At 48.5% G+C, this 288,358-nt stretch overlaps 4 protein-coding genes across 5 annotated transcripts; all 4 read right to left on the bottom strand.

The window, feature by feature from the left end:
* Window positions 1-25,587: 25,587 nt before the first annotated feature.
* RPL14 (ribosomal protein L14) lies at window positions 25,588-28,849 on the bottom strand. Its single transcript, XM_080715884.1, has 6 exons — window positions 28,846-28,849; window positions 28,377-28,478; window positions 27,852-27,946; window positions 26,519-26,618; window positions 26,379-26,432; window positions 25,588-25,925 (listed from the first exon to the last, which is right to left on the bottom strand). Exons 1-6 carry the CDS (start codon window positions 28,846-28,848, stop codon window positions 25,620-25,622), a joined length of 660 nt encoding a protein of 219 aa, XP_080572010.1. The 5' UTR covers window position 28,849; the 3' UTR covers window positions 25,588-25,619.
* A 12,084-nt stretch (window positions 28,850-40,933) lies between these two features.
* ENTPD3 (ectonucleoside triphosphate diphosphohydrolase 3) lies at window positions 40,934-74,154 on the bottom strand (the record flags this gene model as incomplete). Its single annotated transcript, XM_080715684.1, has 10 exons — window positions 40,934-41,170; window positions 44,615-44,752; window positions 46,078-46,188; window positions 46,339-46,611; window positions 49,894-50,127; window positions 51,004-51,163; window positions 52,590-52,740; window positions 58,937-59,054; window positions 67,202-67,329; window positions 74,115-74,154. The coding sequence occupies 10 exons, from the start codon at window positions 74,152-74,154 to the stop codon at window positions 40,934-40,936; spliced, it is 1,590 nt and encodes a 529-aa protein (XP_080571810.1).
* A 38,793-nt stretch (window positions 74,155-112,947) lies between these two features.
* On the bottom strand, window positions 112,948-115,015 carry EIF1B (eukaryotic translation initiation factor 1B; the record flags this gene model as incomplete). 2 transcript variants are annotated; one of them, XM_080714863.1, is made up of 4 exons in its annotated part: window positions 112,948-112,992; window positions 113,478-113,579; window positions 114,018-114,181; window positions 114,985-115,015. In XM_080714863.1, 4 exons carry the CDS (start codon window positions 115,013-115,015, stop codon window positions 112,948-112,950), a joined length of 342 nt encoding a protein of 113 aa, XP_080570989.1. The 2 variants fall into 2 exon arrangements, with proteins under 2 accessions (XP_080570989.1, XP_080570990.1); XM_080714864.1 differs by having other exon boundaries at window positions 112,948-112,977.
* Window positions 115,016-131,489: 16,474 nt separating this feature from the next.
* On the bottom strand, window positions 131,490-279,098 carry MYRIP (myosin VIIA and Rab interacting protein; the record flags this gene model as incomplete). Its single annotated transcript, XM_080715871.1, has 17 exons — window positions 131,490-131,547; window positions 133,260-133,333; window positions 133,422-133,540; window positions 134,345-134,405; window positions 134,516-134,620; window positions 136,047-136,208; window positions 143,192-143,386; window positions 164,413-164,652; window positions 176,043-176,644; window positions 182,384-182,531; window positions 189,192-189,335; window positions 192,482-192,562; window positions 192,740-192,837; window positions 193,677-193,757; window positions 198,065-198,201; window positions 219,064-219,285; window positions 278,989-279,098. 17 exons carry the CDS (start codon window positions 279,096-279,098, stop codon window positions 131,490-131,492), a joined length of 2,637 nt encoding a protein of 878 aa, XP_080571997.1.
* Window positions 279,099-288,358: the final 9,260 nt, after the last annotated feature.

Genomic DNA, 288,358 nt, shown 5'->3' with positions numbered 1-288,358 from the left:
AATAATCTGGGGCTGATCCTGGAGGTAATAATTGTCTGGTTCTCACATTGAGTTCGTGTTGATTATTTTGGAAAATGTGTTGAAACTTATTTTATTTTCCAATCTTGTGCTCCTTTAATGAAAATTCATTATCAACAGAGCTTTCTGAACTGGAAAGGAAGAAATTGAAAATATGTACCTATATACAAGTAAACGGGCACGCTAAAAAAAATACATTCTCTTTGGATGAGATATCTGGTTTCTCCTTATGAAAAATGATTATGGGGATATTTCAGGCTCATAAATAGAGAACACTATGGAAACAGTATATAAATGAAACTTGTGATATTTAGGATAACTGTGATTTGAGGGATAACTGGGGCGCAGGATCCCTTGTCAGTCTAGCTAGCTCCTGTCCTTTATGGCACGACAGCTTCTAACCTCTCAATGAGTACCGTATTCTGCCCGCTGGAGCCATTCCATTGGCCAATACAGCAGGGGCAATTACGCTGCATAAACACTTCCCAAAATAAGAAATACAAACAGCCAATACATATATGAAAAGCTATTCAATATCATTAGCAGTCATGGAAATGCAAATCAAAACCGCACTGAGAACCCACCTCACTCCAGTGAGAATGGCCATCATCAAGAACACAGACAGCACCGCTGTGAGTGGGGAAATGGGCGTCTTGCTCACGCTGCCGGGGCTGCAAATTGGTCCACGCACTGTGAAGATCGGCAGGAAGCTCCGCAAATAGACGAGGAAGGGGACCGCCGGACGACCCCGCTGGACCACCCCTCAGTATCTTTCCAAGAGAAAGAAAGTCAGAACACTCCAGTGATGCCTGCACACCCATGTTTATGGAAGCCCAGCTCACAGGAGCCACAAAGTGGAACCAACCTAGGGCGGCACCTATGGGTGGATGAATAAAGAATGTGGGTGACACTCACGGTGAAATTGTACTCCACCATACAGAACAACAAAATGACGCTATCTGCCCGGAAATAGATGGAACCGGAGAATGTTATGCTAAACGGGGTCGGCAAGTCTCCGAAAGTCAAGGGCCAAACGTTTTCTCTCCTATGTGCAGACCAGAGAGGACACAGGAAACCAAAGGGACTTCAGGTCATTGTGACTGGCTGTGGAAGAGCCACAGGGCGTTGGGGAGGAAGGGGGAGGACAGGAGAGCGGTCCCCGCCCGCCTCGCTGGTGGGCACAGGAGGGCGGGTGCCGGTGCCCGGGAGGGAAGGGCTCCAAGACCTGTGTGCGCCTTTGTTTCTGGCTTGAACCACACGGACATGTAAGATTACAAAGCACCAATAAAAGAATTTTTTTAAAAGTGAGCAGAGTTGGTTCCATATTTTGGCTCTTACAAATTGTGCTGCTATGAACATAGGTATGCATATAACCAACCCAGACCACCATCAACAGATGAATGGATAGCAAAACTGTGGGAAATACACACAATGGAATTCTATTCAGCCATAAAGAAGAACAAAATTATATCATTTGCAAGAAGATGGAAAGCCCTGGAGAACATTATGTTAAGTGAGATCAGCCAAGCACAAAAGGAGAAGGTACCTATGTTTCCTCTAATATGCCCAAACTAGGAAACACAGAGGATACCAGTGGGACTCCAGATAATGGAGGGGAAATACCAGCAAAGTTTGAATGGAAAGAGAGGAGAGGAGGAAGGCTGATCTTGATTAATGAGGGTCTACATCTGAACATGTGTAAAATTATGATAAGACATGGTTAACCTAGACAACCATTGGTGGGAGGGGGGAAGGGAAAACAGGGGCGGGGGGGAGAGGGCACCAAATATAGTTTAAATGTATACTATTTATGTTCAATAAAAAAATTGTTAAATAAAAAAATAATGATAAAAAAATAAAGTGAGCAGAGGTAACATGTTCTTCCCAGGCGAGGCTGGAGGGACTGGCACGAGCTTCGCGAGGTTGTCTTTGCCGCCCACCCATCAGCACACGTCAGGCGTGGACGCTGTGGGCCAGAGTTCTAGCTTGGAAACCAGGAAGCAGAGCCGAGCTCCACACTCGGACCAAGGAAGCCACCAGAGGTGTGTGTGTGTGCGGGAAACGCCGCAGTGTTTAAGCCCACCGACGTGCCTGCTGTTTAACCCTGCCCTGCCCGCCCTGGCCAGGGAGCGGCTTCTCAGCGCCAGACTCCTCACCTCAAGATAAAACCCCCAAATCCTCACCTCGCAGCAGAGGGCTACGTTGTACTTCCCCTCCCAGCGAGTGCATACAATCACTCATTTTTCTATGTGTTACAAAAACTTCGTCCCCTCTTCCTCGTTTTATTTTTTACACATAATATGCCAATGTGTTGATAATATTATGCATTTCCCTTGAGACAAGCGCCTGTCTTTTTGTCTATACATCCCAAGTAATAAGAACAAACAATTAGCCCAACAAACCAGATGTGCTTTCCTTGGAAGGGAGACCAAATGGGAACAGGTTGCCCGACTGGTTAAAGCAGGTTTAGCCCTCATCCGTCATCAAACAAATGCTGATGAAAACCCGTGAGCTGTAATCCCATGCCGACCAGAGTGGGAAGTCGGGAAGGCTGGGATCACCAGAGCCGTGAGGGCTGCGGGGCTGGTCGAGAGAGCCGAGCGCGCTCACCCCCGCCGGCCATCCCTCCCTTGGGGTCGTCTGTCTGCCATGAGGGCGTCGCGGGGGCTCGGGGCTCCTCTGAAGACTGGTTGGAAGGAAGCGTTTCTGAAGCCACGTGGCTACGGGCAGGATGCAGCCTCCCCACCACGGCCTCCCCACCACGGCCTCCCCACCACGGCCTCCATCCCTGTGGTGGGGGCTGACCACCCCCAGAGTGCTCCCCGTTCCTGGCCGTATCTTGTGCTTCCAGCCTTTCTGATTTTCCATTCTGGCTGACATGGAATGTCATCTCACTGTGGGTTTCATCTGCACGTGCTTGATACGTGTGGTTGGTTGTATTTTTGCCACAGAGGCAAAACACTTCATCTAAGCCTGCACAAGAGCCCATAGCATCTGCTAATGCGACGGGAGGGCGGCCAGCGCTGGGACGCAGCCTGCCTTCACCGCAGTCTGCTGGTTAAAGGAAGCCACGAGTCCCACCCACGCAACAGTGTGCACGCCCCAAGGAAGGGCTGTTGGGAGCCATCCTGGCCACAGTCTCTGCTCACCAAAGATGGGCACCAACATTCACCACAGCCTCATCCAAAATATAGTCATCCTGCTCGGAACAAGCCAAACGCCCCTCAACAGGTGAAAGGATAAACACGTGACTGCATAACACAATACTATCCAGCAATAAATGGGAGCGGGCTGCGGATACACATGTGAGTACGTCTCACAGACACCATCATAAGCATGAAAGAATTAGTCAGACACGAGAGAGCTTATAGCGTACCTGGACCGTGTTCACGAGGAGGCAGCGGGCTGCGGGTGTAGCTTGGTAGTACAGCACTTACTCAGTATGCCTGAGGCTCTGGTTTGATCCCCAGCACTGTAAAAAAGAAAAGGCAGAACTATTATTCTATGGTGACAGGAATTATTTTTTATTTTTTGTGGTACTGGGGACTTAACCCAGAGGCATTCTGCCTCTGAGCTACATCCCCGGCCCTATTTTTTATTCTTTATTTGGCAACAGGGGCTCACTGAGTTGCAAAGGGCCTCACTAAGTAGTAGCTGAGGCTGTCCACGAACTGTGATCCTTCTGGCTCAGCCTCCCAAATGCTGGGATTACAAGCGGGCGCCACCACGCCCAGCTTTATTCTTTATTTTGAAACAGGGTCTCACTAAGTTGCGGAGGGCCTAAGTAGCTGAGGTTGGCCGTAACCCAGGTCCTCCTGTCTCAGCCTCCCAAGTACTGGGATTGTAGGCATGCACCACCACGGCTGGGGGGTGAGGGGAATTAAGAGTGGCTGCCCTTGGATTGAAAGGGTGTGGGAGCCTCCTGGGTGGGTAAATATTCTCCATCGCCCTTTGGTGGCAGTAGTTGGCCATATGCAAATATCAAAGACTTCTCAAATGCTTAAGATACGTGTGTTTTGTTTTATACCAATTATATTCCAATTAAAACTAGGCTTACCCTCTTAACGTTATAGTGGGTTTTTTTGTTTTGTTTTGCTTGAGGAATATTCTTACGATTAGAACAATTCTAATCTTAAGATTTTCTATGGAAGCAGGGCATGGTGGTGCACACCTATAATCCCAGTACATGGGAGGCTGAGAAAGGGGAATCTCTGGTTTGAGGCCAGCCTCAGCAACTTAGAGAGATCCTGTTTCAAAATAAAAATGAAAAGGGCTGAGGGTGTAGCTTGAAGGTACAATGCCCCTGGGTTCAATCCCTAGTACTTCCCCCAAAAAAATTCTATGAAGAGTGAATACAATACAATTCATAATTACACAGGAAGGCTGGGTGTGGGGGCCCACACTTGTAATGCCAGTACTTAGGAGGCTGAGACAGGAGGATCAAAGTTTGAGGACAGCCTCGGGAAGTTGTGAGACTCTCATGAACCTAGTGAGACCCTGTTTCAAAATTTAAAAAAATAAAATCAGGCTGAGGGTGCAGCTCGGTGGTAGAAAGCCCCTGGGTTCAATCCCCAGTACCATAAATACATACATATATACATACATACATACAGGGGAGAGCAATAGCATCACAGAATAGCATGACGACATTTTGCAATCTCATCCATAGACCTTTCTGAACATATTTTGAAAGATAATAGTGGGGGGGACTCAAAGATGGTTCTGAGAGTGTGAGGCTTTTTGTAGTATTTTTATGGTTGTTTTTTTTTTTTAATACAGAGCACAGACAGCATTTCACGTTGGTATGTGTTTCTGCAGCCAAAGCAAAATGCGGCATCCAAGGCGCCCTGAGCAAGACCTCCTCGGCCCGCCTCGCCCTACAGGAAGAGGCGGCATCTGGTGGGGAGCGGGGCCCATGGCCGGGCGGCCCACCCCACCGCTGTGAGAAACACAGCCCCGCTCGCAGGGCCCGACGAAGGGAGACCAAAATGAAAGCTATCAACGGAATCAAAGAACATGCAGCAGGGAAGCAGCAGGAGGGCTGCGGAGAGAGAGGCGAGCGGGCCTGCGGGGGACACCAAGGATGTGAAATGCGCTTACCGTCTGCATGCCAAGCTCTGTCAATACACGCCATTTTTTGGAACAGAAAATTAAAACAGGAGAGATGTTTTTTGTTGTTGTTTTTAGTGAACCAAAAGACAGTATGCGGGCATATTCACTGTAACCTGGGAATGAGACCAATCCCTTCTAGTAGAAATTAAATTCCAGCCAGGCGCGGGGGCGCACGCATGTAATCCCAGCATTCGGGAGGCTGAGACCTGGAGGATCGCGATTCGCGGACAGCCTCAGCTACTTAGTGAGGCCCTCTGCAACTCAGTGAGACCCGGTTTCAAAATAAAGAATAAAAAATAAGGCCGGGGGTGTAGCTCAGAGGTCAAATGGCCCTGAGTTCCATCCCCAGACCCGCAAAAAAAAAAAAAAAAAAAAAAAATTCCAACGAAAAGACAGGGCGGGTCTGTTGTGGATCAAGATGCATTTTATCTTCGTGTGTGTGTGTGTGTGTGTGTGTGTGTGTGTGTGTGGTGTTGAGGATTGGACCCAGAGGCATTCTAACTCTGAGCTACACTCCCAGCCCATTTTTTTATTCTTTATTTGGAAATAGGGTCTCAGTAAGTAGCTGAGGTTGACCTTGAACCAGGATTCTCCTGTCTCAGCCTCCCAAGTACTGGGATTTCAAGCGTGCGCCACCATGCCCGGCTCCAAGATGTGTTTTAAACAAAGAGATGGAAGGTGTCTGAGCTGAGAGAGCCCGTGTGTCCTAAGGACGGCCAGTGGATGCGTGGATAAATGCACGGAAGGAGAATAAAGGCCTCTTGAGGTGTCTGGTCAGGGCCGGGGAAACTAAGATGAACAGCAGGAAGAGAGGGCGAGGGCATTTCCACCAGGGCCTGAGGACCACTCCTCCATTCCACCTGCGTTTACCAAGCACCAACCCAGTCCCACGGAACCGCCCTCCTCCTCCCCCGGTGCCTGAGCCTGTCCCTCCATCAGCACCCGCACAGGCTCCATCAGCCCCCCTCGGCCACAGGTGTGCCTCGATCCCCAGTGCTCCCAGCTCAGCCTGGGCCAGAGCCCCCAGCACCGCCACGCACTGAGGCTGAGATTGAGCCAGAGCATTTTATGCGGCCTCCTTTTAGATATGATAATGGAGAGTCTCTTCAGACTCCGTGTCATTCAGCATTTTCCACTGAAACATTTATGAATGAAATAACATGCGGCCTGGGATTTGTTTTAAAATGACACTGGGGACTATTACACAGCAATAAAAAGGCCTAAGACTAGAAGGATGAATTGCCCACAAAGCCAAGTAAAGGAACTAGATTCCACGATGAACACGTACTACCTGGTCCTTCTAGACTTAGATCAAGATCAGGTAAACCAGCCCCCGAAATACACGTTAGAAGAGTGGTCACCTCACAGGGAAAGATGGTGCAAGGAATCTGGCCGGTCCTGCTCTTTTGATAACAACTTGGCTCACAAGAACACATCCATCCCTTGAGAGCAGCATGAATCCCTTCTGAAGGCGGGGCCGCGAACACCTGACCGCCCCCTACCAAGCCCCCTCTCATGAATCTCCCAGCACCTCCAGACTGCCACCCCGGGAACCAAGCTTCCAACGCGGGAAAGTCGGGCCACACTGAAACCAGATCCAGTCCACAGCAGACAGGCTCCACTTCCCGCCAAAATGCACAACCTCAACCCAATAATCGGAAACATCAGGCAACCCCAAGTTAAATCATACTGAGTGCCGGGCGTGGTGGCGCACGCTTGTAATCCCCGCGCTTGGGAGGCTGAGACAGGAGGATCGCGCAGGTTCGAGGCCAGCCTCAGCTACTTAGTGAGGCTCTCAGCAACTCAGTGAGACCCTGTTTCCAAATAAAGTATAAAATAGGTCTGGGAGTATAGCCCGGAGGTAGAAAGCCTCTGGGTTCCACCCCAGTACCACAAAAATAAATAAATAAATAAATAAATAAATCATGCTGAGTGGTCAAAATACAAGAGCCCAAGGAACTTTTCCAAATTATAGGAGAATAAGGGGACACGGAAGCCAGGTGTGACGTGAAATCCTGGATTCAAAATGAAAATAACTGTGCAGGACACTTGCGGCGTGGTTGGGAAAATTGGCATAGAGGCTGCCCATTGGACAGTGGCGATGGATCCATGTGACATTTCCTGAATTTGATAACTATGTTGAGGTTGCATAAATAAAATTTCTGCGTGTGTGTGGGGTGGGGGGTTGGAGATTGAACTCAGGGGCATTCTACCTCAAAACCACATTCCCAGACCTATTCTATTTATTATTTTGAAACAGCCTCGCCCAGTTGCTGAGGCTGGCAATCCTCCTGCCTTGGCCTCCCGACTACTGGGATTAGGTGAGGGCCATCACGCCTGGCGCCTGCTCTTTCGGTAATGTTCAGAGGTGAAAGGACATGATATCTGCAACTTATTCTGAAATTACTTTTCAGAAGAAAAGTGCGTATGTGTGTGTATAAAGGATGGAAGAGAAAAAGTGGCGTACCAAATATAAAATCGCCAGCCACTGGTAAAGCTGTGTGCGTGGAGGGGCACGCGTGCAATCCTGGACTCGGGAGGCCGGGACACGAGGACCACAGGTTGATGGCCAATCTCAGCAACACAGGGAGGCCCTTAGCAATTTATCAAGACCCTATTTCAAATTTAAAAAAAAGTACTCACTTTTCTTTTGCTAACGACATTTAGCTACCAACATGCATCTGATTTTTAAGATATTTTTTGCTGCATGCCATTAAAGTCATCCTATAATTGTGGGAGTAACGTCTCCAGCACTTATTTATTTATTTATTTACTTACTTACTTACTTACTTACTTATTTGGGTGGTACTGGGGTTCCTGGAAACCCTTCTACCTCCGGGCTACACTCCCAGACCCATTTTTTATATTTTTATTTGGAAACAGGGTCTCTTAAGCCAGTGTGGCTGGCTTCGAACCTGCACGATCCTCCTGTCTCTGCCTCCCAAGCGTGGGGATTACAAGCGTGCGCCACCAAGCCCGGCAACGTCTGTCCAACAGCCCATACCCATGAAATAGACGATCAAATCCCAGCCTTGAGCAATCCGCCTTCAAGATAGCACAAGTAAGGCAGGGGCGTGGTGGCAAACACCTGTAATCCCAATACTTGGAAAAAGACAGAAGGATCACAGGTTTAGTCGGGCGCGGTGGCGCACGCTTGTGATCCCAGCATTCCAGAGGCTGAGACGGGAGGATCGTGGTTCTCGGACAGCCTCAGCTACTTAGTGAAGCCCTTTGCAACTCAGTGAGACCCTGTTTCAAAATAAAGAATTAAAAAATAGGCCTGGGGGTGTCACTCAGAGGTAGAATGCCTCGAGTTCCATTCCCAGTACTGCAAAAAAAAAAAAAAAAAAAGGATCACAGGTTCAAAACCAGCTTCAGCAACTTACTGAGTCTTTCAGCAACCTAGAAAGACCCTGTTTCAAGAAGCAAAATAAAAAAAAAAAAAAAAGGAGCTGGGGGTATAGCTCAGAGGTTGAATCTCTCTGGGTTCAATCCCCTGTACCACAAAAAGCAAAAAAAAAAAAAAAATAATAAGTATCTGCTTCCAGCTCGTGGTATAGAAATACCACCTCCATTCCAGGAATCCTTAAAGAAATGGTTGATTCTAGGGCTGAAGTAAGGAAGGCCCAGCTGAGCAGACACCAGGTTGTATTAAAGGCAGCAAATGGTCAAAATCCAACGCGCGCAAAGAGGACGCCTAACGAAAGGTGCGGTGACCGAGTCTGGAGAACGTAGGAGTAAGAGTGGCGAGAATATTGACTTCAACACATTGAATAATGCTTTGCCACATGAGTGCACAGTGGTACTCGAAGTAGAAGGGGATAAAAGACCTTTACAGGAGAATATGGGATAAGAAAAGTCTAAGAAATCATAGAACTGAAAAATCACTCTTTCAGGGCCTCCAAAGATTGACTTGGGCGAGGAACGCTGTTACAGCTCGGATCTGAGTCTCACGCTTGAGGACTTGACCCATGCAGCAATGTGCAGAGTGGGGCTTTGGGGGAGCACCTGCACCTTGGAGGCTCTGGCGCCGGGAACAGACGAAACCACTGAGGGGACTGCTGGGAGGTGGCAGAGGCCTTGGACACAGGGGGGCATGGTTGGGGCGAGCAGGTCATGGGGACATGCCCTGAGGGACTGCATCTTGACTCTGGCCCCTTCCTCTCTCTGCCTCTGGACTGCCCTGGGCCGAGCGGCTCTCCTCTACCACACCCGCCTGCCATGATGTCCACCTCCTCTCAGGCCCAGAGAAACGAGTCAGCCCCGTGAACGGAGACCTCTGACCACGAGCCGAATAAACCTTTAGAATATGGTAGGCAGGAGGCTGGCTGGGGGTGTGTCCCTGGGGTGTGTCCCTGGGGTGCGGCCTTGGGCTGGGCCTTGGTCTTTGAATCCCTTGGTCTCTCAGCTGTTTCTGGCCTCTGTGACATGAGGACAGAGCCCTGCCTCTGTCTGTCTGTCTGTCTGTCTGCCTGTCTCTCTCTCTACCTGCTTTTCCAGCCCTGAGCCCCACAGACCCGACCTCACATAGACTGAACCCTGAAATCTCCAAAAAAGAAAGATGAAAGAAAGAAAGAAAGAAAGAAAGAAAGGAAGGAAGGAAGGAAGGAAGGAAGGAAGGAAGGAAGGGGGAGCAATACATCTTCCTTCCTGTACGCCGTGTGGCCGGCTGTTTGGGTTCCAGTCATGAGGATGTTGCTGGAGACCGTGACGATGTTACCTTAGTTACCATGTACATCACAGGACTGCACCTTGACCTGGGGAAGACCCAGGGGCCCTGGACCCAGGGACCACGCCTGGCAGCACCGCTACCGGGACGTCGTGGCATCGCGTGGGGCCTGACGTGATACACAGGATCAGAGCATCACCAGGAAGGGTGTTTGCCAGGCATGCTTAAACAGAACCCAGCGGAACCTCAAGACAAACTCCCAACAACCCGAGAAGAGAGGCGCTAGCTGAACGGTGGCTGTCTGCCTCACAATGAGGGCTCCGCGGAGACTCAGAAGGGTGGAGCGGACGCAGCTGGCTTGCCGCGGCTCTCCTCGGTGCCGTCTGGCCCTCCCCGTCCCCACACTCTCCAGAGCCCGTGTGCTGTGGAGGCCCACGCAGCGGGGCCTTCTGGCTACTGAGCCTTTGCCACGCGCTTCCCGGAGCTTCCCTTTGAGTTTCCAGGGCTTAGCTGAGTCTCTTTACTCTTGTGGACTTTGGGTTGTCAAGAGTTGTGTTTTTTCTTTGAATTTTTCTTCTTTATAGCATGCTATTGTTTCTTGAATGCAAACATCTCTGATCATAAGATATTTTCTTCCTGCATAATCTCTAAGTGGGCTTTATTTGGTTGGTTGGTGGGGTTTTTTTGTGGGACTGGGGGTGGAACCCAGAGGCATGCTACCTCCGGGTTTTACTCCCAGACCTATTTTATATTTTATTTGGAAACAGGGTCTCACTAAGTTGCTGAGAGCCTCACTAAGTAGCTGATGCTGGCTTCGAACCTGCGCGATCCTCCTGTCTCCGCCTCCCAAGGGCTGGGATCACAAGCGTGCGCCAGCACGCAGGGCTTAAGTGGGCTTTTTTGCCTGCTTGCTTCAGCCTCTTTCACAATGGTAGCTAACTGTTAACATCTAAGATTGGAATCTTTAAGCCGGGCGTGGTGGCGCACGCTTGTAATCCCAGCATTTGGGAGGGGAGGCTGAGACCTGGAGGATCGCGGTTCGTGGCCAGCCTCAGCTACTTAGTGAGGCCCTCCGCAACTCAGTGAGACCCTGTTTCAAAATAAAGAATAAAAAATAGGTCTGGGGGTGCAGCTCGGGGATAGAAGGGCCCTGGGTTTCTACTAAGAAAACACTCATCATTCCAACCAGTCAAGCCCACGCACCTTCTCACGGGCGATGCGGAAAGCAAGGGCATCAGCTCTCCTGGACCCTCCCTTCTCCCCACCCAACCCCAACAGGCCATGTCCAACTCACCGCTCTCTGTTCCAATTTTATTTTCAAAAATAAAATTGGTAATGTTTTCATTAAAACCAGAGCCAGTTTTGCCAAGCATTATCTTGTTAAGGAAAAAAAAAAAAAAAAAAAGCCGGGCGGGAATGGTGGCATATGCTTGTCATCCCCGCGCTTGGGAGGCGGAGACAGGAGGATCGCGCAGATTCGAAGCCAGCCACGCTGGCTTAAGAGACCCTGTTTCCAAATTTAAAGAGTATAAAACTAGGTCTGGGAGTGGAGCCTGGAGATAGAGGGGTTTCCAGGAACCCCGGTACCACCAAAAAAAAAAGTGAGCCGGGCATGGTGGCATCCCTTCCCATGAGGGATCCACCCCCACCACCGCCCCGACGGCCAACGCAAGCAACTCCGAGCTGCACGGCCCTGCTCCCCACCAGCCTGGCCCCCGGCCCCTGAACAAGTGTGGAGCCTGCTCAGATCGCCCCAAGGGGGAGTCCTGGCATCGCCCCTGTTTCCTCAGTAATTCCTCAAATTCATATTTACAAATCACATTACCTGGAGAAAGAAAATGTCGAAATCAGTGTTTGCAAAGAGAAAAACAGATTGCTCACCAAGAAAACTTAAGACAGCAGATGCAAAAGAAAGATTTCATAACGTGCATTTACTTAGAAAACAAAAACGGCGGCCTGCACAGACACTTCCTTCGGTTCCCTCACTCGTCTTTTGCACAGAGCTGGGTCCTGGGATCCACGAGGCGGCGGCTCGGCGTCCGCGCTGGCCGCTGACGGAGTCCGCGGTGGTTCCCGAGTCCATCCCTGGACGCCTCCCGCCTGCACGCCACAGGCTGCCCGCCTCCCGGCCAGGAGGCTCCCCCGGCCACACGGACCTCACCAGGGATGGAGGCCTTTCCCAGGGCCCCCAGGCCGCCCCCCACCCGCTCCCCTCACGTCAGCAGCTCCGCAGAGAGGATGTGTTATACAGACACCGTCGTTACGTGTAAACAGATTACAGAGGCATCGATGCAGACACAGTGGGGACACATGTAAGGCGAAGAAAAACTACAAATGAAACCCCAGCGGGCCGGGGGAGCTGCGGGTCCTCGGGGGCGCTAGGAGGGCGGCGAGGGGGCCAGCAGGGCCACGGAGGGGCAGGGCGTGGGGCCCGGGAGGAGCCGCAGCACCTGCAGCACGGGCGCGGCGGGCGTCCCGGGTGCGGGCAGCAGCACGAGCAAAGGCCCGGGGGCCGGCAGGAGCAGGGGGGACAGGGGCGGGCCGGCCGGGGCCGGGGCCGGGGCGGGGGGGGGGGGCCGGCGGCCGGCCCGGGCTCGGCCCCCGCTCCACCGGGTGCACCTTCCGGTGCTGCACGCAGCTCCCGTGCCACCTGAAGGCCTTCCCAGGTAGGGCTTCTCGCCGGTGTGCACCCGCCGGTGCTGCAGCAGGGCGGCGCTGCAGGAAGGCGCGGCCGCAGTGGGCGCAGGCCAAGGGCCGCTCGCCGTGCTGGAGCTCAGGCCGTAGGGGCCGCGGCCCGCGTGGTTCTTCTGGTGCTGGCCTTGAAGGCGCACGCGAAGGGCCTGGCCCGAGTGGCGGGCCGGTGCCCAGCAGCTTGGAGGAACCTGAAGAGGCGCCCGCACTCCGCGCACGCGTGGAACCTCATGCCCCCCCCCCCCCCGCGGAGCACGGGGCCGGGGCCTCGCCTCCGACGCCCCCGGCCCTCCTCCGGGGGCCTCCCGCCGGACCACGGGCTCTTCCTCCTGCGCCCGGGGCTGCCCACCTGGACAGGGAAAGCCAAGGGGACCCGCGACCGACCGGAGCCCAGCGCCTCCCGTGGGAGGAGCTTCGGAAACGGCCGCCAGCATCCACAGAGCAGGGGAGGGGGCGGAGAAGGCACCGCACTCAACACGGAGACCCCCGCCACGGACCCCCAGGGCGGCGGCGGCAGGGGGAAGGAGGGGAAAATCAGGAACGGGGGAAACAAGAAAGGAAGAAGGAAAGGCAGGGCGGGCGTGGTGGCGCACACCTGTCATCCCGGTACTCGGGAGGCTGAGACAGGGGAATGACAGGTTCGCGGACAGCCTCCGCTAGTGAGGCCCTGCTCCAAAATAAAGGATAAAGCCGGGCGTGGTGGCGCACGCTTGTCACCCCAGCATTCGGGAGGCTGGGACCGGAGGATCGCGGTTTGCGGGCAGCCTCAGCGACTTAGTGAGGCCCTCTGCGACTTAGTGAGACCTGGTTTCAAAATAAAGAATTAAAAAATAGAGCAGAGGGTGTAGCTCGGAGGTCGAATGCCCCTGGGTTCCATCCCCAGACCCACAAAAAAAGAAAGAAAGAAAGAAAGAAGGAAGGAAGGAAAGAAAGAAAGAAAGAAAGAAAGAAAGAGAGAAAGAAAGAAGAGGAGGAGGAGGAGGAGGAGAAGGAGGAGGGCTGGAAATGTAGGCTGGAGGTAGAATGCCCCTGGGTTCCACCCCCAGTTCCAAAAAAAAAATAAAAAAGAATTGAGAAAGACAAGTGGAGCCAGCTAGACATAGAAAATATACCCAGAAGAAGATAAAGAGATGAGAGACCAGGATGCACAGAGGAGATCACACGAGGTCTCGCAGGCTGAGAGCCACAAACCAGGACGCTGGATCTGAGGCCCACCTACAACCCAGGAACCCCAAAGTCCTAAGTGATGCCCTAGCAGTTTTATCCTTAAATATGCTACCCAATACTCTGGGATGACTGGAATTTCTTTCAGGAAGGCATCTGGAACCTGGGTTGGGCTGAGAGCTGGGGCCGCTGTGGTGCCACTGCTGATGGAAACACGGGGCCCAGACTCCCAGACTCCCCGGAGCCTGAGAGGAGATTCGGGAATGCTCCTCCAGGGGACCCAAGTAACCAAAACCTTCCTGGCACAATCTCAGGGACACTGCAGGGTGTGTGTGTGTGTGTGTGTGTGTGTGTGTGTGTGTGTGTGAGTGAATTTTTAAGAATTTGGTGGGAAAATATTCCTAGTTAGTCAAATTTTCCTCTACAGTCCCATCTGTTACAAATTCAAAGCAGACCTAAAGATTATGGAAAATTAAACTTTCAGACCAGTTATTCATTTACTTGTTTACTTTGGAACTGGGGCTTGAACCCAAGAACGTTCTACCTCTGAACTACACCCTAAACCCTTTTTATTTTTTTACTTTAAAACAGGGTCTTGCTAAGTAGCTGAGGCTGCCTAAAAACCTGTAATCCTCCTGTCTCAGCCTCCCAAGCACTGGGATTACAGGCATGTTCCACTGTACCTGGCTAGACAATTTAGATACTAAAAAGACAAAGCCACTCTTACCATCACTGAAGTCCTAATAACGACATTCAAAACTATGAAACCAATTAGTTTGGCCCAAAGCCAGACACAGTGGCAAATGTCTGTAATCCCAGTACATGGGAGGCTGACATGGGAGGACCACAGGCTTGTAATCAGCCTCAGCGTTTAGCGAGGCTCTCCGCAACTTGGTGAGACCCTGCTTCAAACTAAAAGAATAAAATAGGGCTGGGAGTGTAGCTTATAGGTAGAATGCCCCTGGGTTCCAGGCCCAGTAACACATACACACACACACGCACGCACGCACACGCACACACACACACATACGCACGCACGCACGCATACACACACACGCACATACACACACACACACACACGTTTGGCCCATAAAAGCACATTTTCCAGAGAGTTGACTGAGTCCTCCCTTCTCTGCTAAGTGAGAATTCCCACCAGGCCGTGAGGTAAGAACTGGTTTGGGCGCTACAGAGACAGGCTTCTCTGCGTGCCGACGTGGCCACCATTCCCTGGCCAACAGCAAGGGCCTCGCGCTCCCAGGGGCTGCTGTCTACTCAGGGTCAGAACTCAGTGAGAGGTCCAGGGAGCAGGCACCGCCTGGTAAACGACCAGGAGCTTCATCCTTGAAGCAGCAGAAACACATCTCCCACGGCAGACCAGGAAGACAAGCCAGGAAGCGTGGGACCGCTGGGTTTCCTAACTCACCGGGACCGGCGCCTCGCAAAACCTCGGTGTCCTGGGGGTCTGCGCCCCACGGTGCCTCCCCTCTCTCCAGTCGGGAGACCAGGACGGGTTTGTGGAATGGAAACGCTGCTTCAGGAAGAAAGGAAGGAAGGTGAGCACGGGGGGCACTGGGAGCTATCCCCAAAACCTGCAGCCCCCTTCCCCGGGGCTGGCTAGGGAGAGAAGCCGACCCCAGAAGATAAAGAGAGAGGAGACCGCTCTGAGAAAGGCCCAAACTGGGCTCCACAAGGAAGCCCTGACTGGGAAGGGGAGAGCTTCAGGAAGGAGGAGGCCTGTGCTGCTCCCCAGGAGACCCTCCACAGGGGAGAGCCAGTGTCCCCCCAAACTGGAAGGAGGGAGGAACAGAGAGCTCGCTGGGATGTGGGAGGGCCCCTGCCCTCAGGCCCAGGGCTACACCCTTCCCTGGAGCACAAGGAAGGCCAGCTTCAAAGCCCCAGGGAACAGGACTTTCCCCACCAGCATCCCTGCAGGCTGGTGGTCACAGAGTCACCAGGCCTATGGGCTACTAGTCCCCAAAGCATCTGAGGACATCAGACCCTCATGAAGAGCCCGAGAGAGGTCTTACCCAGGGACGCCACGTTCATGTAATTCTCCAGCATCACCTCCCTGTACAGAGCCCTCTGCGCAGGCTCCAGGCTGGCCCACTGGTCTGGGTGAAGTACACGGCCACATCCTCAAAGGTCACTGGCTCCTGAAACAACAGGATCCTGCTCAGGCTGAGCGAGGAACAGAGAGGGAGAGTGCCGGCTGGGTCCACAACTCAGAGCCCCATGGACAGGCGCTCTCTAAGGGCACCCAAATGCTCCCTCTCTGAAATGGGGAGCCCCAGCCATCTCCACCTACACAACTCTGAGGCCTCAAGCTGATACCCAACCTCACAACCTGGCGTTCACAGAGCCGGTATGCTCTCTCTGGTAACCAGGTCAAGCCCTCTGTTTAATCTGGGCAGTGTTGAAGTCCAAGATTCCCCAGATGGTGCGTGCCAAAAATCCAAACAGCAGACTGAATCAAGTGGTCCTGTGAGTCGTGGCTACTTCAAGTAGGCATTAAATGATTCTCAGAACAGCAACCACAGGCTCACAGGTAAAACCCAACTTCCTGAGCCGGGCGTGGTGGCACACGCTTGTAACCCCAGCATTTGAGAGGCTGAGTTGGGAGGATCACAGCTCATGGACAGCCTCAGGTACTATTTGGTGAGGCCCTTTGCAACTCAGTGAGACCCTGTTTCAAAATAAGGGATAAAAAAAATAGGGCTGAGGGTGTAGCTCAGAGGTAGAATGCCCTTGGGTTCCATCCCCAGTACCACACACACACCAAAAAAAAAATGAAAAGCTGTGTACTATATAATTCCAACTATACTGACATTCTAGAAAAGACTATGGAGAGGGTACAAAACATCAATCAGTGGTTATCTGAGGCTAAAGCGGAGAAGATGGGGAGGTGCACAGAGGTCTTTGGGGGCAGTCAAACCATTCTGCACGCTACAATAATGGACATTTGTCCGACCCTGCAGAATGTCTAACACCAAGAGTGAACCCCAATGCACACTGTGGACTGTATGGGGTAATGATACATCAACAGAGGCCCCATCCTTGTACCAATTGTATCACGTGGTGCAGGATGGCGGAGGCTGTGGGCTGTACGTTGGCAGGAGGTTTATGGAGACTCTTTGTGCTGTCTGCCTAATTTTCCTTTGAACCTAAAACTTCTCTAAAATATAAAGGCTACTTTAAAAAGAAATGAAAGAAAGGACAATACTGAACCTGAACTGCAACGTCCTCTTAACTGACTCACACAAACAATTCACCCTGAGAGGCTGTTAAGGTGCTTCTCCTATATAGATCTAACCTCCGCCTACTTAAACCACGTCAGTAGACTCCCACTGGGTTCAGGTGGGAAATCAGAGTCTTCACCATTACAGTCCCTGTGCCTACTCTTCCTGCTTCATATTAAACCACTTTCTCTGACGTCTCTCTGCTGCTAGAATAATCCCTGCTCTCCGCCCCATTTCAGGGCTTTTGCCTCTCGCACTTGGGAACTGCCTGCTGAAAGAACAAGACTGCTCTTTATTTTTTGGTAATGGGAAGTGAGCCCAGGGGCATTCCACCTTGGAGCTACACCCCCAGCCCTATTTTATTTTTATTTTGAAACAGGGAGGGTCCTGCGAGGTTGATGAGTCTCTCGTTACTTGCTGAGGTTGCCCACGAACCTGTGATCCTCCTATCTCAGCCTCCCGAGTACTGGGATTACAAGTGGGTGCCACCACGCCCAGCTTTAAGGCTGGTCTTTCTGAGACATCTCCGCTTTGTGGGGCAGACTCTCTTCAATGAAGCATCCCTCTGCTTTCCATCAGTGGTTTTCAATTAGAAAACGTGATCTGGATTTCCATGTTCAGGGAGAATTTCTCAGTGTGGGTTTCTTTGCTGCTGCTTACATCCAAACACTCTTTCTTCTTCTACCACATAAACTACACATGCCGATGCCCCGCGATCGAATCGAAGGGGAACAGTAGCCTGAACGTATTAGACCTTCTTTTTCTTTTTAAGGTACTGGGGATGGAACCCAGACGCATTCTACCTGTGAGCTGCACTCCCAGCCCTATTTTTTATTTTGAAACAGGGTCTCACTGAGTTGCAAAGGGCCTCACTAAGTAGCTGAGGCTGGCCGCGAACCCGGATCCTATCTCTGCCTCCCAAGTGCTAGGACTACAAGCATATTAGAGTTCCCTCATCCTTTCCCGGTTACTGATGGGCGCAGGGTGGGATAGACTGGAAGGAGGCTCAGCTCACCGGAGGCCAAGCTGTTTGGTGCATGGCTGCCGTCCCCCTGGCTTCATGAACTGTCTCCGGGCTTTGGAAAAGCGAGATTCCTAGAAGCTAAGAAAAGAGCCGTGGGTGCTGTGGACCTTGTCCTGCTCACCCACAGCCGCCTGCAGCCCTGTGGGCCTCACACTTCGGCCTCCATCACCCGCCTCCTTCCGCACCGCTGCGCCCGGTCCCCAGGACCATCCTCCCCCTGCCTGCGCGGTCCTGAGCCCATGTACACGCAGAGGGTGGAGGGATCCAAGAACCGGGTCCCTGCCGTTTGGGTTTACAGACAATCTGTTCGGATCGCTGCGGGGCCCTCGGCCCTGCCCGAGGGTGCCCCTGGAGGATGCTCCAGGAAGGATGCTGCCCGGGACCCCACCGGACCTAAGGCTCGCAGCGCACCCCAATAACTAGAAGCGTCAGTACCGGCCGCGGGGGGGCTGCCGGCCCGGGTCTGGGGTCAGAATCCAGGATCCGGCCTCGGCGGGGGCGGCGCGGCCCTGTCGGACGCCTCCAGCCAGGCCCGGCCTCCCGGGCTCCGGGGGAGGGAGGCGCCGGCCGCCATGGGGGCCGAGCTCGGGGCCAGGGACAGCGCGGAGACCGGCACCCCCAAAGCTGGACCCAGGGCCCCGCCGACTGCCCGCTCCGCCTGGCGAGCTCCCGCACCCGACCCGGAAGCGCGCCACGCGGCGCTCTAGGCCGCCCGGAGGCCGACGTCTCGGTGGTGCGGCGGCCCCACGTGACCCGGGCTCGCTAAGACTGCGGGTGCCTGTGGGACCCGGTGCAGGTGGGGCCCGGATCCGGCCGGGGCCCTGGGCTAGGCAGCCTTCAAAAGACGTCGGTTCCATCAGCGTTGTAGCCCTCTCCCTTTCTAGAAAGGGCAGACTCACTTAACACCCCAAATAAGTCGCGTGGTGGCGAAAGCTTGAATCCCAGCATTCTGGAGGCTGAGACAGGAGGATCGCTGCTGGTGGACAGCCTCAGCTACTTAGTGAGGCCCTCTGCAACTCAGGGAGACCCTGTTTCAAAGTAAAGAATACAAAATAGGGCTGGGGGTGTAGCTTAGAGGTAGAATGCCCCTGGGCTCCATCCCCAGTACTGCAAAATAAATAAATAAATAAAAAATAAAGGTGACTATATACCGTGCCAGGCACTCTGTATGTACAGGACATGTGTTATAGTAAACGGGTTTCTCCTTTGGCTGGACACCCCAAATGTCCTGTATTTTGCTCTTACAAAGAAGTTTAAAAATTTCATTAACTTTTCTGCCCAGTAGCAGGCACTTAAATAATTTAATCTGCCAGACGTGGTGGTGCCCCCCTCCCCCCTGCCGGAGCCAGCCATCAAAAATACGGGTTCTGAAGAGAGGTGTGAGGATGAAGAACTTATCTCTAAGAATTTGATTCTCAGAATATTTAATTTATTCTAACGTGGGGGGACCACCAGCCTACTATCTCTACTGGCTGACCCCTGCGCCTGGGTCAATATCTCTACTGGTCGATGACTACTCCTGGGTCAGAATTCTCTATTGCGCCGATGCTGGGTTTGTTTTTCCACTGGTATTTATACCGTTACAGATCAATCAACATCCTTGTGCTACCACCACCAGAATACAATAAAGACCAATCCAAAGCACATATATTACAGATAGGTTAATCAGTACCCTCGTGCCATCACCATCCGATCCTCTCCCAGATCTTTTACTTTGAACTTTCCATGACCCCAAACCTTGTTGACTCTGGGTGAAGAACAATCAGCTGAATCAGAAATATTAATTTAGGGGAAAGCCTTAATGCCTCCCCACCCCCTTGTAACCTCCAGTACTTGGAAGGCTGAGGCAGGAGGGTCACAGGTTGGAGGACAGCCTCAGCGAGCTAAGGAGACCCTGTTTCAAAACAAAAACATTGAAAAGGAGGGAGGCTGAGGGTGTAGCTCAGAGGCAGAATGACCCTGAGTTCAAGCCCCAGTGCCACAAAAATAAGTAGAATAAAAAAGCTGGGCGTGGTGGCGCACCCTTGTAATCCCAGCACTGGGGAGGCTGAGACAGGAGGATCACAGGTTTGCTACTTACTTCCAGCCTCAGCCACTTAGTGAGGCCCTTTGCAACTCAGAGAGACCCTGTTTCAAAATAAATAATAAAAAATAGGGCTGGGATTGTAGCTCGGAGGTAGAATGTCCCTGGGTTTCATCCCCAGTACCCTCCTCAAAACAAAACAAAACAAAACAAAACAAAAAAAAAAAAAAAAAAAAAAACGTACTACAAGGTTTGCAATCATCACTGTAAGAACTGGTTCTGGGAAAAAGAAAAATTAATGGATGTTGAATCTAGGAGGAAATTTTGATGAAGAGCAGGACATTTGCATGGTTCATTCCCCTGTAGACTATTTTAGACTATTTATTACTTGCTAGAAGAAAGTCTTAAGTATCCTCGGGGAGGGGGGAGGAATCAGCACCTTGACCAGAAAGTGTAGGTGTAACGAGTGTGCTCTGCTCTGAATACGGAGAGCTGGAAGGAAACTGGGCTCAGCTGGGGCCACACTGTCTGGGGCTGACGCTCTGGCTTCCTACACGGCCCTCTAGTTTTGTAAAGCCAGAATCTGTGGAGCCAAGAAGGGAAAGACCCACACTGAGAACGAGCCTGTGTCCTGCACCGTCGCTGGACACGCCCCTGTGGTCCGCCCCACCCCGACCACTGATCCATGGGGTGCAGAAGGTGAAGATGCCCCGGGCCCACCCTCCAGAGCGCGCCTGGCCACGCGGGGCACTCCTAGATTGGCTTTGAGGAAAATCCTCGGCCATCACGAACGCGTTACTAAGTATTTCGTGCTGAATGCCGCTCGTGATCATGACAAAGACGCAAAATGAGATGCTGGGGAGAAAGGAGACCCCTGGATCAGCCCTGGTCTGCAGGACCAGATGCAAAGGTGGATGCCCTGGTCCCCGGTGACATGGGTAAGAACGCGCTCAAGGTCCCAGCGAAGAGTAACGAAGACTGCCCCGGGGAAGACGACACCGACCGCAGGACCTCCAGCGCCGCAGCCCGGGGACGCCGGCCCGCCTGGGGCAGGGGAAGGCGCTGGGCCGGAGACCCGCAGCACCGCCAATCGGTGACGTCCGCGACCCGGAACTAGAGCGCTGTACTCGGTGATTCAAGTCGGAGCCCAAGAGCTCTCGGACCGGTCCGAGCGGAAACGCGGCCCGGCGCCGCTCTAGGCAGTCGGAGGCCTGCCCTCTCTATGGTTCCCCAGGGAGCCTCCTCTGGGTCCCCAGGTGCTGGGCTTCTGGCTTCCCATCAGTTATACCTCAGCATCCACATAACACCACCCTGGACGCTTTTAATTCTGGCCCCAGGGCTTGCTAGCAGTAACCTAACCTAATGAATGCAGAGCCTGTGATCAGAGACCCTAGAGTCTGAGGTGCAATTGTGTTGAAATTGTACTCCACCGAGTAAACAGGATAGCCTTGCTCAAGTTATACTCAGATCTTTGAATATTTCAGACGCACAGCACTTCTGCTTTTGAAAATCCTTCTGGAGTATCTGGTCTTTCAGATATTGTTGCTAAACCTTTCGGATTAAAGAACAGCTCTCTCTCAAGTCCTTCCTGATCTCCTGGGAGATGGTCTTCTGGACCCCCAGGCGTACCCTTCAGTGCACTGCTGCTACTTTTACTTTCTTCTCAGAGAACTGGGGGCTCCTTCACCACTCCTTGAGTAGACATGCTACCATCTGCTCAATTAATCAGTTTCACCTTTCAGAACCTGCTTCATATGAAAATAAGAATGTTCTAAAAAGTAAATGAGATGTGTACTTCAAATGCCTGCACCAGAGTGTAACTCACAAATTCCTATTCCTGGCCCTGCATCTTCCATAGTGCCTAGGCCAGAAAGAGGCAAGTAGGTTTTCTTAGGTTCTAAGGGAAAATCCTTTTAAATCAAGATCTCTAACGAGCCAAGCTGTTATAGTCGTAAGAGCAAAATATATGAATTTTGAAAATTTCCCAGTCATGAACACTAGAGAATGAGGTCTGTAAAAATAAACAAGCTGGGCGTGGTGGCACACACTTGTCATCCCAGCATTTGGAAGGCTGAGACAGGAGGATCGTGGTTCGCAGACAGCCTTAGCTAGTGAGGCCCTTTGCAACTCAGTGAGACCCTGTTCCAAAATAAAGAATAAAAAAAAGAGCTGGGGATGTAGCTTGGAGGTGGAATGCCCCTGGGTTCCATCCCCAATACTGCCAAAAAAAAATAATAATAATAATAAGTAGTACTGTCTCTTTAGATGTTGCTCACTGAGCACTGAGGGTAGATACTCTATATTCAATCAGTTCCATAGGCCAACAGAATGATATAAATAGAAGGTATTCCTTCCAAAGCAATTAAAGAAACAAAAAGCAGAAATATAGGGGATCAGGAGAAGGTACACCAAAAATTGGCAAGCAGAAGACACAGATGTCAGACCTAGGTTCAGTAGGGACATCATGTAACTGAATTTCACTAACGCAGTAAGAGGCTCACATTGGGTTAAAAAAAAAAAAAGTGTGCTGTTTACAAGGACACAAAGTTAAAAATAAAGGTAGAAAGATCTGTTCTTGTCAGTCCAGCCTCTCTGTAGTCTAAGTTCAGGATAGTTTGAGCTCAAGAGTTGCCAGCCTTGGCAACATAGAAGCATTCTTTTAAAAACAAGTAAACACAGCCGGGCATAGCAGCACAGGCTTGTAATCCCAGCATTTGGGAGGCTGAGACAGGAGGATCACAGTTCCTGGACAGCCTCAGCTACTTAGTGAGACCCTTTGCAACTCAGTGAGACCCTGTTTCAAAATAAAGAATAAAAAATAGGACTGGGGGTGTAGCTCAGAGGTAGGTCTCTGAATTCCATCCCCAGTACTGGGGGGGGGGGGGGGATACAGCAGTTGGATATGGTATAATACCAGTACTTGGAGGCTGAGACAGAATTGCAGGTTCACAGCCAGCCTTAGGGACTTAAGACCCTTGCAACTTAGTGAGACCCTATTTCAAAATAAAAGGATAAGGCTACAGATGTAGCTCAGAGGTAGAATGTCCCTAGGTTCCATCCTCAGTGCAACAACAAAAAAGTCAGAAAAGGCTAGGAGTGTAACTTGGAGATAGAACACCCTTGGATTCAACCCCCACCACAAAAGGGGGGAAAAAAGAGGGAAGAAACTACCACCTTGGCATAGACACGTCTGTAACCCAGCTAATCGGAAGGCTGAGGCAGGTCACAAATTCAAGGTCAGTCCAGGCAATGATGTGGCTCAGTGGTAGAACACCCTTGGTTTAAAATCCCCAGTATGGACTCTACTTTTTGGTGGTATTGGGGATTGAACTTGGTTAATTCTACCTGAGATACACTCTATTTCACTTTGCTTATTGTGAACAGCATCACTAAGTCCTGGGGGGCCTGAGTTGCTGCTGAGGCTGGCCGTGCAGCTGCTATCTCCATTTCAGCCTCCCAAGTGCTGGGGTTAAGGAGTGTGCCTCCACACCTCACTTCCATTCTATACTTTAATGAAAACAAAGCTTCCCCTCCTTTCCCTGAAGCATTCAAACATACCCATTATTCTAACATTATAAAAACAAATTCTCAAATGCTCCTCCTTTTACTGTTCCCCACCTTGACCACTCAACAAAAATGTCCCCTGGCTTCCAGGTGCTCCGGCTGCTGGCTACGTCAAGGCCTCTACCACCTCGTTCCTCCCCCTACCTGGGCAACATGATCACTTACCCAGGAATCCCAATGAGCCTCTCAACTAGCCACTCAACCAAGCATACGACTATCCTATCCAAGCCACTACCACTCAAGACCAGAAGGCTGGGCTTGGGAGTGCGATCAGCCCAGGTCACAGGCAGGAGCCAGTATTCAGACATCTGAGGCCGGAGGACCCCCGAAGGCCAGGAGTTTAAGACAAGCCTGGCGACACAAGCGAGACCCTCTTAAAAACACAAAGGTGCCAGGCGTGGTGGGCACGCTTGTAATCCCAGTACTTGGGAGGCTGAGACAGGAGGATCACGCAGGTTCAAAGCCAGCCTCAGCCACTTATATGAGGCTCTCAAGCAACTCAGTGAGACCATTTCCAAATAAAATAGGCCTGGGAGTGTAGCCTGGAGGTAGAGAGCCCCTGGATTCCATCTCCTGTACCACCCACACAAAGAAAAACCCACAAAAGTGCCAGGCATGGTGGTGCACACTTATCTCAGTACTTGAAGCTGACAGGATAGATCTGCAGTCAGCCTAAGCAGCTTGTGAGGTGCTCATTTCATACATACTCCTAAATTTTCAAGATGTGCTATAGCTTATATTATTTAAATACATTCAGGTTCCCTTTTTTTGGTGATACTGGGGATGGAACCCAGAGGTTTAATACTGGGTTATACTCCCAGTCCTATATTTTATTTGGAAACAGGGTCTAAGTAGCTGAGGCTGGCTTCGAACCTGCGCAATCCTCCTGTCTCAGCCTCCCAAGCACGGGGATTACAAGTATGCCCCATCACGCCCGGTTTCAGGTTCCTTATTGTTTTATACTTTTTTGGTGGTACTGGGGTTCCTGGAAACCCTTCTACCTCTGGGCTACACTCCAAGAGCTATTTTATATCTTTTATTTGGAAACAGGGTCTCTTAAGCCAGCAAGGCTGGCTTCGAACCTGCGCAATCCTGTCTCCACCTCCCAAGCGCGGGGATAACAAGCATGCGCCACCATGTCCGGCTTCAGGTTCCTTTTTAAAGTGTCCACAATTATGCCGGGCGTGGTGGCGCACGCTTGTCATCCCCGAGCTTGGGAGGTGGAGACAGGAGGATCACCCAGGCTCAAAGCCAGCTGTGCTGGCTTTAGAGACCCTGTTTCAAAAAAAAAAAAAAAAAAGGTCTGGGAGTATAGCCCAGAAGTAGAATGGCTTCCAGGAACCCCAGTACCACCAAAATAATAAATAAATAAATAAATAAATAAATAAATAAATAAATAAATAAATAAATAAAAATAAACTGTCCACAATTATCAGTTTTGGAAGAAGGCAAAACCTCTTAAATAACTACCTGTCATGTTATTTATATTTTTTTTTTTGTGGTACTGGGGGTGGAACCCAGAGGCTTTCTACCTCCCAGACCTATTTTATACTTTATTTGGAGACAGGGTCTCACTAAGTAGCTGAGGCTGGCTTCAAACCTGTGCAATCCCTCCTGTCTCAGCCTCCCAAGCGCAGGGATTACAAGCGTGCGCCACCACACCCAGCCTCGTTATTTATATTTTATGTAACTAAATTTGTAAGTCCTATGTGTACCTAGGCTAGAACTCTATGAAAATGTATCTGTACAAGGGAAAGATAACATTGTTCTAATCACCACTTGTCTGACAGCATTAGCAGTAACAGCTCGGTATCCAATCCCAGCACTCTGAAGTTCAGGAACTGATCCTTCCTCTCTCCACCTTAGCAACAAGTTTGAAATCTGCAGACTTAGATGTCATGGCACCCACCTGTAGTCTCCATACATGAGACATGAAGACCAGTTTCAAGGCCAGCCCCAACAACTTAGAACCTGTTTCAAAATAAAGAGTAAAAGAGGATGGGAGGTTAGCCTGGAAGTAGAACACCTCTGGGTTCATTTCCCAGGACCAAAAATAAACAGATGCACAGCCTTAGATTTGCCAACGCGTCAGAGCCTTTATTCCTTTTCAAGGGCCTCTCAGGCCTTCTTGCCAGTCGCCTTTGCCGCAGGCGCTTTCTGGGCTGCAGGCTTCTGGCCCTTCTGAGCTTTCTGGGCAGGAGGCGCTGCCTTCTGGCCGGCGGCTTTCTGGGCAGGAGCTTTCTGGGCCGGAGCCTTCTTGGCCGCAGTAGTGGCCTTTTTCGCTGGATCTTTAGCTTTGGCAGCAGCAGCTGCGGCGGCGGCGGCAGCAATGGCAGCCTTAGCAACAGGTGCCTTTTTGGGAGAAGCTTTCAGGAGAGCTGCCCTCTGAAGTTTCTTGACTTCATTCTTGATTATTCTGTTCCTCTGGGGGAAAATCAATACAAGGCATTTACGACATGCGTACATAAAACTGATCTATGCTGGGCTTTTGTGTGTGTGGTATTGAGGATGGAACCCAGGGGCATTCTACCTTTGAGCTACACCCCAGCTCTATTTCTTTAATTTATTTTGAAACAGGGTCTCACTCAATTACAGAGGGCCTCACTAAGCTGAGGTTGGCCATGAACCAAGATCCTCCTGTCTCAGCCTCCCAAACACTGGGAACACAAGTGTGTGCTACCACACTCAGCCTATAAATACACACAGACTTTTTGAAAGAACCAAATAAGGGTAATTCCTCATTACCCTGAAATAAAACAGAGGAGGACAACTTTTCTTTTTATACAGAAAGCACTAAGAGGTTAGCAGCTTGAATGGGAATTGGCTACTGCTTCTTTATCTGGAAACAAAGTTAAGACAACAGATGCCACAACTTACCATTTTCTTTGCCTTCATGACTTTAAAACGATCAAAATCGCTCATCTTGGCTTTCTGTTAAAATAAAAATCAAGTTATTACCCCACTTTCCAACTTCCCAAAAATGAGGTCAGAATTCCAAGGACCATCAAAGCCATTACCTTTTCCCTGGCTTCAATCTTCTTGGCCCACCTTGTGGCCGTCCATTTTGTGTTGATATCTGCCTTCTCCCAAGCTTTTCGGACATACTTCTGACGGGCACTACAAAGAACCCAGACCAGATTTTTGTTATTGTTTTGTTATGTGTGGCATTGGGGGCTGAACTCGGAGCTCCACACATGCTAGGCAAGCTCTTCATTACATCTCTACAAACACTCCTTTTAAAATTTGAGACAGCGTCTAAGTCCAGGCTAGCCTCGAACGCGCAATTCCCATCTCAGACTCCTGAGTAGCAGGAATTACAGGCGTATGTGACCATGCCGGCAAACCAATGGGTTTTAAGACACGTGGAGAGAAAAGCCTTTTGTCCTTTGAGAAGCATTCTCCTAGCTACAATATGCCTCTCACCGACTGAATGGTCTCCACAAAGCCTATAAGCACAATTTTATCAAAACCAAAATTTGTTTAATGAATTTAAAAATAACCTCTGAAAATGAGCCACTTGAAGTGGGCGTGCTAAAAGGAATTTCCTTTTTGTAATGAAGTAAAATTAACCCTTAGGCCTTTTATTTTGTTCAACTTGTGACCAAACTCCCCCCTCAAAAAACTCCACTGTGTATTAATTTAGGGACCAGACAGAATCACAAAAGTACCCAGAGAAAACATAAGCCACTAATAACTCCTCTACAGCTAAGACCTTAGACAAAAATCCCCAATGTTCACCCCTCATTTTTCTTCAATGCGCTGCCACAGTAGCACAGCACCTATGCACTCCAGGCTGCCTGAGACTATGTGACATCTAAGGAGAGGTAGCAAATGTCAAACCAGTGCCACAATTTCCATTTAAAACCCTCTGCAGAAGCCTGGCCTGGTGGTGCAAGAAAGCTCACTCCTAATCCCAGCATTTGGAAGACCGAGACAGAAAGATCTCGGTTCAAGGCCAGCCTCAGCTACTTAGTGAGGCCCTGTGCAGCTCAGTGAGACCCTGTTTCAAAAATAAAGAATAAAAAATAGGGCTGGGGGTGTAGCTCGAAGGTAGAATTCCCCTGTACGGTTCCATCCCAGTACTGCCAAAAAAAAAAAAAACTTCCCACTAATGATAACTAACTACTGAAAGAGCCGCTGGCATTTTTGTTTTAAAACCAAATGTGACTGAGACCAGAAAAAAAGAAAAGAATGTCAAGTCTAGATAGAGAAAAATCAAGAGAACTTCCAACAGAAAACTGGGAACAGGGTAGCAGTGCCTGTGTACTTTTACACTAAAAACCCCTCTTCTGGAACAGCTTGGTCAAACACGGCTGGGAGAGGGGCGAGGACCTGCAGATAGTTACTTACCTGTGGGGGAACTTGAGGACGAAGTCGGTGAGCTGCATGCACTTGAAAGGCATGGCCTGTCTCCTTACCCGAGTGCAAGGTCCATCAACCAGAGCCTGCAACACCAACACCAAGCGCTTCAGTGTACAACACAGCAGTAGTTAAAATCGTCAAGTCCTCCGTACAGCTAGCTGTCTTTTCAGGACCCTCAAACCCACACTGCTTTTAAAATAGCAACAGCAGCGAACACAAACTGCTGTGTGCCGGGATGACGTAAATGCCTTTACTTTGAGTAACTAAACCTCACCAGTGTTTTAATTCATACGTGGCTAAAACCCCCGGCTAGTTTAGAGGGCCGGAGTAATTCTCCAACCCAAGCTTACCAGGGAAGTCAAGTCTGTGCTTCGAACCCCTTCCCCGCGGCGGTAAGGTAGATTCTCCCCAGCCCTCCCATCGGAGGGCCACTAATCCCGTGACCGAGTTCACCGTGGGCACCGCTCACTGCCACGGGAATAGGAAGAGAGCGGCATCTTTTCATACGCTTACCCGGTTTTGGTCAATAACATCCACGATTGCGACCAGCTTTCCGGCATGAGGCCCAAAGGAGATGTAGGCCACCCGGCCGATCTCCACGAAGCGCCTGAACACCTGCGCGGGGGAGACGCGCCAGACGCGGATGGGTCATCAAGAACCCAACGGGGGGCAAAGTTACGGAGTTTAGAGGCAACGGGCTCCAATCCGGAGGGAAAGCGCCGGCCGGGTCTGCAGGGGCGGTGGGACGGCCCGGCCCCCGACGCCGCCACGCCGCCGCCCGGCAGCCCGGCGGCCGCACGCGCGTGGCCATGGCGCCCGGCCTCCCGGCCTCCGCGCCGTCGCCGGCCGCGCGCGCTACAGGCCGGCACCGCGCCCCGCAGGACCCTCCGCGAGCCATCCCGCCCCTCCGCGTCCCGCCCCGGCCAGGCGGAGGCCGAGCGACCGGGCCGCCAGGCCCGGAGCCCGCCGCGCCCAGACTCACCATGTCGGCGGCGTCGGGCGAGAAGGAAGAAGGCCCGCCCCGGTGTGCGCATGTGTAGCGGGAAGCCCCGCCCCCGGCCGCCGACGTGGGCGCCGATTGGCTGCGGCGGGCGTGCGTGCTTGCGCATGCGCACGCGCACGCTCGCTGGAGCAACATGGCGGCCCCCACGATTTCCGTGCTGCGCTTTCTCGCGGGCCGGAGCGCTGGTGTCGACTTGGGTGATTTAGATAGGCGGATTGCAAGACGGCCATCACTCCTTAGGATTTTAGAGTGGAGAAGAACACGGAAGCCAGGCCTTCGTGAAAACTGTCCGCATCGAGCCGGGCGTGGTGGCGCATGCCCAGTTCTTAGGAGGCCGAGGCCGGAGGATATAGGTTCAAAGACAGCCTCAGCAAGTAGTGAGACTCATCACCCCAGTGAGACCTTGTATCAAAATGAAATAGGTCTGGGGTGTCGCTGGGAGGTAGAATGCCCCTGGGTTCCATCCCCAGTACTCCTCCCCCCAGAAAAACCTGAACTGTCCACATGAGACTTTATTTATTTATTTATTTATTGGTGGTACTGGAGGTGTTAGGGGCATTCCACACCCACAGCCCTATTTTTTTTAGTCTTTATTTTGAAACAGGGTCTCATTGAGTTGCAAAGGGCCTCGCTAGCTGAGGCTGCCTACGAACCGCGATCTTCCTACGTCAGACTTTTTTTTTTTTTTTTTTTTTTGCGGTACTGGGGATGTAACCCAGGGGCATTCTACCTCCGAGCTACCCTATTTTTTTTTTTTTAATTTAGTTTTGAAACAGGGTTTCACTTAAGTAGCCGAGGCTGGCTGTGAACCTGCAGTCCTTCTGTCTCAGTCTCCCAAATGCTGGGATTACAAGCGTGCGTCACCACGCCCGACTTTTTAAAAAGCATTCTTTTCCAGTATTGATTACTGCCTGCATCTTTACGTAAATTGTGTTGTTTTGTACCTCACATTTTTCCGCTGTGTGATCACAGTGATTTTGTCAACCTTTTAAAGTAGTTCTGACAGAAATGTTGCTAAACTAATAGGAATAAAATTCCAAAAGCCCTTCAAGATTTCCCAAGTATGTGTGTGTGTGTGTGTATGTTTCCATGAAATTTACACATGATAAGTGGTACTCTACCACTGAGCTACACTCCCAGCTTAGTTACATAGTGTGTGTGTGTGTGTGTGTGTGTGTGTGTGTGTGTGTGTGTGTGTTGCTGAGGGTGGAACCCAGGGGCTTTTTTTTTTTTTTTTAACCTCCGGGCTATACTCCCAGACCTATTTTATACTTTATTTGGAAACAAGATCTAAGTTGCTGAGAGCCTAAGTAGCTGAGGCTGGCTTCGAACCTGTGCAATACTCCTGTCTCAGCCTTCCATGCTCTGGAATTACAAGTGTGCGCCACCACGCCCAGCTAGTTACATACTTTTAAACATTAATTATGGAAAATTTTAATAATACGCAAAAAGTAGAGTCTGGTGTGGTGGCACATGCTTGTAATCCCAGTACTGGGGAGGCTGAAACAGGAGGATCCAGATTCACGGACAGCCCCAGCTACTTAGGCCCTTTGCAACTCAGTGAGACCCTGTTTCCAAATAAAGAATTATAATAATAATAAAAAAATAAGGCTGGAGGTGTACCTTGGAGATAGAATGCTCCTGGGTTCCATCCCCAATACCATAAATAATATGCAAAAAGTAGAAACTTGGATAATGAGTTCTCATATACCCACCACTCAGTTTCAGTAATTCCCTATTTATGTTAATCATCTGAATGTGTATATGTTTAGTGTATAAATACTTCAGTACATATCTCTAATAATAAAATCCACATTTTAAAAATTGCCTTTGGCTGGGCATGGTGGTGCATGATTGTTATGCTGATACTTGGGAGACTGAGACAGGAGGGTCACAGGTTCGTGACCGGTCTCAGCATCTTAGTGAGACCTTGTTTCAAAATAAAGAATAAAAAATAGGGCTGGGGGGTGTAGCTCAGAGGTAAAAATGCCCCTGGGTTCAATCACCAGTACTGCATACACACACAAAAATTGTCTTTGGCCATGTATAGTGGCGCACACTTATAATCCCAATACACACACACACACACACACACACACACACACACACACACACACACACAAAAGCAAGAAAACTTCCCCCAAAAAACAAAATGAGGTGCTTAGAACACCATTATTAGTAGTAGTAGTAGTAGTAGTAGTAGTAGTAGTAGTAGTAATTTTGTGGTAATAAAACCCAGGGGCATTCTACTTCTGAGCTACACCCCCAGCTCTGTTTTATTCTTTATTTTGAAACAGCATCTCATTAAGTTTCGGAGGGCCTTGCTAAGTAGCTGAGGCTGGCTGTGAACCGCGATCCTCCTGTCTCTGCCTCCCAAGTACTGGGATTACAAGCGTGTGCTACTGTGCCTGGCTACACCACTTTTATTAAAGAAAGAAGAAAGCAGATGGCAGAAAGTAGGGGTGGGGGAGAACAACCTACAGAGAGAGACTTCTGGGTAAAGATGGCTGATAGAACACAATTAATCGCCTGCTTTCCTGACGCCCCCTGAAGGTTATTTTGAAGCTTTCCCTTGAAAGCCTTGCTTATCTGCTTGTATTTGAGGTGAGGGGATTAGAAGGCTGAGTGGAAGTTTGTTTTGTGGTACTGAAGATGGAACCCAGGGGCATTCTACCTCCAAGCTACACCCCCAGCCCTATTTTTTATTCTTTATTTGAAACAGGGTCTCACTGAGTTGCAGAGGGCCTCACTAAGTAGTTGAGGCTGGCCAGGAACCACAATCCTCCTGTCTCAGCCTCCGGAATGCTGAGATTACAAGCGTTCACCACTACGCCCAGCTAGCTATCAATTGTGTGTGTGTGTGTGTGTGTGTGTGTGTGTGTGTGTGTGTGTGTGTGGTACTGGGGTTCCTGGAAGCTCTTCTACCTCTGGGCTACACTCCCAGACCTATTTTATATATTTTTATTTGGAAACAGGGTCTCTTAAGCCAGAGCGGCTGGCTTCGAACCTGCGTGATCCTCCTGTCTCCGCCTCCCAAGCGCAGGGATTACAAGTGTGCGCCACCACGCCCGGCACTATCAATTGATTTTTAAGTGGGGGACATTACCCAGATAATCTGGGTGAAAGCAGAAATTCTGTGTGTAGACAGCAGTTTCCGCTCAGGCCCAAGGGTTCCAGCCTCTTCCCTGGGGTTGCCCTAGGCAGCCACACACTTCTGTCAAGTGATTCCTCGCAGGAAATCTCTGAATGCATATCTCCTACTGTTCATTAACCTGGTGGAACCCTGCCTACTATGCCAGTCATATTGTTTTAGCTGGAAATAGTTCAACAAATTTCTCAACAGTGAGTATCGGGGGGGGGGGGATCCACAAAATCATTATCTCACTTAAACAAAAATTAATAGTTATTCCTTGATAACATTAAATAATCAGGCTTCCAACTGTATTTTATTTTATATTATTAAAATATAATCAAACTAATGATTTTTAAGCATATTATTTATTTTTACAGAATTGGGGATTGAAGCCTGGGTGTGTTTACCTCTGGACCTATTATTAAAACTTTCCATAATTAGAGAAGTAAAAAGCCCTATTTTACTTCTTTACTTTGAAACAGGGTCTCACTATGTTGTTGAGGGCCTCACTAAATGGTTGAGGCTAGCCTCAAACCTGCAATCCTCCAGTCTCAACCTCCCAAGTGCGAGAGTTACAGGTGTGTATCACTGTGCCCAGCATTAGCATTTTTTTTTTTTTTTTTTTTTTGGTGGTACTGGGGATGTTAACGCAGGAGCCTTCTACCTCCGGGCTACACTCCCAGACCTATTTTATGTATTTTATTTGGAAACAGGGTCTCTTAAGCCAGCAAGGCTGGCTTTGAACCTGCACGACCCTCTTGTCTCAGCCTCCCAAGTGCGGGGATTACAAGCGTGTGCACCACACCCGGCTAGCATTAGCATTTTTTAAATTTTTTATTGGTGCATTATGTTCATACATCATACTGGGGTCAAAAACGTGTGTACTCTGATTTAACCCCTACCCAATTCCCACTCCATCCCTCTCACACTTGCTTGGCTTAGTGGTTGATTTCGCTATGTTTAAGTACATTGAAACTGGAACAAAAAAAATCTTAAAGCTGGGAAGGATTTCCTGTCCGTGTCCAGGAAAAGGCCCTTCAGCCTCATGTGTTCTAGAGGAAAGACGTTGATCTCATTTCTGTGACAACCTTGATCGTTTAACTCAGTGCTGCCCACACAGTAGACTTTTTCTGGCTGTCTGAAATAAGGAAATACTTCCTGCAACTTGGGCTTAGACTTAGCTCCTCTGTGCCCGGCAATGGCTGGATGCTGTATTTTCTCTTGCTAACCATCCCATGTGGTGGGTGTTAGTACTTTTTATATTTGAGGAAATCAAGGCTCCAAGAGATTGAAAGTCATTTTGAACCTCCTAGAAGAGCCGGCCGTGGTGGCGCACGCTTGTAATCCCCGCGCTTGGGAGGCGGAGACAGGAGGATCGCGCTGGTTCGAAGCCAGCCTCAGCTACTTAGTGAGGCTCTCAGCAACTTAGACCCTGTTTCCAAATAAAATATAAAATAGGTCTGGGAGTATAGCCCGGAGGTAGAAAGCCTCTGGGTTCCACCCCCAGTACCACCAAAAAAAACCTCTAGAAGAACAGAGTAGCAAAGCCTTGAGTTGCCCTAGGTCTGTACCTCTATTTTCATAGTGAATCTGGGACAAATGGAAGTGTGGAAGTGGCTGAGAAAGGGGCCCGTAAGTAGCACCTCGTGTAGAACAGCTCTGTCACCCCAGATGCTCCCCCGGAGTCATAAACACCGACACCCTAACCCACAGCGCGACGGTACTCAAAGGTGGGGCCTTTGGGAGAGAATTAGGGTCAGGTGCAGCCCTGCAGGGGTCCTCATGAAGGGATTGGTGCCCTCGTGAGAAGAGACGCCAGAGAGCCCCCTCCCAGCCAGAGCTGGAGGGGCGGCCATGCGAGCACCCAACTAGAAGACAGCCATCTGCAAGTTGAGCAGACAGCCTTCACCAGGAGCTGAACCATCCAGCACCTTCATCTCGGATTCCACAGCCTCCAGCATGCTGAGAAAATTAATTTCTGTGAAGCCACCACATTGGAGATATTTTGTTACTGTGTCCAGGCAGACTAAGACTTATCCCATTCCAAACAACCCCTATCTTCTCACAAATGGAATAGGAGTTTCTTATTTTTCTTTACGGTTTACCTTCTGTGCTTAGCTTCGCCCGTATTTGAGCATTATATAAATGGAGTTAAGTTGCACATTTTTTGTGACGTGTCTTTCACCTTGGCATTGTGTTCGTGAGTCCCATCCTCAGCCTGCGCGTATTTGGGGCTCATTTGGCTGGCGGTGGTATTTCAAGTGGACCAGTCAGTCCGCGTCCATCTCATGGTTGGCTCACAGGCATGTATGCTGGCATGCGTAAGAACACAAGTCTCTGAGGCATAGACCTTGGGCTGGAGTGTCTGGTCATATGGTACGTATATCCTCAACTTTAGTAAACACTGCCACTGTTTTCCAGGATGGAGGCATTAATTTACGTTCTCACCAGCAGTGTAGGAGAGTTCTGGGCATTCCGTGTCCTCCTTGACCTTGGGATTGTCAAACTCTGTGTGTGCGTGTGGTCCTGGGATGGAAGCCAGAGCTTCATGCATGCTGAGCTGCACTTACCCCAAGCCCTACCTCTAGCCTCAGGCTTTAATTTTCACAAAACTAATCGTATATTGTGTCATCTCATTGTGCTTTTACTTTGCATTGCCCTGATCTATTAACGAGACTGTGCAATGTATCCATTGGCATTCTTGCAGCTCTAATCCAAAAGACTGACCACATAACTTAGAGGAAAGATTTATTTTCTTACAGTTTCGAGTTCAGTCCATGTGAGGCTGGGGACCACGGATCTCAGGGCATGGCGGCAGGAGGTGTAGAGAGGAAGAGCGAGCATGCGGGCTGTGCTCCTCACAACATGGAGACCAGAGGCAAGACAGTGACAGGGGAGGAGGACCCACATTTATAATCCCCAAGCTGCACCCCAGGGACCACCTCCTCAAGTCACATGACGGAGGACATGGAGGAAGCCTGAGGAATGAAAGATTCTAAAGGAGTTAAAAGAGGGGCTGGCGAAAGGTCAGACTCCCCCAAGACTCCAGGCAGAACCCCAGTCCCCTCCAGAACTCACACCCCAAGGCCCCCCAGTGAAAGCGGGAGCTTATCTTAATCCTTTACTGGGCCGCTCTGCCCTCCCCCGTGTTTGTTAGTTTTCTTTGATGATTGTATCTTAGTGATTTATGACACCTTCCCTATCTCTAACATTCCTCATGGTATTACGGTGTCTGTTTTTTCCCATGAGAATGTGATACTTAACTTAGTTGGAAAAAGGGTATTAAAAAAAACCTAGTTTCAGAGAATAAAATTGTCAGTTGCACAAGAGGCAATTGTTTAGGTCCTTCATTTCAGGTCTCTCCCTCCCAAGTCCTGGAGAGGAATCTCCACAGTCACACCACCAGGTGCCGCCATTACAATGGATGAACCCACTTCTGGGATTGCAACCCTCAGGCCTCAACTAGATCAACCCTGAATATTAATAAGTGAGCTCTTTAGGGGACATTCTATATCTGACTATAACAAGCACCTTTCACGTTTTTATCAGACATTGAGACTTCTCCAGTTGCAAGGCATCCCAGGTCTTTTGTCCATCCAGACACACTGGATCGTTTGCCTTTTTCTTACTGCTGAGAGTTCTTTACATAATTTGGAACCTAGTTCTTTCTCAGTTATATACAGGGCAAACACCTTCCACTCTACGGCTTGTCTTTCTACTGTTTTCATTGTGTTTTTTGAATTAACAGCACTTTTAATGCATTCAAGTGCATTGAGTAGTCTCTTCTGGCTGCTGTGTGTGTGTGCATGTATGCGTGTGTGTGTGTGTATGCATGTGTGTGTATGCATGTGTGAGCACACACGTGTGTGTGTGTGTGTGTGTGTGTGTGTGTGTGTGTTTTCCTGCAACACTGGGGATTGAACCCAGGGGCATTCTACTTCTGAGCCACACCCCAGCCCTATTTTATTTTTATTTTGAAACAGGGTCTCACTGTTTGCTGAGGCTGTCCTCAAACCTGCAATCCTCCTGTCTCAGCCTCCCAAGTACTGGGATTACAAGTATGCACCACTAAGCTCATCTTGTGTATTGTTTAAAAAGCCCTTCTCCCACTCTGGATCCTAAACGTTTTTGCCTTCATTTTGTTCAAAACCTTTTAAAGGTTTATCTTGCTGGGCCTAGTGACACATGTTTATAATCCCAGTACTTGAGAGGCTGAGACTGGAGTATCTCAGGTTCAAGGACAGCCTCAGCAATATTGAGACTCTCATCAACCTAGCAAGATCCTGTTTCAAAATAAAACAGGGCTGGGGGTGTGGCTCAGAGGTAGAATTCCCCTGGGTTCAATTCCCAGTGCCAAAAAAAAAAAAAAAAAAAAAAAGTTTATCTTTCATACTGCGGTCTTTTAACCTACCTGGGAATGAGTTTTGCAAATGGTATGAGGAAGGAGTTGAAGGAAGTTAAATTTCTTTTTCTTTTCATTTTTTTTTATAGTGTGGATCAAACCCAGGAGCATTCTACCTCCAAGCTACACCCTCAGTCCTTTTTATTTTTTATTTTGATTTGAAACAAGGTCTCACTAGGTCGCTGAGGGCCTAAATTGCTGAGGCTGACCTCCCACCTGCAATCCTCCTGTCTCGGCCTCCCAAGTACTGGTATTACAGCCATGCACTGCCGTGCCAGGGGAAGTGAATCTCACCGTACCTCTGTGAAGATAACCCAGCGTTGCGCGTGTATCACGCACCTCCATGCACCACCTGTCACCTGTCAGGTACCTCTCACCCAGGCCTTGCTCCGTGGTTGCTGTCAGGAATAGACACATTTCTGATACTTACCGCTTTTACCTTCACATATTTCAAACGTAAGCGTGTGCTCTGGCTGGAGCCCTGGGGACCGGGGGCCACAGTTGTCTTCGTTTTCTTTGACTGTATAACAAATGGTGACAAACTCAGAGAATCAAAACATTACCCACTTATGGCATCAACTGCTTCCTTCTTTTCTTCTTCTCCTCCTCCTCCTCCTCCTCTTCCCCCTCCTCCTCTTCTCTTTTTGGTACTGGGGATTGAACCCAGGGGCATGCTACCTCTGAGTTACACCCTTTTGGTTTTTAGTTTGAAGCAACGTCTTACCGAGCTGCTGCACTCCTCCTGCCTCGCCCGCCCATGTCCTGGGGGCATGGTGTGCCCGCCAGCGGCTATCACGTCACTGTGGGTGAGGTGACGTCTGCGGGGTGGGCCGTCCCGGGTGCTCTGCCAAGGGTCTCCCCGGGCTGGAATCAATGCATCACCTGGACTGGACTCTCACCTGAAGGCTCTGGAAGCCTGCTCCATTCACGTCGTCGGCAGAATTCAGTTCCCTGCAGTGTAGGACAGAAGCCCTGACCTCTTGCTGACTTCAAACGGGGGGTGGCCGTGGTCCCCAGCGGCTGCTCTGAGGCCTTTTCTGCAGCCCCTCCAGCCGCAAGCTGGCAACGACACAGGGAATCCTGCTCATGCATGCCATCTGACTTCCTTTTTCTCCTCTTTTTATTTATTTTTTATTTTTTTGGCAGTACTGGGGATGAAACCCAGGGGCATTCTACCTTCAAGCTACACCTCAGTCCTACTTTTTATTCATTTTGAAACAGGGTCTCATTGAGTTGTGGAGGGCCTCACTAAGCAGCGGAGACTGTCGTGGACCACGATCTTCCTAACTCAGCCTCCCAAATGCTGGAATTACAAGTGTGCACCACCATGCCCGGCCTTGACTTCCTCTTCTGGAGAAAAACCTCTGCCCTGAAAAACCTTGTGTGGTGAGATCAGGCCTCCCTGGATAAGCTCTTCATTCCAGGTCAACTGACTGTACTTACACTTGCAAATCCCTTTTGCCACGTAATAACCTAATCATGTAACCACAGGAGCAACGCCGGAGGGTGAAGGCACTGGAGACCATCTTAGAATTCTGCTCACCATGGTAACCGGTGCCTTTGACTGCAGATACCAGCACAGTGCATCTGATGAGAATTTTTTATACATATGTGTCAGAAGACTTGAAATGCTTCCCTTGGCTTGTCCAAAGTACCAAAATAGACTAGAAATGTTGATTAGAACTTGCCTTCATATAATCTTAGCCTTCTTTCCTGCAAAGACATCATGTTTTTTGCCGGGCATAGTGGTGCATACCTGTAATCCCAGCATTTGGGAGGCTGAGACAGGAGGATCGCAGGTTGGAGGACAGCCTCAATAAGTACTGAGACTCATCAACCCAGTGAGATCCTGTTTCCAAATAAAAATAAAATAGGGCTGGGGGTGTAGTTCAGGTGTAGTATGCCACCTCTGGGTTCAACACACACACACACACACACACACACACACACACACTTTCCTGCAAACTGATTTAGATGTTATTTTCATCTTGATATCCCTATTATTTATTGCCCATCCCTCAGTCATTTATGGAAACACTCCCATCAACAAATATGAGTAAATACTACATTCATACCACTTTTCAAATCAACACTCACCCTCGGCCAGGTGTTAGGCCAAGGCCTTTGTAAACACCTGGTCAATTTTGTAGAGATTGTTGACATGACGAAGAATCTCTAAAGAGAATTCTTCCCCCAGAGAATAAAAGAGTTGGATAAAAGGGGACGTGATGAGGGGCAGGCTCCGCCCGCACGCAGTCTAGTGTCTGTTTTGGAAATAAGCCATATACACACACACAGACAAGCGGTGAAATTAGAACTAGTGTAGCTTGTTTTGAAAAAGTGATCCAGGAGGTGTGTGTGTGTGTGTGTGTGTGTGTGTACAAGGAAAGCTTTGTGGGAGGCAGAAGTAGAACTGAACCTTGACACCACGCACTATTTGGAGGGAGGGAGGAGACCCCGGTCTAGAGGGAAGTCCACGGGGACAAAGATCCAGGGTGGGATGGGGGCAGCCATTCTGGATGTGAGTGGCAGGCCGTGGCCTCAGACAGGCTGAAATGTCAAACAAGGTCTGGAAACATTCTACTCTATCTAAAGGAGCCAAAATTTTATCAAGGCGAAAACACATTGAAAGGTGAAAGAAAGGTGATTTTAGTGCATGATTTTTCTCAATTTATTATGCTTTATAATTTTGTGTGCATGCAGTACTGGGGGTTGAATCCAGGCACAGTCTACCTCTGGGCTACATCCCTAACTCTATTTTACTTGTTATTCTGAAACAAGGTCTCACTAAATGGCTGAAGGTCTTGCTGTGTTGCTGAGGCTGGCCTCAAAGCTGTAACCCTCCTGTCTCAGCCTCCCAAGTACTGGGATTACAGATGAGTGCCAACACTCCAAGCTATGTCTTATAATTAAAAAGTAAAAAATTATCTGGTTAAATACTACCTTGGGTAGCCAGGCATGGTGGTGTACACTTGTAATCCCAGTGTTCGGGAGGCAGAGATAGGAGGATCGCGGTTTGAGGACAACCTCAGCTACTACTTAGAGATGCCCTCTGGAAGTCAGTGAGACCCTGTTTCAAAATAAAGAACGAAAAATAGGGCTGGGGGTGTATCTTGGAGGTAGAATGTCCCTGGGTTCCATCCACAGTACTGAAAAAAAAAAAAATAGGGCTGGCAGTATAGCTTGGAGGCAGAATGCCCTTGGGTTCCATCCCCAGTACCATAAAAAAAACAAAACCCTACATTCAATTTATTATAAGTACACATATCGCAAGTCTTAAGAGTTCTTTATTCCAACAGCAAATTGAAATAACACTGCCTTCTCGTTTGTAGCCACTGGCTGTGCTGAAGTCTCCTTCATCCAACTTTGGGGGCGGATTTTCAGCTGCTAGCTTCCTTTTCTGTCCCCAGATGCAGACCAGTGGCTGCCGTGCAGAGAGCCTGTGATCCGTGAGAGGAACCGTGAGCAGGTCGCAGAGGCGGACGCCCGTCGCGAGGGGCCCAGGTCCTGGGGGGGTGGGTGGGCTGGGCGAATCCACACTGGGCGGTAATGGGCGGGCAGGGGAAGCAGCCTCCCCAGGGGCAGGCGTGTTCTAGAGGAGCTGTGGCAATGTGAGATGGGCGTGATGTCACACGCACACACAGGCCTGCAAACCTGGGACCCGAGAGGTGACCACAGAATCCTGTGTTCCAGGCGTGAGCAGCAGCCGTATTTGGGGACGCCGCTGCGTCTCTGTGTCAGGCTCTCCCTACAAGACGGAAGCCTGGCTACAGCCACTATCCCTGGGAATCTTCTCCACCTGATACAACATGTCACCAACCAGGGTGAGCACAATATTGCCCCCCCCCCCCTTTTTGATACTGAGGATTGACTCCAGGGACATTCTACCTTCAAGCTATTCCTTCAGTCCTTTAGTTTTGAAATATGACCTCATCAGGTTGCGGGAGGTCTCCTAAGCTGCTGAGGCTGGCCTTGAACCTACGATCCTCCTGTCTCAGTCTCCTAAATCCTGGGATTACGGGACTGTGCCATCACGCCCAGTTTATCTCAATGCTCAGGGGACTGCTAAAAGAAAGTCTTTGTTAGGGCACCTAGAAGGAAGCCACAAAATGAGAAAATGGCTGGGTCAAAAGCTTAACGGGTGACTTGTCACGAGAAATACTGAGGGAGGGAAAGGGGAAACTTTGCCCTGAGGTCAACTCTTCCACATGCGAAGGTTACATTCTCCACTTCTCTCCCTCTGGGGGACATGGAATGAAGACTTGACGTTGACGACCTGTCTCTCCTCTGCTTCCCGGTGTCCCCACAGATCAGCACGTGGGCCTGGGTCCCTGGAGGAGCAACGTGCACAGAACAGCTGAGGAAGCCCCCAAGAGGAGCTCTGGCGGACATCAGCATCGGAGCGGCGCCCCCGGGGCCTCGGCTTCAGGGGTATTGCTGAAGGCAGCGCCTACAGTCACACTGCTGGGCCCCCAGGTGGCCCCCAGGCGGGCCCCAGGCAGCCCTCGGGGCGCACAAGCTGCCTCGAAGGCTCAGTCAGAATCCACCCCGTGGTCCAAGGTGTGCTCGGAGCGCGTCTTCGTCCTGGACGCGGAGCACAGGTATAGAAGAAACGCCACACACAGCAAGGCTGTCGCCGCGAAGAAGACTACGACGCCCACGAAGGCGGTGGGCTGCACGGGCAGGCGGATGCCCGGGCTCTCCGCTGGGATCTGGTTGGTCAGGCTGAGCATGTAGCCGAGAGACCAGGCTATGCTGCTGTTCCCCACCTGCGGGCCAGAGGACAGGGCTCAGATCTCGGGCAAAGCTGCGCGGGGCTCACATGCCCGAGGCTACCGCTGTGGACTCCACGAGGCCGCCATGGGGAGCCTGGGGCCCAAGGAGGTCAAGGACTTGCCCACGTCCAGACACCACACCATAGCCACAAAGGATGGAGAGTCCCACCATCAGCACCACAGCGAGAAAGAGAGAAGTCGGGAAGCCGCTGACGACAGTGACAGTTCCCTACAGCCCAGGGCACAGGAGAGAAGGTTTCCCCTTCGCCCAGGGCGCAGGCATGTTTGGGCCAAAGAAAGAAGATACTGAGTAGTTTGCTGGAGCCCCGCCCCCCGCGCCAGGTTTTAAGGACAGGAGGGCAGCCCGGATGGGAGGTACACGTCGTCTCCTGGTAGCTCCATCTACTTGTGCTTTACGTGTTTTTAGGCTGTTTTCTTGGGTATACAGATGTTTTGAATTTGTAGTCTTCACAGAGAATTGAACTCCTATTCTGCTGTTAACTATGTCAAACGATGTTCTTTGTTAAAGATGGTTTTGTCAGAGATTTATAATGGCGCTGGCTTTTTGGGGGTAGAATTTGATGCTAACTGAAATCCTTTCGTATTCTTATGCCTAGTGGTTCCTCTTATAAATGGCATCTGTTGATTTTTTAATAATTAAAATAATTAAAAATTTAAATTAATTAATTAAAAATGATTTTTAAATAATTAAATCTTACAATATCCATCTCTTAATTGGTAGGTTTGGTCCACTTGTGCTTATTAGTATCATTAATATATGTAGACTTCTAATATCTTACTTTAAGAGTTTCCATTAGTGCTATTTTTCTTATATTAATTTTTCTCCTTTCTTGGCTTAAAAATGATACCTGTACATTTCCTTTGACAAAATGAGAATTTCAGGCTGTTCCTATATACCCTTACTTTATTCCCCATTTTTTTTTTTTTATGATACTGGGGATGGAACCCAGGGGCATTCTACCTCCGTGCTACACCTCAGCCCCATTTTATTTTAATTTGAAACAAGGTCTCCTTAGGTTGATGAGAGTCTCACTATTTGCTGAGGCTGTCACAACCTGCCATCCTCCAGTCTCAGCCTCCCAAGTACTGGGATTATAGGCGTGTGCCACCACACCCAGCTGTGGTATGATAGTCTTTATCCTTGGGTTGTATGGGTGGATTTTCCTCTTTTAAAAATACCATTTAGCCAGGCGTGGTGGTGGCGGTGGTGGTGGCGCGCACACTTGTAATCCCCACGCTTGGGAGGCGGAGGCAGGAGGCTCGTGCAGGTTCGAAGCCAGCCACACTGGCTTAAGAGACCCTGTTTCCAAATTTAAAAAATATAGAAAAATGGGTCTGGGAGTGTAGCCTGGAGGTAAAAGGGTTTCCAGGAACCCCAGTACCACCATAAATAAATAAATAAATAAATAAATAAATAAATAAATAAATAAATAAACCATTATTCTTACTTTGTATAAATTTTTATAATATATCCTGTGTCTCTCTTATTTGATTACTGCCTCCAAAAAATATTTTAACATGTCTATGTGTGTCAAATCTACCAATGTCTGTGTGTGTGTGTGTGTGTGTGTGTGTGTGTGTGTGTATGTGTGTGTGTGTGTGTGTGTTGCTAGGAATGGAACCCAGGGGCAGGGGCATTCTACCTCTGAGTTACACGCCAGCCCTATTTTTTACTCCCTTTTTTTTTTTTTTTTTTTTTTGTACTGGGGATGGAACTCTTCTACCTCCGGGCTACACTCCCAGACCTATTTTATATTTTATTTGGAAACAGGGTTTCAGGCGCAGGGAAACCTGCGCGATCCTCCTGTCTCTGTCTCCCAAGTGTGGGGATTACAAGCGTGTGCCACCACGCCCGACTTTATTCTTTATTTTTGAAACAGCACCTCACTAAGTTGCAGAGAGCCTCACTGGGTAGCTGAGGCCGGCCACAACCCCAGATCCTCCTGTTCCAGCCTCCCAAGTGCCGGGATTACGAGCCACCACGCCAGGCTTTTCTAGTGTCTTTTTATAACCTATTTAAATGCTCACTCGGCTGCGCATAACGTTCCTTTATGATTAGAGGAAAGCAACTTGAAACCCAGAATGTCTTCTCGACCCAAATGGATATTCAGTCAGAAGGCATCCTCTGTTCCTGTGATGCACCTTCCCGGTGATTAGATTTGCCAGAAGCAACGCGTCAAGTACGCATGCCACCACCCATCCTTAGGTCTCCAGACATCCTGGTTTGCTGTAGTCGATTCAGTGTTAATTATGTGAAAGCAGTCAGAGGCCTAATGCAGGGTATGGATTGGCTTCATCTGATTATCGCCCCAGCTTGTACTGAACAGACCGGCTCCAGACCTCTTCCAGCTTCACCAGCTAGGCCTGAAATGAGACACCGTCTCGGGACGGGGCGCCCACGGCTGGCTGTGGGTATCTACGGGGCACAGCCTGCTTAAAACAAGGTCTAGCGGTCTGCTGAGAGCTGCCATACCAGTTTCTAGATATTTGGGTCACTCGACAATCAATCATATACATATTCTAACCCTAACACGTGCATATATATGTGCATATCTGAGTGTGTGTGTGTATGTGCATGTGTGTGCAAAGGACCCAGCCTCAAGGCTCCTCTCATCCCCAGAGACTGCCAGTTAAGTGCAGTGACCTCAGGCTCACCAAAGAGAAAATTCTTATCTGATGCCAAGGTACTGATGCAAATCCCTGATGCCCTGAAGCCCGCATCTCAGCATCTCATCTGACTTCTGTGTGAAACGGATGGAAAACAATTAGTTATCCTCCAGGTAAAAATCAAGCCGCACCTGACGCTTCTCTTCAGGGTGAAAAGTCTCAGGTCCGGAACATATTTAGCTACCATTTAACTGTTGAGTTACTCAGCACCTCCTGGCGTCCAGCCCTGTGCTGCACGCTGAAAACACAAAGGGGACAGGTCTCCGCCTTCCAGGAGCCCCAGGCCTTGGCCCTTGGCTTCCTCCCCTCTCCTTATCAGGAAGAGTCTCCGGTAAGCAACTCCCTTCAAGGCTCCACTGTCTCTTCTCCAGGGAAGGTCAGGAGTGTAAATCGACCAGTTTGCACTTCGCAAGTCTCTGTGTGTATGAAGTGGGAGGGGATGCAGGGGCTTGAACTCAGAGGCATTCTACCTCCAAGCTATACCTCCAGCCCTTTTATTATTTTTGTTTTGAAACAGGGACTCTCTAAGTTGCTGAAGGCCTCATTAAGTTACTGAGGCTGGCCTTGAACCTGCAGTCCTCCTGTCTCAGCCTCCCAAGTCCCGGAGTCACAGGCATGCACCACCATAGCTGGTGTACCTAGCAATTTGCATCGCACTACCTTTTACTAACTTCTACGCAGCTTCCACACACATGCAGACAAACCTCTCTTTTGAGAGAACAAAGAAAAAACGATTTGCATTTGACTTACTTCTTTTTCAAAATGGATTTGGGGCCAAGTCTCCTCTGTGAATTTGTACCCGTTGACGAGCAGGTGGTAGATATAGTGGGCGGAGAAACAGTAGGAGCGGGCGTACACCTCATCAAATTTGGGAAGCAAGAGGGGGAGCTGAAAAACAGTTGCAAACAGTGGGGAAGGGGCCACAGGCATTTTGTCTGTTTGTGCTACTGGAGATTGAACCCAGGAGTGCTCTACCCCACCCGTTTTATTTTTTACTTTGAAACAGGGTCTTGCTAGGTTTCAGGCCGAGGGTCCTGCTAAGCTGCTGAGGACGGCCTCAAAGCTATTCTCCTCCTGTCTCTGCTTCTCTAGTCCTGGGCTTACAGGTGTGCAACACCATGCCGGGCCGGCAGGCATACTTTAAAACACACCTTTCAGGCCAGGCAGGTAGTGCGTGCCTGTAATCCTAGTACTTGAGAGACTGAGACAGGAGGATCACAGGTTCGAAGACAGCCTGAGCGAGAAGTGAGACTCATCAATCCAGTGAGACCCTGTTTCAAAATAAAAATAAAATAGGATTGGGGGGGGTACAGCTTGGAGATAGAATGTCTCTGGGTTCAATCCCCAGTGCCACACACACACACACACACACACACACACACACACATTTCAGAACACCTGAGGGTAACAGCTGTATTTTTAAAAATCTCAACAACTGGAATTCCTTACTAAAAATGATTATGCATTCTAATAGTGACATTATCAATATAATAATTAAAATGCCCCTATGCGATGTCATATAATAATAAGCACTAAGCTCTCCGAGTGCTCATTACGGGCTCAGTACTGTTCTGACCTTTATGCTCATGGTCAGAACACTAACGCACAATGCAAGGGAGAAGCAGGTTACCCCATTGTCCCGATTTTATAAATATGGATGCAGAAGAGCAGAGGATTAATTTTGGGCCTCACACAGACGCCCCCAAGTGGGGCTCGCTTCTCTCTGCTACATCTTGTATTGGCATCCATCCTGCGTGCATGTGGATGGATGTAGCCATGTATATCTGCATGGATGGTACAAGTGGGGAGTGAACCCAGGGGCACTCTACCTCCACGCTACGCACCCTACCAAGCGGGGTCCCCCTAAGGTTGCTGAGACTGTTCTCCAACCTGTGAGCCTCCTGTTTCAGCTTTCCAAGGACTTGGATTACAGGCCTGTACCACCAATTCTGTTTCTTTTTATTTATTTACTTATTTAATTAATTTATTTATTGGATCTGGGGATGAAACCCAGAGGCATTCGACCTCCGAGCTCCACCCCCAGCCCTATTTTTTATTCTTCATTTTGAAACTGGGTCTCACTGAGTTGCAAAGGGCCTCACTAAGCTGAGCTGGCCGCAAACCGCGATCCTCGGGTCTCAGCCTCCCACACGCGGGGGTTACAAGCGTGCGCCGCCACGCCATGCTGTGTTTCTTTCTTTTTAAATACTGACCTCGCTCCAATTCTGAGAGCAGAAATCCCAGGTGCTTGAGTTGAAGGAGTCCAGGGAGAAGCTTCCAGAAAGATTTAGGGCACTGGCTGTGTAGTAGAACCCTGCGAAGGCCTGTAACCAACACGGAAGGAGACGAGTCCTCAGGGCAGGCTGTGACGTGGAGGCTCGGGGTGCGGAACAGGTGAGCAGGAGAGAAAGGGCAAGGAAAGAGAAATACCCAGCGGGCGCAGACAGGAACCTCTCAGCGGGGTTTGCCCTTACCACAAACGGCCCTTCGACCTTTGGCTGGTAGATCCCGTCAAAGGAGCAGCCTTCTTGACCCTGGCAAGCTTTGAAGTCAAATATAGATGCCACCTTCTCCCTACACAGCGATGGGTCTCCGGTTCCTTCGAACGTGACGGCGTCTTTGGGATTGAATCTGGCTGGCCGCAGCTTCTCGGTGCACAGACTGTCGAACACCTGGCCCAGGGCGAAGGTGCTGCTGTAACCCCGCGGGTAGCAGGGGTTGGCCAGCCGGGTCTCTGTGGGCAAGCTCTGTGGGTACGAGAGTGAGCTGTTAGGGGGGGACCCAGGGTTTCTTTCTGGCAATTTCTATCACCACCTCCACTCCGTGTGCACGTGGTCCCAGCTCGTCTGTCTAGCTCAAGCGGGGGCGCAGGGGCTGGGGTGACAGTCACCTGGGGCTGGCACAGAGCTGGGCTGTCACCCCAGCTGATCCACCCTCATGGCGGCCCAACAAGCAGGCCTTGTGAGTGCCACTGTGGTGAGAACGCGGGTCTCTCTCCATTAACTTACTTGATTTGGATAGAATATCCCTCTACCTAGTAACTGTCCATCGAATCCCTCTCTAGAAGCAGTCACTACTGACCGTCCTTGCAGAATCTTCCAGAGATCTCATAGGCACACGTAACAATTTTCTTCTCTCTTTTTCTTTTTCTTTTGTGGTCCTGGGGATGGAACCCAGGGGCATTCTACCTCCGAGCTACATCCCCAGCCCTATTTTTTTGTCTTTATTTTGAAACAGGGTCTCACTGAGTTGCAAAGGGCCTAAGTAGTGGGTGAGGCTGTTCACAAACCGTGATTCTCCTGTCTCAGCCTCCAAAATGCTGGGATTACAAGTGTGCGCCACCATGCCTGGCTTCCTTTTATTTTATTTAATTCTTTTTTTTACAGTGCCCTGTTCCTTGCTTTTCTTGCTTAAAAATATATCTTTCAGACCTTTCCATTCACTGTACTTTAATGTAGAGGCCTCTTTTTAGTGGCTGCCTAGTATTCTAAGCTGCAATTTATTTACAGAACACTCTCTAAACATTTAGGTGGTCCCCAATCATTTTACCATTACAAACAAATACATCTCCTTCTTAAGTGTGAGTCTTTGCTCCATTGGTGACTTATTTTATATAAAAACTGAGTTTACTTTTTTCCAGATGACGATCCAATTTTATCTACAGGTGCATGATGCTCTTTTTTATCTTACGATCAATTTGTAAATGTATTTGTTTCTATTTTTTGACTCCTTTTTATAAGGGGTTGGATTAGCACTCTATTTGACTTCAAATCTTCCTTTGGGAAGATGCTACAGTAAATGCTGTAGGAGTGTACACACACACACACACACACACACACACACACACACACACACCCCAGGGTCGCTCTCTGACCCTCACACCCCTGGGAAGAGGATGATTTCCTTTCCTTCCTCTAAGCTCCGGTCCCCACTCCTGCCAGGGCCAGAGCTCCAGGGACATTAAGCATTGCTAGAAATCGAAGGTTGGAGAAGAAACTTTCCAGAGCTTCTCTCCTAGAAAGAAGCTTATTCATTGAACTAGTTTTAAGAGCAAATCGGAACTGGGCATGGTGGTGCATGCCTGTAATCCCAGTACTGGGGAGGCCGAGACAGGAGGATCGCAGGTTTGGAGATAGCCTCGGTGAGATATTGAGACTGTCAACAACCTGGCAAGAGCCTGTTTCATAAAGGAAAAACTAAAAAAGGACCGTAGAATGGGGGGTAGACTGCTCCTGGGTTCAATGCCTAGTACTGCACGTGACACACACACACACATTCACACACACACACGAGCAAGTGGGGATGGGCGGTGGGGATAGTGAGCCTCGCCGCCAGGAAGTTCTGGCTGGGTCACCTGTGGGGTTCGGCCTGGCTGAGCAGGGGGTGAAATCTGGGCAGGTGTGTGGGAGAGTGGCCGTCACCCTCCCGAAAGGCAGTATCATGCACAGGCAGTAAGTATCATGTCCTGGGGCAGCTTTGCCGTGAGGCTCAGACAGAAGTTCTGGGGAACGAGAACTGGGGTGAGTTCCCACAACCCACCCTGCCCAGAAACACAGGGCTCAGTGTGAATTTTGTTGAAGACATCACTTGGGGGGGGGGGTTGCTGAGGGTTGAGCATTCTACCTCCAAGCCACACCCTCAGCCCTATTTCATTCTTAATTTTGAAACAGGGCCTCACTAACTTGCTGGCCACCAACCTCCTGTCTCAGCCTCCTAAGCACTGGGATTAAAAGTATGTGCCACCACACCCGGCTGGAGACATCACTTTTACGAGACAGCCCAATTGTCCCGCCAGTGACCAGGATGTACTGCCCGTCCTCAGCCTCGCAGTGGGCTGGCCGGTGGGGCTTGACCTACTGATGCTGTGGGCTCCTGTTGTTTCCAGCGCCCTCGAGAGCCAAGACCGCCCCCCCCACCTCAGCAGCCCCCCACGCCTGGGACTGACGTTCCTCAATGATGGCGTCGAGAACCAGGGGCCTCATCCAGGTTGCTAGTGCCCATCTTAACGCACGTCGCACTGATGCAGGTACATGAGCGGCAGCCGTCCAGCTGATACCCAAGTGGCCTCTGTGCCCTGGGGCCTCCCCCTCTCCACTGCTCACCAGCTGGACGGACACTGGCTGGTCTGAAGTCTCTCTACCTCCCGGGCATCCAGCCTGCCTAATATAGACCCATCTAGAAGAAGCTGAGCCTGTGCGAGCCGGGCCCTGCCCCCGCCGCTTCCAGCAAGCGCGTCTCCTGTGGCCGCTAATATTATTTTGTCTGCACCCCGGGGAGTCTCGAAATTCTCAGGCTTGTTTAGCTCCTGGTTTAAAACAGTTTGTGTCCATAAAGGGAAGCCAGGACTTGAATCATTTATGAAGCATCTGGGACTCTGGATCTTCTTTGAATTTCTTATTCAAATTCACTGAAAGCCAGTCTTGGTAGCACATGCTTTATAATCTCAGTGCCTGGGAGGCTGGAACAGGAAGATCGCAGGTTCAGATCAACCTTGGCAACTCAGTGAGGCTCTCAACAACCTAGTGAGACCCTGCTTTTCAATAAGAAATAAAATCAGGTAGGATGTAGCTTGGAAGTAAAATGCCCCTGGGTTAGCCGGGCGTGGTGGCACATGCTTGTAATCCCAGCATTTGGGAGGCTGAGACGGCAGGATCACAGTTTGAGGACAGTCTCAGCTACTATTTAGTGAGGCCCTTTGCAACTCAGTGAGACCCTGTTTCCAAATAAAGACTAAAAAATAGGGCTGGGGGTACAGCTCAAGGTAGAATGCCCCTGGGTTCCATCCCTGGTACCACAAAACAGAAAGAGAGAGAGAAAGAGAGAGAGAGAAAAGAAGGAAGGAAGGAAGGAAGGAAGGGAGGGAGGAAGGAAGGAAGAAAAGAAGGAAGGAAGGAAGGAAGGAAGGAAGGAAGGAAGGAAGGAAGGAAAAAGAAAACACTGCTGTTTCTACCCACCTTCCGCCTGGAAGGGGACAGACATCAACCTCTGCTCAGACCCTCAGGGAAACACCCGCCCCGCCAGCCTGGTACCTGCAGCAGCGTGGCCAGGAACCTCTTCTCAGCCTCGTTGCGGCCGTAGCACTGGAAGCTGTGCGTGTAGAGCGTGTAGGTGTAGCCATACAGAGACACCTCCACGAGGTCGCTGCTGTTGGGCGCCCCCTTGTCTCCTGCCACGAAGGATATCTGGGTGGAGGCGCCGCCCAGGTCCAGGGCGCCCGTGGTTTCCACTCCGTGCGGGTGCACCCAGGCATGCCACAGGCTCTTCTGCATGGTGAGAAAAGGGAGTAAGGAGCGAGGCCGGGCCGTCTCCGTGGCCCAAGGCTCTCCACGCACTCCTGCTAAGGATGTCTGAGGTCCAATGGCGGCAGAAGCTTGGCAGGTAACAGCTGAGCCATAAACAAGTGAAGGGGATCAGGTGCGTGCGCTAGGGACCCATGGGGCTGCAGCGGACTGGAGCGTTCACAGCCCACGCTCTGCCCCACGTAGGATGGCAAGCTCGCTGCAGCCAGCGCCTCCTGTTGTGGGGGGATCGGCGGGGATGTCAGAGGGAGCTTGGGGTGCAGATGTTTCCAATAATTAGCCATGGCAGTTAATTTCAAATTTAAAAATACATTCGAGGTGGGGGGGGGACAAAACAGGTCTTGAACAGGATGTGGGCCAAACGCTCTCTGCAACCTATCTGCGTTTCCTTTGCACCCAAGGAGCAGGAGATGAAGGGCCTGGATTGTAGGGAGAGCCGAGGCCACAGGGGAGGCCACCTCTTGTCTGGGGATGCGGGGGGGAGGGGGGCAGACTGACTGAGGGCCCTGCAACTTGGAGACGGGCACAGAACCTGGCAGGAGCTCATTCTCCAACTGCCCTCCCAAAGATCCGTGGCCCAGTGTTTAGACCCCGTCCCCCCATTTCTTACAACTTGGCAAAATGGCCAGTTCCCCCTCCTCTGTGCATTTGGTCCTAGTGACGACCCACGCTTTGCCCAAGCTCTATGTGAGTGAATGCGCTCTCTTAGCCGCTGCCCCATCTGACCCGCGATGTTTCCCCATTGTACCCAACAGGACCATCCCCGGCATGCTCCTCGGGTGAAGCTATCACCCACTGGGTGAGGGATCGCTGGAAACCACGCCTTTGCTTTTCACGCACCTCCAGGAAATTCCCCATTATATAGTTGGCTGTAATCCATCCATACACCCCTTCCTCTTGCCCAGAAATGATCTGCGCACCCCTGAAATCAAAAGGCTGGGACTCGAAGTAGCTCTGGATGCTCCCAAGGACTTCGTCAGCTGCGGTTTCGTTTTGCAACCTAATGGGAAGCACAGAACACACGAGGGCTGGGCGCCCGCACCACAGTCTCCACACAGCCGCCCTCCGCGGCAAGGTGAGCCTCCCCGCCCCGCACAGCTTTCCAGACGTGTGCACAGTACGCGCTGCAACCCCTTTGCGAGGCGGGCCTCCCGGGGCAACCATGAAGGCAGGGTGCACCTGCTCCCTCCTGAGCTGCAGAGCAGGAAACAGCTTCCCAACAAATACTGGCTTTCTCCATCCCTGTCTGTTCCTGTTGAGCTCTCAGTTTATCAAAAGAGCCTCCTGGATGGATGCAGTGGTGCACAGCTGGAATCGCAGTGACCAGGGAGGCCGAGGCAGGAGGAGGGCGAGTTCCAAGCCAGCCTGGGCAATGTAGCAAGACCCTCCCTCAAAAAAATAAATAAATAAGGGGTAAGGGTGCAGCTTAGAGGATGAGCGCCTCTTGGTTTAATCCTCAGTACCACAAAAACAAAACAAACAAAACCTGCCAATGAGCTCAAACTCATAGTTGCAAATTCAGACATCTGCTTAACAAAAGCCCCAAAGACTTTGGCTGAGCGAAATCTGACTGTTTTAAAGCAGGGACATTTTTTTTTTTTTTGTACTGGGGGTGGATCCCAGAGGCTTTCTACCTCCAGGTTATACTCCCAGACCTATTTTATATTTTATTTGGAAACAGGGTCTCACTAAGTTTCTGAGAGCCTCACTAAGTAGCTGAGGCTAGCTTCGAACCTGTGCAATCCTCCTGTCTCAGCCTCCCAAGTACAAGGATTACAAGCGTGTACCACCACGCCCGGCTAGAATCTGACTGTTTTTTTTTTTTTTTTTTTTTTTTTTTTTTGGTGGTACTGGGGTTCCTGGAAGCCCTTCTACCTCCGGGCTACACTCCCAGACCTATTTTTGCATTTTTATTTGGAAACAGGGTCTCCTAAGCCAGCGCGCACGGCTGGCTTCGAACCTGCGCGATCCTCCTGTCTCTGCCTCCCAAGTGCGGGGATTACAAGCGTGCGTCACCACGCCCGGCTAGAATCTGACTGTTTTAAAGCAGGGACATTTTGTCATAGAAGCTACAGAACTGGGGTCGCACTGATCACACAGCTTGGCTGATGGCTTGCAGGTGCCAAAACACAACTTGGGTTTCCAAAGCAACAGAGGTGGACCCTTTCCTCCTCCTATCCCTCTCTTCCTTTTTCCAGAGTTCTCAGTAAAATCACCAAGGGAGAAGTAATGAATTTTAGAACTGTTTCTTTCTGGGTACTAAAGACTCAAAATTTTCCAACCATCAAAGCCTAAATTCATGGCAAAATATGGGCTTCTTTCTCTCTGGTTTGTTTCCAGAAATAGTGTTAGATTCTTGGCAAGGTTAACGCACTCTGGACGCTCTGGGTCCTATGGGCTCGTCTGAGGCACGTAAGCTTTATTACCTCAGCAGGCGCATCCCGGCCGTGGCTCCCAGGTAGACGCGGGTGGATCCGTGGAGGTGGGCGGGGACCTGCCCCTGGACCTTCAGCATGCAATCTTCAAAGGCCTTGGGGGCTTCCTGGGGATTATTCCCATAGCTGGAGATCCCGGAGCCTGCAGAGAGAGCAGTCAGTGTCTGTCCACATTCTCCAGAACCAACAACAATAATACAATTCTGAACTTTGAAAAATCAGCGTTGAGCCAGGCATGGTGGCGCACGCTTGTAATCCCCGCGCTTGGGAGGTGGAGACAGGAGGATCGCACAGGTTTGAAGCCAGCCGCGCTGGTTTAGGAGACCCTGTTTCCAAATAGAAAAAAAGCATAAAATAGGTCTGGGAGTGTAGCCCGGAGGTAGAAGGGCTTCCAGGAACCCCAGTACCACCAAAAAAAAAAAAAAAAAGAAGAAAGAAAGAAAGGAAGGAAGGAAGGAAGGAAGGAAGAAAGAAGGAAAAGAAAAGAAAAGGAAAGGAAAGGAAAGGAAAGGAAAATCAACATTGAAAATAACTGGGTTTGGAAGCAGGGAAAGATGCTAAGTCATGTGGTCACACAGATCGGTCCACTCCGGGGAGGAATTATAAGGTGAAAGGAAGTGACCCCGGGGCTGCTTGGAAGAATACTTCCATCCTGGAAACTTGAGACATGAGTAAAAGTGGAATAATGAATCCCGGGCGTCAGCCGCCTGGCTTCAATCACGGTTAAGCCTTCCTTTTCTCTATGTTTGCTCCCACTCTCTCCTCCTGAAGAAACTTGCTCACAGATTTCATTCTAGCATTTTAGTATGTATCACTAAAAATAATAATTCTGAAGAAGCAAAGCTGAAGTTTCATTATTATACCTAAAAAATCAGTTTTTTTTTTACACTGAGGATTGAACCGAGGGGTATTTTATCTCTGAGCTACACTCCAGCTCCTCTTAACTTTTTTTTTTTTTTTGAAGGTGGCTGAGGACTTGCTAAATTGCTGAGGCTGGCCTCCAAACCTGCAATTCTCCTGTCTCGGCCTCCCAAGTACTGGGATTACAGGTGGGAACCACCATGCCTGGCTAAAAATAATTTTTAATTTCACTTTAATTTTTTATTAACATAGGGGTTTTCCATCCTAAGAAGTACAATTTGGTGTTCTGATTCATGTATACATTGGGTAATGATTACATTGGTGGGTAATTTGCATATCGATGACCTTAAACTCTATCATTTCTTTCTGGTGAGTATGCTCAAAACCCTCTCTTCTATTTTGAAATCTACAATGCATTACTGTTGGTTATAAGCACCATTTTATGCCGCAGACAACCAGAAGCTCTCCTTCCTACGAGCTATCCCATGAGCAGCCCCTCCCCATCCCCTCTGCTCCTACTCTCCCCAGCCTCTGGTAACTAATATTCCACTTTTAACTTCTATGAGGTCAGCTTCTCTAGATTCTCTATATGCGCTAGATAATGTAGTATTTATCTTTCTGTGTCTGAATTATTTCACTTAACATAATGCCCTCTAGGTCCATCTATACTGTTGCAAATGGTAGGATTTTATTATTTTTTAAGGCAGAATAGTATTCCATTGTATATACATACCACATTTAAATCCATTAGTCTGGTGATGGACATTGGGTTGGCTCCATATCCTAGCTATTGTGAATTGTAGCTATTGTTCAGATTTCCTCCATAATCATTCTCCTCTCCTGTCCTCTCCCTTCTTCTTTCCCTCCATCTGTCTGTCTCTCATTTTTATGGCTTGGGTTATCAGTAAATTCCACACATTATAATATTAAGTCTTACTTAACCAATTGGCTCTATCCTTCCTGTCTGCTTTTTCCAGTGATCATTTAACATTTTTTTTTTCCCTATTTTTGCTCAGGGTCAATTCGGTTATTTAGGGTCTTTTATTTTTTGACATAAATTTTAGGACTGTTTTTCCAAATTCTATGAAGAATGTCATTGGTGTTTTGTGGGGACTGAAATAGGAATGAAAGCCCATGCCTTGCAGGTGAATGGCGTGTGTGTGTGTGTGTGTGTGTGTGTGTGTGTGTGTGTGTGTTTACTGGGGATTGAACCCAGTGGCATTCTACCTCTGGGCTATACTCCCAGCCCAATTTTTTTCATTGTTATTATTTTTTTAATTTTGTTTTCAAACAGGATCTTGTCGGGTTTCTGAGTCTCACGATGTTGCTGAGGCTGGCATCGAATCTGCAATCCTGTGTCTGAGCACGGCTTCTTTCTGGCCAACTGCTGATAAAAATATTCCGATACTATGAAGCCTGGTACCTACAGCAACTCTTTGGGGCATTCCGACGGGGGACAGGGTTTTGGTTGGATACAGAACGTACCCCTGAAGAGCTCAGCTAGTAAAGTTCAGGCTTGACGCAATTAAGTCATGAGGCTTATAATCTCAACAGCTGATGGATCCATTGTCATTGATGCTCTGGGTGGAGACCCAGGGACCTGCCTTTGTCTTTGAATCCCCTTGCTTGCCCTCCCTTGCTGCTCGACGTGAGAGCAGAGCAAACGCTCCCCCTCTCTCTGCTTCCCACCAGGCCTTGAGCTCCACAGAGGTCACCCGGCCTAGCACGGGCTGAAACTCTGAGACCTCCGGGGAACACGGAGCAAACCAATCTCCCTTGCTCTCGGCTGTGTGGTCGAGTTGTCCTGGATTCTAGGAGTGAGAATGTTGACCGACACAGATGGTTAATTTCAGGTTCAGGGAATTTAAAGAACTTTTGACTACTGGTTTAAAGGACAAACATAGCCAGTGTCCCTTGTGGGAGAAGGCGGCAGAGCGATGAGTGGCATGTGGGTAACCAGAATCCTCACGGGGAGGCTTCGCCACGAGCAGCCAGACCTACAGACGTCCACGTGGGGGCCACCTGCAAAGTCAGTGGCTGGTGCGCTCATGGGAAACATGAGCGACGGAGGACCGGTACCCACTGCACATCCCCAGTGCGGGGAGGTTCTGAGGGTCTGGACCTCTGGAAGTCACTGCTGGGTGAGCAAACAGTCACTCGCCCCCTCAGACTGACCGAGGCAGGGGAGGCCCAAGGATTTTGCAACTGAGAAACCAGAAACCCAGATTATCCCTGGGGAAGCCGCGTGACCTCGTGGAGCCGACACTTGCCAAACTTCGACTCTGTCATTTAAGCTTTAGTTGGTGACTTTCAGGTCACTTAAAGTATATATGGATCCCTGAGGCTACTGAGATCAAAGAAGAGAAAATCCATTTTCGGACATGCTGCTGTGGGCTCTGTGACTCTGTCCCTTCCCTAAATCACACGAGCATCCAGGGTGGCCGAGGACCCCTCCCCTGGTGGACTGCCTGTGACCCTCCCCGAGAACATCCTACCCTCCTGGTTACAGGGCCACGAGGACTGAACTGCTCTCCCAGGTTTAAAGACAGTCGTTTAACGATGGGCAGAGTAACTGTGGGCAGGGGTATCCGCCAGGAGCTCGGGTGTGGGGCTCCGTGAATAATGCAAGCTAACGTCACGGAGCACTCACTGTGTGCCTGCCACTGGCCCCCTCTTTACGTGCATCACGTCATCAATCTCCAGCTTCTTCTATCGTGCAGGCACTCCTATTACTATTTTCCTCATCCTGGTGGTGAGAGGGTGAAAGCTCAGGAAGGGAGGCAGCGTTCCAGCGTTCACACCGTCGGGTCAGGTAAGGTCTCAGCCGTGTTCGCTGCCTTTCCTGGAGGGCATCCTGTTGCCATCTTGTGTTGGGATGTGAAGAGGCAGCTCCACAGCTCGCCGAGCCCAGGGCAGACGGGACTGCTGGCCGAGGTCAGGGCAGAGAAACTGCTCTCTGTGTTTGTGGATAACAGTACCGGAGATGCTCTATAATGACATTAGCCAGACATGCATATTCAGGCGACATGGTGCCACACACGTGCGATCCCAGGACTTGGGAGGCCGAGACAGAAGGGTCGCAGGTTCTTGGCCAGGCTCAGCAACTTGGTGAGGTTCCTTGTTTCAAAATTAAAAAAATAAAATAGGGGTAGGGTGTGTGTATAACTCAGAGGTGGAATACCCCTGGCTTTCTTCCTCAGTACTACACACACACACACACACACACACACACACACACACACAATTTCATTTTCAGAAATTTTTTTAGAAACTTCAAAATTCCAATGAATCAGTAAGAAAAAGCCAAAAAAAAAATCAGTAGAAAAATAAACAGAGAACATGGACAGTCATTTCACAGAAAACAGAAATGGCGATAAGTATATGACTCAACCTTGTTTGTAACCACAGAAATACAAAATCCATCAACAAAGAAAAACAGATGAGCTACAGCAATTCATATCAATATAGATGAATCCTAAAAGCCCAATGCTAATGAATAAAGCAAATTACAGAAAAATATTGAATTACATAAATACACATTTATTTTATTTTCATTATTTATTTGTTGCTGCTGGGGATTAACCCCAAGTTCATTCTACATCCACAGTACACCCCCTGCCCAATTTTTATTTAATTTAATTTATTATTATTATTAATACTATTATTATTATTATTATTATTATTATTGTTATTCTTTTTCTGTGTGGTACTGGAGGTGGAACCCAGAGGCTTTCTACCTCCGGGCTATACTCCCAGCCCTATTTTATATTTTTTTTTATTTGGAAACAGGGTCTCACTAAGTTGCTGAGAGCCTCACTAAGTAGCTGAGGCTGGCTTCGAACCTGTGCGATCCTCCTGTCTCAGCCTCCCAAGCACTGGGATTACAAGCGTGCGCCACCATGCCCGGCTTATTATTATTATTTTTGGTGGTATTGGAGTGGAACCCAGAGACTTTCTACCTCCGGGCTATACTCCCAGACCTATTTTATACTTTATTTGAACAGGGTCTCACTAAGTTGCTGAGAGCCTCACTAAGTAGCTGAGGCTGGCTTTGAACCTGCGTGATCCTCCTGTCTCAGCCTCCCAAGTGCTGGGATTACAAGCGTGTGCCTATTTTTTTTTTTTTTAAACAGAGTCTCACTAGGTTGCTGAGACTGTCCTCAAACCTGCGATCCTCCTTTCTCAGCCTCCCAAGTACTGGGATTACAGGCATGTGCTACCACACCTGGCTCTATTTTATTTTCAACAATAGAAAAAGCTAAATATACAAGACAAAAAAGATAAAAAAGATGGAGGCTGATTCCACATCTTAGCTATTATAAACGGTGCTGCAATCAACTTGGAAGTGCAGGTATCTCTTCGATAATTTCATTTCCTTTGGTTATATCCATAGCCAGATGCTTGGGTGGACTGACTTTTGGTTTTTTGAAGAACCTCCATACTCCTGTCCATAATGGTTGTACTGAATTATACCCTCACCAACAGCGTGTAAGAGTTTCCTCTTCTTTATTTTTTTATTTTTTATAATTTTTTGCAGGTTTGGAGATGGAACCCAGGGGCATCTGACCTCTGAGCTATACCTCCTGCGCTATTTTTTATTCTTTATTTTTGAAACAGGGTCTCACTGAGTTGCAGAGGGCCTCACTAAATAGCTGAGGCTGTCCGCGACCTACGATCCTCCGGTCTCAGCCTCCCGAACGCTGGGATTACAAGCGTGCGCCGCCGCGCCCGGCTGCTTCCTCTTCTTTACATCCCCATCAGCGCATGAACGGATAAAGAAAAAGTGCGACAGATACACCGTGGGATATTAGGAGTTATAAGAGGTTCGGGTTCCCTAATCTCAGGCTTCCTGCCTTCAACTTAACTCACTTCACAAGCACATACTCTCTGAACCTTTTTTTTCCTCCCATACCTGGGATGGAACCCAGGGGCATCCTACCTCCAAGCAACACCCCCAGCCCTATTTTTTATTCTTCATTTGGAAACAGGCTCTCACTGAGTTGCAAAGGGCCTCACTAAGTAGCTGAGGCTGGCCACAAATCTGTGATCCTCCCAAATGCTGGGATTATAAACATGTGCCATCATGGCCGGCTGCCTCTGGCCCCCTTTACAGCATCCTGTGCAGATTGGGTATCAGAGAACCAGCGTGAGAAAAGGCTCAAACCCCACCTACCGCTACCACTCTAGCAAACAGTCCTTGGTTTCTGCTCCAGGGACTGTGTCTTCCACCAGCAACCATGACAGTATGTCAGGGTAGCAACCCTCAGGCCGTTCACATCCCCTTGCGTTTACAGATGAGAAAGCTGACACCAGAAAAGGGACAGGACTGGACCAGGGTGACCGTGCAGACAAGCGGCAGCTACACAGCCCCGTGTTTCCCCCAACCCCATCCAGCTGGCTACCGGCCTCCGGCCTCCCAGGGGCTTAGGGCTCCACTCACGTCCCTCGGGTAGGCGCTGGCATACTTCTGTCCTTACCTTTCACACTGCATTTGAAGGTCTGACTGACCACTCCGGTATTATTCTCCTTCTCTGCTGGCCACTGATACACATAGACGGTGGTTCGGGAAGAGCCGGCATCCAATACGATGCCGTACTGAGAAAAAAAAGCGGGAATTAGAAACAGTCCGGGCCTCTCTAGAGATTTATTTCCCAATCGACCAGTGAGAGCCCCAAATACCTCAGTCCATATGTTTTGCTTAGGGAGGGGCTGAAGAGGAGACAACTGTGGTCTCCAACCTAACTTTGGCCCCTTGGACCGTGGGCAGGGGAAGAGGTACTAGGCTATGGTGCTGTCTCGACCACGCAGGAGAATTCCCCGCGGGGCGTGAAAATATCTCTTCCTGCCAATAAAAATAGACGGAGAGCGCCACGTTCAAGGTATCCATCACATCCACGGTGAGATGGAAAGCCGCTTGCTTTGCCAGGCTCTGGCTCTCGACACTTAGGTTTCCAACTTCCTCCTATTACAAATGCTCCCTTCATGTGAAATGGGGCCACGTTAAACAGAAAAGAAAGAAAATCAAGCCGGGCGTGGTGGCGCACGCTCGCTCGTCATCCCAGCGTTTGAGAGCCTGACACAGGAGGATCACAATTTGGGAACAGCCTCGGCTACTTAGTGAGGCCCTTTGTAACTCAGTGAGACCCTGTTTCAAAAATAAAGAATAGCTGGGCGTGGTGGCGCACGCTTGTGATCCCAGCATTTGGGAGGCTGAGACAGGAGGATCGGGGTTCGCGGACAGCCTCAGCTACTTAGTGAGGCCCTCTGCAACTCAGTGAGACCCTGTTTCAAAATAAAGAATAAAAAAAATAGGGCAGGGGATGTAGCTTGGAGGTCAGATGCCCCTGGATTCCATCCCCAGACCCGCAAAAATAAATTAAATAAATAAATAAATAAATAAATAAAAATAGGGCAGGGGGGTAGGCTCGGAGGTAGAATGCCTCTGGGTTTCATCCCAAGTGCCACAAATAATAAGAGTGATAATAATCATAGTAATGCCATTGAGCACTAATGATACAGTAGGAATTGAGCAAGGTGCTTTACTAACTGCTACTGTCTATAAGGTGGATGGAATCCTTATCCTTATTTACCATATGAGGACAGACCTGGAAAAAAGCCTGGTCTAATCTCAAGCCTGCACTCAGAGCCCCAAGGAAACCAAGTTTAACAGGGCGGCTGTTTAGCAATGTGGTGCCCCATATGGGCCTGCGAACTTCCTTTGTTTGGACAGAAAGCCCCTTGCAAGCACACTTTTAAAGGGGCGGGCAGAATCGGCTGGAGGAGAGAGGGACCCTCGTGTATAAGGAGCCTGGTGCTTCCTAGAAAGGAAGAAGCCAGTTGCCCAACACCCTATCTCCGAGCGGTAGACCCAATGGGTTGGGAGACACGAGAAACTTCCGGCTGCTGCACGGGTCTCTGTAGGGGCTACAAGGACTTCAAACAGCCTGGCTAGCGGCCGTGCTCTGGACAGCACTGTCCAAGCCCTGGGCATGCAAACAGTCAGCCTGTGAGCTCGAACCCCATGCAGTAAACTGATGGAGCCTGAATTGGTCACACAAAAACACCCCAAAGCCAAGGCCTGTACAGGAGCCATCTTCAGCTGTCACAGTCCTGGGCCCTACTGGACAAGGGCTGGGATGTTGGCTGCTGGCCTGAGCAGCCCCAGGACTCCTGGACAGGTGTGTTTGGGGGTGGGGAGGGCCAAGCTGCCAGACAAAGATATTGACTTAGAGATCATCACACAGGTCCAGCCGAGTGAAAATAAAAATGACAGGCTGGCGTTTACTCTCCCAGCTGGCAGAGCAGGTCCGACCAGTAACACAAGGGGCCCGGTGACGTTTTTTTTTTTTTCGACCCTTGATTGAGTTTTAAGAGTTCCCCTCTTCAACTCTCCTGAGAGCCAGGCAAGTCAAGGCTAGCTTTAATAGCCAGGTAGCACGCTCCAGCAGGGAGGGCTCGCCACAACGGGCTGTGGGGTGCTGGCGCTGGCCCCTCCGGACCAAGTCTCAGCCGCACACAGAGCCAAGCTAGGACACCAGCACGGGAAACGCTTCAAAAGCCTTCCTGTTCCTGCAACGGCACTGCGCAGCTCAGGCTGCAAAGCCCAGCGAGAGGGGCCTGTGGACCCCCGGGAGAGGCTGCGCAGGGACACAGCAACGCTGTCACCCTGCTTCCAGTCCAACTGGCTCAGGACATCTGGTTTTTTTTTTTCTTTTGTTTGTTTGGTTCTGTTTTTCACATTTAATTTACCCCCTTAAGCAGAATGAACAGCAGGAGCCCATCTTCTCCTGTTCTTATCGCCTGTGACTTTGGCTAGAGCCCCAGGGCCAGATTCTGGGGAGATCTGCAACTCCCTCTGCACCAGAGGGTGTGCCTGCCGTGCCTCCAAACCCGCTCTTGGGGCCGGCGTTCCTGCTCCATCCTTTCTCCTCTGCACCAGCTCTGCTGGTCTGTCTCTGTCTGTGTAACCACGGGAAGCTATCTGTCCTTCCTATGGGGTCATAATAAGTATCATGGACATGACAGTCATTGGTGGTTCCTGTCCACATCCCGTCAGAACCTCGTGTTGTGAGGTGAGGTCATTTACCTTGAAGCGGCTGAGAGTTTTTCTCTTGTGGCCTGAGCCCTCCTGCACCCATGACACGCCAGAAATATTGGGGAGCTGAGTCCCCCAGAAAGCAGCTTCTCTGCCAATGATATTGGTACAGTAGAACACTGTTGAGCGCTTGTTTCCAGACCTTTGTTAAGGGAGAACTTTGAGGCAAAAGATGCACAGTTCCCAGAGATGCCAGCTGTTCAGAGGGCTGCCTCGCTGGATCGCTGGACCCTGCTGGCTGCCTTCCTTCCTTCCTGCGTATTTTCCCCATGCCCTCCCGTCCCCCCAGGATCACCCCCAGAAGATCGCTCCTTCAACAGAGTCCAGAATCTGCAGTCAGCACCGTTGACGACCGGCATCTGTCCTGAGCAGTGCGTTGCTAGGCAACCTCGTTGCTGTGGAACATCCTTCAGTGTACTCTGCAAACCCAGGTGGTGTAGACTACGGCACACCTGGGCTATCCAGGTCGCCCGTTGCTCCTGGGCTACAAATCTGTGTGGCAGGTCACTGTACTGTAAGCCACCGTACTCCATTAAGCCATAATCCCAGTACCTAGGAGGCTAAGATGGGGAGGATCGCAGGTTTGAAGCTAGCCTCGGTAACTCAATGAGATTCTCAGCAACCCACGGAGACAGTTTCTTTTCTTTTTTTTCTTTTTTTTTTTTTTTTTGGTGGTACTGGGGGTGGAACCCAGAGGCTTTCTACCTCCAGGCTATACTCCCAGACCTTTTTTTTTTAATATTTTTTATTTGGAAATAGGGTCTCACTAAGTTGCTGAGAGCCTCACTAAGTAGCTGAGGCTGGCTTTGAACCTGCGCGATCCTCCTGTCTCAGCCTCCCAAGCGCAGGGATTACAAGTGTGTGCCACCACGCCCGGCAACACTGTTTCTAAATAAAGAATAAAAAATAGGTCTGGGGGTGCACCCCGGAGGAAGAGGGTACCTGGGTTCCATCCCCAGTAGCACGCGCATATACACACACACACATACACACTCACACACACAAACAGAAAAATATGGTATAAAAGATTAAAAAAAATAGTATACCTGTATAGGGCATGCATGGAGAACATGCGTGAAGCTTGCTGTGGGTAAGTCGGTGAAGTTGAGTAGCGTGGAGACCCAGGAGAGGACTCTACACACAAGACACAGTGCCTAGGCTGCATTAAATTGAGTTTTTAGAAAAATGTCTTCCTCCAGCCAGGCATTGTAGAGCACATGCTTGTCATCCCAGTACTTGGGAGACTGAGACAGGAGGATCGCAGGTTTGCAGCCCTCTGCAATTTAGTGAGGCCCTGTTTCAAAATAAAGGATAAAAAATAGGGCTGGGGGTATAGCTCAGAGGTAAAATGTCCCTGGGTTCCATCTCCAGTACTACAAAAAATTTTTTTCTCCAATAATAAATTAATCTTGGCTTACTGCAACTTTTTTATTTATAAACTTTTTAATGTTTTTGACTTTCAATCTTTGGTTTTAATGCATTAAAACACCAAACATGAGCTGTGTGTAGTGGTGCCCACCTGGAATCTCAGTACTTGGGAGGCTGAGACAGGAGGATTGCAGTTGGAGTCCGGCCTCAGCAACTTAGTGAGGCCCTCCAGAACTTAGTGAGACCCTAAGTGTAGGGGTGTAGCTCAGAGGTGGAATACCCCTGGGTTCAATCCCTAGTACCTCAACACATAAATCACATTGTACCATGAGCTGTAGAAAAATAGTTCCTTTACAAACTTGTTCTATAAGTTTTCTTCTATTCTCTTATTTTTTTAAATTTCTGGTTAAAAAATAAGACACAAACACATGCATTAGCCTGGGCCTCACAAGGCCAGGGTTGTCAGTGTCACTGTCTCCATTCTCCACCTCCTGTCCCCCTAGAAGTTCAGAGATAACAACACCCAAGGTCGCCAGGGGTAACACACATGGAGCCCATGTCTCCATGGTAACAAGGCCTTCTTCTGGCATCCTCCTCAAGGACCTGCCTGAGGCTGCTTTACACTCAATTTTCTTTTTTAAAACAACAAGAAGGCATGCATTCTAAAATAACAATAAGAAGTCTAGTGTAGAAATTCATAAGCTGAGCCGGGCATGGTGGCACCCGCTTGTCATCCCAGCATTTGGGAGGCTGAGACTGGAGGATTGCGGTTCGCAGACAGCCTCAGCTACTCAGTGAGGCCCTCTGCAACTCAGTGAGACCCTGTTTCAAAATAAGAATAATAATTTTAAAAAAGGGCTGGGGGTGTAGCTTGGAGGTAGAATGCCCCTGGGTTCCATCCCCAGTACTGCAAAAATAAATAAATAGATATATGTATAGATAGATAGATAGATAGATAGATAGATAGATAGATAGATAGATGGATAGATGCCTCTGCCCTCCCCATCTTCCCTCTCAAACCTGCCCTCTCCCCACCCCCGGCAAATCCCCAGAGCAAAGAGCCTTGTGCACCTACATGTGCAGAGCTCGGAGCCTATCTTTGCTCTGTCTACACCTGCCACAAGCATGTCTCCGACCACCCTCAGGAGGAGGTCCACCCTGGTGGCACTGGCACCGGGGCATGTTCTAGGAGGGGGAGCAGGAGCTGAGGATGAACACATTTCCTCGGTCCCCCGGAGGAGATGATTCTGAAGCGCCACAGAGCTGGTCCTTATGAAATGTGGGGCCTGGGGAAGGGGCCCCAGTTGCCGGAGACTAATGGGCTTCTAGCCTTACCCTGCCTCCCCCAATTGCACAGACCTTCCTGCATCTGCAACCTTCCTTCCTCCTCTCCTCTCAAGCAGGGGAGGAGTGCTCCTGGGAAAGGCGGGCGGGGGGTGGGGGGACTAGTAAAGGGAACAGAAGGGTCTGGGGCTCCAGTTCTGTCTCGCCACTCACCAGCCCACCTGTGTTTACTCGCTTGCAAAATGGGGTCATTGCCTGCTCCCTACAGCCAGCCCGGGAATCAGCACAAGGGTTAAATGAGAAAACTCAGAGGAAGACCTCACTACCCTGAAGAGTGTGTGCATGGCGGAGGGAGACAGTATTGCTCTTGGGTGCAGCCCTGATGTCACACAGTTCAGAGAACGAGGCAAAGGTTGGAGCCGGGGAAACGGCTTCTCTAGATCTCAGTTCATGTCCTGGGGCAGCCGGGCAATTTGTTTTCCTTTCAAGGCTGGATACTTGCATAGGATTTTTTTCTCTTTTATTCATATTTTCATGAAGGATGAGATTCGTACCTCAAATATCCCATCAAAGAACAGCATGCCGTGATCCAAGGAGGTTCTCATATAATTTTTTTTTTAACTTGGGGGTGAACTCAGGCACTTTCTGCTTCTGAGCTACACTCTGGTCCTGTTTTATTTTTTATTTTGAAACAGGGTCTCACTAAATTGCGGAGAGCCTCACTAAATCGCCGAGGCTGGTTGTGAACCTGCCATCCTCCTATCTCAGCCTCCCAAGTACTGGGATTACGAGTGTGGACCATCATGCCCAGCTTCATCTAATCCTTTGAAAGGGATGTTACATCAAAGGCCATCATTGGCCGGGCGTGGTGGCCCACGCTTGTAATCCCCACGTTTGGGAGGCGGAGACAGGAGGATCGTGCAGGTTCAAAGCCAGCCGCGCTGGCTTAAGAGACCCTGTTTCCAAACAAAAACTATAAAATAGGTCTGGGAGTATATCCCAGAGGTAGAAGCGCTTCCAGGAACCCCAGTACCACAAAAAAAAAAAAAAAAGCCCATCATTGCCATCATTGAGCCCAAGGCAATATTAGTTTCTTTTAAACACTTCTATTTCCAAACACTTCTATTTCTATTTATCTATTTGCCTTCGAGTAGTCACTAGGAACAAGAAAGTATACAAGGGCTGGTAAGGCCAAGTGTAAACCTAAGTGAGAGTCAAGTCACATGGTTGAGTCTCCTGACCCCTGTGGGTCCCCAGCTATGGGTCTAAATGTTCTTTTTTTTTTTTTTTTTCAGTACTGGGGATGGAACCCAGGGGCATTCTACCTCCAAGCTACACCCCCAGCCCTAGTTTTTAATCTTTATTTTGAAACAGGGTCTCATTGAGTTGCAGAGGGCCTCACTAAGTAGCTGAGGCTGTCTGTGTACTGTGATCCTCCTGTCTCAGCCTCCCGAATGCTGGGATGACAAGTGTGTGCCACCACACTCGGCTCTTGGGTCTAAATATTCTTAATGCATCAAAACCAAAGGACAGCCGGGCATGATGGTGCACGCTTGTTATCCCAGTGCTTGGGAGACTGAGACAGGAGGATTGCACAGGTTCAAAGCCAGCCTCAGCTACTAAGTGAGGCTCTCAGCAACTTAGAGCCTGTTTCCAAATAAAGTATAAAATACGTCTGGGAGTATAGCCTGGCGGTAGAAAAGTCCCTGGGTTCCACTCTCAGTAACACACACACACACACACACACACACACACACACACATGACAATATACAACCCACGCCACCAAGTGGCTCTCGAAGCCTAAAATACATACTGCCTGGCTCTTTGCAGAAAAGTTGGCTGACCCCTACCCAATATGACCAACTGATGCACTGACTCTCTTCATGTTCATCTGACAGCCCCTTCTGGGTGTGGGGCCTGGCTTACCCTTGGGAGGCAGCCGGGAAAGGCTCCAGGGAGCCCTGAGAATGAGTGTTCTGACCACAGACCCCATGAGCCACACCTGCCATGTTGCAACCCCAAGGACCCAGCTATGTTACAATCATAATAACAGAGTTAGGCATGTCCCTGAAGGTCCCATCGGGACCCGGGACATAACCAAAACGCTCTGAGTCATCGGCCTGATGCCATCCTCACAAACCTTCTCTAACCCACCCCTCACAGAAGCCTCCTGTAGAAGAGGAGCGCCGAGCCCCCAAAGGCGTTGCAGCCTGGCGATGGCCCGTATTCTCCCTTGAACACTGTATATTTCTTGTCTTCGTAAATAAATGGTCTGTAGCTCTGCTCCCTGCCTGGGAAATTCTTTTGCAACCTGTTGTCCACACCACAATAATGGAATCACCTCCTGCCTCCGAGGGCATCCTCAGGGCTACAGCTGGAGTGATAGACCATTCATAGGTGACCAGAAATTGTCTAAAAGGCCATTTGGGGGTCCTGGAGGCCGTGTGGGGACCCAAGAAAGGCCCCTGTACTCAGCACAGGCCCTGAGTAGTTTTTGCAGGTAAAGTGTCAGGTTCATCATGGCGCATATCTTAGACCCAGGAGAGGTAGGCATACAACTCAAGGATGACTTCTCAAGTCTGATTTTCTTGTTCCAAGCTGTATGTTCTGAGCTAGCCCAGACGAGCAGCCTGGGTTTCCTGGTCTTTATCCATGCCAGGCTTGTGTGGTTTCTTGAAATGGACAAGCTGGTAAAAATGGAAACTGAACTACTGACTATTCTTTGGTCACCATCTAAAGATCTTGACTACCAATCACATCTTTGGCTCCCAGAGTCAGACATCGGTGAGAGGCCACGGAGTCCTCAGAGAAGGCAGACCCTCCCACCACTTGCCCTGGGCCTTAGACTTAAACATCACTTCTGCTTGGGCCTTACACCATTTTTTCCTGGCTCCAACCAGAGGCAAGGGGAAATTATTATAAAACTCATAGCTTAAGAATAATTGCGGTCGTGGCCCGCTTTTTTCTTTCGATGCCAATGCCATCACGCTCACCTTCAGTCCTGGAGGGAGGATCTCTGGGTGGCGGATCTGGACGAGTGTGATGGCCACAAGCACCACAATGCTCACAAGCAGGACCGCGAGGGTGATGACGGCGGGGGTTCGGGAGAGAACCCTGAGGCCTACAATGGAAAGACCCAGAGGAGACGTGAGGGGAGGTAGGAACCAGGCCCTGGTCTTCTTTGCAGAATCGACAGAGTGGGCCCATAATCATGCCCATAGTCATTTCCTCTGGCCTGAGGGACCCGTTAAGAGGCGGTAGCAATTTGGCTTCAGACCCATTTATCCCCTGCAAACTGTAGAATGAAATGCTGTTTGCCGGGACAGCGTGCACGTGGTCTAGTTTTCTGGGATCGCTTAGAATCCACCATGTCACTGGCAGAAGAATGGCTGGAACTAGGGAGCATTGAGATCAGCTGTTCTCAGGAAATCAAGGAGTGTGTGTTTTCATGCAGATATAGGAAAGAAAAGTTACTTGTTAAATGAGGAGGACCATCATCAGTAGAGTAGTGGGAGGTGATTGGGGGAAGGAGATGGTGGGTGGGGTAACGAGGTTCGAGGAAGAGAACAGCTCAAATAAGGTTACGTCCATTCCAGAAGGTATCAGTGCGGATGCCACGAACACATGGGGAGGGAAGAGGGAAGAGGGAAGAGGGGAGAGGGAAGAGGGAAGAGGGAAGAGGGAAAAGTAAAGAGGGAAGAGGGAAGAGGGAAGAGGGAAGAGGGAAAAGGAAAGAGGGAAGAGGGAAGAGGGAAGAGGGAAAAGGAAAGAGGGAAGAGGGAAAAGGGAAGAGGGAAGAGGGAAGAGGGAAGAGGGAAGAGGGAAAAGGAAAGAGGGAAGAGGGAAGAGGGAAGAGGGAAGAGGGAAGAGGGAAGAGGGAAAAGTAAAGAGGGAAGAGGGAAAAGGAAAGAGGGAAGAGGGAAGAGGGAAGAGGGAAGAGGGAAAAGTAAAGAGGGAAGAGGGAAAAGGAAAGAGGGAAGAGGGAAAAGGAAAGAGGGAAGAGGGAAAAGGAAAGAGGGAAGAGGGAAAAGGAAAGAGGGAAGAGGGAAAAGGAAAGAGGGAAGAGGGAAAAGGAAAGAGGGAAGAGGGAAGAGGGAAGAGGGAAGAGGGAAGAGGGAAAAGGAAAGAGGGAAGAGGGAAGAGGGAAGAGGGAAGAGGGAAGAGGGAAAAGGAGAGAGGGAAGAGGGAAGAGGGAAGAGGGAAGAGGGAAAAGTAAAGAGGGAAGAGGGAAGAGGGAAGAGGGAAGAGGGAAGAGGGAAAAGGAGAGAGGGAAGAGGGAAGAGGGAAGAGGGAAGAGGGAAAAGTAAAGAGGGAAGAGGGAAGAGGGAAGAGGGAAGAGGGAAGAGGGAAGAGGGAAGAGGGAAAAGGGAAAAGGAAAGAGGGAAGAGGGAAAAGTAAAGAGGGAAGAGGGAAAAGGAAAGAGGGAAGAGGGAAAAGGAAAGAGGGAAGAGGGAAAAGGAAAGAGGGAAGAGGGAAAAGGAAAGAGGGAAGAGGGAAGAGGGAAGAGGGAAGAGGGAAAAGGAAAGAGGGAAGAGGGAAGAGGGAAGAGGGAAGAGGGAAAAGGAAAGAGGGAAGAGGGAAGAGGGAAGAGGGAAGAGGGAAGAGGGAAGAGGGAAGAGGGAAGAGGGAAGAGGGAAAAGGAGAGAGGGAAGAGGGAAGAGGGAAGAGGGAAGAGGGAAAAGTAAAGAGGGAAGAGGGAAGAGGGAAGAGGGAAGAGGGAAAAGGAAAGAGGGAAGAGGGAAGAGGGAAGAGGGAAGAGGGAAGAGGGAAGAGTAAAGAGGGAAGAGGGAAGAGGAGAGAGGGAAGAGGGAAGAGGGAAGAGGGAAGAGGGAAGAGGGAAAAGGAAAGAGGGAAGAGGGAAGAGGGAAGAGGGAAAAGTAAAGAGGGAAGAGGGAAGAGGGAAGAGGGAAGAGGGAAGAGGGAAGAGGGAAGAGGGAAAAGGAAAGAGGGAAGAGGGAAGAGGGAAGAGGGAAGAGGGAAAAGGAAAGAGGGAAGAGGGAAGAGGGAAGAGGGAAGAGGGAAAAGGAAAGAGGGAAGAGGGAAGAGGGAAGAGGGAAGAGGGAAAAGTAAAGAGGGAAGAGGGAAGAGGGAAGAGGGAAGAGGGAAGAGGGAAGAGGAAAGAGGGAAGAGGGAAGAGGGAAGAGGGAAGAGGGAAAAGGAAAGAGGGAAGAGGGAAGAGGGAAGAGGGAAGAGGGAAGAGGGAAAAGGAAAGAGGGAAGAGGGAAGAGGGGTGGGTGCGGAGGGAAGGACACCACGCGCTGTGTGCGTGTACGCGTGTGTACCACTTTGAATCTCACTATGATGGATAATTACAACGCACTGATAAAAGGCTGTAAAAAAGCACGCATTGGAGCCAGGGAAAATATTATGCAAATTACTAGGCACCACTGAGGTAATGCAACATTTTTAAAATGTACCATTTAAAAATCTGGCTGTTCTCCTAAAGCAAATGATATAATATCTTATTTTAAAATAATCTCAAGTAGCCGGGCATGGTAGTGCATGCCTGTAATCCCAGTACTTGGGAGGCTGAGACGGGAGGATTGCAGGTTCAAAGATACCTTCAGCAAGTAATGAGACTTTCATCAAACTAGCGAGGCCCTGTTTCAAAATAAAAATAAAATAATGCTGGGGGTGTAGCTCGGAGGTAGAATGCCCCTGGGTTCAATCTCTAGTAGAACCACCAAAAAAAAAAAAGAAAAAGAATCTCAAGTAGCCAGGTGTGGTGGTACACTCCTATAATCCCAGTACTTGGGAAGCTGAGACAGGAGGACTGTAGTGATACTCTCATCAACCTAGCGAGACGCTGTTTCAAAATAAAAATAAAATAGGGCTGGGGGGTGTAGCTTCCCACTGAAGTTCAACCCCCCTACCACGCACGCACGCATGCACGCATGCACACGCACATGTGTACACACACGCATGCACACACACGCACACGCACGTGCACACACATGCACGCACGCACACACACACACGCACACACACACACAATCTCAAATAAAAGAAATTAGTACTGGGTGGAAATTAATAAACGGAAATTATTTCACTTGAGTGAAGTCCTACTGCAGGCAAGCAACAGAAATCAGGCGGATGACGCCCGCAGACCTGCGCCGGGGAGTGGGTGCTGAGGTACTGGCAACGCTCTGTATTGATAGGACTGGGGGTATGTGGGTGTGTGCAGTTGTCAAAATTCAAGTCTTTCAATGTCCTTTGGGGAAAACTTGAAAAGCAAAGAAAACCAGAATCTTAGGTACAGTTTCCCTTTTATAAAGATTCTATAAAGGGTCCTATCTTAAAATATATGCTGTCAGAGGTAAGACTATCTAATTTAGAGGTGCAATTTAACATTAACCCATTTCACCGTATATAAATTACTCTTTCTTGCACTCTTTGGTTCTTTGTGGTGCTAGCGATTGAACCCAGGGACATTCTACCTCTCACCTACACACCCAGCCCCATTTTTATTTCTTATGTGAAAAGCAGGTCTCACTAAGTGACAGAGGGCCTTGCTAAATTGCTGAGCCCGGCCACAAACCTGCAGTCCTCCTGCCTCAGTCTCCCAAGTTCTGAGATTATAGGTATGTGCCTCCATGCTCGGCCCTAACTTCTTTAAAAATATAAAATGTGAGCCGGGCGTGGTGGCGCACGCTTGTAATCCCCGTGCTTGGAGGAGGAGACAGGAGGATCGCCACCCGCGCTGGCTTAAGAGACCCTGTTTCCACATAAAAAAAAACTTTAAAAAAATAGGTCTGGGAGTGTAGCCCGTGGAAGTGTAGTAGCCCGGAGATAGAAGGGCTTCCAGGAACCCCAGTACCACACACACACACACACACACACACACACACACACACACACACAAATATATATATATATATAATGTGGTTCATTAAAATATTGTTTATCTAGCTTGGCGTGGTGGCGCACGCTTGTAATCCCCGCGCTTGGGAGGCGGAGACAGGAGGATCGCACAGGTTCGAAGCCAGCCGCGCTGGCGTAAGAGACCCTGTTTCAAAAATATAAAAAAAAATAGGTCTGGGAGCGTAGCCCGGAGGTAGAAGGGCTTCCAGGAACCCCAGTACCACAAAAAAAAAAAAAAGAAAAAAAAAGTTCAAGGACAGCCTCAGCTACTTAGTGAGGCCCTTTGCAACTCCTGTTTCCAAATAAAGAATAAAAAAAAAAAATAGGGCGGGGAGTGTAGCTCAGAAGTAGAATGCCCTTGGGTTCTATCCCCAGTACGGCAAACAAACAAACAAAATATAGAGAGAGACAGATAGATTAGATAATAGTCTTGATAGAACCGTCAAGGCATACATAGAAATGGCACCCAAATGGCAGATACACAAAGAAAACTGTAAAACTGGAAGATAGCCGAATTCAGAGACTCCTAAACACATCCCTTAGCAGCTGGCTGTTTTTGTAAACTCATTAGAAGAAAAGGCTCGTTTCCTCAGACTCCCCAGCCACATCTCCGTGATGACCACGTGTGGCCTTGGCAGCCCCACTGGCTGGCTCCGCCACAGGGCAGCCCCATCCTGGTGAAAAGAACCCTGGGGTAGACCCTGCTGTTCCAGAACATTCACTCCTAGTTCATCACGGGGTATGCCCTCCCACTCTTCTGTTCCTAGGAGACCTCTTCCTGGGGTACACGAGGACATGTGCATGCCACCACAATGAAGTTAGACGCAGCCCAACATCCGATTACGCGGTGACGCTGGCCGGCCGGGACCCGCGGTCTCAGGGGCTCAGAGCAGACAACGCTCTCGCCCTATCCGGTTCCCCTGGAGCACAGATGCAGCGGCCGACACTTCCTGATGTCAGAGGGGTCACTCCACATCGGAGCTCTCCTTCCTTGTCACGGAGAGCGCAAACTGGTCTGTCCTCGAGGAAGGGCACTTTGTCAATATTTACCGAATTGCCAGTGAGCACGCTGCGTGACTTGAAAGCTCACTTCTGGGAATCTACCCCACATGTGTAAAACCCATGTGCAAAATGGCTTATGTGTAAGGCTCCTCAGGGCAGAATCATTTGTAATTCCCGCTGGGGGAGAACCGACCACTGTGGAGTGGACCTTCAGAAAGCTGAAGGGATCCTAGATCACCTCTCTGTCATTGCAGCTGACAGTACAAGAGCCAGCCAAGAACCAGCCAGTCCATAGAGGCCAACTTCTACATCAACGCTCACTCCCTCCCTCTTTCTTTTTTCTTTTCTTTTCTTTCTTTCTAGACTAGAAGCCAAAGACATTTTACCTCTGAGTTCATCCCATTCCCCCCTTTACAAAAGTGTTACTTTTGAAATAGGGTCTAAGTTCCTGTGGGTTTCACTAAGTTGCTAAGGCTGGCCTCAAACCTGAAATCCTCCTGTCTTAGCCTCCCCAGTACTGGGATGACAGAGGTGTGCCACCACGCCTGGCTTGTATCAACTCTCACCAAATTCATATATCAGTGTTACCAACAGAGGTTCAAAGGATCTCCTGTCTAACCCCACCACCATGGGACATGGGGTTAAATTTGTCCTTCTGAAACAATGTGACAGGTCAGTCATTATGGGATGTTCCAGGATACATGTTAAAATTTCAAAATTTTGCAGGGCATAGTGGTGCACACCTCACCTTGTAATCCCAGTACCTTGGAAGCTGAGATAGGAGGTTCACAGGTTTGAGGCCAGCCACAACTTAGTGAGACCCTGTTTCAAAATAAAATATAAAATAGGGCTAGAGATATAGCTTAGAGGTAGAATGCTCCTGGGTTCAATCCTCAGTACAAAAAAAAAAATGTTTTCAAAATATTTTAGGGCCAGACATGGTGGCACATGCTTGTAATCCCAGCATTCAGGAGGCTGAGACAGGAGGATCGCTGTTCACGGACAGCCTCAGCTATTAAGTGAGGCCCTTGGCAACTCAGTGAGACCCTGTTTCAAAATAAAGAATTAAAAATGGGGCTGGGGGTGGTGTAGCTTAGGTAGAATGTCCTCGAGTTCCATCCTCAGTACCCAAAAAAAAAAAAAAAAAAAAAAGTTTTAGGGAAAACCTGAAAATTGAAGTGAACCAGCCCCTTAAACACAATATCCCTTTAAAATTTTTTTGCATACATTGCTCTTTCTCCTAAAATCATATCCTTTTGGAAGACAGGAATATTCAGCTGAGGCCTGAATAGCGAGCCTTCCTCCGAGAGGGTGCGATACGCACACAGCGTCCTGACCACAGCCACGCGGCAGCCTCCTGAATCCTCCGTGCTTCAGCAGTTTCCAAGCAAAAAGCTATGATTACCTCCAGCAAATCCTTGCCCGGGCAGAAAAATCTTATTACCAAGCAAAATGAGCGTGGCTAGATCTCATTCATTACAGAAACGCAGCCCGGAACTGTGCCATCATCGGGGCTGGACAAATACCGTAATTGCAAGGTGCCATCTGACCCTAGAGAGGTCAGAGCTTTCTGGGCAACTCTCAAAAGTGCTGGGTGGCAGCGTGTGCGTGCAGGAGAAGAACTTTCATCCTGTGTCTGTTGTTTCAACCGTAGCACGTCCAAGCGCTGCTTGGCGGGGGACGGGGGGTGTTGGGGGAGCCCTGCTAGCGAGGAGAGCTCCCAGTACAATACAACCCATCACAGAACAGCAGTATTCTAACGCCAGCCTCACACGCACCGCCAGGTAAAGGAAACCACAAAGGCCAAATTAATGGATTATACAAACCGGAAAAACCATTTAAGCGAAACATACATGTTAGTCCTTGTTCTGTGCCGGTTGGATAAAAAGCATTACTTTCCTCTCCCCAAGAAACGTCAGGGCAGAACTGGGGTGAGCAACTGGATCTCGAAGCGGCCGGCTGGAACAGGCTGGAACAGTCGTCATCGCAGGGACCTGGCTGGCTCGCCCCTCCTGGCCCCCCCTCCCCCCCAGGGCCACTCACCTGCTCGCTCACAGGGCTGGCGGGTCATCACCCTGAGCATCTTCAACGCAGCTGCAGGGAGAGGACACAGAGCCACAGCCTGTGAGAGCGCCTGGCGTCAGCAAGTTCCCACAGCTCCCCCACCTAGGACACAAGCCCATTCCCTCCAAATCCAGACCTCCTCCCGGACAGTGAGCCCGCACCCAGAACTTCAGAGATAGACCCGAAGCTGGAAACTTAGAAACTGCCCTCAGCTCCCCACAGGGAAGGCCAGGGCCAAGGACGGCTGGGCTCAAACTTTAAAACAGTTTAAAACATAGCAAATGCCTCTCTCTCTCCCTCTCCTCCCTCCCCCCTCTCCCTTCCTCTCTCTCCTCTGTCTTTTCTCTCCCCTCCCTCCTCCTCTTCCTCCTCCTCTTTCTCTCTTCGCTCTTCCCTCCTCTTTCTCTCTTCCCTCCTCTTTCTCTCTCTCTCTCTCTCTCTCTCTCTCTCTCTCTCTCTCTCTCTCTCTCTCTCTCCCCTCTCTCCAGGTTTTTCCACCTGTACTGGAGACAGAACAAGCCCTCCTCCTATTCTGAACACGTGCTGGGCTGCGGCACGAGCTCTCCTTCCAAGCACCCCGGCCAGCTCGCTGTGCCCCTGCGGGCGGCTGGCCGGCCAGCCCGAGGTCCCCCCTGCGAGCCCCGGGCGGGTTCCCTGGCTGCTGGCTGCAGCAGACGCCGAGGGCTGCCAGGCCTGGACCCAGCGCCCCCAGATCCCCCGATCCGGGCGGGGCGGCTCTGGACCGGCTACGGCCGCAGGAGTCTGAGCGCCCAGCGCATCTCCAGGCTGCGGGGACGCTGGGGAGACGCGTCCAGCGCCGGCGGGCAGGGCCGCCCCGCCGCCCACTGGGGCTCCTCCCCTGGCCCCCGGGCCAGGCGGGCCCCAGTGCCATCCCTCCCAAGGCGCAGCCCCGCGCCTCCGCGGGTGCCCGACCTTACCTGCGCTGCTGGCTTGCGAAAGGCGCCGGGGCGGGCGGGCGGAGGCCCTGGGGGCGGGGCGAGGCGGCGGGGGTGGCGCACGCCCTGGGGACCGCCCCCTGGGCCTGACGGGGCGGGGACCTGCTCACCTCCCCTAGTTTCTCCCCTCTTGGCGCCAGCGCATCCAGCCTGAAGACCACCCCTGCCTGCCCAGGGGCCTCTGCTCCGCTAGGTCCAAGCCAGAGAGCAGGTCTCCTTCCCTGGTCAGTCCCCTCTGCTGTCACCTCCACCCCAAAGTCGGAGAGGAAGGGGCAAGGCTTTGCTCCCAGCACCCCACCCCTACGCCCGGAGCCTGGGGAGAGGAAGAAGGGTCCGGCCCGTCGCCCACCTGGTCTGCCATTGGAGTCGAGGCAAAGGACCTTTGGACCAAAGGACCTAGAAGAAGCTCCCTCCACTGTCACCCCAAACCTAGTTGGAAGGAAAAAAATGGGGCCCAGAGCCAGGCAGGCACTGGGCATCCCAAGGGCGTGCAGACTTGTGCAGTCTCCCCAGACCCAGGTTGGCCCTGCTGCGCCCCTCGGAGGCTCAGGGTGGAGGGACACCTTTGCAGGTCCTGGGGAGGCCGCCAGCAGGCTGATGGGTCCTGGGCCGCCTGGGTCTGGAGACATCCCATTTCCCACTGTCCTCAGCCACCCTGGCCGTGCCGGGGATGTTCTGTGTTTACTGAGCACCGTTCTCCCTTCCCGGCTCTTTATGAGTGGCGGGAGGCCAAAATTCCTGACAAGCGCAGCTTGGAAGAGGCTGGCAGGAAAGATGATTAGCTAATGCAGCAGGGGGTGCAGAGTCTCCTCTCCAGGCCAGAGCCCAGGCCTCCTGGCCCTCCTGTGTGTGACCCACGACGCGAAGGACCCAGCCAGAGGCCTCGTGGGCTCTGCAGCCTGTCTCTCCTGGAGCTCCTGGGCTGGGCTGGGTTGTGCAGTGGGGCCGGCCCTTAGGAGGCAAGAAAACTAAGGAGAGGAGGTGTGCCTCCCTCCCCTAGGGGCGCTGAGCCAGGAGGGGTGGCCCCAGGGGGGCTGTGCCTCTGCCCATGTCTGCCAAGAGCCAGGGATGTTGGATGGAGCTGGGCCCTTGTTTGGAGGTGGTACAGGGTCTACACTGCGGACTCTCGGTGAGCACCGACGGTTTTACCAGACTTGTTCTCTTTGAAAGCTGTGGGCTGATGAAGGAACATGTGACGGGGAGCCGAGAGTCTCTGCATCGAGGGGACCATAAGCCTGTAGCTCCTGGCACTGCACCCACCCAGGCCCCAGGCCACTGAGATCTTCCCCAAGGGAGGAATGCAGACCTTGGCACCGCCAGTGGTTTCCCGGGCGCTGTGGGAATAGTGATTTCTAGGGGGCCTTGAAGTGCAGCTAGGTGCTAGCATCTAAAAATAACAGGGCGCAGTGTGTGCCGGCCTCCTCCGGGCTTGGCAATTGTGAGCACAGCCTCCTGTCAGAATCTTATCGTCTTTGACTTTCATTTTTCTAAACTTTCCTAGAAACACTGCTCCAGGCACTGTTCAAGTTCTCTGCGGCTCCCAAACTCATTGCAATCATCGAAGGCATTTCCACCCACCGTCTACAAAAGAGCACGCGTGTACACACACACACACACACACACACACACACACACACACACACACACCTTTGCAGCTCTGATTATAAAACAGATCTGCCTCGCTTGATAAAGAAGCACGCTCGCCAGCTGTAGTAATCAGGGCGGCTCACTCTGGGCTCAGGAATATACCAGGGGATCTGGGTAACAGAAGAGCCGGCCCAGCATCAGACCACTGACTGCGCGGGGGACTGAGTATCTCGGAACGGGGAGGCTGGATGGAAAAACTGATAGCTGGGTGGAAGCTGCCAGTTCAGCATTTGGAGGAAGAAAGTTCTAATCACCCATCATGTGCAAAAATAGATTTTAGATGGATCAAAAGTTTAAATGTAAAAAAAGATTTTAATTTTCTAAGGAAATAAAGAAGAGCATTTTTATGATCCTTGGGAAAGAACTGTATCTTTTAGCTTGAGATCAAAGCAAGAAGATAAAGCCGACCAATTTGAATCCTTAAAAATGAAAAACCGCTGTATTGAAAGACATCCGAACAAAGATAAATTCAGAGAGGTGTTTAAGAGTGTGATGGTATGGACGGAGTTCAAACCATAAGAGAACAAAGTTCTACAAAACTCTAAAAAAATAGCAAAATCTAAAGTAGAAAATCAGACAAATGACATGCACTGGCCAAGTTACAAAATACATATAAATGGCCAGTAAACAATGTTTACCAAAAATCTCCAATGAAAACTTGACTATTGCCAGGCGTGGTGGCGCACACTTGTAATCCTGGCATTCAGGAGGCTGAGACAGGAGGATCGCGGCTCATGGCCAGCCTCAGCTACTTAGTGAGGCCCTTTGCAATCCAGTGAGACCCTGTTTCAAAATCAAGAATAAAAAATAGGGCTGGGGGTGTAGCTCGGAGGTGGAATGCCCCTGGGTTCCATCCCCAGACATACACACACACACACACACAAAAAAAAAACTTTACTATTTCCAGGAACCCCAGTACCACCAAAAAACAAAACAAAACAACAGCAAAAAAAAAAAAAAAACACGTTACTATCTTTATGCAGCATATATTTTAAACCAGTGAAACGTAAAAAGAAGTGCTGGGGTTGGAGGTGTGGGGAAGCGGGCCCTTTACAAGCTTCTGCTCCGTCTGGTCCTCTCACCTCTGCAGACTCTGTGGGCCGGTGGGTACTGCTCTCCCCAGAGTTCCTGGAGACCCAGTTCTGGACCCTCGTCCTCCGATTCTGCACGTTTCCTAGGTAACCTCGCCCAGGCCCGTGGCTTCTGCTCCATGCACAGAAGCCCCTCCACCCAGGTCAAGCTTTGCCGCTGTCCTCGTAGAGCTCGCCCGCTGTGCTTGACTTCCCTTGGGCGTCTTACCGTCATCATGTCACCTTTCCTAAATATACAGCTGGGCTCCTGTCTCCACCCCGAGCTTCAACTCCTCAGGCCTCTTGTCTCCACAGGTGATACCCCTGCTCCTCGGGCGCGCAAGCCCCAGCCTGGGTTAGTGTGGGCAGCCTCTCCCTCGTTCCTCATAAGTGACCAGCTGCTGCCGATCCAATCATCTCCTCTTTTCCTTCCTCTCCTCCTCTTTTCCCTCCTCCCTCTTCCTCCTCCTCTCTCTCCTCCTCCTCCGCTCCCTCTCTTTCTTCTTCCTCTTCTTTTTATGGTACTAGGGATGGAACCCAGGGGTATTCTACCTCTGAGCTATACCTCCAGCCCCATTTTATTAATTTATTATTATTATTATTATTATTATTATTAGTAGTAGTAGTAGTAGTAGTAGTAGTAGTGGTGGTGGTGGTATTGGGGTAGAACCCAGAGGCTTTCTACCTCCGGGCTATACTCCCAGACCTTTTTTATATTTTATTTGGAAACAGGGTCTCACCAAGTTGCTGAGAGCCTCACTAAGTAGCTGAGGCTGGCTTTGAACCTGCGCGATCCTCCTGTCTCAGCCTCCCAGGCGCGGGGATTACAAGCGTGCGCCACCACGCCCGGCTTAATTTATTTTTTGAAGCAGGTTCTCACTAAGTTGCAGAGTGCCTCCCTATGTTGGTGAGGCTGGCCTCAAACCTGCGATCCCTCTGTCTCAGCCTCCTAAGTACCGGGATTAGAAGCATGCACCACCACGCCCGGCTGATTCTAACCTTTTAATTGTCTCTTCAATATAGCCTTCTCTATCTCCACCGTCATGGAGTCTGAGTTGGGGTTTCTCAATCTGAGCACTTGCTGACGTTTCAAATCAGATCATTCCTTGTTATGGGAGCTGTCCTGTAGAGCGTAGGTTTTTGTTTTTGTTTTAGTAGCATGTCTGATCTTTACCCAGTGATGCCAGTAATATCCGCCCAAGGATAAAATGATGTCTCTGGACATATCCAAGTATCTTCTGAGGGCCAGAATTTACTGGCGAGAACCATCGTCTATGCCACACACACTCTTTTGAACGTCGGTGACATTCTCTCTCCTCTCTGTCCATCTCCTTCCTTTGTGGTCCACTCATCTTGCTCGCCGCTGCCAGCGCCACCTGTTAGTGTGTGACTTTATTCAGCTCTTCTGCTCTCCCGCGCGTCGTGCGGGGCGCAGCGTGGTCTTCCTGCGCGCCGTGTCGTGGTCGGATCGGGGGTGTGAGCACACTCAGCACCTCAAACAACTTTCTTTGCTTTGTGGTAAGAACTTACCAAAACCCTTTCTTGTACTGTTCTGTGTTTGTTGTTGTGTTATCGTTGCGATTGTTTTGTGGTAGTGGGGATCGGTCCAGGGCGTTCTGCCTCTAGCCACACCCCAGCCCTGCTGCTACAGCTGTTTTGTTTTGAAACAGGGTCTTGCTAGGTTGGTGAGAGTCTTGCTACATCCCTGAGTCTGTCCTCAAATCCGAGATCCTTTTATCTTGGCCTCCCAAGTACTAGGATTACCGGCATGTTGCTACTGCAACAGGCTTTAGTTATTTTAAAACATAAGATACGATCTTATTAACTATAATAATTCTATTGTGCAATGAAACACCAAAACTTATTCCTCCTGTCTCTAATTTTAATTTTGTACTCACTGGCCAATTTCTCTTCATTCCGTGTGTGTGTGTGTGCGTGTGTGTGTGTGTGTTGCACTGGGGACTGAACCCAGGGGCATTCTACCTCCAAGATACACTCCCAGTTCTTTCTATTTTATTTATTTATTTTTTTCATTTTGAAACAGGGTCTCACTAAATTGCTGAGGCCGGCCTCAAACCTATGATCCTCTAATTTCAGCCTCCCAAGTATGGGAATTACAAGTGTGTGCCACCACACTCGACTTTTCCATCTCCCCTTTTTCCTTTTTATCTTCCCCAGTCTCTGGTAAGCAATATTCCAATCCATATTTCTATGAGATTGCCTTTTTCTGATTCCACAAATGAGGGAGGTCATGTGATATCTGTCTTTCTGGGCCTGACTTATTCGACTCAACATATTATCCTCCGACTTCACTCGGGGTTGCTATAGTAACAGGATTTCATCTTTTAATGGTAGAATATTCCGTGACACATACCACATTGTCCACTGATAAAGGGATAAACTATACACACTGATGTTCACTCAGGTAATGTCTGCTTCTTGGCTACTGTTGTTGTTGTTGTTGTTGTTGTTTGTTTTTGGTTCTGGGGACTGAATCCAGGGGCATTATACCTCTGAGCTACACCCTCATCTATTTTCATTTTTTAGTTTGAAATAGGGTCTTGCTAAGTTGCTGAGGCTGGTTTCGAACCTGCGATCCTCTTATCTCAGCCTCCCAAGTACTGGGATTATAGGCAGGTGCCCCGTAACAGCCTGGCTATTGTGACTAGTGTTTTAAGAAACAATGCAAAGGTGTCTTTTTGGGGGGGGTGCTGAGGATGGAACCCAGGGGCATTCTACTGCCCAGCCTCTCTCTCTCTGACACTGGGGATGGCACCCGGGGCATCTACCTCCGAACTACCCCCCCAGCCCTATTTTTTATTCTTTATTTAGAAACAGGGTCTCACTGAGTTGCAGAGGGCCTCACTAAGTAGCTGAGGCTGTCTGCAAACCACAATTCTCCTGTCTCAGCCTCCCGAATGCTGGGATTACAAGCGTGCGCCACCCCGCCCGGCTCAAAGGTGTCTTTTTAATATGCCAATTTCACTTCTTTTGGGTAAATACCCTGTAGTGGAACTGCTGGATCCTATGGTAGTTCTGGTCTCCACATCTTGTGGCGCATCCGTCCTGTCTCCCACAATGGCTGTATGAACAGTGGGTGAGGGCGCCCCTTTCCCCAGACCCACCACCGCTTGTTATTTTTGCCTTTTTGATGACGGCGCTCTCAACCTCAGAGGGCAGTATCTCGTTGTGGCTTTGATTTGAATTTCTCTGATGATTAATGAACCTTTTTGTTTTTTTCAGAGAGTTCCATCTCTTTGAACACAAATCTCACCTCGTCAAACTCTTCCGTGCTGGCTGTTTCTGCTTGGACGCGGAATCCAATCTTCCTGGCGACTGAGAAGCCCTTGAGTGCCCCGGCCCCTGCCTCCCTTCGCCTGCCGGGTCCCAAGAGGCATCAGTACTCCAGGCCCCAAAGGCAAGCTCGCCCTTGCCGCAGGGTTTCAGAGGCCGCACCTGCTCCTGTACAGGCCTTTGGCCTTTACTTCTTCTGCCTGTGGTGCCTTCCCATTTTTTGTTCTTCTCTTTTTCTTTTTTTTTTCTTTTTTCTTTTCTTTTCTCTTTCTTTCTTTCTTTCTTTCTTTCTTTCTTTCTTTCTTTCTTTCTTTCTTTCTTTCTTTCTTTTTTTTTTGGTGGTACTGGGGTTCCTGGAAGCCCTTCTACCTCTGGGCTACACTCCCAGACCTATTTTATAATTTTGAAACAGGGTCCCTTACGCCAGCACGGCTGGCTCGATCCTCCTGTCTCCGCCTCCAAGCGCGGGGATTACAAGCGTGCGCCACCACGCCCGGCCTTTTTTGTTCTTCTCTAATGAGCTCTTTTTTCTTCTATGTCTTTTCCATGTTTTTTGGGGGGTGGGGGGTGGGGACTGTCCTGGGAATTGAGCCCAGGGGCATTCTACCTTCAAGCTATACCACCTCTTTTTTAAAAAATTTTGAAATAAGATCTTACTAAGTTTCTGGGGATCTTGCTAAGTTGCTGAGGCTGGCCTCAAACCTGCAATCCTCCTGTCCCAGCCTCCTAAGTACTGGGGTTATAGGCCTCTTTTTTATACTGCTTCTCCTTGTAGAGCCCTTCCAGCATCCTACTGAGAGCCCCCAGTCTGGGCCACACCCCTCCTGGGCCAGGTCCCTCAGCTGTGTTTTCCTAGACACACGCAGTTTCACGACGGGGCTTCTCAAGCAAGTGATACCTGTCTCCTACCATCAGGAGCAGCAGTCCCCAGATGTCAACTGCTGTGTGGCTTGCAGGGGTTGGGTCACCGAGGCAGACAGAAGTCACCCAGGCACTGGATGAAAGCCACTTTACTTAACAGAGAAGAAACAGCAAGATCAGCTTCAAAACTGGGCGTCAGTTCCCCATGGGCAGCAGCTCACCCTCCAAAGTCGGGGGCAGGCTGTTAATCTGCACGCACCCGGTCCTGTGCTGCAGGGGAAGGTCCTCCACCCATCCCAGGGGCTCTGAAATACAGAAAGCTGGGAGTGTGCCTCGGGGCCACCGACCCACTCACGGCAGAACAAAGAAGTGCATGCCAACCCCCGAAACAGGGACAGTTAGCGCAAAACAGGCGCCTTGTACAGGATGTGAGGACTCTCTCTCCCTGCAAGGACATGTTCCAGCCCCAAGCCACTCCTGGGCACCCACAGGGGGCGAGAAGCTGGGCATGGCTGCCTTTCCAACAGGACACCCCTGTCTGGAAGCAGATAAAGGCTACCAAATCTGGAGGCCTCATTGGTGTCCTGGAATATGGAGGTGGGGAGTTGAGTCCAGTGGCCCCCCCAGGCAGCCCCGGGGGGGCATGGATTCCTTGCACAGTCTCCCTCTCATTTTTAGACAGCACTTTTTCAGGGCCATTAAGAAAATCAGACTCAGAATGATGACCTCGACCTGGAACCCCAAGTGTCTGGATACAGCCAGATAGTCAGGTGAAGAAGTCGGTCTAGGGGACCATGGGCTGTTGCACAGGGGTCAGGCCGTTAAAGCAGGGTAAGGGGCCGGAGGGACTTCAGTCTCCATGATGAACACAGCGCTGCTTGGGGTCATAGTGCTGGTGATTCTTGGGGGGGGGGTGTTGTCAGGCATGGCATAGGGGCTTCCAGACGCAGGAGGGGCTCTTGTGCAGGGACCCGGAGTGAGGACTGCCAGGGGGAAGACTGTCCAAGTTCTGAGGCTGTAACTTCTGGGGGACCTATTTCTCTGGTTGCTTGCCCCAAACTTTTCTGCCTTGGTGGCCCAATCTAGGAAAAAAGAAAAAGTCACATCCTGAGCAAACGGACGTATCCTACAATACTGCTCAACTGTTCTGAAGAATCAGGAGTCCCAGGGAAACACCAGGGGCTCAGCATTCTGTCAGGATATTCTTGGGGGTGGGGGGTACTGGGGATTGAACTCAGGGGCATTCTGCTTCTCAGCTATACCTCCAGCCCTTTTTCAATTTCTTTAAGTTTTGAAACAGGAGGCCACTAAGTTGCCGAGTCTCACCAAGTTGCTGAGGGGTCTCAGTTGCTGAGCGTCAGCAGCTTGAGACGGTGATCCTCCCGACACAGTCTCCTGAGAACGGGGGTCACCGGCTTGGCCACCACCCCTAGTGTCTCAGTTCTTTTATTCCCGCAAGGTCCTGCGGGAAGGAGGCGATGGAAGGCCCACTGCCTCCTGGCCGAATCGGTCAGAATCCCCCTGGGGGCACCACTGCGCCCAGACCACACATCACCAGGTGGTGCGTTTCGGTGGAAGAAAGAGCGGAAAGCATGGTTATTGGTCCGAGACTGGGAGGTCGCGGGCACAGCCTAACCAGGTGACTCTCCCCATACACCCTATTTCCCAGCATGCACTGCAAGCTCCGCGTTTCCCAGCGTGCATCGCGGTTCTCTCCCAGCGGAGTGGACCGCCTAGTGTCCGCATGGCCTTTGGGAGGCTGGGGTACACGCAGTAGTTCGCGCGTCCTGGTGCCCGTGCACAGTGGTTGCTTGGTCCTTCTAGTTCATGACTGCCTCCCCGCTCGCCCGGGAGTGACAGGGAGCGCCAGGGGTCTGCCTTGGACCCGTCTCCAGAATATGCCCAGGGTGGCCAGGCACTGCTGGAATCCATGTCTGGGAACTGGCAGTCCGGTGTGGTTCACTTGCCACCGCGGGAGACGGTATCTTGGTCCCCGTGGCCCCAGATCGCCGCGTTGCATGGCTGGGGCTGGCGGGGGCCGGGGTCACGTGGCTTTGATGCATCTCCGGCTCCTGTTTCTTCTAGGGTGAGGTCTTGTGACTTGGCACATCCCAGCCTGCAAGGTGGACTTCCGCTTCCTCCTATTCAGCAGCTGGCTCAATGGACAATACTAGTTATTTGACCAGCACATGCTACGGCAACTGAGAATTCCAGTTCAAATGTTTATTATTGTTGTTGTTGACATAAATGATGGCTGTATCTCTTTTCTGATCTGCAAGCCGCTGCCACAGTGCCTGTCCCCACACAGAGGAGCCGCTAGTGGTCCGATCAATCTGTTAGTCATTGGAGCATGTAGCAAGCACATTTTCAACAGCCCACGGGTCTGTAAATGTGTAACAAGGAGTTGCTCTTGGGGTGGCCTTCGCAGCCGTGAGGAGCGCGTGCAATTCTGCCCACTGGGCAGAGCACCCTTGCCCCATCCTCAAGGTGGACAGCCACTGTGGCCCCGGACTCCATCAGCTTTGAATTTCACAGATCCTCAGGGGCCCAGGCCACACCATCAGCAGGAACATCTTTGGATTGTGGATCTCACGTGGGTAAGGCAGAGCCAGGCGCGTTTCCTAGGCTGTTCAAGCCTCCACAGCAAGGCAGCTGCTTCATGGAGTCCCAGCTGGACCCTATCTTGGAGTAACATTTCCATTTAATGCTGGGACTTTGCTGAGCTTGTCCTATTTTATTAGAAGAACTGGTGGGTGCCCATGTGAGGATGGGCAGTTCAGGTCTCAAGGTCACACATAACAATGGCTGATTCTCTGTTTCCACGGGGACACAGTCAGGCTTGGGAGTTGCTGTTCAAAAAGAGTGTCTCAAGAAAAGATCTTATTTCAATCATTTCACTTTCAGGCCACAGTTATGGTGAAAGCACTGGATGAAAGCAGGTCTTACTCGAAGCCCGGGAGCAGCCAGCATTGGGTGGAGCTTTCTGCTCAGGGTCCCTAATTACCTTGGTCATCATCTGTGATATCTGGTGAATTAGGCAGGGTTCTCAGAGGTATAGAACCAACAGGGGACACACACACACACAACCTTACATTTACTTATTTATTATAAAGTTTTGTTCACATAAATATGCAAGCGGAGAATGCCCAAGGTCTGCCATCTGTAAGCTGGAGACCCTGGAGAGCCGTCAGTGTAGCTCCGGTCCATGTCTGAAGCTGAGAGCAAGGGACACCAGGGGTCTGAGTCTCAGTTCCAGGGCAGACGCCTGATGTCCCAGCTCAGGCAGTCCTCTCAGGGTGGCTCCTCCCTAGCTCCTCCTCCTTTTTGTTCCCTTGGGCCTTTATTGAACTGAGACTACCTATTCACATTGGGGAGGACCATCGGTCTTACTTGGTTCCTGATTCAAATGCTAATCCCTTCCAGAAACAACTGTACAGACACACCCAGAAATGTCTGGCCAACTACCTGGGGATCCTGTAACCCCATCAAGTTGACAGGTAACTGCATCTGGGAGACTGGGAGTTGGCAGATGGCACAGGAGAGGGCCGGCAGCCAAGGCCCAGGGGATGGTTTCCCTAGTTTTTCTAGAACCCAGCTCTCCAGTCTCCACCCTCACCCTTCGCTCCAGCATGTCCTCGTCGACAGAGGGACTGTTTCCACCTCATTTGTTGTGTGGTGAGAGGACACCCAGGACTCAGCCTGTCGCCCCTGGGAAGCTGGCACGCCAGGCTGGACTCATGGACATCTGTGCATCCACCAGGCCATGCTGTGCTGTGCAGACCACCCTGACCACTGAGCCAAACCGCAAACCACGTGTCACCTGTTTCCTACTACCAGATGGAATGGCCCAAGGATGTCAACCCACTGCATAGTTTGCAGGTGTTGGGATTGTCAAGGACGATTCACACAGGCCCTGGTGGGGACAACATTTCACTCAGAGAAGAGACAGAGTGAGACCAGCTTCAGCCCTGAGCTTGGCCCCCACTGCCAAATGGGTCCTGCCCCTATTCTGATACAGGGACAATGTCTGAACAGTCCCCTCTTAGGCTGCAGATAAAGTCCTCCACCCATCTCCCAGGAGGAATGAAATATAGAGAACTGGGATGCGCCTCTGGGCCCTACCCATGCTAACTTAAGCTGACAAAAGAACACAAGTCCAGAACAGGACAAGACAGTTGACAGCCAAAAGATAGGCCTAGTACGTTCTGTCTCCTATGCAAGGACACCTTCCAGGGAGGGGCAAGGATCTGCGTATGACTGCCTTTCACAATAGTGATTCTCCGATTGTCTTTTTCTGCCCACAAGACAATAAAACACATGTATCTGCATCTAGTGAAATCCTGTGTCTAGCAAGTTCTTCATGAATATGTGCTCAGTAGACTAAGGATATTAACTCTGTGTTTACTTCATAGGATACTTTTCTTAAGGTTCCCATTTAAGACCTTACACTTTTACAAGTGACTGCTGTCTCTCTGAATGTCTGAGGCTGCTAGTATTTGGCTTGAATAAAAGATACCTAGTTTATGAAACTGGAGATAATTCATAGCTAACTAGAGCACAGGAGAGAGAGAGAGAGAGAGAGAGAGAGAGAGAGAGAGAGAGAGAGAGAGAGAGAGAGAGAGAAATACATGTTGTTCTAGTAGCAGTTAGGAAACCTGACTTCTAATGTCAACTCAGCTAAGTATCAGCGGACGTGTAACCTTAAACACATCCCAGGTTTTCATCTGTAAAAAGAAGGCACTGGGTCAAGAAGTCAGGTAGCTTGTGATCCCATCACGGGTGTGTGTGCACGCATGCACGCGTGTGTGTTTTGCTGGGGATTGGCCCCAGGGTCCCACGCGTGCTAGGTTCTCTGTCATCTTGGGGACTCAAGGAGATCTGTGTGTCATTAGTGGTTGGGATCTAGGGAAACGGCAGAGATGGACAGCGGTAGAGAACCGTGTGTGTGTGTGTGTGTCTCCCAGGTGACTCTTCATTTCTCCTCTCCAGAGCACCTTACTCCACCATTTCCGCCAAATTTAAGTCCCCCTGAAATCCATTACTTCCTTCATTTTTCTTGATAGTCTTGGTTGGTCTATCAAACTTTAACAAGGTCTAAGAAGCAAACAGCTTTGCTCTAAATGTGTGGTTTTATAAATTTTTCCGGATAGAGAGTTATAGACAAAGAAGATCCTTTCCATCTATTTGTAAAAACTGCATTAGTCTGAGTTCTCAAGAGGAGAACTCTCTCCTCTCCCCTTCCTGCTCTCCTCTTCCTCTCCCTCTCCCCTCCCCTTCCCCTCTCCTTCCCTCCCTCCCTCTATCCCCCCCCCTTCTCGGATGGCTTACATGGTCTGAAGGCTGAAAAGTCCCAGGATCTGTAGTTAGTAAATTGGAGACCCAGGAGAATGGATGGTAGAGCTCTAATCCTAGTTGGGAGACCTGAGAACCAGGCTAGTTGACGGTGCAAGTTTCCATACTGGCCCAGGTCTGAAGGCAGGAGCAGACCAATGTCGTCTTATCAATTTGCCTCTCCCTTATCAAACCTTCCCTTGAACTGGCAATCATCCTTTTTCCCATGCCTAGCAAGACACCACAAATGTCTCAGCTAAAAAACAGCTGGAAAGGGAGCGAATTCTCCCTTACTCTGCCGTTTTGTTCTATTAGGGTCTTCATGGGGTGGTGGAGGCCCACCCTGGGTGGGCATTCTTTTTCATGAAACCTACTGGTTGGTCTTCAGTCCCATCCAGAAGCTCCCTTGCACTCAGAATAATGTCCAACCAAATATCTGGGCACCGTGTGGTCCAGCCAGTTGGATGCATAAAATTATCCATCACCCAAAACTTAATGAGACTGTTTCAAAATAAAAAAAATAGCCGGGCGTGGTGGCGCACGCTTGTCATCCCCACCCTTGGGAGGCGGAGACAGGAGGATCGTGCAGGTTCGAAGCCAGCCGTGCTGGCTTAAGAGACCATTTCCAAATAAAATATTAAAAAATAGGTCTGGGAGTGTAGCCCAGAGGCAGAAGGGTTCCATCCCCAGCACCACCACCATAAATTAAATAAATAAATAAATAAATAAATAAATAAATAAATAAATAGGGCTGGGGGTGTAGCTTAGAGGTAGCTTGAGGTACTGGGGATGGAATCCAGGGACATCCTACCTCCGAGCTACAGCTACAGCTCTATTTTTTATTCTTTATTCTGAAGCAGGGTCTCACCGAGTTGAAAGGACCTCACTAAGTAGCTGAGGCTGTCTGTCTCAGCTTCCCAAATGCGGGGATTACAAGTGTGTGCCACAACTGCCCGGCTACACACACACTTCTCTATTGACTCTTTATTATATACTGAGATGATCCAGCAGTAGGTCTAATACTATGTTCTGTAGGATGGGCATTGAGGATTTTTTTTTTTTTTTTTTTTGCGGGTCTGGGGATGGAACCCAGGGACATTCTACCTCCAAGCTACACCCCCAGCCCTGTTTTTTATTCCTTGAGACAGGGTCTCATTAAGTTGCGGAGGGCCTCACTAAGTAGCTGAGGCTGTCCGTGAACCGTGATCCTCCCGTCTCAGCCTCCCGAATGCTGTTGCCCCACCACGCCCGGCTCATTGAGGATATTTAAAGACAACAACCGTAACGTCACATGAAAACAGGTGCAGTTTCTAAGACGACACAGACCGCGGTCTGGCTAGTATCCTTCGGTTTCACTGCCTATATTCATAACTGAAAGAAATGTTATGTTTTCTGGAAATCCAGATATATTTTCCCCATGCAAAAACACAAGACAAGCCCCTCGAATTCTGTCTGCGGAACCCCAGGGTAAGAACGCTTCTACTTTGATCTCTTTACAGCAGTGATCAAGCTGTGTGATTTTCTAATCAAAACCTTTTTAGGACTCGCTCTTTCAACAGTAAGCTCTTACTGCCTACTGGAACCAGTTCCAATCCAGCCTGACATCTAAAGATCCACGTCTGCCAATTAAGTTTCTTCTACTTGTTTCATGCAAGTGGTGTTGTGTTGTCTACTCTTTCTGCCACTTGTCTTTTTCGCTCAAAAGATTTTTACCCACAATTTGCCCATGTTGCTATCTATAGATCTAGTTTAAAATAAACAATACAGTGTCTGATTGTACAAATAAATGAGAGTTCAATTACTCTTTTCCTTACTTGTGGATATTTCGAATTCTTGCATTGTTTGCAAACGACAGTGTCTTAGTTTTGTTATTTTCTTTGTGTGTGTGTGTGTGTGTGTGTGTGTGTGTGTGTGATGCTGAGGATGGAACCCAGGGGCATTCTACCTCTGAGCTACACTCCCTGCCCTATTTTTTATTCTTTTATTTTGAAACCGGGTCTCACTGAGTTGCAGAGGACCTCACTAAGTAGCTGAGGCTGTCCACGAACCGCGATCCTCCAGGTCTCAGCCTCCCGAAGACTGGGATTACAAGCGTGCACCACCACACCCAGCTTTATTCTTTATTTTGAAACAGGGTCTCACTGAGTTGCAAAGGGCCTCACTAAGTAGCTGAGGCTGTCCGCGAACCCCGATCCTCCTGTCTCAGCCTCCCAGGTACTGGGATTACAAACGTGCGCTGCCACGCCCGGCTGTTATTTTCATTTTAAAATGTGTAAGCACAGTTACATTTTTGGTTCCCAGTTTTCAATCCTAATGCATTAAATATCGCTAGCTAGACCTCATGGAAAGAGATGCTCTTGGGGGTTATAGAAACAACTGGCCAGGCCAGTTCTGCCCGAGTCACAGATCAGCACACACAAAGCTATCTTTTAGAGTTGGGCTCTGTCCACACCAGGTGGGCATGAGAGACCCAGTCAAAGCCTGTCAGTGGGACTGAGTCGAGAAACAAGTGTGTCTCGTGTGCCCCGGGCACTGGTTTCAATCGCAATCTCTTTCTAATTTTTATCATCAGAGTTGGGGGACGAAATTCTACACTCCTAGCTGGGATGGGCCCAGTTCCCTTCTGCACCTGCTGGTCCAGCTTATCTCTTTTCCACCTGACTGGACCCTGCATTCTTTTCATAGTTTTCCTGGCTGGCTCTCAGCTAGGAGTCTCACACCATTTTGCAAACAGTCCTCTACTGTGTCTTTGTTTATGATGACGGCTATTTTTATTTCTATTTGCATGGTTTTCTCCTTCCAACTTGTTAGATACGTTTTGTGATCCTTCTAGCTTCTCAAGCACAATAGTCGTTATTTTTAAAAGAAATGTCCGTCTTCTCTACACACATCCAAGACTATACTGTACTTCAATGCTACGTTAGCTATGCACCACACATTTTCAGATTTAATTCTTCTGTTGTTATTCAGCTCCCAAACTTAGTGGTTTCTATGATCACTTACAAGTACTTAAAAAATATTCTCTTGCCAGGCATGGTGACACATGTCTGTAATCCCAGGGCTTGAGAGGCTGAGAAGGGAGGATCATAGGTTCAAAGACAGCCTCAGCAGTAGTGAGAATCTCGTGAACCTAGTGAGACCCTGGTTCAAAATAAAGATAGAATAGCCGGGAGTGGTGGCGCACGCTTGTAATCCCCGCGCTTGGGAGGCGGAGACAGGAGGATCGCGCAGGTTCGAAGCCAGCCGTGCTGGCGTAAGAGACCCTGTTTCAAAAATATAAAATAGGTCTGGGAGTGTAGCCCAGAGGAAGGAGGGCTTCCAGGAACCCCAGTACCACCAAAAATAAAAAATAAAAATAAAAAAAATTAATAAATAAAGATAGAATGGTGCTGGAGGCATAGCTCAGAGACAGACTGCCCTGAGTTCAATTCTCAGTACCATAAAAAAAAAAGATTTTTTACTTGCCAGAAGTATGAGGTTTAAGAACTAAATTTTTATAACTGACAAAACTTCATAGCATTCTATTTAGAAATTTTGGTGTGTGTGATATGATCTATCTATGTGGATATGTATCTGGTCAATTTTTTTTTGTTTAAAAGAAACATTTTTCTTAGGAGAGACATGAAGAATATTGAATGTGTTCAATGCTAATTTTTTTTTCAGTACTGGGGATGGAGCCCAGGGGCATTCTACCTCTGAGCTACAACCCCAGCCCTATTTTTTATTCTATATTTTGAAACAGGGTCTCACTAAGTTGCAGAGGGCCTCACTAAGTAGCTGAGGCTGTCTGTGAACCACAATCCTCCGGTCTCAGCCTCCCGAACGCTGGGATGACAAGCGTGCGCCCCCGCGCCCGGCTAGAGTGAATTTCTTGAGGTAGACTCACATATGGTCAAATAGGTCTCCAGTGCTTAGCTGGATAGATTTGTAGGGAGACCCCACCCCGTTCAAGACGTTTCCATCCATCACTCCAGGACGTGGTGGCGCACGCCCTGGCACGGTGACCACGCCCTGACTTCCATCGGAAAGCTTAGCCTGTCCTCAGACTAAGGGACCACAGAGTGTGTGCTCCAAGCGTGGCTTCTCACTCCGGTCATGAGGGTGTGCAAGCTAGGGCACACTTGGAGGCTGCCGGGTCCTGTTTGCCTTCTGGGTAACTCGCTGCACACCAAACCGTCAACAAACAGCAAGTGCTGTGTGGGACGAGCTGAGTCTCGAGTCTCCATTCGAGGGCTGGTGGGGCCCGGCAGCGCCTTGAAGGAACCTGCTGCATCTGGACGCTTCAGGCACAGAAACAAAAAGCAGAGCCTTGGCCAACTTTGTTCAGTGACTTCCGACCCCCGAGCACTTTAGATGTTTATTTGGAGACAAACTCAGCTCTCAGGGCACACCGGGTGGCAACACCTTCGCCATATGTGACAGTGCCGACAACAGGGGTACTGCTGTCTCAGCTTTGGGGTGCATGAAGGCCATCTCCTACGCGCGTGCGCGCGTGCGTGTGTGTGTGTGTGTGTGTGTGTGCGTGTGTGTGTGTGTGTGTGTTACTGAAGATTGAGCCCAGCTGTACTCCCGACCTTTTTTATTTTAATATTTTCTTAAGAAACAGGGTCTCCCTAGGTTGCTGAAAGTATTACTAAATTGCTGAGGCTGTCCTCAAGCCTGCAAGCCTCCTGTCTCAGCCTCCCAAGTACTGGGATTCCAGGCTTGGGCCATCACACTCAGCTTTTCTTATCTCTCTCTCTCTCTCTCTCTCTCTCTCTCTCTCTCTCTCTCTCTCTCTTTCTTTTATTTTGCAGGTCTGAGGATAGAACCCAGGGGCATTGGGCATTCAACCTCCGAGCTACAACCCCAGCCCTATTTTCTATTCTTTATTTAGAAACAGGGTCTCACTGAGTTACAGAGGGCCTCACTAAGTAACTGAGGCTGGCCGTGAACCGCCATCCTCCCAGATCAGCCTCCCAGATGCTGGGATTTCAAGCGTGCGCCACCACGCCCGGCACTTTCCTGTCTCTTTATGGCACAGTGCTGAGTAGAAGCACATTCAGAAGAAAACGAGAACTGCTCAGTGCTGGTCTTGGACTGGGTTTCCTCTTTCCTTCATTCCCTCCTGCATTATCATTACATATTAAGTGCTGATACAGCAGAAAAGATTAAACCTTATGTGTACACAGCGGTTTCCTTCCTTTCCCCCCTGCCTCCCTCCCTTCCTTCTGTCCTTCCTTGAATTGAACCCAGAGGCATTCTATCTCTAAGCTACACCTTCAGCCCTATTTTATTTGTTATTTGGAAACAGACTCTCCCTAAGTTGTTGAGAGCCTAAGTTGCCCAGCCTGTCCTTGAACCTGCGATCCTCCTGTCTCTACTTCCCAAGTACTGGGCTTCCAGATGTGCATCTCCATGCTGGCTTTTTTTGGGGGGTGGGGGGCGGGCCTGGGGATAGAACCCAGGGGCAGTTGACCTCTGAGCCACACCCCCTGCCCTATTTTTTATTCTTTATTTTGAAACCAGGTCTCACTGAGTTGCAGAGGGCCTCACTAAGTAGCTGAGGCTGTCCGCGAACCGCGATCCTCATGTCTCAGCCTCCCGAATGCTGGGATTACAAGCCACCACGCCCGGCTTCTTCTTCTTTTCTTAAAAGCAGCATAGCTAGGTGGCGCAAACACTGGCATTGCTGTCTACCAGCTGTAGGACTCGGCAGGAGACCCGTCCTGTCCTCTGCACGTCCATTTCCTTGGGTACAGAATGAGGACCAGAATCGTACCTACATCACAGAGGCACTGCAAAGAGTAGATCAGCAGCAAATACATGTGCACCTCTTAAGCACCCCAAAACGATGCCTGGCACACAATAAGCTTTCAGGAAACACAAACTGTTGCAATTATGGGAACAGCACCCAGGGCCTACCAGTGCTTTGTGCAAGTACTTGAAACTTTTTTTTTTTGGTACTGGGGTTGGAACCCAGGGGCATTCTACCTCTGAGCTACACCCCCAGCCCTATTTTTTATTCTTTATTTTAAACAGGGTCTCACTGAGTTGCAAAGGGCCTCGCTAAGTAGCTGAGGCTGGCTGCGAACCGCGATCCTCCTGTCTCAGCCTCCCAAATGCTGGGATTACAAGCGTGCGCCACCACCACACCCAGTACGAGTACCTGAAACTTAAAAACACAAATTCCCCAAGAGTATGAGAGGAGGGTCCTGATCTTTACGAAAGAAGAGCAGATACCACGTGGCCCTTGACTTTCTAAATCATTCTGATCTTAACAAAGAAAACTAGGCTGATACCTGCAGTTAGGCAGGAAGGTCTTTGCCAGGCCAGAAATCCCCGTAATAAAAGAGGTCTGCACAGAGTTAAGGGGTGGACTTACACCTAAGCCATAGGGTTATGTGGTAGAGCAAGATGGGGGACTTTGTAGCCATAAAAAGCTGTTTTTTGAACTCTGGTGACTTCGTTTCAGGTCACCCCACTGTGTCACTCTGTGGTGTAGGGCTTTACTCTCAGCTCTAGCTTCCCCTCTTTCTAACGGTGCCATAACAGTTACAACCGTAACAGTTTGAACTCTGGTGAATTAGTTACGGGCCACCCCCTATACTATCCTGGGATAGTATAGGGCTTACAGCTGTCTTCTGTATTTCTATTCTTGTAATAATAAACACATTTAAGTTTTCAGCAAAAAAAAACAAACAAACCACAAATTGGGTTTAAAATATTAAAGGCAAACTTCGAAATAAAACCAGTAGTTTGGCATGGTGGTGCATGTCTCTTAATCCCAGTACTTCGGAGGCTGAGACAGGAGGTTCTCAGGTTTAAGGCCAGCCTCAGCAACTTAGCCAGACTCTCTGCAACCTAGTGAGATCCTGTTTCAAAATAAAATAAAATAAAATAAAATAGGAAGAAGGGTGTAGCTCAGAGGTAGAATGCCCCTGGGTTCAATCCCTAGGACCACAAAATAAATACATACATGCATACATACATACAACAAAACGGTAATGAGCTAAGTTTTGTGGTGTCTGCAAGTGACGGTCACCGGCACTACTGGTAGGAAGCACTTCCGGGTCAGCTTGGGCCTCTCCAGCTTCCAACCTCCCAGGTAAGGGGACAGAGTGGTCGCCAGTTCTCAATGGCGCCACCGCGAGACGACGATGCTTCTGGAATCTGGGTCCCCCAGGGCCAACACAGAGCCAGTCCCGAGTCACTGCGCATGTCCGGAGTCAGAGACAAACTGCTAAACTGCAGGTAGAAGGTTTTCAGCACCGTGACCTCGGCGGACTCTAGACCAGCACGACTAAAGTGTCTGTGTAACGCAGCGGCCTTTGGTTACACTCGATTCAACCCGACTCTTCCTTAGTTGGAGATAAAGTCTCCCCAACAGCGGGGGTCTGGTCTTTGTTCATTAACGCGGGCCAAGCTCTTACAACAGTGTTTGGGACGGTGGAGCACTTCAATAAATATTTATGATAGACGGCATTTTAAAAGATACAAGAAGACAACGAGCGGGCCTTTTGCGAATGAGAATGTTCAGGACCCGCGGAGGCCTTAAAATAGCTCAGATAGCTTTGGGTGTAATAGTACTGGCTACACTACACCTCCAGGAGAGAGGTTTACAAAGAAAAGAACGGAGAAAAATTCATTCCTTTAATGTAATTATTTCAGAGCTGGGCATGGTAGTGGCATCCCAGTACTTGGGAGGGCCAAACAGGAGGCTCCAAGTTTCTGGCCCCCCTCAGCAACTTAGCGAGGCCCGGTTTTCAAAATAAGAAATCAGGCCGGGTGTGGTGGTGCACACTTGTCATACCAGCATTCAGGAGACTGAGATAGGAGGATTGTGATTCGTGGACAGCCTCAAGCTACTTAGTGAGGCCCTCCTCAACTCAGTGAGACCCTGTCTCAAACTAAAGAATAAAAAAAACAGGGATAGGGGTGGAGCCCGGAGGTAAAATGCCCCTGGGTTCCATCCCCAGCACCAGATATAAAAGAGTTCCTTAGAGCGAGTCAGGTGTGATGTGTAGCCAACTTGTGCTTTTAACTTCGAGTTTCAGCTTCAAATGAAGTATCTTGTTGTTTTTAAATATAGAAACTTCAAGCTCTAAACTGCCGCAGTAAGATGACATTGGTAATTATACTGACAGCTGCAGATATTAGCATGAACTCAATACCAAAAATAACTCAGACTGCGGATAATGGGAATCAAAGAAAACGGGAGAGGCACTGAGGAAGTCAATGCGCTTTGACTTTCCCCTTCCTTTGAGTTAGTTTTTACTTTGAACTTGTGAGCCTACCTTGCTCTTCTGATAGAAGATAAAATAGGATGGCATGCGTTGACTTAAAACAAATGAAAATATGAGACCTAAACACATTTTTTAAAATTGTATTATTTTGATTGTACAAACCTAACGGGATCCACACGCTAGTGTGATGTGCGTGGAATATGTACTGATACGTCGGGGTAACTGATATTTACATCTCCTTATCATTACTTTGTGCCCGAGGCCTCTGATCTTTTTTCTCCCAGCAATTCATAAAATATATAGCAGACCATCGTGAACTACACAGCCACCGCACTGTGCTGGAGAAGGCCAGACCTACTACTTACGTCTGTGTTGGGCGCCATTATCCAGACTCTGACTCTGCCCTCCTTCCCAGCCTCTGGCGATCGCTACTGTATTCTGGATGATTTCTTAGTTCCTACATAGGAGAGAAAACACGAGGAATTTGTCTTTCTGCATGTGACATTTCCTTTAGTTGAATGTCCTCCATTACCATCCAGTGTGCTGCGAAAGATAGGGGCTAATTATTTTAATTTTTATTTTTTTGTGGTACTGGGGTTCCTGGAAGCCCTTCTACCTCCAGGCTATACTCCCAGACCTATTTTTACATTTTTATTTGGAAACAGGGTCTCCTAAGCCAGCGCGCGTGGCTGGCTTCGAACCTGCGCCATCCTCCTGTCTCTGCCTCCCAAGTGCGGGGATTACAAGCGTGCGCCACCACGCCCGGCTGGCTAATTCTTTTTTAATGGGCAAATAGTATTCCACTGTGTATACAGTTCACATTTCCTCGATCCATTCATCCACTGATGGGCTTCTCAGCTATTGTGAATAGCACAGCAACAAATATAGGTGTGCACGTCTCTTTCAGATACGATAACATCATTTCCTTTGGCTGTATACTCAGAAATGGGACAGCTAGACCATATGGTAATTCTATAGTTTTATTTTTAGTTTCTTGAGGATTCTCCATCCTGTTCTCCATAGTAGTTGTATTAATTTATATTCCTACCAACAAGATATGCAAGTACCTTTTTTTCCACATCTTTGCCCACATGGATAATTTTTAATTTTTCACCTTTTACTCTTACAAAAATATAGAACAAAATAACCATATCTAAACATGGATAGCATTTTTCAAGTAATTTTTTCATATTTCACTAGCCATTTGCTTTTTAGTTGTTGTTTTGGTGAGCTGAGAGTAGTCATTATTTACCCATTTCTTGGTACCAGTTTATTTATCTTTTAAACACATTTTCTGAAAAGGCAGAATCTTTAAAATAATAGCTTGCGAGGCTGAGACAGGAGGATCGCAGGTTTAAGGACAGACTCAGCAACTTAGATTCACAGTGACCTTGTGAGACCTCGTTTCAAACAAAGTTTAAAAATAAAAGGGGGAGCCAAGGGTATATCTCAGAGGTAGAATGCCCCTGGGTTCAGTCCCCAGAACAAAAATAGAAAGAAGAGAAGGAAGGAAAAAAAGGAGAGAGGGAGAGAGGGAGGGGAAGGAAGAATAAGAAAAGCTTTGTGTCTAAAAACCATCTACTTGCCAAGTCCTCTCTGCAGGACTTGACAATCCCAGAATGTCACAGGATTCAGGGACAGGTAGAGCCCAGCTGCTGAGCACGGAGACGCTGCTCCATCTGGTCTTAGTGGCTGAGATGTGAGTGCCCAGCCCAGGCCTTTGCAGACAAGTTCTGGCCATCTCAGTGTCTACACGAGCCCCAGCTCTGAGCCAAAAAGCCACCTCTGACAACAGCCGCAGAAGCAGTGTCTCCCTGCAGTGCTGCTCCAGGGAGCCCACAGACACGCCCACCCTGGGCGGCTTCACTGGGACCACTATAGAGAGACAGCACCCTCCTGCAGATCCTTCTGCATCTGGACACCTGCCCCGGCCAATGCTCCCTGAGCCCGGGGCACAGGGTGGAACTGGGTACTGCGCAAAGCTGGTGGGAAAATCACCTACCAATATGGACACCTGGTGCAGGGACGGGAAGCAGGCAGCAGAATGTCACCAGTGCCCACGTGGGAGCTGCTGCCACCTCTTCAATTCCTCCTTCTCCACACCGGCCTCTGTGTGCGATAAAGCAGGAGACACACCCGCTGCGTAATCTGGATGTGGGAACCTGGGGTAGCCCCCAAGACCCGAGCCGAGCCCCAGGAAGCTGCCTCCCTGCTCACCACTGCCCCCGATGCTGCTCTGGCTTTTAGCTATCTGGACGGCCCATTCACCCCGCAGCTCTCAGAACCTCCACTCTTGCTTGGTGATGGGGCCTCTGGCAGGTGACGGACCTACACAGACAGACATCTCTGTCCCCACGTGAAGTTTTGCAATGGGACATAGGATGGCAAGCACATCTCCTTCAGGTGACATGTTTTGTTTTAATAGCTTCTTGTTAAAACGGGAGTGTTTTGATATTCTCCTAAAACATTTTCAGATTTGGGGAGGAAGTAAAATTTTTCTCTTTATTTGCTAAAACATGTAAGCTTTCTTTTTTAGTTATTTTTTCTTTTATTCTTTCTATGGTACTAGGGATTGAACCAAGGGATATTGTACCTCCAGCCATTTTTATTTTTTGTTTTTGAAACAGGGTCTTACCAAGTTGCTGAGAATATCACCAAGTTGCCGAGGCTGTCTTGGAATCTGCAATCCTCCTGTCCTTGCCTCCCAAGTACTGGGCTTCCAGGTGTATGCCACCATGTCTGGATTTCTTACTTATTCATTCTGCATAATTCTTCAACACGCAATTACTGGCACCCATTTCCCATCCAGCCAAAGCCTTCATGGTTTCTTTTGGGGCCCTCCTGCTGGACATCTGAGTAGAGTAGCAGTGGCCTCCTAGAGGGGACACAGGATGCCAGGACCTTCAGGCTCCACCAGGCCCTGGCTTGGAGATACTGGTTATCCACATATATGGACGTCTGACCACTCATGGCTTTTGACTTGTAGTTATTTGAATCTCAATTTTCACTTTCTTTTTTATTTTATTTTATTTTATTTTATTGTGGTGCTGGGGATTGAACCCTGGGGCATTCTACCTCCATGCTATACCTCCAGCCTTTTATTATTTTTTATTTTTTTGCCTTTGAAAAAGGGTCTCACTAAGTAGCTGAGGCTGGCCACGAACCCCGATCCTCCCGTCTCGGCCTCCCAAGCACCAGGATTGCCAGCATGCACCAGCGCGCCGGGCTCAAGCCTCACTTTCAGTAAGCTAACTTGTGGAAGTCCTTTTTGCTGAATTTCCAACTAAATCCATGTCTTAGTGTGAGTTCCCTCAAAAGCAGACGTTGAGACTAGGATTTGGGTGCGAGTAGTTCATCTGAAAAGCGATTCCAAAATGCCCGATGAGAGAGAGAAAGTGGGTGGAGGAGATGAAGTGGGGTTAGTAAGGGACCGATCAGGGCAGGTAACCGGCGCTCCGGAGACCGAGAAGAAGCAAGAGCCCAGGCCCCGGGCATTTCTCCACTGGCTGCTTTCCCTTGTCGGATCCCCTAACCGCCTGGGGCGTCAATTCCCTGGCACTCTAGAAAGCACCTGCCCCGCGCTGCCGTCGCCCACGGCGGCCTCAGGGAGACACAAGTGTGCAGAACCGGGAGCCCAGGCGTGGTGGCAGGCGATCCAGGCGCAGCGGGCGGGCCAGCAGTGTCCAGGGGAAGCTGATGTCACCTCTCCACAGCATCTGGTGCCAGTGAGCGTTTATACCTGCGGATGGCTGGACGCTCAGCTCGAGCTCATCCAGACAGCTTTCTGTGGGAAACGAGATGAATTAAGTACTAACTGCACGATCACAACTTGTTCAGACCATGTGTGTGTGTGTGTGTGTGTGTGTGTGTGTGTGTATGTGTGTTGGGGATGGCTGAGAACATGGGTCCTCTACCCACAGGCAGGTTGCGGCCTCTCTCGGGAGCTCTCTGCTCCCCGAGTGAAGGGCTGGGTTAAGAGGCTGGGCTATTTTTGCTCGGTCCTCCTGCGCTGGCCCGAGTCCCGGTTGCCGTGGTACTGATTCCCAGCAGCAGGAGGCCGCAGGGAGAAGGTGCGAGCCAGTCGCAGTGTAACTGAAGGTGGCACTCCACTGTGGACGCGGCCATCTCTTCCTGGGGAGTCAGTGTGTGTATGTGGGGGGGGGGTCTTAAAGGGCAGCACAAGGACCCTCGACGGCGTCGCTCCTTCCTCCCAGGGTGTGTGTGTGTGATGGTCAGCTCTCATGGGAAGTTCAATGTCTTTATCTCTTCCTTATGAAGGGAGAAAAAGATGTCCAGGCATCTAATACCAAGACAGCCAAGGTGGGTGGCATGGGGTGGCAACCCCCCAGAATGACTTCTCTTGGGTTCATTGGTCAACTTGGGGGGAGATGTCTCCCAGGCTATGACCCCCTGAGCTCCTAAAGCAGCCATCTTTGACCGGTCAGTCGGGGGTAAAGGGCTTTTGATCTCCCTGCTCTGGATATGGGCAGGGGGTCCTTTCCTGCAGCTCTGTCCCCGGCAGGGCAGCTCAGTTCTGTAGCTTTGGACCCCATGGCAGTTCATGTCGAGCAGTGCAGGCTGGGAAAACTGGGGCGAGGACCCAAACCTCGCCCAGCACCCGCTCTCCCTCATCTTCTTTCCCCTCCTCCCCGCTGGGACTCCAGCAGGCATCACATGGGAGGCCCGCCATTCAAGGAGATGTTCTCTTCCAAAGATCCCACAGTCAATGAGTACGCATCCAGCCCCAGCCAAGTCCCATTTACTGGGCAATTAATGAGGGCGCAGAGAAGATGGCTCAAGGCTTTTAACTAAGACCGACACGCTGGCTTTTATAGCCAAGGCCAAGCTGACTTACCTGCATAGAAAAGTCACTGGAAAATCAGAAAACCCACATTCTAGTTTCAGCTGTCAGCCTCAAACCATTCTAGCTCTGGAGTGTGGGGGGAGGAGCCAGGAAAATCCTTGGGGCAGGTTTCTACCTGTGGAATAGGGGTCACCTGGATCGCCCCACCTGGAGATCCCAGTGAGATTATGCCTGCCAGAACCAGGCCTTTGCAAAGGGGGAGCTTATTGAACGAATATTACAAAGCAGAGAAGGCAGACTCTTATGGGAATTTTCGAAAGAAATCTCAGCCCTCTGGAGCCTTAGAGTGGCTGGAATCAGCAGAGGGAGTCCACGTGGCTTCTCAGTTACACCAACAATTCAATAGCAATGATGAGGAGGTCAGGCAAGCACGGACAATCTGCAGAAGACATGCTCAGACCTTTACGCAGTCACCCGTCTCCTCACCTTCTCCTCGCCACACACCCAGAGCTCTGCTGAGCACTCGCGCTCTGTGGGCTTCTCAGCTGGATGAATTCCAGCTTCAATAAGTCCTCGGCTGACCCTCCTTCTCCCCTCCGGGTCTCTCCTGGTGCCTCTTTTCAGAAAGAAGCTACGGTTCCTGCTACTATTCCTGATCGTTATCTTATTTTCCTAGCTCAGATTCCTAAGAGCGAGAGCATCATTCAGCTGTGGGAACCCGAGGCTGTCAGTCCCCAGGACCAAAACAAGAAAAAAACATGTACGATAATGGTGAAATGCAGTGCAGAAAACGGCAGTATCCGTGTGATGCTACTGATTTCCCTCCCTGTCCTCAACTACCCATAAAAGGTAGACCCAAACAAGGATTCCTGCACACCATGGCTTCCCCTACCACCTGGAGGAAAGCCCTAATCCTGCCTTCCGAAAGCACGTGTGCCCCTTGGATGGCAGCCTGGAGGCCGCCTTGTCCCCTGAGTTAGGCCCTCTGCCTGGCGACTGGCCTCCCGAACCTTCCTCTTTCCATCTTCCGGTGTAGTGTTGGGTGTCTCCTGGGCTTCCTTTGGCCCCATCTCATGATAGACAAACACTGCTGTTTCAGACGGTTACAGGGCATCTTTCCCTACTTTCCAGACAAGAAGTGGGTTTGCATATTTTTATATTTTGGAAGCCAGTGTTTTCATATCTGTCCAACCTCGGAATCCTTCAGAGCACTCGTTGAAGAGATGTAAGGCTCACAGAGATGCTGGCTCAGGTTGTGGGAGGAGATGTCCTTCTGTTTCTGTGTGGTGTCCTGGGTAACTTTTCTCCTTCCTTCCTTCCTTCCTTCCTTCCTTCCTTCCTTTTCTTAAACTGAGGATTAAACCCAGGGGCATTCTACCTCTGAGCTATACTCCCAGCCCCTCTTTTTTATTCTTTTAGTTTTGAAACAGGGTCTCACTAAGTTGCGGAGGGCCTCGCTAAGGAGCTGAGGCTGGCCATGAACCTGCCATCCTCCTGTCTCCGCCTCCCAGTACTGGGATTACAAATGTGTGCCGTCACGCCCGGCTTCCTGGATAGTTCTAATGATCTATCTCCATGAGTCATTTGCATGAGATCCCGGCATCCTGCTTCAGCATTCATACACATTGCCATTGTATATACGGTTCCCTAACATATATCTTCCCTTTTCTGCACATGTGACCAAGCACAGCAAGGCGTGGTGTCTGACGCCCTGCACAACCATCTCCTGTAATAGTGAAAAGTTTTGTTTTTTTATTCAGTACTGAAGATTGAACCCAGGGGCATATTACCTCTGAGCTATATCCCCAGTCTGAGTTTATTCTTTATTTTGAAACGGGGTCTTTCTAAGCTGCGGAGGGCCTCACTAAGTAAGCTGAGGCTGGTCGCGAACCCAGATCCTCCGATCTCAGCCTCCCAAGTACTGGGATTACAAGCGTGCGCCACCATGCCCGGCTGAAAAGTTATTTTTATACTCAGCACAATTACCCTTCAGTGGTACTGCAGAGGAAGTGTGAGAGGAAGAGGTTGGCTGACTTGACCGGGTCATACAGCTGGAGAGTGAGCGGTAGAGCCTGGAATTGATTGAGTGTGGGGTTTCTGATGCCAAGTCCTGGGCTTCTCTAAGGGGCCACATTGTGCTGCGCCACCACAGATCCTGGCTCCTCTAGAGGAGGCTGGTGAGTCCTCACGGCTGCATCACCAGGAGCTTGTCACAAATGCAGTCCTGGGGCCGCTCTGGGTCTCCTTAGGATGAATCTGCACTTTGATAAAAATCACCAGTTGATTTGAGCACAGGTTGCTCGGGTCGGGGAGGAAAGAGAGAGAGAGAAAGAAAGATGTGTGTGTTTGGACACAGGGGGTGCGTGCCGCCTGGAAAGGTCTACTGGGTCAAAGGTAGCATGTTCTTCCTTGGATACCATCACTTCCGGGTCCTATTTACTCTGGAGGAAAATGGTCGCCATCTAAGGGTACCATTTAACTCTAAAGTGAGTTTGGGGAGGAAGGTGCATTTGAAATCTGAAAGTAGTCAGCCAGTGACTGCACCCGGGTGTCTCCAGGAAGCCGCTGAGCAGGGTCTCCTCTCACACGCAGGGACACGGGGAAGCAGATGCTTCTTGGTCCCCTGTGAGGTCTGGAGCTCTGGGATGAGAGGGCCTCTGAGGTCATGTTGCTGGACATCTCTGCGCACCCTTTAAAGCAAGATATTTGCCGGGCGTGGTGGCGCACGCTTGTAATCCCCGCGCTTGGGAGGCTAAGACAGGAGGATCGCACGGGTTCGAAGCCAGTCTCAGCTACTTAGTGAGGCTCTCAGCAACTTAGTGAGACCCTGTTTCCAAATAATATATATATATATATATATATATATATATATATATATATATATATATATATATATATATATATATATATATATATATATATATATAATTAGGTCTGGGAGTATAGCCCGGAGGTAGAAAGCCTCTGGGTTCCACCCCCAGTACCACCAAAAAATTAAAAAAATAAAAAAGCAAGATATTTATTGATTCCTTTTTTATTGAGTACCAAGGGCACCTGAGAATGCAGCGTCTCCTCTCAATTCTGACTTTGGACTCTCTAAAACAAATTTTAAATGCAGATTACTGCCTGCAATGGAAGAGCTGGTCTTAAATGAATAAATACTACCATCTAGTGGCCATGTGCAGGTACTGCATCTACCATTTTTAAAGTATAAAACACCAACACCTGTGAATTTGCGGTTAAATTAAGCAAAGCTGTTGTTGGCGCACTGTGAGAAAGAGAAACACCAAAGAGAGGAAGAAAGGGAAAGGAAATGGTAACTCAGGGAGGTCGGTTAACACCTGATGCCTCCAAATGTAATTTTTGAGTTGAGGTTTTTACAAGCAGTAGAAACGAAACAGGTGTGGGAGGGTACTGAGAACCCCGCACACTTGCGATGGTTTTGAGGCGGGCAGACCACAGAGCTCCCCGAGAACTAGAGAAGGACTAATGGACATTAGAGAACAGCCCCCAGAGAATGAATAAAAACACTAGACACCCAAACCAAAGGCGATTTATATTCTTAAATGCGTACACCGAGAAAGAACTTTCTAGTTAGTGAGCTAAGACCACACTGGAGAGGCCGCTACTAAAACCAGGAAAGTGGAAAGAAGAAACTTAGCAGTTAGAAGGGCAGGAGAAGGTGAGGACAGAAGTAAGGATAGAGTAAAGAAAGCCAGAGAGGTCGGTGTTTTGTTTGGTTTGGTTGGTGGTACTGGGAATTGGACCCAATGGTGTTCTACCTCTGAGCTACACCCCAGACTGATTTTATTGTTTACTTGGAAACAGGGTCTCACTAGGTTGCTGAGTCTCCCTACTTGCTGAGGCTGTCCTCGAACCTGTGATCCTCCTGTCTCCGCTTCCCAAGTACTAGGATTACAAGCATGCCACACCACGCCTGGCTGAATTTGGTGTTTTGAAAAGGCTATAAGAACTAGCCTGGCATGGTGGTGCATGCTTGTGTAAGGGTACTTGGAAGGCTGAGACAGGAGGATCACAGGTTCAAGGACAGTCTCAGCAAGTATAAATATAAATATATATGTATAGATATATTTATATAAAATATATAAAAATATAAATATATATAAATATATAAATATAAATAAATATATAAATATAAAAAGGGCTGGGGGTGTAGCTCAGAGGGAGAATGCGCCTGGGTTCAATCCCAAGTACCACATCAATCAAAGGGCTAAAAACTAGTAAGCTTCCTGCTGTACTGGTTAAAAATGAAAAGGAGAGAGGAGCCGTAGTAACTCAAGCTCAAAACACTTACTGTCACCTAAAGGTGACTAAGAAGCCAGGCGCTGCTGGCCCTGGCTCTCGCCCAACGTGGCAGCCGCGTCCAGCCCGTCCAGGCTCCCGCAGCGGCTGCTAAAGAGACGTGGGGCGCACACTTCCACCTGTTCACCTCCGTCATCTCTCTGATTTGCATGAAGGTTTGTTAACATGTTCGCTCTGTTAACATGAAGGTTTCTCCATTGGTATTAATAAAAGCAAACACTAATTTGATGCTTGTTATTGCCAAGTGGAATGCAAAGCAAAGCGATCCCTACAGAGGCTCGATGTGCGCTGAGCCCCTGAAGTCATCACCATCATTTCCACATTATATATTAGGGCAGGTGATGAAACGGGGGTTTCTTGAGAGGAAACCTGGCGAGTTCTTGTCTACGGTGAGCCGAAGAATGACACCCGCAGACCTCAGGAAGGGGAGTAAAAGGTTTATTGGAAGCAGCAGGGAATGGGGCGAGGGTGGCTGAACACCCCCCAAAGGGGCTGGAACTCGGGGTCCAGCAGCTGCCTTCAGGACAATACTTGAGAGTAGCCCAAGCCGAATTGCCTTCAGGTGCAGGCTGCTTTCTTCCAGAGTCCGCATGATCTGCCAGAAAGGAATAGAGAAAACGGAACTCCGGGGTCCAGTAGCTGCCTTCGGTCCAGTAGCTGCCTTCAGGGTCACTACCCCGAGTGTCGCCTGAGCCAAGTGCCCATCAGTTGCAAACTACTTTCTCCCAGAGTCCATGTGATCTGCCAGAAAAGAGGTACAGGTCACCCCAAGCCACGTGCCCTCAGATGCACTCTGCCTTCTCTCAGGGCCAACAAGACCTGCTAGAGAGAGAGAACAGCTCCCCAAAAGGGGAGGGGGTCCTGAGCGGGAAAGTCCCCCTTTGCTATTGAGTAAAGCGAAGGGCTGACCACTTGCAAGTCCGTTTTTGGTTAGGGTGACTTTGGGATTCCAAGGAGAATTTGCATAGGGTATTTGCAAGTCCTTTGAAGGGTCTCCTTTCATTTAGTAGGAGTGTCTGACTTGCTCTGTGCTGGCTCCTGGGTTTGTTGATTAGTAAACAGATGGCTTTGTGAAGCTCTGGCCTTCTTATCTCTGAGCCTTTGGAGTTTCAGACATTTGTGGCCCCTCAGGAAACTCAGGAAATTAATTTTTTTCTACCAAGGCCTTTTCCCTATCTGCCTACTTCCTTTCTACCTCCTCAGTGAGAGAGAGAGAGAGAGAGAGAGAGAGAGAGAGAGAAAGGAGGAGGAGGAGGAGGAGGAGGAGGAGGAGGAGGAGGAGGAGAAGGAGGAGAGGAAAGAGGGATGAGGAGGTAAAGGGAGGGAGGAGCTTAGTCTCACACAGCCAGAAGTTAGTGGCACAGGGTTGTCACTGAGTAGTCAGGCCTGGCACCTGCCCAAGTAGTGTCCACAGATTCATCCAAATTCACAAGGCCTGTCCCTATTCTGTCTGGAGAGGGAGAGAAAAATGCCTCCTGTCCGCGGTGTCTTTCTGGAGCAGACACGTTGGTGTCCTGAGGACTCTTGTCCCTAGCCTGGGTTCTGTCCTGCTCTGCTCTCTGCTCCTCCTGTGACTCGCCACATGGCCAGTGAGTTAAAAAGAATGTCTGCCACATTTTCAAATAGTTGGATAAAGAGCAGGGTGCAGTGGGGCAAGCCTGTGATCCCAGTATTTGGGAGGCAGAGACAGGAGGATCACAGGCTTGAGGCAAGCCTCAGCAACTCAGTAAGACCCTGTTCAAAAATAAAATAGGGCTAGAGGTGTGATGGAGGTAGAATGCCCCTGAGTTGAACTCCCCCCAAAAAATTGTTGAGTAAAAAAGATGAAAGGAAGAACAACATTTTTTTTTTGACTTGAGAGAGTTATATGAAATTGTGATTTCCGTGTCCATAAATAAAGCTTTATTGGAACACGGCCACACACAATCATCCGCATGGTCATTGGCAGCTTTGTCGTTTCTATGGTAAAGCTGTAGCTGTAAGATATTTGTGAACTTCACATACAGAAAAAGTTTGTATCAAATTAACGTTACAAAACTTAGATTTACAGGCCTCTAGCAAGGAAAACTAGCAAAAAATAGTATCTTCAGAATAAATGCTGCTGGGAGTGGTGGTGCACACTTGTAATCCCAGCATCTGGGAGGCTGAGACAGGAGGATCACAGTTCACAGACAGCCTCAGCTACTTAGACCCTTTGCAACTCAGTGAGACCCTGTTTCAAATAAAGAATAAAAATAGGGCTGGGGGTGGAGCTTGGAGGTAGAATGCCCCTGGGTTCCATCCCCAGTACTGCAAAAACAAACAAACAAACAAACAAACAAACAAAAAGAAATAAAATATACAAACAGAAACCGGGTGTGGTGGTGCACACATGTAATCCCTGTACTTGGGAGGCTGAGACAGAAGGATTGCATGTTCAAAGCCAGCCTCAGCAGCTTAGTGAGACCCTGTTTCCAAAAATATAAAATAGATCTAGAGGTGTAGCCCGGAGGTAGAACGACCCTGGGTTCCATTCCCAGTAACCACACACACACACACACACACACACACACACACACACACACAGCATTTATTCTTTTTGTTTTGTTTTGTTTTTGTGGTACTGGGGATGGAACCCAGGGGCATTCTACCTCCAAGCTCCACCCACAGCCCTATTTTTATTTATTTGAAACAGGGTCTCAGTGAGTTGCAAAGGGCCTCACTAAGTAGCTGAGGCTGGCCCTGAACTGTGATCTTCCTGGCTCAGCCTCCCAAATGCTGGGGTTACAGCGTGCCCGCCACACCTGGCTGTGTTTGTATATGTTAAATCCCCCCTCTCTGACCCCAGTCTAGCAGAGGAAACACCGGTCATTGAGAAGCTCGAGCGGCACACACAGACCTTACCTGGGCCGCTCTGCCCCTGGCACTTGGAGAGGACGACTCTGGCACAGGCCACAGTTTGGGGGGATCAGGTGGTGACAGCATTGGGCTGGGAGGTTTGTGTCCTTAATATAAAGGTGAGATTGGGATGCTGTGACCCGGGAAGGTGGCCAGGGCAGTCGGTGGTCCCCGAATACGCTTCTCCACCAGGTTCCAGAGAGTCCTCTGTACAGTTAGAGTTTTACCCATGAGAGGCTAAACAGCGCATGGGTAGCCGAAATGGAAACCGCAGGGACCATCCAAACAATCACAAAAGAACAATCGCACCTCCCAATAAAAAAACTTAAAGTCACAGCAATCAGCCGAGCGTGGTGGTGCGCTTGTAATCCTAGTGCTTGGGAGGCTGAGACAGGAGGATCGCACAGGCTCGAAGCCAGCCTCAGCTACTGAGTGAGGCTCTCAGCAACTTAGTGAGACCCTGTTTCCAAATAAAGTATAAAATAGGTCTGGGAGTATAGCCCGGAGGTAGAAAGCCCCTGGGTTCCACCCCCAGTACCACACACACACACACACACACACACACACACACACACAAAGTCACAGTAATCAAGACAGGGTGGTCAGCCTGATGGAGTAGAATCCACAGTCCAGAACCCATCTCTTGTTTATGGCCAACTGACTTTCCACGAGGGCGCCAGGAGAATTCAAATGAGTCTTGCCGAGTCTCGCGCTGAGTGTTAATGGAATGGTGTCTTGTATCGGGGCCGTCATGGGCGTTGCGGGACCCAGCCACTTCTTTTCCCAGACCAAGAGCTTCAGGTGACTCTCTCTATAAATGGGTGGTACCCGTTGCCAAAGGTCATCTAACTTGTGCGTTGGTGTAAGACGGGTTTAAACGGAGAGCACGGTGTTGTGTGTGTAAAACCTCCAGGTTGCCCTTCTCCAGCAAGCGGCAGTTAAGTCTCCCACTCCCCGGAGGCTGTACACAGAAGCCCTTGCTTACATTAAAATTAAATTCCTTCTAACAACACTGCAGGAGACTGGGTGAGGTGATTTGATATATCCCCAGGGCAAGCCTATGAAAAATCATCTCTCTCAGGTAAAAGAAAACTGTGATTTATCTTTATACATCGTAATAATAAATGATCGGCTAGATCTACTTCTGAGTAACATTTGAGAGATAACAAAATCAAACCGGAAAACCTCAGTAAGTTATCCGCGCTGCCAGCAGCTGGCGTCTTCGAGTGGCCACAAGGGGGTGCTGAAGGACCACACGCCACTAGCCCTTTCTGTTTCTTTGTGGACAGCATTGTTCCCTGGTACCCAATATTTTATTTCAATGCTCTTTCTCTTTCTTTCTTTTGTGGAACTTGGGGTTGAATCCAGAGGCATTCTACCTCCTAACTCTATTTCCAGCCCTTTTATCTTCGTTTTTTAAAGCAGGGCCTTGCTAGGTGGCTGAGTCTGAGTTCCTGAGGCTGGTCTCCAACCTGTGATCCTCCCATCTCAGCCTCCTGAGTACTGGGAGTGCAGGTGCCGAACATCTACAGGTGGGCTGCTAGTGGTTCCATCCTCGCCCAGCCCCGCATGCTCTATTCTCCTTGTTGCTGGTAGTTAAATCTGGGTATGAGGCCAAAGTTTCCCGAGTTTTTGCCAAGTCGGTGGCACTAATGTGCAGAGAGTAGATAGTCTGTGATCGGGGAGTGAATGGACTCTCTCCTCACCTCCAGGGGTTACACCTCCCTTCAAATCCTTCTCTTCTCCACATTAGTCATGGTCAGCGTGGATAAAATGACTCCGATTGCCTGCACTCCCTAGACCACATGCTGTCTTTGCCTGACCTTAGGCTCGGGTCTGGGTCTCGGTAAAGGTGGGCAGGACATCTGGGGTTAAAGCTGGCCCCTTCTGGGCCACCTCTAGGCCCAGAGGCCCTGCTGACGCTGTCGGGGTGAACCCAGAGCCGCAGCTGAAGCGCTGCACGGACGGGGCCTGAGCTTGCTTGGGTTCCTGGTAGGGGATTTTGGCTGTGAGCGTCAGGCATCTTTTCTGCCTTGAATCAAGGGCACTTTGCTCTCTGTAACTGCTTTTTGCATGGAAAAGGTTTGTAGGCTGTTCAAGACGAAAATGCTGAGGCTCAGCACGGTGCTCTCTGCAGGTGGAAAGCAGAGCTATACATCTGTTGCTCCCCGGAGGGGCTCCGAGTCAGACTGACACCTTAGCAGGTGAACCACGGACCCAGCCGGCATCCCCCAAAGCACCGCTGAGCTTAAACTGCCATTTGCAATCCTTCCGTAGGTCACAATCCCATGGGCTGCATACCGTCGACGACGATGCGTGCATTCAGAACATTCAGGGGCAGTTCGGCTTCCCCTCTGGGCGCTGGTGCCAATTCCACCCTGAGATGTTTTGCGGGGAGGAAGGGAATACAGCCACCTCGTGGATTTGTGAGTGAGATTCCCCTCAGCGCTTCTATTACTCTCATAGAAATGGAACTAAGTGACCACCTGGCCCATGAGAGCTGTCCACGCTGAAGCCTTCCCGGCTTGCGTTGCTTCTGCGGATACTAGCTGATTCTAGGCCCCCTGCCCCCACACAGGCATGCCACCGGGCCACCTCCTGCTTGCCAAGCGACGAGGAGGCTGGGTTTTAGTCACCAAGGGGAGGAGCTCCCGCCTGCCTTCCTCTCCCACGCGGACCCCTGGCTTGCGGACAGGAGGACCCTGGGAACAGGCCTCCGGGGGCGATCTGATGAGGCTGACTTTTCCTTAGCTGGAGCCCAGCTGGTGGCGTACAGAAGCCTGCACCGCCAGTCTGCATTTCTCAAGTTATTTTGGTTACCCACCCTCATGACTGGGACCAGCAGCACCCTCTCCAGGATGGAGAGCCTCCCAGCAGGGCCTCCTCCACCCTGGGAGAACCAAGACCAAGAGGCAGACCCCTGCTTCCACGCTAAGCTGCACATGACCTGACGGCTCAATTTGCTAATGGCTTTGCCAGGATCTCTGCCAGGCCTCCAAGTCCAGGGACGTTTTAACGCGTCCTCTGCTCAGTATTTTCCATTGTGCATCCCGAAGCATGAACCAGTAGAGCCGCAGAGCGAAACCTTTCCCCACGGGAGGGACGGGGAACACTCAGTTTGGCCGCTGTTCTTTTTGATGCACCCGTAAGACAACCGATTTCCCTCTTCACGCCTCCTAGACTCTCGGTGCCCAGGCAGACGAGGTGGTCATTCCAAGTCCATGCTCTGGCTGGCTTCCGTGACTCTAAGGATGTGATGTACTCTATTTCCATTGCTTGACCAAAGACAAAGGAGAAGGGTGCCCAATCTGTTCTTGCTCTAAGATTGGGACTGCCCACAGGAGGCAAATCTACTCAGGTGTCTGGAGCTTAGAGCTATAGGATGGAACCCAGGGGCATTCTACCTCCAAGCTACACCCCCCAGATCTATTTTATTTTTTGTTACTGGGTTTAGAACCCAGGGGCATTCTACCTCCAAGCTACACACCTAGCCCTATTTATTTTTATTTTGAAATAGCGTCTCACTGAGTTGCAGAGGGCCAAAGTAGCTGAGGCTGTCCACCAACCGCGATCCTGTCACAGCCTCCCAAATGCTGAAGATTACAAGCGTGCCCCACCACGCCCGGCTTTTTATTTTGAAATGGGGGTCTCGCTAAGTTGCTGAGTCTCACTAAATTGTCAAGGCTGGCCTCAAACCTGCAATCCTCCTTTGTCGGCCTCCCAAGTACTGGGCTTACAGCTGAGTTCTTCACAAAATCCAGTGGGGCAGGGGGAGGGAATTCTGCTCAAGGATTCTGACACCCCCACTGGGAGCCAGCTGCCATCTGACACGGTGACAAGGAGCTCATCTATGGGTTTTGGGATGAGGAATCTTTCTCTTCCCATCTACGAGGCCTCCCTCATCTCAACCTAAGGCGGCACATGCCTGCAATCCCAGCTACTCAGGAGGCTAAGGCGGGGCGATTGATTATAAATTCAAGGCCAGCCTGGGCAACCCCATGAGAAAACCAACCAACCCTCTTCTCTAGGCCCTAGCTCAGCTCAGCTCAGCAAATGTCCTCATTTACGCAACACCTGAAAGTGAGCGTTACTGTTTCTGCTCCTTCAGAGAGAGGCAGGACTGTCATGCAGCATGACGGTGATTCAGTAGGAGTTTCTCAGGAGCTGGTCAAATTATACCGACATTTCCAGGAGCGGGCTCACCAATTTGCGCTCTGTATTCTGGTCTGCTCACCTCTCCATAGTCCTAGTCTTTCCCGGGGGTGGGGTGGAGTGTCAAAGTAATAAAGCCCACTGCTAAGACCCTTAGGCGGCCAAAGCAGAGTCACCAACACAGGGGAAAGGTACGAAGTGTCCCATAGGCCTCCCTCCACGCCATCAACAGCCCACGCTGTTCAAGAGCTCACGCTGAGGGAGCCTTTCCCTGCCTCGGCTAAATGGCTCTAACGGCACAGGCTGTACAACTCAGCAGGGAACACAAGCCTGGAACCCACAGGCACGAGCTGCAGAAGCCTCGCTTCCCACACCACGACCAGCCCTGGCACGCTGTCGTCCCGCATGGCAAACCCACGGCGTAGGCAGAGCATGGCTGATCCGGCCGGAAGCCCTGGGCCCGCACCCAGCTCCGGCCTGACTCAGCGCTTGAGACAGTTAACCTGAAACCCCATGTCCCCACCTGGAAGTGCTTGTGACTAAATACAGTTTAGGGCACAAGCCTACTACAGTGCCTGGCACTCAGGGATGTAAGACTTACGTCGGCAGCCCGGGGACCCAACTGACACAGGAGTCTATCCGCGGATACTGTGAACCTCATACTCACAACCCTGTCCTCTGCCCCATCCCGTGATGACCTCATGGGTTTGCTAGGAGCAGTGGCTCGGGCTCAGCCCACTTTTACACCAGTACATGAAAAGCACAATTCTGCATAACAAAAGTTCTCTTCTACTCTGGGGGTAACAGCAGCTGCAGTTAATCAGAGAGAATATTCATAGAATGAGAACTCCGATTACAAAAGATAAAACGTATGTCTATCTTGCTTGCTTAGACTCGAGAGCATAATTGCTCATAAAAGGATTCATAGTTTTTTTATTGTTAAGCTGCAACATACATGGTTTAATACAACAAAAAACATTTAATCAAATGAAAATAAACCAAACAATAAACAAATAAACACTCAGAACAAATATTTTCCATTGGAAACAGGTTAGATGAATGCGGGGCTTCGCTACCATCTTACTGCAGTTTTCTTGTGTGTCACTAGCCTACATACCCCGCGCTTTCTGTCACTACGCAGGTGTGAGTGCGAGCTGGGATGGTTAAATAAAGGAAAAGTCCGCTGACTGCAGAGACTCATTTCACGAGGCAGCCACACCGGGTTTAGGGAACAAAATTACTCAAGAAATTCTGCACGCAGTTAGGTTCATTTTAGAATCCGTGGACCTTGAGCTGTTCCTCCTTGACAATGCCGACCTGTGAAACAAAACGTACGGAGTCACTCCGAGGAGCACTCAGACGGGCCTCAGGAAAACACAAAGCAGGACCCCAAACCCACCAGCTCATCACTTTCAGCAGCACTCATCTGTGGAGCGCATGGTGACAGCCAACAACCCCACACGCTGGCACATGACACCCAATGGCTGGGTGTTAATTACCCCAAGTGAGAACAGCTTTCTGGGGTCCCATCAAGATGATCCATAGAGACATTCGAGTAGAGAGGTGGACCCCAGTCCCTTGACACAGCCAAGAAACAGCACTTATGTACAGTAATGACCGGGCCACTCTAAGGACAAAGTAAACTTACTGCCAGCAAAAGAATTTCCAGGTCTATATTTCACTCCGGGATCTAATTTACTTAATTTGCATGGTTTTTACCAAGTAGGAAATGACAGATGCTGTTTTTAAGTAAAATTTTAGAAGCAATCTCAAGGTTACAAATAAAGCACCTAATTGCTCACCTCCAAGAGAAACTGGCAAATGTTTTTTCTTTGGTCACCTTGAAGCTGGATAACCTCGCCGTACTCGGGATGTTCAATCACAGTACCATTACAGGCAAATTTCTAGAGTACACAAATGTACAATATAATTTAGTCAAATACAATTAGGCCTCATTTCACTATAAGACAGAACGATTTTAGCAGGCTTGACTATATTTAAAAATCAGACGGTCTCCTACAATCCCAAACGAACCTTCCAAAATCAAGTTACTCTGGAAATGAATCAGCTGGTCACATCCAGGAAATTATTTTACGCGCATCGCCAAAAACTGAACAGTTCACATTTTGTTCAAAGACCACGCAAAATCTTATTTTAAGATGGGGGACCATACTCAGAGGATGAACCAATGGCCGGGTGTTAATTAGAGCGAATGAAAACAGCTTCCTGGGGTCCCATCAAGATGATCCACAGAGACATTCGAGTAGAGAGGTGGACCCCAGTCCCAGGCTGAGGTGTGCACCGGAACTTCTGCCTTAACGCGGCCTCCTCCACACCTCTACCTTTTTGAAGGCTTTCACAAGCTTCTTCTTGTCATAATCGTCCGCGATGCCCTGCACAGTGGTCAGCGTCTTCCTGCCGTTGCGTTGCTGGATTCTTATATGGATGTAATCCTCAGTCCCTGCCGGGAGTAAGTCGTCACCCTTAGTGGCATCAGCAAAGGGGTCTGCGAAGAGACACAAGGAAACCCACAGCTCAGACAGACCAATTTACAGAGCACTTTCTAGAAACACGGTATCCTACAAAGCAGCTAAGAAGGGGCGCAAGCTTTTGCTCCATTTGGCCAGCGGGGGAGAGGACAGGGTTAGCAGGCGATAGGGGTAAGAGCAGGTGCTCTATGCACAGGGTACTCTCCCAAAATGAGAAACATGGCAGGTATGTCTGCTGCTACTCGAATTAGAAAAACACTGCACGGATGCCCAGTATATATATAGTTGCGCCCAAAGCCAGTATCAAAAAAGCCTGTACCGACAGCCAGCATTAAAAAAAAAAAATCTATGCACCCAAACCAGTATCAAAAAAGGCTGCACCCAAAGCCGATATCAAAAACGGCTGCACCGACAGCCGGTATCCAAAAAACACTGCACCAACAGCCAAAATAATATATATAAAAAAAAAGAGGCTGAATATTGCGATGGCCCGTATCTACCTCTCTGAACCCGGGCTTGTCTGTCCAACGAGAGGAGAGGCAAAAAAATGTCTAACACCCCCATGCAGTGGCCTCTCTATGAACCGTGCGTCACCTGGGGTCCAGCCCCGGGGCAACAGACTCATCTCAGGACCCCCGGCCCGGCCCCCAACCGCGCCCGCGGCGCCCAAGGGACCTGCGGCGCCCAAGGAGCCCAGGGAGCCCGGCCCGGGGCCCGGGGTGCTCGCCCCCGGCGGCGGGCTGCTGCGGGCCGCGCTGGGGGTCCCGGCCGCCCCGTCGCCATCTTCGGGCGCCCAGACAAAGCGGAGCGGGCGGCTCACCGAAGGATTGGAGGTTCTGGATAGTGGACATGCGACTCTAGTGCGAGGCCGCTGACCGGGGAGAATGGCTGCGGGGCCCGCCCGGGTCGCCGAGTCCGCGCGGAGCTGCGGGGCGAGAGGCGGCGGCGGGAGGCGGCGGCGGAGCGGCGGGGAGGAGGCGGCGCTGCGGACTCGCACAAAATGGCCGACGCGGGCTATTTAGCGGCGCGCGCCGCCACGTGACCCGGCCGGCCGGGGGCGCGGGGGCGCGGGCGGCGGGAGCCCCCACAGCCCGGGGCCGGAGCCGCCTCCTCGGAGCCCCCGCCCCCGCCGCGCCGCGGGCCCCGCGGGGTGCGCATCCCCCAAGGCAGCCAGCCCGCGGGACCCTCGAGGACCCCAGACCCTGGTCCTCGACGGCCTCCATCCCGACCCCGCGGGGTGGGCATCCCCCAAGGCAGCCAGCCCGCGGGACCCTCGAGGACCCCAGACCCTGGTCCTCGACGGCCTCCATCCCGACCCCGCGGGGTGGGCATCCCCCAAGGCAGCCAGCCCGCGGGACCCTCGAGGACCCCAGACCCTGGTCCTCGACGGCCCCCATCCCGACCCCGCGGGGTGGGCATCCCCCAAAGCAGCCAGCCCGCGGGACCCTCGAGGACCCCAGACCCTGGTCCTCGACGGCCTCCATCCCGACCCCGCGGGGTGGGCATCCCCCAAGGCAGCCAGCCCGCGGGACCCTCGAGGACCCCAGACCCTGGTCCTCGACGGCCTCCATCCCGACCCCGCGGGGTGGGCATCCCCCAAGGCAGCCAGCCCGCGGGACCCTCGAGGACCCCAGACCTTGGTCCTCGACGGCCTCCATCCCGACCCCGCGGGGTGGGCATCCCCCAAGGCAGCCAGCCCGCGGGACCCTCGAGGACCCCAGACCCTGGTCCTCGACGGCCCCCATCCCGACCCCGCGGGGTGGGCATCCCCCAAAGCAGCCAGCCCGCGGGACCCTCGAGGACCCCAGACCCTGGTCCTCGACGGCCTCCATCCCGACCCCGCGGGGTGGGCATCCCCCAAGGCAGCCAGCCCGCGGGACCCTCGAGGACCCCAGACCCTGGTCCTCGACGGCCTCCATCCCGACCCCGCGGGGTGGGCATCCCCCAAGGCAGCCAGCCCGCGGGACCCTCGAGGACCCCAGACCTTGGTCCTCGACGGCCTCCATCCCGGCCCCGCGGGGTGCGCATCCCCCAAGGCAGCCAGCCCGCGGGACCCTCGAGGACCCCAGACCCTGGTCCTCGACGGCCCCCATCCCGACCCCGCGGGGTGGGCATCCCCCAAGGCAGCCAGCCCGCGGGACCCTCGAGGACCCCAGACCTTGGTCCTCGACGGCCTCCATCCCGGCCCCGCGGGGTGGGCATCCCCCAAAGCAGCCAGCCCGCGGGACCCTCGAGGACCCCAGACCCTGGTCCTCGACGGCCTCCATCCCGACCCCGCCGCGGACCCCGCGGGGTGGACATCCCCCAAACCCAGCCCCAGGGCGGCGAGACTCTCATGGTGCCGTGGGTCCTCCAGGCCCCTGAGTGTCCTCTGCCCCGCCCCCTCAGGATGGTGGCCCCCAGCCCCGATGTCGGCCGCAGGACCCTGGAGGACCCCGGGCTCGGCTCCTGGGCGCCCTCCATCCCGATCCCACTGCAGCCTCCTCAGAGTGGACATACCCCAAACCCAGCCCCAGAGCGGGCCAGACCATCGTGGGTCTCACGGGTCAGTCCTTCAGGGGCCCCTAGGCAGCCTCCTCAGTGGCCTGGCCCCGGCTTGCGGGACCCTCGAGGACCCGGGGCTTGGCTTCTGGGTGTCCTCCATCCTGACCGCACCGAGGCCTCCTCAGAGTGGACATCCCCCAAACCCAGCCCCTGGGTGGGGAGACTATCATGGTCCCCCCTCAGTCCTCCAGGCCCCTCCATCCTCCACTCTACCCTCTGTGGATGCCCGGTGGCCCCTGGCCCAGACGTGGCTCCATGGGACTCTGGACTACCCCAGGCCACACCAGGCCTGGCTCCTGGACATCCTCAGTCCTGACCCTGCAGTGCCTTCCTGGGGGTGGCTGTTCCCTGGCCCCCACCTCAGGGCTGGAGATGGTCATGGGCCCCGGGGGTCCAGTAGGCCTGGCCCTTCAGTGTCCTCCATCCAGATCCCCCGGTGGCCTCCTCCAGCCCCAGGGCAGGCAAGACCCCCCTCAGTCCTGTCTCCTAAGGTCCTGGCTGTGACCCGAGGGTCTGCCATCCTAAGAGCGCCCAGGGACTCTGCTGCTGCTCCTGTGGCTGGTGGACCTCCCCAGGGGACCACTGCCCAGCAGCATAAAGCCAGTGTTCACCCACAGGCCTTAAAGCCAGCCCAAGCGACCCAGCCTGAGGGAGCAGGGGAGAGAGTGGGGTGCCCCATAGAGCTTTCTAGGAAGTCGCTCAGCCTAAAGGCACTGAGGCTGGGGCAGCCGGCTCACCCAGACAGTGGCGGGGCTGTGGTTGTCATCTGGGTTGGCTTTCCAGGCCACAGAGACTAAAATTTAGGAGGTTTTCACTTTAATTTGTTTATGGTGCCGCGTCAGTTTTGTGAAGCCTGGTGCCCCACCCCCACCCCCACCCCCACGTAATAATGCTTACGATTCAAGGGTGGTGGCCACGCTTGGAATCCCAGTACTTGGGAGCCTGAGACAGGAGGATTGCAGGTTTGCAGTTAGTCTGAGCAATTTAGAGGCTTTCCACAACTTAGTGAGACCCTGTTTCAAAATTAAAAATAAAATGGGGCTGAGGGTGTGGCTCAGAGGTAAAATGCCTCTGGGCTCAACCCCCAGCACACATGCGCGCGCGCGCACACACACACACACACACACACAGAATAGTGTTTCAGAAGCATGAAGTCAAACACATGGGATAACCAATTAAATTACACTTAAAAACAGTGCATTGGTAACAGCATGTGCCCCTTTGTGATGCATTAATTGGCTAGATCTAGTAGAGATTCTGATAGCTGTTATAATTTCAAAAAGGTGACAAGATATTTAGAGGCCTGGAACATCAGACACATAATTTTAAAGTATCCGTGACTTCGGTACCAAGTGGCGAGTTGTCCTGATCCCACTGTGATTCCCATTCCAAGTGGATGGAAATGTTAAGTTGCATAGAGGTTAGAGACATGGAGCTGTGTCTTTTCCACCCCATTCAATTCTAAGCATACCACCCCTGCAGTTCTATCCGTGGACAGAATTCTGCAGACCATAGGCTAGGGCTACTTGATTACCAGTGACGAGAGATATCATTTATTTAAGTTCTTACTATTTGCCTGTTGCTCCAATTTCTGATTTTAAATACTCTGCAACATGAATAGAATAAACAAAAATTCATCACTCTTTCTTATGAGATATAGCTGCTGGTGTTACGTTGTTTCTCAGGAGCCAAGGATGGTCCAGTGGAAAAAAGTAACAGAAAAGTTTTCGCAAATCCTCACATATCACAAGTTTTAGGATAATTACACTTACATTCCCCTATTTTAGAACTGTCTGCATCAGAAAGTTCCCGTAGCTCAGAAATCTTTAATGAAGCCAATATGAACACAGGTTAGAAACCACAGTGGTCATTAAGGAGCTGCTAACTATGCTCAGACCTGCTCTGGCAGGATCACGGGTTTGAGGGTAGTCCCAGCAAATAGTGAGACCCTGTTTTCAAATAAAAATAAAATAGGGCTGGGTGGGGGGTACCTTAGAGGTAGAATGTCTCTGGGTTCAATCCCCAGTACCACAAAGAAAAAAAAAAAAAAAAAAGATAGCGCAGCAGACCTGTTCCTGAGAGAGGTGGGACTCCCGCGATGGACTCTTCCTGGCCTGGCTGAACTTTCTTAGATTTGTGCTGAAGTCCGGGGCTTTCCTTCACTCTGTTATGGTTGGGATTTAGAAACCCCCCCCCCGAAAAAAAAGCTCATGTGTTGAAAGCCAAGGCCCAGTGAAGAAAGGTTCAGAGACAGCGCGTGGCTGGGGAGTTGTTCACTGGGGTGGTCTTGGGGACTATGTCCCTACCCCCACCTCCTATTGCTCTCTGCTCTCAGCCTCCCTGACAGAGAGTAAATTTCCTCCGACAGGCACTGTGCTGTCCTGGTTTCTGCCTTGGAGCTGAGTGACCGTGGACTAACCTCTAAAACTCAGAGCCAAACCAACCTTTCCTCCTCTATGTTGGGCTTCTCAGGGATTTCGTCATTGTCATGGAAAAGCCCACGAAAACACACCCCTGGGTCTTCACTTTCTTCTATTTCACTGGTCACTCTGGCACAGGCTGAGGGAGGAGCCAGCAAAGGAGTTGGTCACGGTGTGATCAGTGATATGGAAGAAAACCGAGAAAGGAAGATATCACAGAAGCCAAGAGAAAGGTGTAGTGAACGCTTTCAAACAGTGGGGAGAGTCAGGGAAGATAAAGATGGCGACTTGGCCCTGGACTGCTAATTTCATTGAGCGGACGTGAGCTGGAACAGCTCGGTATAGCAGTGGAAACAGAAGCCTGTCTGGCAGTGCAGAGAAATGAATCACAAGCCCAGAGTGACCAGGGACATCACTTTGGAAGAAGCGCACAGAAATGAGTTCTGGGAAAAGAAGAGTATAAGATCAAAGGAAGTTTTCACTTCTTTCATTTTGTTTTGTTTCACTGTTATTGTGGTGCTGGTGCTGCTGCTGGGGACTGAACCCAGGAGTGTTCTACCTCCAAGCTACACCCCCAGCCTTATTTTGATCTTTTATTTTGAAACAAGGTCGAAGGTGCTGAGGACCTCACTCTGGCTGACCTTGAACCTACGACCCTCCTGTGTCAGCCTCCCAAGTATCGTACTGCCATGCCTGGCTTGCTCCTGTTTGTTAAGACGGAAGATGCTGGGAGGTACTCACGTGGTAATGGGATACCATAGAAAGAAGACGTTGTAGATGCAGGAGAGGGAGAGGGGGGGACACTTAGAGGGGCAACATCCTGAGAGGGCAAAGGAGGGCAAACGGCCACAGAGTCAAGGAGAGAACGGGCTACGGATGCAGGGGATATGGCGGCTCCGTCACGCTGTTCCTACCTGATGGTTCCCATGTTCCCAATAAAGTATGAGCAGAGTTATGACTTGAAAATTATGGCTCTTTTGAAATTTGGGACCTGAATTTAAGGTGAGGCTAGAGGATGACAGACATTGTCAGACTCTAGTCACCGTGACAGAAACAACGTAAGCCTTCTCTCTTTAGAGAATTTATCTCTTCCTGTTCTCTCTGGAAGCCTAGTCAGCTCTATTTTATTTTTCCAAGCTCTGTTTTATTTTTCCAAGTGGAAAAACTGTGTGGTTTGACATCTTGTTTAAAATAATCTTCTTTTAAATGTCATAGCTCTACACTGTCAATGCATCGTGGAGCTAATGACCAAAGAGGCTCAATTTTTTTAATGTTAAAGAGATGTATCTCTGTAGATGACGGGAAAGATGTCTCTCTGTAGATTTAGTTCTCTGAATCTCTTTAGAGCTATCTCTGTGGCCAAAAGAAAGGACTCCATCTTCAGCTCAACTGATATTACAGTCAATACTTAATCAGCAGTACCTAGGTTCATTCATAATAAATCCCTATGATTGCTAATATTCACACATATTTTCTAAACTTATTTCAAAAAAGAATGATTTAAATGACCTCCATTTAAAGAGATGTGATTCTAAGAACATCGATTTTTAAATGGGGAGTTGCATAAGTCACCAGGAATGGATATGTCAAGATCATATCTCATGGAAGAACAAGCGCAGTTTAACCTTTGGGGGGTGATTCTGCTATCAACATATGGGTCGGAGCATATCCATACGAGCGTTTAAATGTGAGCAGAAATGAGAGGGGGTGCTGAGATGTTTGCCTCAGGCAGAAGGATACTCCATGTCTTTGCTCTTTCCTGTGGTGGAAGCATATATAAACTGCGGCAGTAACGGGGTCTATTTGTGTCATTTATTCTGTATCTACCTCTCCTGGTCTGTCCCAATGCAATCAGTTTGCATGGATCGCCATCACTTCACAACAGTTTCTACTGGAATGAGCCAAAGCGGTGGGCTATAATGAAATTTCACAAGTGCACAGGATCACAGGAAATGAAAAGAGAAATTACACACACACACACACACACACATATATATATATATTTTTTTTTTGCAGGAGAATGCATAATGCCTTATTAACTGCCTCACCCTCACATGGCCATCACTTCCGAGCAGCCTCATCACAGAGCTCCGGGAAAAGACTCTGGACAAATGATGTTGCATCTTCCGTGCCAGGCCCTCCACTAAGTGCTCTGGGTACATTTTCTGACGTAATCATTACAAAACCCTGTGAGGTGGGAATCACCACGTCCATTCCGCAGGTGACTGAGACGCAGAGACACTCATTCTCACGGCTGTTAATGGCTGGACAAGGACATGATGCCAGACCTAACTCTCAATCCTAGACACCTAGATTCTATACCATATATAAGCCACTGGGTCCAAGTATATTCAAGCCATATGTCCAAGCAGAAGCCACACATCCCCAGGAGTCCACAAAGGAGATAACTTTGCAAGGGTTGGTGGCAAAAGGAAAGGGAATAGCACTCTTGTAGGGCCAGCTGGTGACTGAAACCTCAGCGCAGGTATCAGAAACGCAGGGTTTCCATGAGAAGTCAAGAGTTAGAGGTCTTCCTTCCGTAACTCCAACTTAACTCCCAGGACCAGTTGGTACCGTGAGAGGCAGGAGCCTGAAGACATGAGAGAGCTCAAGATACAGGGCATCAAAGGCAGAAGGGAGATGGCTAGGTCTGCCCCTTGAATTTCCAGATATTTGAGAAAAGAAGATAAAAGCTGAGACACGTTTGCCACATGGTCTGCCAAAATACAGTAGCCTCGTCCACTGGCAAACATGACCACTCTGGTGTCCCAAGAGCTCACCACTCAGATTAGCAGATCAGTCTCAGGACAGGAGGGAAGGTCGTGTTGCAGCTAACAATTCATCAAGTCTGCTTGATGAAATTACCAGTCCAGGGCCAAGTCGCCATCTTTATCTTCCCTGACTCTCCCCACTGTTTGAAAGCGTGCACTACTCCTTTTCTTAGCTCCTGTGATATCTTCCTTTCTCGGTTTTCTTCCATATCACTGATCACACTGTGACCAACTCCTTTGCTGGCTCCTCCCTCAGCCTGTGCCAGAGTGACCAGTGAAATGGAAGAAAGTGAAGACCCAGGGGTGTGTTTTCGTGGGCTTTTCAATGACGATGATGAAATCCCTGAGAAGCCCAACGTAGAGGAGGAAAGGTTGGTTTGGCTCTGAGTTTTAGAGGTTAGTCCACGGTCACTCAGCTCCAAGGCAGAAACCAGGACAGCACAGTGCCTGTCGGAGGAAAATTACTCTCTGTCAGGGAGGCTGAGAGCAGAGAGCAATGGGGGGGCAGTAGGGACATAAATAGCCCCCAAGACCACCCCAGTGAACTCCTCCTCAGCCACATGCTGTCTCTGAACCTTTCTTCACTGGGCCTTGGCTTTCAACACATGAGCTTTTTAAAAATTTATTTGTAGTGGGGGGCACTATAAATCCCAACCATAACAGGGTGTCTTGGAGCAAGTGTGCACCCCTGGGTGTAGAGAAGGCACCAGCAGAGGAGAGGTGAACCTGGTAACCGGACAACTTCGAAGTTGTACTCAGAGGTGTCATGGTGTTAGGAGGAGGGAGACAGAGCCCAAGAGGAGGAGGTAGCAAGTTCCAAGTATCTGTGGGACCAGGGATGGTGCCAGCCATTCCCATTTAGCTTGTGTGGGTGGTAATAGCCAATATCAGGAAGGATATACAATAGGGCTTCTCTTTGAGTTAAAGAAAAATAAAGGTGGGGAGGAAGCCATTCTATTCTAAAAAACATTTTGGGGAAAGGGAAGTAAAGGAAGGCAAATATTTAACTAAAGACATTCAACCTTAAAAAATGCTTAGGAAGCCAGGCATGGTGGCACATGCTTGCAATCCCAGCATTCGGGAGGCTGAAACAGGAGAATTGCTGCTCATGGCCAGCCTCAGCTACTTAGTGAGGCCCTCTGCAACTTAGTAAGACCCTGTTTCAAAATAAAGAATAAAAAATAGGGCAGGGAGTGTAACTCAGACGTCGAATACCCCTGGATTCCATCCCCAGACCTGCAAAAAAAAAAAAAAAAAAAAAAAAAAAAAAAAAAAAAAAAAAAAAAAAAGGTAGGATGTGGAGAGTGGGCGAGGAAACAGACTAAATAAAAGAAAGTCTCTCTTCAGCTCACGTTAGCTCCCTTTGAACATTAGGCCTTTAAAATAATAGCACTTCTTAATAGAAATGAGAGCATTTGCAGAGCTCCTGGTAATAGCAGGGGGTTTGGAGGGCAAAGTCATGGCTTCCTGGAATATAATTCCAAGATTAATAAAGGGCCCCAGGCAGTATAACAGACAATATCCCAATAGCATTCCTCATGGAAACCGCAGAGAGGGATTTTATGTGGGTTTTTCTTGTAGATGATAAAGATCAAAGACCTTTACCCACTTACAAACTGGTGAGCATCTGTCAGAACTACCGAATCCTGAAAACCAAATCTGGCTTTTCAGAGTAAACACACGATTTCCCAAGTAACTGCTACCATTAGCCGTGGGGACATCACTGACCCATGAGCAAAATAGCAGATGGAATGAGATTTGTCTTCCTGTACAAGCCAGGATGTTTTGAAAATACGAATGGCTGGCCACACACCTAGTCAGCACATCGCAGAGTCGGGGACCGCAGATACCAAGAGTGGCTGAAACGGCACAGCCAGTCCACGACCTCTTTCAGTTAATCAGAACAATAATTTTAGGTGTCTTTGAAGTAGCAAATTAAAAAGTGTAGAGATCATGACATCAGCTCAAGGAACAATTTGAGCCGGCTTCGTGCCTTGATCTTAGACTTACCAACCATCAGAACCGCGAGGAATAACTTCCTACTACTTATCAACTACCTCGTCTAAGGTATTTTGTCATAGCAGCAAAAACAGCCTGAGACATGCAGTGTGTATCCCCCTCTCCTCCGCTTCCTCCGGTTCTGCCATCTGCCCTTCATTGAGGTCTACAACTAGGGGTACTTTTCTTTGTTGTTTTTGTGTCAAGTGAAAAATCAGTGTTTGGATTTGTTGTCCAGGTTGATATGGCACAGGACAGAGAATTCTAGAGCCAGACACCATTGAGCTATCTACGCATACATCCACAGGCTTTGGGGAAAGGCTTTGAGCTTCAAAGGAAATAGAATTAGGGGTCCAACCAGGATAGGTTGCAATCTAGATTCTGTGTGGTTTGGAGCCCACTCTCACCCCCAATTGTCTGCATTACCATAGTCTACGGAGGGGTCAGGAATCTCTACGGAGAGGTCACACTTAAGCCGAGCATTCTGCGAGGAGGAGGAGGGATTTCAGTGTCATACCAGGGGAAAGGAAACGCGTGTGGGTGGTGTAGAGTTCAGAAAGCTCCACCTTGAATGGCTTGTGACTCTAAGTGGGCAAATAGGCTCCTGGAATCCCTACAGGGCAACAGCCCAGCTCCGACAATGCTTGGAACAGGCTTCCCAACCACATTTAGATTTGCCTTTTTAGCGTTTGCCAAGAAGTCCATTTTCCCTGCCATCAAGGACAGAGTGGGAACTCAAGCACGTCAAACCCCGACTGCCTCAGGTCTGAGAGGGTGACTTCCTCCTTCGTCCTCAGACAATTCAGCGATCGATGGCACCAGGAGTCTGGCTGAGTGACGTCAGCAAAAGCCGCGTCCAGTCAGCATTCCAACAGCCCATTTATGAGGAAGACTTGCTAGTGGATGCGGGGACGCGCATCCTTTAAAAAAACAGAACTTCAGTCCTGCAGCCAGAGGACAGCGTTCCCTTCCTCGCCCCTCCAGGGACCCGAATTACAGCTGAGGGTGATGTTTGTCCACAGAGCCTGCCCACAGTGGAGCACTGGGCACACAGGCTCTGCCTTTACTCAGGCAGAGAATGCTTGCCCCTCTTGTCCCTCTGTAAAGACTGACGTTGAAGATCTCTCTTGATTTCCCAGCGCATCCGCGCGAATTGAATGAGATAGTAGAAGAGAGTAAATCAGAAAGAACGGGTCCTGAAGGTGCAAATTATCGTCATTACCAGGAAACAGGAGAGGGCATGTGGAAAATAGAAGCAAGACAGGACACATTCACTGCCGCCACGTCAACAAATAGCCCTCCTGTCTTAAGTTAGGAAATTGCCAGCGTCTTCAGTTATCGAGGAGGACAGCTGCATGCCCAAATATCCTGCCAGCTCGCCACCTGATGCTTCAGGCTTGTGCTCTGGGCCAGCATGGCCCCCTGTGGTGGGAGGCAGCTCACCCAGGGGGAGGCAGCTCTCGCAGCCTGAGGATATTGATTCAGTCCTCCAGCCTCCAGGGGAAGGTGCAAGGCTGGGTCCCTAGCAGGCTGGGGGGCCCTCTGTGGAGCACCAAGGGCGTGCTGGACACTCCTGTTACAGCCGAGGTAGACCCTCCAGATCCATGGAAGATCTTCATCACTGAAAGATAAAGGGGTGACAGATAAGGGGTGATGAGGGACAAGGGACGGCGTCATGTTCTTCCTGAACAGGTAAGCTACACCGAGTGCATTCGCTGCTACTGCAGCCTGGCTGGCTGGCCTGGACTCTGTGCATGGAGAGAGGCCGAGCTGCAGAGGGAAGGAAGCTGTTTTGTAGCTGACATTCGCTTGACAAAGCAAGTCTCATGGTCAAGTGCAAAATCAGGGTTGAAGAAACGCGCTCCACCCCCCGTGGGGTGAGGCACACAGCCCGGGCCAACTTCAGTGGGGCAGGGCAGTGCTTGCCTCCCAGAACTCAGTGATACACAGAGCAAATCAGTCGCAGAACAACGGTAATCTTTTCTACCACGAGTAGCAAAATGGAAGCCCAGTGTCTTGGGCTGTAGTAAATCATGGTGCTGGCATTCGAATGATTTCCTTATTCTGAGTATTGGGTCCCCTTCCTATAGTCATGACAAAAAAAGCGCTATTTCTTAGGGGGAAAAAAAAATCTTTTTTTTTTTTTTTTTCCAATACCGGGGATGGAACCCAGAGGCATTCTACCTTCGAGCTACACCCCCAGCTCTATTATTTTATTCTTTATTTTGAAACAGGGTCTCACTGAATTGCAGAAGGCCTCACTACGTAGCTGAGGCTGTCCGTGAAGCACGATCCTCCCGTCTCAGCCTCCCAAATACTGGGATTACAAGCATGTGCCACCATGCCCGGCCTGGAAAAAAAATATCTTTGCATTGAACTGTTTACCCTCGAGAAGAAGATCTGGCTATTTTCTGAGCACAGCTGCTCATGTCTCCCTCTCTTCATACTGGTCTTTCCTGTAGATGACTTGATTGCTGTGTGTTTTCTGGGCATTTGGCTGAGGGACGCTCAATCTCTAGCTCCTCCCCTCCTGGGACGCTAGGGGCGGGGCTGAGATCTCCCACTATGGGTCTCTTCCTTAGCACAAACTCAGGTACAAGAAGGAAAAGCTTGATATGAGCAAGCAGAGATACTCCTAGCACCCAAGAAATTCCTCGGTCTTTCTAAGTCCTGTGCCAGGAAGGGGGCAGCCGAGACCAGATGTCTTCCTTGGACCACTTGCCTGCTAAGTTCCTGGTCTGCAGGTAGGGATGATGGCCAGCAGCCCAGCAGGCAGTTGGGTGTATGAGTTGAAAGCTTGAGCTAAAATCCCAGTGTCTGTGACTCCTGCCTTGGCGGTGCTTTGAATCTGAACCACATTGCCTGGGGTTTGGGTACATTTAAATTGATTTATATGATTAATTCTTGAAATAGGAAATCGTGTCATTTTTGGTTTGGCAGACGATGGGTCAACCAGGGTGTCAACCGACAGGAGACGCTGAACCATCACTGTTTGGAAAAACGTGAATGTAAGCCCAGCATGGTGGAATCCCAGTACTTGGGGGCTGAGACGGGAGGATCGCAGGTTTGAGACCAGCCTCAGCTACTTAGTGAGGCCCTCAGCAACTTAGCAAGACCCTGTTTCAAAATAACAAAATGGTGCTGGGGCAGTAATTCGGAGGTAGAATGCCTCCATATTCTCATCTTATCACTAGGGGAGCTTCAATCCCCAGTACTGAAAAAAAGAAAAGAAAAAATTGAAGGTAGGAAAACTGTCACGGAAGGCCCAGGTGATGGTGTAGAGGATGATAGTGAGTTGCCTGAAGTAGGTGTGGAACACTAGTGACCCATAACCAGGACATTAACAAGCGTGTAAGACTAACACGAAACGGTTGCCCTACACCATTCATGAGCGGGGCATGCCTTTTGGGGGTGGGGACAGAAGGCCACGTGAGCTTAGATCCAGCGCTGCATTGCTCGGGATGAGGAAGAAGCGGGGCGCTACCACTGAGACAGGCAGAGACACCACGGGGACAAAGGGGTCGTCGCTGGGAGGAGTCCCTCCGAAGGAGAAAGGGGCCTCCGCTGGACCCCAGGCAGCTTCCTGACCTACACCGCTGAAAAGAAGTCCAGGATGTGTAGGAAGCAAGGTACTAGTGAAGGTGTATTACAGGACAGCAAAGTCGGGGTGCAGGTGCCCCCCATCCCAAGAAGAAGAGCCACACCCCCAGCGTGGCGCTCCCTGATTACATATTAACCTGAGAAGAAACGTGCAGCTTCCCAGGGACGCTTCCTTGAAAGTCAAATCCCATGTCAATCATTTGCTAGTTGGGGTTAAAAATGTTTCTTTGGGGTTAAGCAGTCTAGCCATTAATCAGTGGTGGGCACGGCGTGTAAGGTGTCCAGTCCGGTACGTTGAAGGGGATTATGTTTTTGGTCTGCTTGATCTGGCACAGGTGGATATGGGAGATTTTGTTCGTGTGACTCAAGGGATGGGTGTGGCTGCTCCTGCTGGTAGATCCGGGTCTCCACCTACCAAGGGTCTCTGTTTGTCTCTCCCTGAGAGCCCCCTCACTCAGCATTTAGAGAGAGACATCTCTTCCTCCCTTGCCTTCCCCCTCACCCCAGCTTTTTTCCTGGGCCTCTAATTTGAACCACAGGAGCTACGGTGCCCCAGCAGACCCTGGGGCATAGATCGATGGATGTCTGCATCTCTCTGCCTTCTGGTCTTCTGTTGACAAACTGCCCATGAGTTGGGGGTGTCCACCCGCTCTGCACCCCCTCCCCCCCAGCTGCTGGCCTGCAGCAGTGTCTGTGGCATGAACTTTTCCTAAGTGACTGTCCTCAGCCCCATCGGAGCCCTGCTCCCACCCCCGACACCTTTAAAAAGTATTTTAACCTTGTGCTGCATCAAGCTGCTGATTGCAGCTCACGATGCACCTAGATTTTCTATTATCCCACAGTTGTCTGGATGAAATATCAGCTGCATGACGTGGGGGCATGGGAGCTGGCATTCAGCTGGGTCATGGCTCCGTGAAGGACACATTCTCTCCAGATCGCTCTTTGTCTGGCAGTGGGGTGGAGACAGCCCCTTCTCTTGCACGGAGTGGAGAGAGCTGGGTGTCGGAGCCTCCGCAGCTTCGCTGGCCTCCCCGCTCCTCGGTTTCCTCGCTTCTCCAGGCATCAGTCTGCCTATTGAAGGAGCAGACCTGGCTTGCAGGAGATGGCCTGCTCCTTTGCACTGTTTTTACCCGCGCTGGAATGTCCCTGCTGCACACCATGGCTTCCAAACAAGCAAGCACGCTCCCTTCTTGTGCCTCGTCGAGGTTCTCAAGGCGTGGTCCTTGGATTGGCAGCGTCAGCATCATCGAGAAGCCGCGGGAGACACAAGCGGGCCACGTGGGGCGAGCACAGCACCTGGGTCTGGCCGGGCCCCCCGGCCATTCCGCTGCACGTTGGAGCTACAGCACTTCGCAGCCGGCAGGGAAGGAGGAGCAACAGCTATTGGTGCTGGTTTCTAACCTTTGCTCATTTCAGGGTTCCTACTCCTGTCTGGGGATGGATGGCAGGGGCCTCAGAGGTGCAATGACCGCCTCTGAGCCTGCCAAAACTGGGGAGTCACTGTCCTGCTTCTGGCTCAGCTACATGACCCCCGCGGAGGTGGCAGGGCTTCTGCCCTGGTGTCCTGAATTCTTTTGGCCATTCTACCTCTGAGCTACATCCCAGACCTATTTTTATTTTTTTTTTTTAATTTTGAAACAGGGTCTCCCTAAGTCGCTTAGGGCCTAAGTTGCTGAAGCTGGCCTCAAACCTACGATCCTTCTGTCTCAGCCTCCCTAAATACAGGGAATACAGGCGAGCGCCATTGTGCCCAGTTGCATAATTTTCTTGCTGTGGATCGTAGGAGGCTTAGCTGTATCCTTGGTCTCTGCCTGCTTGCTGACAGCAGCAGCATCCTTGCCATATTTCAATGAAAAATACCTCCAGATACTGTCCAGTGTCTCCCCTCGGAGGAGGGGAGTGTGCAAAACCTCCTCACCCCATTCCCTCGAGAACTGACAGTGGTCACTGGGAAATTCTGTTGTCAGGAGAGTCTGCGATGGAGGGGTGAGTGGTATAATTGCAGCAACAGGCGATGAATCCTGGTCCCCCCAGGTAGTAGACGTGTGTCTTCTCTATCTTCTCCTCCCAGCCTCCTCCAACCCAAAGCACTACACACACACGCCAACTATTTTCATAAATGATTTTTACTTTTTTTTTATCATTCCTCTTGACAGTAATTCCTGGCAATGTGGTGGGAATTAACATGAAGGTGAACATACCTTTCAGAGGTCATCAAAGATATTGTCCTAGCAGCCTCATTTTCTGAAACCATTAAAATATTTTCATTTATAAAAATTAATCTAAATATAAATATTGACACTAAAGATCAAAATCACTTGATGACAAAATAATTCTTCTGGAACTATAACATATGCTTATGGTTTTTTTCTTTAATAGTAAATTAAATCTTTGCACTTATTTGGCACAAGGAAACCTTTATAAAAATTCAAATGCCATATAGCAGGCTTCTTCATGTCTTTGTTTTTTGCAAGGCTTTACACAGTACACGTTTTTGTCAAGGGAAACTGAAGAGGTTAACACTGTCACACAACGAGAGTTGCTTTTCATGCCTCTTAAAGAAAACATTCTATCTGGAAGTCAGCTCTTTTTGTGGTTGTGTTTTTAAGACTCGCTTTTTGTTTGCTTGGCTTTGATCACGCCAACAGAACAAAAAACCAGAGGTTTACTTATTTCAAAGGAGTCATTTCTGTTGGATAACACGGACACAGCATCAGCAAAGAGTATTATTGGAAGATACAGAGACCCCCACGCACGCGATCAGAAGTGGATCGTAACACACACGTCGGCAGCAAATCAGGCGAGGGGATGCGCGCGGCGGCCGGGCAGAGGCTTTTTGGCGGCATTCCAGTGATGGCTAGCTCGCAGGTGTGGACTTGGCAGATCAATCTCACTGGCTTTGGATTACCAAACCCGAAAAGTGCGTGTGTGTGCATATCAGAGGGTTCCTCTAAGGATTAAAATGAGAACGTTGCTTCCTTCTGAGCTAAACACGAATCACTAATCACTCGGATTCTTCCTCCTCAGAACTACAACATATTAGGAGCAATTTTTTTTTTAAAGTTGCTAATGCCCGAAGAATTAAGTGGAATTCCAATTCTCTTTGCTCGTATAAACACCCGCCCAATATCATGCAGTTGAATGGGGTTCAAAGGAATCAATCACAAACGTAGAGTCAGCGTTGACTTGTGTGTAGATTAAATTCAGCCTGTTCTTGCTTTTTTAGTCCCTGTGAATTTACTAAATCTCTTCCCTAATCTTTCTTCTTCTTTTTTAAGTCTTTCAGGTCATTTTGCTACTTTGCTGAATATTTCTTGGGAAATAAATTTTCTGGTGTGGCGACATTTTGCGATACTTGTTCACTAATAATTCCTATTCACTTAGATGCTGCCCCACGCTGATTCTGGACGATGCCCTGGAGTCACTGGTTTTACAGTGGGCCAGGACCCTAGGGGAGGGGAGGGGCGGCTACGGAGACCTGGTGATTGAGAGATTCCCAAAGGAGACCGCCCCTGAGCGCTCGCTGCTGCGTTCCCACTGTCCCCCTTGGCCGTCCTCAAGACTTAGAGGTGTGTGTGAGACGGTAGGCGCCGCTGACGTACAATGATAACCCGCCTCCCTTCCCCTCCCCGTCCACGGGACAAACTGTCGACACAGATTTCTAGCTGAGTATAAGGGATGAAAACAAATAACAAAAAATCGACAACACACAGTTGCGAAGCAAAGGGACAAGATGCATCTTTTAACACGGAGCTCTGCTGCTGGAGCCAGCGTCCTGGTTTTCTGTCTTGGATTCCCCCGGGGAGCCTAAGGCAGAGAGTGGCGAGACCGCAATGCTGGAGTCGGAGACTGCTTTCTGGGTGAGGTATCAGGACAGCCCCGTGCAGCAGGGGTGCACTGTGGCCTCCCGGGCCCTCTCCCCAGGGGGAGATCCTACAGTATTCGATGGCTGTTGGGTCAAGGCACTGTCGTGGACGGCCGGAGGCAGTGGGTCACTGGCAGTGGGCTTCCGTGGCGTTAGTACGTCGCAGCCGGATCCAGAGCGGGTTCCTGAGGGGACACAGGAGCGCACTGGAGTCAGCCACTCTGGTGAACAGTGTGTTGTACATTTCTACTTTTTTTCAGGTTTTCTTTGTGAGCTGGTATGAAGTCAACTTTTATAAACGGTCCATGAATGCTTTGAAACTTAATCTGTGTAGAGATAAATATCTTGTGTGTGTGTGTGGGGGGGTGTTACTGGGGATGGAACCCAGGGGCATTCTACCTCCGAGCTACACCCCCAGCCCTATTTTTTTTCTTTATTTTGAGACGAGGTCTCACTAAGTTGCAGAGGGCCTCACTAAGTAGCTGAGGCTGGCCGCGAACCTGCGATTCTCTTCTCTCAGCCTCCCAAGTGCTGGGAGTTAAGCGTGTACCACCACTGCCTGGGTAGAGTTATAAAACATCTTAATCAAAGCTTAATAACTGCACTATTTAATTCTCTAATTGGTATTTATTTCTGGGAAATTTGGGCTGCCAAAGTCTGATAGAGTTTAAAACTCACCAACCATCGCATAGTAAGTTGTGCGGCTCTGTTGCGTGGCAGGCCCCTGCCTTGCCGTTCTGACTTCATCCAAGTGAAAACATTTGTACTCACCAGGAGTAGTGGCACACACTTGTGATTCCAGTACTTGGGAGGCTGAGGCAGGAGGATCGCAGGTTCAAGACCAGCCTTACCAACTTAGAGAGGCCCCTAGTAACCTAGTGAGACCCTGTTTCAAAATAAAAAATAAAATAAGTGCTGGAGGGGGTAGCTTGAAGGTAGAATGCCCCTGGGTTCAATCCTCAGTAACACACACACACACACACACACACACACACACACACACACACTCCTACACCTCAAACAGATCTTACATGTCTATTTTCTTTTCTTTTTCCCTTCTCTTCCTCTCCCCTCCTCCTCTTCCCTCCTCCCTCCCTCCTCCCTCACTCCCTCTTCCCTTTTTCTTTCTCTCTCTCTTTCTCTCTCTCTTTCTCTCTCCCTCCTCCCTCCCTCCCATCCATCCATCCTTGGTACTGTGAATTGAACCCAGGGGCGCTCCACTCCAAGGTACACCCGTAGCCCCTTTTATTTCATCATTATTATTATTATTATTATTATTATTATTATTATTATTATTTTGGTGGTACTGGGGTTCCTGGAAGCCCTTCTACCTCCGGGCTACACGCCCAGACCTATTTTTATATTTTTATTTGGAAACAGGGTCTCTTAAGCCAGCGAGGACTGGCTTCGAGCCTGCGCCATCCTCCTGTCTCCACCTCCCAAGCATGGGGATTACAAGTGTGCGCCACCATGCCCGGCTTTATTTCTTATTTTGAAAGAAGGTCTCTCTAAGTTGCTAAGGTTGGTCTCAAATCTGCGATCCTGCTGTCTCCGCTTCCCAACTACTGGGATTGCCAGCGTGTACCACTGCGCCTTGTTTACACATGTCATTTCATTTCTCTCATATCAAATCGGGAGATCTGGTTGAGAGGAGATATTAAAGAGGTGCCCTGGCCGGGCATGGTGGCCTACGCTTGTAATCCCAGCATTCGGAAGGCTGAGACCGGAGGATCGCGGTTCGCGGACAGCCTCAGCTACTTAGCGAGGCCCTCTGCAACTCAGTGAGACCCGGTTTCAAAATAAAGAATAAAAAATAGGGCAGGGGGTGTATCTCAGAGGTCGAATGCCCCTGGGTTTCATCCCCAGACCCGCAAAAAAAAAAAAAGGTGCCCCACACCAGGCAGTGAATCTTAGTCTCCGTTTCCCCAAATCCAACAGGCCATGGGACCGCGCAGGAGGATGCGTCTTGGGCTGCCGGGGGACAGCAGAGGGAAGGCTTTGGAGTGGAGGTATCATGGAGGGAGGAAGGAGGGCGTCAAGGCCGAGACAGGGATGTTACCAGCAAATCCTTGGTGCCGCTCTTCCCGTCTTTCGGCTTGTTTGTCGAGCAGCCTTGGAGAATAAAGTTGCGGTTAAATGTCTTAATGGTGCTTGCTGAGGATGCGTCAAATTTTTCAGCTACAAAAAAACAAAGGAGTCTTAGCCAGAAGATGGACTGATTATCGATGAAGAAAGACTCGGTAGTCACCGCATCCAGATCTTCGTGGTGGACTTGGCATCTCGTTCCCGTCCATGGGTCACGTGAGATCTACTGTGCACTCTCTTCATTTTGTGTTTATTTTTATGATGGGCACCTGAGCTAAAATAGCATTGGTGGTTTTATGGGAATAAGCAGCTCAGAGACAACTCAGCACAGCCCCCGAATTCTTATTTGCCACCCCGATGCACAAAAGTCTATACAATCTGTACACTTTTATAAGTTTGGAAGTAAAATCATCTGTTTGTAAAACCTGACCTGAACCCACATGTGACTACTTCAAGCCCCCGTCCACCACGGGGAATGTGAATATTCTCACGTTTGGCTGAAACAACGTTTGCCGCTGGGTGCTTCCGGGCGACCCAAGTCAAGATAGGTAAGAACCATTCTGGGTAAGAATTCCCCATCAGGTCTGGACCTCAAACTCAGATCCCAGGGTACTCAAGTAAGTGACCCAGGCTTCGTTCTTTGGAAGCTTTGTGATGTCTTTTCTTTTTTTTTTTTTTTTCTCTTGTGGGTCTGGGAGTTGATTTGAGGGGCCTACTACCTTCAAGGTACACCCTCTCCCCAAACCCTTTTTTTAAAAAAAATTTGAAACAAGATCTCACTACACCACACACTGGCCTGGAACCCACAATCCTCCTGTCTCCACCTCCCACACACTGGGATTACAGGCATGCACCACCACCTCCTGCAGGAGCTTTATAATTTTGACTCAAGCATACCTTTTACTGGAGGGGCAGGTAGCTTTCTCCTCTGCTGCCTTGATGTGTCTATGGTCTGTACCTACGAACACAGCACAGCAATCAATACGCCTTTGTAAAGTTCAAGGTATTCTATCTTTTGAACTGTCCAGGTCATTCAGTATTTCTGGATGTGGCTGAGGACGCACCCACCTGGCTCCTCTGCCTCTGTTCGCGTTTCCTTGTGAGGCGGACACACGGCGCTATGTTTAAACCCGCGATGGTCAGGGCTGAAATCCGGCTCTCGATATCGGAAATCTTAAAAGCAACACAAAGACAGAGTCAGCGGGGAGAAAGCGCAGAGGCACAGACTCTTTGTTCGAGGCGTCAGCACTCTGTGAAGATCAAACCCGCTTGGATGTACGCTCATCCGTGCATCCGACTTCTACCACGCCCTCCTCTATTCAGTGCTGTCGGGAGAAGATACGGAAGCTTCCCTTTTCCTTTTTAAACTTTTATTGATGCATTAGAGCCGCGCTTAACAGTGATATTCATGGTGATACCGTCACATCTGCACATCACATAATTTGGTCTGTTTCCTCCGCTTTTCTTTATAAGTTTCTAGTTTGGTAGCTCTAGAAGAAGCTTGCCAACGTATTGGCTTACTGTGCCCTTTTCAGAAAAAGGAAAAGGACTGAGCCCTCCCTGGGTCCTTCTACTGCCCCTGATTTTATTCAATACCCCAATTGCAGTGAGACTCCTTCCCTGGATTGCTCCAGCGTGCCCGCTGCGGGCGGCCGGCCCACATTGGGAACCTATTCTATGGCTCACCAATAACACCTGTCAGGGTGTTCCTGGGGGTCAGAGAAGGAAGCCAGGGACACTCTTTTGGTTTATAGAACAGAACATCACAAAAGCCTCTGAGAAAGCCACAAGCCAAGCTCCTACTGGTCATTTGCAACTGACGTGGATTAGATGCCCGCATCCTTATAACTCAAAGACTGCGCTCTCTCTGCAGGTGTGCTGGCAGCCATGTGGATAGGAGGGGGGCTTTCTCAGAGGGTCCTAAAAGGCAAGGTCGATGGGAAAGCAAGCTGCTGACCCCTGGGGCACTGGCTGCCTGATTCCAGAATAAGAAAGCATTTGTTTTTGAGATTTTAGCTCACAGGACAAAGGACAAGGATGGGAGACTTTTTTTTTTCTCAGTACTGGGGATGGAACCTCCAGGGGCATTCTACCTCTGAGCTACACCCCCAGCCCTAGTTTGGATTCTTTATTTGGAAACAGGGTCTCACTGAGTTGCAAAGGACCTCACTAAGTAGCTGAGTGTCGGCGAACCGCGATCCTCCTGTCTCAGCCTCCCGAATGCTGGAATTAATTACAATCGTGAGCCACCATGCCCGGCTGGCAGGAGACTATTGAGGGCTGATTTGGGCCTCTATTTCACATACAGATATCGTTAATTAATCATCTCTGATTAATGACCCTCAGCTTGTTGAAACAGGCTGCAGGAAATAAAACAAACCTGAAATTTATAGTAAGAAGTTATTTCGAAGGAAAAAATACGAGGCTAAGAGAAACAGGTCGAATATGTAAATAACATATAAATAACAAATTATATATAAGTATGATAACTTATGTAACAAAAACATAAATCATATACTATTGTAAGTAACAATATATAATTATGTTCCATTTAATTCTGAAGACTGCATGTCCAATGAGCGTGCCGGAGAGTCCTCACCTGGAGCTCAGCGTGGTGGACCTGGGCTGCGGCAGCGGCCACCTGGTCCTCCAGGTCGGCCAGCTCTGTCTCGTTGGTGCCACTGTGGATGCTGCGGGCAGCGTCTTCTAGGTCACTCAGCTGGCCCTCCAGCCCGTACACTGTGCCCGCCGCCAGGTACACCTGTACAGAGGGCACAGTCTCTGAGCTCAGGCCTGCAGACCTGGTTCAGGCAGGACACTTTCAGAAACCCTGGTAATTCAGGGAAGTGAGAGTACTGGGCCCAGCACTGGGGGAGAGAGATGGGAACCCCGTTTATAAATAATCATCACGCTTACGTGGCAGCGTGGGGTCTTGTCATCTTTCTTACTGTCAATCGTATCCACTCCCCACTCCAACTTTGCTGCCCGAAGAAGTAATTTGTAAATTGCTCTTGGTAAAATAGTACAAAATACACAGCGCGGGCTACGCAAATTGTGCATTTTCCCAATGACTTGAAAAAACGCATGTCAGGAAGAAACAGAGAAACGTTCATGATGGGAACTTTTCCCAGTAAAAGTTTTGATTGGTATTCAGGGATGGAGAAAAAAATCAGCAAACATCAAAAGGGTGGAATTAATTCTAAGTAATTACAAAATTTGAGCAAATCATCCCTGATAAGTGACCTTCTGCTTGTTTGAAACCGGTCAAGGGAATTAAAATGAACCTGCAATTTATAGTAGAAAAATATCTTATTTCCTAGAAAAAAAAAAGCCTGATACTAAGAGAAACATGTCCTATCTATTTATCTGTCAATTAGAATAACTTTTGAGACTCATTAAAATTAAACTGCAGATCAGACAAAGAGGGTAATTTGGAATGGAAGAAAAGACAGATTTTGACGTGAGTTTGTAAGGTGATTTTCGTAACAGTGGGCAGAATAGGATCACTGGAATAATTCACACTAAGGGATGCCACCCAGGGAGAAGGCAGGTCAGGCTGCCTCAGCCGGATGGAAAAGAACCCACAGCACAGGATCTAGATGCATCCAAGGACGAGGACTCCTTGCAGAGCCGTTCCTGAGGGTCAGGGAACAGCAGAAAGTTCTAAACCTAATCACAGCAATTTCTAGTTGATTTGAATGAAGTACCTGGTCAGGACTTTCACAGTTACTTTAACTCATGTTAAAAATACAACAGTCTGGTTGTACCACTCTGGAGGATCTTCCCAAAGGATCCGAAACCAGAGAACTACAGTCATATCTGCACACCCATGTCCCTAGCAGCACAATTCACAGTGGCCACAATATGGAACCAACCCAGGTCTCCATCAACAGATGAATGGATTATCAAATCATGGGATAGCCACACAATGGAATTCTACTCAGCAATCAAGAAGAACAAAATTATGGCATTTGCAAGAAAACGGAAGGACCGGGAGAAGTTACGTTGAGTGAGATTAGCCAGTCACAGAGAGTGAAGGGTCAGATGTTTTCTCTAATATATGCAAGCTGGGGAGTAGTGGGATCCCAGAAGAACTCCAGATAATGGGGGAGAAATCTCAGCGGAGCCAGGGAGGTGGGCTAAGGGAAGGGGAGGGAAGAGTGAGATTCATTAATAGAATTACTACCACCGACTATGTGTACATATGTGAAAATACTAATGTCAGTCTCAGTACTCTGTATTGGGAACGGGGATGGGGACCTGGGGTGCTAAGTGCTGTGTACGTGTCTGTCACAGTCCATATGATTTACATTATGACGTGATACTATAATGCACCAATCAAAGCATATTAAAAAATACAATAGAGCTGCTTATCATCCCAGTCCTTGGGAGGCTGAGACAGGAGGATCGCGGTTCACGGCCAGCCTCAGGTACCTAGTGAGGCCCTCTGCAACTCAGACCCTGTTTCAAAATAAAGAATAAAAACTAGGGCTGGGGGTGTAGCTTGGAGGTAAAACATTCTTCACTTCTACCCATAGTACTGCAAAAACAAAAACAAAAACAAAACAACAGAGTCAAGGACGAGCCAGGAGCGCCCCTACAAGTCAGGCATGTGTCCTGTACCAGGTGATGTGAGAACTGGGGAGGAAGGAAAGAACCCCGCCAGTTCCTTGGCACAATTCGTTCACTCATCTGTGTTAAAACCGACAATTTTACAAAACATCTCAGAGAAGGGCGAAGCAGGTGGAGGTGGATGCAGTGGGCTCGAGCATCCTCACAGGGCTTGCTGATCTGGGCGGCGGGAGCTTCCCTGAGCGGCGGACATTGGCAGCCACATCAGATGACTCCTGGTCACCAGGGCCGTGAACGTTCACTTGTCTATTTCTTTAGCATATGCTCAGCATCAGAGAAATTGTGTTTCTAAAAGATCAAGCCGGGCGTGGTGGCACACATTTGTAATCCCAGCATTTGGCAGGCTGAGATTGGAGGATCGTGGTTCGCGGACAGCCTCAGCTACTTAGTAAGGCTCTCCACAACTCAGTGAGACCCTGTTTCAAAATAAGGGATAAAAAATAGTGGTGAATAAAAACAATGAATAAAAAGAATAAAAAAACAATGGTGGTGGTGGAGATATGTATTTACTGAGCCAGGGGTTCAAGGTCTTTATATGATTTACCGACTCCCTCAAGGACCATTATAATCCCTATGCTACAGAGGAGGGTATTCTGTCTCCTGGGATGGCTCAGTGCCTTTCTTGGTCTCACTTGTGGGACGAGGCAGAGCCAAGGCAGTGAGCCCAGGGAGCTGGTGCCCGATGCTGTACCTTCACCCTCCCTGCCCTACGACACTGTGTTTCTGAGTCTTAGAATACTGGCCCATTTTACGTTTCAAACTTTAGCAAAAACATACCACAGTGCTTGAGGTTGTAGATGGGTTGCTGGCTGGAAAAAACAAAACTTATATGCCATATGATAACATATAAGGACATGAAAAGGTTTTTCTAGATGAGTAAAGAACAATTTGAAAAACATTCACCTGAAATTTCTTGCTTAGTTGAGGTCCACGTTTGGTAAGGACTGTGACTATGCTGTTTGAGTAATCTATATCTACAAACTCTAATATCACCGATGTCTCTGAGCCCATTGGCTAACTTCTAGTTCAACAAGCCTTTCCCCAAGTGTTTAAGAGACAAAAACAGGTGCTTTATAAAAGAACTTTGCAGTCAAATGACCCAGGGAAAGAGCCTCGACAGAGTTCTTTTTTTTTTTTTATTTTTATTTTTTGCGGTACTGGGGATGGAACCCAGGAGCATTCTACTTCCGAGCTACACGCCAGTTCTTTGCTGCAGGACTTCTCAGTCTTTAATGGGCTAGAGTGCGTCTCAACTTTCCTGGAAGGAGTACGCAAATTTACCCAACTAGTTTGACCCTAGAGCATTTTGTTGGACTGACTTCCACGAGGTACACTTGAGGGGACGAAGACAAGACCGTGGCTGGTAGAATTTCTTTCTTGCTGTCTAAGGACAGAGGCACCCTAGTAACCATGGCCACGCGCACAGGCGCTGGCGCTGCGTCCTCCCTGGTGCTGTCGGGGTTGCCTATGAGCTTGAGGAGGAGGATGGGCATCAGCCCCCAATTTGCTGGCAGAGCTGGGCTCCCGCGGGGCAGGTCCACCAGCTTGTCTACTGCATGGACAATATGGGCCAGAGCTAAGAGAAAACTGGGGCTGCCCTCCTCTGCCTCTGCAGCTGGGGATTATGGGTTACCCCAAGTGGCCTCTGCCTCTTAACAAAGATTAAAATGAGGCTTTTTCCCAGCTGGGGTGGAGGAAGGCAAGCTGGCCCAACCCTCCCACTCACCAGCCCCTGTAAATCCACAGCACGGCTTCCAGAGCAGCCTGCTTATCAATCTGACCTCTGCTGTATGCCCTGCTTTCTCCTGCTTTATTCCCTGTTTGATGACCTACAGGAACTTTACCACCAGGCCTCCCCGGCTGGCTGGGGTGGGTGGGAGCAATGGCGGACATCAGCAGGGGACAGATTGAAGGTGGGAGCAGGGAGAAGTTAGGAGCTTTCCTTTCTCTGCTTTCTCCCCATGTGGGCAACAGGGCTCTGGTTGGAGCCCACCCCCCATGGGTTGGAGCCATGTGGGCAACAGGGCTCTGGTTGGAGCCCTCTTCCAGGCTCCAGCTCCCCTGGATCTACCCAGGGGTGGTCCAGCTTCCTTCTGTCCCTACTCTTCCAGCACTAGGGCCTCTCTCTCTCTCTCTCTCTCTCTCTCTCTCTCTCTCTCTCTCGCTTTTTTGCGGTACTGGGGCTCCTGGAAGCCACTCTACCTCCGGGCTACACTCCCAGACCTATTTTTACATTTTTATTTGGAAACAGGGTCTCCTAAGCCAGAGCGCGTGGCTGGCTTCGAACCTGTGCGATCCTCCTGTCTCTGCCTCCCAAGCGCGGGGATTACAAGCGTGCGCCACCACGCCCGGCTAGGGCATCTCTTAACTTTGCTCACACCTCAGGTAATAGTTTGTAGTGAAACTCTCCTCTTTCAGTCCAACCTCAATAGCTACAGGAGAACTTCTCACAGCAGGGGGAGAGAGAGGGGGGGAAGGATGAAGAGAGAGGAGAGAGAGAAGGGGAGAGAGAGAGATAGGGGGAGAGAAAGAGAGGGGAGGGGAGAGAGAGGGGAGGGGAGAGAGAGGAGAGAGAGGGAGGGAAGGAGGGAGGGAGAGAGAGGAGGGAGAGGAGAGAGAGAGTCAAGTACACCAGGCACTCTGCCCAAGGGACTGAGCCCCATCCTGCGCTGCCCTGCCATGGAGGCTGGGATTAGCCCGGTTTCTGTCTTCAAGGGAGACAAGAGCTGATTTCCCAGCACTGACACCGGGCAGCAGGCGACAAGTGTCAAAACTGAGGGACTGCAGGAGATTTGAGATTCCTATACCCACCTTTAATTCAGTTAACAAGTCAATAATGAAAACAGGAGTGTGGACATATGACTCTGATCTTAGCCTCTCTGGAGCCTCAGGAGCAGTTTTTAAACGTGACTATTCTCAACCAAATGCTCTCTTTGATCTCAGAGTCCCCGCACGAGGCGGCCCGTGTTCAGAAGGAGCGAACACTGTGGCTGTTTCTATTTCTGACAGCCCCTGGCTCCCCAGCACAAAGGCGGCCGGAGCTAAGGAAGGAAGGCGAGCGCTGTACAAGACAGACCCACAAAAGCCAGGTCTTAATGAAATCAGCGGCTGAGGAAGCAGCCCAGGGCTCCTCCTGCTGCTCAGCCGAATCCCATCCTGGAGACGACAGAGCCCAGAGGCGCTCATGGCTCTGTGATGTGGGGAATATTAAAGAGATGAAGGGAAAACGGTCACCCTTCTCTCGCGCAGACTCCCACGGAATTAAAAGGAAACTAGATGGAATCTCTTTTGAAGCAAAGTCTAAAAAGTTGGAGGAGGAAAAGGGAAAAGGAGGAGGAGGCGGCGGAGGAGGAAGAAGGCAGTTAACTCCTTGGGAGTGGGAGAGGAGGGACCGGTGCTGGATGGGGAGTATTCAACTGCACACTGACCTCAAAGCACACCTCTCCGCTGAGGCTGCTGCCGCCATCCAGAACCCGTGGGCAAGTGAATGTTTTGAATGGAAAATGTTAATGAACCCCTGAATATAACATACAGTAAAAGGATCTTACAATAGAAATATTACACAGGCCACACATTTAAAATGGTCCTCAGAGGGAACTAGAGGCAGGCTGTCTCTGCTTTGAGTATTCTATGAAAACTGACCACTGTCATTTAAATAGGGATATTACCTGTATTTTTTTTTTACTATATACTTTGTAAAAAAAGTGCTCCGTTCCTGAAAAACCTATCTTTAAATTTTCTGAGTGTCAAGACAATCAACAGAGAAAGAACTATGTGAGAGACACATTTAAAGAACAAAGACCCTGCACATATTTTAAAACAAGCCTTTAAAAACAAGCTTTAAAGCTGGGCATGGTGGCACATACCTGTAATCTCAATACTTTGGAGGCTGAGACAGGAGGATTACAGGTTCAAGGATAGCCTCAGCAAGTAGTGAGACTCTCATCAACCTAGTGAGATCCTGTTTCAAAATAAAAATAAAATAGGCTATGGGTGTAGCTCAGAGGTAGAATGTCCCTTGGGTTCAATCTCCCCCTAAAAAGAAAAACAAAAAACAAACAAACAAAAAAACAAGCTTCATTCATAGGCCCTAGTTATATGTCCAGTAACCCCCCACCCCAAGGCTCCCCTGTGTCAGGCCGGGGCTGAGGGCTGAAGGAGGGGGTCTTGTCCTATACGAGTCTACACCTGGTAGAGATGGGGGTCATTCTGCACCTTTTCAATCCCCTAATATTTACAGTGCTCGGAGATGTGTTTGATGGTCTGCCACAACTGGCTTCTGGCGGCTAGGGGGAGAGATGAGGGGTGTTGCCAGGTGCCTACAATGCACAGGATCGGTCCCCACAGAATCATCTAACCCAACATTATGAGTGCCCGTCGGATGGGAGAAGATCCAGTAACAGAAAGGACGGGATCTTGTTGACAAACATTGGGTCTCCTGGGAGTCCACAGAGAGAGAAAGAGAGAGAGACACCTCAACTTCAAAAGTGAAACAAACCCTGGCATTATCACCTTCAGTCATTCTGTCTTGTTGCTATTTCAACATTAATTTAAAAAAAGAAAAAAAACCCACCTCTAACAACAATTCCTGATTTCTGGGGACTCCACAAGCAGGGTTGACGGCTGTACTCCAGAGATGGAGAGATGGCATCACCTTGAGTTTGATGCCAGCTTTGTGGGAGGGCCAGGCCAACCAGAATCAGTAACCATGGCCCGGTGGCTCCCGTCCAAATCACCCTGTGTCTCCCTTGATCTGCAGCCCTGGAAACATCCCACCAGACGCTACTGAAATACTCAACAATAATTGCGAAGAGTCTATTTCCTTCTTCCTTTTTTCCCCTTGTCTTTTCAAGGAGGAGGATAGGTACATCCATGACTAGCAGAGGTACCTGTTACTATAAACCCAACTCTCAGGTCCTCCAGGGAGCACGGAGAGCTTTCCCAACCTACCCAGTCACTAGCCACGCCCTTCCCTCTCCGGGCCAGACTCTACCTTGAGTGTCAAGAGTATTTTCTTCCCTGGGAAAAGGAAGGACATTACAGAGTCCTTTAACATAAGTAACTGCATTTGCAGACATTCATGCTAGACTGGGCTCACCCACACCTGCTTACGTTTTCTTCCAGGGAAGTCAGCTGCTCGTCCAGTCTCACTTGGTCTGTCCCAAGAGGAAATGTCCCCTTCTCTCCATCAGAAGGGGCTGCTGGGAACTCCCAGGTCCCTGTAGACTCTGCTATCAACTCCTCTGTGGCATTGATGACTTTCAGCACTTCTGTGGAGATGTTGCAGAGAGAAACAGCAGAATACTTCTGTTTGGTCCGATAACAGAAGGGGACAGAAGACAAGAACAGCACATTAACAACGACACAGAAATTCTGCGCTGTCATGGCACGCATCGTGAGACCGATTCCATCATCACACGCACAAACACCTATGTTCTGAGGAGATGGCAGGATAAAAACGCTACAGGGCGGAAGGGGACTTAGAGGAACCCTGATATTCCTTGGCCTGGCCTCTGTGACTCTCAGTGGGTTATTCCAGACTTCTGGGTGAGGGAGGGAGGAAGGAGAGTTCAAGGAGAAGCTGTCCGTCCTCTGCCCATTGCCGAGAGCTTAACGTCCATTCCCTCACCTGCTGGAAGATCTCCTTCTTCCATGTAACGTCAGCCACAACCCTGCTAAACCACATCTACAGCGCGGTCCCACGAGGGAGCCTTCTGGGCCAGGAGCCAGGAGACCTGGACTCCAGGTCGGGCTCCAACTTCCCTCTTTATGGGACCTTGGCTAAGTTACTTCTCATTTCTGGAACTCACTTTGTCTTGGGTACTGAGACGAAAGGAATGCTGGGAAGACTACCGAGAATACTAAGTACTGTTGGCACAGTTTCTCCGCAGCCTCCTGTGGACACTGCATGCTTACTCACACGCCTGTTTCCCAGACCACTCTCCCTTTCTTTCCTCTACCACCAAGGTCAGCAGAGAAACACTCCATTTCCATCCTCCCTTGCAGCTAGAGGTAGTCATGTGACATAGTTCTGACCACTGAACCTGAAAGAGAAGCCTACTCAGCAGGTTTCTAGAAAAGCTTTTGTTTTCCTTTTCTTTTCTTTTTTTTGTGGTACTGGGGTTCCTGGAAGCCCTTCTACCTACGGGCTACACTCCCAGACCTATTTTTACATTTTTATTTGGAAACAGGGTCTCCTAAGCCAGCGTGTGCGGCTGGCTTCGAACCTGTGCGATCGATCCTCCTGTCTCTGCCTCCCAAGCGCGGGGATTACAAGCCTGAGCCACCACGCCTGGAAAGCTTTTGTTTTTCTAATTAGGGGAGTAGATGCATCCGGCCCCCTACCCCAACTTGTGTCTGCTTAGATCACAGATATGCAGCTTATGAGCCAACAAGAGTGTGAATGAGTACCAGGCGGAGAGGGAGAGTTCAAACAACGCAGAGTGAGATGTAGCAGAAAGACGGAGAGATAACCCCAGACAGCAGTGGGTTAGCCTAACCACTGGGAGCCCCTACCTCCTCCTGAGCATCATGTTAATAGGGGGGGGGGAGCTCTCTATCTGTTGAAGCCACTGTTGGCTAGGCTGCCTGTTATTTGTGGCTGGGGATATTTCTGACCGACACAAAACAGTCTCCTCAATTTATATCCATGGTTCGAAGTTATTATTGATCCAGATTTGGGCCGAGGTTACTGGCGGAGTAGAGACACTGCAACCATGAGTTATCAGCATCTTTGAGTTGCCCTGGACATAGCGTCAAGCCATAGCTAGGCTCAATGTGGCCTGGTATTTGTTTTCTCCATTTATAAACACGCCTGCTTATCACATCACAGGGTTTGTAAATTGGGAGTGAAAATACTGCCCACAGCCATGCTTTGTTTCACTGTAAATGTTTCAGGAAGAAAACCTGGAATTTGAATGCCTTTGGTGGGAAATAGCTTTCTAAAGTACCTGACTCCTATATCCTGTCCAAAATATTAATGTTTGCTATGGCTTTATTTTTGTAAAAATCTGTTCCCCCATGTGGATTCTACGGTAGGTTTTATCTTACTAGCAGAGGTTACTGATAACCTTCCCACTTTAACAGAGAATCAAAAGGGAAGGGCTAAGTGTTGAGTGGCCAAGTCCACTGGGCTCCGTAGTGAGGCGCACGGTCACCCTGTCCTGGGTCGAGGGCACATGAGCCCAGAGGGCTCCTCTCCAGCCTGTCTGTTTCACAACGGATGTTTGGCAAGACAGCTGTGCTCCTTCTGGTTCAAGGGGCTTGGCTGCACACCCCAAAGCCGGCATCTGGGGTATCAGGGGAATGAGATACAGGAAAGATGGTAAAGACCCTCTACAATAAGGAAACAGCAGGCTCTCTCTGCACCTTAGAGGAAACCTGCAGAGGGTGTGTCCCCCCATCCAGGGCCCTATGACTTGATGTGGCAGATTTTGGAGACCAGTTGTATTCAAAATGACCTTAGTACAAATTAGCCGCCACTGTTTGCTTAAGTCCATTTTGGAAAAGTCGACATCGTGTGCCTGAAGGTAGAGGTGTTACCCTGCTCCTGGTAAATAAAACGTATATTTAGAAAGGTTGTCCCAAATTCCGTAGACAAGGCACCTTTTCATATCTTTTGAAAAAAAAATGGGTGTTTCAGGGGTTCAGAAAAAAATCAAACTACAGCCTAATGGAAGAGGACAGGGATGTGTGAACATTTATACCAACTTCTACCTAGTGCAGGGTTATCAAAGGGCCCCAGTTAATAATGGGAAGAGCTTAGGAGACATTTGAACAGAGCGTTCAGCATCCTGAGTCCAACTAGGTTTTGTTCAGTATCAAAGGGTGGGCTGGACATCAGCATTGTTTACTGGTCATTGCTTCGTTCTATCCAGGAGCAGCCGGCCTCATCCAATCATAAGAAACGCAGGGCTCCCTGCCAGCCACCTCCGAATCCCCCAGCTTTTCAATTGAACAAAACCCTGCCCTCTGCTAAATGTACTGTTTGTAAGAAGGTTGTGGAAGGGGCTGTGGATTCTTAACTCTCGCTTGGACACAAAACATTTGCACAACAGAGCTCCTTCTCTGGGCTGTGAGTACGCCAAAGATCAGGGAGATTCGGGGGTGCCCGGCTCCTGTCCTACCGGCAGTTAAGTTCCAGCTATCTCCATTTCCAGTAGGTGCAGCCCACCCCCGACCCCAGAGTAGAGGCCACGTCCTCACAAGAAGGCTGGCCTCAAAGATACCGGTGACCGAGGGGAACTCAGACGGCGGAAGGAGAATGGCTGGTTTTCTCTGCAACAGAACCCAATTCAAACCATCAAAGCAATAAAAATTAAATGGCAACTTTATGATATGCCAGGCACATGCATGATTTTTATGAATCATGCCCGGCGGATGCCAACACGCACAGGCAGAGCACGCACCCTGGGCTGCGGACCCACCACGGAACGCTGCTCGGAGGTACTCGCACTCCTGGTCTCCCAGGGGCCGAGAGTCAGCTCCGAGAGGCCAAGCGTGCACTGCTGGGGTTCGGTGTATGTCACAGCCCCACGAGGAACGTCAGGCCCATTAACAGGATACACGATCCATGGGCTGAAACGGGTGGGAAGGTCACAACAGAGCCAGACGCTCCGGCCCCTCTCAGCCCAGGCGGTGCCTGCTCACCGACAAGGTAGAGAACAAACGTCAAGCTCATGAGGACCCACGCGTCCAGCCTGACTCACAACCCCAACAGGACCAGGCAGACCTTTGAGAGGGCTATTTAGCGCTCCAAGGCTTGGTCTGGCCAGTGGGCATTTCAGTGGACCCAAGACAGAAGACTAAGTCGGGCCACGGCATACACACCAGCTGTATCACTTCTTTTTTCTCTGTGCAGTCTTTGCTTTTTGTCTCCCGACCCACATACTCTCTCCTTAGCGATCTCTCCGTCCTGTCCCCCTGTGGGCTCTCTCCTTCTATAAAACGTGCAGCTATAAGCAAATTCTTAATTCCAGTTACTCTTCTTCATCAACCGATTCCCAAAGCTGTGCAGAGAACAAGGCGTTGCCAGGGGGAGATTCTGAGCCTGCAGAGAGTTCTAAAGAGAAACTATTTGCGTTCGACTATTAGAAAGGCAGGGCTTCTTAGCAATCTTTACAGATGCCCCTGAAAAATCCCATGTTACCACTGTTCTTTCCAAAGCTTCGCACTGGACCAAGAAATGCAAACTCATTTCAAGCTGTACAAGCATGAGAAAGCTCCTTCCCAGAACACGGGGCACGTTCGAGTCATTAGATGTTTGGCTTCACAGAAGGAGGCACTCTGGAGTTAAGGAGGGGGGTGCTCTAGCCCGGCTCTGCCCGGAGCATGGGCACACCTGTGTGTTTGTGTCTACGCTGGGCTCACGCAAAGTGCCAGGCAGTGATAAGGAGGGCCGCGCCTCTGCCCCGGTGTCTGTGTGTGTGTCTATAATATGGTGTGGGTCAAAACGTTTTGAACCAGTGTGCACAGATACATGCAGAAGAGAGAATTTTCTCAGTTCTCGGGGGGTGGGGGGCTGTCCTTGATCCAGGCCAAGGGCACAGAGGTGAGAAGAAACATTGACACCAGGTTCGTTTTGCTCTTTGTGTGTGTGTGTGTGTGTGTGTGTGTGTGTGTGTGTGCATGCATGCATGCATGCTGGGGACTGTGCTCAGGCATGATGAGAGAGAGAGAGAGAGAGAGAGAGATAGTTGTTAAGACCAGCCTCCCGCCGGTGACCCTCCCGTTTTAGACTCCCAAGTACTGGGATTACTGGTATGTACTGACATGCCCAGCTCCAATTTTTATATTAAATGTAGTATTTTGATGCCAGGTTTCCTGGGAGAGGGGTGAAAGCATATAATCTTCACAGCTGGCTTTACAAAATAGAGAAATTTGGGAGGAAATGGGGTCTCCAGTCCTCCTTTCTGCCCTCTGATAGATGAACGTTATTGGGGACCCATGGGGGACAACTGGACACGGTTTGCATTTTCAGGCCATCTTGTGAGCTGAAGAAACTGTGGGTCAGGGAAGAAGATGTGGACCTGAGCTTTGAGCCCAGAGACGGTGCTGCCCAAAGCCCTTGCCCGCTGCTGCACCCCTTGTGCATTCCCTGCACCCGTGGGCTGTAGAGAGTGTTGGTAAAGCAGAGTTAGAGAATCAGTTGGATCAGTGAGCAAACAGGCTCTAAGGACAGGAGTCTCTGGTCATCCTGCAGCCCCTGCAAACACGCATCGCCAAGAATAAGCTCTTGGGTTTGGCGAGCCGACACCCAGCCTCACAGGAGCGCTGGAGAGCCGCCCGGTGGTGGGCTTCTGCTCTGAACCCTGCAGAGCCCACCTAGGGCTGAGCAGCCAGGACGACCACAGTCAGGAAGATGCTCTGTAAGGCAATCTGGACCCCGTCTCCATGCCGCTCATCCGTCTCACATCACAGACGCTGCCCTGCCATTGTGAGCGGCTTCAGTCAAACCAGCAGAGCAAGCTGGGAAATTTGCACAAAGGCCCGGATTTCATGTATTTCTCTCCTTTTCAAAGGTAAGAAAAGGAACTCCATATGCCCTTCGAAATAGTTGACAGAAATCTGCGAGAAAAATTCAGCGTGAATGTGTTTCAATCCTCAGGAAACAGAAGGCTCTCCAGCAACGCCTCTAAAACCCGCCAGAACATGCTCCCCGCCAACACACTGGGGTCTCCAAAGAGGGACTTGATGGAAGAGGGCGGAGCAGAACTGCACAGAAAAACTGGAAGACGAACTTAATGAAATAGCATCGCTACTCCGCCGATACTGTGGCCAAAACCAGAAGTCCAGGCAATGGTGACTGTACGGCAAACTTTTTTTTTTTTTTTTTTTTTTGCGGTACCAGGGATGGAACCCAGGGGCATTCTACCTCCCAGTCCTATTTTTTATTCCTTATTAGGAAACAGGGTCTCACTGAGTCGCAGAGGGGCTCACTAAGTAGCTGAGGCTGTCCGCGAACTATGGTCCTCCTGTCTCAGCCTCCCGAATGCTGGGATGACAAGTGTGCGCCACCACGCCTGGCTCTTAAGGGCAAACTTTTTAAAGCACACTGTCTGTGATCTGCTTCCATAATTAAGTCCCGTGGTCTGAGTACTTCTGGTGCAGCTCACCTGGGTGAGGCCACGTAAGCCTGGCAAAATGACAGAGGATGGGGTGGGGTGCTGGTCCCGTTCCTGTGCTCAGACCCCCGCACGTGACGCCCAGGCAAGACTTGCTTTCTTAAAGGCCAGGAGATGATCATGGCCACTGATCATTTTTGCTCTTTTAAAAATTTTTATTGGTGCACTATAGTCTCATATTCATAATGTGGATCATGTTGATAATGGAGTATATTCACACAGTACCCCTTCCCCATTTCCCTCCCGACACTGTGTCAGGTTAACAATGTTATATTCACACCACACAGTCACATATAGCTTTTCCGTTACTGGACATCAGCCTTCTTCCTCCTCTCCCCTTCCTTCCTGGCTTTGCCGAGGTTCCCCCTCCATTATCTGGAGTCCCTCTGGTATCCCTGATACTCCCTAGCTCGAGCATATTAGAGAAAACATATGTCTCTTCTCTTTCTGTGCTTGGCTGATCTCACAACATAATGTTCTCCAGGTCTTTCCATCTTCTTCTTTATCGCTGAGTAGAACTCCATTGGGTGTATTTTCCATAATTTTGTAATCCATTCATCTGTTGGACACCTAGGTTGGTCCTTGAGACTCTTCCTTTTTTTTTTTTTTTAAAGAAAATACTGGCTGTTCCTTAGACAGTAGTGGCTAATCTCGACTGGAGACATTTTTCCATTGCTGAGAGCAGCCAGGCAACACTGGGGCCCATGCTCCGCTCCCAAGAGCTGTCTCCTTAGACAAGAAATGACCTCCCGTACTCATTTGGAGAGGAGGCGGCCTGGGACCTGACAGAGTAAGTCCATCCTCATAATTTCTCTGTGTAAACTCTCCCACACGCCTCCTATCTGGGCAGAATCGGTGCCCAAGCTTCCTGCGTGGCTCTCCGCCTCCCTCGCTCTCTGCTTGGCCACGACGCTCCGGCCACACCAGCTCCTTAAATGTGTCAAGGCCGTTTCTCCCATGGCCCTCCCCAGAGCCCTTCCTGGGGATCTCTGAGGTTGTTTTCCTCGTGTTCTTGTGGGTCCTGGCTTCTTACTGGCCAGGACATCCTCCTCCTGACTCCATCACTGCCGGACTTAATCTCTTCCCAAGCACTTATCACTGTCTGGCATCTTCCCTTTTGTGTTTTCCACATTTGTCAGCTGTCTCTTTTCCAAAAAAGGCAAATTCCCTGGCGGGAGCAGAAGCTCTCCTCCCAGCCATATTGCGCTGCCGCGCCCACAACAGCTCGACAGCTCTTGGTTGAACAGGGTGGATGAGCGGGGATTCGAACCACGGAGTCTGTACCCCCAGCCCTCCAGAGGGAAGCAGGGCCCCTGCTTTGTATTGGCTCCTGTGTCTTTTGTTGGGCAAGCAAAGCAGAGGGCATCCATTTATTCCTTCACTGCAGTGAAAATTAAGGACTTTCTCTTTTTACTACGCTGCCCCCCCCACACATTCCTCTCCAAAGAACAAGTGAAGAATTTCCCCGATGCCAGTTATTTAAAAACATCTTTTTCTGACTCTGGGTGGAAGGTAGGTGGGAATCATGCATGACAGAAACTGTGAGTTAAATTTAATGCATTCTAAACCTGCTGTGGTGGCGCATGCCTGCAATCCCATACTTGGGAGGCTGAGACAAGGGGATTGCAGGTTTGAAGCCAGTCTCAACAATTTAGTGAGACTCTTAGCAACCTAGGGAGACCTTGTTTTTTTTTTTTTTTTTTTTAATATTCATCATAGGCCGGGCGTGGTGGCGCACGCTTGTAATCCCCGCGCTTGGGAGGCAGAGACAGGAGGATTGCGCAGGTTTGAAGCCAGCTGCGCTGGCTTAAGAGACCCTGTTTCCAAATAAAAACCTATAAAATAGGTCTGGGAGTATAGCCCGGAGGTAGATGGGCTTCCAGGAACCCCAGCACCACCAAAATAAAAATAAATAAATAAATAAATAAATATTCATCATAATCTTTATTATTTTTAATGAGCTACATTTTATTACTAACCATTTTCTGAATAATTTTGCAATGTTTTGGAAACTTTACAAACTCAATATTATTTAGTTGAGTTTCTTTCCCCAAAGTCCATCCAAAACTCAATATGTGAATAGTAAGACTTATTAAGAACAAATGTATCTATTTTATTTATATATATATTTATTTACTTTTTTGTAATCATACATCACTTTGGAATACAAGACGTGAGAGGATACACAAGCACATATCATCCAATAAGCCCTCATCCAATTCCCATCCCATTCTTTACCCCTCCCTCGATCCCATGCTTAATTGGTGATTATCTTTGATATATTTGTTTACGCACCTCATGAGTTTTAAAGAGATTCATCCTCCCCCATCCCCTCCCCTCTGTTTGGTCACCTTAATTGCTTCTCAATAGGGCCCTTTCTACTACTCGACCTCCTCCTGCTACCCCTTTCCTCCTAGTTCTTGCTAATTAGGGGAAGCATCTGGATTTTATTTTCTGTGCTATTTCTATGTGCATGCCGCATTGCAAGTTCCAATCCCACTCTTGACAGCCCCAGTAGTGGCCTGGACACCCAGGGGACTCTTATCCTGACCTTGCTGGCTCCAGCACCGGCTTTGCCTCATGGGAGGCCCCAATCCTGGCCTCGCTGGCCCCCGCACAGAACTAACCTCTCGGCTGGCTCAGCTCCTGGCCTCAGAGGCCCCAGCACCCGCCTAGCCTCACGACAGGTTCTAATCCCGGCCTCGCTGACCCTGGCACCGGCCTAACCGCTCAGCAGGCTCCTAACCTGGTCTCACAAGTCCCAGCTCCATCCTTGCCTCACGGCAGTTTCCGATCCCAGCCTCGCTGGCCCTGGCACTGGCCCTACCCCTCGGCAGAGTACGATTCCAGCCTCGGAGGTCACAGCACCGGTCTTGCCTCATGACAGGCTCCAACCCCAACTTTGTTGGCCCTGGCACCAGCCTAACCCCTCGGCTGGAGCTAATCCCTGCCTCCGAGACCTTAGAAGTGACCTAGCCTCATGGCAGGCTCCGAACCCAGCCTCGTTGGCCCCGGTACTGACCTCACCCCTCAGCAGGCTCCAATCCCGGCCTTGGAGGCCCCAGCACCGGCCATACCTCAAGGCAGGCTCCGATCCCGGCCTCGATGGCCCCGGCACCAGCGCTGCCTCACAGCAGGCTCCGATCCTGGCCTCGATGGCCCCAGCATTGGCCTAACCCCTCGGCAGGCTCTGATCCTGGCTTCGGAGGCCTCAGCACCGGCCTTGCCTCGTGGCAGGCTTCGATCCCGGCCTCGCTGTCTCTGGCACTGGCCTAACGCATCAGCTTGCTCCGATCCTGATCTCAGAGGCCCCAGCACCAGCCTTGTCTCATGGCATGCTCCGATCCCGGCCTCACTGGCCCCGGCACCGACCTAACCCCTCGGCAGGCTGCGATCCCGGCCTCGGAGGCCCCATCACCTGCCTTGCCTCACGGCAGGTTCCAATCCGAGCCCCCTCTTCACCCAGCAGGTTGTCCCATGTTCCTGAGGTGCGTGGTAGTAGTATTCCACCTCTGAGGTAATTTCTTCAAAAGTTCCAGGTGTATTATGTCAGATCTCTGCCTCCCTTGAGTACTTGCCGCTGCCAATGTGACTGCCTCCACCATTTCAAATCTTTCCCAAGCTCTTTTCCCATACCGCATAATGTCCAGTGTTCCTAAGCATGCGCAACGGTAGCATTCGACCTTTGGGGTAATTTCTTCAGAGGATCAGGGTGGGTTGCATCAGATGTCTGCCTCTCCCAAAGACAAGTCTCCACTGCCGTCTCGGCCACTGCTGCCACCACCGCCTTCCTCCTAGGTCTCCGCTAGACTCTCTCCTTACAGGTGAGGTCCAGGATTCTTAAAAATGTAGAGAAGCCTCAGTCCTCCTTCGTGGGGAATTTATCTAAGAGTTCCAGTTCAGATGGATATGTTTTGTCTGCATCTCCAATATTCTAGCTGCCGCCGGGGCCATCTTAACCCCTCTTGAATATTTTTCTTTTCTCTTTTCCCCTCCTTTTTTTAAATAGGAGAAGAGAGTATGTGTGGTTTGGGGAGGATGTGGGATCAGGCACTTGGTAGCGATGAAAATTTTTTTTCATTCCGGGTGTGTGGGGTGGGGGTCGCCTAAGGGTGCCCCGCCAGTGCCTGCCACACGCCCAGGGTCAGGGCCTGGTGGCCCGGACCTCAGGGTCCTTTCAGGTGGGAAGGGGAGATCTTGTTTGAAAAAATAAAATAAAATAGGGCTATGGATATAGTTTAGAAGTAAAATGGCCCTGAGTTCAATCCCCAATTCCCTCCTCCAATTTTAATATATTTTATTTTATTTTTATTTTTGGTGGTGGTACTGGGGTTCCTGGAAACCCTTGCACCTCCGGGCTACACTCCCAGACCTATTTTATATTTTTATTTGGAAACAGGGTCTCTTAAGCCAGCACGCGCGGCTGGCTTCGAACCTGCGGGATCCTCCTGTCTCCGCCTCCCAAGCGCTGGGATTACAAGCGTGAGCCACCACACCCGGCCCCAATTTTAATATATTTTAGGTTGTGCTTCTGGACTATTTCATTTTATCTTGTATTAACCTCTCACAAATTTAATCATTATGTCTTTAAAACACACAAGTAGTATCTTAATAGATAGGCCCTTCTTATTCTTTATTTTTTTCTAAATATTTCTGAATTTTTTTTTTTTTTTTGCGGTACTGGGGATGGAACCAAGGGGCATTTTACCTCTGACCTACACCCCTAGCCCTATTTTTTACTCTTTATTTGGAAACAGGGTCTCACTGAGTTGCCAAGGGCCTCACAAAGTAGTAGCTGAGGCTGTCCTCGAACTACAATCCTCCTGTCTCAGCTTCCCAAATGCTGGGATCACAAGCATGTGTCACCATACCTAGCTCTGAACTTTTAAAAAATTTTTTATTGAGGATTGAACCCAGAAGCATTTATCTCTGAGATACCCCCGACCAGCCCTATTTATTAGTTTATTTATTTTGAAACAGGGTCTCACTAAGTTTTGGAGGGCCTCACTCAGTAGCTGAAACTGGTCATGAACCTGCGATCCTCTTATCTCAGCCTCCCAAGTACTGAGATTATAATTGTGCACCACCATGCCCAGCTTCTAAACTATTTTTTGACGGTTTATTTTATCAGATGTTTTGACTGCATATTTTATCAGATGATTTTGATTTTTAGGCTCTTTTTAAATTTTTTAAAAATAAACCACCGGATTCTAATTTTGATTTGCAGTGCATTGAACTTCGAACTAATTTTGGAAGAGTTCATCGCCACGGTCTTTCCTACCCAAGGAAAAACCGTGCAGCTTTCTCCCCAAGTTTCAACTTCACAATATTTTGCTCTTCTTGTGGATAGAATTAGTTTCTGTTTTATTCCTCCACCCCCACCTCTACCCCCCAATCTGGTTTGAAATTCATATGAAAATCTAGCTCACAGAAAAATTAATGGCTAAACTTGAAACCTCTGAAACGGGGAGTTGTAAAGTAAATCCGAAGCGCTGAGCCGTCTTGTGTAATTACACCCGTGCTGGCTGATGTGCTTTATAAATAGACATGCTATGAATAGGCCTCGCCTTGGACTAGAAAAGAGTTTTATTTTTCATTTTGCACAAAACTTGTGTTCAAGGTTGCTGTATTCTTTTATGGTCTCTTTATATTTCAGGTAAATGTTCATGACCCGATCTCATCATGATATCCGCTCACTGCCTGGGAATCGAAGCATCGGCTCACGGCCTGGGAATCTTCCGAGTTCAGAACATTGTTTTTTTTATCCCGTGCTACGCAGTGGCCATGACGAATCTTCCCTACAACCTGAAAACTCCAATTCTGTTATCCCCTCACCTTCAGAAGACAAGCTTGCCTTCTAGTCCAGACAGAGAAAGAGAGGGAGGGAGGGAAAGAGGAACACACACACACACGCATGCACACACACACACACACGCACGCACGCACACACACATCCCATAGGCTATGATAAACCATCTTCACCTGGTCAGATCTACCTATTTTCTGAGCCCTCTCTTCCCTAGGCCCCCTCCTCTCCCTCCTTGGACCTCATCCTGCCATTTCCACGGACGTTTTGTTGTTGGACCACTAGGCTGTTTCCAATGTCTCCCTACAATAAATCCAATGCTTGATGAGCTGCGCTGTGGTACACTCTTGGTTGCTTTTCTGGCTTTTTTTTTTTTTTTTGCTTAGGAGAAGTTACTGCAAGTCCAATTACTGGGTCACGGGGTGCTCGCACGTAGATTGTTTGGGGGTACCAAGATGGGCTGTCACTATTTCATGTGCGTCGATCATGCTGCCGGTTTCCCTGAACTCCCACTACTGACCGTTGTTCTTTGTAACCATCTCATGAGTCCATCTCATGAGTTAAAGGGATCTCTTATTCTTTTAGTTTGCATTTCTTATGGATGGAGCAGACAATACATTTTCCCGGCGCTTTAACAGTGCGGAGAACCTTGAGACTCTCAATAAACCTTGGCAGAATGAAACACAAAACTCCTGTGTGTCAGCCATAAGTTCAGGGTTAGGTGTTGATTATGTTCAATCAAATTGTAATACCTTTGAAATCGAATATTTCTCATATATCCATTGGCCATTTGCTTTCTTCCTTGTGCTTGTGTGTGACTGGCCTGCTTATGTACCTTGCTCCTTATCTATTGGTGTTATGAGGATATTATGCTTTGCCCATTCCACATTTAGGCAACATCTTCTCCTCCTGCTCTTCCTCCTCCTCCTCTACTGAAGATGGAACTCAAGGACAGTCTATCTCCAAGCTACACCTCCAGCCCATTTTTATTTATTTCGAAACAGGATCTTGCTGAATTGTCGTGGGTCTCAACTAAGCTGCTGGGGCTGGCCTTGAGCCCGTGATCCTCTTATCAAGCCTCCCAAGAAATGGGATTATAAATGTGTACCACCATGTTATTATTCATTACTGTTTTCTTTTTAGTTTTATGAACTCTTGGTGAATCTAAGTTCTTAAATTACCGTGACCAACAGTCTTTTAAAGTTTCTGGCTTTTCTCGTCCTAATGGTACAAAATTCCCATCTATCATGTACTCTGGTAACAGCATGACTTTAAACTCCTGCCCGTTGTGAAAAAAAGTGTAAAATTCATCCTTTAAAGGTAAACCTATTTAGCCTCATTTGTGGTGTGATGTATGAATCTTAGTTTTTCTCCAGTGATTAACCATTCCCATTAACTTAGGATTGTGCTACGTAACTTGTTGGATAATCTAGTATTTGTTGAGTATCTTTCCTCACTGATTATTATTATTTTTTGCGGTCCTGGGGATGGCACCCAGGGGCATTCAACCTCTGAGCTACACCCCCTGCCCTATTTTGCATTCTTTTTTTTTTTTTTTGGTGGTACTGGGGTTCCTGGAAGCCCTTCTACCTCCGGGCTACACTCCCAGACCTATTTTTACATTTTTATTTGGAAACAGGGTCTCCTAAGCCAGCGCGCGCGGCTGGCTTCGAACCTGCGCGATCCTCCTGTCTCCGCCTCCCAAGCGCGGGGATTACAAGCGTGCGCCACCACGCCCGGCCTACATTCTTTATTTTGAAACAGGGTCTCACTGAGTTGCTGAGGGCCTTGCCAAGTAGCCAAGGTTGTCCGCAAATCGCGATCCTCCGGTCTCAGCCTCCCACATGCTGGGATGACAAGCGCGCGCCACCACGCCTGGCTTCTCCCTGATCTTACGTGGACCGTCATCTTCTATCTACCTCAGTCTCTGTATTTTCTAGCGTGTCTCAGCCATCCCTGTGCTGACGCCAGCATTACTGCCACTGCTACTGTTGTAGCTGAAATGTTCTTGGTTATTAGTATGTTCCTGCATTTTCTTGGCTCATGTTTTATGTACCCATCGTTCCAGATAAACTTTGGAAAAACTTCCAGTTTCAAAAGAATCACATTAAGGTGACTGGAATACCGTGAAATGTCAGTGTTCACTCGGGGAACACTGGCACCTATAAAAGCCTGAGGTTTTCCCATCCACATGCATGGTAGGTTTTCATACTTGGTAACTTTGGTCATGGCGCTTATACGTATGTAGTTAAGTAATTCAAGGCCACTATGCATATATGTGAATGTATGTGAGTGTGTGTGTTATACACAGTAAAATCCATCCTTTAAAGGTTATATATATATATATATATGCGTTCTGACAGATGAATGTGGTTATATAGCCAGCACTGAATCAAGATACAAATATTTGTATCACACTAAAAACATTCCCTATGTCCCTTTATGTCAACCTTCCACTCACCCTGTCTTCTCATGGAAGAGCTTCAGGCCATCTGTGAACTCCTGATTCTACTCAAAAGAATTTTCATTCTTTACACTTCATGGGAAGAGGGCTCATAACATTCATCAAATTAATAAAGAGGTCTGTTACCCACCAAAGAACCAGGCACTGCTGATGGGTTCTTATCTTTCTATTTTATCAGAAATGTCCGCTCAACTTTATCAGGCATAATGAATATTTATGGATTTCTTATTATTCATCAGATATGAAGCTAAGAGTTTAATGAAAACAATGTTGCTTCTCCCTTTAATTTGAAAATATGATAAAAATATTAATATATTTCCTAAAATTCATATTATGACACATACTTCTGGACGAAGTCCTATTTGGTTATTGGAAACCGCACTCTGAAACTGCATGTACAGGTTTACTTACTAGTGAGTGAATATGTTTATTTTTTGGTGATATATAACTCAGATCAAAAAAAAATTTTTTTTTGGTGGTACTGGGGATGGAACCTTTCTACCTCTGGGCCACACTCCCAGACTTATTTTATATTTTATTTGGAAACAGGGTCTCTTAAGCCAGCGTGGCTGGCTTCGAACTTGCGCGATCCTCCTGTCTCCGCCTCCCAAGCGCAGGGATGACAAGCGTGCGCCCCAACGCCCGGCTCAGATCAGTGTTTTAATGAGATAAAATGAGTGGGATGCTTTCCATGGTTTTCCTGGACCATCTGAACAGCTCGGGAGTAATCAGTACCAGAATGCTCCATGGCTTGACTGTGGAAGATACCTGGGACTGGCTTCCTCCTCAGGAGTACTTTTTCCACCCCGCCGCCCATTTCTACCGTGTCTGTTCAGGTTTTATTACCCTTCTAGAGTCTGCTTTGGTCATTTGCTTCCTTAGAAAGAGTCAATATTTTCTAAGTAATTATAAATTACAGATGATTCACCTACAATTTAAAATGAAACCCAACGACATACATATTCATATTTTTAAGCATATGCACCTGCTATTTAGACTGACAAAACACACATTTATGCGAAAACATTTAAAAATTCTTTCCTTCATCACGTGTTTTTGAGCAATACTAAAATATTATGCTGTTTGTGATACTTTTTGATATTTTAAAATGAGTTCTCATCCAGAAAAAAAAAAATCTAGGATTTCACCATAGTGTTTGAGATGAATCTCCTTCACTCTTCTACAGAATTATCTTTGTGAAGGTGTCAGATGTTTCCAAGGGCCATTTAAGGCATCAGCGGAACTTATTATTTTTTAAAAAATAGTTTTAAGCCGGACGTGGTGGCGCACACTTGTAATCACAGCATTTGGGAGGCTGAGATAGGAGGACTGTGGTTCACACACAGCCTCAGCTACTCCTTAGTGAGGCCCTTTGCAACTCAGTGAGACCCTGTATCAAAATAAAGAATTAAAAAAAATGGGGCTGGGGGTGTAGCTTGGAGGGAGAATGCCCCTGGGTTCCATCCTCAGACCCCCCCCACACAAAAATAAATAAAGAAGGGAAAAAAAAGATAGCTTGAGGCCCTCACATGAATGGGGAGTTATTTTATGAGGACGAGACACACACCGGTGATAATACTTGGCTTAATGTTAATACCATGACGCCAGTGAAAACTTTGTCACTAGTACTTTAATCAACAAACAGCCTTCACTGGTGTGCCTCCGTCCCTCTTCACTAGGACTGTTTCCATGTGGCTTTAGTAATTGGGAGTGACCTGGGGGAGGAAGACATATGTGAGCTTTGTGAAATCTCATATTCAGTGAGAGTAAGTCCATATGATACTGTGAATATGGGAGATTTCTGCTGGTCTGTGACTCCCTTATGAAAATCAAAAACAGTGACCTGGCTGCCTGTGATAACACTTAATAAACAAAGACACTTTATTTTGGTGGTACTGGGGGTGGAACCCAGCGGCTTTTCTACCTCTAGGCTACACTCCCAGACCTATTTTATATTTTATTTGGAAACAGGGTCTCACTAAGTTGCTGAGAGCCTCACTCAGTAGCTGAGGCTGGCTTCGAGCCTGTGCGATCCTCCTGTCTCAGCCTCCCAAGCTCTGGGATTACAAGTGTGCGCCACCACGCCCGGCCACAAAGACACTTTAAATAAAAATGCTTCTGGATGCTGCATATACAGATTTGACTATAACTCATGAATTTACTAATTGGAGCCATCAATAAACACTCACGTTCCAAAAGTTTGACCAATGGTCACCTTCTGCCATACAAGCCATTTTGTAAGTGATACTTGTTTTAGGAAACAAAAACATATTAAATCCATTACGTGTCTAGAACCATGGAATTTTGGAGCCAGAAGGGACCTTGGGGGCAGCTACTCCAGACCAGAAAAGATCAGAGGGTTTGTGAACATGTGATCCTTTCAACGAAGTCTTCAAAGCTAGGTCAGGACTTCTTGGTCCTGCTTTTGGTCTTCTTTCAGGAATATAGCGCCTGCATCCTTTGAGGAATGGTTCGAAGAGCCCCTTTAACCAGGACTTTCTTCCAGAACCACTGGCATGCCCATCTGCCCCACCAGGAATCTGAGGACCCTAGTTTGGAAGGCTCCCCACGGGGGTCCGAGGAACCTAGTGGCTACTCAAAGAAGAAAACATGGCCCTTTGGGCAACCAGATCTCAGGAGGGTTTGGAGCTAATTCCAAGCTCTACAGTTCCATTCTTTATCTAGATCACCAGAGATCCCTAACACCCAGCCACAGCTAGATCACCAGAGATCCCTAACACCCAGCCACAGCGAGACAGTTAAACCAACTCTGAGGAACAAGCACGTTTCTATAACAGTTCTGCCACTAGACAAGATTGTGAGACCACAACTCCCAGAAGGGACCATTACTAAGGCCCCACACTGCCTTCATGTCCTCAGCCACTGGTCTGTCTATACTAAGACATATGCACATTTCTGGGCTTGGCTCCTAGAGAACGGGGCCAGTGGTGGCCACAGGAAGGCCTTGAGCAAGCTCCTCTCAGTAAGATAAGGGCAGTTAACATTTGGTATCTGGATTTCTGCACTGCCTACCTGCAATGCTGGAGTGAGTGTTCGTGCTTTGAAGACTCCCCATTTTCTCTTGTTTTGTTACTGGCCTGGCCTGGGCTCCCCTAGAAGGCAACCTTGAGACAAAGACTTGGTGCAGGTGGTTTATTTGGGAGGAAGTCTCAGGAAATAGGGGTGAAGAGAGAGAGAGAGAGAGAGAGAGAGAGAGAGAGAGAGAGAGAGAGAGAGAGAGAGAGAGAGACGGCCGTATTAAGCCATTTAGCAGTGTGGATGCCTGGAGCTAAATCTGTGCCCTGCACTGTGTGTGTGTGTGTGTGTGTGTGTGTGTGTGTGTGTGTGTGTGTGTGTACATGTGTGCTCATGTTGTTCAGGTTAGTATGGTTGGGTCATGAGGGATGCCCCACCCCTCAGGTCCTGAAGAAGGGAACCTGGGGTTTGTTCTGATGTCATGTCTCCTGCACTTAGCATCCTGCAGGGCATAGAAGTGGGTCAAACACGACTGCAGGCCCACGGCTTGAGCTACTATGTTGGCTGGAAGCCAGCACAAAGCTAGCTCTTCCACCGGTACCCGCAGATGGATGCTATTTTGCGGCAGTGAAATTTATTTTCCTTGTGATCGTCAAAGGGGATATGATAATTGATATTTGCTGGGCTCCTGCTTTTGTGCTAAAGCCCAACACTGCATAATTCAAACTTGGCGACTCTAAAAGATGGTATGATGATTTCCACGTTACAAGTGAGGCCAAGATGAGTTTATCCAATTGACAATTAAAAACCTGGGCTGAGTCTTAGGGATCCATTAGAAAAAAACAAACCAGGCACGGGCCGGTGGGCATGCCGAGGGCGAGCACAGGGACCGCAGGGCCGCTTGGCTGTGCAGGGCAAGGGCTGGAGGGTCCAAGAAGGGCCCGGGATGATGGGAAGACCAGCGAGGTGTAGAAAGCCGGAAAGAAATGAAACTGGTGGGTTCCAAGTCACGGCAGGCAGTTAAGACACGCACCAAAGCGTACTGAGTTTGCAAACGGCACGGCTGCTTCAAACTGTCTCATTCTTAAACCTCTCTCTATAAGGCACACTCTGTTTCTAAGTAATAGTATACGTAAGCCTGTATTCCCCTTAATAGGAGTAGTTCTACCTGCTGGGGGTCTATTAATTATCTTTGTTTTGTTTGCTCTATGGATTTTTTTTTTTTTTTTTGGTACAGAGGATGGAACCCAGGGGCATTCTACCTCTGAGCTACACCTCCAGCACTATTTTTTATTCTTTATTTTGAAATAGGATCTTACGGAGTTGCAAAGGGCCTCATTAAGTAGCTGAGGCTGTCTGTGAACTGTCTGTGATCCTTCTGCCCAGCCTCCCAAATGCTGGGATTACAAGCGTGAGCCACCACGCCAGGCTTACTCAATGGATTTTTACATGCCAAGGATAATACTCATTTATGCCTGGAACACAGGAGAGCCAGGCTTGAACTCTGAGAAGTGGACAAATTTGGGAGTCCAGATGAAGTTAGCTCTCCTAACTTTCTGCTCAGTGTGGGCTCAGGGCAGGGTGGGGGGCTTGTCCTCATCCCCAGGGTTTCCCCCCCAGGGTCTCCTTCTTCCCCTGCTCATATTCTGGCTAGGAGAACATAGAGCAGGCCAGCCGGTGCACCTCCAGGAGGTTGTTCCCTACAGGAAGACAAGGGTGGGGGACTCTGCCTCAGCACGGCCTGGCCAGCTCCTGGCAGAGTCAGCGTTGAGAACCTCGGGACCATCAGACAGTGAAGCTAAGGGGACACGGAGCCATTGTAAGAAAGAATGTAATATTCTTCAGTTACCATCTGGTTCTCGGCTCCAGCATACAATTGTGACTACAGTGTGGCGTCAATTCAAGTAACAGAGAGAAGCATAGCCCTTTGTTGAAAAGAAAGTCATAGATTGGAGTCCACATCCCAGGCAGGGAGGTTGAGCTCCAAACCAAAGACGTATGGGAAAGCTTTGCAGTAGAGGGGTGATGGCTACGGAGGCTGGCATGGGATGGCTGGTGACAGCCACCACCCCCACGGCCTGACCGCCATCTGTGGTCATTCCTGGGGTGCCCGGCTCCTCCACCGTATCAGCTCAGCTGCTGAGCGGACACAGGGAGCTCGTTCCCCATCCACGTGGGTCTCCAGCAATTTGTCAGCTTACACAGTCAATGCTTATGATGATGGCAAGATCTGGGTGGTGTTTTCTCTACCAGAATCATCTCTCCACGGACGAAATAGGATCTTTTATACTGAATGTATCACAAGCGCAAAATAAAAAAATAAAATAAATAGAATCTGGGTGTTAGCAGACCAAACTTTATCCCTTGTTAGAAAGGAAGGAGCGTGTGGCTTGAGGCCAAGCAGGTCTGTGATACAGCCTGGGCTTGGAGACGTACTAGCTGAGGGCCCTGGGTGAGATCCTTAGTGACCCTGCCTCAGTTTCCCCATCAGCAAAACTTGTCTGCGTCTGTTTCAAAGGGTACTTTAATGAGCCAGTTCATATGTATGAAGCACCCGGCATGGAGGAGACACCCAACAAATGTTAGCTACTGTTCCCTACTGCCTGCTAAGTGGCCAAGTCTGGCATACACGTGCTTTGAGAAGCTGCAGAGGAAATCTGGGCAAAACTGGTGGAGCTCTGAGTGGTGGAAGAATCTGGGATCCATTTCTGCCAGGATTTGGCTCCATCTGGGTTTTTCAAACTATGTCCCTTAGAACTCTTCAGGGGCCTGCTGGGGACAACTGGGGAAGGGGATGCGGAGTGCGGGACTGGAGGGCAAGTGTTTAGGTTCTGGGGACCCTAAGAACAGAGGTTCTTCCCACTGTTTGAAACCCTGAGATCCCATGTGAAATTTGTTTGAAAAAGGATTCTGAGGCTAAAACCAACCAACCAACCAACCAACCAACCAGAATTGGGAAGCTTTTAACACAAAATGTGTTATATTGAACATGTTGGCCACTTTTAACAGATGGCCACTTTTAACACAAAACTCTATACCTTGGAACAAAGTTTCATCGCTGACTCAAAGAGGGAAAGGTGTATGTTTTCTCTAATATGTGGAGCTAGGGAGTAGTTGGGATACTGGCAGCACTCCAGGTGATGAAGGATAAACTTCAGTGGAGCCGGGCGGTGGTCCAGGGGAGGGGAGGGGAGAGTGCGGATCAATGAGGGAATTTCTACCATCCATTATGTGCTCATAATCTCAGTGCCCTGTATGGGGAGGGATGGGATAGGGAGGGGGGCCGGGGAAAAGCCCACCAAATGGTGTGTGCATGCATGTCACTATTAACACGATTTAAATGATGATGTGAGACTATTATAATGTAACAATAAAAGTATATTAAAAAAAAAAGAGGGACTGGCTCCCAATCCATAAACAAAGTTCCTTAGGGACAAGGTGAGAAATAGCAGTGTTTTCTACCATTGAGAGAACAGGGGAACTAAATTATGGACCAAAGACAAGGGGCTGGTTTTTGTTTGTTTTGTTTTGTTTTGTTTTTGTTTTGGTGGTACTGGGGGTGGAACCCAGAGAGAGGCTTTCTACCTCCGGGATGTACACCCAGACCTATTTTATATTTTATTTGGAAACAGGGTCTCACTAAGTTGCTGAGAGCCTAAGTAGCTGAAGCTGGCTTCGAACCTGTGCGATCCTCCTGTCTCAGCCTCCCAAGCGCGGGGATTACAAGCGTGCGCCACCACGCCCGGCTCCAAGGGGCTGTTTTAATGAAGGATACAAGAAGGTAGTCCTGGGAGATGTTTGGGGAAACCTGGTGCTGTTTTGCTGACCGCGAAGGGTTTTCCGGGGCTCTTCAAATGCACGGGGATGGGCGTTTTAGAGAGAGTTCTCAGGGGGCCCAGCACATCTTTGCACACACACAGAGCCTTTCTCCTGCATCCCAGCCGCAGAGGCTCACCACCCTTACCTTCTTCAGCTCTTCCTGGATGCTTTGGTTGTTCTCTTCCGAAGACAGGCTTTCCTTCTGGTTCTCCGATTCTGTCTTGGACTCGGACTCCTGGTCCTCCCCGGAGGACGTCTCCTTTTCACTCATCTTCATCGCTAGCTCGTACAGCCTGCTCCTCAGCCTTTCCTCCGTGGTGTCTGTGCTGGTCTGGGAATGCGGAGCCTCGTTGCTGATGTCAGTCTCTGATAAATCACCCGACACCTAAAGAAAACCAGGATCATGAGACAAGGGCCCCTCTGCCACGCTGGGCTGCTGGCTGTCCCCAGGGTCCCCCAGGGAAGGAGCAGGCAGCCCAGGGACACAGCTTTCCTTTCTGACTCTCTCTCTCTCTCTCTCTCTCTGTCTCTCTCCAGCTTTTTAAATGATCTTACAGTCATGCTTTTTTTTTGTGGTACTGGGGTTCTTGGAAGCCCTTCTACCTCCGGGCTACACTCCCAAACCTATTTTTTTTTTATATATATTTTTATTTGGAAACAGGGTCTCTTAAGCCAACGCGGCTGGCTTCGAACCTGCGCGATCCTCCTGTCTCTGCCTCCCAAGCGGGGGGGGGGGGGGGGATTACAAGCGTGCGCCACCACAAGCGTGCGCCACCACGCCCCCGTGACAGGCACGCATTTTAACACTTTGCTTTAGGGTGGAGACAGGTGAGCATTGTATCTACTCAGAAGGAAGGCATCTGAATTCCTTTGGTTTATTCTCATTCACAGAGTCCTACTGCAAGCAGCACCAGCACCGCTGAGCAAACCAGCCAGCCCTCTGGGGGAGGAGGCACTGAGACATGCCTGGGACCCCTCACCATTGCCTCAGAGTTAAGTATGGTACTGGGCAGTGGAATTGACCAAATTATGTTAGGTGTATGTATGAACATATTACAGTGAAGTCCACTATTGCGTATAATTTGAAGGCACCAATTTTTACAAAGTTCAGAGAAGATAATGATGGTGGTGATGATGAGTGTATGTGTGTCTGACATCCCATAAACAAGTGGGGTCAGGGGTTGGGAAGGCTTCTCTGCCAAAATGGTACTTAAATTGAGACCTGAAGTGTAACAGTCGCCCAGCTGAAAGGGAGACAGGTAAGGTTAACATTCCAGGAGAAGGGTAGAGATGTTGAGATGGGGCAAGGTCCTTGTTCACATGCAAAGAATACGGTGTGACATCCCCTTACTAACTACAGCTCCAGCCTAATAACTACACCTCCTGCTCCTCAGATCCATTGAGTATTTCCTAAGCTTCTTCTATGAATAAGGCCCTTATCAGGCCGGGTGAACTCCAGGAAGCAATGGAGACTGGGATCTCATCTGTTCTCTGTCTTCAGTTGGCAAATGTGTATTGAAATGTTCATATATGCATCATACGGCCATCATCAGAGTCCTCTGGGACCCAATTTTGGTTTTTGAATTTCTTCTTGTTCTATTTGTAGTGCCTGATGTTCTAAAGCCTTTATTCTCTTAGAGAGCTTCCAAAGCACAAAGAGAATATTTCCTCGTTTTTAGAAATGGAATAAAGCCCATCATATTTCATAATGACCCTATGAGTTCAGTGGACATTTTAGAAATTTAAGATTCATGATGGGATCTTTGTACTCTTGGTGTTCCTGTCTTTTTAAGCACTCTGCCGTGTATTATCCTCAGAATTATTTCTCATCATTACTCACCAATTATTCCCAATTATACTGAAAGAGACTAAAATAACAAACAGAAGGAGAAAGGAATTGCCTACGAGGGTGTTTTAATGGTGAAATAAATCACTGCGATTTTAGCTTTCATTGCACACAGCTGAGGACGAGAAATTGTTCATCGGGGCAAAGAGAGGAAGACTGACAGCACATTTCAGAATTATTAGATGAATTCAAAGAGGAAAGCAGCTCTCTAGATTCTGACAATGATGGTGGGGTTGACCGTGTTATAAGACACCTCAGGGACTTCTGACAACGGCATCCTAGGCGGAGGTTCTCTGACTCAGCATGGATGAGTAAATATTATTGACAATATTGATAAGGATAAAAAAGAAATATTATGCAATTTCCATCCAGCCAGTCACGCGACGGGAAGGGCTTCCTCATACAGCACTGTGCAGCAGGAATCTGGACGATCTGATCTTGTTTAGCTAAAAAAGATGCGTGACAGATTGCTTCGCCCTTTGTGATGTCTGTGCATAAAATTTACTTGGTACAGTTTGTAATTGGGTAAAGTCTAGAGCCAGATGTCTATACAAATATGATTAGAAGAAAATATATGAAATGGAAATTTTTCAGAATCACTGAATTAACTTTTTTTTAAAAAAAGGTCTGTTGGAAATGTCTAATTTTTTTGTGGTCCTGAGTGGGCATCAGTGACAAGGGCCTCAGGAGCGGTAACTAGCACTTCAAACCTTCCCTTGCTTGGGAAGAAGAAATTCCTTCATTTTAGCATATACCCATGCACAGGAAATCTGAGAGGAAGCAGCAGGACCAACAAGACAATAGGTGTGTGGAACTACTAGGTAATTAGAAGCAGAGAAGGGGAGAGTGGGACGCTTCGAGGTTAAAACAAAACAAAACAACAAGCCTGGGTCAGACTTCAGGGACTCAGCTATGGGCTCCATCTCTCCAAGAGTTTTTCTGCTACTGTCTGGTTGTATACTAAGCTGGCCAGGAAGTCAGCAACTGGCTACAACCTCATGCCCGGAGACCTCTCTTGTCACTACTCAACAGATTTAATGCACCGACCCATCGGCTACCCTGGGATATGCTTTTCTTTAGCTTTGGCCTGATTATTACTTGGGCATAGAGACTGTGAAACACTCATTTACAGGGCTAAAAGGGTTAATAGGAAAGATGAAGCACGCTTGGCATGACCCATACATGTTGCATGCCTCTCTGTCATGTGAGAACGTATGAAGAGTTAGTTCACTGTGATTCAGTCTGCATTCAGCACAAGTGCGCTGAGCTCGGACTGGGGCTCCAGACTGAGAATGACCCTGCAGGGTGAGAATGTTCCTGCAGGGTGGAGTTCCCAGAGTGGTGGAGAAAGGAGCCCTTGATCAGATAACTTCAATGTGCCAGGAGCTACAGAACACACGTGAGTGGTTGACGAGACTCGGAGGAGGTGCCTGGCTGATGGGGGTGGACATTGCCAAGAAGGAAAATTAGAATAATTTGATACCTGGGAAAAGTTTAAAGAATGCAGTCCTAAAGATCTGCAAGACAAGGGCGTGAGGGTGATCTGACCGTGACATCTGTCACCCCATTGATCACCAGGGTTGATTTGGCTGATCTGGCTGGCCAGGCGGGCGTCCCCTTCCTCCCTCACTGCTCCATGTGCATCTCTACTGAAGCTGCGCGCTTGGTCAAAGAGGATGACCTTCCCTGAATAGAGGACCAGTCTTCGTTCAAGAGTATATAAGTAGCTGAGCTCCCCTGCTAGAACCTCCAAACAAACTCTCAAGATTTGCAGTATGAACCTCGAGCTGTATTTGAGAAGCAAGAATTGAATTCCTGGTCAAACAGTCCTGGGGTTGGCAGGAGGCTCGGGTCACATGCACAGTGGCTTGTGCTCAGGAAGTGAGAGTCCATGAGAATAACTGAAGCCTAGGTACCAATTATTCTCAATTATGCTAAAAGGGACTGAAACCACTAGCAGAAGGAGAAAGTATCATTTAGCAGTGAAATAAATCATTGCCCTTTTAGCTTTCATTGAAAATTCAAAAGCTGCCAGAACTTCAAAAATAACTATTAATATCAAGCCATATAATCTGGGTGTGGTATTTCACACCTGTAATCCCAGTAGGGAGGCTGAGACGGGAGGGTCGCAGGTCCAAGGGTGTCCTCAGCAATTTAGTGAGACCCTGTTTCAAAGTAAAAAAAAAAATAAAATAAAAAGGGCTGGGTGTGTGGCTCAGAGGTAGAATGCCTCTGGATTCAATTCCCTGTACCAAAAATAAAGAAATGAAATAAACAAATTGGGCCATTTTTTTCTTCACCTGCTGTACTCTGGTGAATAAGGCATTTATTTATTTTCATTATAACTGGTGCAGTTAGAACAGACAGATGCACACAAAAATACATGGTGTACCCTGGTCAGCTTAGCAGACGCCATCTGGCATCTTATAGAATTTAATATTCTGTTTCTCACTGCCTCAAGGAGGAACCTGTCACTTGGAAGGCTCGGTCAGTGGGACATGGTGGTAGGTAGGGAACCAGCTGCCAGGAGGTAATTTGCTGAGGAATCTTATGACCTTTAGTACCACTATGTTAGGCGGAGGGCTTATTTTTAGCTTTTATTTCTGCAGATCAGTTGCCTGGTGTGGATTCATACTGTTTTCAGAGTCTTGTGTATCTTAGTCTAATTTGCGCACGTCTCCCACTCCTGAAGACAGAACCTCTCCTCCAACTGCTGGGCTATGCCCCTCATTGCTGTGGTTTTCCTTTCTAGAATCTTCTCTCCCAGAATCAGACTATGCCACTTATTGAGAGGGCAATATTTATTCTGCATGATTATGATGATCCCACATGAAATATCTGGGAAATTTCTGGTGTGGGATCATCAAATTTTCAGGTCAATGTTACATATGAAATAGGCAGGTCTGAGACACAAACTGACCACAGTGGGTCTTTCTCTTTGTGGAGAAATTAACAGTGTGTCAACAATGGTGGGTTGCTTCTGTGTTTTTTTTTTTTTTTCCTCTTTTTCCTGGATTCTGGTTGAATGTAGACTAATTTCCATGACCCATGAACTCGGTGGAGATTCAGGACCTGGGACACAGGCCAACATGAGAGTCAGAATCCATAAGGCAACTATAGTGCACCAATTAAAAAAGAAAAAAGAATCAGTAGAGCAAGTTTTCTGACAGCCATGTGATGACATTCAGGCAGGCCTGGGTGGAGGATCTGGGGGCATTCCAGACCCCCTTCCTTTCAGTAGTCCCTGATGGCCTGCTTTCCATTTTGAGTGAGCTAGGTTTGAGTCCCTGCCCTATAAAACAGAGAGCTTGACAGTTTCTTTCCTGGGGTTGGCCTGGTTTTATCACCACATGTAAGGATTTAATTGGTAAGTCTGCTTAATATCTGTCCAAGTGAAAACCCAAAAGAATCTATGGCAACACTAAAGTCATCATTTTTGGCAAACAATTCTTAACATCCAACAGACTCCTGGTTAAAAGCCTTGTACAGAAAGGTTCCACAGGCTCTAAAATCCCCTGACACTGAATGTAAAACTTTATCATGTTTATGTACATTTTTTTTCTGCCAAAGGAGAAGACCTAGAACATTCATTAGGTTCTCAAAACATCCCATGACACAAGAATGTCTAGGAAGTGCTATTGTACTCAGCAAGTGTCTCCACTTCCAGACACGGCCTCTGCGGCCACTTTATCTTGGAAGGCACACCAGGAAGTCTCGTGATACCTGGCCATACTTGCTGTGAACTGCTTCCAGACTATCCTTTGAGCTGGCCTGGGGATGGGGCCACCTTGCCTTAGCGAGAGTAGGTCTTCCTCAGCTACAGTCTCCTTTGCTTGGGGACGTTCTCTGGGCATATTTCAGAGCTGGGTATTTACTGGTGCCTGAGCGTTCACAGTCACTCCAGCTCCCCATCCTCTTAGCTAGTCCCCTTCAGGGAAGCATGCACTTGTCAGAGACCATTCTCTTGAATGAAGACCTACACAGCACTCACGACACAGAGCCGGGGCACAGAGCAGTCCAGTCCTGAACATACCCCGCACTCCATCCCAGAACCACCGCAGCAGCGAAAGCTGGTAGAAGTGGATCCTCGTGAGCCTGACTTGACAGAGCTGTGTCTTCTGGGCTGCATGGTCCACGCTAAGTGTCAAGATGAGGAGCCCCAAAGCGCATGCTCATGGGAAGCAGGCAGCAGCTTCGATGTGCTCTGCATCCTCTCCCCAAGGAGCTTGCCATAGTTTGGATCTTGAATGAACCTCAAAGACCACGTGTTGAAGGCTTGGTCCCCAGCTTGTGGCACTAGTGGGAGGGGCTGTGGACCCTCTTAGGAGGTGGAGCCTAGTGGGAGGAGGTTAGGTCATTGGGGGCGTGCCTGGAAGGAGCAAGTGGAACCCCGGCGCCTTCCTGTCCACATGCTCCCGCCATAAGCTTCAGGTCCAAAGTCAAGGGGGCAGGTGACCATAGACTGGAACCTTCAAAGCCATGAGCCAAACAAATCCTGACCCTCTAAGCTGATGATCTCAGGCATGTTGTGATAGAAACATGACAGAAATCTGCCCAATACAGACCTTCAGGATAAACCTCCTCTGCACCTTAGCCCCCAGGGCAGCGTCCTTGCAGGGACAGGTTTATTTCTCGATGATGACTTCCATTACTCAAAGAGCCACTCCTGCGTCACTCCTTTCCCACTGTCTTTTAGAAACTCCGAAGGGGATTTTTGGTGTCTTTATCTTAGGATTAGGACATCATGGAATCTATTCCAGGAACTAACATTACCCCTGGCTCCATCCTATCTTTCTTACCCTGGTTTTTCCTCTGTCCTACTTTTTCTCATCACTACATTTTAATTTTACTTTCTCCTGCTTATATTTATATAAACGACTTTATTTCTGGTGCATGACATATCCATATTAAATAAAGGTATACTTACCAATTATTAGTTATACAAAATTAGTAGCTTCTTCCTATGTTAAGATTCTTAAGACATTTCTAAAGAATAATCAAGACCTAGAATGCTGGATGGGGGCACGTTTACCCTGAGAAAACAAGTCTCACTAATGAGTACAACCAAAAATGAAACACCGAAGGGAACTAAAATAGTCTCCTGCAATCCCCAAACCTCAATCAACAGAAGATAAGTCAGCGGCCTTCCAATTTAAAACGGCATCTGGCAAACATCTTTCATACGATCGCTCCAAATTTCCCACCAAAATTGTGTGGGAAGATGCAGAAAAAGATGAAACTCCACAATACTAAAAAGAGTTGTTTTGGTTTTTTTGTTTTGGCACCTTGGAGAAAAGAGATTTTAAATAATCACTTAGCTTGTGCAAAGAATTAAGAAATGCCAAGACACTTTTAGAAAATGATATAAGTATTGTAAAAAAAAAAGCAGTGAAGGGAAGGTAGTCTTTGTACAGAGATGGTACTTCAAGATTAGGAAAACAAAATAGAAAGTGAAAACAAAACAAAACAGGCTCTTGAAAATAAAATAATGTTAATGTGTATTAAAGAAGGAATCTGAAACTGGTAGATAAATGATAATGATTTGGGGAGCAGTGGTTAAATTGAAAAGAAAAAAAAAGGCTGGATCTTCCCTCACGATCAGAAAAACAAAGTACAGACAAAGAGCTAAGGAGAAAATACAAACAGAACCTAGTAACCTTGAGGACTTAAGGTCTTCTTGAATGTAGATACAAAACTTTGAAAAAAATACAAATATTTTCTATTTATCAGGAAATAACTGAAAAATTGCTACTAAGAAAATTTTTGTATATAAAATATACTTAGTGTCAAAAAGAAGAGAGTACTTTCATGTGTCACCATCAAGGAACTAAAATTTAGCTAATATATATTTTTTTAAAAACTCAATGTCTGAACGCCAATAAGAAAAAGATAAATGGTCCAATAAAATAAAACATGAAAAAATATAACTTTTACAGAAGAAAAAATTCAGATAGCCTTAACACAGGAAAAAAATGCTTAATCTCGGTAGCAATTATGAAAATGCTAACTAAAAGAAGTTTTTTTTCTAACATAAAACTGGCAAAAATTTCACAGACTGTTGACAACATGTGCTACCACACTTACAAGCTATGGCTGTATAAATGGCTGAGGTCTCGGGAGCTTAATTTGGCAAGTTTACTTTAAAATGTAAGACCCACTGTGTTAATCAGCTTTCTGTCGCTGTCACCAAAACACCTGACAAGCAACTTAGGGGAGAAACATTTATTTTGGCTCATAGCTTCTGAGGTCAGTTCATGGCTGGCCAGCTCCATTGCTCTGGGCCTGGGCGAGGTTAAAGCTGCACGCCAGGGTAGAGAGTCAAATGCAAGGAAAGTTGCTCAGCTCATGGCAGCTGGAAAGCAGAGAGGAAGGACCAGAGAGAACAGACGCCCATCATGGAACGCCCCAGTGACCTGCTTCCTTCAGTTACATCCCAACTCCCAGGAGTCTGTTTAGCTATTAGTGGACGAATTCATTAAGGAGGTCGGGGACCTCCTGACCTGATAATTTCCCCCTGAACACCACCGTATTGCAGAACACACGAGCTTCTGGGGGATATTCTAGGTTCAAATCCTAAGGTTCAAATTCTATCACCCATATTTACCCCAAATCTGCAATTCCACTCTTGCACTTGCATAAAAAGAGCTGCATAATGACATTCTGTGTGGTATTGCTTATAACATCAAAACACTGAGAAGTCTTTAAGTAATCTGTCACTGTGGAACAGTGGTGTGCCACCGGGGTCACCAGGGGGGTGTTGGAAAGTCACCGGACCCGGCCGGGAAGAGTCTGTTACCACTTAAAATTGTCTGTGCACAGTGGAGGTGATGGCAAAAAAGACTGATCAGACTTACTCTTGTTTTAAGATCTACAGACAACGTGCTACTTAATGCTTGCACAAGGCGCACTGCTGAACCCTCCATACGCCACCTCTGCGCACTCTTTTGCACACGCAGCTCTATGTGTGCTGAAACCTCCATCACTTACTGTTACGAGAAAGCCATGCAAGAATATGGACGGAATGATGCCAGCTTTGCTAGAACACGGATGCATTTACTGAGTTATATTTCTAAATATACTTTAGGTATATATATATATATACATACACATACACACAGAGATGGATTCGCACCAAATATACCTGTAGTCACTTAGGGGGGAAAAACCAGTTATCTAGTGTTGTGGCCAAAGGGGAATTGCATCTGTATATTTTCATATCTTTGCATTATATTAAGCTCATGTGTCTTATATTCATTTATTTATATAATTAAAAGTGAGTAACAATTTACATACATTATTTAGCTTAAAAGAATGTTTTCCTTAGCCGGGTGTGGTGGTGCATGCTTGTCATTCCAGTATGTGGGAGGCTAAGACAAGAGGATCGCGGTTCACAGACAGCCTCAGCTACTTAGTGAGGCCCTCTGCAACTCAGCAAGACCCTGTTTTAAAATAAAGACTAAAAAATAAGGTTGGGGGTGTAGGTTGGAGGTAGAATGCCCCTGGATTCCATGCCCAGTACCTAAAAAGAAAAACAAAAAACTTTTCTTTCCCTCTCTCTCTCTCTCTCTCTCTCTCTCTCTCTCTTTCTTTCTTTCTTTCTTTCTTTCTTTTTCTTTCTTCTAAATGGGTGCAGCGGGCCAGGGTTTTGTGTCTCCGGCAGTGGAGCGCCATCCCCACCTAGTGGGGAGGAGAGGACACTGCCACCTGCTCAAGGTCATTCCAGGAAGGAAGAGGCAATGTCTTCTGACCGGCCTTTGCTTTCTCCCCGCTTATGCCTTAAAAAGATTAACACCACAACACAACTTCCAAGCCACTCCGTAAGAGGCAGGGAGCCATTGGGCATTTATACCTTCAAGTAAATCATGGATTTGACCTTCAGGATTATTCCTGAGGCACGTCACCCAAAGTCTCCATTGAGCTAGATAATAATGCTGGGCTGGACTTTTTTGTGTTTATGGCTATAACAAAACCCCACAAAGCAGATTTTAATGATCCTCTGTTTTACAGAGGAGAAAATAAGAGCAACGAACCCAAATGGGACTTTATTCTAGGCAATATATTAGCAGGTCAGGGAGGAGTGACCCCAGAGGCAATGACCGGAGGACCCCTGAGTCTAAGCTATCTTCACAGGGGTCTCAGAATCAGGGATCCGACCATCCACAGAAAATCTTATCCATCTACAGATCTCACCATCAATAGAAGGTCTCATAACCAGTACTAGTGAAGTCCCAGCCGTGGCCTGTGGATCTGTGTGCGCCGCCTGCAGCTACGGAGGACAGCTGCTAGCCCACCGATAGATTCCAACCTCAAACCTTCGCCTCTCTTTTCCCTCTGAGGAATTTCTCGGGCCCCAAACACACACACCTGGCTGTGTATGGAGTCACTGCCCACCCTGGGAAGGGACAGCCTTCCACCGATGGAGAATGGAAGACCTGGGTATAGTGCCCCCTGTGCTCTGATGGGACCCCAAGTTGTGGCCCACGGGGCTTCCCAGAGGGTCTCTGGCAGGACGGAGCCCCCGCCACCTAAGCCTACCTTAAATGCCATTTCCCACTTCTCTGTCTCACCAGTGGGCTTGGGGGCTTTCCTTCATATAAACCACCCACACACAGCTCCTTGACTCAAGTTTTATTTCAGTGGCACCAAAACCAAGAGTGCAGGGAACTCGAGCGCAGCAGTGACATCCAGGAGGTGAGTCTGGGAAGTCAACTTGGTATCAGTGTGACTGGTCAATGTCTCTAAGTGTACCGAAGGCAGTGGCGCCATGGCTGGGGCTTTCATAAAACTTGGTTTCAAATACTACAGTCCCAAGCTCACTTAGATGAGATTATTTACACTTCCCCAGGCCACACGTATCAGGTTTGAGTTTAGAAATACCACTATGAGGGGGCTCCACAAGGTGTGGTGATGGGTCTGTAGTGATGAGCAGGGTTTCACCTGAAGGGGGTGAGGCAAGGGAATAGCTCCAGCCAGGGCTCAGAGCGGAGCAAGCAGGGTGTGTTTAGAGACCAGAAAATCAACCTGCATGGAGTCCATGAACCAACGGAATTGTAGGCAAAACTCTGTGTGTGTGTGTGTGTGTGTGTGTGTGTGTGTGTGTGTGTGTGACAGAGAGGGAGAGGGAGAGGGAGAGGGAGAGGGAGAGGGAGAGGGAAAGGGAGAGGGAGAGAGAGAGAGAGTATATAAATGAAGGAATATATACAGGTGCATTTTTTTTTCCCCAGAGAGAGATTCCAAGCTTTAATTGTATGCACAAAGTAGGCCCATCAACTCCACTGCGCGAGCAGATCTGCGGAGGCTCCTGGGAGGGGTGCCATGCAGACCAAAGGATCTCAGTGTAATTGAACTGTGCCCTGAGTTATCGTATTGAAACAGCAGCCACCGAGTTTCCATGCTGTGTCCAGGGCAGAGCTTAGCTCTCTGTAAACACCTCCTGCACTTGGCCCCACCATCCTCTGAGCCGGGTTCTAACATCTCCATTTTACAGACGGGGAAATGGAGAGTGAGGAGATGCCTTGCCCAAGGCTACAGCTGGATTAGAACCCATAAGTCTGCCTCTAGATCCTTCACCCTCAACCCTAAGCCACTGGCCCTCAGACTTTAGTGCAGGGGAGAATCACCAGGAGGCCGAGTCTGAACGGACCAGGCACAGGCTTGGGGAGGGCCCCCACGAGCTCCCAGGTATGCTGATGCTGGTGGTCGGGGGGGGGTCACGCTTTGCAAACCACACTTTGAACGCCAAGCTATCTCCAAAGAGAGCACAGAGCCCCAGCGAGTTGAGAGGCCCTGGCTGGGGACAATAGCCACATAGCGGCAAAATCAAGGTGAGATGTGTGGATCCAAACCCAGGACTCTCTGGGCCACGGCCCCGCAGGAGTGACATCCTACCTAGAAGACGTGCGTAAACGTTTACGTGGAAGTTCTCTCACCTGAGGATGAGCGCTGGGGGAAGAGGGGTCCTTGTTTACTTCCTCTGAGCATGCGCGGGCCCGCCTCCACCGCCTGGCTCTCCTGTCTGCAGTGTGCGGGGCCTCCTCATTTTCGCTGCTATCTGAGGTCTCCCCACTGGCTGTCTGGAGGTTGAAGTTCACGTCCAGCTCGCCCTGGAGGCGCATCCTCTCCGCTGCAGGGTTCTTGGGAGCCTTCCTCGACACCCAGGACAGTCTGGCCTGGCGACCGGCTTCCCTGGAGGAGCCTGCGGAGGAGGTCTCAGAGTCAGAGCACATGGCCTCGGGGTTGGGGGAGGTGGCTGAGAGGCCTTGACCAGAGCCCTGGGCCAGTACAAGCTGAGGCTGGGGGTTCTTGGGTGAGCCTCGGGACCGTGGGCATAGTGTACTCAGAGCCTCGTTCCAGTCAAAGTCCTCCGTGCTGTCGGACCCCATCTCTTCGTAGGCAGACGCCACCCTGGAAGCCACCTCCAGGGCCTGAAATGTCCCGCTCTTGGGCTTGGCCAGCAGGCGGGTGGGGGGCAGAGTGCCGTCCTTCAGAGCCACCCAGTTGCCATCCGGACTCTGCAAAACCGGGGCCGGATCTGTGTGGTGATAGGAGAGAGAAACCAGAGAGGGCTGTCACCATCACAGAGCAAGGTGAGGATGCACCTGTCACCTCCTGGAGACTGTCACCAGGGAGTGAATAGTCGGGCACAATGGGGGGGGGCGGTTTAAAGTCCTCAGGAAGCCCCTGGAGGCCTCACAGAGGGAGAGACACGGAGAGCTGGCTCTCCTTTCTTGTCATCCTGGGTCCATGACCACTTTGGTCTCTTAGGAATCTCTCCCAAGGCTGGTAGGGAGAGAGAGGAGAGTTCCACCTCTTTGACCTTGGGTCATGACTCTGCCCCCTGGCCATCATTCCCCATCCTGCATAGGAAACCAGATTCCCTGGTCTCCTCGGCACCAAGCACCTCCACCCTTGGGGTGTGCACAGCTTGGCTCACAGCAGCCTGGGGAGGGGGTGGGGCGGTCTATATTTAACTCCAGGCAAGTGCCTTGGTGCAGAAAGGACTTGAGGCCAAACAAGGGAGGCTGGTGTTTCCAATTTCATCTCATGGAGAAGGGAAATGAAGATAGGTAAAGTCAAATGAAGAAAAGCTGAGTTAAGTCGCTTGGGAAAGGTCACAAAGAGGCGGAGCCATGGAGTCCTTCAGGGTGCATCCTCTGTGGGGCTCCTGGCAGTGCTGGGTAATGGGCTGAACCTGCACAGAGGTCCCAGCCCACTGCACAGTGCCGAGCAAGGGCAGCCTGGGGCCGGGCTGTGGCCACAGGCTGGGCTGATCTGAACTGGACTCGGGCCTTCCGGGGTGGCCAGGGCTAGACTGCAAGGGCTGACCTACACATGCCGGGAGCAGGGGGAGTAAGTATAGCTTTGTTTTGCTTTTGCTGAAGGCTAACAGAAGCCCAAGCCTTTCGCCATGGTGCCCATGTGCTCCCTTAGCTGCGGGCACAGCAGATGCCAGTAGAAGCCGCGTTTCACCAGGGCCCTTGCAGGTGCCTGGGGTGGGGTGGGTGACGAGGGCCTCTTGCAGGGGCCCTTTCCCACCTCGCGTGTGGGTGCCAGCTTCCGGCCTGGAGGCCTACAGGGCCACAACTCTGCTGTGGTGGGACCGTGGCAGAGGGCCTACCTTGTGCTACTCAGAGCACCTAGCTTTTCTAAGGATCACACTCCCCCTGCTCCATAGGATGGACTGAGAGGTGTCCGTGCTTCACGGTGCTGTCCGCAGAGCATCGAACCACAGTCTCGGGCAGTGTAGACGTGGGAGAACAGTGGTTTCCAACTCAGCCACCCAGTTCCATGTCCACCGCCTGTGGCTCAGGCTGGCAGGACACCAACCTCCTTTCCCTTGGAGTCAGGAGGTGGGGTCTTCTCTCATCTGGGCGGATGACGGCCCTGGGAGCAGGCCAGTGTAGACAGGGATGCTGGAAGCCCGAGGCCGAGTTCTTTGCCCTTCTCCTGCTGCTCCTACATGGTCACTTGTATTTATTGCACCACTAGGGGAAGCCCTGCAGGCCCATCGGCAGCTCTTCCTACAGCCCCGTTCCCAAAGCAAGTCTCGTCCTCCGGCTAGATGTGGGCATTTCAGGAATGTATTGCCTAAGCACTGTCAAGGCTGGAAGTGGAGTTGGCATGGCGTACCCAGAGCACAGAGCCCCTGCGGCGGATGAACCCCAATTCTGCACCAGCCCTCCTGCTGAGACACACATACATACACGTGACTGCTAAAAACAGCCCAGAGGACATAACCTTCCAGGGTGCCGGCCACCTCCGGGTCTTCCGTTCCACATTTCTGCTCTGCTAAGGGCAAGCACTGCCTTTGGGAAATATCTGCTTCCTGCTAAAAGGGTCACAATTCCCTCAAGACCTCTGGGGCTGGCATGAACGTTTTAGCATGTTAAGGGTTGAGCATTCCATAGAAAACCCAGACATTTTCTAACCAAGTGCTTTTATTTTTAGTCTAAAAACTTTTAACCCTGAGAGAGGTGGGGATCTCAGGGCAGAGTATAAAACCATTTTACGTGTGATACTAATGAATTAAGCTTAATGTTTATATGCAATTAATGTGACTGCCTTGTTTTACAGAAAATTACAGAGAAAATCAGCTCCTGAAAACAAAATCTCTTTGTGAATTTATCAGGAGGGCTCAAGATTCAGTGGGAAACTATTTTGTAAACTGGAGTGTCTTGAAGTTTTTTTTTTTTTTTTAATAATATCCTACAAGCTGGGCGTGGTGGCGCACGCTTGTAATCCCAGTATTTAGGAGGCTGAGACCGGAGGATCGCGGTTTGTGGACAGCCTCAGCTACTTAGTGAGGCCCTTTGCAACTCAGTGAGACCCTGTTTCAAAATAAAGAATAAAAAAAAAAAATAGGGCAGGGGACGTAGCTTGGAGGTCAAATGCCCCTGGGTTTCATCCTCAGACCCGCAGGAAAAAAAAATTAAAAAAATTAAAAAATAATCCTACAAATGGATTCTTTAGTAAATCTGAATCTTTGAAATGCTGGTTTTAGTGTATGGTTTTTACGGAGTATTTTTTTTTTTTTTTTTTTTTTTTTTTGTGGCCCTAGGGTGGAACCTAGGGGCATTCTACCTCTGAGCTACACTCCCAGCCCTATTTTTTTTTTTACTCTTGATTTTGATTCAGGGTCTCACTGAGTTACAAAGGGCCTAAGTAGCTGAGGCTGTCTGTGAACCGCGATCCTTCTGTCTCAGCCTTCCAAATGCTGTGATTACAAGCGTGCATTGCCACGCCCAGCATTATGGTGGGGTTTTTATGGTGAAGTTTTTTTTTAAAAATAATATCCTATAGCTGGGCTTGGTGGCGCACGCTTGTAATCCCCGCGCTTGGGAGGCAGAGACAGGAGGATTGCGCAGATTCGAAGCCAGCCTCGATGGTTTAAGAGACCCTGTTTCCAAATAAAAAAAAATAATATAGGTCTGGGAGTGTAGCCCGGACGTAGAAGGGTTTCCAGGAACCCCAGTACCACAAATATAAATATATATATATATATATATATATATATATATATATATATATATATAAAATCTCCTGATGTTTCCCTTTGTAAATCTGAATTTTTGAGATGTTGGTCATAGTGTGTGATTTTTATGGTATTTTCAACTACTGTGAAAACACCTATCACTGTACCCAGGATATTTAGATCTGAAGGCCAGCTCTGCTCATATTAGCTCTGGGGGACTGGACCAGAGTGAGTCCATTGGCCTCACTGCCCATAACCTTGTTATCTTTAAACAAGATAATGACAGCACTTGGCAACTTTGTTGGAGGAATAAATAAAACAGTGTCTGCAAATGGACTCTGTGCGTTGCAAAATGATATTTAAAGGCTAGTAATGATTGCTTAGTGAAGACCTATTATATGATATTCTCATATGCCCTGTGGAACCTAAGAGTCCTTTCTCTGTAGGAATGTGAAGATATATATATATATATATATATATGCATTTATATGCATATATATGTATATATGTGTATATATATGTATATATGACTATTATCTGGAAATAAAATAGCACTTAAAAAACAAAAGCCATAGCCGGGCGTGGTGGCACATGCTTGTAATCCCAGCATTCGGGAGGCTGAGACCTGGAGGATCGCGGTTCATGAACAGCCTCAGCTACTTAGGGAGGCCCTCAGCAACTCAGTGAGACCCAGTTTCAAAAATAAAGAATAAAAAATAGGGCAGGGGGTGTAGCTCGGAGGTCGAATGCCCCTGGGTTCCATCTCCAGATACACACACACACACACACACACACACACACACACACACACACGCCATAAGCATAAAGAAAATATGTGTGCTACAGAGTCTGCGGTGTTACGGCTCCGCAGTTTCTGCTGATGGGTAGGTACTAAAGGGTTAACAGGGAAAGGATCTCTTTTGATTCCTTGCACTGGGGCACATTTTGTTTAGAGAGCTGTTGGCTGCCTGGGTTCCCTTACAGACCAGATATGACAGCCTTGCCTTTAAAGGCAATTATTCTTTTTTGTTGTTGTTGTTGTTGTTGTTGTGGTACTTGGGGTGGAACCCAGGGGGCTTTCTACCTCCGGGCTATATTCCCAGACCTATTTTTTAAATATATATTTTAGAAACAGGGTCTCACTAAGTTGCTGAGAGCCTCACTAAGTAGCTGAGGCTGGCTTCGAACCTGCACGATCCTCCTGTCTCAGCCTCCCAAGCGCGGGGATTACAAGCGTGCGCCACCCTGCCTGGCTTAAAGGCAATTATTCTAGGGTGACTATGTTGTGGTTAACCTCCTCTGTGGCTGTATTTGTTGTCCAAGAGAAGGGTCTCAAGCTGTCATATCACATCAGATGAGAACAGAGTTAATAGTTTTTTTTCACGTGAGGACACACGAGCTGGCTTCTGTCCAGTGGCATGACCATACTAGGTTAAAAAAGGGAGAACCCTGTGCTGTGGGGGCTCCCTTACTGACAGCCATGAGCTCCAGGACACCCCTGAGTACTGGCCCTTCCTGTGGCCCACAGGGTTACAAGCATCTTGTAGCCTCTTGATATCTGACTTTTAAAAAGTGACTCAGCGAATCAAAGTCTCTTCATTTTAAGGGGTTACATGACTCATCGGTTTTATAAGGGACTGTGTCATAGATATTGAGGTGAGTTCAACTGCCCTGTTTAGAAACAGAACACTCTAGAAAAGTAAGCAGGGAGGGCTCAGACGCAAGCAAATCACAGTTCCATCCTTAGGAGCGGCAGGATAGGCCACTTCCCATCAAAGACCTCTCGTGGCTGGGGGACATCACTAGGCTACCTTGGATACACAGGACTACATTTCCCAGGTCCCCCTGCATGGAGTTGGGGCCACGTGGCTGGTCTCTGCCAGAGGCTGGGCATGACGGTGAGTGCAGAGGTGGCCAGCGGGCCTCCTCCATCTGCGGACCGAATGTAGACCATCCAGCAGAAAACTCAGAGGCCTTGGAGAATGGCAGAGCTGCCAGGCCCCTGAAGGCCTCCAGAGGCCAGGGGAAACTGAACCACACAGGTGCGAGGTAAAAAAGAAAACTGCTATACCAAGTTGCTCAAATGCTTGGCTTACTTGTTATAGCAGCCAATGTTACCCTGACCAATGTATCCGGTTTCAGCAAGGATACCCATAAAACCAGGCTGAGACTGAATTTGAAAACTGAAATATTCTGAGAAGTTGGTTTGGCGATCCTGGCCCACACAAGGCCCATCCTCCTGGTGTACCTACAATAGGTGTTTGCAGCAGGGGCATGTAGGAGAGTCATTTAAAAGTGTTTGCCCAGCTGGGCGTGGTGGCGCATGCTTGTAATGCCAGTACTTGGGAGGCTGAGACAGGAGGATCACGCAGGTTCGAAGCCAGCCTCAGCTACTTAGTGAGGCCCTCTGCAACTTCGTGAGACCTTGTTTCAAAATAAAGAATAAAAGTAGAGCTGGGGGTGTAGCTCGGAGGCAGAATGCCTCTGGGTTCCATTCCCAGTAAAACTCTCTCTTTCTCTCTCTCTCCCCCACCCCCAGGAGCATCCCCCAGTCCCACAGGTCCTAGCAAAGAATGCAGAGCCTTCCTTCTGCCACCGCCACTAAGAACACTACCCAGGTGGACAAGGCGAGTGTGTGCTGGGCTACAGGCCGTGTGACCTGGTGGTCCAGCTGCCCCAGTGGGCGCGCACCAGCTCCAACTTCTGGGAAGAAGGGCTGAGTGGCCACCCCATAGCCAAGAGGCCTGCAGACATGCTCCTGAACCCCACAGGCCAACCAGAGGTGCTTAAGAGCGTTACTTGTTCTGTCCAGCCCGTCCACATCCTGCCAGCTGCCCAGCGCCGGCTCCTCCCTCGGCTGCTGGTCCCTGGGCTGCCTGGACGCAGACTCCAGGGGCGACGTCTTCAGAGCATCTTCTCCAGTGAACGAGAACGCAGACTGGGACCGCTGTGGGAGGAAAGGAGGGAGGTGTGAGCACGTCAGGCACAGTTGTCCCTGGATGAAGACCTTCGGCTTTGGGGCAGACCCTGCACTGCATGGAGAAGACACGTTTAATAGCACTGGCCCTTCTCTAGTGAGACTTCAAAGCTGCACCTCAGTATACGATGCCACGCCATCGTACAAGTGGTTTCCTGATTATTCTGTTCCGTGTGGCCAGCTAACCAGGAAGCACAGGGGCAGAGGAGACACCTCCAGGGCCAGCACTCAGATGTCCCCTTCTGGTCCAGCCACTCCCTCAGCCCATGTTTTTGTTAGGCTAAGAGCTGCCTCGGGTGTACCACAACTAAAGCATTCTCCTGCAAAGACTTCCACACCTACAGAAATGCGTGATGCTGGGCGTGGAGGTCCCGCCTGTAACCCCAGTACTTGGGAGGCTGAGACAGGAGGATGGCAGGTACACAGCCAGACTCAGAAACATAGTGAGACCCTGCTTCAAAATAAAAAAATAAGCCGGGCGTGGTGGCGCACGCTTGTAATCCCCGCGCTTGGGAGGTGGAGACAGGAGGATCGCGCAGGTTCGAAGCCAGCCATGCTGGCTTAGGAGACCCTGTTTCCAAATAAAAAAAAGTATAAAGTAGGTTTGGGAGTGTAGCCCGGAGGTAGAAGGGCTTCCAGGAACACCAGTGCCACCAAAAAAAATAAAATAAAATAAAAATAAAATAGGACTGGGAGTATAGCTCAGAGGTAGAACACTGCTGGGTTTAATCCCCAGTGACAGACACACACACACACACACACACACACACACACACACACACACACGTACACACTCACAGTGATAACACAACATACGTGTTGCCATAGATAAGCAATCAAAGCATGATCAGCCCACAGACCCAGGACTATTATCCATATTCCCGTTTAGACCCCGAGTCTAAGGGCAGAAAACAAACAGAAGCCTTCGCAGAGGCGGTGGAAACGGGAGTTGAAATGACGAAGTAATCTTGAGTTGTATCCTACGTAATTCTGAAGCTTAAAGACCGTGAACATGAAACTTTACCAAACATGAAGAGACCTGTTTTTCCTTTGCTGCTTAGTGAAGGAACTCTATTCTGTTGGTTGCTTTGGTATTTTTTTTTTTTTTTTTTTTTTAACGTGGTTAAGCTCAGGAGGAGGGCACAGCCAGGAAGCCACTCCAAGATGCCCATCTGAAGGATTACGGACAATCTGGGCCTGTAGCTCCCCCTGCTGGCCAGCCGACATCACTGCCTATAGTCCTACTCAATCCTACCTTGGAGCTGCCATCTCTATTTTTATTTATTTTTGATTTTGAAACAAGGTCTCACTGGGCTGCTGAGGCTCTTAATTTCTAAGGCTGGCCTCAAACCTATGATCCCCCCGCCTGAGCCTCTCAAGTACTGGATTACAGACGGTACCATCAAGCTTGGCCCAACAGTCCCATTCTTCTCTCCAAGGCTCACCTCACCCCTTTTCTTCCTTTTCTCCCATGGGTACTTAGAACAGGAGACCAAGATGAGCTGGGCATGGTGGTGCACACTTGTAATCCCAGCATTCAGGAGCCTGAGACAGGAGGAATGCAAGTTTGAGGACAGCCTCAGCTACTTAGTGAGGCCCTTTGCAACTCAGTGAGACCCTGTTTCAAAATAATATGGAATAAAAAATAGGGCTGGGTGTTGCTTGGAGGTAGAACGTCCCTGGGTTCCACCCCTAGTACCACAAAAAAAAAAAAAAAAAAAAAAAAAAAAAAAAAAAAAAGGAGACCAAAGAGCACTGTTCGGGAGAGCTGTGGGCAGGGCTGACAGTGGCTTGGAGTTAGACTCAGGAGTCTGCTGTCCTTGGGCTCGAATACCACGTCTGCTACAAAAACCTAGCCAAGAGACTTAATTCCTTGAGCGATGTGGAAACTTAGCCACCCCTGTGTTCAGGATAAACTGCACAATGTGTTAGCTTTAAAAAAAAAAAGTTTGAGCGTAATAAAGACAAGCAACGGAGCCAGCACAGGCTATCGAGGCGAGGCTGAGCTTCCTGGCTGGAGCTTGGAGGGAGGGTGCTGTACTCTGGCCTTGCTCCAGAAGGCTCTGAGCGGTCTAAGGGCACAGCGACAGACACAGCTCCAGGCCCAGCATGCCGTCACACAGGTAGGCGAGGACCCGGGAGCCCCCCACGCCCCGCACAGGGCGCGGGTTCCCTGTGCCGTGGAGTACGGGGCAGGGTGTTCTCATTCTGGACTGTAAGAATCCTCTAGTTCCCCCCACAAGGCCTGGGGGTGATCGAGGAGGAAGATGAGCTTACAGGAAAAACATGGACTCTTCTAAGCTGTGTACCAGGATCCCCACCTGCCACCATCTCTATGGAAAGGCAGAGAGAATGTGGCGGTCCCCCAGGCCTGCCCCCACCCATTTGGGGTTCTGAGGATTAAACCCAAGGGCGTTCCACCTCTGAGCTACACCCCAGCCTATTTTATTTTTTTATTTGGAAACAGGGTCTTGCTAAGTTGCTTAGGCTGACCTCGAACCTGTAATCCTCCTGTCTCGGCCTCCCAAGTGCTGGGATTCCAGGTGTGTGTGACCATGCCCTTCTTATTTTTCCTACTGGGCAAGTGGCCTTGAGGACTATACCTGGCCCTCCTCTCTCCCTCTCCCTCCTCCTCCTCTTCCTCCTCCTTCTTCCTCTCTCTCTCTCTCTCTCTCTCTCTCTCTCTCTCTCCCTCTTGACTCTGTCTCTGTCTCTGTCTCTCCCCTTCCAGCCACCATGAGCCAAGCCACCCAACTCTATCGCACCCTGACGCTACACTAGCTATTGTGTTTCTGTCTTGGAGCCGGCCAACCATGGACTGAATCTCTAAAAACCTGAGTCCACATAAACCTTTCCTCTAAGCTGCTCTTGTTTGGGTCACGGTAATAAAGAAGCTTATTCAGTCCACAAGACCCATTTCCAGCAGGAAACAGCAAGGACTGACCGTGTCTGGTCCCCTGGAATTGAACTGATGAGGCAGCTTGGCTACGACGAAGGTTCTCTTGGGGCTAAGCATCCAGGGACTTGTCTGATTCTACTAAATCCATGACAGGTAAACAGGGGCTTCCAGAGAGCACAGGGATCAAGTCTGATGGCCAATCAGCAGGCGGGAGTTATTAGACATGAAGGGAACATCCTCCTAAGGTGAACCCCCATGCAGGAAGGGAACAGACCCCCGGCGCCAGCTCCACCCAGGACTGGGCAAGGACCATGGGGATCTTTCAATATCCTGCTATAGCCGTTGGTGTGTGGCCCCTTTCACAGATTGTGGGCTTCTTGAAGGCAGGGGAGGTCTCTTATGTGTGAGCCCCAGTCTCATGTTTGCAACTGGATTTTTGGGATGGATGACAGATCTGGCTTTTAAGGATCCGAGAGCCCCAAGCACTGGGTCCAGCGTTATTGAAGGTCACATATGTGATTCAGTGCATATAGGCTTTAAACAAAAACCCATACGTTTCCTACTCTGAATCGCTGCATACATGTTTTTAAAAGGGAAACATAAGGCCGGGCTTGATGGCGCACACTTGTAATCCCAGCATTTGGGAGGTTGAGATAGGATGGTCGCAGTTTGCAGATAGCCTCAGCTACTTAGCGAGGTCCTTTACAATGCAACTCAGTGAGACCCTGTTTTAAAATAAAAAATAAAATACAGGGCTGGGGGTGTAGCTTGGAGGTAGAATGCCCTTGGGTTCCATCCATAATACCGCAAAAAAAGAGAGAAAAATGTAATATTTTATATTTCATTTTGTAGGGACTCAAACCCTCTTTTGTGTAAGTCCCGTGTGTCTTTAGATTAGTGGAGATCCATTTTTATAAGACAAAACTGATCCCCAAGAAACAAGACCAAGAAACAAAGAGTCCCTCCCCAACAGGGAAAATGGATCCTGTATATGTATATTTTTTTCATGAGAATTAGGGATGCCAAGTTTTTACAGTATGTCTCAGGTAAACGATTGGCTCACGACGGAAAAAGACTGATCCCTGACAATCACAAAAGGTCTAAGGGAATTGCCTCTGAGGGGTCCCAGGTCACTGAGGTCAGGGTGTAAAACCACAGTTGAGACCCAAGACCTGGTTTTGACACCTGTTCACTGCAATTAACATAGAGCCCAGCAGATGGCACCACAGCAATGCTTTTAGCACCAGCTGGTGCATCCTCTGGTCTCACTTTCTCACTACTCTGGCTGAGACTTTGTGCCCACCCTTCCTCTCCCATCCACACACTCTGCCTTTCGTTCTGGTCTTTCTGGCTCTGAGCTAATGTTCTTCCATTCTCTCCTACTGACGGCCTTTGCTCCAAGCCTGGGAGCAGCTGGCTTGATCCCCTCAGGACTCCTCACCCATACCCACGGGCTCTGAAGCTCTGGGGAAACCCGAGTGGCCTTTGCAGTCTCCACACGTCCTTCCAGGACAACAGGAACGGGTTCTACCTAGGCCTCTTAGCACAATGTATCCCTGCGATGACTGCTGTGATTATCATCTCTGCCAACGGGACGGGCTCCCGTAGGCGCTGACCACAGCTTCAAATGGTCTTTGCTCTCAAAGAGCTCACAATGATCAACCAGAAAGAATGGTTTTAGGATTCTGGATTTGAGAATAAACAATTGGAAAATAGCTTTGCTTTCCTTTTTTTTTTTTTTTGTGGTACTGGGGATGAATCCAGGGGCTTTCTATCTCAGAGCTAGACCCCTATCCCTATTTTTAATTTCTTATTTGAAACAAGATCTCACTAAGTTGCAGAGGGCCTCACTAAGTAGCTGAAGCTGTCTGCAAACTGTGATCCTCCTGTCTCAGCCTCCCAAGAACTGGGTATTACAGATGTGCACCACCATGCCCAGCCTTTTCTGTATTTTTAGAACCAGACAAAGGTGTTGAATCCAGCCTGCTAATTATAATAACAATAAAAACACATTGCTCTCTACTATGGCTGTTCAAAGGGAAGGGTGAAGGCGGGCTGGGGCTCAGGCCCCAGGCCTGTAATCCCAGTACTTGGGAGGCTGAGTCGGTGGGAGTGCAGGCTCGAGATCAGCTTCACATCTGAGCAAGACTGCCTGCAACTTAAGGAGACCCTATTTCAAAATAAGAAATAAAAAGGGCTGGGAGCGTAGCTTGGAGGTAGAACGCCCCTGGGTTCAATCCCCAGTACCACAAACAAAACAAAACAAAGCAAAGCAAAGCAAAATAAGACAACACAAAAGAGGATGAATGGGAGAGAGAACACAACAGAAACACACAGAGAAAGGCTGAGAAAAGCGGACAGGGGGACAGAAAGAGCCTCCGAGAGGCCCATTCTATCGCCAGGCACACGGCGCAGGGCTCCCGCCGCCGGCCTCATCCTTATCTACGGGATCGCCAGAGTATTAGAGACACCTTTGTCCACGCAGGCGCCCAGAGCGCCATTGCGCGACTCTGACTACAGCCCTTTAGGATACTAATCTCAAGGCTTTGAAAGCCAGAGCTGCACTATGAGGGCGGAAATTAAAAAGGGAATCATCACTCTGAACTTTCTTTCAAGAGAAGAGACGAGACACCTCATCTGGGTGGAGATGAGTCAAGCCTGGGTTTGCAGTGAAGCTGGGACAGCGGGGCTCACAGGGTTTGGGGGATTCTGCAGTTATTCCCTGAGCCACAGGCACCAGGTCAGTAAAAGAGAAAGGAGGAGGCCCTGCCAGGAGGCCACAGTTTAGAGACCTCCTCTGGAACCCATAATGAGGCCGTCTTGACGCCGGCAGCATGCCAGCATCACCTGGGGACTCCTGGTACGAATGCAGATGCCCGGGCTCCACCCCCAGCCCCTGGACTCAGAACCCTGGGTGCGAGGCTCGGGCAGGGGTGCCGATGAGCTTCCAGGGTGCGGACGGCCAGTGCAAGGGCCGCTGTTTCTGATGTCCCGAGCCGTGTGACCTGCCAGTTCAAGTCTGTGCTCTGTCTAGTGATGACACACCTGCTTTTCTCCCTTGATGTCCTCTGTTTTGCCTTATTTAACCTTCAAAATGACTTTCTGGGGTAGCGGAAAGGTTCTCTGTCCACACCATCTGATGTAGTAGCAGCCACTAGGTGACAGGTGGAATTGGGACACTCGAAACCTGGCCGGTGTGAATTGGATTTTGAATTTTATTTAATTTTGTGACCTGGTCCGCCATAAGGAAGGAGGGGAGCCCGAGCATCTCAGAGCTGAAAGGGGAGTTTGACTTATTTACATCTTCCTTTTTCCTAAACTTGTCTCTGGGTAGAAACCCCTCTCCACGCTCCTAACAGCCAGCCAGCCAGCCAGCCAGCCAGCCAGCCTGTCTGTCTGTCTGTCTGTCTGTCTCCATTCTCTCTTCTCTCACCAGGCTCCCACTCATGTCCTCTCTCGGTCTTTCACTCTCTGCCCACCCTTCGGGACCCAGCCAGCCAGCCTGTCTGTCTGTCTGTCTGTCTGTCTGTCTCCATTCTCTCTTCTCTCACCAGGCTCCCACTCATGTCCTTTCTCGGTCTTTCACTCTCTGCCCACCCTTCGGGACCCAGTGGACGCAGCAGTCAACTACAGATGCCTAAACATGGCGCCCCATGCACCTCAATGTAGAGCGGCCCCGCCCTGCACAGGCGCGGGCATGTTTCTGGGTGCTGGCACTGTGGGGAACTCACCCAGATAGCGGCCGGCGCCTGGCAGCCTCCTGGGGCGGCAGGGCTGCCCTTGTCCGTCACCCTGGAGCCGCCTCTCTGGGGCTGTGGCCACTCGGGCTCCTCCTCGAGTTGCGGTTCGGTTTTGCTCTTCTGTTTCCTTATAATCTGGGTGGAAGGCAAATGAGGACAAGTGACTGGAGAAGCTTCTAGAGACTCTATGACCATCTGGAGTGACTGGGGCTATCCCCGGGATTTGTTGGTTGGTTGGTTTGCTTCTTAGCAGTTTAGTTTCCACAGAATAACAGCTTGTTTCTGACCCGCCTTGTGCCCAAACAGCGCGTATGGCCTTGTTTTGGTCTGCTTCTCGAATGTTCGCCCAAGGTTCATGTGTGGGAGGCTGGTCCCCAGTGCAGCAAGGTTCAGAGCTGGGGCTTTTGGAAAGTGACTGAGTCATAGAAGACCTGACCTCATCAGCTGATTAATTTCCGGATGGATTAATAATTTGATGGCATTATTGGAATGTGTGTGTGGGGCTACTTGGAAGAAGTAGGCCACTTGTCCCTGGTCCCTTCATCTCTCTCTCCCCCTCTCCCTGCTTGCTGGCTGTCATGAGTGGAGAGTGGAACAGCTTTCTTCTGCCACATCCTTCCGCCCTGATGTTTCTGCCTTGAAGCCAGCCAATCAAAGACTGAACCGCTGAAACGGGCCCAATGGAGCCCTCCTCCCTCAAGGTTTTATGTGAGATGCTTCGGTTATAGCGACAAAAAGCTAATGCGAGCCTTGAAGTCTACGACTCTTTACTGTTTATTATAGAGTCTTCCTTCTGTGTCCACAGGGGATTGGTTGCAGGAAGCTCTCTCCCCTGCAGACACCAGTATTCAAGTCTCTTGTGGTCTAGTATTTGCATTGAATCTTTACATGTCTTCCCGTGTGCTCTAACTTCTAGGTTACTTATAATTCCTGATACACTATAAATGATTTGTAAACACTACGCTGCCTTGTTTAGAGGAGAAGAAGAAGAAGAGGAGGAGGAGGAGGAAGGAGGAGGAAGAGGAGAAAGAGGAGAAAGAGGAGGAGGAGAAGGAGGAGGAGGAGAAAGAGGAGGAGGAAGGAGGAGGAAGAGGAGAAAGAGGAGGAGGAAGGAGGAGGAAGAGGAGAAAGAGGAGGAGGAAAAAGAGGAGGAGGAAGAGGAGGAGGAGAAGGAGGAGGAGGAGAAAGAGGAGGAGGAAGGAGGAGGAAGAGGAGAAAGAGGAGGAGGAAAAAGAGGAGGAGGAGAAGAAGAGGAGGAGGAGGAGGAGGAGGAGGAGGAGAAGAAGAAGAAGAAGAAGCAGAAGAAGGGGAGGAGGAGGAGGAGGAGAAAGAGAAGGAGGAGAAAGAGGAGGAGGAGAAAGAGGAGGAGGAGAAAGAGGAGGAGGAAGGAGGAGGAAGAGGAGAAAGAGGAGGAAAAAGAGGAGGAGGAGGAGAAGAAGAGGAGGAGGAGGAGGAGGAGGAGGAGGAGGAGAAGAAGAAGAAGAAGAAGAAGAAGAAGAAGAAGAAGAAGAAGAAGAAGAAGAGGAGGAGGAGGAGGAGGAGGAAGAGGAGGAGGAGGAGGAGGAGGAGAAGGAGAAGGAGAAGAGGTAGAAAAAGAGGGAGAAGGAGAAGATGATGACGGAGAAGAAGAGGAGGAGGAGGAGGAGGAGGAGGAGGAGGAGGAGAAAGAGCCACCCTTGGATATCCAACCCAGATGCGCCCATCACAGGCCTAACAGCCTAGTACAGGGATGAGAGGCCAGGAAGGAGGCCAGGCAGCGGGCGAGTGAGAGGGAGAGTGGCTCTGTGAGATGGCAGAAGGCTGCAGAAGCTCCTCCTAGAAGCACTTCAGTCCTGCAGATTCACCTGGTACCTAGCCCATGAAAAATTCAAGTTTTGCCTTTTGGAACTTTCTGGAATTTTTTTTCTTAAATATTTTCAGCCCATGTTGGGTAAATCTGTGGATGAAGACCGCATGGATGCAAGCCATGTACTAACCATAAGACACTTTTATGGTGTTAACAGCTTTTACCTAAGCACCTACCACACTAGATCCTGTGCAAGGCACCATGTGTGCTTTATTTTACCCTCAAAATAATTGTAAGAGGTGCACACTATACTTATCCCCACTTTACAGATAAAGAAAACAGGTTCAGAGAGATTAGGTTAGCCAGGCGTGGTGGCACGTGCCTGTAATCCCAGTACTTGGGAGGCCGAGACAGAAGGATCGCAGGTGCAAGCCCAGCCTCAGTATCTTAGTGAGGCTCTTAGCAACTTAGACATTGTTTCAAAATTTAAAAAAATTTTTTTAAAGAAATCATAGCTTGGAGGTAGAATGCCCCTGGGCTCAATCCCTGGTTCCACCAAAAAGATAGGTAGATAGATAGATAGATAGATAGATGATAGGTAGATAGATAGGCAGACAGAGTTATCAGTCAAGCCCATGTGGCTCATAACTGGTGGAGCTGGATCTTGACCCCACTGCTGCTGCTCTAAGTACTGACTCAGGAAGCACCTGGGAGCCCTGGGAGGGGGCAGGTACAACAGCTGGTGGAGATGCTTTGGTCCCAGCAGCACCTTTGAGGCACCAGCTGTGCTTGAGCAGCGATTTGACCTGACTGGTTCCGCCTGAGCCAAGGTCTCTGGGCTCCCAGCTTCTAAGGGCGGAAAGCAGCCAAGACAGCTGTTAGGCCACCAAGATGGACACACTCTTCAGTGCCCTTTAGACCAGGGAGGGTGTGGAAGAAGAAGGCTGAGGGCCCAGGGGAAGGAGGAACTGAGACGCCTGCCCATGCAAAGGGGCCTGGTCAAGCAAGCCCCATGCGTGCAGATCTCAGACTGGCTATGGATGGTGGGGTCCTGGGCCTCCCCTTGCAGGTGGCAGGGGGAGCCGGGTTTCTTGTCCTCTTCAACACTGAATGCTGGGTCGTGGTAGTTGGTGTGCTTAATTTACAGCTGAAAAGGTACAGAGTCGGGATCAAAGATGCTTTGAACTGCGACGGGGTGAGACATCTGTAGACTGGGCAGAAGTGGACTTGGCAGGTGAGTAAGATACAAATTACTGGGGTGGGAAAGGAAGACTGGGGGCTTTCGATGCTCCTTGTGTAAAGACCTTTGCTTAAGGCCTCTGTGGTCCCTCTGAGGACAGGAGAAGAAACTCCTCCATCTTATAGGTAACAGCGTCGAGGGCGGAGCCTGGCCCTAAGCGCCCCTTTGCTTGTTTCTCTCTCTGGCTGTCTGCCCCGGGAGCCTGGTGCCCCCCAGGCGGGAGGCCACAGTGACCTGGACGCCGGGCTTGCCTACCTTCTGCAGGATGGTGGTGGCCAGTTCCTCAGTCAGCTCCTCCTTGTGGTCCCGCAGGTAGCTGGCCTCGTTCTGCTTATCCTAGGAATTGAGGCGTGCGGGGCCGCTGTTTAGAGAGAGGCTGGACCACTCACATAGATGGAGTCGGACACCCTCTAGGAAATGGCAGTGGCACTGACTCCTCCCTCGCCCCATAACTTTCTCCTGGCAGCTGGGACCCCCACCCATACCTCCCACCAGAGAAGAGCGGGGCCCTACCAGGCTGTCCCCGTGGGCTTCTGCTTTGGTGATGGCTTCCTCGATGGCCTCTTCAGCCACTCGTAGGGCAACAGCCACGGTGTCCATCATGCTGTGTCCTGGACAGGAAGCAACACGGAGAGCTTTCTCAAGGGGACCACAAGTCACGTGACCGTCCCCGTCAAGCTCCTGCCCCTGGGGCTCCAGGACAAGCTCCGAACGGCTCACGGTGGCACGCGAGTCCCTGGTCCCTCCCACCCACCTCCCGCCTGGCATTCACGTCTCACACCCCAGACACAGCAGATTATTTATGATTCTTTGAGCACTACTGCCCGTCTCTTCCTAATCCTGTTCTCTCGCTCTTCTGCCCTCCGGTCTCCTGCTCAGCAAGTGAAATGGTTTCTGGGGCTCTAAGAAAATATAGGTTCTGCCTTCGCTCTCTCAGATAAAGCTTGTTTTCTTTTGTGCATTAACCATATCATCGGGATGAGCAGGCTGGAAGTTATTCAATGTCCTAAGGACACTGGGCCATGCCGATGGTTTAGTACAAATGCAAAAATCCACGGGAACAGATTTTACACCATAAGCCAATGTCAATAACACTGACAATGGCCAACCTCGCAGAGCTCAACCACAGGCCAGGCTGCAGGCCGAGAGTCAGGCAAACACAATCATACCTGATCCTTACAAGGACCCAGTGAGCAGGTACCACGTAGCTACCATTTTGTAGATGGTAACTTTGAAGCACAGAGTGGTTGGAATACTTGACCAAGGCTACACAGCACGGTAGTGAGTGAACTAAGATTTGAGTGGCGTCCTCTGTCTCCAGAGCCATAGAGACTGGCAGGAAGGGTAAATGGCTGCCCTGCAGGGCAAGAGTGCGGCTGGGACACCCAACCCAACGACTGTGCTTCTCATCCTCCAACTTCTGGTTGCCGGAAACTCTAAAGCAACTCACCTTCCGACTGCCTATAAAATGTCGAGTCGCTGCCTGAAACGCTTCCTTCATTCTCCAAGGCTGACTCGAAAAAGCCTCCTCCTAGGGGAGAGGGAGAGAAAATACGCTCAGCCTTTGACAAGCCCTGGTATACTGTGACCCTGAACTGGCATCGCTAGTACCCACTCTGATGGTCAGCCTTGCAAAAGGTCGAGGGAATCGCTGGGTCCCACGATGGTGCCCCGATCTCTGACCTATTGCTTTTGCTTCTCACGTTGATTTCTTCCTCCTCTCCCTCCTCCTCCTCCTCCTTTTTTCTTCCTCCTCCTCTTCTTCCTCTCCTCTTCCTCCTTCTTTTTCTTCTTCTGTGGTTTTGGGAAATTGAACCTAGGGCCTCTCTGCCTCTGAGCTACACCCCCAGTCCTATTTATTTAGTTAGTTTTAAACAGGGTCTCCCTAGGTTGCTTGAGAGTCTTGCTAAATGGCTAAGTCTGTTCTCCAACCTGCAATCCTCTTGTCTCAGTTTCCCCAGTACTAGAATTATAGGTGTGCTACGCCGTGCCTAGATTACACACTGATTTTGGCCACAGCATTGCTGTCCCCCACCCCCAACTCCCTTCCCATACCTTCTGCAATGATTTAAGTTTGTCCCCACGCCCCACCACTTACGCATGTTAAGTATGAAGCCCAGGGGAACAGAGTGGGCAGACGAGAGCCCAAGATGAGGCAGTTAGGTCACGCGGGCTCTGCCCTCACGAGTGGAGTCTGTTGCGGTGGGAGTGATCTGGCCATTGCAGCCACTGCAAGTGGGCTTGTAGGAAGCGAGGCCTCCTCTTGCTCCGTGGGCCTCTCTTACATGACCCCTGCCCATCTACTTCTTACCATGGGTGACACAGCCAGACATCAGCATTATGCCCTTGGACTTCCCAGCTCTAAAATGCAGCCGAGCAGGCTCCTATTGTTACATATTACTCTGACTCGAGTGTTCTGATATGGCCACACAAAGCAGACTAAGACTCCTTCTATGCAGAATGCCAGATGAAAGGCTGAGAGCTGGGAGAGCCGTGGCTGGACCTGCAAGTTACCGGTTGTGTGACTTTGAGCAAGTTACTTTACCTCTCTAACTCGTAGTTTCTTTATAGAAAAAAACGAGTATCAGCTATACTCTCCTCTGATGTAGCAGATGTGTGAGAGGGCTTAACACGTCTGCAGCTGGAGGCCCGGCCTCCCTCCCGACAGCTTAGTTAATGACTCAACTGTCAGTGTTCTCCACAGAAAAGGGCTCACATGAAGCAAAGCAAGGAGGGAACCAGGTGAGCCCCGGTCTACAATCTGTTAAGGTCGACTGTGCCTTCCCTCAACGAAACACACAACCTGTGCTTAGCTCCAGTCTGGGAAGAGCAACTGGCTCTTTTTAAGACCTTTTTAAGCTCTCTTTCAAATTGCAGATTGTACTAGCTGTGTTCCCATACTAATTCACCAATGAAATCCTTGCAGGTGGGGATATGGCTTTTTAAAGTTTGAAATCACCTGTATCTCAGTGCCCAAGACAGTGAGTAGGAATTAGGTGACTCAAGAAACATTGGAGCTGGATGCTGGTCGAAGATACTGTTTGAATGAACCAAGGAAACAGATATGGGTCTACATGCCTTAATTCCAAAAAGGGGCCAATACCGTTGATACCAGGTCAAATAGGCTGACACGGGCTCCTGTGGGGGGCCCCACAGGTGCCTGCTGAGGGTATCTGCAGTGGGTTTGATAGGCTATAGTCTTTAAGAAATGCAAGACCCATGTGTGACTCATCATCACGATTTAGCCAGACTATACGTCATTTTCTGTGTTTGTGCTTTTCGACCTGGCTTTCAAAGGCCTGAAGTCCTCTTCTTCCAGCTCTACACCCTCAAGTAAGGGACTCTGGCTCCTGTGTCTCCGTGTTCTCACTTGTAAGGTTTTGGGATCAGCCATCTCTGCAGTTTTAGGCCATCCATCTGAGCACAAGTGTGCCCTCTGCCTAACTGTGTCAGTCTTCATTCATTCTTCTGCGAATAGTCTGCAGGTATCCTAGCCTCCAGGTAAGCGTTAGAGTCTGTTATGGTTTGCATTTAAATTAAAGTGTCCCCAAGACCTCACAAAGATGCGGCAGCCATGTTGGAGGTGGAGGTCTGGGAGTGTCACCCTGAGGACTGTGCATGTGTCCATGAACCCCCCCCCCCCATGAGCTCTCTCTTGCTTCTGGCCTCCGTGAGGCCGAGAAGAACCCTTCTCCCTCCTTCTCTCTCTCTCTCTCTGTTTCTGTCTCTCTCTATCCCTCCTCCCCACTCCATGTCCTGAGTTCCACAGACTTTACCTGACCTAACATGGACTGAACCCCTGAAATCTCCAAAACTGTGAGCAAATGAACCCTTCTTCCTCCCAGGTGTTGTCATTAGGTTTTTGGGGTCACAGCAATGAGTATGCTGGCTGGGCTAGAGGCACACCGAGGAGCAAGACTAGAAGCCCTCCCTGCCCTGTGAACATCTACGTTAATCAAGACCTACATAGATACATCTAAGACCTACATAAATAAAGGTGTATATAAGTAAAGCTGGTGGAGTGGCTGACAGTTCAGTGAACATGTTCAGCAGAAAAGACTGAGCGATGTGAAGCCAGCAAAGGTGTCAAAAGGTGTCCCAGTCAGACTGGTGTGTGTGTGTGTGTGTGTGTGTGTGTCTGTCTGTCTGTCTGTCTCTCTCTTTCTCTCTCTCTAACTGGGGATTGAACCCAGGGGTATTCTACCTATGCTCCCATCCATATTTTCTCATTTTTTAATTTTTAAAACAATGTCTCACTAAGTTGCAAAGAGCCTCACTCTCTAGCCGAGGCTGGCCATGAACCTGTGATCCTCCTTTCTCAGCCTCCCAAGTACAGGGATTGCAAGCGTGGGCCACCACACCTGGCTTAAGATGGGTGCCTTTGAAGTGTGCACTGGGTGCTGCATGGGGAACAGCTTGGGAGGGTTGAAGTTGGGTGCGAGGAATAGAGGCACAGGCCAGGGAAGTCCCGAGTGTGGCCCCCTGTCTGGAGTTTGCCTGTGCCCAGGAAGAGTGGCAGGTTCGAGGCCAACCTAAGCAATTTAGTGAGACCCCCAGCAACTTAGTGAGACTCTGTTTCATAATAAAATAGAAAATAAGGCTAGGGGTGTAGCTCAGTGGTAAAAGTCCTTGGGTTCAATCCCAAGTGCCAAGAAAAAACAAAAAGTAAAGACAAGATAAAAGTAATGTGGAAACTGCTGGCCCTGCTCTTAGCTTAGTTGAAAGACAGAGATTCCAAGAGAGACCACAAAGGGCCCTATGATTCTCTGTGTTTAATACCTCTTTGCCCTGTTATCCAAGCAACTGGCATATTTTTAGATAAGACACAATCAAAGACTTCATTGAGAATACAATCATGTAAAATAGCGATGGTGAGAAGCCTGCAAATGAGATGCGTCAGGTTTTTCTTTCTTTTCTTTTCTTCCCTGATTCTCATGGGTAAAAAAAAAACCTTTACCTGTGTCAGCAGAGTGATTAAAAATCTGCCTCTTGACAGAAAAAAATAAAAGGCTTTTTAGGAGGATACACTACTCATTTCTGATGACTGTTTCTTTTTATTAGCTGGTATGATAGGACTAAAGAATGTAACTTCTCGTTCTGATTTACTTGGTTGTCTTCATGGTATAAAAACAGCAGAGGTAAAATGTGTCCTTCAGGCTTCATAGGAAGGTGCTGATCCTTTGGCTTCTGGTCCCTTCTCCCTCCTCCTGGTTCTTATAAGCTGAATAGTTTCTAGACTCTGGGCCCGGTAAGAATGGAGTTTTGAGGTAGGGAGAAAGGGAAGGGGGGCCTAGCCTCTGGGTACAGATCTAGTCTCTCATAACCAAACCAAAATGGCTTTCCAGTGTTTCAATCATTATGGAATAATGACCGAGAGCCTTTCATTTCTAGGGATCCAGAATTAAAATATCTGACTCTTTCTGGCTCTAAAGCCCAGTAGGGATGTTGGAACTCAAAAATTTAAAATTTAATGAGCCTCTGGAATCTGACCTCCTGTTTCTGCTTCTCACTAGCACCTGAGTTTTTCTTTTTTCTTTTTGGTACTGGGGAATGAATCCAGAGCTATTCTACCTCCAAGCTATACTCTCATCCCTGTTCTTATTTTTTATTTTGAAACAGGATCTCACTAAGCCACTGAAGGTCTCCCTAGGTAGCTGAGGCTGGCCTTGACTCTGCCTTCCAAGCACCAGGATTATAGGCGTGCACCACCACACTGAGCTAACACTTGATGTTTAAGCAAATGTCCCTCCCAAGTGAGCCTGCTCCAGCACACAGGGCTTCCAAGCCAGGCCTCCCACCCGCTCAGCCGGCAGGAAGGGCGCCGGCAGCCGGCTGTACCTAGGATGTCAAAGCCCACGCCGCTCTCCAGCCGGTGTTTCCTGTACAGGTTTTTCAGGACCTTGGCGCTGCCGAAGCGCTTGAAGCGACTCTTGACGTTATTGTAGAACCATTCCAGAGACTGGGTCCTCAGGAGCCTGGGGACAACAGAGGAGAATCAATAAAGGGTGAATTGCAAAGTTGCTACATGGGAGTACTGGAAGGAGGAATCGTGTTATTCCTCTTTTACTGAGAATCATGGGAGGAAGCCGCTCTCTGGCAGGTCACCGACTCAGCGAGAAGCACGTGTGGAAAGAGACCGTGGGCCCCCTCCCTGGGCCGGTGCCTTCATCTCTGGTCAGCTGGCTTTCCCTGCAGAAATCCTGGCAGTGTTCTTACTGCAACTTAGGGCTCTTGCTTCCAAGAAGAAGCAGAGAGGAAGCCCCAAGACTCAAAGAGCCAGAGGAGCATCTGAAATCATCTTCCGTCTCCCTAATGAACGTCCTCCTCTGAATACCAATCGCGGACGACGTGCCGGCTGGCCGAGCGGCTTTCCAATCTCTTTTTCTATGGCACCACTGAATTCCTGAGCACGATGCATTCTTATTAGAAGACGGGCCGGCGTCACATAACTCAGTCTAAGAACAGCTGCGAAATTACAATCACATTCAAGTCTCGCCTGGCAGCACCCGATGGATCTCGGTTCACTAGACTAAAACAATACAGTTGTGAGAAGGAAGGTGCCCCTCAAGCCCTGCTCAGCCCTGGCCGCCAAAGACAAAGCAGGGCGCCCCTCAGCCCCCCAACAGGGCTTTCTGTGGGAGACCCCCCAGCTCTCACCATCCCTGTGGGGGCTTGCAGAAAACGCCACCCAGAGGCCCAAGGGACAAGCACAGCCTCTGGCCTCTACCCTCCCAGGCTTCAGGCCTGCTGAGTCAAATCCCTATTTTTTTTTTTTTTAATAGTCAGACCTGGTGGCCCGTTACTTGGGAGACTGAGACAGGAGGACTGCAGATTCATGGCCAGCCTTAGGTACATAGTGAGGCCCTCTGCAACTTAGTGAGACTCTGTTTCAAAATAAAGAATAAAAAATAGGGCAGGTTTGGAGGTAGAATGCCCCTTGGTTCAAGCCCCAGTACTGGAAAAACAGCAAATAATTGAAAAAAAAAAAAGAAAATAAAAAAAATTAAAAATGGGACTGGTGGTGTAGCTTGGAGGTAAAATGCCCCTGTACCATAAAGATAGATAGATAAACAGAATGAGTATGAACCTGCATTTTTAGCAAATTTTTCTCATGGGTATCAGAGCTGGGTACACACTGGCCTAGCAAAGTTACCTGGCTTCTTCCTAAGATGGCAAGATTCCTTTTCTTATTATTTATTTATTTATTTATTTATTTATTTATTTATTGTGGTACTACAGGTTTCCTGGAAGCCCTTCTACTTCTGGGCTACACTCTCAGACCTATTTTTTATATTTTTATTTGGAAACAGGGTCTCTTAAGCTGGCTTTGAACCTGCGGGATCCTGTCTCCGCCTCCCAAGCGTGGGGATTACAAGCGTGTGCCACCACGCCCGGCAATTCCTTTTCTTTTAAGCTTTCTTTTAAGAGAGCGAGCAGCTGGCTTGTCTCTGCACCCTTCCCGTTTTTACTAAGGAACAAGAACGGGACACGATCCTAAACAGCTAGGAAGAGGGGAAGAGTTAAAATGGTACTCCCAAATTCACATGCAATAGTTATAAAAGAAATCAATGCCCTGAAGCTGTGGATTTGCACCTGAATCAAACAGCAAGGTTCACTCAGCGATCTACCACAGACATTGATAACGATAAAGCTAGGTTAACATTATTTTGTTGGTAAAAATTAAGTCAGCAGCAACTGCTGTGTGTGTGTGTGTGTTTGCGCGTGCGTGCGTGTTACTAGAGATTGAACCCAGAGGCATTCTACCTCCGAGTTGTACTCCCTAGCCCTATTTCTTATTCTTTATTTTGAAACAGGGTCTCACTAAGTTGCAGAGGGCCTCACAAGGTGCCGAGGCTGGCCACAAACCTGCAATCCTCCTGTCTCAGCCTCCCAAGCACTGGGATTCCAGGTGTGACCACCACGCCTGGCTACCTGATGCTATTTGATGATAATTGTATGCTGAAGCAGTAAGGAGGTAGAGATGGGAGTCTGCAGATGTGACACATCTGCCCCCGAGGGAAGAAAGGAATGGCTTCTGGGATCAGTTTGCAGCCTAAAAGAAGCATCTCTGTGTCCCCAGAGCCTGGACTGGATGCTGCATTTTACCACTTACTACCTGGGGGCTGAGCCCGTCCAACCTACAGCCCATTCCTTACCTACAGAATGGAATAATATTTATTTGGCAGAATTTTGTGAGTTTTAAGCATCTACAGTAAAGTTTGAATATGCAGGCACTAAGGAAATGGCAGTTATTTAATCTCACAAAAAACAAAGAGTTAATTAAATTTAAGAATTGTTAGAAGGCCTCCTCCTCCTCCTCCTCCTCCTTCTCCTCCTCCTGGGATTGAACCCTGGGGCACTCTGTCTCTAATCTACAACCACACCAGACCCTTGTAAATTTAAAACATATTTTTAAATGATGATCTTGCTGAATTCCCAAGGCTGGCCTCGAACCTGCAGTCCTCCTGTCTCGGCCTTCCAAGTACTGGGGATTATAGGCACGCAGTACCATGCCCGGCTTGATTTGTTTTCTAAAGGTATCAAGAAAGAGTTCCTCTTGCCCTATACAGATGCTATATGAGGCCAGTTAGGAATATTTTGGTTTATCTACTAGGGCAAAGAACTCACTTAACTTTGGGACTCGGTGATCGCAACCTGTCAGCTGAGCACAAGGCCATGCAGGAACAGCTTCCCCTCTGTCCTGGGTGCTATTCCTCCTGCCAGCAGAGGCCTGCAGGAGCCCAGACTCTGCAGTCAGCTCTGTCACCAGCTGACAGCATCCCCAGCTGACCGCTCAGCGCTGCAGAGGCCCCGGGACACGGCCTTGCTCCCAGAATCCCCCCAGCCTCTGCCGTGTAGCGACACTCAGCTCCAGGACCCTTCATATCTCAACAGCTCCTGGGACACCGTGTCCCTGAAAGAAGCTCCAGGTATGATGAGCACGTTTCCAAAACATAAAACAAAACCCCTGACTCCACCACCAACCACCGTGTCTTTTCCTCAAGCGTGAGCCTAGGTGATGTGTTTAATCTTGCGAGTGTTTGGATGTCTCCAATGCAAATGAAGATAATGCATATTTCATCAGGTTTTTATAAAGATTAAATGACATGCATGGGGATCACGCAGACAGTCTCGCCCAGGGTGACTTTGCAGAACATGTCATTTCTTATTATTATCAACATTATTGTCTCCAAAGCCCCCTATAGTAAATATATGGTTAAACATAGACTTGGCAGGAAACCAACATTTGATGTGTGTGTGTATGTGCATGTGTGTGTGTGTATGTGTTTATGTGTGTACGTGCGTATATGTGTGTGTGTGTGTGTGTGTGTGCATATGTGTGCATGTGTGTGCGCGTGATACTGGGGATTGAACCCAGTGGTATTCTACCTCTGAGCTACAGGGTTTCACTAAGTTGCAGAGGGCCTGGCTAAGTTGCTGAGGCTGGCCCTGAACCTTCAATCTTCCTGTCTCAGCCTTCCAAGTACTGGGATTACAGACATGCACCATCATGCCTGGCATCAACATTCGATTCTTATCCATCATCCTACCCATGAAGTTAAGGCTTTTGGGTGAAGGTGTTTCTTAAGCTTTAGTAGTCCTTAACTTGAATGTGCATGGGGGTCTCTGGAGGGCTCCAGAGCTCCTGGCTTAGCAGGAATGAGTGGGGCCAGAGCGTGTGTGCTGAACACTTCCCAGATGGAGTGATGCGCTGGTCCAAGGGCCACACCTTGAGAACTCCTGGGTTCAAGGACAGATTCGCCGTGCCCAGAAGAGCCCAGAGAGACAGGGCAGATTCGATGCTGAGGGGAAAACAGCAGACTGTCACTCACATGTTTGGAAAATAAGAATCCTGCAGCCCTGACGGCACGCAGTCCCTTGAGCGCCAAGTCAGAGCAATTGTTCTGAAAAGTCGGGAGACACTGAAAGTCATGATGAGAAAGGACATCCCTCAGGTGGGACCTCTCGCCATGTCGCTGGGAATCTGCGGACGTTGGGCCAGGAGGCAGCAAGTGTCATGTTCAGTTGGTGCCTGACAACTGCCATTAATGTGATCTCCATCTTCTTGCTAATGGAGAGACGCTGGAGTTGACAAACGGTCGGGAGGAGGGAGGCGATGTCCCCGCAGATACCTGAGTTGCTCCTGGCTCTCTGGCCACTCTGTGTCTGGTCCTTACAGTAATTAGAGAGAGATGAAGGAGGAAACTGAGTCACTGTGTCAGCCCTGGGTCTCATGAGCTGTAGGAAGGTCACACACGCCTGCACCTCCCAGTGCCTGGCTGAGTCCCAAGCCTTAGACAATGAACCTATTAACCCTCAGGCACCTCATCAGCCCTGGCGGGTTTGGACAAAGAACGTCCCCTGGAGGAGCTCAGGGATCAACAATGTGAAATGTTTGGAGGTGAAATCACTGAATCCTGAGGGTTCTGATCTATCAGTAGACAAGTCCATGGCTGGATTAATGGATTTACCTGGTGATAAGGTGGGTGGGTAGGGAGCGGCTGCAGGTAGGTCAGTGGGGGTGTGACTTTGGGAACTGTATACATCTCCCCTTCTGGTTCTCGTCCTCCCTCCCTCCCTCCTCCCACTCTCTCTCCTTCCTTTCCACAGCTGTACCCTGTGCTCCACAGACCTGACCCAGCCTAACATGGACTGAATCCTCCAGAACAGGAAGCAAATAAATCTTTCTCTAAGTTGTGGTCATCAGGTATTTTGGGCTACAGCAGTGAGCACACTGAGTGAAACACTGCCATCCCACAGAGAAGGCACTGAAAAAATTGGACGCCCACACGCAGAAAGTTGAAACTGGACCTCTATGTCTCATCCTATAAAAAAATACTTCAAGACACTGGCATAGCAAAGGAAACACAGCAAGGACAATAACCAAATAAGAGAGGATCTGCACAATGGGAGAAAATCTTTGAAAATGATGGATGCAACAAAGATTATTATCCAGAATATGTAAATCAACAGCCAAAAACAAATCCTATTTTAAAAGGAGCAGGGGGAGCCTGGTGCTTGGGAGGCTGAGACCGGAGGATCACAGGTTTGTGGCCAGCCTCAGCTACTTAGTGAGGCCCTCCACAACTTAAATAGGGCTAGGGGGTTGCTCGGAGGTAGAATGCCCTGGATTCAATCATTCAATCCCCAGTACTGCAAAATAAATAAATAAGTGAATTGTGAAAATCATTAACATACACACACACACACACACATACACACACACACACACACACACATATTGTGGATCTGGGGATGGAACCCAGGGGCATTACACCTCTGAGCTACACCCCCAGCCCTATTTTTCATTCTTTATTTTGAAACAGGGTCTCACTGAGTTGCAGAGGGCCTAAGTAGCTGAGGCTGTCTGCGAATCGTGATCCTCTGGTCTCAGCCTCCCGAATGCTGAGATTACAAGCGTGGGCCACCACGCGCAGCTAACATATATATTTTAAAATGTTTCCTATTACTAATCATCAGGGGAATGCAAATCAAAACCACAATAAGCAATCATCTCACCCCAGTTAAAGTGGCTATAATAAAAAATATAGGATTATAGGTAGTACATCCCTGTAGTACTTGGTAGGCTGAGACAGGAGGGTCACAGGTTCAAGGTCAGCCTCAGCAACATAGTGAGACTCTTGGTAACCTAACAAGACCTGCTTCTCAAAAAAAAAAAAAAAAAAAAAAAAAGCCTGCCGGGCATGGTGGCGCATGCTTGTAATACCAGCATTCAGGAGGCTGAGATAGGAGAATTACAAGCCTCAGCTACTTAGTGAGGCCCTTTGCAACTCAGTGAGACCCCCAAAATAAAAGAATAAAAAATAGGGCTGGGAGTATAGCTCGGAGGTAGAATGCCCCTGGGTTCCATCCCTAGTATGTATGATGAATGTATGTATGTATATATATGAATAAAAATAACAAATGCTGGTGAGAATGCAGAGAAAGGGGAATTTTTATATACTGTTGATGAAAATGTAAATTACTTTAATTATGGAAAATAGTATGGAAGTTCCTAAAAAAAACCCAAACAAACAGGACTACCATATGATCCGGTAATCTCATTACTGAAATATACATCCAAAGTCAGTGAAATGAATATATTAAAGAGGGAGGTCCCTGCACCCCTGGTTATTACAACACTACTCCCAATAACCAAGGCTTGGACTCAAAGGGGATGTTCATCGATGGATGAATAAAGAAAATGAAGAACTATACACAGTAGGGCATTACTCAGGCATAAAAGTGAAATCCTGTCCCTCGCACAGCGTGGGTGAAAGCGGAGGACATTCTGTTCAGTGAAACGCATCTGACATCACACAGAAGGGCAGAGACGGCGCGTCCTCACTCATGTGGAGTTGATTTCACAGCAGAGAGCGGAAGAGCAGCGCTAGAGGTTAGGAAGGGCAGGGGCGAGGAGGGATGAGGAAAGGTGAAATAACAAGTCCCCGAAACAAAGGGACTCAGTAGAGGTAAGTTCTCACATTCTACAGCATCACGGGGGGGCCAGAGTTCACAGCAATTTATTATATATTTTATTTTTATGTAGAACTGGGGATCGAACCCAGGAGCATTCTATCTTTGAGTTCCACCCCAACCCTATTTTTTATTCTTAATTTTAAAACAGGGTCTCACTAAGTTGCAAAGGGCCTAAGTAGCTGAGGCTGGCCTCGAACCTGCGATCCTCCTGTCTAAGCTTCCCAAGAGCTGGGATTACAATTGTGTGCCACCACGCCTGGCTATGTATTTTATATAGTACTAGAAGGGAGGAGCCTAAGGTGCCAACACCAAGAATTGATAAATGTTTAAGGAGAGGGAAATGCTAATTGCCCTGGTGATTATATGTCACCTACAAACAGCCAAGCATCACACTGCACCCCACAAATACATACAACTGTTATATGCAACTAATTTTTTTATTTTAAAAAGTGAATAAATAAAGTATAAACATTACTTTTTTGTTTTTTTTGGTAGTACTGGGGTTCCTGGAAGCCCTTCTACCTCCGGGTACACTCCCAGACCTATTGAATATTTTTATTTGGAAACAGGGTCTCTTAAGCCAGCGTGGCTGACTTCGAACCTGCACGATCCTCCTGTCTCCGCCTCCCAAGCGCGGGGATTACAAGCGTGCGCCACCACGCCCGGCTAAACATTACATTTTTAAAAAGAAGCCTTTACCTAGATCTCCAGGGGCCCTCTGGTCTTTAGGCTGCTAGTCCTAGCCTGGCCCTTCCGGCTCTCAGGTGGCCTGCAGGGCCCCTGGCTCCACCCCACAATTATTAATTGTCTCCCCTCGCAATTCAGTGACTTACATCAACCAGCAGCCTTCTGGACGGGATGAAGGGCGGGGAAGGAAATGACTGTTCTTAGCTTCAATTGTTTGGTGGTGAGAGTCAGAACAGGTGAATGCGGCGTCTTTTGCTTTCCTGTTTACGAGCTGGTGAAAGCTTCTTTTATTTGTCAGAATTGGCTTACACTGAGCAAGATTTCACTGCGTTGACCTGGAGAGCCGCTGTTTCTTGGTCCAGCTGCGGTTAGCGCCCTGAGCCAGGCTGGCTCAGAAGGGAAACCTTGCAGCCGCCCTGCGCTAATTTGTATGCTCTGCAGGCTGAGCTAGCAAAGAATCGCCAGGGCATTGGGATTCTCTCCTCAGCTGCCTTGCTCAAATGCACTGCATTGAAGACAGAACTTATCTTTCTGAATCCCACATCCTTCACCGTCAGGATACAAAGGACCATAATTACTTCCAAGCAAATTTCCAGGGACGTGGAAGGGGGTAGCATTGGGCACTGCCTCACAGATGTCCTGAGCCACCGATGTGTGTCTCTGATGGATCTATGCAAATTCCTACGAAAAACATGTACCGTAAGCCAGGCATGGTGGCACATGCTTATAAAGCCAGTACTTGGGAGGCTGAGACAGGAGGATCGCAGGTTCAAAGCCAGCCTCGGCAACTTAGCAAGGCTCTCAGCAACCTAGAGACACCCTGATTCTAAATTAAAAAGTACAATAGGAATGGAGGTGTAGCTTGGAGGTAGAATGCCTCTGGGTTCAATCACTAGTACCCCTCCCCCAAAAACGTGTGCAAGTTTCTTTTTTTTTTTATCCATCAAAACTACACTGAGAGTAATATTTAACTGTCTACCGAGCTGTTTCCCCTTTACGTTCCCAGCTGTTTTTTGGAATGAGATGACTTGATTACTGTTAATATTAGCTAATTCTGGACTTTGGCTAAAATCGACACACAATACATTCTTGTGAAAATTAAAAGGGAGGGGATTTCCGTCCCTCATGATGTGGGAACGAGTCCCAGCCTCCATGATATGAGTGACTTCAGCCACCATGATGTGGGAATGACTTCCGTCCTCTATGATGGGCGAGCAGATTCCGGCCACCATGATGTGAGACTGACATCCATCCGCCATGACGTGGGAGTGATTTCCGGCCTCCCTGATATTGGAGCGGGTGCCCTCGTTCCCTCCACACTTCCTGTCACCGCGGCTGCCACCGTGTATGCTGTGGAGTGGCCCGGTGGACTGAAACCTCTGAAATGAGTCCCAAAAAATCTTTCCTCCTCTAAAAAAATTAATAATAAAAAATAAAAATGGAAAAAAAACCTACTAAGAGAGGCCCCTGCCTCTTATTCTGAACCAAACAGTGCTGAGGCCAAGAATGGCGAATTCAGGGAAAATAAGGTATTTGAAACAATGAGCCCTCTCTTTACTCTGCTCCCAAGACCAAGGAAGAGGGAAAGAGGCTCTTCTGTAGTGTTTTTTGTTTGTTTTTCATGGGGGTTGGAGGAGTCTCTTAGAGTAGGAAGATGCTTTTTATCTAGAAGCTTTGGAACTTCTAGACAAAGGCCGGGTCACTTGTAGAGTGGTTTGCCACTGCTTTGGGACAGGTTTTCTCTGTGGTGGAGGGATGGGGAAGAGGATGTGGACCTCAGAGCCCAGTTTTGGTGTTGTACAGATCATCTCTAGGGAGGCCCATTGGGGACACTGATATTCTCTTTAATAAAACAGCCAAATAAATTTCACAGCAAGGAGCATCCTACAGAAGGAACCATATGAGAACCAGGACATCATCAGCACCATCATTACTATTATTATTATCATTTTGTGGCCACGGGGATTGAATCCAGGGGTGTTCTATCTCTGAGCTATACCCCTAGCACTTGGTATTTTTTGTTTTGAAACTCACTAGGCTGCTGAGAGTATTGCCTTATTATTTTTTTTCCTCCTCGGTTTTATTTGTTGAATGATCTTGGGCTTTGAAAATCTGAGGTTCTTCTGTAAACTAAGAGTGGGACTGTAACATCTTTAAGGTTGATTCCAGCTCAGTTTCTCAGATTCTTACTCTAGTTAATAGCTTAAAATATGACTGTAATTTTAAACACATACACAAGTAGAAATAAAGCATTTGTCTCCATTCCTCCTGAAAATTTCCAGGAATAGACAGACATTATCACATGATATTTCCTCAATAATATAGACACGCCTCATTCTTTCCTCCCTCGTTGTAGAGTATTCTAGTATTGGTATATGATACTTTAGTCAGGAAACTGAAGGAGAGGTATATAGATAGTTGCCTAGTGTTTTGCCATTGCAAACAATATTGCAACAAATATTTTTAGACATATGTGTATCTCCATAGCGCATATTCCTACAAACGGAATGGTTAGCTCCAAGGTTACGTACATTTATAACTTTTATAGCTATTGCCAAATCGCCCCCCAAAGAGAGGACCTGTGCTGATGAGACCCTGCCAGTAGCATATTCAAGCTTCCTTCCCCATCCTTCCTGCACTGACCTAGCAAAGCTCTTGCTATTGGCTAATCTAAAATATTTTGTTCTCTTAATTTGCATTTACTTATGAAAGGGCTTAAGTCTCTTTTCAGATATTTCCCTTTTCCTCTGAACTTTCCTTTTTTTCTTTACTTGGCTTTGATACATGAGAATTCTTAATTCACTGAGTCCATCGGCCCTTTGCTGTTATATGTGTGTGTGTGTGTGTGTGTGTGTGTGTGTGTGTGTGCGCGCGCGCGCGCGCGCGCACGCGCTGGAGATTGAACTCCGAGGCATTCTACCTCTGAGCTTCACCCATAGCCCTATTTTATTGTTTTTTTTTTTTTTTTTTTTGAGACAAGGTCTCACTAAGTCCCTGTGGCTGGCTGTGTACCTTCAATCCTCCTGTCTTAGCCTCTCAAGCACCATGATTTAGTAGCCTGTGCCATCACACCCGGTCTTCATGTCAACATCTGTCTTTTGATGCTTTTTATGGTATATTTTGCTTTGCGGAAAATTTTAAATTTTATGCTGTTCAAGATGATCACTATTCTTTAATCATGTACTTCTATTTGGTATCCTGTAATTCTACATTGTACTGAGGCATATAGTGATAGGAATATACATGCACACATCTCTTGGAGTCAGGGCCTTCCCTCTTCCTCTCCACACATGTCTTTGAGGCTGGAGTTGGTGATTTAAAATATGTACAGAAGATTACATTCTTTTTCTTTTCTTTTCTTTTCTTTTCTTTTCTTTTCTTTTCTTTTCTTTTCTTTTGCTGTACTGGGGATGGAACCCAGGGGCACTCAACCTCTGAGCTATAACCCCAGCCCTATTTTTTATTCTTTATTTTGAAACAACGTCTTACTAAGTTGCAGAGGGTCTCACTAAGTAGCTGAGGCTGGCTGTGAACCCAAGATCCTCCTGTCTCAGCCTCCCAAGTGCTGGGATTACAAGCGCGCGCCACCACGCCCCGCTCAGTTGTTACGGTCTTAAGGTCTCTGCCTCCTCTCCTCCCTCCCTCAGTTCCCCTCCATCACTCCAAGGGAGTCTCTGCTCTTCTGTCTGATGTCATTCTTATTTCCCAATTTCTATCTAGCTTCCACATATAAGAGAAAGCATACAATTATTCATGTTTTGAGACTGGCCGATCTTGCTTAGCATAATATTCTTTAAAAATAAGGAACACTTCACACATTTAAAGTCATCCTGCGCAGGGGCTGCGCTAATCTTCTATTGTTCCAACTTATACTGTGTGTGCCATCCAAGCAAACACATTTATTATTATTATTTTTTAAGTTATAAGGGCTTTATCTGCTTCCACATGAAGAGTATAAAAGCAGATTCTCCCACGTATTTTAGTTTTTAACATTTCAATCCCTAAGCCATCTGGAATAGACTTTGATGTAAACTGAGATTTAACTTTATTTTTTTTCCCCCCTAAGTGGGTAACCAGTTGTCTTAGCATTATTTTTGAAAACAGCGTCCCATATGGCACTGAAATGTCAGGGGCTGGTAGAGAACCCTGGACGCATCAGAGCAGAAGATGTGAGTGGGGTGCTGCTCAGGTGTGGTGTGACTGCGGGCGGCTACCGCCTTTCCAAGCTTCTGCTCGTGAGCCAGGAGGGCGTCATGAGAAGCCCAGAAACGGCCGGAAGAGAAATGCCCGAGTGCTCTGCTCGTGGCAAAGTTAAGCCCTGCTTCGCCAGACTTCTGCTTTTTCTGGATAGGAGTTTTATCTATCAGAGAGAGTCTAAGTGTTTGCCTCCTGAATTGTAATGAAACCCAATTTCCTTCCCTAGATCAAAATGAGCTGCCTCCCCCAGCGCCACCTCCTCTCCAGGAAGGACACGTAGAACGCCGAGACCCCAGAGACGACTCTTACGACTCACAGAGTGAAAGAACCCTGTTCCTCTTCCGCAGTGTGCTCGTGGGTCTGTACGCTCCCAGTCCTCATCTGACCCCAGTGCCACCCTCTAGGCAGGAACTGAGGGTGGCGGTTCCAGGTGAACAAGGTCGATCACGCCTACATGTTTATTTCTGAGTAATCCTGTGAACGTCTGAATGAGACACAGAAGCCAAAGCTCCTACAGGGGCCGCGGTGATGATACCTGGGGGTCTGATGAAGTCTGAGCAGATGACTAAGTCCCCCACAGAAGCCCAATGTGTGCGTCAGAACCCAGTGAGACTCAGGAATTAGGAGCGGAAGTTACTTTCAGAAGTGGGGGTGCAGGCAGGAGAGGCGAGACGGTCCCCCCTGTACACTGAGTTCAGCCAGGACGCTGCCCTCAGCCATCTCAAGAAGGCTAATAAAGAGGGGCCCTGGACCGGAGCTCCAGTTGTACAAAAGTCAGGGGAAGCCCTGGGAAATATATGCTGAATGCTTGCCCTTCTCTGCTACTGGGCTTCCCCAAATGAGTGCTAGACCTATGTCATGCAGAAGACTAGAATATTCCTTCATGGAAAAAAAAAAGAACCAACTCTAAGGAAAAGACCTACTGACAATTCCTCCAAAGAACAGTCTATCCAGGTCACCCCGGGCTGATGCCCACCAGCTGACCAGCCCTACTTGAGTCCACTGGCCCTCACATCAGCAATCAGAGCCTCATTCTCAGAAATGAATTCACAGCCCTGGGTCGTTGGATTCTTCAGCAGAGTCACTATCATTAAAGATAAGTACCAGAAACAAAGGAAAAAAAAATCTTAAAGGAGCAGAAAACTTAAAAATATATATTGTAGGTATGACCGATGTTATATGCTAAAAGAAACAGAAAAACAAAATGTGCAGTACTGCAAGAAATTAATAATGCTTGGAAATAAGACAAAATTGTTGTGGAAACCAAAAACCTAATAGATAATGTTAAAGATAAAATTGAGGCCATCTGCTGGGTGTGGTGGCACATTCTTGTAACCCCAGCATTCAGGAGGCTGAGACAGGAGGACTGTGGTTTGCAGACAGCCTCAGTTACTTAGTGAGGCCCTTTGCAACTCAGTGAGATCCTGTTTAAAAAAAAAAAAAGAATAAAAAATAGGGCTAGGGTGTAAGCCTGGAGGTAGAATGTCCCTGGGTTCCATCCCCAGTAACACACACACACACACACACACACACAAAAAAAAAAAAAAAAAAAAAAAAAGAGGCTATTTATCCGAGGGGTCCAATATCTGTATTCTAGAAGTTAGAAGTTATAGGGGAACTAGAAGAAAGAAAATAACCAAAGAAGTAACTCCACAAACTTTTCCCATACTGAGAACGCAATGTGCTGATTGGCTGGCCTCACCCAATGCCCGGCCTGGGGGCTGAGACTAGAAATGAGAAGGACCCTACCACATGGCCCTAGAATAGAAGAGAGTTTTCCTGTGGGGAAACAAGGGTCTTGGTACCAGAGAAAGGTCAAATGGAAAGAAGGGAGACTATGGACCACTGACAGGGACCACAGAGCTCTATAAGGCACCAGACATTGCCCTCTGAGCCCTGCCCCTCAACCTGGTCCACACTTTAACAAGGGCAGTATTTTCTGTGCCCATTTCACAGACAAGGACACTGTTTCCAGGTAAAAAAATAAAATAGGGCTGGTATTGTGGCTCCGAGGTAGATGCCCCTGGGTTAAATCCCTAGCACCATACACACAAAATTAATATATACTACATTATTATTATTATTATTATTATTATTATTATTATTATTTGGTGGCACTGGGGGTGGAACCCAGAGGCTTTCTACCTCCGGGCTATACTCCCAGACCTATTTTATATTTTATTTGGAAACAGGGTCTCACTAAGTTGCTGAGAGCCTCACTAAGTAGCTGAGGCTGGCTTTGAACCTGTGCGATCCTCCTGTCTCAGCCTCCCAAGTGCAGGGATTACAAGCGTGCGCCACCACGCCCGGTTATATACTACGTTATTTTGATAAATGTTCACATATAGATTTTTTTCCATACTGAGAAGTCTGTGTTGCAAAGTGAAATGGTTCTCTAAGAGCTCAACTATAATTGCAGAGAGAGAGAGAGAGAGAGAGAGAGAGAGAGAGGGAGGGAGGGAGGGAGGGAGGGAGGGAGGGAGGGAGAGCGAGCGCGAGAGAGAGAAGAGATCCTAAAGTCAAAAGAAAAACAAGACCCACAGTTTAAGCATGCTATTTTGAAACATGAAGGTAAATGCTGAACGCTGAACTTTTTGCAGGTAAATACTTAAAATCTGAAAACATAGATATATTCAGGAAGCAGGAATGCGGTGGAGAGTGAGGCTCAGGGCTGTCTACGTTTTGCGATGCACTGAAAGAACGGTTTGGTATTTTAAAGCATGTGCACTCGTGACTCTGATTAAAATAAGTGAATGAGAAAAAGGTCCTAGGACTTGATTCTTAGCTTTCAGACCCCGAGAAATCTCTGACTGTTCTTTCTGGGTGATGGGTGCTAGCTATATCATGAGGTGGCTGCTCTGTGAAAATCCAAGCTCCTGCAAAGAAATAGCCCGGGACGAGGGCATCTCATCCGCTGCTCATGAAGCCGCATCCACAACTGTAACACCCAGCACATCGAGTTGCTGTTTTATCGGCGGAAGAACAAAATTCTACTCTGTTTTTATGAAGCAGTCACCAAAGAGAGAAGAAACACTTCTTCCCATATTTTACGGAAATGGAGCCAACAGTTTAAAATGCCCGTTATATTTCATTTCTTAATGTCTGCACAGACATTGACATACAGAATGCTAGGAACTTAGGCATCAGACAGGCCCCAAATGATCCAGTTCTGTCAAAAAAAATACCCAGGGCGACAATCAGCAGCCAATAATAAGGATCAGAGTAAATAATCAATCATAGTAAACCGTAATATGCAGGGCAAGTGAACCGTGCGTAATTATCGAAATTACCGGAACTGGGTGGCTGGCTTCCTGTCAATTCATCTTCTACCCAGAGAATTGGCTCAAGTGTCTGAAGACTCAGGTAACGAAGCGGCACCATCTCCCTTCTACATCCTGATGGGGAGAAAAGGCCAGAGACAGGGGGTAGCCCCGGAATCCTTCCTGGGAAAAGACGCAGGCACCAGGCGGAGAGCAATCCCAGAGAAACCGAGAGTGTTGCTGCCCGCTTCTATTACCGGCTTCAGCAGGGAGGTGACAGAGAGCTGTGAAATCACAGACAACCGGAGCCGAGAAAAACCCATCAACACGTGTGCGGCAGGGAGGGAGAGCCGCCGAAGCTCATTTAAAGCTGTCTGGTTTCATAAAACTTTGTGGAGGAAATGTCATGTGAATTTTTTAACTCTTTTTCCTTCCTCCCTCCCTCCCTCCCTCCCTCCCTTCTTTCCTTCCTTTCTTTCTTCCTTCTTCCTGTTTTTTTACTTTGGCGCTTTGCAAATCCAAGACTCTGTAATACAGAAAAACCCAAGACGTGGCTGCGTCCTGTGCTTTCTCACCTGCTACACGCCCCAGGGTTTCTCTGCTGGATGCTCCCGATGTAAATATGCTTCCAACAGCAGCAAGGAACATGATCGGGAGAGAAGTCTCAGCAAATCTAATCTCAGGACGGGCAAGGGGGTAGTGCCCGTTCAGGGGGTCTTGCCCCATGTGTGTGGACACCAGCATGTGTGTAGCCGAGGGTGGAGGGGATATGACCACTGGCTAGCTCTGTGACATGGCAAATTACTTTGCTTCTATGGACCTCAGTGTTCTCGTTGTAAAATGGGGATCACACACCACCTCCATCCAGGTTCATGAATTTGTTGAGAGGAGATCATGTTTATTGCACACCAAATCACAATGCTTTCACAATTTGAACTGCTCAGATACCAGTGCCTCTCACCTGCCGAAGCTCTATTGCTAATTACACAAACAATGTTCTCAGGCCACACAGGTTACAAGAGAGTGTGCGCTAAGACCCGGAAGAGCCAGCTGTTTGCAATTCTAGGAACGCTCATGAAAGGCGTCCCTTGCAATGACGCAATCATGTCATCCTGCTCTGGTGTGGGTCCTCTCCCGAACCCGTCTTCTTAGGCAGGACAAACTCGGTTTGTCACTCACCCAAAAGGAAGTTCTACAGGCAAAGCTGCCTGTCTGCCCATCCGGGCTTCCGAAAGCCAGTTCTCAGGTAGGCTGAGCTACTCTCAGTTCAGAATTCATGTAGACTTTTCAGGTATAATATTATCCTGGTGCTGCATGCAACATGAGCTTGTTACTTGACATTCCTGTTCAGGCGTCCCACATCCACACACCCTCAACACCTGCCCAGAAACGGTTTGGCCAAATGGTTGCAAAATGTCAATAATCATCCCAAACATGGCAATAGTTCATTTTACCTTTGATCTGTAAGAAAACCCTCCTCTGCCCCAACACACACACACACGCGTGCACACACACACACACACACACACACGCGCGCGCGCACACACATGCATGAAAAGAAAAGCAGAATATTTGCTCAGAAAGAACTGAAGAAGAGCCAGGTGTGGTGGTGCACATTTTTAATCCCAGGACTTGGGAGGCTGAGACAGGAGAATTGCATGTTCAAGGCCGGCCTCAGCAAGCTAATGAGGCCCGCAGCAACTTAGTGAAACCCTGTCTCAAAATAAAGATTAAATAGGGGTGAGGATGTAACTTGGAAGTAGAATGCCCCTGGGTTTAATAAAAATATTTGAAGAAGCTTCTCTCTAAAGGATGCAGGCACAATTTTGAGGGATATGCATGACCTCTATCGTAAAGTAGTTGGCAAAATATTCTACAGGTCTTCACACTAGTTTTCATGCATGCACACGCGTGTCTGCTTTGGAATACTCGTGAAGACCCCCAGCGTCCTGCTCACAGCACACCGCAGATCATACAGAACCCACTCAGAAGAGGATGCAGACAGGGGGGGCTAAGGAGGGAAGAAAGAAATTGGTTGTTTCACTCACTTTCAATTATCCAAATACGTATCTACAAAATTCTACTCACATGTTTATGAAACGCATTAGAATTGGCTTCTTTTCACCTACGCAGGACATTGTAAACACAAACTTTGAAATGATAAAGACCCCGCTCCCTCATTGCCCTGCAAAAATAAATGGCCGCTTTTTACATAAAGGGAAATAAATTTATATTCTGCAAACAAAACATGAAGTCTATGTACTTCTGTTTAAACGGACATCTCAAAAACTGCTGCTGGTATTGAGTCATTTGATACCACAGGACCAAACACAGGTCACTGAGCCTGACAATCAGACTTAACTTTCATCTCCACCGCCTGGAGAGTGGCCAAGGTGGGCGGCTTGCGAGAGGGAGGGGTGCTGACTCGGGTCCGCACAGCCGAGGCTGCTTTGACAGATGGGAGCAGACGAGGAGCAGCCCAATTCCCACAAGTTCTCTGGACGAATTCCTGAAGCAACGTTTCGTTCTAACTCACCGAGTTCGCCCTCTGCCCCTGTGTCCAGTTGCCGATGGAGGATCACAAATACTTCATCCGGTGGCGGCGGTATTTGAATGGAAGGGCCCTACAAATGGATTCCACCGAGCCTCGGTCCTCTGCGGATTCTGCCTATAGAGACTCTGGGCTCTGGGAGCCATACCGCGGGGCATCCTCCAGGGATGAAAATCGTGCCCAAACGCTGCCAACGCCACCGCCAACGTGGGAGCCAAGCCAAGATCTTGAGTGCGAGAGTGTGTGTGTGTGTGTGCGTGCGTGTGTGTGTGTGTGTGTGTGTGTGTGTGTAGGTGGGGGTGCTTTTTATTTCATTTTAGCATCATCCACCACGGTGGACTTCAGGGCTTGGAATAGAAATATCTACTCCATCTGTATACAACCAAAAATATCTTCCAGGAGAAACCTTTCAATACATTGCTTGGAAAGGTGGCTTTTTCTTTTTTCTTCTTCACCAAACTGAAAACCACAGACCGGAATTAAACCAGAAGCTATCCTGTAGGAAGCCTGCAGATTGGGGGGGGGCACTCTTCCCAAGAGAGCATCGCTCCTGTGTGTGCAGAGGCAGCCGGGATGCCTGGGTAGGAAGCCTCACTCTCTGCAACCTTGCCCTTAGGTCATGGGTAAGGAGCTTGAACCAGCTTCCCTTATGTTCTACATCTGTAAAATGGGTGAGGTTCACCTGCCTCGTGGGTTGCTACGAGATGGTTGGGTACCGAGTGTGTGGGATAGTACTCAGTACAGAACAAGCTCTCAGCAATGTTAGCTACTATACAGAAGAGTAAGTTCCTATTCTCATACACTTCCCCTCTCCCCCGTCGGTGATGGAAGGTTTTATTTTCAAAGGCCACAATCCAAGGCCCAGGCTCTGAAGAAGTTGGCAGTCTCCATGACAACAGACAAGCTGCTTTTCTGTGTTGCTGGCAGGGCCGCTGGTACCCAGGCAAGCTGGGCAGAAGGCAAGGAGATGGGGCGACTGGTGGAGCGTTTGGCTTCACCCAAACAGTAGACAGGGGCCTCTGCCCAGCGGGAGAGCTTCCCAAAGCTGGACCACAGAAGTCCCAGAGTTTTCTTACAGGTGTCAACTTACCTGGCAAAGAATGTTCATCATTTCAAAATGCTGTGGCTTTGCCCATCCCTCAGCCCGCTGTGCGATCTCTCAGGACCCGGGGCTGGTCCTGACGCCTCCCATGCAGCCCTCAGCCTGAGGTCGAGGGGGAATTCAGGCTGGGGTGGGCCATTCCTCGGTCCAGCGTGGACACAGACCCAGTGAAAAACATTTGAGTTCTTTGGCCATTCAGATGAAGATCTCAAACCCATGGGCTCAAAATCATGAGCAGAGAGGTCTCTGCCCCAGTCCAGCACGGCAGCTTTGCCATCTGACCAGCCTGACTGCCCCCAGCCTCTCCAGAGGAATTTCTAGCTTCTGAAACACCTTCAAACGTGTCTCTGGAAAGTCAGCCTTTCCTGTGAAAATTCAATACGTGGGACCAGTGCTAGAGAGGGAACAGGAGAAGTCTACCCGACTTCCTTGGGAGATTTTAGTACAAAACGTTCCTTCTGGGAGGTTCTGGGGAGAAGAGAGACAAGCCTATCGGAGTTCTCATCTTGCTTGGATCCCCCTTCCTGCCTGGCCCGAGGTGAAGTCCTTCATCTAAGACAGAATGTTATTAAGTGTGAGAATTGGAAATGACAGCCACCGTGCCCTGTGCCTTAACCTTAACACAAATTATACCATCCCAGCCTCTACTTCTAACCTAGAGTTGTCTAAGGCCACCCTCGGCACTGTCTGCTGAAACACGCGCCCAGTGATTTAAGTTGGACCACGAGAGGGAGTCTGGGGCATTCTTGATTTGTTGCGCAACTTTTACTGTTGCAAAGAAACACATTTCTTTTATTTATTTATTTTAGCAAGCGGTTGGTGGTGAGGGTTCAGGTTCCATCAGGATAAAGCACATGGACTGAGAGGCCCGGATGACTCTGGAGTCAGATCCTCCTCTGCCTTGGTCTCTTGATGAAGAGCTGACCCCTGCTGTGGGCCATGTGGAGAGGTGCTCAGGAGATCAGGTCAGCAGGCTAGCCAAAGCTTTGGTTAAGGCTCCGGCTGCAAAGGAGAGGTCAACACAGAAGGACGCCCAGCCGGCTGGGCTCTCTGATGCACAGAGATCTGTGAGGTGGCCCGCTCCCACAGGCAGGTGCTCCGAGCTCTGGGTCACCAGGAAGCACACACAGCACACCCAGGAAGCCATGACTGAACAAGGAGGACTCCACCGTCTCCAAGGACAACGCTCTGTTCCATTGCATGTTTGATGATGTACGTTTATGCGGTGCCGACCTCAGGCTCTACAGCCCCAGACTCAACACCAAGCGTCCTCCACGCTCACACAAGAAACACTCGCCAAGCTCCTGTGGAGCCGTGCTGGAGAGAAGGGCAAAGCCACACATGCCACGGAGGATGTCGCTTCTACAGAAGAAAGACCCAAGGCACAGAAGAAACTCTCCACCCACCGCTCCAAGTGCATGCTCGCCTTCAGCTCCTCCCTCCCTGGCCACAGGGCTTTCCCCTCCTACTGACCTGCCACGGGGAAACTCAGGTGAGTTCCTACTTTTGAAAGTCAGACACAGGACCCAGGTAGCCCTTGTCCTAGATGCTGGGTGTTCAACAACCACTTCTCGATTTCAGGTGGTGTCTGGGCTACTTCATTCTTTTTGGCTCAGAGACTGGTTCCTTGTAGACCCAAGGGGGCTGACTTAGCACGGTCCTCACTAACTAACTCTATGGGGAAATGCCAGGACTGGGCTTATCAAGGATATCAGCAGCACACAGGGCAGGAGGAAGAGAGAAGAGAGGAGGAGGACAAGGGAGGGAGGGAGGACAGCCAGTCTCAGCCTTGCTCACTGTGACAGCATCATGGAAGGAGGCAGAGGAATCCCAATTCCAGTGCACCTCATGGGTGCCAGGATCAGGAGAGAATTAGGAATCCCAAAGAAAAGTGTTAGACACTGGCTTATCAAACCCACCAGTGTCCAAATACTCAAAATATCAAGGAACTGCTCTGCCAGTCACTGAGGGGTGACAAGAAAGGGCATGCTGGCCCTTTCTAAATTAACATGGCAGTCACCATCCCCCCTTCCCCAGCATCAAGTCTTTTTAAAAATCCTTTCCAATCCTGCTTTTATTTCTTGGCTGCCATGATGCCTTCTCCAAGCTCTAGAGCCTGCCACCACCTGCTCAGCATCCCCACGGTCAACGGGCAAGTCGTCACGGCAAGTATCAACACATCCTGCAGGAGACCAATACTCATGGATACCATTATCTTGAGTCCTCAACAACCGCCTCATTCACCACCAGTGTTCTACATGCAGCATAGTTCCTAAGAATCCAACAAACAGCCATAGGAAGGATGCGTGCAAGGGTACCATCAGCTGGTGGAGCTGCGTCTTCAGTTCCATCACTGTCCAGACCTCTCCTTTCTATGCATAACCAGGCTCTCCCCTGCAGTCCCCTCCCATCTTCTCTCTGCAGGTCGGCAGGCATCCTGCACGATACGTCAGCAACCTCTTCCCTGAACTCGGTACTCTGTGCTCAGCTGCCAATCACCACCGGACCTACCTGGTTGAAGCACCACCAGCGGGGACCCTGAGGGCGCGCAGCCACTCACCTGGCTTGCTGGCAGACGCAGCAGACCCAGACCTTCTCGCGCTTCTGGTAGGAGCAGCAGCCCTTGCAGACGTTGAACTTGCAGTCCCCGCAGCGGCGCTTGGTGTTGACCAGGAAGGTGAAGGGCGCGCAGCAGCGCATGCAGCAGTGCTCCACGAACTTCTCATGCTTAGACAGGATGTTGCACTTGCTGCCTTCCTCCTCCAGCTTCTGCTTCATCTCGCTGGCAAACCAGAAAGACGGGGGAAGGGTGAGGACCGAGCCAGGCTGTTCCCCAAAGCACCCCACCCGGGGCCTCCCATAGGCCCTGAGACCTTGTAGGATCTTCCTGCAACACAAGAAAACCCAAGAAGATCAGCTCTTGGCACAAGGAGCAGAGAGGAGCCCTAGTGCTGGCCCAATTTGGCACGCTCCTGTTTGCAGTGCTTCCCGTGAGTAAGCATGACAACCATCCTTCTTAAGACTTCAGAGACCACATAGAGAGACACTTTAGTATAAAGTCAAGCGCATCATAAGCAACATATGCATACCTATGTTCATAGCAGCACAGTTTGTAATAGCCAAAATATGGAACCACCCAGACCACCATCAACAGATGAATGGATAGCAAAACTGTGGGAAATACACACAATGGAATTCTATTCAGCCATAAAGAAGAACAAAATTATATCATTTGCAAGAAGATGGAAAGCCCTGGAGAACATTATGTTAAGTGAGATCAGCCAAGCACAGAAGGAGAAGGTACATATGTTTCCTCTAATATGCCCAAACTAGGAAACACAGAGGATACCAGTGGGACTCCAGATAATGGAGGGGAAATACCAGCAAAGTTTGAATGGAAAGATAGGAGAGGAGGAAGGCTGATCTTGATTAATGAGGGTCTACATCTGAACATGTGTAAAATTATGAATAAGACATGGTTAACCTAGACAACCATTGGTGGGAGGGGGGAAGGGAAAACGGGGGCGGGGGGAGAGGGCACCAAATATAGTTTAAATGTATACTATTTATGTTCAATAAAAAATTGTTAAAATTTAAAAAAATTAAAAAAAGAAAAAAAGAAAAAAGAAAAGAAAAAAAGAAAAAATAAATAAAAAAAGAAAATAACATCTTTCATTTAATGAATACCTTTTTAGAGGAGCAGAGACTACTTATGATAAACCATTATCCTCACAACAGCCCCGTCAGGAATATGACAAAGTGGTCCTGGCCCTATTTAACACCCCTGGAAGCCCACATATGGAGGGGCTTGATAGTACTTCTCTGGGTGATGGGTAGATGCGGGACACTGGAGATTCTGAGCCGGACAAAAGACAGTCCTGTCCTTCCAAAAGAGCTCACGGTCACATGGGTGCACAGAAAGCCACCTTCGTGCAAAATCCTACATTGCACGTGCTCCTCTCTGCCCAGAGAGAAGGAAAAAAAGTAACCCCGAAGCGAGGAGAAAGGAAACTCTACCTGGAAGTGTCAAGTTTCTCCAGAAAGGCAAATTTGGGTTGCTTTTCCCACTACAAAAATGGGGGCCGACAAGAAGCAACAGAAAACTTATTTTTCCTACTATGATTACGATTTGTACTACTCTTGCACTCCAACTATACCACTATTATTACAGTAGCCAAATACTGTGTTTTACGATGGTATTTTAGCACTATAATAATTTACTATCATTATCTCCCCGTACCCAGTTTTGGGATTACGCAAGTCATATCGAGTATGTCCACGACGCACATGACATATATTTCCAATATTTACTCTCATGTGAGACTTGTGTTTTTATGCTTGTGTTCTTTTTCATCATTTAGAACTGTGTGATTTTTTTTCTGTTAAATATGTTAAGTCTTCCAACTGGGCGTGGGGCGCATACCTGTAAATCTCAGTATTTGAGAGGTTGAGATAGGAGGATTGTGTCAGCAACTTAGCAAGAGCTTGTTTCCAAACAAAAATGTAAAAAGGCAGAGCTCAGAGGTAGAATGCCCCTGGGTTCAATTCACAGTAACAGGGAAAAAAAATGAATACATAAAAATTGATTTTAAAAATCCGTTAATTTTTTCTCTCAGGGCTCCTAGGCTTCACATTTTGCTTAGGAAGGGCTCCATCACCCCACCAGTTTTTATATGTATTTGATTAGCCCCTGTAGTGAATTGAACAGTAGCCCCAAAAGATATGCCTACGCCCTCAGTCACTTGAACCTGTACATTTGATCTTTTTAGATGTAATTAAGGATCAGGAGATGAAATCATCGTGAATTATTGAAGTAGCCTCCAAATCCAATGACAAGTGTCCTTAAAAGTTGCCCTGAGGACCCCTTCCACCAAGATGGCGCCAAGGGCTAAGAAGGAAGGTCCAGCCCCTGCCAAGCCGAAGCCAAGGCAAAGCCTCTGAGGGCCAAGAAGGCAGCGTTGCCAGGTGTTCACAGCCACACAGAGAGGAAGAGCCGCCCGTCACCCACCTTCCACTGGTCACTATGTTAGGTGGGACTAAACTCAAAATATCTAAAACTATATTTATTTCCTCTACCTCCACACTTCCCCCTTTCCCCAAAGTGTAACCTCTGCCCAGGCCCTTTTGATCCCCAACTCCCCTACCCTTTCAAACACCTGCTTTCAACCTTGTACTAGGTCCTATCCACTTAGCCACCAGGATACTCTTCCGTAGATCTCCCTGCTCCTGCTCCGACCGGGTTCAGCAGCACCTGTGGAACCACCATTCCGTCCACCTCCTGCCACGAAGGCGGAATGACACTCCTCAAAAACACCTGCAGCCGTCTCTGCTGCTTAGCTCAGCCTCGCTCGGGGACGAAGGTGCATGTCCTCCCCCAGCGGCAGGCACATTCCAGCACTGTGCGTGCCTGAGATCTTTCCCCCATGCACGGTAACCTTCCCCCTTTCCCTTACTGGAAAAATCTCTCTTACCTCTGAGACCCACATTACTATTATTATTATTATTATTATTATTATTATTATACTGGGGATGGAACCCAGGGGCATTCTACCTCTAAGCTACACCCCCAGCCCTATTTTTTAATCTTTATTTTGAAACAAGGTCTCACTGAGTTGCAGAGGGCCTCACTAAGTAGCTGAGGCTGGTCGCGAATTGTGATCCTCCTGTCTCAGCCTCCCAAGTACTGGGATTACAAGCGTGGGCCACAACGCCCGGCTCGAGACCCACTTTCAATGTCACCTTCTCCACCATATTTCCAGTGCTGTTACGCACAGCTAGACCCTTGCACTAGTGCCCCTGGTACCACACTGGGTTTTAACCATTTGTTTATGTGCCTTCAACAGGACACTGAGCTCCAGCGGAGGAGGGCAGTGGCGGTGTCTTTTGTCCCTAGTACAGGACTGACCCAAGCTACCCTGCTGGACACGTGCTCCATCTCTCCCATACACGAGCTCAGCCAATGGGCAAACAATTTCAGTGAAGCAGGAGGACTGGCCAGAAGAAAAGAAAAACTTCTGAAAAATCAACAGCTTGGGCTTCTGACATCAAGGAAAACATGTGGATAGAACAGCCAGTGTGGCTGGGCGGGACGGTGCGTGTTTGTAATCCCGGTACTTGGGAGGCTGAAACAGGAGGATCGCAGGTTCAAGTCCAGCCTCAGTAACTTAGTGAGATTATTATCAACATAATGAGACTGTTTCAAAACAAAAATTAAAGAGGGCTAGGAGTGTAGCCTAGAGGGAGAGTGCCCCTGGGTTCAATCCCCAGCACCACGAAACAAAAACAAAGCCAAATGTTCGACAAGTCTTCATTAGGCGTCTGCAAATCCTGATCATGAATGCAAAACGTTCTGCTCGGTCTGCTTCCAATTTACCAGAGATAAAGCATGGCAGGAAAGTTAAAATAAGATACTCAGACATACATGAACAGCACTTCTCACACCTTCGGTCCCACTCAGGGATGGGCTCTTTCTTTAATTTTGGAGTAAGAGATAACATGAATGCAGAATCTAAGATGTTTTTATTCCTCATGCACATTCCAGCATATAAAAATAAAACTTCCTGGAGTCCCAGCCTTCGGCTAAGCACGGCAGCCCTCCAGAGCTGCTCATAAACCCACGTCACGTGCCCCCCACAAATAGATGCTTTTGCCCCAGAGGATTCTCTTTCTGTTGTTGGGCTTATTGATGTAGATCTGACCTTGAGCAAAAAATAATATATATTTATCATCTCCCAAGAGAAACGGCACTGTCACCCGTCCCTGGATTGTCGTAAACAGAGTAGAAATGTTCCGGGCTTCATTCTCTCGCTCACGGAGGATGAACGCCTGCTCAGAGGAGCGCTAGAGTTCCGATCGTCACACACTTCCCGACATCAACTGCATCGTGCATTGCATGCGAACTCCTACCCAACTCTATTAATATTTGATTTATCCATCCGGGAGAGAATGCGTGTGAAGGTAAATGTCAGTGTCACCTCACTGGTGACAGCGGGAAGGCGGTCACCCCTCCACCGCTGATCCTCCTGCCCGGGAACGCTTCTGATCACCACTGCAAGGACTAACTTCTCCAAATTTGGGTCCAGAAAGGAAAGTATCAAAACAGTTAGAGAACATTTTCAAAAACATCTTAAGATATTATATTTCTTTGGCATCTCCTATAAAGGATACAGGTGGGGTGACAACCTCTGAACCATTTCATGCTTTTATTAAAAGGGAATTGTCTAAATGCTTACCGTACGTGTGGCATTTGGCAAAACGAAACCCCACGGAGCCCTCTGAGGTAGAGAAGCGGGGCTCCCCCGAGTCCCTCAGCGTGCGATCTGCAGGACGCTCTTACTGGGTATCTTGTGTACCTGGGTGAAGGGCAGCCCTGGGCTTGGGTATAGTCCCTCTACCTGAACAGCCTCCAGGCCTGAACAGTTCATGCCAGAAGTTACAGCGATTGGATGTGCAGGCTACTTGGTGTTGGGGAGGAAAAGCACGCAATCAGGTGTTTGTTGTTACTGTTTGACTGTTTTTTGCAGTCCTGGGGATTGAACCCAGGAACATTTTACCACTGAGCTACATCCCCAGGCCTTTTTATATTTCATTTTGGGAGAGGACCTCATTAAGTTTCCAAGACTGGCCTGGATCTGGCACTCTTCCTGCCCCCCCCCCCCCGCCCCAAGCACCTGGGATTACAGGTGTGTAGCACTTTCCATCAGCTGGTCAGTAGCCAAGGCCTTCCCTTGGAGGGGTGGCGGTACAGGGAGGCAGGTGCTTTTGTAGGGTGGAGGATGATCATTTGAAGAGCCTGATCTGAGCTCACAGGTGCTCACAGCCGCTGAGGGTGGGTACCGCGGGCAATGGAGAGGCTGGGCGGGACACTGTAGGAGCTAAAAGGATATCCAATTCTGAGACTGTAAGGAGAAAACCTAACGGTCGGTGCCTCCAGGATAGAGATGAGAGTGGATGAGATCACCCAAGAGAAGAGGCAAGCCAAGAAGGAAGCTGGCTGTGGTGCTGCACGCCTGTGACCCCCAAGTGCGGGAGGCTGAGACAGGAGGATCACAGGTTTGGGGCCAGCTTCAGCATCTCAGCGAGGGCCTCAGCAACTTAGGGAGATCCTGTTTCAAAACTTAAAAATAAAGGGTTGGAGGTGTAGCTTATAGGTAGAATGCCCCTAGGTTCAGTTCCTCCTGTCAAAAGAGGAAAGAAGGGAGCCCAGAACTAAGCCATCTACCTGCCTGGAAGGCAGCCAAGGAGGACATGAAAACTTTTCATTTTCAAAACTCAAGGATCGAAGAAAATGTGGGTGCCCGAGCCTGAGGTTTGGGGTCACCTGCATTTGAGCCCTGTTTTAAATACCTGCACATTTTAAGTAGTACCCCCTGGGAAAATAGGAACTCCCAGGGACCACAGCAGTGCGAGGCAGTGGAGGGAGAGCTGAAGGTTGGGTGCATTGGGAGGAAGCGGCCAGAGGAGGGATGCGGCCCAGGACTCCGAGTGTGGGTCCGAGTCTCCCCGGTCCAGGAGCCTTGTCTTCCCCCCTGCTCCGCGATATCCTCAGCATCCCAATCGGAGTAACTACTCTGTTCCCAAGGCCCTGGGAATTTTCCTCTGGATGTCTGGATGCTTGCACAGAAAACAATTGCAAAGTGGGGCTCAAACAAACGGGGAAACCATTATTTTGGTAAATTGTGCAAAATGCTTCACATTAAAAAATGCTTCACGTTCTGAGCTTCCTCTGGCACGGAACTGAAACACATTATACCAAAGGAGCCTTTTAAGTCAATATTTTGATCTTGGGGATTCTGGAAATGTTTACTAATCACTCATAATTTTTCCTAGATGAGTAAAAATGGCAAAAGACATATTTCATTAAATAAGAATCTCATTTTCATAGAAAAGCAAACCTCCTAAAACGGTTCTTTATGACTCTCTTCACAAACATTGGCATCTTTAGAATGTGCGGGATGTTTAACTCTTTATAAAAGTGATGTTATGGGTACGAGAAAATTCTTATGCTACATTCATGGATTTTAGTGCTTCTGGTACCGAGACCAAATATGACAGGAGCTGTGCTCAGAATATGAACCAGACAAGAATGAGAAAAATGAGCGAGAGTTTAGGCCTCGTTTATGTTAACGAAGAATAAGCTGTCCCCTGGCTGAGACAGAGGGCTGCAGGCTTGAAGGCAGCCTCAGCAACTTAGCGAGGGACTCAGCTACCCAAGGAGCCCCTCTTTCAGAACAAAAATAAAACAAAATAGGGCTGTGGTTGTAGCTCAGAGGTAGAATGCCCCTGGGTTCAATCCCCAGTACCAAAAATTTAAAATAAAGTAGGGCTGGGGTATAGCTCAGAGGTCGAATGCCTTTGGGCTCAATCCCCGGGACCCCAAAAAATAAAATAAAGAGGGAGTTGAGGGTGTAGCTTTCAGGCAGAATGTCCATGGGTTTAATCCCCAGTGCCAGAAAGAAAGAAAGAAAGAAAGAAAGAAAGAAAGAAAGAAAGAAAGAAAGAAAGAAAGAAAAAGAAAAATGCAGTCTGAGCCCAGGCGGCAGCCCTGTTTCTCTAGAAGATGTGTTCGCCCTTGAAGGCCCTGAGATGGTTTCTCAGCAGCTGCTCAGGGAGAGCCAGTCCTCCCCATCAGAAGCAGCAGTCACCTGTCCCTCACAGTGGTGAGCCTGCCACGCGAGGATCTGCCAGCCTCCCGGTCTGGTCCATCCACCTCTGGGCTTCTGTCTTCCCTCCAGCCCCGCTGGGAGCCTCCCTCCCCCAGGAAGCCCTCGGTGTTGCTGTTCCTCTGCCTTCCCTGCCTTGCCATTGGCCTCGGCTTCCCTGACAGTCACCCCAGCCCAGCCCTGGTCAAGGTGGGCAGGAGGTGCTGCAGGGGAGGGGACAGAAGCCCCCGAGGAGCCGGCGGACTCAGCGGGCACCTGCTGGACACATCACCGTGTGTACATTCCTGAGGTTGCTCGGGCCCTACCTGAGCAGAGGGCAACCTCAGAAGCAGAAAAATTGACTGCAGAAAAACGCCAATCCTTACAAAAATTGACTGCAGAAAAACCCCAATCCTTCTGACTTCCTGTTCCTTAGCAATACCGCTCTGGGGGCTGATTGGAATGTGTGTTTTCTGGCTTTGGAAGCATCAGGCTCCTAAGGTTGAGAGGGTCCACACACGGTGATATTAAAAGTCCTGCAAGGCCCTGCTGTAATTGCCAATGTTGCCGAAGAGCTCCTCTCCCTCCACTGTCTTCCAGCTGCGGCTCTTCTCTGTCGGAGCTGGCGCTTGATTCTGAAATCACAGAGGGACAGTCCGGCACACTCTCTTCCTCGGATCCTACCTCCTGCTCCCCTGGAGAGAAAACTGGGACTGAGATGGAGACTGACATCCTAGCTAAGCCAGGGAACATGGTCTGAAGTTTAATACAGGAAACATTGCTTGGGACTGAAAAAATCGCATGGGTTTAATGGGCTGTAATTACATGTGTTTATTCTTAATATATGTTAAAAAGTGGGTCCTGAGGCCTAAATCTAAATTCATCCATTGATTTGAAATTCATACTGAATAAATAAATTCAAAGCGTGTTAAGGCTCCCATCTATCTTTTGCTTGGGTAAACGGATTCTACATAATTTAGGTGACTTTTGATTAAATAAACATGTGTGGGGATGCTATCGTGCCCTATGGTATTCTGAGTGCAGAGGGGTTCAGAAACCAGAGCCTCAGAAGCAAGAACTAGGAGCGTGAGAAGCTACCCCTCTCCTCCCCTGGCTGTGAACAGTGCCCGAGAGAGCCAGATGCAGCCACAAAGTGACTGTCAGAGAACCTTTGGTGGTTAATTGTATGCGTTCATTTGGCAAGGCCATGGCACCCACATATTCACTCAGACAGGGTTGGGTGTTGTTGTCCAGGAACACTGCATTTCAATCAAAGATTGTGAGTAAAGCAAAATGCCCCCACAGCATGGCTGGATCTCATCCATCAGCTGGTGGCTTTGAGGAAAAGACACCTCCCCAAGGAAGAGGGAATTCTGCACAGACAGCGCCTTTGCACACGAACCTCGGCTCTTCTCTGGGTCTTTGGCTCATATATATATATATATTTGCAGTACTGGGGCATTCTACCTCTGAGCTACACCCCCAGCCCTATTTTTTTTTTATTCTTTATTTTGAAACAAGGTCTCACTGAAATGCAAAGGGCCTAAGTAGCTGAGGCTGTCTGCAAACCAAGATCCTCCTGTCTCCGCCTTCCACATGCTGGGATTACAAGTGTGGGCCACCACACCTGGATCTAACTTGCAGACTCTGATTAGCCAGTCTTCATAATCACATGAGCCAATTCCTTCAAATAACTCAATGTCTGTCTGTCTGTCTGTCTCTCTCACACACGCACACCCTGCAGGTTCTGTGTCTCTGGAGGCCCCTCTGCAGCCTGCTGTGGGCCAGGAGCCACGGCAGACCCTCTGCGTGCATTGCAGATGTGTCTGTGCAGCTAGGTCACCCTAGTCTTGTAGAGTGTGTGGGGGGCAGAGGGAACATTTGAACTCAGGCTCGGGGCATGGAAGGGGAGAGGACGCCTGAGCTCAAACTCGGAGCATTCCTGGGTGGCAGGTGCTCTCCCTGCCCCCACAGGCCCTCATTGGCTTCATGGGCTTTAAAAGGGCTGTTCATGTGTGGATTTATGTATGTAAACAAATGCAAACTCAGAGGACATCCTGCTCTGTGGCTCACGGAGAAAGATGACAGGCACATGAGGTGCTGCTGTCTCCTGAATGGTCCCTGACAACAGATCACATCTCTTGGAAACTCCTTTCTCTGTCTGTGGCTGGAAATGGTAGCTCATATACAATTCCAGAAACGGAAGTCATGCCTGGCATGGGCATGGTGGCACATACCAGTAACCCCAGTGCTTGGGAGGCTGAGACAGGAGGATCACAGGTTTGAGGACAGTCTTGGCAACTTAGTGAGTCCATGTTTCAATATGGAAGGAAGGAAGGAAGGAAGGAAGGGCTGGGGGTATATCTCAGAGGTAGAATGTCTCTGGTTTCAATCTCTAGTACAGAAACAAAAACAAACAACAACAAAAACAGAAGTCTCCTCTGATTTCCCGGGACACTGAAGACCAACCAAATGTCAGTTACATCCCCAAAGCAAAGCCATTCTCCTTAAGAACCTAAGGAGGCCATCGCGCACGAAGGCCAGAAACTGACCCTTACAACAACACGCCCCTCTCGGAGTGGCCGCGTGAAACATTGCGAGCACAGCAGACTCCTGTTCAGCCCGGCCGCTGCGCTCACGTCTTCAAGAGTGCCTGTGGGGCGTGCGAAAGCCAGCCCGTGAGTACTGCAAACATGACCTGTCTGGGAGTAAGATTGGTCTTTAACGATTACCCGGCAATAGGATGAGTGTTCAGTGTGAAAACTCCCCGGGAAGAGCAGGCGCTCCATCACAGATCCCTCAGGGAGCGCACGGACACTGCTTCACAGAAACCTCCAATTCCACACGTTCCCATTTTTGACCAGTCTGCAATATCAGCTCTCCACCAGGCAGGCCGCCAGTGGCTGCTCCATCCACCCTCCTGCTCAAGCCAGAGCGGGACCTTTCTTGACCTTCCTTTCCTCTCCTTACCCGTCACGGTCAGTCTGGTATCTGCGCATCCTAGCTCCCGAGAAAAACATGTCTGGAAACCCTCTACCTGTCTCCATCTCTGCTGGAACTCCCCTAATCGAACCTTGCCTCATCTTGAGGGACCAACACAGTGGCTTCTTTGTAAACTAGGGATGCCCAATCCCCAAGCCCTTTTCTAAGTTACTGTAAGAAGGACCTTGAAACAATGAGAATCGATTGGGTGGACCCCCTGCTTCATGTGCTTTCGTAGATCAGAATTTTCCTTAAGGTAGAAGAGGAGTCGGTCAGAATAGCCATCATAAAGGATAAAGGATACACATAATCATAAATGCTGGTGAGGATGTGGGGAAATAGGAACCCTTAGTACAGCCAGTGTAGAGACTGGCTGGGAGATTCCTCAGGAGACTGGAAATGGATCCACCATAGGACCAGCTGTACCACTGCTGGGTATCTTTCCAAAGGAATTGAAGTTAGAATATTAGAGTCATGCAAGGCGTGGTGGCGCACGCTTGTAATCCCAACATTTTGGAGATGAGACAGGAAGATCACGGTTCACAGACAGCCTCGGCTACTTAGTGAGGCCCTCTGCAACTCAGTGAGACCCTGTTTCAAAATAAAGAATAAAAAATTGGGCTGGGGGTGTAGCTCGGAGGTAGAATACCCCTGGGTTTCATATCTGGTACTGCAAAAAAAAAAATAGAATATTCTAGTGATACATGCATATCCATGTTTATAGCAGCAGGATTCACAATGGACAAACTACGGAACACGCCTAGGTGTCCCGCAACAGGTGAACAGATTCCAAGACTGCAGTATATACACATAAAGGCATTTTACTTGGCTGTTACAAAGAACAAAATCAGGCCACCTGCAGGGAAATGGATGGACCTAGGTCAGATTAGCCACTCTTAGGAAGTGTATGTTTCCTCTCCTAGGGGGAAGTTACAAATTGGGAAGAAGGAATAATGAAGGACTCAGCTCAAAGAGCACTGTGCACATACATGACGTTTCCAATACCAAGCTTAATACCACGTCCTGGGAGGGAGAGGGAGCGGGGTGCACTATGGTTCTATCACTCCAAACCTCACTATGAGGCATGTTCACAACACACCAATAAAAGCACATCTTTAAAAGGTATAATAGAGCCGGGCGTGGTGGCGCACACTTGTAATCCCAGTACTTGGGAGGCTGAGACCAGAGGATACGGGTTCGTAAACAGACTCAGCTACTTAGTGAGGCCCTTATGCAACTCAGTGAGACCCTGTTTTAAAATAAAGAATGAAAATAGGGCTGGGCATAGCTCAGAAATAGAATGCCCCTGGGTCCAACCCCAGTAGTGCCAAAAAAAAAAAAAAAAAAGTATAATAGGAGTCCACGGTGCTGGTTCCCCTCCAAGCAAATCCCTTCCCCTTGAGGACCGCTGCCACATGCACCTTCTTTCCTCTCCCCCGTTCTCTGGGGCTTTCTCAGGTGATCCCTCTTCCCTGAGTTCCACTCACCAGCATTAACTGAGCCTAGCCCATCGCCAGCGTGAGCGGCACCCTCCTGCATTGCCTTCCTTCTTCTGGCTCCTGAATTTTCTCCTTTACAGACGTCTCATCTTTCTAGTTATTCATACTGCATAGTGTATTTTATTTAAATTTTCGCCTATTTTGTTTAGTGTCTGTTTCCCCACCAAATAGATCCAGTTACCAAAGTATTTTAATATCCTCTAACACATTTGCCAAGTGTTCGGTGATATTATGTATACTGTATTGCAGAATATAAACCAGACGCTCAAATGAGGAGCAGGAGCCCTGTTCATTACTGCCCATGTGGCTGGCGTGCTGAGAGGTAAGAGAAATCAGCAACGCTGCTCAGTGCTAAGTTCCCGGTAATAAACATTTCATTTTGGTGATCATGAAGTAAGATCATATAGTTTCATGGTTATTTATTATTTATTTGTTTATTTTGGTGCTACTGGGGTTCCTGGAAACCCTTCTACCTCCAAGCTACACTCCCAGACCTTTTTTTTTTTTTTTTTGCGGGTCTGGGGATGGAACCCAGGGGCATTTGACCTCCGAGCTACACCCCCTGCCCTATTTTTTATTCTTTATTTTGAAACCGGGTCTCACTGAGTTGTAGAGGGCCTCACTAAGTAGCTGAGGCTGTCCGCGAACCGCGATCCTCCAGGTCTCAGCCTCCCGAATGCTGGGATTACAAGCGTGCGCCACCACGCCCGGCTCCAGACCTATTTTTTATATAGTTTTTTTATTTGGAAGCTAGCGAGGCTGGCTTCGAACTGCGCGATCCTCCTGTCTCCGCCTCCCAAGCGCGGGGATTACAAGCGTGTACCACCACGCCCGGCTCAAGTTCTCCATGTTTTAACGACTTCACTTCTATGGTTTTGAAGACCATGACTGTTCTGGTGTCATGATGGGACACAGAATGTGAGCGCTCGTGTATGAATTCAGAGTCGATGCAGTAGAGTCGCGAGGGCTGTGATCCCATCAGTGGATACATCATGGCAATGGATTTACTGTGTGGTCACCGAGGCAGGTGTCTGTGCTGAAGGAGGCGGGTCCCTGGGCTGCGGCCTTGGGAACTGTGCTGTGTCTCAGCCTCACTTGCCTGCCTGCTCTACTTCTTACCTCCCTTTCTCTGCTTCCTGGCCTGAGATCTGCAGACCCTGACCTCATATGGACAGAACCCCAAATCTCAAACAAACAAAACGAAACAAACAAAACACCTGTAAGCAAACACACCTCCTGCCAAGTCGAGTGGTCCAGCATGGAGAATGTTGACTGAAATATCTGGCTTGTTAATTTTGTGCATTTACTTTTACCTTGGAGCAATTAAAACAGAGAGGGCATAATGGCTAAAAAAGCCAGAGAATCGATTGTAGAAATAACACTGGACAGTAAACCTAGGTTGGCAACGTATCTGTGTTATTTTATGCATTTAGCAAATTGTTGACTTGGGACTGACTTTCTCACGGCACCGTGTTATGTACAATGGGCTCGTAGGACAGATGTCTGCCATGTGCAGAAGCAGATGGACATTGGAAACACAGAATCTGTGGAACTAGGAAGGAGAGGAACGTGGCCTCCAGGTGCAGGTCCAGCACAGGGTGGACCAGGCCCAATGGCCCACCTGGGTGGCTGGCCCCATAAAGTGTCTTCATTCTCATCCGGTCCCAGCATCGTGGTAGAGGACAGGACAGATGTCCTTCTAGCAAAGGTCTCTGCTTTGTGACACCGTGTTGTATCACACGCCTAACTCCTAACACTTACCTGACACCTTGGACTCGTGTAAGACCCCCAGGTAAAGGTAAAAAATGTAACACTTTTGGAGTTGTTACAACTCCAGTGCCTTGACCAAGCCTGTTTCCCAGCCTTGGTCTCCAGCTCCCAAGTTGTTCTGGAACGAGTGAAATCCTGTCCCCAAGGCGTCCAACCCACATTCAAGCAGCTCTGCAGTGCCCTTCGCTCCTGAGGACACTCGGAATGCTGGTGCGGGTGGCCGGCTCCTCTTACACCCCTCGGCGATGTAAGCATCCCCTTAATCAGAGTTTCTTTCTCACCTCCTCCGCCTGCCTCCCGGATCGTCCTTTCCCTGACTTTACTCTTCCTACGCAGTGTTCAGCTTGGAGTTAAGATAAATCACTTAAGGATCACTCAGAACCACTTTAGATTCATGTAAGCACGTCACTTGGATGACTTCCATAAGTTAATGGGAAAACTGAGCCTAGGTTTTGTTAGCCAGGATTCCTAAAATGTAGGTTCATGGTGCTACTAAAGAGATCCATAATATACATACATGCATATAGAGGAAGATTTTGATGCCTATAGATATCCAAATAAATGGCTTTAGATTCATAGAGAGCTATAGATATTTATACTTACATGTATGTATAGATATCTAAAGCTTTAGATAGAGCTATAGCTCTTATGTATGTATCTGTCAACATGTGTATGTATATCTATGCATATACACACATCTGTATTTCTCTCAATAGTTACATATATGGCTTGGATTGGCTGTAGTGTTCCTGTATTATCATCTAAAGCCACTTGCCTGCTCTCAACACTCAGGGAGTATTTCTATGTCCCTAACCCAAAAAGGCTGGGCTACTGCTGGGTTTATGCATAGGTTTCTGTAACATCAGGGCAATATTGGGGTCTTGTTTCAATCCTACTTCTTCAAAATGAATTTTTTTTTTTTTTTTGGTGGTACTGGGGTGGAACCCAGAGGCTTTCTACCTCCAGGGTATACTCCCAGACCTTTTTTTTTTTTAAATATATTTTATTTGGAAACAGGGTCTCACTAAGTTGCTGAGAGGCTCACTAAGTAGCTGAGGCTGGCTTCGAACCTGTGCGATCCTCCTGTCTCAGCCTCGCAAGTGCGGGGATTACAAGCGTGCGCCACCACGCCCGGCTTCAAAATGAAATTTAAAGTGAGCCAGGTGAATGCTCTACACCACAGGCCGACCATTCATGTGTCCTGACACCTCAGGGTCTCAAATGTCCTTAAGTCACCGGGCGAATGCCGTCCACACGCTCAGCCTTAGGCCGAGAGAGTCACCACCACTTGCATCCTCGAAGAGAGACCCGGATGCGAACCATAAACCAGGCACAAGAACGACCTTCCAGTAAGTCACTCCCGAGCTTGAAACCTCACAAGGTGCGAACTTCCCCTCCCAGCCCTTGATGATCCCCGGTCCTGGGGTCCCTCAGGGACCTCCTGGGTGTGAGTCCATGTGTGTCGTCCCAGGATGCGGCCAGGGACCAGCTCTAATATTGTACAAGATGGCGGAGTTCTTCATGGATGACAGGAGGAATTTCACGGGCAGCCTGTATGGGGTTTTTTGCCCGATGCCCTGAGACCAGAGGACCACAGTTCGCGGCTAGCCTCGGCTACTTAGCGAGGCCCTTTGCAACTCAGTGAGATCCTGTTTCAAAAAAACAAACAAACAAAAAAAGACTAAAAAATAGGGCTAGGGATGTAGCTCGGAGATACAATGCCCCTGGATTCCATCCCCAGTAACACACACACACACACACACACACACACACACACACACACACACACACACGGGACAGTAGTAGAAACATAGTGAAATAATTGAGCTAATGAAATGTAATCAAACGAGTGGGGACTATTCTTAGAGAACAAGTCTACACACTCCTGGACGGTCACACATCACGTATAAACTGTTCTGGGTGAGAAATCAGGTCCATGGTGGAGTTGGCATTCAGTTCAAGTCACTTCACCTCCCCAAATTTGGAGATTTTTGTCTGGAAATGAGAAGATGGAGTTCTCTCTACGTTTCCATCTGGTTCTAGAACGCAAGCCTCCAAGGAATAGGGGTAATGGACAGCTATGCTTCTGTAATTCGTCTTTGGAGGGCACTAGAAGCTTATGGGAACTGAAGCTGGGGTAGCTCAGTCTTCATGCGGTTTGCCGTTTGGCTGCAAGAATTACTCATTATTTTCAATTGTAAGAATTACTCATGATTTTCAGTTGACATTTCTTTCGGAGCCCACTAGAGGGCAGCCCCGTGCCTAGAAACAGGAAGCTGTCTATTTGGCAAGAGAGCTGTCACCCTTTGGGCCACCATGACCAGAACAGTTAGCACAAGTAACAAGACACCTGAAAATGCTTTCAATAAGATTCCAGTTGCTTAGAATTTCTTTAGACAGAGCTGTGGCCTGACATTACAATAACAATTACTAGTAGCCAGCTGGGCACGGTGGTATACATCTGTGATCCCAGTACTTGGAAGGGTGAGGTGGGAGGATCACAGGTTCCAGTCCAGCCTCAGCAACTTAGTAAGACCCTCCACAACTCAGCAAGACCCTGTTTCAAAATAAAAAGAATAAAATGGGGCTGGGGTACAGCTCAGAGGTAGAATGTTCCTGGATTCAAGTCCCCAGGACCAAAACAAAAACAAAAACAAAAACAAAAAAAACTAATGCAAAACAGAAAAACAAGTATCAGTAGCCCTTGATGGCCTGTTTTTAAAGCCTTTCTAGATACCACACAGACATTAGATCACTGAAAGCTCAAAATAATTCTTGAAGATGAGCTATCTTCATTCTAAAGATAAGAAAAGAAAGGCTCGGAGAGCTGAGCCTGAGACAGGGATTCCTACACACATAATTTATCACAAGAGTGGTCTCAAAAGAAGGGTAGCAAAGGAGGCGGGTCAGGAAAGGTCCAGGAGCCAAGCACAGGTGCGGCTTCGGCCGGAGTCGCTTCAGCCTGGCCCTGAGTGGAGTCCCACAGCATGCTTTGTATGCAGAATCATTGTTGCCTTAAGAAAAGAGGACGGCCCCTGTGGCCTGGACTGGCTGGTCCTGCGTGTGGGCAGGTATTTTGGTCATGCTCTGCTCCTCCGGTGCCCAAAGCAGTCATCATCTTTATTAGGGAAGGTTAGCAGAGGTGGAGGCGGCTGGTCCATCCCTGGCCAGTGCTCAGAGCCACTGGGACGTGCCCGCACTGGACTGGTGTGCTGGACACTCACAACACAGCGTGCCCGGTGGGGCAGCCTGTCCTAGGGTACTCGCCCACGGATGAGCTTGTCTAAGGATAAGGGTGGCAGGTGGCAGAACACGCTTTTAAGCCCAAGCCGCTGGCCTTTCAGCCTTGTGTTCTCAGGGAAGGAGAGAGAGACAGGAAGAGAGGGAGAGGAAGAGGGGGGAGGGAGAGAGAGAAGAGAAAGGGAGAGAGAGAGGGAGAGGGGGAGAGAGAGGGAGAGGGGGAGAGAGAGGGAGAGGGGGAGAGAGAGGGAGAGGGGGAGAAAAAAAAGAAGGAAGAGGAGGAGGAGGAGAGGAGAGACTGATCTGCCAGTGGGTATTGCCAATATTCTCATATAGAGATATATAAATACAATCAAATCGATAAGCCAGGGAAAGAAGAAAGTAGAAAAAGGTCAAAGCAGCAGCGGTCAAACGCAGCCAGGAGGAGGCTGGCCCCTCAGGAATCTGTTCCCGCTCTGTGGCCAGCGTCAGGCCAGCCTCCACACTTGGAAGGAAACACAAATCCAGTTCCCACCTAACATTAGCAAGTAATACTGATTTTACTGAGAGTTTTGTGCATAAGTGGAGTTGTGCTTTATATTACACACCATACTGAGACTCTTCCTCTGAAAACTCTCCTTCAAACATCTCTGCTCTATCCTGGAAAAAAAAAAATCTATGCCCTGATCTGTCTAGGCTGGCCCTGGTCTACTCTACACCTGCTACTACTCAGAAACACATCCTGGGATGCAGGCACAGGGACCAGGGCAGTGCTCAGGTTATCTGCTGCAGAAATACACTAACCAGAGAAGATACTTTCTTACTTTCACTGAGAAGATACTTTCTTACTTTCACTGGGCATCATTTTTTTCTAAGCTTTCTGGTAGCCAGTGGGGAGGGGGAGGGAAAATATGGTAAATGATATAATTTTCATTTGTACAAAGAAAGGAAGTCCACCAGTTGTTGACAGGAGGTCTCTTTGCCCGGAACCTCATCCTAAATTAAATTCCTCATGTGCGTGTTCACAAGAGGGAAATAAAGGTTAATGTCTTCGAGTATTTAATATTAAAAAATGTGGGCCCCTATGTTTATCTTGGAACTTTCTGTATTTCCTCCTGGTGCTTGCTATAATCTAATCAGTAACTCCCATGATTCTAATTTTGAGCTTAAAAAAATTACATTCTATGGCAAAAGAGGTCTCATTTACACACGTACCCGACGCCCAAAGGAGCTGCTTTTGACCGAGGAGACTGATGCTACCTTCGGTTTCATTTTGTTTTATTGGGGATTTGCCTTCCTCTACTGAAGTTCCAGTCCCCATCTTCCTGGCTTGATGTTTAATTTACTGCCCCGTGTACTTCACGGATGCTGGCAGGGATAAAGGAACTGGATCATAAGAAAGCTAAAAGGTAATCCAGGCCCAGGTTTTCAAATATCAGAAACCTGTATTTCAGGTTTATATTTGGCTATGGTATTTGTTTATGGATTAAGCTTCATCAATAGCAAAAATGCAAAAAATAAAAAAAAAAGATTTCTGAAGAAGTGAGTTTCTGTGATGGCTTTAGATTTAAACATTTCTAATCTTTGGTTAAATGCTTAATATTCATTCATCATCCTGACAGCTGCTCCTCTGTCAATGATATGTCAAAAGTAATATTCATCTAGATGACTAAACCTTATGAAAAACGCAGCTCACGTACCCCTTATCTGTGAGTTTGCTATCACTGGGTAAACAGTCCTGGAGGATTTTTCAAAATACCTCAGTTGGTGCATTGCAGTGTCACACCATAATGTAGCTGATGGTGGTGGTGACATCCACACACGGTGCTTGGCGGGCCTGCCCTCCCGCCCTGCTTCCCCACATCCAGGGTACTGGGGTTGGCACTGGCACTCTCCCATAAGTATGCAATGTTGATGGAAATGGTTCCTTCATTGATCCTCTCTCCCCCTCCCCTAGACCACCTCCCGGGCTCCACTATAGTTTCCCTCTCAAGGAGTTTTTTTTTTTTTTTTTTTTTTTTTTTAATCTATGCAGCATATTTATTCTTGCTCAGAAACCAGAAAAATGTGTTCAAGATTTCCTTCTCAGGGGAAACAAGGCTAAATAATTAGGACCATGATTTAAGCAACAATGATTAAAAAAATTATTTTTGGCTTGAGCAGGTATTTAAAAACGCACCTTTTCCCTCCTTTAAAATATGTTTTTTACCGGGCGTGGTGGCGCACACTTGTAATCCCCGCGGTTGGGAGGCGGAGACAGGAGGATCGCGCTGGTTCGGAGCCAGCCTCGCTGGCTTAAGAGACCCTGTTTCCAAATTTAAAAAATATAAAATAGGCCTGGGAGTGTAGCCCAGAGGGAGAAGGGCTTCCAGGAACCCCAGTACCACCCCCCCAAAAATATGTTTTTTGCTGGGCGTGGTGGCACACACTTGTAATCCCGGCGCTTGGGAGGCAGAGACAGGAGGATCGCGCTGGTTTGGAGCCAGCCTTGCTGGCTTAAGAGACCCTGTTTCCAAATAAAAATATAAAATAGGTCTGGGAGTGTAGCCCAGAGGTAGAAGGGTTTCCAGGAACCCCAGTACCACCACCAAAAAAACCCCCAACATTATATATATATAATGTTTTTCCCTAACCAAGTGATGTGGGCATGTACATTTTCATTACTTTGAACCTCACGATGACATATACTTGCAATGTACCCATAAAACTAAAAAAGTTAGCAATATTGACTGGTTAGTTTTTCCTGCTAGATATTTAATGATGCTGAAATTGCTAAATTTATTACAAAAATATCGTGTCCAGTTCTCAAGAGTCTTGGCAGGCCCCAGGCTTCTGAAACACAATGGTTAGCAATTACTGCTATTTAACACAGTCAAGGGCATCGAGTATTTAGAAGTAATGTCTCACAGTAGCTCATAAGTGGTTCCTTTGGTGATTTGCTTTGGTAAGAAAACTTGCGACTCCATGAAAAACAATGTCAAGCAATATTTGGGGACCAAACCTACAAAACTGGAGTAAATTTCTCACCCTACGCAAACGCATATTGGCGTTGTCAACGCCTAGGAACGCTGCTGCTGACACATCCTGGGATATGCAGGATCTCAAAACCCTGCTGGACTCTCAGTCCTCACCTCTGAGGCTTCCTTGGATAAACTCGCTTGCTTGCTGCGGAGCTTATCTTCTTCCAGTTCTACGTGTATTTCTCCTCGTAGCACACTGACATTGTCCTGGAAGATGTTCACATATATCTAAGCACTTTCCATCCGTCAGTTCACTGAATACTCCTGCAAACCTGTCTGATCATCCTCCCCCTCATTTACAGACAAGGGGATTAAGGCATGCCACAGTCTACCATCGTCAGATCTGCAAGTCGACTTCCCGCCTAGAATTTTGAGTTCTTTAAAACCATGTTTTCTTTGCCTTTATGTTTCCAATCCAGCTGGTTCATTTTTTTCAACCTATCTATGTTTCTGGAGATATCCCCCCCCCAGCCTGGCACACACCAGGCCCTCCAAAAACACTTTTGATGTATTCAAACTTCCAGTGTTAAATTAGCCCTTAGCTATATGTCTTATAAGTAATAGACATGCCTGAAACGGTAAGAAATTTGTTAAAAAAAAAAAAAACACCATTGTTTATCAAGGAACCTGGCAATGTTTCAGCCCTAGTAGCCAGGCTGGACATGGAAATAACTCAAAACATCTCAAAGAAAGGTCTCAAAGGAGAGCTTCTCTGCTCCGAGACCCCAGCGACGTGAATCGTGAGTAGACGTTCCCACCGCACCAAGCTCTTCCTCCACTCACTATGCAGAACTAAAATAGAGCCCAGGCAAAGAATGAAATGAGGGCGAAACAGATTTCGAATCACAAAAAGATATTAATATTGGGGGGGGGGGCGGTGGTGAAACACACCTCTATGTGGAAAGAAAAATAGATGTAATGGGGAAGACCCTCCCCAGAGAAGGAAGCCCCACCAGGCCTAACAATTTTTGCATGTGAAATTCAAAACAAAAGTAACCTCAAAGAATATCTCTCTTTCCTTCAACCTTCAACTCTGGGCCAGTATCAGATGGAGACAGTAATTCTCAATATGTATGGTGAAGGAAAAATAATTTCTCTGGAGCCAGAAAAGACACAACATATGTCAAATTTTAACTTACAGAAAAATTCTATGGCAGTCATAGATTTTTTTTTTAAACTGTGGTTAAATACACATAAGATTTCCATTCTAACTTTATTTATTTTTTTGGTGGAACTGGGGATGGAACCCAGGGGCATTCTACCTCCAAGGTACACCCCCAGACCTATTTTGAACAAGATCTTACTAAGTTGCAGAGGGCCTCACTAAGTAGCTGAGGCTGTCCAAGAACCGCAATCCTCCTGACTCAGCCTCCCAAGTACTGGGATTACAAGTGTGCGCCCCCACACCAGGCTCTATCCTAACCTTTTGACTTCCTCCCTCCCTCCCTCCCTCCCTCCCTTCCTTCCTTCCTTCTGATTAAACCCAAGAGCATTCTAACCCCCAGCCCCTTTTTTATTTTAAAACAGGGTCTAAGTTGTTGAGCATATCACTAAATTATAAGGCTGATCTCAAATCTGCGATCCTTCTGTCTCGGCTTCCCAAGTACCGACTGGGCTTACAAGAGAGCACTGCCACACCCAGCTATATCTTCACTTCAGTGGTATTAAATACAGTCATAATGTTTTGCAACCATAACTTTCCTTCATCTCCTTAACCCTTTTCATCTTATAAAACTGAAAATCTCCACTAAGTAAAAGTGTCCATTCCCTCTTCCTTTCAGGTCCCGGCAACCACCACTGGAACCCCCCGTCTGGTTTTGGCTACTTTAGACAAGCATAGCTCTTTGGAATTAAACTGTAAGACAACAGAACTCAGTGCTTCGACAGACACTGATGAAATGTGAAATATGTCCGAAATACATACTGCTGTTAAGAAAGAAAAGGTAGCCGAAGAAACAGCCCAGAAGAGGTAACCAGTACAAGGAGCTGCACCGCGCAGTGCACATCAACCCAAAGCTGCCACGAGGTCAGAGTGGACCTCGGATTCCACAGGGTTTTGCGATCCTTGCCAGTCACTTGTGTCTTATTCTGAATGGTCCAGGAGGCTACTGGAAGGTGTTAAACAAAGAGGGACATCGCATTCTCTGTTCTCCTCTTAGCATCGATGGGAGATGCTGCCGAGGGAGCCGGAGGCCCTTATAACTCGATGCACCCATTTTCTTAGTTGCTGCTCTCTTTCTCTAAAAAGCTGTCCTTGGTCTAATGGATCCCCTTTGCCCAACAGCCACGCCACTCTCCCAGGCTGGGTTCCGACACCCTCGCTAATGCCTGACTACCTCTCACGTGGGACCAGTCTGCGGTGCGATTTCTGCTCCAGAGCTCCAGAGACCCGTCTGAAGCTCAGTCCACCTGGGGCCACATCCTGTCCCCGTCCCGTCCTGAGTCAGTTGCTTCCCTTTCTCCGGGCGCATTCCCCAATAAATCCTGAGTATCTAAATCTCTATCTCCAGCTCCATTTCTTTTTTTAATTTTAAGTTTTTATGGGCGCATTGTAGTCATACATCATACATCATCATGGAGTACAAGATGGTGGAGGCATACGTGCACACATCACCAATTAGCCCTTCCCCAGTTCCCGCCCCGTTCCCTCCCCAGCCCTCCTTCTCCTGATTGGCTTAGTGATTCTAGAGAACTCGACCTAAGCAGCCTTATGACCCATCTCCATCCTAATCTGCGTTACGCTGCGACTTCTCTGAATCTCTAATTTCTGCCTCCCCATCGGAGTGTGAACGCGTGTGCACGTCTGTTTCCTCAGCAAAACCCCCGGTATCCAGCGTTTACTCAGTGCGCTAAACAGATTGTGTCAAGAACCTTCTTACCACTGGATTTCTTTCTCATTACCAAAGTATCATGTTGATGCTAATTAAAGGTGACAGTATTTATGTGGTGTCTGTGTTCATTTGAAAATATAATCAATTGCCAATTTACTTGCCATTTTAAAATTACCTATTAAACGCCGTGCAATCAGATGCTGCCTGCACCCTGCCGCAGAACGTGTGACAAAAGGTGGCTCATCTGACCATATTTGGGAAGCCAGGTGCTTGGTTTTAATTAACAAACACTGTAAATCCTAAGAGGAACAAACTCATTAAAAGCCTGGGTTGAGTGCTTCACAAAGCTCTACGGAATGAACAACTTTAGGACTTCATAGCGCCCCGCGGCCACGGAAGCGTACTGTTGGCACTCAGCAGTCAGTACAGTCAATACCGACGCACAACCGTCAGCCATTTCTCTAAGGGAGCTCCCCTCTCCCTGCACAATTTCCTCCTGTTTTATACCATTGCTCAAAAGTGGGGTATATTTCCACTTGGATGCAACATGTGCCCCGGTTCTGATGCTGTGGAGGCAGCCATGTTGGAGGTGGGACTTGGTTGCTGGGAAGGGGTCCTGGGGGCATGGCTGAGGAGTGTTTTCCCAGACCTTCTGTTCTGCGTGCACGTGTGCGTGCAAGCTCACGCGCGTGCTCTCTCTCTCTCTCTCTGTGTCTCTCTGTGTCTCTCTGTCTCTCTCTCTGTGTCTGTCTGTCTGTCTGTCTGTCTGTCTGTCTGTCTGTCTCTCTCTCTCTCTCTCTCTCCCCTCAGTCACTATGAACTGATAACAAAGCTCTCTCCTCCTCTCTGCTCCCTGCAGGCCTCAGGGCCCTGTAGCCCCGGCTCCAGCTTGTGAATTGGCTGAGCTTCTCCAGACCAGGAGCAAATAAACCCTTCTTCCTCTAAGCTGTGATCATGAAGCATTTGGGGGTCACCACGGTGAGACTGCTGGCATAACAAGCAACTACTTCACTGTGTGGCCACCTTGAATGTGCTGAATGCCGTAACTTGGAACATAAAGAAGGATCTAGGTGAGGTACATGAAGATTCTGGTGAAGCTTTTTATAAAATCAGTACAGAGTTCAGCAAAACATATAGATAAGTTACCAGGTACCATTTCGTCCAAATATTTTCAGCAAGATTACAGAGGTATCCTCCTAAAGACTAGAGCACTAAACTCAAATCTAATGGTGCGATCAAGGCTGGAGTCTCAATTTACTTCTTGAGGGTCTTTCAGAAGTCCTGCTGCCAGTTAACACATGGCCAGGCTTGTGCCAAGTTTCTGGGAAGACTGTTTACGTCAACACAAACATATGGCGTTGAGGAACATAATCCTATGCAGAACACAGAGTCCACGGTTCTTTTTATAATGTGAGAAAGACAGGATGCGTCTGACCAGGGAGGGGCTGCAACTCACTCTGCATGGCCCCAAGGTCAGCTGCTGACAGGCAGACGCAACAGGCTGCTGTAGGAGGGTGTCAGTCAGCTTTGTGTCACTGCTACCTAGACACCTGACATCAGCAACCTCAAGGAGGAGGGACTAATTTTGGCTCCTGGCTTCAGAAGTTCAGTTCATGGTGGGCTGGCTCCACTGCCGTGGGGCTGAGGTGAGGCACATCATCATTGGGGAAGAGCTTGGTGGCCGAAAGCTGCTCGGCTTCTGGCAGTTGGGAAGTACAAGGGAGAGAGGACGGGGCCAGAGACAAGATGTAGTCCCTACGAGGATGCCTCTTAGAGGGTGACCTACTTCATCACCAACCATGCCCCATTTACCCACAGCTTCCCCGCCCCATTCAGCTATCAAGGGGTTAATCTGCTGGTGAGGTCAGAGCCCTTACAGCGGGCATGGTGGCGCTCTCTTGTAATCCCAGCATTTGGGAGGCAGAGGCAGCTCATGGCAACCTCAGCCACTTAGCGAGGCCCTTTGCAACTCAGTGAGACCCTGTTTCAAAAAATAAAATAATTAAAAATATGGCTGTGGATGTAGCTTGAAGGTAGAATGCCCCTGGGTTCCATCCCCAGTGCTTTAAAAAAATAATAATAAAAAAAAGAACTCTTACAATCTGATCCCTTCCCAGAAGCCCCAGCCCTTAACTTTGCTGCACTGGGCACCAACACTTTGACACTTGAGACTTTGGGAGACATTCTAGTTCCAGACTATGACAGGGAGACTCCAGAATCACTCCACACTCCAGACACGTCATTCGCCCATCTCAGCCTTGAGATGCTACCTATTCACAGCATCTTTCTTATTTATTTATTTATTTATACTTAAAAAATTTTTTTTTGCAGGTCTGGGAATGGAACCCAGAGGCATTTGACCTCCGAGCTACACCCCCTGCCCTATTTTTTATTCTGTATTTTGAAACCGGGTCTTACTAAGTTGTGGAGGGCCTCACTAAGTAGCTGAGGCTGGCCGTGAACTGTGATCCTCCTGTCTCAGCCTCCTGAGTGCTGGGATTACAAGTGTGCGCCACCACACCCGGGTCAGGATACTTATTTATTTATTGCGGTACAGGGGATGGAACCCAGAGGCATTCTACCTCCGAGCTACACCCCCAGCCCTATTTTTTATTCTTTATTTGGAAACAGGTTCTCACTAAGTTGTGCAGGGCCTAAGTAGCTGAGGCTGGCTGTGAAACTATAATCTCTTCCATCTTAGCCTCCCAAGTGCTGGAATTACAAGCATGTGCAACCACGCCCGGCTAACTTTATACAAACACCCTATCCAGCAAAGTAAAACCTCCCAGTGTGCATAGTCTGACTTATATGACTGCACGAATACAGCTTGTCTGGATTTCTTTTTATATTTGAGGACTATGGTAGCCATTGCCAACTTTGTGGTTGCATTACAGGTCACCCCAAGACTCAATTCAAAGGTCTCTGTTAGAAACAGATAACATGGTACTAAGCCTGGGTCTACAGCCATACCTGGAGGACTAAGGCTAGTACTTCTAACTATACAGAGCACTCACCTCCAGGGAACCGTGCTCAAGTAAGAGCTGGAGACACGTCTGTGTCAACAAGGTGGGTTACTTGTGTGGACTCACGAGGACATCCACGCCCTGCCTGGGACATACACACACAATAGGTGTTCCGTACACACGGTGAATGAGTGAATTCCTGTGCAAACACCAAGGCGGGGAAGCTTCCCCCTCCTGAAGAGACAATGGCCAGCGCTGACCATGGGAAGACGAAGGGAAGACATTTCTCTGAGAGACTTGGATGGTCCTGTCTCAAGAAAGCACAGAGGAAGAGGTCCGAAGGTACAAAGGGTAGCAGAATCAAGCTGGCCTTGGCAACTGGCTCGCATCGGGGTTTTCAGGTTTTACTCTCTCCATTTGCTCTAGCCTCAACCATGTCCACATGGATCATTCCACAAGACAAGCCTCAGCCAGTCATGGCCGGCCGGGAGTCAGCAAGCCAGACACTTCTAATGGAGATAGGACACGGGATTAGACGCCAAGGGCGGCTGGCTTGTGAGAGTGAGCCCCACTCTGGCTCTGTGGAAAGTGAACAAACTTCAGGTCGGGGTCCAGAAGGGCAGGGAAGGCACCGGCCCTGCCAACAGGACTATCACTGTCCAAGAGGTGGTGACAATGCCATCGCCACCTGGCGGGGGCGTGTCTGACTCACCTGTCAGCTTCTGGAGCCTGGTTCAGATGAGTCCCCTCTTCTCCCTTCCCTGAGAGCATCTCTGGGCCTGCTCCAAGCGACACACACCCAACTCTATTTTGTATTCTTTATTTTGAAACAAGGTCTCACACTAAGTTGCAGAGAGCCTCACTAAGTTGCGGAGAGCCTCACTAAGTAGCTGAGGCTAGCTGCAAACCTGCCATTCTCTGGTCTCAGCCTCCCAGGTACTGGGATTACGAGCATGCGCCACCACACCCAGCTTCATTTTTATATTTTGTTCAGCATGTTCAAGATGTGATAAAATTTAATTTTCTGATTTCCTAGCGACTCTGAAGCAGAACCAAGTTCGATGTTATGCTAAAATTATTTTGGGTCACCTATACTTTAAAGACATGCCCCTCTGTCGATATAGTGCTATTTTCACCCAATATAAAAGTTAAATTAATATGCAAATAATTGCATGCTGGGAAGGCTGGAAGGACTAGTAATAATCACATCTTCAGCACACTCTGAATAAGAACTAAACTGCCAAAAATTACTACCTCAGAGAAGAAACCAGCCTCGTTAATAAGTACTGCCACTGAAAGAGAAAATTCCAGGGTGAATATCTGTATTTATTTCAATCCGTCTTTGTGAGTCATTAAGTCCCGCTCAGTGAATATAAGATATTTTAAAAGTAATTGAAGTTTAGCCTGTTGCCAAGATTTTTTTTTTTTTTTTTTTTTTTTTTTTTTTTAGCGAATAGTCACAGAAATGCACATCCCCGATACGGGGCTTCCAGGTGATTAATACTTAGGAATAGCTGAGACTCGTAACTGTCACTTATATTTTTACTGGCATTTTATTGCTCAGGAAGGTTTGTAGATGTCTACACCGCTTCATCCTAGGAAGTAGAAATCACACATTTATTAGAATTCCTTAACTGGCTTTATGGGCGACAGATGGCACATGAATCATTCATAGGTATCACATGATAAGCTGCTGCAAAACCTCCGACCTGGTTTTATTCGCAGCTGGGAGTCTTATCCCTGCAGCCGGTCTGGAGTGTCCGTGTGAAATTCATTCAGCATCAGTGGGCTAGCGTTGGTGTCCCCAGGACCTTGAGGGAGCTGATTTCTTTGGTGCAAGGACAACTGATACCATCTGAACCTTCTCCAAGGGGCGGGGGGAGGTGTTTTAAGATGTTTCCATCCATCTTTCTGTTTGACTTATGTTCTGAATCAGACTTATAGAGTCCAGTCATCCTTACACCATTCACACATGTACTTTTTACTAAGTGGCCTGCTGCACGTTGAAAAACTCTTTTTATTGCTTAAAATGCTTTGGAAACAGTAAAAAAAAAAAAAAAAAAAAAATGGGAGTGGGGGTTCTGAACCGAAACAAACAGAACAGAATCTGAGTTGCTCATAACAGTAATTAAGAGCTGAAAATTAATCAGCGAAAAGAAAGCTAATGAGGATGAAAATAAATATTTTGCCATTTCAAATGCACCAGGTGGGACCCTGGAGAAAAAAGTCAGGCAAGGAGACAAGAAAGGAATTCAAATACACAGCTAAAGAAAATAATAAAAAAACATGAAGAGCTGCCCAGGATCACATGCTGTCCCTGATGGTAGACAGAGAACAGAGATCATAGCCATCCTGCAACCTATGCTAATACTGACTCTAAAAATTGAGGAAATAATCACGTAAACCAGGTGTGGTAGCACACACCTATTATCCTAGCACTTGGGAGGCTGAGACAGAAGGATCTCAGGTTCAAGGCCTCTGCAATTGAGCAAGACCCTCTGCAGCTTCGTGAGACCCTGTATCAAAGTAAATAATTAAATGGTGTCGGGTGTGTGGCTTGGAGGTAGAATTCCCTATGTTCAAATCCCAATACGATCTCCCTATACACAAAGAATAACCATGTCACTGCCTAGACATGTAACCCTTCAAGACTCTTTTCAACCTCAACATAACCCTATATATCTGATCTTTGAAGACGTAGATATCCACATCAATATGGCATCTGTATGTCTTCAAAGGTCAGATACCTAGGGTTATGTTACAGCCTGAACCTCTGAAACCAGGAGCCAAATAAATTTTTCCTTCTCTAAGTTAATCCTGTCGTGTATTTTGGTCACTGTGATAAAAATGCTCACTAAAGCAAAAAATTGACTTAGCTAGGTGAATATTTTCATATTATTTTATTTTATTGTGGTACTGGGGGATGAAACCCAGTACCATTCTACCTCCGTGCTACACCCCCAGCCCTATTTTTTATTCTTTATTTTGAGACCGGGTCTCACTGCATCGCAAAGAGCCTCACTAGCTGAGGCTGGCTGCGAACTGAGATCCCCCCATCTCAGCCTCCCACATGCGGGAATTACAAGCGTGCGCCACCATGCTCAGCTGTTTTCGTATTTTATTAAATAAATGAAAGTATTCATTTTCATTTCATCTAACCTGTACAACTGCCAAATCAGAGGAACACAGTCCATTTTACAGGAAAAGATCCTGATGTTCTAAGAAGCGGCATGCCTTGGCCCTGGTCACTCAGGTAGTCCTGATGCTAGACACAAATCCAGCCCCTGTATCACACAAGACGTCTGTGGCCTTCATGTCTACAGCATCGCGATGATGCAAGGCCCCTCTCGCATGTGAGTTTATCCACTTGCTTGTACATAATCTCATTACGTTGTCTCCGCTTTGTCTTACGTACTTGTCCTCTCAAAGGACTGCGGTAGAACTTTATCGTTAAAACTACATTTAAAAAATAAATCATCCCTCCTTCTACCACTCTGCCAGAGAAACTGCTTGTAAGTCAAGAAATTGTTGGCTTTTTTACTCAGTATCTTGGCCAAAAAAGTGAGCTGGCAGGTTCTCTTCCATCTCCCTACACAGGGATTCTAAGTCACAGCCCACGGGTGGCATCCTGGGGCTCTAAAGCAGGAGGCCCAGGTTGCCTAAGGCCTAGGGATGCTGTTGCTTCTCATCCAAGGATTGAAAATCCCCGGGCAAGGGATGCTCTGGACCTGCATCTTCTGCAGGGATAACTGCACCAGAGCACTTGACCCTCTTCCTGCAGAGCCAAGGCCCTTCTCAGCGAAGAGGTGCATCTCTGGACGAGCACCCAGCACCCACACAGGATTTTCATATGAGAATGGACTTTAAAGAACCCCCCCAAATCTCATTCCTGTATCGTACAAACAAAAAAGCGATAGCCCAAAGAACATGTAGCCATTAGTGCTCCTCGGTCCTTCCCCACTTCCAGATTATTTTTCAGCACATTGAGAGGCAGTTTCCTTCCTTTGAATGGTCGTTCCTTACACGATGAACATGTAGAATTTAAATAAAATAACAGGTTCGGGGGTCTAGCTGTTGTATTCACTGCCGTGACTGGAGGCGGGCCACGTGTCGGGGCTGCCCGAGTGTAGACGTGTGAGCTTCCTCAAACACCTCACCGCTCTGAGATAGGTGGTATAGCCGAAATCACTTCACACAGGGGTAAACTGAGACTCTGAGACATGAAGAACTTGTCTAGGGTCATCGGCTTCATGTGGGCCTGCAGTGTGAGTCCAGATGAATGAGGGGGTACGTACCAAGAGTCTAAGTTATATGCTGGACCGCCCTGCTCCCAACCGGCCTTGTGGAATCTCTTAAGAAGGTCTATTCATCCTCTGTTCATTACAGCGACCACGCCAACCCTGACGTTCTATCTGTGTAACCAGCCCAAATACTCAGATCCTGAGCCTGCTTGCAATGCTTGTCTTTAATTTCTGGGGTTTTTTTTTTCTTTTTCTTTTTCTTTTTTTTTTTTTTTTTTTTTTTTTGTACTTGGGGATTGAATCCAGGGGCATTCTACCTCCAAGCTACACTCCCAAGCCACTTTTATTTTTATTTTAAGACAGGGTCTCACTAGGTTGCTGAGGCTGGCCTGAGCCTGTGGACCCTCCCGACTCAGTACCGGTGTTCCAGACATGCAAATCTCCCCCTCACCCGCTTTTGTGATTCCATTGGAATTCCGCATTCCCTGTGCTGACGCTCTCAGTGTGAGGCATGCTGCAGGCACACATCAAACAGCAGAACAGGGAGGTACCTCTTGTCCAGAGAACTAATTACCCCAAGACTAGAACGGGAAGGCAAGGACTTGTGGCTCTCTGACATCAGACACCTCTGCCAGAAACCCAGGAAGCGTGGCTGAGCTCGCCCTTCAGAGATGGCGCTTCCCGGGGGTCCTGACCACTCAGGCCCAGCATCTCCCTTTCCCGGTTGGCTCTCCCAACACCAGAAGATTCCGACTCCAAAGGTAGGAATCACCGATGATTGAGCGCGAGCCCGACATCCCCGGACCTCCTCCAGCTTCCCTGCTCCTAGCTTTTCTCCCTTTGCTTTATTCTTCCAGCTAAATGGTAGTTACGTCCACACGCCACTTCAAAGCCTCTGAAGTATAAATGGATAGAGGAATACTGTCGGGGACATGTGTAGGTCTCCCGCTCTGCGTCTGCTGTGACCATCCCCCACCCCCTTTATCTAGCACCAACCCAAGCCTTTTCAGAGAAACGGAAAAAAGAAAGGAAAAAAAAATCAAGAAAAACTGCCTGGAAAACATGCGTGGGAAATGTGGTCCTTGATTTCAACCTGGACACAATGTTCTGAGATGTTTTTTAAAGCTAGATTTCCTTCCAGAATTCAACTTGGAACAGGTCCGCCAGATAAACACTTTGGATTCTGACGGGCGCTAAGGAAATGTGCGTCCGCTCGGGTTTGAACGAGGAGAGGAAACTACTGTTGACAAGAGATTGCAGAGCGCCGTGCCACTTAGCGTGACATTAAAGGAGCAGCCACCGTCGCCAGCTTGGCTTCCCCATGAGGCTCCTGCCCTGGGAGGGGAGGGACCAGTGTTCAGAAGGAAGACCCAGCGCACGCAGGACTTGCTTCCTGCGAGGGCAGCTGGGGGATGCAGGCCTGACTCCAGGGGCTTATGTAAGCTCACGTTTACACACTATGTAAGCTCACGTTTACACACTATGTAAGCTCACGTTTACGGCACTGGCTGCCTCTGCCTCGATTCCCTCATGAGCGACCTGTTACTGCTACAGCGCCATATGGAGGGCAGAAGACTCAATTCTTTTAAACTGTGACCTTGCGAAAGAGATACACGGCAGCCCGGCGTGGTGGGAGGCTGAGACAGGAGGATCCCGGGTTCGCAGCCAGCCTCAGCTACTTAGTGAGGCCCTCTGCAACTTAGTGAGGCCCTGTTTCAAAATAAAGAATAAAAAATCAGGCTGGGGGTGTAGCTCGAAGGTAGAATGCCCCTGGGTTCCATCTCTAGTACCGAAAAAAAAAAAAAAAAGTACATGGCAAATGTGGTGCCAACAGCATTACCCTTGTTTAGAAGCTGATTCTATGGGTTGAACCATGGGAATAGAGCTGTCTTCTTGATATACTATGGTTCCTTTGCAAAATATGGAATTTTTTTTAGGTCTTGTTGGGTGGAGGAGGGCAAGTCAGCCTGTTAATGGGCAACGAATGCTATGAATAGGGAATTAAAGGTAAAAGGACCACCTTATCAGCAGCAGCAAAAGCCATTTACAGTGTGCTACTACTTAACATTGCCTCCTCCAGCAACATTAAACCATTGCTTTATCAACTGTGCTCCTGCTTTGTATAAGAGTCTCAGGAATAAATGCTCAGTGATAATGGATTCCCACTTCCACTGGGATGGCCGCTGGGAAGTGCTGGAAAGAATGGTGGTGGTGGTGGGGGGGGGATAAACAGACAGACTGGACGTGGCCAGGAGGTGGGGCTGGTAGGTTTTACTCCCTCTTGCTTATTTCTAAGACCCTAAGCCACAAACACATGACGTTCTATCAGCCAGCGATGGGGACCCAAACGGAGAGTCATGGTCACATCTACATTGGGCCCGTTTATTCCCAGGTACAAGGCCAGGATGAATGGGGTAGCCTGCCTTCAGAATGGGAAGGGGCGACATGTGCAGGCTGAGAAAGCTGAGGCTAGGTCTTTCTGTGTCCCCAGAGCTCAATAAATATTTTTTTTCCAAGCTTTTTTTGTGTCTGGTATCAGGACTCCTCAGTCCAACCCACCCACAGGGGGACACAGGAACACAGGAATAAACTGTTTTTCACGGCACTCGGCTGATAAAGAAACATCAACCGTGGGTTCTCAGTACGGCATTGCCATTCGCTATTTTACACACTAACTGAACTCCGCTATCAGTTATTCAGTCTATAACATTACCCAATATTTAACCAAACCTAACTGTTTCACACTTAAGCTTTTACTCCTCCACACAAACCTACTTGCTATTTTAGTAGCACTTGGAATCTCATACACTAACATCCACTGTGTTTTCTCGGCCCCGTGACCCTGCTACCTACTTTAGTGAGAGTCACAGGAGAGAAGCTGGTTGTCCATCCGCTGTTAAGAGTAGACACATTAATCAATATCATAAGAGCCCTGGAGTGCAGCACATCTGGGAGGTCAGAGAGAGGGCTGTGGCCAACCCTCTCCACAAAATGATGCTAACACTGGAAATAAATGTTTCCTTTTTTCAAGGAAGACAAGCTCCCTGAGTGTTTTAGCTTGGGGCTGCTCCCATGATCCTACCATGGCCCCCTCGACTTCCAGTTGGCAGTTCTACCCAGAGAAAGCAAGTCAAGAAAACCTGCAGTGTTGCTGCCGAAGGAAACACATTTGATTTGAAGCAAAGAACAGCAAAAACTTCATGCCCCTGGGCACTGTCAGATACAGCAGCAGTTCCAGAGGAAAGACAATGGGGAGATATTGACATCATGATCCTGTTTAGAATAACCAAGGAGATGAACAGGGATGAGCAAGGAGATGTGGGCAATAACTCAGCACAGTGGACCCTGAAAACCTGCCTTACATCCCTTATGGAAAGTTGCACGAGGGGCTGGAAAGTCCCCAGCTATCCCCACTTTCCCATCAATCAGGAATTTGATATCCAGCACAACTATCCTTCAAAAAATGCATGCGAGAGAAAGGCATTCCCAAATAAACAATGTGTAGGAGAATTCATTGCTACCAATCCTTCACAAACTCGCTCAGAATACAGAGAAGAAGAGCACTTCATCAGCTCATTCCATGCACTCAGTATTACCCTGAGATGAAAGCTATCCCGAGATACCATAATTAGGGAAAACTATAATATTCCCTCAGGAAGAGAGAGAGAAAAATATCACAAACCAAATCCAGAAACAAATACAAAGGATTAAGTGGGGTTTAAGACATTTGAAAATCAATTAGTTCAATATTAGTGACAAGAAGGATGAAAAATACCATCATTTTAACAGATACAGAAAAACATTTCACAAACTTCTACATTCATGATAGAAGCTTTTAAACAAATTCAGAATGGAAATAAATTTCCTCTCGGTCTCATTACTCGTAATAGCAAAAAAAAAAAAAGAGTAGGAATAATCCATTTAGTGAACAGATTTAAAAACTGAGGTATATCTTTACCATGTAATACTATGTAGCACTAAAAGAAAATAAATTATCCATGCTCCAACATGGGTGAACTTTTTTAAAATTTTTTTTGTGTGTGTATGTGGTCCTGGGGTTCCTGGGAGCCCTTCTACCTCCGGGCTACACTCCCAGACCTATTTTTTTTATATTTTTATTTGGAAACAGGGTCTCTTAAGCTAGCATGGCTGGCTTCGAACCTGAGTGATCCTCCTGTCTCCGCCTCCCAAGCGAGGGGATTAGAGCATGCGCCACCACACCCAGCATGGGTGAACTTTAAAAAAAAAACACACACACAACACTATGGTAAAAGAAAGACATCAGTGCAAAAGACAACATCCCATGATTTTCTAAAAAATATGAAATGTCCAGAAAAGGCAAATCTACAAAGAAAAGTAAGCAGAATATTATTTGCCTGGGAGCTAGGGTAGAAAAAAGAGACTGAATGTAAAATAAAAATAAAAAAAGGATGAGAATGTAGCTCAGAGGTAGAGTACTACGAGAGTTCAATTCCCAGTACTGTAAGAAAAAAATCTCCCTTCCTCCTCCTCCTCTTTTCCTCCATCCCTCTCTCCCTTCCTCTCCTTCTCTTACTTGTTACTTATGCCACACATTACACAGCATAACATTGTATATTTTTCCAAGATCCCAAGCTGAGATGGGAGCTGCAGGAATCTTTTGCTGTAAGATGATATTTCATGTTTTTAGTTCATTTCCAACCCCCAGAAAGTTTACATTTTTATGAAAAATAATCTCTCACATTGAGATTTTAGCAGTTATTTGCAAGGAATAATTTAGAGTTGAGATTCTGAAATCTGGTTTCACATTAGTGTCACCTGGTAGTCCTCAAAATCCTGCTGCAAGGGCAGGGGGCGTAGCTTTTCCATCTCCATACCCACAACAAAAACAAGAAAACAAACAAAAACAGAAACAAAAATACTGCTGCAAGCCGGGCATTTGAGAGGCTAAAACAGGCGGATCACAGTTCATGGACAGCCTCAGCTACTTAGTGAGGCCCTTTGCAACTCAGTAGTGAGACCCTGTTTCAAAATAAAGAATAAAAAATAGGGCTTGAGGTAGAATGCCCCTGGGTTCCAACCCCAGTACTGTAAAAAAAAAAAAAAAAAAAAAAAAAATTCCTACTGCACATACAGGATCTACCTCCCAGCCCTATTTCATTTCCTGTTTTTTGGTGGTACTGGGGTTCCTGGAAGCCCTTCTACCTCCGGGCTACACTCCCAGACCTATTTTATATTTTTGAAACAGGGTCTCTTATGCCAGCGTGGCTGGCTTCGAACTTGCGCGATCCTCCTGTCTCTGCCTCCCAAGCGTGGGGATTACAAGTGTGCGCCACCACGCCCGGTCTCATTTTCTGTTTTAAAACAGGGTCTCACTAAGTTGCTGAGGCTGGCCAAGAACACATGATCCTCCTGTCTCAATTACTCGGATTACAAGCGTGTGCAACAAGGCTGAAAGGTTTGAGCCGCTGCCCCGCAGGGGGCGTGGCTGGAAGCTAGGAGGCGGAGCCCTGTGATTCCCAGAGGAGACCACGCCCCTCGATTTAAGAGAAGCCCAACAGAGACAGAGAGGCGCTCTCTCTCCCTCCCACTAGCCCCCGAGGGCCCACGGGGGCTGGTGGCTGACACCCCCCCCCCCCCGAATATAGGCATCCATACCACCTATAATGGATTTCCGCGTGTATCTGTGTGCCAATGGGACCCGCCGCATCTTTATTTATTAATCATATTGGTGCCGAAGGCCATATCGAATTAATGGGGCCTTAACCTGGACCTGCCGTCCGCAGCTCAGGCTCCAGCCGCGGCCTCCACAGCCCCGTGCTCTCCAGGAGAGCCCGCAGCCATCTTTCCAGCCCCGGCTCTGCTGAGAGCCCGCAGCCATCTTTCCAGCCCCGGCTCTGCTGAGAGCCGGCGGCCATCTTTCCGGCCCCGAGCCAGGCTGCTTGGGTGATGCTGGCACCTGTTCTGCCTGCCGACCGCCTGCACGGGCCAGGACCTCTGCCTGCCGCTTGGACCTCCTAAAACCGCCGTTCCAGCTCGATGCTCCGGTCACCACCGGGTCCTCTGGCTAGTTTGCCCCGCCCGCCCCGAGCCAGGCTCACTGGGCAGCGCACAGCCAGCCTCGGCATCAGCAACAGTCACCTGCGCCAGGCGTAGCTCTACTCGCTGCTGCTGGTCCGTTCCACCCGCCCAAGCCAGGCTCACTGGTGGTGCTCCTCGGGGCCCAACCTCAGCGTCTGCCGCACGCCTGGAAGCCATTTTGTCTCCACACCACGGGCCCGGCAAGCCATGCCGCCTGTGCGCCCCCACTGATCCCGCCTGCGCCAGCCGCCAGCGCCATCCACACCAGCCACCGGCATCCGTGCGCCCCGGTTCCACCGCACCCCCAGCAGCCGGCACTGCCCGGCAACGCTTCACTCTGGTAAACTGCCTCTTTCCCTTGGTTAGCATGTTCTGGACTTGGGTCTTCCGGTCCACTTGGACCCCAAAATCCAAGCGCTTGGTGACCCATTGTCCCCCGGTCCACTGGGACCACCCTCCGGATGACCAGGTCATCCTCCGGTTTGGAGAAGGGGTGAAGATGTTCTTCCCTATCTCTTAACCTCCGTTTCCAAACAATTGAGCAGGGAAATCGGGGATGCCCATTTCCTGTTCTTTGTTTCCGCCCACGAACCAATTATGGGAAGTCGAACCTTTAAACTAGCAGATGCCCTGAGCACCTGTCTGGCCTTGATACAAGTTGGGAAATGGGTTGCGGTGGCCCAGGAAGAGTTAGGAACTTTTCAGCTGCTATTTATTTTCCCGCCAGCCACAGCCACCATCTTGGACACCACGTGGCAACTCACAGGCGCCACCTGGTGGTCCTTCTGGGTCACAGGCTTATAATTCTGTGGGCTCATGGCCGCCATTTTGTGATGAAATGTGGGTGCTGGGGTCACAGGCCCCATCTCCCTCTCTCCTGGCCCCACTTTGTGAGGTGGCTGATGTAGAAGGTGTGGTCCGGGTCCATGTTCCTTTTCCCTTCATCCTCCTTCCTCCATCTTCCTTGCTGGCCCAGGGTAACTCTACTGGTACAGGGTAAGCCAGTTTCCTCTTTGGTGGCCTGCTCAATCTTTCAGGCCTTAGTCTTCCTCCCCGATCTCGGTCCAGGGTGATGATGGCAAGCCCTCCGGCCTCTGCCCTCGGCTTAGGCCATATCTAAAAGGGCTCCGTTACAACAGCTCCAGGACAAATTCTCTTGCACGGTGTTGGGACCCACTAAACTTTGTTTCTCTCAACATAACTCTCTTTGATGTTTATATTTCAGCAGGTCCACTTGTTTACATACTACGGTGCTCTCCCTCTTCGGATGCCAAATTGCCATAAGTATTAAACCTCTGAAATTGGTAACTGATGCTCCTGACGCAGTAACAGGTGTTTGTTTGACCAGACAAATCCATACCCACTCACTGCTGAAAAGAGTGGTGTGGGGTCCTCTCCGGGAGGTGCTGCTATTAACGACTCTGGTCTAATGAAAAACTGCTAAAGGACGTCTTCCTCAGGGAAATGCTGCTATTTGTATTAATAGATCAAGTGACAATCTGCCTCATATCTAAAAGGGCTCCTGCCCAGCCTGGGTTCCACTCTCACGATTTTCTTTTTTCTTTAATAGCACCTTGCCTGTTAAAATCTTCTCAAAGCAAACCAGGTCACCGAGCTCTCCAGGGTAACCTCCAACTCTCGCTGTGACCACACCCATCTGCCCCCTTCGGGCGGCTCAGACTCCGATTTCTCCCGGCCTGGGGCCCCTGACGATGCCCCTTCACAGCAGGAAGTAACTAGAGGGGGTAATCATCATCCTGTATCCCCCCCTTAGTCAAAGAGGTCGGGATGAAAGGTTTGAGCCGCTGCCCCTCAGGGGGCGGGGCTGGAAGCTAGGAGGCGGAGCCCTGTGATTCCCAGAGGAGACCACGCCCCTCGATTTAAGAGAAGCCCGATAGAGACAGAGAGGCGTGCTCTCCCCCACTAGCCCCCGCGGGGGCTGGCGGCTGACTCCCCACGAATAAAGGCACCCATACCACCTATAATGGATTTCCACGTGTATCTGTGCGCCAATGGGACCCGCCGCATCTTTATTTATTAATCACAGGCCTGGCTTAGTTTTTAAATTGCTAGGTTGCTGAAAGTCTCACTAAGCTGCTGAGGCTGCTTTCAAATCTGCAATCCTCTGGACTCAGCCTCCCAAGTACTGGGATTACAGGCATGCACCACCATGCCCAGCTAAACTTTTTAAAATTAAACTTAAGTGTCTTTGTTCCTCAAGAATGAGCTTAATAAATTCATACGTACTGATCTAATATATTTGATCTTTCCATGTCATTTCTTTTTTTTTTTTTTGTGGTACTGGGGTTCCTGGAAGCCCTTCTACCTCCGGGATACACTCCCAGACCTATTTTATATTTTTGAAACAGGGTCTCTTACGCCAGCGCGGCTGGCTTCGAACCTGCGCGATCCTCCTGTCTCCGCCTCCCAAGCGCGGGGATTACAAGCGTGTGCCGCCACGCCCGGCCCTTTTCATGTCATTTCATGCTGTGCTGTTGAGCCTCTCCTCTGCCCCCTGCCATTCCCCAGTACCTTTCCCTGTGGCGATCAAAGGTTTCTTTGATCTTTTACTATTCCTTTAGTTACTTGAAATATGTAGTCTATTTTTTTCATAATTACCTGCATATTTTAAACCATTTAATCCTATTTTCTCCATCACCATAAAGAGTAGCACAGTCTTAAAATGTATGCCTATTTCCTCACCCTTCCTCCTCTTCTCCCCTACCAAGCGAAAGGATCAGAGCCTTATACCCAGATTACCCATGCTGGCCATCCTTCTTTCTCTGAAGAATTATTTCTGACATCATATTAAGCTGTACAATCATAAGAACAATTGTTTAACTTTTTTCTTGACGTGAACTCAAATTTTAAAGGTTCCATTACTCACCATTTTCCTTTATATCTCATTTTCCCGTTAGCCTGAGGTTCCTCTTTTGATTAGCTTTTTAATTGACTGAACATTTTAAAGTAATTCTAGGTTCCTGAACATCTGAGCAGAGCTCTGAGTTGAGTACTAGAAGGACTTCCCCGATTATTTCTGGCTTGGTGATGAGAACTCCTATTATTTAGAGGCACTTGGAATGAGGATAGAGGTGTGGGCATAATTGTCCTTCCCTTGGGCTAAAGGCCTATCCTTATGGTAACCAAATAAAACATAAAACCAGCCAGGTATCCCTGGCTAAGCGTCCTTTCTCCTGAATAAAATGGGACTCAGGCAAACCATCTCTGAGACTCTTTCCAAATAGACTAGTCAAGATCTTCTAGAGCTAATCAAATATCTTATCAACATACTTCCCCGGGAAAGCAGAAGAATTAAGTTCTGGTAACATGTGAACAGAGCCTACTTATATGTGTTTATAGTTGTGGGGCTATGCAATGATAGGCAGAAAATTATAGAAGAAGATTTCAGTGTCCTGCTTAGAAGGAATCACACACAATACCCCTTCCAAGTATATGCACAGCTGCAGAACTGTAAAGCCTGGGGAAGGGAAGCAAAGGCTTAGTACTCACCCCGCACCACGCCAGCAATTATGGCCCTTGGGAAGGAGTTTGAGGTCCATTTATAAATGTTTTGACTAGGCCTTAAAGTCACATGTTTTGACATTTAAAGTCTTCCCCTTAATTCTGTCCTCTCAATAACCAATTCCCCTCCCCACACTCAAACAAGTTCATGCATTTCAGATAGATCCTTCCAGAGAGATTGTGTAATATGCAGCATCAATAATCAATCTCTTTCTCTACTTCTCTCTCCCTCTGCCCCCTCCTCTCTCCCTCTTTTCTTCTCTCTTCGGCCTCCCTGGCTCTCCTTCTCCCGTCCCTTCTGACTCTCCCTACCTCCCTGCATGGGTGTGTGTGTGTTTTTGGTGGTGGTACTGGGGGTGAAACCCAGGGGCCTTCTATCTCCATGCTATACCCCCCAGACCTGTTTTATATTTTATTTGGAAACAGGGTCTCACTCAGTTGCTGAGAGCCTCACTAAGTAGCTGAGGCTGGCTTCAAACCTGTGCGATCCTCCTGTCTCAGCCTCCCAAGCACGGGGATTACAAGCGTGCGCCACCACCCCCGGCTTGTTGTCCCTTTTAAAATAAATTATATCATTCCATTTTTCCTGAACCTTGTTTTAAACTTCCTATAATATTTGAGGATCTTTGTATCCTACTATATAGACTGTCTCCTCCCGCCTTTTAATAACAGCCTGGCATCCCATTATCTGGATAGACTCTAGTTTGTTTTCCCTATACTTTGTTGGTATGAATTTTAAACAATGTTACGATTATAACCTCAAGCACAGGACATCTCAAATGTGCAAAGTGTATCTGTAAATAATTCTTGGAGATAAGATCACAGGTCTAGTTTACACTTCCGACAGGTATAGCACTTTACTGTCCACAGAGGGAAAAATGTTTTCTTTCTTTTTTTTTTTTTTTTTTTTTTTTTTTTTTTTTTGCGGTACTAGGGGTGGAACCCTGGGGGGCATTCTACCTCCAAGCTATATTTTTTTATTCTACTTTTTTTAAATTTTGAAAAAAGGTCTCACTGAGTTGCAAAGGGCCTCACTAAGTAGCTGAGGAGACTGCCCCCGAACTGTGATCCTCCTGTCTCGGCCTCCCGAATGCTGGGATTACAAGCCTGTGCCACCATGACTGGCTCAAAAATGGTTTCTAATTCTATACAGTATGAACCTACTGTGGCATGATTTTTAAAATACTTTTATTGGTGCATTAGTCTCCCGTCACGATGCAGTTCATAGAGACAGACACGCATGGCGCCCGAGCCTCCTGCAGAATTCAGTCAAATTTCTGTTCTTCATTTCTTTTTTGTTGTCATTGCTGTTGTTTTTACTTAAATTTGTAGGGCTGTATGGGACGGGAGGCTGAAGAGACACATGGGCCTTGGTTTATACCCCAAACTATCCTGGGTCCTATTTCCCTAAACCACATAAATACCATAAAACACACACCGCTACGAAAACGTCAAAGACACATGGAGAGGGCGGAGGCCTGGAGCTCCTCCAGTCCTGTCTCTCTAAAACCCATCTAAATGCAAACTGCCGCACAAGAGCCCCAGATCACGGGTAAACTCTTGGCCCTGCGAGTCGATGTCTAATGAGAATTGATTCAATAGGGCTCGGAGGGACTTTATTTTATTGCTAATAAAAGAAATCCCATCCGGCGCTTTCCTACACTGCCTAGATATTAAAGGAGCCTTTTGATGATTAAGTGCTAGAAAAGTTAATTAAGAGGCGATGCCAGGGGAATATACTCATCTCCTAGAACAGTGGTCTCCTGGAAAACGTAAGGATACGCGGCAAAAGCAGTTACCAACATCTGAGCACCAGACAGAGTCAGGACACCCGGCCCACCTCGGGTCAGCCACCCTCAGCTGAGAGCGCTCTCCCAAGCAAAGGGTGCTCACTTCTGACTCAGCCTGAAACCAGGCCCACCGCAGGGCAGAATCAACAACAAGGGGGTTTCTATTTATTTCTGCTCATTCGATGGGGCGATCATAAAACTTTAACAATTGGAAACAGAAGGGCAGGCTATATAAAAATAAAGCACCCAAGAGAGGGTTGTCATAGATTAGGATCGACCATCAAAGCAATTATGGCTAAACGTTTAGACATAATAATTTAGAGCTCCAGATCTTCCAAATCAGAAAGGCAAAACCTGGCGAACCGTAGGACTGATTGCGTCAGTCCCTGGACCTGGCCTCGGTCACGGTGGTCCAGATGAGCCTGCAGCGCGCGAGGGCCAACGTCAGGAGAACGGGAAGCTTGCTCCTAGGAGCATCCCGTGGTCCTGGTGTCCACAGCTGGAAAGCGCTCCAGGGCAAACAAGCGTCTCGTCTCGTAAAAAAAAAAAAAAAAAAAAAAAAAAACACTTTGATTAAAGTCCTTAATCAAAATTAGTGTGTTGATTAAATTAATAATGTATTTCAAATAGAAGGAAAATTGGCCGATTCCTATCTCCAAAATCCAGGAATTGAATGTGTCAGGCCTGAACGATGGAGACTAATTCCTAGGAGGAAAGGGAAACTCAGGGTTTGGGCGAGGTTCACACACCAGCAATTTAATCCCAAAACAAGGTCCCCAGAGCTTAGGGTTTCTTAGAAGGCTGGAGGAGGTCCTCTCTGCCATCCATCCAGGCCTTCTGAACAAAGGAGACAGGCTCAGCTTTGTTATTCTGACCTGCAATTAACACTCATTTCCTCTCTGGAATGCCTGGAGAGGTCCTAAGTCCACGGAGCTGCTAACACTGTAGGGCTTCAGTAGAACTCAGGTCTGTTTACTTAATCAGTGATAAACAGAGAGCCCTGCCAAACTGCACCAGCCATAAAGAATGCGCAGGGCAGTGCGCGCTTGGACGCAATCCATAGGCCTTGTGGACGCGAGCCTGTGACAGATCAAACACAAAAGCTTAACTGAGACAAACACTGGGTGAGTAACTGGGGGGGCCCTCCGCAAACCAAATCTGCCTCCACAGTGGCAGGGAAAGTCCAGTTTCACACATTCACACCAGAGATTCTATTTCCAGGGTTGAGTTTTAAAGAGAAAGAATTGGCCGGGTGTGGTGGCACACGCTTGTCATCCCAGCATTTTGGAGGCAGAGACCAGAGGATCACGGTTCGCAAGACAGCCTCAGCTACTTAGCGAGGCCTTTCGCAACTCAGTGAGACCCAGTTTCAAAAAATAAAAAGAATAAAAAATAGGACCGAGGATGTAGCTCGGACATAGAATGCCCCTGGGTCCCATCCCCAGTACCCATTACCACAACCAAAAAATAAAAAAAAGAGAGAGAGAGAGAAAGAATTGGAAAAGATGGTAAAATTTTGTAACATAGGAGGATGTTCACAGCAGTGTTTTTTATGTTATAAAAATCATAATCAAGCCGGGCATGGTGGCGCACGTTTGTCATCCCTGTGCTTGGGAGGTGGAGACAGGAGGATTGGGCAGTTTCGAAGCCAGCTGCGCTGGCTTAAGAGACCCAGTTTCCAAATTTAAAAAAAGTATAAAAATAGGTAGCCCGGAGGTAGAAGGGTTTCCAGGAACCCCAGTACCACCAAAAAAAAAAAAAAAAAAAAAATCATAATCAACCCAAGTATCCAGCAATCAAGGATTGGTTACATAGGTTAAGATGCAACATTATGTGATATGCTGGAATATATAAGATGGCATATTATAAGACAATTAATGCAATACAGCCATATCGGATGACATAGGATACCTCTTCATACAATATTTACTGGGGAGAAATGTAGAAGATGCCACCATTCTTCTGAAAATTAGTCTGCCTTAAATACACATGCATATACTTTTTAAAAAGACTACATTTGGCCAGCCATTGCGGTGCACACCTCGGTACCTGAGAGGCTGAGATAGGATGATTGCAGGTTTGAGGATAGTCTCTGCACGTAGCGAGACTCAGAAAATTAGCGAGACCCTATTTCAAACAAAAAATCAAGAGAGGAGGCTTTGGGGTGTCGCTCAGAGGTAGAATGTCCCAGGATTCAATCTCCAGTACCAAAAAGAAAAAAGAAAAAAAAAAGACGATATTTCCCCCATAATGATGCTTCTTACCCATTTGCCTCTTCTCCCTCCCCTCTGTCTTGTACACCTCCCTGTACATGCGTAGTGGCCCTGATCAGTAAGTGGCCCTGATCAGTGGGATCTTATTTATCCCACCCACAAACTCCCCATCAAGCAAAGCAAGACATCTGAATGCTCGTGACAGGTAGTAACTAGGCATGAGTGCTGGCTATCTAGAAGGCACACCAGCACTGTTCTCAGTGATTATTTCTAAGATTTAATATTACATAGCATTTTTATTCTCATTACACTTCTATGTCTTTCCCCTAGTTTTCTATATTGTCAAGTGTTTGTGATCAGAAGGCTACCCCTCGCCAACCCTCCTGTCTCAAACCTCCGGAATGCTGAGATTACTTACAAGCGTGCACCACTACGCCCCGCTAGAAGGCTTTTTCTTTTCTTTTTGTTTTTCTTTTTTCTTTTTTTTTTTTTTTTGCAGTACTGAGGGTGGAACCCAACCCAGAGGCACTCTACCTCTGAGCTACACCCCCAGCCCTACTTTTTATTCTTTATTTTGAAACAGGGTCTCACTGAGTTGCAGAGGGCCTCACTAAGTAGCTGAGGCTGTCCACGAACCCCGATCCTCTGGTCTCAGCCTCCCGAAAGCTGAGATGACAGGTGTGCACCCCCACGCCCGGCTCAAGTATAACATCCTTAACCTCTGCTTCCACTGTGACCCATCACAACAGGTCAAGGGTGAAATATTCCACCTGCTACATCATGTTGGTATCCCAAAAGTTTTAAATTTTAGAGCATTTAGGGCTTTGAATTTGGGGATTAGGGAAATTTAACCTGCTCTGCATTATCTACAAAAAAACAAACATCCCAGTTTGACCGATATAACCCAACGTTCCTTTGGAGAGTAGAGAAAAGCAAGTCTTTCTACAGCACTGCCTTCCCCAGTACCGTTATCCACTGCCTGCCTTCCCCAGTACCGTTATCCACCGTATACAAGGGCCTTATACGTTCCAAGCGTTACCTGGGACCATTTGCCTTTTCTTATTTAAACACAAGCATACATTCATCAAAAATCAAACAAATAAAAATAAATAGGCAAATAGAGCAGAATACAAAAGTAACTAATGAATTATTTTATGCATTTTCATACACATTGATGTATGTATGGCTCAAGTGCGTTAGAACACACACACATATAACATATGCACTTCGGGATCTAATTTTATTCAGTAATATCTACCAATCTACTATTATACCCACATTTTATTTCCTACTAATATTATCCCATATTTTATTTCCTGGTTAATACAGACAGATAAAAACATGTATACATATACATACCCATTGATACTTACAAATATGTGTACATACACACACACTCAGAGGTTATACACTTTTAAAAATTCCTTTTGGTCTTTTTTGGTCCTGAGGATCAAACCCAGGGCCCTGTGCTTGTAAGGCAAGCATCTGCAACCAAGCTGCACCCCAGCCCTATAATCCTTAACTCTATTCTGGAACAGGTCCTGGCTTATTAACACAGACTCATTTTTCTCATTAGAATGTTGGCTTCTTTCATTCCACCGTATCACCCTGTCATTAATCATACATTATGGTTCTGTGATTTTTAAACATAATAATCCCAGAGCCACAAACCAATTACAGTTCTATTTACCAAATTACAGGGAGGAGAAAAAAAAACACAAAAAAGAAAAATATCCTCTTAGGAATCACAAACTTTTTTTTTTTTTTACATAACTACTAGAGGCACTTTCCCAAAGTTTCACAAATACCCACTCATCTATCCACCGAAGACAATCCCAAACAGTCCTTTGCTTTTTCTGTCTGTCTTACACTTGCGCAGGTATGTGTGTTTTATTAGATGTAATTACAGTGGTCATAACATTTTATATTCTGCTTAATTTTTAAGTACTCTTTGTCCATTTTCCTGTGTAGTTACATAGAGCCTGTAAGCATACTTTCCAGGGGCTTCAGAAAGGACCAGATCCTGCTAGAAGGCTGTCTGCCCTCTCCGATCTCCCTTTGGAAGGCCCTGCTGGGAGCTGGCAGCCCTCTTCCTGCTGTCAGATGGAACTGGTCTCTGCCTTCGGAGGCTGGCCAGGGAAGCCCAAGAGAAGAACTCAAAGTGAGCTGATTTTGTGGCTCATTAGGAAATTCATTAATGGGATTTGAAATTTTAAATCTGAAGCCAAAGGGAGATTTTTGGGCAGCCTGAAGCCTCCTGCGGTCCCATAATGACCTTTTTAAATGACAATTAATGGCTGGCATTTGAGGTTTTGTTGAACTATTTGACAGGAGGGCCCACAGATGGCTGGCAGAGCCATCGATGCAGGGGACAGAGGGCTGGCCAATGTGGGTCACCACTCAGGAAAGAAAGCATCTTCTGTGAGCAAGGGAGGGCCCTGGGTGGAAGACAAGGGCCCCAGAGCCAGCTGCTAGGACTCATACGCCTGCTCAGTCATTATGAAATGCAGAGTGCTGGGCACCTCAGCTTTCTCCTTTACTACACCAGCTTCTGCTCGCCACAGAATGTCTACGCTTCCAACAAAGAGTACCTAGTCTGGATGAAGGTAACAAAGTCACATTTGCTGCTGGTGGGAGTGCACACTGGAACAGCAATTTTGGAAAACTGTTAGTACCTCCTGCAGCGGATACAGGCAGGAGTCCCACTCCCAGCTACAAACAGGGCAGAAGAGACATGTCTGTAGAAACACCAGAAGATGGAACAATCACAGCAGAAGTAACTTCAACATGCCCAAACTAGAAACTTCCCAAACAGCCAGCAGAATGGGTCGATACACTGAACCCTCTATACGACAATGAGAACGGATAATCTAAATCTATACTACTGACATGGAACCTGTGGATGAGCCTCCGGCACAATACTGAACAAAAGAACCGGATTGAAGAGGGGGACCCACTGGATGGTTTCAGATATCTGAGGCTTGAGAAGTGGCAAAACTAACCTGAAGCCAATGAAGGCTACAAGTTAAACTGAACCTGAAGTCAGTCAATGCTAGGAATCAAGGTGGGCCGCATCCTTGGGCATTCCTCCTTGACAGACAGCCGGCTACACAGGTGCGGTCAGGTCCAGTTCCGTGGGTGGTGCCCGATTCCTGCTGCCCTCTGGCCCAGAGACTAGTTCAGCTGAAGCTGTCTGGTAGCTGCTTCTCTTGACCCTCATCCCAAATTCTCTCTTCTCTTCTTTCTCATCAGAATTCTACTCTCTCTCTCTTTACAACTCTACCCATGACTGAATTTACATCACTTCTAAATTATTCCTATTCCTCCACCGAAGAATACCCACCATATATACAGAAGTTAATTCTCCCCTGGTTAGAAAGCAGGGAAACCAACAGCTCTCTTAGTGCCGCTGAACAAAATTCACCCTTGTTATGTAAGTTAGTCAGCAGTGACCATAATTTAGCCATCAGCCTATCATTAATTGCTTTCTTGTTATGATTAACTCCTATTTTTCAGGCCTCAGATTGTTTTCTTACTTGAGTTCCTCTCACTAGTTCCCGTCTTAAATTGGCTCACACATGAAGGTCAAACCCAAAGAAAAGTCGCATTGTAGGTAATGGACCAATTCCAGTTCTTAGGATTGATGGCGGGCCTCGAGTACTCAAGCATCATGTCACGCTTGTCAGGGAGACTGGTCCAACCAGCAGGTAAATAAAGAGCAGGGCTGTGTCTCAACCCTGAACCAGAAGCTTCTCCAACCAATGTGCTTCTCAGGAGGGTCCTGCAGAGACGACACAGTGGGAAAGTTCCTACCCTCTTCCTTCTCAAGGTGGGGAAGCGACATGAACACCATGCTCTGGATCTCTGCTTTAGTGAAGACAGAGTGTCAAAGACACCAACTTAGAGGAAAATAAGATTTTTTAAAACAAGATTTGCACTCCAGTGAGAAGGAACACCTTTGCAGTCATCCTGGCAAACAGTATCTTGTCTATAAATACATTGAAGGTACCGTCCTTGGAAGACGAGCATACCAGGGTCAGAATGGTGTTAAAATGGAAGCAGCCAGACCCCCGCCTCTGATTCTAAATATCCCTGGCGGAAAATATCACCATGGGCATGCTACAGAACAATCACGGTCAATCACGTCAAATATCTGAACAGGAAAGGGCAGAACCAAGGACGAGTCTAGCCTGTGGTGACCTTTTCCAAGTTATTTGTTGGTTTTTTAAGCTAACCTGTCTGTTGTGAATGGTGAAAGTTAAAGCCAAGAGAAAAGCAATATGGTCTGGCTGGACAAATTTCAAAACTAGTTTCTCTTTGACGTTGTACTCTTTGGCCTGGTGCAAGGCACACGCATAATGGTAAAGCCTGAAAGAGCTCATGTCTAATGTGGGGATAAGAGCATCTTGCCCAAAGAAGAAGACAGGAAATGGGCCAACTACAACTGCTGAAAGGCCCTTCCAGCTCTACAGTACAAGATTCAAAAACTGGAAACTCTCACGATTTAACCTGGGCTGGAGTCGTGGTCAAGTGTCCAGTCCTGCATAGGCAAGCAGACCTGGGTGTGGCTGGTGGCTGTCACAGCTGGCGGCTGAGCTGGGTGACTCTGGGTCTGTGTCTTGGTCAACATCCTTACTGCTGTAGGCTAAAACAACTGACCACACAACTTAGAGAAAGGAACATTTGTTTGCTCATTTTTTTTTTATATTTCATGGCTTATAATCCATGTCAAGCCAGCTCTGCAGAGCTCAGGGCTTGGTGGCAAAAAGCAGAGAGAAGAGAGTGAGGCTCTGACCTCACATCATGGAGGCCAGAAGCAAGAGAGATAGAAAACAAGGAGACTCAGAGGCACAAACACAGTCCCTAGAGCTACAACCCCAGGGACCCACCTTTCCATTCACACCCTACTGGCCTAGGTTATCACCCGGTAAATCCATCACAAATTATTTATCTACTGATGAGATTATAACCCTCATGACTTAATTATATCAATGGCAACCACTGTTATAAAAATTATATCAATGGCATACATGGGACCTTCAGGGGACATTATATATCTAACCATAACAGTCCTTGACCTCATCTCACTGAACCTTTGTTTCATTGGAGATAATAATGCCTACCTCACACAACTAAAGTGAGGGCTAAACTAGACCAAGTCCATAAAGCACTGAATTAAGCCAGCTCACAAAGGCAGGTGGGTTTCAGACTTCTAGACCTGGAAGATGACAACTTGGACCTGGTATGGTTACTTCACTTCAGTGTAAAGGAGATTAGATGATAGATAGATAAACAGAACTTGGGAGGCTGAGATAGGAGGATCACAAGTTTGCTGCCTGACTCAGCAACTTAGTGAGGCCTTCTACAACTTAGTGAGACCCTGTTTCAAAATTAGAAAATAAAGTAGGGCTGGAATGTAGCTCAGAGACAGATGCTCCTGGGTTCAATCCTCAGACACACAGAAAAAAATTAAACACAAGTCACAAGTGCTCAGGAAAGTGTTTACAGCCAGGTTGAAGGAGTACAACTGTGAGTACCATCTGGGAGTCCCCAAGAGTTAGCACGGAAGTACGTTTGCTCAGGACGCCATTTCCATGATCCATCTTCCAGTTTCCCCCGTGACGTGCCCTCTCCAGTTTCGCTCTCCCACGGCACCCTGAGCATGGATCAGGATGAGCATTTCCAGACAGGCGTCACTATTTAAGACCTGGCAGTCCACCTAACCCCCTCTTATTTGGGGCTCTCCTACTCCCTGCTCTACTCCTCTTCTTTTTGTCTTTAGTTGTCAGAAACTTAGTTACGCTGCATCTTGGTGTGGATTTCTTTGGGTTTGCTTTGTTTGGTATTTTCTCATCCTGTTTCTTTCTTGGTTTTATGTCTTATCAGATTTGGACGTTTTCCAGCCACATTGGTCCTTCGAGTCCTTCTCTAGCCCCTCTCCTCTCTCCTGCTGGAATCTCAGAGCCCATATATGCTACAGATTCCTGAGACTCTGCTCAGCTTTTCTATCCGTCTGCCATTTCTTTTTTGTGCGCACAGGGCAATTTCTATTGTTCTTCCCTTCATCTCACTCATTCTTTTCCATTCTGCTCCTGGGCTTTGTTATTGTATTTATTCATTCTAAAATTCCCGTTGGGTTCTCCATATCTTTTCTTTACTAAAACTTTCGACCTTGTTGAGGCTTTTTATTTCTCCTTTGTAGCGTGTTCAAAATTGCTCATTAAAATCTTTTCACCCATACCTGTTTTAAAATCTTTGCCTGTTCATGGGTCACCTCTGTCATCGGTGCCAATAGACTAGCTTTTCCATTAAGTTTAAGATGTTTCAAGTTCTGGGTATGATACATTTTATGGATGCCTGGACATTTTTGTATTATGTACTGAGACTCTGAATCTTATTTGAATTTCCATTTTACCTGGATTTCCCTGACACCACTCTGGCATCATTGCTGCTAGAGAAAGGCAGCAATCCTGGCTTCCCATTGGCCTCTGTTGACCTTGGAGGAGGGAACCTTGTTCCCACTAAATGGGAACTCCAGTTTCCCCCATGGTCTCTACTAACTCCATACTGGGGTTGCCCTCATTACTGGGCAGAGCTGGAAATTTCGGCTCTCCCCTGGACTACCTCTGACATTGCCCTGGTGGGGAGAAAGGGGCACTACGTTTCTGCCAGGTGCATGTGTAATTCTGGTGCCCCATGTGACCTCACACCACAAGAGAGGTGAAGGGCTCGTTACTGGCCAGAGAAGATATGGGTCTCAGCTCTCTATTCAGACTTGTCAAGTAGGGTTGAGGCCAGAGACAATTGCTTTGTGGTTCGGATAGACTACGGCCATCACTGTTTAAAAGTTTTCTGTATTGTTGAGCCCTCCCTTTCTTGGAACTCTGACCCCAGTGGGGTGGGCAGTAGTATTTTAGAGAATAGTCATTGGTCTTTCCAGGTTGCCAACACTTTGATCTCCAAGTCTCAGACATTTGAGGAAAAAGGAAACTTGCCACTGGGTCATTTCTTGTTTCCCAAGAAACAGAGCCAATCTGTTTTCTTCTCTCTACCTTTCACAGGCTTCCTCTGTCTAGGATACAGTGCCCAGGATTCTGAGTTATAATTAGAGCAAAAGAGTGAAGCATATCTATCTCCTCTCCTTCCAGCGGAAGCCAGCGACCTGTCAGCATTTCCATGCTCTCCGCAGAGTTGGGCTATACTCTCCCACATGAATTTGTATGAATTTCAGAACACAAGATGCAAATTCAGTTCTCAATTTTCAAGGCTTGACCTCCCAAAAGCACAAATGGAGAGAGAGAGAGAGAGAGAGAGAGAGAGAGAGAGAGAGAGAGAAGAAGAAGAAGAAGAAGAAGAAGAAGAAGAAGAAGAAGAAGAAGAAGAAGAAGAAGAGAAGAGAGAGAGAGAGGGAGAGAAGACATCGTCACAGTTGAGGAAAAGCGGGTGAATTCACTATCCTCCCCTGCAGTGTTACTTGATGCCACGCGCCTACTTCCAGCATCACTTGACACAACATGTCCGCTTCCAGTGTTACTTGACACAATGTGTTGCTTCTGGGACTGTAAATTCCACGTTTGTAAAATGAGCAATTTATACCTGAATCCGGCACTGGTTTTAAGCTCCACTTTAACTCTAAAATTTCACCATGTATTTCTCTCTGCTTCGGAGAGAAAGTAGGTTTGTTAATTTCAGTTCTAGCGATAGGTTCCCATCCTTAAAGGAGCAGCATGAAATTGGAATCAGGTCAACACTGACCAGAATCCCCTGGGAACCCGGGCCATCTTTCGAGCGCATCAGGGATACCAAGGCCTTTAACAGCATGGGGAGCAGAACGCCTACACAGTAAAGGGACAAGAGGATGAGGACTGGCCTTGGCGACCCAGAAAGATCCAGCCCAGGAGGGAGGCTCTCCCCGTGGGGCTATGACATGGAGAACTCTGCAAACCATCTTCAAAGCAGAAATGTTTCTCCATGAAAAAACAAACATTCTCAGTAGCTCCATCCCGGAGCAATTAGTCCTGCTGGCACGCCAGCGTGTGTTCAAAAGTTCTATTCCACAGTTAAAAGCTTCCCTTTTGTATTTAAGCGACCGAGGTAGAAAGTAGGATTTTTGCAGAAATCCACTCTTCATTTGCTCACTGATCCATGTTCTGCTTCATATAAAAATTCTTAGTCTCTAAAATCAGAACGAAGTAGAAGCCACTGACAATTCCTGCAGAAGGTATGTGAGGAGAAACAAGACACTGTATTCAAACAACCTCTCTAAATGAAAGGTATCAGTCTCTAATTTTATGGAAAGTGCACCTTGGCCATAGCCAATCGGTAGAGACATGAATGCATAAAATGAAGAGAAATGTCTAAGAGCTAAATAATTAAGGAACGGCTGTAAAACAAATGCTAGCTTTTTTTTTTTTCCTGCTTAGAGTATTTTCTAATAATGAGAGACAGAGACAGAGAGAAGAGAGAATGTGAATGTATAATGTTCCTTCCTTTAGGCACAACCATTAAAAACATAGGAAATTACTCAAGAGAGAAGAAAATATAAAGGTAGCTATAGATATTTAATTCATGAGCCAGATAAACCGTCCGAGAGCAAGCCACTCTTAGGGTTTGGGCTCAGAAGGTCCCCACAAAAGCTCAGGTGTTAGATGCATGGTCCCTGGTGCAGCAAGGCTTAGAGGTGGGGCCAGGTGGAGGAGGCAGTCACTACGGTCATGGTCCTGAGGCCTGGACCTGTCCCTGGATGCTTTCTGTTGCTCTCTCTCTGCTTCCTAGCCACCGTGAGACAAGAGTGGCTTTTCCTCCACCATACCCTAAAGCCGTGCCTGCCACTGAGTAGTTTCTGCCTTGAAGCCGGCCAACCATGGACTGAAACCTCTGAACCTGTGAGCCGGTAAGTATTTCTTTCCCTAAGTTGTGCTTGTCAGGCATTTTAGCTGACTCAAATAGCCATTAAAAGCATGGCCTGTGGGACATGGCTGTAATCCTAGTACTGGGGAGTCTGAGACAGGAGGGTTTGCAGGTTTAAGATCGGCCTCTGCAACTTAGTGAGGCTCTCAGCAACCCGACCAGATCCTATTTCAAAATTTAAAAAAAAAATTAAATTAGGACTGAGGGTGTAGCTTGGAGGTAGAATGCCTCCGGGTTTAATCCCCAGTACCAAAACAACAAAAAGCCACTAAGAATGTTAGCCTGCATTCTTCCAGGCCCTGAGGAAGTCCCTGGGAGTGAGCAGATGTCACTCCAATTTGACAGCACACCAGCAAGGAAGAAGGTGACTTTCTGACCAACACACCGTCCATCTGCACCCTCCTGCGCTTTCAGCTCCTTCGTGGGCAAGTGCCAGCGCACACGCTGAACCACTGCCCTTGAAGACAGCGCGTTTACAAATGGCCGTGGAAACTTCCCTGCCTCCTGCCTTCCAAGTCCTGAATTCTGTGCACACAGAACGCCAAAGAAACCTTGGCCGGAGGTTTGAGGAATGAAGGTCAAGCCAAGAATTGGAGCCACGAAAGCTTTATCAGGGCCCAGCGGTCGAGCCTCTGACATTTACAATGGAAAAGCAAATAAGACCAGAACTTGGAACCACAAAACAACCTAGTAGGAAACTGTTATGGGAGATTATGGGGAGGATACACAATCCCCAGATTTGGGGCTGTGCTTGCTTAAAGGGCCGCAAATTTAAAAAGCGGAGCTTTAGTGCCATGACTATTTTTCTACACTGTAAACACATTTTCAGCATTAGACCTTCCTGGCCATACAGACCCCAAGCAGAGAATGTGTTCCAGAGACACAGTGCAAATTATGAATCTGAGGCCATTTTATTTAAAGGTCATGATGTACTTGGCCAACCACTAATGTCAGAAAAACACTGCTCATTCTCTCCTGAGACGCGCAAGCTCCATCACAAATACAGCACAAACACAGAACACTTTCCTTTCAAACTGCCCAAGGAAGCCAAGGGCCATGCGATTCGGGAGCCGCCTTCCCCTGAGAGAGGTGGCAACATCTCACAGTAAGGGGGACCCCACATGAGCTAAAACTTCCATAAAACACATATAACAAAGGACTAGCCCCGAGCAAACTGAGAGCAAAAAGCTTACTTTGGGTTTTATAGGTTCTAAATGGCTTAACCTAGCCTTCCAGACCAGCACAGCCCAATAAAAATACAAGAAGAGCCACACGGGTCACTTAAAGCATTCTAGGAACCGTATCTTCAAAGTAAAGAGAAAGAAAACTGAGTGGACCCTGGAAAGTTCAGCACCTGTGCTTGCTAAAACTGGGGGTATGATCAGGGACGGGCAGCACTAGGGTCATGTCAGGAACGGGGAGTGGGCAGTTGGGACCACACAGGAGCCAACACGTCTGGCGCCGAGCACCCCGGATATGGCTCGTCCACATTGAATGTAGTCTAAGAATAAGAACATCCTGGGTGGGTTCAGAGGTCAAGTAAGAAAAAAGAACGTAAAGTATCTTTACGACTTTTTTTTTTTTTTTTTTGGTGGTACTGGGGTTCCTGGAAACCCTTCTATCTCCGGCTACACTCCCACAGGCTACACTCCCAGACCTATTTTTATACTTTTTTTTAAATGTGGAAACAGGGTCTCTTAAGCCAGCGCAGCTGGCTTCGAACCTGTGCAATCCTCCTGTCTCCGCCTCCCAAGTGTGGGGATTACAAGCGTGCCCCACCACGCCAGGCTCTTGACAACTTTTATATTGATTACACATTGAAATGTTCCTATATCCTGCCATGAACCTTCTGCTTCCATATCCCAGGTTTTAGCAAGCACAGGTGCCAGGCTTCCCACGGTAGCCCCGATTTCGCTGGTTCTGCCCCAGAGCCTTGTTTTCTTGATTGTAAATTATAGAATTTGCATGTTTATGCTTATTCTTATTTCATTCTGATAATCAATGGCTGTCTTTTTTATCGGTGCACTGTGATCATACATCACAATGAAGCTCGGAGTGATGACCCACAGGCACGCAGCACTCGGTGAGCCTCCTCCCCTCCTCTCCCTGCCCACGACACTGGGATTGGCATCGATACATTTGTGCTTGTGTACCATGTTCACTGAAGTGTTTCCCTCGTGGAGTGGGTGCCCTTGTTTTTAGGGGCAATTGTTAGGTCCTGGACCCCATATGGGACAGGGGCGGGGCTGACCCGCCTATCCTGCGAGACCCAGGATGTTCCCACGGAAAGCCACTCCCCTTTGATAAAAAGGGGAACGCGGCGATCTCGAGACACAGAGAAGCCACACACAGAAGCCTGTGGGACGGAGAGATTTTCTACATCCGTGGAAGGCTCTCTTCCACGCCCCCTCCCACCCCCATCCCGCACCCGCGACACGGGGGTGGGGGAGGGAGCTGCCTGGGACTAATGGGCCGATCTAATAAAGACTTATGCCGCCTGCATGGCCGATCTCGCGTGTCGGTGGATCTCTCGCAAATCAATCAGCAATGTGTTGCACTGGTCAGCTCTAGGGTTACTCTGCCTGGATCTGAATCCACCTCTCACTTGTGTACAACCTGAGCAAAGTTATTTGACATCGTGTGTCTCTCCTCTCCCTCTCCCTCTCCCTCTCCCTCTCCCTCTCTCTCTCTCTCTCTCTCTCTCTGGATAGACCCCAGGGGCATTTTATCTCCAAGCTACACCCCCAGTCTTATTTTATTTTTTATTTTGAAACAGGATCTCACTAAATTGCAGAGGGCCTCACTAAGTTGCTGAGGCTGGCTACAAACCTGTGATCCTCCTGTCTCAGCCTCCCAAGAACTGGGATCATAAGCATGCACCATCATACCTGGGTACCTGACATCTTTTTACAGCCTCAGTTTCTCCATTTCAAAAACAGATTAAGAAAAGTGCTTGTTCCAGACTATTAAGAGTGAGTGGAAGGTGTATCTTGGAACATCACTTTATCTGACCCCCTTAAAGGCAACAGTAGAAGTAGAATTATCAGCAAAGCAGCTTCTTCCTCTGCTTCATTGCAGGTCCTGATCTGGGGATGGGAAACTCCCCCTTTTCTATCCTCATTACTTTATCTAAGATACACCCCACTGTGCAACCTGTGTTTCCATTGCAAAGTCCCAAGAAACTAAAAAGTCCTGTCTAGTCTGGACATGGCGGTGCATGCCTATAACTCCACCACTTGGGAGGCTGAGACAGGAGGATCACAGGGTCAGGGCCAGTCTCAGCAATTTAGCAAGACCCTCCAAAACTTAGTGAGAACCTATTTCAAAATAAAAATAAAATAGGGATGTAGGGTGTGGCTCAGAGGTAGAATGCCTTCTGGGTTCGATCCCCAGTACCAACATAAGCAAAAAACCTAATTCTCCTTCTGGCCTCTCCTCCAAGGGTTAAGGAAGGCCCTTACCAAGTCTGTGAGCCCCCCTCACTCTCCCTCTGCCTCCTGCTCATTGCATATTTACCCAGGAGCCTCCTGACATTCAAAATACAATTATGAAGCAAATGCACTACAGCTTTGACTTAATATATTCAGCCTTTTCATTATTAACAAAACGCCAGTAATAAAGAGATTTAAAAAAAAATCTTGTGGTCGCTTCTGGCTTTGAGGTTGCTTTCTTGCCTTCTCTCCCCCACCCCTCCCTGTTCCCTGGGGCCCCCGAGCCTGTTCCCTGAGGGTCCACAAGCTCTACACCAGTGCCTCCTGGTCCCATCTCCTGCCAGGCCTTCCCCATCTCAAGGTGACTCTCACACAATGCACCAGGCCTCCCGCCCCTGGGACACGCCCTGGCTCTGAGCTCGAGTTCTCTTGCCCCTGGCAGCTGACTGGCTGACCTGCTCTACCAAAGTCCCTGGAGGAACCGCCGCCTCACAGCGGCGCCCGGAGGCAGCAGGTCCATGACCTGGACAGGCTAAAGCCACAGTGTTTGTGTAAAACCTCTGGAGCCACCATAGGCCGGTGAGGCGACCTGGGCAGACACACTCAGCACACAGTTCTCCCAGAGACCCCGAGCCATATTTACTCCAAATGGGTAAAAGTGAGCTGATGAGAAGAGGAGGGAGCGGGGAGCGACGGTTAATTCTTGGGTCAGTTTTAGTGTCCCAAAGCATACTAGAAACATAGGACTTTCGCTTTTTGAAATAGGAGCTTCTTGAAAAATTAAATCTGTATCGTGAAATTCTTATTTGTTGAAAGTGAATCTTGAATGAAGATTGTAAATTCATTTCATTAAAGCACTGTGTCCTTTCTACTGGAAAAAATGGTGATTGAGCCGGGTGTGGCGGCGCACGCTTGTAATCCCCGAGCTTGGGAGGCGGAGACAGGAGGATCGCGCAGGTTCGAAGGCAGCCACACTGGCTTAAGAGACCCTGTTTTCAAATAAAAATATAAAAAAATGGGTCTGGGAGTGTAGCCCAGAGGTAGAAGGGTTTCCAGGAACCCACCCCAGTACCACCAAAAAAAAAAAAAAAAAATGGTGATTGATTCTTGACAGAGTATCTGTTTAACAAAGGAGAAACATCAATTATCTCTTTATCCTTTTTCATGTGTGTATAAGATACACACACACACACACACACATACAACACACACACGCACACTGGGGATTGAACCCAGGGGTGTTATAACTCTGGCCACAACCCTAACCCTTTTATTTTTTTATTTTGTTTTGAAATGGTCTTGCTAGGTTGCCTAGCTCAATTATTTCTAATTCTGAGAGAACCTTTACTTCCCCTTGGTAAGACTTGGACCTGCCTGGGAGGGTGTAGAAGATGCCTCTGGACTCAGTAAAGAGAGTGGGGACCAGGTCGGCCAGTGAGCAATGGGTGTCTTTACAGGCACCAGAAACAGCTTCCCAAGCACATTTACTTCCACTTCCTGGACGGAGGCTGGCGGGGTCCGACCCAGCACGTCCCTGGGCAGTGCCCGGGGACGTGCTGGCGGGGTCCGACCCAGCACGTCCCTGGGCAGTGCCCGGGGACCTGCTCGCTGCCCTCTGTCCTCCTCCCTTCCCTTGGTCTAGCCCAACCTGGGCGCAGCAGTCCTTCAAGGCAAAAGCACACGGTCAGTCCAGCAGATGCTGGCGATTAATGGCCAGTAGCAATTACAGGAAACAATTTCCTCAAGTCTAACCCCCGCCGCCCCACAGACCAAGTCCATTAGTGCACCAGCCCCCTTTGGAAGCTGGCCAGAGGCCGGAAGTCAGAAACTTTGAAGGCCGTGACCACAACATCATCTCCGAGCCTCAATCTGCATGCCAGACTACCCTGCAATTAACAGTCATTTAAAAATCACTCTGTAAATGTGCCTGGCCCTGCAAAATCACAGGGTGTGCACTAGGACTCTGGCCGAAGCTTTCCACAGGTGTCTTTTACTGCATGAGAGACCAGATGGCCGATGTCAAGATGCCCTGGTATCGAGAACGTCAGATCCAGTCCGGACCCGATCCCTGGCTGCCCAGGCCCCCGCCAACCCTGCTTCTTCATCAGCAAGGTCAAGGGCTGAGGTATAATGAACACTTGGCTGACTTTTCACAAACTGTATCAGTCAGAGTAATACTAGGCTATGTTGCTGAGATAAACAAGCCCCAAAGGTTTCAGTGACTTCACTCGACAAACTCACACAAAGTCCCCAGGTCATCAGCGTCCTAGGATCAGGCTCCCCACATCTAGTGACATGGGGTCTCAATGCAGCAGGCAAGGAAGGAGGTAGAGGAGGCCGGCCAGCTCTGAAGTCCCTGGCTGAGTGATGCAGGCCCCTCCCCTCACAGCCCATTGGCCAGACCTAGTCACGTGGCTTCGGTCTAACTGCAGGGGGTGCTGGGAAATGTGCGGGGACACTGAAATATCTGATGGGCGCTACTGATCTCTGCCGCAGAGGGACATTCTGCTTTCTTATTTTCTTAATATTTTAATTAAACACCCAGCTGAACTGGAGGTACTTAAGAGTCAGGATAGTGTGTGAGTCAGAGGCCTCCTATACCTGAGTCACACAGGAAGCATGAGTCTGATGGAGAAGAAAAGGGACTTAACTACCCCCAACCCAATCTTACTGCACCCCGGGGCCCATCTGCTGTGCCGTTTATGGCCCAGGAATCGTTTTGGCATTTCTTCCTCCCTTGGGGCCTCTCCTCCTCTCTGAGGCTTTATTTCTGTCATGAACAATGTCATCCAACACCTGCTGGGCCAAAGCCGTCTGTGGGTGCCTAAGCACAAGGCTGGGAGCTGGTATAAATAGCCCACTGACCCCCAGCTGAGAGTCCTGCACTCCCACCATCTCCTGGGAACTCGGACTGTTAAGAAATAAAGCAGTTGGGTAAGACTTCTGAACGCCACGGGCTTAAAAGCGGCATCTAGGCCTCGTTATTTTTACGCTCTATGAAGATTTCTCAAGAGTTGTATAACTGAGAGGAGGAAGGGAGGGAGAAATTCCCGATGATTCAGATGACAAATGTCCTTCCTGGGAAAGCACAGCTACTGCAGGCAGAATTGAAGATTCTGTGTGTTTTTATACTAATTAATTTATTATTCTTATTGAGTCCTGCTTAGACATTTGAGATATTTAGTCCTGTTTACCTTCTTAAAGGGACCAACACTAGAAGCAAAGAGGTATATCAATACAAAAAAAAAAATGTTGACATCTGAAAACTCATAAAGAGATCTGTTCTCAGTGGGCACGGCTGATGCCTGGAATTCTGGAACCTGGGAGTTAATCCATGACAGGAAAGACAGAGCCGATTGTAGGGGCTTCTTTGCCGCCAGGGGCTCTTTTAACAGAAGTAATGTGGAAGTCAGGGTAGTTTCTCCAGAAAGGCTCACTTTTCTGGTGTTAAGATAGCAATGGTCCAACCTTCCCAGGGATTGCTTCGATCAGTTTCTGTAACCAGCCCAGGGTGTCCCAAGGTGGGGGATTCCAGCCAGATCTGCCTGACCCCAGCGCATGTTCCGTGTCCAGGCTGCACCCCAAGTGCCCCTCATCTCTGAGGTCCAGGGCCCCCTGCATGCCCTCCCTTGAAGGCAAGTTCCAGACGACAGACCAAGCAAGCACTCAGTGGCCTCCTCTCCCCTCCAGCCCTCCTTTAAAATGACAGTCAGGAAATGAAGTTAATCTAATCCATAACAGGAACAAGAAAAGGAAGACAATAGACACCTACAGATTTCAATAAGGTTCTGAAAGAGGACAGGGAATAGCAGACAGCTTAGGGGCTCCCGACTGGTTTCCCGGCATTTAGAATCCACCTAGAAAACAAACAGGTGAGACGCAAATGTGTACAGAACAGCAGGCGAATGCCCTTGACCTTGACCGTGAAAGAGTAAAGGTGCTGTAGGGAGAAATTTAAGGCAGAGCAGAAGCGGGGGGAGGGCAGGCTAGCCAGACCCACGCGGACATGGCTCTATCTGTCACAATGGAGAGAAGAGGTTGACGGCCCATGGAACGGGACTCAGAGGTGTCTGCATTTATTTTGTCTAGGAAACCATCCAATAGAAAACCAAGCCAAAATCATAGTCATCGGCAAATAAAAGAGATGCCCGTTTATATACCCATGTAACACAATTCGGTCTGTTTTCTCCCTTATCAATATCGTTCCTGCCCCTCTTCCTGCTCAATGTTGGCAAGGGCAAGCCTCTCCACAGGAGCAGAGCTTTCTTCTCTTAAACCTAAGTGTGGGATTACAGGACAGGGCAACATGTGACCCCAGAGCCAGCCGAGGGGACACCTGTTCCTCTCACCCACACGTGGCACAAACAGCTGCCGGGGGACAGAGGCACCTTACCTGAGCCGTTCTTCCTCTTTTTTGCGAAGATTGAAGTCTCTCTGAACCACCTGGAGAACGTGCTCTGTTTCATCATCGGTCAAACCAGACAGGTCCAGCTTCCTCCCCATGATGGAAGATCAAATGCAGACCTCAAAATGAGACCTGGGAAGCCAAAGGAGAGACGGAAAGCTGAGGACAAAAGCTCTATGTGGACACAGCCAACCTCTTCCCTTAATAAAACGGAATGAAACCGCATTTGGAGGTGTACAGAAAGGCAGTATCTTTTTCTACATTCATACGCAGCCAATATTTACAGACAACCTCAGCAAGGCTGCAGAGAGCAAGAGAAAACAAGTTCTTATCTGCCAGACTCATCGTCCTGACTCCTCAATGAAGTCAAAATAACCTTTCTCGTCAATAAAATGAACCCTACATCAGACTTTGTGTAGACGGCCACAAAATGCCAACAGCTAAAGTTCACAGTCTTACTTTATGTGGTCTGACGTTTTAAATTTTAAGCATTATATGTAATTTCAAAATAAAGAAACTATATTTTCAAAAAGTAGTAGACTAAGTATATCATATTCCTTAAAATTTTAATCACATAACTATGAAATAAAAGCTAGAAATAAAAACTCCTTTTTAAAAAAGGGAAAAAAGTATATTTTTACTTAGCCATTTTCTCAGCAGTAAGAAAAGATGGTATTTCAGAAAAACACATCTCAGAAGGACTTACCTAAAGATTATGGAAAACTCTAGTTGTATATGTGTGTATGTTTGGGGGAGGGTGCTGGAAATTGAATCCAGGGTCTTACACATGCTAAGTACAAGCTCTAACACTGAGTTCTTCTCCCAGCATAGAAAACCCTACGTTTAAAAATCAATTTTTAATAAATGCCTATGCTTAGGTATGAAATCAAATAAATAATTCCGAAAATTCCTCAGAACAAAAGACCATCATAAACATGAATGCAAACCACCTTAACAAAATATTAAGGAAATCATTCCAGCAAGATATCATATTTTCTATTATGACAAAGTGAGTTATCCAAGTGGTTCAATTTTCTCATCATTCAAAAATAAATTTGTGTATGTCATTACCTTAACATAATAGAAGGAAAAAGTCATAAGATCATTTCAATAGATGCAAAAAAACGGTAAAATTCAATACCCGTTCATGATAGAAACCTTTTGCAAGTCACAAGGGAACCTCCTCAATCACATAAAAAAGCATTTGGGAAAGTAAAATTGGTTTTAGAAACATACAAGTGTATATTTTTTAAAAGCTAAGTGTCTTGCCGGGCGTGGTGGCGCACGCTTGTAATCCCCGCGCTTGGGAGGCTGAGACAGGAGGATCGCACAGGTTCGAAGCCAGCCTCAGCTACTTAGTGAGGCTCTCAGCAACTTAGTGAGACCCTGTTTCCAAATAAAATACAAAAAAAGTCTAGGAGTATAGCCCAGAGGTAGAAAGCCTCTGGGTTCCACCCCCAATACCATGAAAAAATAAAATAAATAAAATAAAAGCTAAGTGTAGTGGCGAATGCCTGTAATCGCAGTACTTGGAGGCTGAGACAGGAGGATTGCAGGTTTGAAGACAGCCTCAGCAAGTAGTAAGACTCTCATCAACCTAACGAGGCCCTGTTGCAAAATAAAAATAAAAGAGGGTTGGGGGTGTTGCTCGGAGGTAGAATGCCTCTGGGTTCAATAAAAAATATATAAAAAATACAAAAATACACAACCAGCGCTGCACTCAATGGCAAAAGACCGAAGGCTTTTCCTTTTTTTTTTTTTTTGTGGTGGTCCTGGGGCTGGACTCCAAGGCCTTGTACATCCTAAGCAAGTGCTCTCCCGCTGAGCTACATACCCCATGCTTTTGCTTAAGTAAAATAGATAATGATGTTTTCTCCTCCCAGCTTCACTCAGTACTAAGCATCCTGACTACAAAGCCACCATGGTCAAGAGAAGTCCTGGCACATGTTATTTTGCTAGGGCTGCCATATCAAAGTTCCACAAAATGAGTGACTTTAACAACAGAACTTTCCTTTTTTTTTTTTTTTTTTTTTTTTGAGGTACTAGGGATTGAGCCCAGGGGCATTCTACCTCCGAGCTACACTCCCAGTCCTATTTTATTCTTTACTTTGAAATGGCCTCGCTAAATAGCTGAGACCAGCCATGAACATGAACCGTGATCCTCTTGTCTCAGCCTCCCAAATCCTGGGATTACAAGTGTGCGTCACCACGCCCGGCCAGAACTTTCCTTTCTGCCCTCAAAGCCCTGGTATTCTGGGTTCGTGCTGAGAGTGGCAGCCTGGAGGATTTCCAACATGTCTTTGGAGCTGTTCTTCCATAGATAAATAGCACAGACTTCCTCCTCTCCTGGCCCATCTCTTTTTCAAAGCTCATGTGGCCACACCCTGGGTGTTTTCTCCACATTTATTTAATATGGTACTATGAGACCAAGGTGGGACAATTAAACTAGAAAAAGAAATAGAAGATATAAAGTTGACAAAGGAGAAAAATCAAAGCTCTTTTTTTGGTAAAGAAAAGCAAGATGACACCATTTTCAGGAAAATGGATGGAACTCAAGAGTATTATCCTAAGTGAGTACACCCGTTCCAGAACCAGCAGATGTATGTTCTCCCTTATGTGTGGAAGGCAGAGATGTATTCAGAAATGAGGACACGAGAGAGGTGAGCAGAGATTGGAAGGAGTAAGTAACTGAGGGCGGTTAGGGAAGGGAGGCAAAGTCATGAAGAACAGTAGAAAGGATGCTATGAACGTTTACAAAATTGCCAATTCCAATCTCCAAAGGCTTGCAGAGTGAAGGCGGGGGGGGGGTAGAGGGGCCCATTTAAAAATAAAAAAATAAACTTTTTTTTTGCCAATCATATGATTATATAAGTAGAAACCATAAAACAATCTAGAGACAAATTGTTCAAATGAATGACTTAAGCATAGTCAGGAATACAACAACAACATATAAACCTAAATATACGTTTATGGACCAGAAAAATGTGATGATGAAACAGCACAGCTTAGAAAATCATCGGACGTGAAATACTTGAGAATAAACTGGACAAACGTTAAGTTTTCATAAGGAAATTATGGAGCGTTACTGAAAGCCCTCTAGATAGAGGAGTCTTCTTGTGCTGGAAGAGTGAACTTGAAAATGTCACTTTGCCCAAAGTGGCCTTAATGCTCAACACATTTTCAGTCTAAATCCCAACACAGGTTTTGTGAAAGTCAACAGACTGATTCGAATATTTATGCAGAAAAGCAAAAAGCTAAGAAAAGCTGAAATTCGTAAAGAAAATTATTTAGAAGTGTGGTCATTTTCATAAAGTGCGGTATGAGTGCAGAGATGATAAAACTCATCAATGGGCCAGAGCAGAAACAGAATTGCATGCATGAGGCACTTTCTACATGAAAGACTTGGTTTTACACGTCCGAGAGAACCTGGTGTTAGACAACAGGAAAATGATAAACTGGACTCATACCTCAGAGTATGCACAAAAAGTCAATTCCAAATCAATATGAAAAGACATCAGAAAGAGAGTGAAGAGATGACCTCAAAATTGGGAGCAAATATTTTCAATTCAAATTGTTGGCAACAGACTCATATGGAGGCTATAGAAAAAAATTATACTAGTAAATCAGAAAAAGAAAAGCAACTGATAGGAAAATGAGCAAGAAATATGAACGGGCATTACAGAGGAGAAACAGAAATGGAGACAGGAGTGGTGGCTCACGTTTGTAATCCCAGGACTTGACAGTCTGACACAGGAAAATTGCAGGTTCGAGGCCAGCCCCAGCAACTTAGGCCCTGAGCAACTTAAGACTCTGTTTCCAAATAAAAATAAAATAGAACTGGGGTGTAGCTCAGAGGTAGAATGCCTCTTGAGTTCAACCCCAGTTCTGACAGAGAAGGGGGGGGGGAGAGGAAAAATACCAGTACTTAATAGCTCAAGAGAGATAAACAGTCTCTGTAAAGACATAAATAAAGTAGCTCTAAGTGGACAAGACAGAGAATATGGGAACGGGTTCTGGGAAATGGTAAAAAGCTCCTTCCTTTTTTTGACAACAAACACAATTACATTTCCCATGCGATAAGAGACAGCATCTTAGATCTTAGAGATGCCTCAGACATGAGAAAGAGCAAGCCCAGGAGGGGAGGGTGGGTGTCCAAAGACACAGAGCGGGCGCAGGTGCCTCTGACCACCAGCTCAGCATGGCTGGCCCTTGACTGCCAGGCCTACATCCACTGAGACGCCTCAGAGAGAATGCATTTCAAAATTAGCAGTGAGAAAATTAATTCAACTTCATCACTTAATTATATCACCATTTCCCCAAAAGTGTTCTCCGCTTATTGTTCCCACCAGCAGCCTAAGAGAAAGAAGCTCTAAGGTGCAATAACTTTGAGAAATGCTTCAGATTGGATTGACCTCTTGGGGCGACGCAAGGCACATTAGCTTATCAGAGCCTCTAAGAAGCCCGTCACTAAAGCATTAGTTTGATTTTTTTGACCCTGTATTTCTCAGATGTATTTGTCTGCAGCAACGTTTCCTGCCTGGGAAACTTCACTAAATCAAACCAATGATAACAAGGTTCCATAGGTATTCCCACATGATTGTGTACCCTATCTAGCTGTGTTTTTTTTTTTTTTACTATAATTATCATGAGAATCTTCAAAGTTCGAAGAGCTTTAGCAGAAACTGATGATTTCAAAATGAAAGCAAATGGACACAACTTTAATGCTACAAGACCAAAGAATGGTAGAATTGTCTATATTCTTGGTGAGAATAACTAGCATGAGGGAAGAGAGAATACTTCTCTAGTACCCTGGTTAGCAAAAGCCTTATGTTTTAGTCACCTTTTCATCACAGTGGCCAAAATACCTGACAAGAATAACTTACAGAGGAAGGTTTCTTTGGCTCACAGGTTGAGAGGTTACGTCCAGAGTTGGCTGGCTCCAATGTGGGAACCGGGGCCGCAAAGCATGGCAACCTTAATGCTAATAACATTTGAAATTATTTTGAGAAAGTTGAAAGATGACTTTAGGTAACTCAGGCATAATTTATATATCATCATATCCTCTGAAAACACTCCCTCCATTGGCTGAACATGCAGGTATAAGTAGCACCAATGATGATGATAATTATTAACTAATAATAGTAACAGTGGCTAACATTTTTCCTATAACGTGTTATTGCATTTGTGTCGGGCTGTGCCCTAACGTCTCCGAAAAACTCTTTTATAGTTATTATATTTCCTCTTCTTTCACTGAGGGAAACTGAGGCACTAGAGAGTTGAGTAAGTTACCCACTGTCACTGGGCAGGTAAGTGGCTGCCAAGCTACAAGTTGGAGACAGCGTGACTCCTGAACTTCTAAACAGTTCACGTCCTACCCTGCGATAAGAAGCAATCCCACCAACAAAATCTTCCCCTTCATGTATATGAAAACAATTTTAAGAAGACAGTCCTAAAGTTCATGCTGTTTTCCAATTTGAACTTTCCCCCCATTTTTAAATACTTTTAATTGATGCACACCTTTATTTAAATTTTATTTGACAAACATATCAAATTGAAAACACTTGAAGCCTGCGGCTAAACCAGAAGATCTAACTTAATTGGCATCTGTTCAAACAGAATCTTATAATCTTCCTAACTCGAGGGTTCTCAGAGTACAGCCTGACTCTTGCAAGGGCATCAGCTTCTCTAGCTGGATTAACCCTCGTTGGCATCCAGTGTAGACGATGCAGCTTCAGAGAACTGGAAAGCCCCAGGGGCGCGTGTCACTAAATCTCAGTAAGTCTCCAGCAGGCCCGACAGCCCGGCTACACAAGACAGCCGACTGGAGAGAATACTCTTGGCTGGTAATAAACACGCGATCATTTCTCTGTTGGGAATTAAGATCAGAAAACCTGAAGACTTGCCGCTAATCTTTCACACTAAAAGACTTATCAGTCCCTTTGTTACCAACTGTGGACTTGAGTCACTGCAGAGGCCCAAAGAAAGTCCTGTTGTCACACCTCCCTGCGGCCCGGGGCACCGATTACGCCTGCTAAGGTTAACCTCATAACTAAAGGGTGGCTGAGGTTGGAGCTTTCAATGGAAAAATGCAAGTGAGCCAGCGGGAAGGGGGATGGAAACAAGAGAGACCATTTTCAATCTAGAGATTTTAATATATATATATATAGTGTGTGTGTGTGTGTGTGTGTGTGTGTGTGTGTGTGTGTGTGTGGTGGTACTGGAGTTCCTGGAAGCCCTTCTACCTCTGGGCTACACTCCCAGACCTATTTTTACATTTTTATTTGGAAACAGGGTCTCCTAAGCCAGCGCGCGTGGCTGGCTTCGAACCTGCACGATCCTCCTGTCTCTGCCTCCCAAGCGCGGGGATGACAAGCGTGCCCACCATGCCCGGCTATATATTTTTATTGGTGTATTATTTGCTTCAGCTCCTTATCCCTTTTGGTATCATTTCAAAAAATTATAGTTTTCACCATCAAGGAGCTTTTTTCCTGAAATTTTACAATTTAAAGTCTGTAACGCATTTTTGAGTTAATTTTTGTGAGTTGTGTGAGAGAAGAGACCCGAGTCTCCTCTTTTCGATGTGAATATCCAGTTCTCCCAACGTGGCTGAGTGAAGAGACTATCTCCATCCCCCACTGTAAGTTCTTGGTGTCATTATCCAATATTGACTCGGCCTATTCCCGAGCTAGTCTGTACGCTGGTACTAATGCAGCGCTGTCTGTTCTGGTCAATAGTTTGCTAATGCCGTTTCTAATTAGGAAGTGTGATGCCTTCAGCTTCCATCTTCTTTTGTATATTTTTTCCCTTCCCTTTTGATTTGTTCTTTGGCTGAATGGCTGCTTGGGAGTACGCTGGTTAAAGTCCATGTATTTGGAATTTTCAGATTTTCTCTTATTAGTTTCATATTCTACTAGTCAGAAATGATACCTGGACTTACTTCAAACTTCTGATCTACAAATGATCTAACCTGAAGATTGTTCCAAAAGAACTTGAGAAGAATGTCTTCTGATGCCACTGGACAGAATGTTCTGGGTATGTGTGTCACATCCGCTTGGTCTACGGTGCTGCTCGAATACACTCTTTCCTTATTGACTTTCTGCCTGGATGATCGATCTGTTTTTTGAAGGTGCAGCATTAAAGTCCATTACTGGTATCACATTGCTGTTCTATTTTTCTTTTCAATTCGGTGAGTATTTGCTTTATGTATTTAGGTGCTTTGACATTGGGAGCATAAATATTTACAATTGTTATATCTTCTTGATGAATTGACTACCTTATCATTATATAATGACCTTCTTTGTCTCTTGTGACCATTTCAACTGAAAGTGTATTTTGTCTGATATAAATATAACCACCCCTTCTCTCTTAGTTACTGTTTGCATGAAATATCTCTTCCCAGCCTTTGCTTTCAGCCCATGTGTGTCCTCAAAGCGAAAGTGAGTGTCTTGGAGGCAGCAAATCATTGGCGATCTCTCTCTCCCTCCCTCTCTTTCTCTCTCTTTCTCTCTCTCTTCTTTCCCTTCCTTCCCTTCCCCCTCTCTTTTGAAAATGCATTCACTCTACTTTGATTGATGGACTTAATCCACTTAACCTTTAAGGTGACTGTTACTAGGTAAGGACTCACTATCGTCCCTTTGTTCGCCGCGTCCTGTTTCATGGTGCTCTGCTTCTGTCTCCCTCTCCTGACGTTTCTTTGGGATTCCACGGCCCATTTTGTCGTGGTAATCTTTGACTCATTTCTCTTAATATTTTGTTTATCTACATAGGCTTTTCCTATTTGGTTATTATAAATAAAACCTTACCTAAAATATTTTATATCACCTTATTTTAAGCTTAGTGCACATATATATGATGACATATTAAAACTACACTTCTTCCCTCTCACATTTTGGCCATTCATGTGACATTGTGTATCCAATGGCAAGTTATTATAATTCTAGTTACTTTAGTATGATTGCATTTTGATTTCTATTCCTGTGGGTTTTGTCGCTCTCCTGAATTCTTTTTTCTTTTTGCTCCTCTGATTGGACCATTAGAACAACCTGTCTTCGAGTTCGCGGATTCTTCCGCTTGTGCCGCTGAAGCTCTCTTCTGGAGTTTTTAGTTCTGGCATCGTATACTTCAGCTCTAGGACCTCTATATGGTTTCTGTTTTTGTTAAGCTTCTCATTTTTCTCATGAGTTACTTTCCTAATTTTGTTTAGCTACCGGTGTTTCCTTGTCATTCACCAAACTTCTTTAAGAGGATTATCTGGATTCTTTGGGAGTCGGTTCATAGATCTCCATTTCTGTAGAATGCCTTCCTGGAGCCTTTAGTTTCCTTCAGCGATGCCACAGTCCCCTGATTCTTCCTGACCTTCGTGTTCCTATATTTACGATGCCCGCTGAGGAAGCAACCACCTTCCCCAGGCTTTGCAGGTTTACCTAGTCAGGGGAAGAACTTAAAAGATTCTATCCAGCCCGACGCTCTGACAGCCAGCTAGTAATGTCCACTGGCGATCAGGGCTAGGTTATCTAGTTGGGCAGGGCTACTCGCCAATGCTCTGAGGCCAAGTACACTGCTGGATGGATTTGGAGGTGGCTTTGCTGGCTGGGCTCAGTAGCCAGGCAGGGCTTTTAGCTGGGCTCTGCAATGGCCCCCAAGGTGGGTGGGACTCCAGGCTGTGCTCCCCAGCTTGGTAGTGCCCCTGGCTGGACCACACATTCAGGTGGGGATGCAGGCTGACATCTGATCAGACTGGGGCTCAGGCTGGGCTCTGCAGTTAGGCAGGCACTGGGGTTCTGCAGGATCCCTGGCTGCATCCCCTGCCTGCTAAAGACCACCAGATGTGCTCTGTGGCCCACCACGGTCCTGCTAGGCTCCCAGGTCAGGAGGTCTCCAGGCCCTTCCCACTTTGGGGCAGGCTCCACAGCCAGGCAGGAATGCTGGCTATCCTGGATCCCTGGCTGGGCCCTCTACTTTTGCTTTGTACTGTTTGCAAATCCATGCCTAAGGCTCAAGATTTTGCCCTATGTATGGACTAAATGGCCGATTTTTAGAAGAATGAAAGAATGGACAAAGACATCCAATTGCCTCTGGCTCCAGAAGTACTTTAGCCCACAAATGGCTGCCTCTGGGTTATCTCTGTAGGCCCACACTGCGGCCTGTGCTGTAGAAGGAGTCTGACAAGCTGCAAGCCCAGTGCAGAGAACACATTACTTCTTATATCCTGGAAGCCATCACCCAATGATAACCAGGCACCAGCTCCTGTTGCCCCTGTGGCTTCCATCCAAACAGTGGCCTCTTCTGATTCCCCACGAAGGCTCCAAGCTCAGACTTCTTTGGACCAGACAGCCTCCGCATTAACGCTATGAATGCA

Source organism: Muscardinus avellanarius (genome assembly GCF_963383645.1).
Source record: "Muscardinus avellanarius genome assembly, chromosome: 18".
Classification (NCBI taxonomy): Eukaryota; Metazoa; Chordata; class Mammalia; order Rodentia; family Gliridae; genus Muscardinus; species Muscardinus avellanarius.
Note: the sequence above shows the minus strand (reverse complement) of the source record. Positions and strands in the feature narration are given on the sequence as shown.

Coding starts and splice junctions, on each gene's coding strand:
- RPL14 (XM_080715884.1), bottom strand. Junction 26,619..27,851: donor GTCCTCAAGTTCCCCCACAG/GTAAGTAACTAT, acceptor GGTTCTTTGTAG/TGCCCGTCAGAAGTATGTCC. Junction 25,926..26,378: donor TCATGAAGGCAAAGAAAATG/GTAAGTTGTGGC, acceptor ATTTTCCCCCAG/AGGAACAGAATAATCAAGAA.